The sequence below is a fragment of the Lipophrys pholis genome (assembly GCF_963383615.2).
Source record: "Lipophrys pholis genome assembly, chromosome: 9".
Classification (NCBI taxonomy): domain Eukaryota; kingdom Metazoa; phylum Chordata; class Actinopteri; order Blenniiformes; family Blenniidae; genus Lipophrys; species Lipophrys pholis.
The window spans coordinates 25,541,567-25,824,046 of NC_137639.1; the positions used below are offsets into that span (position 1 = coordinate 25,541,567).

Consider the following 282,480-nt stretch of genomic DNA (forward strand, 5'->3'; position numbering starts at 1 on the left):
TTAAATTGTAGTATTTCATAAAAAAGTCAACTGTGGTGAATATTCTGTAATTGAAGTGTTTTTGCTATTTTTAAAGTGTCACTGCCCTCAAAAGTAATATTTTCTTTGAGCAAAAAAAAGTGGGAAGAAGGTTATTCTTTTCCTGCTTTATCTGTAGGCTTGGAGGGATAGATAGATAGATAGATAGATAGATAGATAGATAGATAGATAGATAGATAGATAGATAGATAGATAGATAGATAGATAGATAGATAGATAGATAGATAGATAGATAGATAGATAGATACTATCAATTAGTAGTTAAATACATGTAGATATTATAATTAGAAATGAATTGTATTTATTGTTTATTAATGAGTGTGTAATAAACTTCAATTCTATTGTATATTCATAAATAATATTCTATTATGTGCATCCACTTAAATGATCAAGCTATTATTATTATTATTATTATTATTATTATTATTAATCCAGTGTGTGATCCAGACCCCCGGTCCTCCTGCCCTGTCATACCCCGCTGACGCCCGTGGGTGGCGGGGCTGTTCCGGGCCACTGGACGGGGACGGACGAGCGGACTGCGCTCTGATTGGTCGCCGCTTGTGCGCGTCCCCGTCGTCTCCTCCCGGTTTTCCTGGCATGACCTTTTCCCTTGGCAACCACTTCCTCCGAGCATCAACGGCCATCTTTAATTTTAAGTCATTGATGAAAAAGTTGTCTTCGCCGCTTTTAAGAGCCGCCACGTTAGCGCGCGGAGCCACCGGGACGCCGCCGTGTGCGTGTAGTTTCCCCGCGGGCGCACGGAGACACGCACAGCGCAGCACCGCAGAGAATAAAGCTCAACGCCGACACGAGCGTACGTGCATATTGTTCTGTGAAAGACGTGCATCACTTCCAGTTCCGTGTTTTCCTTTCTTGTCTCCGCACACAAACACAGCCTCCACAGTCGCTCGTTTTGTAAAGTGAAGAATAACCTTGTTTTTTCGCTCCTCGCGCGCTGTTGTGTGCGAGTCGCGTGCTCCTGAAAGAAACGGCAGGTGGAGCGCTAGAATAAGTGAATGGCTCGTTGTCTGAAGGACACAGTCAGTACTCACCACTGCCATGTTGTTGTGCCAACATCCCCTCAAAGTGTTTTGTCTTGTTTTTTTTGTTTTTTTTTAATCACTCTTGTGTTCTTTATCATGGCAGAATGAGAAAGAAGCAGACTGCCAAACAGAGGAAGACCGAGGAGACGACTATTGTTCAGGAGTTCGCGGTGGACCAGATCATCCGCCGCAGGGTCTTTAACGGGAGAGTGGAGTACTTCCTCAAGTGGAAAGGCTTCACAGAGTGAGTCGACCTGAACACGGGTTTGTGTTTGTTGTTTTAACCATGTTGTCAAATCCATGAAGTGAAGTTGTAACACTTCTTCTCCGGTTTGAAACGATCCCAGTGCAGAAAACACGTGGGAACCTGAGGACAATCTGGACTGCCCGGAACTCATCGAGGAGTTCCTGAGAAACGCCCACTTCCCAGAGGAGAACGAAGACGAGCAGGCAGAGTTCTTACCCAAAGAAGAAATGACCGAGCAAGAGACGGAAATTGTGAGTATGTTTGTGCTTTGGAAATGGTCTAAAGCTGCACGTTGTTTCCATATTATTCACACAAGCGTCTGCACCTAAATCAGGAAGGAGGGAGAGAAAAAGAAACGATTATTTTTAGAATATTCTTTCAATGCAGACATCAGCACCCAGGGGAAAAAAAGGAAGTTGTTCTGTTAGTGTCAACTCAGTTCTACAAATGTTGAGACAATGTGCAAGATGGAAACAAAAGAAAAAAGCAGGATGAAGTTTTACATGTGATGAAACACAAACAGCACATCAACCTTGAAAGTATTCATTCACCATTTAAAGAAAATATAGTTGAATTGTATTGTCTGAGAAGTGTCGTATTTATCAAAAACAAAATGTTTGACCGAACACAGTGAACAGCACAATGCTTGTTCTTTATATGGTATTTCTTTTAATCCGCTCACAGAACAGTTTTTTATGAGAAGATGGCGGCACCCACGTCTTTATCCAATAAAGAAGAATATTTGTGGATTACACAGTGTACTGTGTTCGCACAATGTGATTTCTGTCAGTGTTCCTGAGCTTCCTGTACACAAGGCTGCCTGTTTTTAATGCAGCTTGAGGGCTGGAAGGTCATGAACATCTAAGTTTCACTTTCAGTCTTGTCCATTATATTTTTTCTTCTTTTTTTTTTTTTAATCTCCAGATTTATGCTTATTTGCAATGTAGAATTTTTATCTATCAAACCATCTTCAAAGACAATTTTAAGCTGATAAAGTTTTCCACAGATTTTCCAGATTACTGTGCCTCTATAAAAGGCCTCTATTAATACAGCCAAGTCACTGTTGTTAATTAACTGCTAACATCTCCTCCTCTTAACTCTTCTTACATTAGTACCATTTACCTTCCTTATGTTGCCATCATTCCAATTTTCTTTTAAGACGTGCTTGTACTATAACATTTTAAATGAGGTCATATTTTTATTGAATGATCAAATGCCTCACCTATAACATCTGATCTGTTGCGTTTATGAAGCTTGCAAATCATTTCATCCTGTTTTCATCGACCAATTACACAGCTTACCAACCTTTCTGGAATTTGTATTACTAGCAGATGTGTACTGAGTTAGAGTAAAACCATTTCATTTGTTTTTTCCTCTTTTTTTTTGTGGGAGTTTTGCAACGCACCCGAAAGTGAAATGTGATTCTTCTTCTTCTTCTTCTTCTCTTCACAAAAACAAAACATTTTTCTACACGTTTCCTCAAGTCTGAATGCTATCTCGGTTCCTTCTTGTAACACTTGCACCATTTCTTCTTGCAGTCCTGTCTGCAGCATCAGCACCAGGATCAAATGATGCAGAGTGACGGCGGCATCCTGCAGCCGGGCGACGAGCACTCAGACGCCCCGGCGGACCTCAGCAGCTACCTGGAGCCTGAATGCATCATCGGCTCCACAGACAGAAAGGGAGAGCTCATGTTCCTAGTCAAATGGTAACTCCACTCCTGAACGAATTCCGCCATTTGGCTTCAATGTTTGTATAAAATCCAGAAAATAACATTGAGATGAAGTTTGGTGGCTGTGGCACTGAACGAATACCAGATCGTGGAGATCCCACTTTAATCACAGCAAACAAACAGGAGAGTTCGGCACAAGAATAACACAGATTTAAATGAATTCATGCCATAAGAGTTGTATTGGATAGCATTCGATAGCAAAGTTCCTAATAAAGAGGCGGCACTTATTCATCAGAGCTCGTTGGTAAATGACCAGTGGCAGCTTTAAAAGGGAACTTTTGCTGAGTTTTCACATAAAGGCTGTCTTTACTAGTTGTGGGGATTACTGCAGTCTGTGAAAACAGTTGGTTAAAGTCTTCTATGCCTCTAAGGAGCTTTGTTCCGTCTCTGAAAATCACTGTGGCTGAAGACTTGTGATTTCTTTATTTTTTTCTGTTGTTTTAATTTTCAAACACAAAGTTCAGTATGGAAATCAAAGGATTCCGTCATATTACATATAAAATTGGGAAAAAAAATGTTTTGACAGCCAACAGCACCACATCAGGAATTTGCATTGACTCTATGGGGCATTACCACAGAGAGCGCCAGTTAAAACTAAACTAAACACAATGTTGTCCGGTAAAAAATATTCAATCTGCCTGAACTTTAGCCGGCGTAAAGTGCTGCTTCTTTTAGGAGAAGCAATCTGTTACTCATGAATAATTTAAGCCAAATGGTTTTCAAAGTGTACGATGGGCTTTTCCCTGTCTTGATGGTCAAGGTGATGCTTTTTACCAGCATTATATTTTGTTCTAGTTCTTCGAGAAATAAGTGGAAGGTAAAATTAAAGTATTTGATCAATCTAAAATGGTGATGTTTTCGTTGACAGTTGCAGACTGCAAAGCATAAAAGCTTACCAAATATCTCGGGGGCGGGGGGGGGTTCATGCCCTAGTCTCGGCAAACGACACAGCCATTCTCTTTATTTTCAATACAAACTTGTTTTTGTTCTGAATCCCCACTAATATATATAAAAAAAAAAAGCAATTAGTTGCGTTGTGGGAAAGCTAAAGCCACTTGCTTTAGAGAATAGTCCATACAAGTCTGGAACCGCTCTTTAATATCGCCGGAGTTTCCCCACAACTTTCGGGAAATGCAATAATAAACAGCTGCACTGCAGCTGTAAAACAATATTTAATAGATATTTTGTTGCCACAGCAGAGTGACGTTTATTAAAATCCCTTTAGTCTTCCCTCCTTTATAACAACCTGCTCTAAACAAACTGAAATGTCTGTTGCTGATGAGAGTCGGGTGGAAGGGGGTTCTTTGTTATATTTTTCCCGTGCTGCGACTTTCCCCGCAGGAAGAACTCCGACGACGTGGCTCTGCTGCCGGCCCATGAAGCCAGCGCCAGATGTCCCCAGGTGGTCATCGACTTCTACGAGCAGAAGCTGACCTGGCACTGCAGAGACAAGGAGGAGGAGGAGGAAGAGGAGGAGGAGCAGTAAAGTGTGTGTGTGTGTGTGTGTGTGTGTGTGTGTGTGTGTGTGTGTGTGTGTGTGTGTGTGTGTGTGTGTGTGTGTGTGTGTGTGTGTGTGTGTGTGTGTGTGTGTGTGTGTGTGTGTGTGTGTGTGTGTGTGTGTGTGTGTGTGTGTGTGTGTGTGTGTGTGTGTGTGTGTGTGTGTGTGTGTGTGTGTGTGTGTGTGTGTGTTGTACGCCGAGGAGAACTGATGAACAGCTGCGCTCCCACCTGAAGCTTAGTTTAGCCTCCATCAAGCGTATCCTCCCTTCAGCTGACATTAGAGGCGCTCTGTGTGAAATCCCGTCCCACTGCAGGTTGAGTTTCAAACTCTGGCAGGTGTGAGATTCTCAGCGGGGATAGATCGTTGTTGTTGTTGTTTTTTTTTGTTGTTGATGTTTTTCTCAGTCCTGTGGTGCTCGGTAAGGTCACTGTGCCTTTGAGGAGACCGTGATGGAGACTACAACTAACCTTTATGTGGAGCTGTTGATTTCAATGTCAGACGGTTTTTTTTTGTTTTTTTTCTTGTGTCATCATGTAGCAGACTCAATCACTGTGGATGTGTTTTGTTTTGAAGTCGTTGTTACACAAGTAATTTAGTATTTCTTGCCCTGTTCGACTACAAGTATCTTTCACTGGGAAGGGGGTTGCTTAGTGTGAGCTTTATATCCCGTATGTCAGAGGGAACTTCCTGCTGTTCTGGCTCTTGTAGTTTTTGGTTAGAACTAAGAATTGTAGGCCTGTTTTTGAAGTTCAAATGATGTGAGGTGTTTATAAACTGAGCTTTTATTTTCTGTGTTTCACTGTATTTCTGTAAAAAAAAAAAAAAATCTTGGGTTTGATGTGAAGTGTGAAAGATGTGTTGGCCAACTCAAAGTCCCCCGTATTTCCAATCACGTATGCACCAGGCACTCTCCCCTTTGCATCATAACTGTAAAAATACTGAATGATTTGGTGATTTATTTAATTTTCTTTCCCTGAATTGAAGACCTGGTAGAATTTCTCAAAAGGTCACATCTCTTAAATTAGATTTCCACCTCCTGCAGGTGAGATGATTGTTAAATGTAGCACTTTAGATATGAGCCTGTGCGTTTACGCAGGTTTATATGTACTTGACTTGTATCCTGGTGGCACTGTCATAACTCAACATATCTCCCATGACTGTTATGGGACACTCAGCTGAACCTTAAACCTCTTGAAACTCACCTGCTCCTGAACTACTGTACCTGTTGACCATGAATCTGTGAAGTCTGAATAAAATAAACATTTTGTGACACTTCCTCTTGATTCATTGTGTTCACATCATGAGGTGGGAATGTTACAGGGTGAAAAATGTGTCGTTTGTGTTCCGGATGGTTCCTAGAAAGACCATTGATTTTGCATGTTTCATGTAGTTTAGTCATGTTGTTGCTTGTCGTCTCACCAGAGCTCACGGGAGGAGCTTATCAAGAGTCTTGTGACTTTATTTTGAAACCTTTGCCCTTTGGCAATAAGAGAAAATGTGAAAGGAAAGATACAGTAACAATGCTTAGTGCCATTTCACCTGTCTGACGTTGGATGACTGACACACACGGGCCATTGCGGATAATGGGAGAGGAAATTGAAAACACAGAGGATCAGGTAGGACTGAACTTAAGCTGTTAATCTGAGAAATTCAGAACAATAACCTTTAACCTGTCTTATTCAATTCCGAAACCACAAGCTGAAGGAAACAGGATGCATGTGGGATTTTCCTTCCCTGATTCATCTTGTAGTTTCTGTACTTCCTCTTACACTTACTAATAAAAAATCGTCCCCTTTTTCGTAACACTGTGCATTCAGTTCAGGCTTTTAGTGTCTCTCCTGTCTTCTCCATGCAGCAGGTCATCAGTGTGTGGGTGCGGGATCCAAGGATACGACGGCATGACTTTTGGCATGCCTACATGGACTATGAAATCTGTTTACACGTGAGTAAATTCACAGAGTGACTCTTAATCTGTAGAGCTAGTAAGAACAGCTCGATGTGTAACTGTTGTGTGTGTTGTTATAGACGGACAGTGTGTGTTTCACCAAGAAGACCTCAAGTGTGAGGAGGAGATACAGTGAGTTTGTGTGGCTCAGACAGAAACTACAAGCAAATTCACTGCTAATGCAAGTATTCACTGTCACCTGAAGGGGAACAACAGAGCCTGCTCACTTTGTTTTCATGCTAAGAAAAGTAGTATTATGTTTATAAAATCATTTCGTGTCATTGTGCTGTTGTTTATGCAGGGTCCAGTTACCGGAGCTGCCCCCGAAAAACCCTTTCTTCAGTCTGAACAATGCAAAACAGATCACTGAGCGGATGAAGGGACTCCAGGTGTTTCTGGAAAAGTAAGATGCTCTTCAAAGGTCAATACATTTCTGACCTTTGACATGATATGAATGTAACAAAAGTGAAACACACAGTGACTTCCTACTGGACATCGGGACTGCTTATTCCTCACCCGTCAACCGTACAATATGCACTGCTCGCAGTCGTCTTAATGTGTTTATTGCCCCCATTTACCAGAATCCTTGAGAGCCCCCTGCTGCTGTCCGACAGCTGCCTGCATCTTTTCCTGCAGTCGCAGCTCAGCGTGTCCAAGATGGAGGCTTGTGCTGCAGGAAGGACCCACTACTCTGTGGCCCAGGCCGTCCACTGCTGCGGCCTGAGGAGGTTCCACTCAGTGGAGGACATGCAGAAGGAACTCAGCTCGGACTTAGACTCGGATAGGTACAGTACTATTACACTTCACTCATCTCCTTAACAGTAGAAAACATCAGGAAATCACGCTGACACCTTTTCTCAGCAGCTTTTTTTCTTCATTTTTATATGTGGGAAGGAATTATGGTGCAAAGAAACGAGGAGTCACACAACAAACATTTTATGAAAATACAAATTTTGATGAATTAATTTATTTGTAAGTGCTATTGGAATTATTTGAAATGATGATAATTTTGCGGATGTTTTACAGATGTTTTAAACCAAAACAGCCATTAACAATATATTTTATTGTGAAAAAAAAGAAAAGAAAAAAAGAGCGAGCAGGTTCCAGGTCTGTTACAAGGAGGTTCGGCCTCTCACCTGCTCTATATCACGCTACTGTAGTTGTTTTCATGCTCTGCTCTTTTCTCTCCAGCTCAGACTGCAGAGATCCACACCCCAGGACTAAAGGGTTGGCAATAAACAAAACAAAGAGCTCACCTTCACTTGGTCTCATGGGAATCTGCCAGGAGGAAATGCTGAGCTGCTCATCTGGATCTACATGAAAACATCAGCTTCACCAAGGAGACAGTTCCCTTTTCATCATACACTTTCAGCTACACGGTTCTTTTTAAAGTCATGAGATTATTTCCTTTGAAATGTGTTCAATAATCATTAATAGCATGTTTCCTTTGTATATATAGTGTGAGTATGCCTTGACGTCACAGAAACATAGCTATGATTTGCCTGAAGATGGCAGTGTTGGTACATCTGTACGTTTGTATGTGAGCTTTCTTCATGAATGTATTCCACATATTGAGTTCATAAACAAACTTTAACAATGCTTCACTGGTTCGCATTATTTATACTGAAAGTAGAAGCAGATGGTTTTGAAAATATAAATGCAAAGCCTGAACTAGTCTTGATGTCTATTTCTGTGTGAGAGCCTCCTCTAATAAAGTGTAGGGGAGCTTGTCATGGTGGCCACTGCAGTGCTTAGCAGTCTGACATATATAATAGGGTCTCTGCAGAGTTTTCAGACACCCCCCCTGTCAGGTGTGGTCCCAGTAGGCGGTCCTGTGGGATCCCAGTGGACATGCTCCTGTCTGAGAGGGCTTCCAGGTAGACAGGCTACATTGCTCCCCGCTGAGCAAAATGCCAGCTGCGGTGACAGGCCACCTTTTCATCCTTCGCTTTGTGTTTGTAGGAGCTCGTTTCCCCGCAGTCGCATCTCTCGGTATGTCTTTTGTGTCCTGGAGACTGCGCGCTCCCGCAGTGAGCACCAGCACGCTTATGCAGAGGTAATGACCACTAAACAGATCCCAAGGAAAACTGACATTTCTTTTTTTCTACTGTTCAGCTAATTAGATGAGCTGATTCTCTCTGCAGCAGCACTGAGATTCATTATAAATTCAGGACAGGAGCGCACAATAGGCTGATGTTACAGGGAGGTGTCGTCACCTCTGCTCCTGCTCTCAGCAGCTCAACCTTCTGGATGGCGAAAAGCTCAAAGTGGCAGTTGCAGGTGTCTTCTTTTCCATCTACATATGGTAATGCATTGTGTGCATTTGTCATTTAAGTGTCAGCGCTCGTCGGGAGGGTCAGCTTCATCCTGCACCTTCAAACATTAGTGCTGAGGCCTTCGGCGCTGCAGATGTCTACCTCAGCAGGAGAATAATCCTATATTCACTTAAATACCACTCAGCCAGAATGTTATCGAAATAGATTGTAATACTCTGAAGTCGGGATCATTTACACGTGATAGAATATGTTGAAACCTATTAGAATGCCCCAAATCATTCATATTTCATAATAGCTTGATTCAAAAAGTTTCAAATTAGATTTAAAGTTCAATGTTTTTCAAGTTTGATGCATCAGTCAGGTGAAATGGGGCAAAACGTACCAGCAGCAATGCCTGTCTCAATGTTTTAAGTAAACTGTTTACTCATGTAGCCATTCCATTGTCATCAATTTACATTTGGTAGTTTGAAACGCAAACCTAATACAGAAATGTCCAATAAAGAGATATTAGCCTTTTCTAAAGATGTTTTGCCAGGTGTTTATATTTTTATGAGAATTTTTCAGGTTAGTACAATTTACCATGTACCTTCCCACTTTTAAAATCATAGGTATTAAATACATCCACAACAAGAATTATTATTCTAATCTTTTGATCACATCTACTTTTGTACATCAACCAGATTATGTCATTATTGTTTGACTGAGAAATATGCTTTCAATATAGATGATTCGAATGTCTACAACTGAATACACAGTAAAACAACAATAAGAAAAGTACCCAATAATTTCACGCTCGGTTACTGTATTTTTACTTGTCACTGAGAGCAATTTAAGTAACGTAGGTGGGCTTCAGCATCTTGCGACCCCTGAACCAGATGAAGCAAATGGATGGATTGATGTAACATTCATGTTCATTGACAAACATTCAGTGCTTTTACATTACATCAACTAAATACTAATAACAATCGAATTAAATGTGGTTAAAAAGTGACTACTACTTTGAGTAAATGAGAAGAATATTGTTTTAATATTAGCACTTTCTCAAATAATTGGTAACTAATAAAGTAAAACTCATCAGTAATATTTCCACTTTGAGGAATTAGTTTTAGAAGAGTACTTCTACTTCAGTATTTTTATCTTTTTTACCAACAGTACTTCTATGTTGTTGAGTACAGTTCACGTGATGTAAATTTGTAATCAAAGAAGACACTCAAAAACATGTTCCGTAATCAATACCTAGATTTGATAGACACACATCTGTCTGGGTTTGTTGTTGACTACGCTGTCTTTCTGTGGTACCGTAAAAAGTTTTCTTTATCCGTCAAATTAAACTGCAAACAATGTGCTTATTTTACACGGTGTGATTAAATTTGATCCTGCGACAGAATGGATAAATTATTAAATACAGACAAACGCATCTATCATCCTTCCTTGAGAAATTTATGTAAAATTTACAGCACATGAACAGTTTAATGAATTAATAAAATTCATAAATTTCAAGTAATTAAAGCACTTTGGACACCTTTGGTTTCTGTTCAAACATTTATGACAGTGATGAGGGGTGTGTTTGGAAGACTAATAAAAATCCTGGCAATATTACAACCCCAGGGAAGCAAATGTGAGAGGTTGTTAAACCTGCTGAAAATGAACAAGCAAGGCAGTAATCTTGTCAGGCTCTGAGACCAATAATGCTCGTCATTGACGTTAAGCAAATCCCATTCGTCATTTAGATCACCTAAAACATATTAGCAATTGCTAACAGGTCTTTTTGAAGCTGCGGTTGTTGCTCACAGCCGCGCAGATTGAAACATTTACATTGTTGGTTTTAATCTGGCCTGTCCTCGAGTATCGACTCCTCTCTCTCAATGGTCTGTGACTCCGGCCCGCTGGCTGTTAACCTTGAGCTGCTGTAGCCTGGTTTGTCAATAGGACTCTGCTGCCATGACAACACTGACACACTGAAACCTACAGGATCAATTGCTAAGAGCAGCCTACTGCATGTTGCGTGACCCCCCCCCCCCCCGAAAGAGGTCAGCTGAAGTGAAAACAAAAAGCGAGTCCATCCAGGTTTTAGCTGGATACTCATTGAAATGATGTTTTCAAGTATTTCTTCAAACGCTTTAGGTCGTTTTAATCTAATTAGTATGCTTATTGTTTGACACATAAAACAGTGGAAGATCAGAGAAAGGAAAATGGTCCCTTTGGGAGATGCCCATCTGCCTCGGCTCAAGTCAGCACGTCTTTCTGCAACAACAGCTCAAATAAACCTCAACTCATGCACGTGTTCTCATGCTTCACTTACTCTTCTCTCTGTCGCGTGATTACAACAGAATCCTGAAAAGCTAAATAAAACACACACAAAAAAAAAACTGTTTTATGCATTGGAAATGAACCAAATTGTTAAACGTGTAACAATATGAAATCCCAATCAAGATCTCGTAGAGAGCTTGAAACCGAATGGAAGTATTGAGGGGGATATGCTCCAGTGAAGGCAAATTACAGATAAATCAGAGGCTGCTCATGCATTTTAAGTGCCACATTATACAGAATCCATTAGTAGCAATAGGAGCTCAGCACCACTTGAGATATTAAATCTTTGTGGCTTCAACTTTGTGGAACCAGGATGAGTCGATATCAGAGGAACCTCGCGGCGCTGCCAGTAGATTGTGGATGGGACCCGAAGAAATGATGCCAGTATTGTATGCCAACACTGGTGCTGTCATAATGACACAAGCTGGTTGTACTGGCGTGCAGCTTGTCATGCAGGAAAACAACCACATTCACCCAAGGCAGATGAATGAGCGAGACATTAACTGTGTTAATAAATGAAACTCTCTGATTTTTGAACAGGTTTCAAGGTTCTGAACATTTCTTGCCAATGCAGAGCCCTGATTTATGGACGGCCACAAAAATACCTGACAAATACAACAGATTTGTTTTTATATTTTGTACATGTGTCCTTGAAGCTGTGCGTGTCTGCCTTGTATGTGCATGTGCTCAACATCCAATCCTTATCAATACCCAACTCCATCTGGTGAAGAAGTAGTTTTCCACAAGACTGGCACATTTTTCTTTGTCGCTCAAACGTTAAGGATTGAAATGAGCTGCCATGAGAGCGATCCATCATTTATCAGACTTAGCAGCGTCACCCTGCCACGGTGTTGCACAGCAATACCTGCTGCTACTGCCCCCACCCCCCCTCCACCACTGCCACCACCACTACATCCACATGTTCTCTCCTTTTGGTTTGTGGCTGTAGCAATTACTGGGAACGCACATGATCGCTGTACCAAGGCAAGCAACAGCTTCCCATCTCCTGGAATCAGAGCTGAAACTCATTCTTCTCTCTTCAACACATGGCCCCGGGGAGGAAGGGGGGCAGGGGCAGCGGGGGGCGGGGGTGCAAGAAGGAAGTTGAGATTACTACTTCGAAATTTCCAGAAAAAATCTGGTGTGTGAAATCAGGTATGCTTCCGTTGGCATGTGCAGCCAAAAGCAGATGGGAGAGCCTATAGATAGATAGATAGATAGATAGATAGATAGATAGATAGATAGATAGATAGATAGATAGATAGATAGATAGATAGATAGATAGATAGATAGATAGATAGATAGATAGATAGATAGATAGATAGATAGATAGATAGATAGATAGATAGATAGATAGATAGATAGATCCAGGGCCTTTCTGTGTGGAGTTTGCATGTTCTCCCTGTGTGTGTGTGTGTGTGTGTGTGTGTGTGTGTGTGTGTGTGTGTGTGTGTGTGTGTGTGTGTGTGTGTGTGTCTTCCTGTACTCCGGGTTCCCCCACAGTCCCCAAAAAAAAAAAAACATGCACCGTTCCTGAGCACTCCCCCCCCCCACCCCCCCCCCCCCCCCCCCCCCCCATCAGTAGGTGGCTGCCTACCGATGGGTCCGTTCAGCGAGTAAGGGATTAATAAAATACGAATCTTCTTGTTCTATGTATCTATCCATCTAGTGTCACGCGTCGGACGAATGTCTTGTTAGCGATGAGGAATGAGTGGAAGGGGAGCTTTTTGGTCAGACCCACTTCAGCAAGGTGGTAGCCATGAGAAGACAACAGAGGGTGGAGAAACAAGGAGAGGGGGGTGGAACGGAGGGGTAGAGGGCACCATCTCTTGGGGCCTCTGAGCTTCACTGCCAGTGTGTGTAAATCAGCAGGCAGCTCACGGCTGCAATGAGGTAGAAAATAAAAAAAACATAAAAATGTCCGAGTGAAATAAGAGGCAAGGAGAAATCTTTTATGATGAGTCTAAATCTCCTTACTCTGCAGTAGATCCACTGACCGGCTCAGCTTGTCTTCTCCAGACACCGTCCATCATCCCAATGTCTGCATATAGCCACAAATTACTCAAATTACCCCACCTGCTACTCATGTAATACATATGTAATGAGTATCCTGAATTCACATAATTATTATTCATGGTGCATTAATAGGGCTATCTAAAATTCATTAATATGCACGTAAAATGATGTGGGCTAAACTAGGAGTGTGAAATTCTGCAGTTTCGGGGGTTATTGTGCGTAAAGTCCGACACAGAAGTTTGTCCTACATGTTTAAACTCTTGGTATTAAACTTGAAGCACCATCTGAGCAAGTAATTGAACTCTTGATGTTTTTGGCGCAAAAAAGAATCCCTGCAAAGATCTCCTCAATATTTCTGTGAGATCAGAACTTCCGCTGTCTTCTGCAAACTGGATCCGTTCATGTCTGAGTGCAGATCCTCAGTAGGGACGCTCGTAAAAAATTTACTGTAAAAAAAAGTTTGATTATTATTCAGTATATTAGAAGTAGAAAATAATTAGCTAATCTCAAGACGAAATAATTGTTTATATCATATCTTATCTTCGTTTTTATTCATTATGCTTTGTGAACATTTACCAAATCAAAATATAGACGCAACTTTTTGATACTGATGATAAAAAAAAAAAAAAAAAAAAAAAAGACAAATCAAAGTATTAAACATGTTTGAATTATCACTGGTGCAGCATATTGGTTATAGAAGTCTTGTACTTGCAGGGAAATAATTGGAGACTTGTCTGCGTGTTTCAATTTATAGTGGTATAAATACTTCTGTGTGCAAGAGACCGGAACACACCGAGAACCTCTCCGTGTGAGAACTAAGAAGCAGATAGGAGAAGGATGCTTTGCATTATCCAATACACCACAGGAAAGTTTCTGTCTCTTTGAGGTTCCCTAATTCAAATTTCCATGTTGAAATCAAACTTACCTGAAAAAGTATTTTTCTTACTTTGTTTTTTGGTTATCTTTATATTTTATAATTCTTCCAATCGCTCTTTCTTCTAAAGTATTTTATCAATTTTCGGGTCACAAGAGCTGATACCAGTCGACTGTAAGAGCGAGGCAAACACACAGAGAGACCGTCACACTTTCACACCTATGGGCAGTTTTGCCTTGAATAAACTACAAATGCATGTTTTTGCACAGTGATAGAAAACAGAAGACCCCACACATGCAGAGGGAGAACATGCAAACTCCGCACTGAAAAGCCCCAAATCCAAAACATCTGAAATCTTCTTGCTATAATGTGAGAGTGCTAACCACACCAAGTCTACAACAGAGCTATTCTAGATATTGCCTACACGTAATGATGTGCTTCATGAAGCAATAAATGTGAGAATGGGGCCAAATGATGATTCTGTGCTTGTTCACCACGGACCTAATGGCGTGGTCATGTCAATGTGAGAAGACGCTCCTTGTGTAGCCTCTAAATTAGCTCAGGTTAGCTTGGCAGGACCTCTGCTTGGATACATACCAAGGCTGACACTAAACAGGAGTGATGGCAACAATCTGCCATCCAGTAGCTCAGTTAGCTCAGCAAAGCTCCTGTAACTCATACCGTTAGTTCCTCTGATAGAGGGCCGTCTTACAAAAAGCGGCTATATAAAGAGTTTGACATTGAGATGGATACTGAATGTGGTCTGACTGTGGGGGTCAAGACGACTACCAGCATGTCGGAGGAAAGAGAAGCTGAGGTACGGCCGGTCGGCTTTCACAGGACTGGCAGGGAGTCAGCTGCTGAGAAAAGTGGGTACAAGGAGCTGTAATTACAGTTAGAGCATGACTCGCATCCCTGACCTCCAGTGATTACAAACTATCCACCTAAACCATCCCGGGGACATTACTCACCTCGCTAACTAGTGTAGTAAATCAACTCCGGAGCCCTGACCTGATATTACAGCCACGGCGAGAGAGTAAACAGGGCCAGGTTACAGAGGCTGCTGCCTTATAAATAATCTGCAAAAGAGATGGAGTGGGAGTGAGGTGTGGGAGATGTTTATAGCAGGTGGACAAACACCTGTCACTTCAATAAGCCTGATTTATCTTGAGTGACATGCCAGCACATAGCTCTACCCTCTCTGACAGCCAAGACTGCCAAAGCTCGCACGCAGAAACACGAGCCCTGTTTGCAGCGGCAATGAATGGGCGACAGCATATGAGTGAGATGACAAGCTTCTTCGCGGCAATAACAGCTTCATTAGTTGGAAATCTCAGCATGGATGTGGTGCGGGGGTGCTTAAGGTAGTAAGGTGGCTGATGGTGCTGTTTCTGCGGCCAGAATACTTGACCTTCGGACCCCGAAGCCACTTGTGACTCCTTCTCCGGAGATATACAGGCCCTCCTTCGACATCACTGTCTGCAGCTCTCAGAAGGCTATTAACAAGAAGAGAGAGCAGACGCTGATAACATGTGAGAGAAGTGGGCGTGGTGCTCGTAATAAATGACCCGTCTGGACCCGTATTTACTGGCCTGCCACAAACCTCGGTCTGCAGCTCATAATATCACACATTATAGTAAAATCACCAAATTGAACATAAATTGTAGTCCTGAAATTCCCCCCCAAAAATATGAATTTCCAGAGCTGCCCATCATGATTGTTGTTAGCCTTCAGTTAAAATACTCTACGTCTTCTCGCAAAGTCACAAAACCAGATGAGGGAACCTTAATTTGTCATCTGCCATGAGTTATGTTAACAGAAACTGACCTCAATTAAGAGTGACTTACATTTAAAACGTGTCTATTTCAGATTTAAAGATTTAGACCGAGGGGAAGAGGCTTTAATGGAATGCTGACATAGGGCCAGTTGGAGAGGTAATACATTTCCAGCAAAATGCCAGGGGAAACCACATAAATAAGGCTCTGTTATTCCTGACAGAAACTCTCTATGATGCCGCGGTGTGATGTATTGCAGAGTGACCTGGTTAAAGAGCAGGAGAAACAGCTGACAGCTTGATCAAGATTACCCCCTTTAAGTGGTATAGATCAAGCTGTTAGCCTTCTCATCAAGCCCAAGGATGATGGTGATGGGACACCATCAGCAACGATTGTGTGCTCATATTGTACCCAGAGTTGTTCGTCAATGCAGAAACTTAAAGGGACTAACACACGCTATGGTTGGCAGCCTGCATATGAAATAATTAATTTGAAATTCCAATATATCAGCAAGAAAGTGACGACAAATGTGTTTTGTCCTGAAGGGAAATTGGTTTTATACTTCGATCATCTTCATCAGCAAGTCCATTTTTTTTTATATTTATTGTTACTCAGCAGCTCAATCTATATATATTTGGCTGATAAAAGCATGTCTTTATGGTTGAAAGTATTAATTAGTGATATCCGGGTATCATTAGTGTAATTTAGTGCTCAGTAGATTAATGACACGATGGCATTTATCTTTGAAACATTATATCTTGATGTTAAATTGCAATAAAAAAAAAAAAAAAAGACCTGTATATTCTGGGGATATGGCTGTCCAAATCTAACAGGAGACGGGGGTGAAGTTGACATCCATTAAGGAAATCCTTTATTGGCACATAAAAATGAGAGGCAATATTTAGCCTTAGTTGCCTTTGGCAACCTAACCCATTGCCAAACATTAAAAGGAGGGCTCTAAGGGGGGAAATATCACACGATGTCAGCATTAAAGAAATATTTATATTTATGTGTGAAAGTCTACAGTCAAAAACATGCAACTTCTCTTTTCACCTAAATGGATTGCACAAATTCAGATTCACTTTCATCATCCCTGGAAATCACATTGTTACTGTAAACATATCCTCCCTACTTTCTTCTCTATATGCAGCGTAGTATATTCAATAACTAATTATGGTAATTCATTACATCTCCAATTAGTAGAGAAGCTTTATCGTTGCACTATACCATAAAGAGCAAGATTTATGTTGGCTTTGAATGTCACCCAGAGGACAGAGGACCAGCTCATCACTCAACGGGAACAAAACAGAGAGACAGGAGCAAGAAAAAAAAATGGAGGGAAGACAGAGAGAAAGATAAAGTGAGTTATTGGTTAATGAATGCATTTTCCTTCCCATTTTCTCACAACCTTGAAAAACCTTGACAAGGCCACTTTGTCTTTATCCAACCGAAAATGAGCGTATTACGGCGAGATATAAAAAAAAAATTGTGGTACAACTTTGATATTTCAGTAAGGAGACTGTAAAAAGATATGTACAGTATGTGTGTAACCTCAGCGGAATATGCCCGGCTCACACCACCTCGCCTGCTGTCAAACAGCCCCTCAGAGGGCAATAAGCAACCCTGCTATCTGTGTGGGTTGCTGTCTTATTAGTGAACCTCAGGCATGCAGCGAAGCCAACCATCTGCCACGCTGCAATCCTTTGCCCAGCAAACTCTCCCAGGTGTCATAAAAGTGTCCCTTTTGAAGCCAGTCACAAAAAAATTAAGAATAAATTCATTTTTTTCAAATATATACATCATTATAAATAATTGTTTTGCCCATTACATGAAAATATCATGTATATATATTTGGTTTGCTGCCTTTGACAATAACCACCCTGAACAATATTACTGAACACTGTTCCAGAAGCTTGCATTTGATGTCAACTGGTGAATAATATTACCCATAGTTTGGAATATAGGTGTGTGAAATTGTGTGACTCCCTGAGCAGGATGTTCACGGTCAAATGGGATCAGCTAAGTTGGTTAAAGCAGCGGAGAAGATGAATGGATGTTGAGGCATTTTGAAGCTTTGTTCCTCTCACGAGACAATTCGCCGAACCTCCATCATGCAGGTTTTTGAATTCTTTCCTCCTGATAATCTTCCTTTAGTTTCATGTTCAATGCAGTTCATTTAGGTTTCTTCACATCATGAGACATTTCAAGCCCTAAAATTTCAATCACAACTTCAAAGGATTACTATTGGTTGACCGAGTACTGCGAAGGTTTATACCCAAAATACACTTCTGATCCTCTGCTGCCTTATAAATCGTAGATCTCCGACATCTTCTGGATGACACCTGCTTTCTGTCCTCACGAAACAATGCTGGAAAGCTCTAACAGTTATTTTAAATCCTTCTTTTAACCTTTCAGACACATTTTACTGCAGAATTCCAGTAAATAAAGACTTTAAATCTTTTATTAAAGTCTGTTATAATTTTGGAATTATTTCATGCTTTTGTCTTATTTTTTTCATATTACTCTGTATTAATATAAAAAGTCAATGCAAAGCACTTCGAATCGATTCAGGTTGAATTATGCTATTATAAAGTTGCCTTGCCTTGAGCAGCAATACAAAATGATTTTTTATTTTTTTTTAACTGCCATATGGTGAAGTCTGCATGCAGCGTCACAGAAATCAACTATGACCTTTGAAGAGACTCTATTGCCACCTTGTGGTTTTACAAGAAGTTAAACAATTAAAAAAAACAAAACATGCACAAGTACCACATCTATGCTGAAATATTTATTAATTTCAACATTTGCAAACATCGAAATTGTCAAAAAGTGAAATGTTGAAGGAAAGGGTGTCAAAATTAACCTTGTACAGAATATAAATAAAAACAGACAGTAGAATGTGCAGTTAAGTAAAATACTCAGGTGAGTTTCTATCAAAATTAGATTATTAGTTTCTTGCAATGACGACAACTCTTTAAATATTTCACTGTTCTAGTTGTACATTAAGACTTGCAGTCATGAGGTCTTAACGTTGCACATAAGATGTATTTACAGGGCGTACAGCTCCATCAGAAATTCTTTGGGAACAATACCGATTGCTCCATTCTTCTCTCCAACCCACCAGCCGAAGCTCTGGTACTCCTGGAAACAACAGAGTTAAAAACAAGGAAATAACAAGGCTGGGTTATCTCTCCTCTGGTAATCAGCAATTAGCAGCCAGGATTAGCACTGGTAACGAGCAGAACAAATTACTCTCAGCACTCTACTTGCTATTTTAACAAGTTACCGCAATTTTCAGCTATTTTCTGCACTGTCCCATCTAGTTTTGCCATTACACACTTTGTTTCTCATGCTTTTCTACCTGGTGTCAATTTTGAGATTGCACACACACCCTTAAACTCCACACAGGAGAGAAGAAAAAAAAAAAACCCTCAGTGTGCAAAGCGCTCATCACGCATAAATCTGTCACAGCACGACGAGTAATAGCTCCAAATGGCTGTCAGCATGCTGAGATGTGAGGAAGACACTGAGGAGAGATCTGAGACAAGAGAACAACCCCGTTCTCCCTCTCTCCCTCTCCCTCTCTCGGACGAGGGCTTGACCTCACATCAAAGTCCTCCCGGGTCATGAATCAACACTGGAGATCACGTTCTGGCGTGGCTGAGAAAAGACGAACCTGCACAACGTTTCAGACCCGGGGACAACGAGGGGCCACATCTGTGTCCAGTTACTCTCAGGACACAGTAATGGATGTAAGTGATCGTGTGGTCGCATCGGACACGGGAAGATTACAATAACAATGGCACGGGGCAAAACACCGACAGTCGTCTGGTGATGGGTCATTCATCACGTCAGATAAAGAGGTACTCAAGTCATAACTCCACAGTCAGATGATTTGAATGGAGCCGCGTCATTTAATCATCTGAATTATTAAGCACAGATTAGGCATTATAACGTGTACATAACTACAAGAGGCAAACAGTAAGTGTCACATCAATTTTATCAATGTCACATGATGAAAATGACATTTCATCACAGGGCCCCCGAGGATAATATACCACACTGACAAGAGGGGTGTGTGTGTGTGTGTGTGTGTACATTATGACTTCCTGCCACAAGCCTTTGAAAAGAGCAACACCTCATTGTGCAGTTGGCTGGATGACAAATAAGTCATGCTTGAGCGCATGCTGGACACAACATTGAGCACATATATGGAGCTGTGGATGACTAATGACACCACACACACATTAACCCAAACACTCTACACTAACTAAACCCACTGTCATGGAACCTTATTACTTCTGACATTGAAGAGGCTCCTGGTGCATCGCACTTGCAGAAATTCTTTTAAGGAGAAACAATATTCAGTTTTCTATTATGCACCGCCTTCAATCTCTCGATTAGATTTGCAATTATAGAGAAGACAGGTGTGTGAGTATATTGGGGGGGGCGGGTAATGAGGGTTGCATGGCAAATCTGAACATAGCAGTCTCCCTCGCTCAGGTCTTTTAATCAGCACACAGGTTCTGACTGGGGGGTCTTGCAGCTGTAAGACTACAGCTATTTCTGGGCTGGGGAATGGGGGAGGGATGCACGGAAGAGGGAGAAAGGAGAATGGCGAAGGAGGGAGCGATGGCAGAGGGGGGGTGGAAGGAGTCGGCTGCCCCTTTAGCTGCAGCTGGCTGTTGCAGTCCAGACAGGTTTTATGGTCATTGCCCTCGCAGCAGGCCACAACCCCCAACACCAAGGTTTCAGCTAATGGCACTCCCAGTCTAAGTGAAAGGGCAACTTGATTCTTGGTCCTTTTCCACACACCGAGAAGGAGTAATAAACAGGCATTTGGTCAATGAGCATTGAGAGGTCTGTCTGCTTTGTGCATTTGCGTCCTTCCATTAAGGCCGAAGGGACAATCAATTGGTTGGTCACAAAGACTTCCACCATTCTAATCATGTATTAAATCAGTTGTGTGATTTCTAAAATAAAATGGCAAAAGATTAAAAGTCTTCAGATCCTTGAAAGTGAAATTTTTCCTCCTTTTGTCTTACCCTACAAAGAGTAGAAAAGATAAAGACTTCATTGGATATGTCGTATGAGAACTCTCCCAAACCCAAAAAATATATAGTTTCTTTCCATTCCAAACACTTCTGAATATTTAGAGAAGTTAGTTTTCCTGCTGCAAGTCGTAACAATATAAAACAGAAACTTTTAACCAACATTTTCTATGTTATACAGTTAAGCACCACTAGATGGCAGACTTGAATTTGAAAAAGGCCCATTGACTGCAGCACGTTGCATTTGATGGTGTGCGCCATAGAAACCAAATCAGACAGGAAACTGGATGAGGAGCATCTCACGTTTTCTTCCTCGTGTGCGATTTTCACTAAAACCACAGATTTTGACATGAACCTGCACAAGTATAAAAATCACCTTTCAAATTTTGTGTCAAATGACTTAAAGAAAATACAGAACAAAATCCAACTCTGTCTTCATGGGAAGCAGGTAAATACAAAAGGGCTCCTGTTCAGTTGCATAATTAAGGTGAAGAACGGCTCCTCAGTTCTCCCGCCCGGGCCTACTGACAAGCCTCGGAAATTGTGCGTCCACTACACGTCCTCACCTGCTCGGTACAGAGTGGCGGACTAACCCCGGGCTTCCTGAGAACACACATTCCTATTTGGCGAGGTGAGAGAGACGTCTGAGAGGTGTGTGGCCCGAGGGCTGCTCGCCGCCTGGCATGGCAGCAGCGACAGCGTGCTGAAACAGTCCAGATGGAAGTGATGGAACGGCTCCGTGTGCCAGCTAAGCCCAGCCTTCGCCCGCGGCACTAAAACCGTTTCCGTTGTGACACAACCAATCCCCGTCAGAGAGAACCTCGAGCGGTCTGCCTCCTACCATCAGCCGCACACCTCTAGGCGGTGAGCCAGATGCTGCCAGTAAAGGATCTGAATAATCAGCTCCTCTGAGGCCTGAGAAAGATCTCACGTCAGGTGGTCTGAGAGCAGCACAACCACATCTCAAACTTTTGCATTACAGCTGAGTTTGAGTTTATTCTGACCCAACAATGCCTCCTAAATAAAAACAACAGAGAAACACATGGACATCTTCCCACTGACAGCCGGGGTTCCCTCACCCGTACCTTGCTCAGGATGTAGATGGCGTCTCCACGTTTGAAAGTCAGCTCGTCTGGTTGGTCCGCCACGCAATCCCATAAGCCCTGGTAGTAGTTCTGATAGTCGGTGCTCTTATCAACTGAATGGAGAAAACAGGTGATGAGGTGATGACACATGATGTGCTACATGTTAAGAACACGCTTGTGATGCAGAGTTGTTAGTATGGAGCAAAACCAACAGGAGGCAACAGAGAGCCTAAAGTCCACTGATATTTGATGGCATCCTGAGCCTCTTCTCAGTTTCCCACTAAACAATAGTTTGAAGCAGGTTTTAGGCGCTGGTGATGTCCGCCCAAAGAACTGATAATCTGAGAATAAATAAATGCTCCCATAGGTAAACAGAATTAAGTAGTGAAACACCTCAAAGGAAGACCTCGGAAAATATAAACATTGTGTTTGACTGTATGATAGAAACATCAGTGTGTCGCATGTAGTTTAATTAGCAAAAGCAAAGAAGTACTGAAAATTTGTCCTCATTGTCCTCACTGTTAGATTGCTTGAATGTTACTATTGTTAAAAATACTACAATAATAATAATAATAATAATAATAATAATATAAGGTATGTTCCTTGTTTAATCATACAATCTTTTACTAATTTGTCAAAAGTGGCATGGATAGCAATTTAAATCAAGTCACCTATATAATATATCCCCATAATCAAGTTACATTTCTCACAAACAATAAAGTATATTGGAAAACATGTCATGTAAATAAATGTAGATATAAATTGGGAAAATTCTCAAGTTGTTGTCTACAAAAATTGCAGATCAGGAGGATTGAATATCAACTTAAAATTGTTGAACTCAATAGAGCTCTTGGCTTTTAATAGTAGAATAGACTATTAACTGTCCTCAAGTATGAGTAAAATTACCAACACCTGTGCCAAAAAAAACTACTAAATTAGAACAATGTGAGTACTTTAGTATTTCTTTTGTGATGGGAATATTCTCATTAGAAGAAGCCACTCCGACGGCTTTCTGTGATATTAGATAATCATAACCTTTCACACAACCAGCTGAGACGCAGATTTTGGTGACAGTATTTTTGTACTTTTGTATCTCTAACATGCAACTTATTGTAAAAAGGAAGTTGGCCTTCTTAAGTTTATTTCCAGCATTGTGCGAACGTTCAGTTGCAAGAACTTCCTCTATTGCTTCATCTTCCTCATTGCCACTTCGACTTTTTAATGTATTTGCAATGAAGAAACAAAAACCAAGAATGAGAGCAGAGATGTTTTAGTGTTTCATAGTCTAAATCTGCCGCTCGCTCGTTTAAGAAACAGTCTGCAGCGTACCTGGAGCAGGAGGAGGAGTGGGTTTGCTCGATGGATCGACCTTTGGAGGAGGTTTTACTGTCGGGGGTTCTTCATCTGTACAGGGAAGAGTGTCGGGAGAGGAATGCTTAGGAGTACAAACAGAGCTCCTTCCAATTAGAGGACCGATGCAGATGTAAACAAAATGAAACCAGAGAGATTTGTGGCATTTGTTCATGATCTGCAGCCTGACAGATATGAGAATTAGTGATCGAACCAGGGAGCTCTTCATAGATGTCTTCATCGATCGGCTCGTGTGAATCGGTTATTTGTCCAACATCATCGTACGTCTCCGTTTCATCGTCGTCTTCTGGGATGATGCCCGACATGTCTGCAAACAGAATAACAAGTTTGTTTTCACGCATAAACAAAGAGACTCATCCGTTTTCTTCCCCACATTTTTCTCTTCAAACTCATTGGGAAATATTTGTTGATATTTGGCTTTGCAATGATTAAGAAAGAAAAATGTGTGCGGATGATATTAAGAAGCATAACAAACTGATTTAATGATTTCAAATATTCAAACCTCTCAAGACAAAGTCTATCTGTTTCACCCATTCCTCCGCCTCTTTGACTGATGACGCACAAAACTGTGATGAGAGAGGAAAGAAGTGAGAACTGCAGTCAGTGCAATAAGTGGTCCAACATATATTAATTAACATAAACAAATAATACTGCATTTATGCATAGTAAAATGTTCCACATGGAGGCGCCTGAATGTTAGGCACTCTCATTTAGACTCATTAAATATGCGCGTCGGAGTGAGCCATTGCAAAGGCAGCAGTGTCAAAAATGGATGAAATAATGATTTATTTAAGTGCATGTACACACATGCTGCGCCAAGTTTTGAACGTGGCGTATTTCAAGCCCACGTTTGTTTTTCAATTAGAGAGTACATCGAGCGCAGGAGCTCCTGAGGAGCACCGGAGACGCCATAAAGAGACGAGCGTACCTGATAGACTCTCTTGTCCGGAGCCGAAATCTCAAAGCAACAGTCTTTCTTTGAGTCCTTCCGCAAGGTGGTGTTGATTTTGACTGTGTAGCCGTCGATACTGAACTCTCCCTTCTGTTGCTTGTCTGGTTACAGAAAATTAAAATCATCACGCCTAACTGGTTCAGACACAACACTTGTCAAAAACTGGGACATAACCAATCCAGCCTTGTCAGACAGCGCCGGAGTGAATAAATTAGGAAAATATTATGTCGTACCCTTCTCACTGCCATAATAGTAGAAGATGTGATGGCTCAGAGCACACCACCTCTTCTGCCACTCGGTGCCAAAAAAGCTGTGATCTGTGAAGGGAGAGACACATTCGGCAATCTAAAAGACAAGTCAAGTTGTGCGTTGAAGGTTGTTTTGAGCTGTGTATTGCAGAAAACATGTCCCAATTGGACTAATGCTTCTGCAAGTTCTTCAGTTATTTTACATAATCTGCACCCCCCTCCTATGTAGCTGTAATTTTCTTCTGGAAATTAAGTAGCCTCGAGTTAATTCACAGCTGAAAGAGACCTTGTGAGGCTAAACAGTGCATCAATAAATGTTTTTGGAGAGCTTGCATATTTCACTCCTCAGGCAACTTCTCTTTTTAAAATTAAAGCCCCCCCCCCGTCTCCCAAAAAGGGAGAGCCGTCTTGAGTGCATTTCATTAGTGAAAGACCAACCCTTTCTGCGTTTTTCCAGATATCCTGCTTTAAAGACAGATGTAAGGTCCTGAGCCGCCACAGGTGGGGACTGCTGGGCACCTGGAAAAAGAGTTTGAGGAAAGCCAAAGAAAATTAGTAATACTGAAGGCAGAATCATCTCTCTCTGAATTCATTATCATTGTAGACCAAATATTTCACAGTGTTTTAATATGCAAACATTAAAACAAAAAAAAGAAATCCATGTGGGTTTTTTGGACATTCGTGATCGTATATTTCAATGTCAACATTAAAAAGCAGGGCCAAAAGCCACGGAAACTTTACTGAGCACGGTTGTTCTTCTCACTGGAGGAGGCTTTCCCTTGCACCGTGCAAATTCAATGCAAATGTTCAAATGCTGTGTCAAAGTTGCTTTGTGTGAAAGAGCAGCCATAAAACTGGCAGCTGCTTACAGCCCATAAACCCCCGTCCCCTAATCTCCATTTCACAAGGATTTCCTTGATACTCTATTTGAAAAAGCAAACACAATATCTTGCATACGGTGTTCTGATGGAGCGCAGAGGATTACAGCTACTGTACACGAGGGAAAGGGGGGGGGGGGGGGGGGGTGTTCCCTTCATTTTTTATTTTATTTTTTTCAAACTACAGCCACGGCAATCATTTTCATTCTCCAGACTGGTGGAGAGCAATAAAGCATGCTCGAGCTGTCAAAGAGCTGGGGCGACGGAGGCGGTGGGAGTAGCAGTTGTGCCCCCAAATTGCTTCTCAAGTATGTTGCCAAGTTACAGTTGGAATTCCTCCCTCATTGTGCCACTCAAAGTCACTTTCTCCCAGGAGCACACGCAAAAAGATTTGTATGTTTTCATGCCAAGGCTGGGTTTTCACTACGATAACAGCGCCGCAGCTCGCGAGCAGCCAGCGACTCGGTTCTGGACAACCGCTAATTGCGATCTTGGCTTACCGTCGCAAGCCTCCTCATCCTTGTCTGTGCGCTCCGACTGCAGCGACCCGCCATCATTGTTGCTGTCAACGTCTTCCTCATAATCCGAGTCGTCTCCACCTACTGGGGAAAGGAGAAGTGGAGCAACGCTGAGGCGCAATGGTTTCCAACGTGCATGTTGCAAGAGTGGTTTGTTGGAAGATAGTTCGGGGGTTTTATCCACTTTACATGGGATGGTAAGTTGTGAAGGCCTTAATAGCAAAAGATATTTGGTACTTTGAGAGGAATACATGCAAACAGTCTGAATGATTTCTGTTCAGTACACTTCTAATCACCTTGTAGCCTCTTACACTTTTGTCATGACCTCTAGTTTGAGTCCTGACCCTCAAGTTTGGATACACAGGCCAGAGGTGGAGCTTCAATGGTGATGGTGGGGAGCGAAGGGGGAGGGGTTCAACACACACACACACACACACACACACACACACACACACACACACACACACACACACACACACACACACACACACACACACACACACACACACACACACACACACACACACACACACACACACACACACACACACACACACACACACACACACACACACGTCATTTGTTTTAAGTGATGTCAATCACTTTGTAAATTTCTCAACCATCATTGTACCTTAAAGCTGAGAGTAAAGTGAACCGACCTTGTGGGATTAGTCTTTTTATGTTTCTGATTGAATTTTAATTTCACTGCACAACAACTGAATGCTGAATGAATGAAGAGCAAGAAGAACCAGAGGTTGAACTGAACGTAACATTAACAGAGATTAGGAGGTCATACACATCAACTTCCCTGAAGCCAAGAAAAGGAAGATGAAAACCCAGACACACTAAATGTACAATTGAATGTCAATTTCAACAAAGCAGTCTAGTTATTAATGATATATGTTAGTGGCTGCCTTTGTTTTTTTTTATACTGCACAGCGCCACAGGAGATCCATCCTTCCTGTGGCCATCAAACTTTATGACTCTTCTTGTAAATACTGTTTTGTTTTACTATCAAGCTCTCCACTGTGTACATACTGTATTCATTTATAGTTCAATCATTTACCTATTATTTTATTTCTATTTACAGTAAATTTCTACTGTGTGGAGCAACACTATAAAGACTTTACTTCTGGGATTAATAACATATTTCAATTGTATTCTTTTCTGGATCATTCCATGCCAATGGGGCGACATCTTTACACTCTGAAGTTTAGGATGATTCAACAAAGAAAAAACTCACTTTTCTCCTTGAAATCTTGCGGGAAACTGTTGGGAAGATAGAAACATGTATTTTTATGATCAAGTGACTGAACCTTAAAGAGAAGAATTGACCTGTGGTGCAGACAGAAATACCTAAGCTTGACATCTTTAATTCTTCTGATGAAGTTTTCCCTCTTGTCTTTTGCCTTCTTGCTTAGATTTTCTCCCTTCAAGCCATCGGAGAGGAAATTTTCAAGCTCTAAAACAAAAACATCGCATTAAACATTCACACGTGTGTTGGCCAAATGGCCCACTATATTTTTGGAAGTACAACAGTTCCCATAAAGTACTGTGATGAAGTATGGGGTTGATGTACTAGGATGACATTTATCCAATACCAACCGGAAGGTGTCTGGTTGGCTTGAAATTGATTCTGCAGCAGGGGAAAATATCCCCAAACATACAGATGGTGTTTTAGAAGAACTATAAGTCCTGGAACTGATGGATTGGCTTCCATAATCTTAACATAATGAAATCTGAAGATGATTAAAAACAAACCCTATGGAAGCTCCTTCAAAACGTGAGTGCAAGTGAGCTGGGAACTGATTAAATAATGGTTTCTATCCTGCTAACTTACTTTGTAATCTGCTCCGAGAAGCAAAGATAAACTTTATGAACGCAGTTTTGTAAATGTTCAGTCTAAATCCTGGGTCAAAGGCCCGTCTAACTGCAGTTGTTGAACATGTATGTGCAGGTGTGTGAACGTTTCTGCGTGAACAACAGTCTGCACAGCTGAAGACTCGAGTGGACCAAACAGAGACTCTGTGCTTCCTCTTTTACAAAAACGCTTCTGTTCCAGCTGAATCTGAACTTTTGAACTATAAAACTATCTGGTAACAAAACCATCAATCGTACACGGATATACACAAAACAGATTGTACCGTGTTGGTATTATTTATATTTTTTTTACCTGAGATGAGCGTGGTTACCTCGTCGGGAATAGCGCGCATGGTTGAGCAGAGTTGACCTCCCGGAGCGTCGTTACGCGCGGCCAGCAGGGAGACTCTGGTCCGCCTGATACGGAAGCAGCTCCAGAGCACACACACGGAAGTTATTCTGCTAATTATTTATTTGCATCAACACAGCTCCAGAAACGCGCTTTGCACACTCGCTGACGTTTATTGGTCCTTGTTCTTGTTTTGACTGCCACCGGAGGCAGTTTATTGACGCTTTAATGGCGCTTTTACGCAATATTAAAGTCCAAGCATATCGCCATGATCATATCTTTGATTGATTTCACATCATATTTCTTTGGCACCGCTGTGAGTGACTCACTCCACACATTAGAGACTTTTTATGTATTGTTGCAAGCAGTTGGAGTTTATGGATATGTCAACACTAAATCCAAACTAGGATCGTTAATAGGTGAAAAGTCAATTATATAATACCGTGTTGGCTGTTTCTGTGCCAGCTTTCTTATAGTCTTTACTGTCAGGATGTCAAGCAGAGTCTGTGCTTCATCTTCTGATGCTCTGGTTTACTCCTACAACACATTTTCTGTTGTTTTTTGGCACGTTTGAATTCATTTGACAAACACAATTTACACCTCATTTATTGCAGCCCTGCTGGCAACTAAAATACTCCCTCCTTACACCAGGAGGGGCGTCAACCTCCAGGTGTTTTCAAGGGAGAAAAACACATTTGCGACATTGTTTTATAAAGATGTCAGTCATTTATTAATTATCTTTTGACAGGCAGTATCACCCAATCCAGTTTAAAAGAGTGAGCCTTTGAAGAGTATAGCCTGTTATTGTGGAGGAATGAGACGGAGATGTCAGAGCAAAGCTGACAGGCGTTTGTGTAGAGTTTCACATTTTTACTAGAGCTGCAGGTGTTGTCCACACCTGATACACTCAGAGGATATGGAGCATGTGTTGCAACGGTTCAGTGTACAACTGGAAGTAAAACAGAAATGTTGATTTTTATTATTTTATTATTTTATTTTATTCAAAGTGATAGAAGAAATAACTAGAGCATAACTCAAAGAAGCCAAACATCCAACTTGTATAGCATTTTATTCAACTTAAGGTTGCTGGATGGATCCCAGTTGACTGTGAATCCATCACAGGGCGAACACAGAGAAACAACTTCACACACTCACACCTATAGGCAATTCGCCAACTAACCTCAAAGACATATTTTTTGCTGTGGGAAGAAGCCATAGTATAACCCACACACACCCACAGGGAGAACATGCAAACTCAGCACTGAAGCCAAACTGCTAACCCCTACATCACCATGCTGCCATCTGCAAAGACACATTAGTTTGAAGATAACAGCTTTTGAACCTTTATCGGGCAAGTGGTGACCATATTTCTCAAATTTTTTTGTTTTTATCTTGCTTTGGGAACGCATCTTTTCTTTCCCTGTGAGAGCACCTGATTCATATGGTTAATTTGAAATTATGTTATATATTGGTATATATTATAAAATATTACAATAGAAACACACAGTCTTCACTGTGCACATTAAACTGGTTTTGTATATATTATATGGTACAAAATGGTTCCTAAACTGTTCAGCCAATCTTTTACTGAAATGAAACAATGAGAAACATATCCAAATTAGTTTTGGGGATTTTCTTTGTCAGGAACTATACAATTTGGGAATCGTGTTAAATTCTTCTTCTTCTATTAGATTTAAGTGGCACATATTTACACTATAGCCCCGGCCAGCTCAGTCAGTAGTACATGAGACTCGCAATCTCAAGGTAGTGGGTTCATGTCCTATACTGGGCGCCACCTTCCCGTGGGCTCACCACCCGCAGGAAAGGTTCTTAATCGGTGCAATGTGATCTGGGTGACAGTGCTCAGACTGCCACCCCCGCGACCTGAAAAGTAATAAACCGGAAAAAAATGGATGGATGGATAGTTACACTATCTTATATGATTAAGGAATTAAATCTCCAATGAATAAGTATTTCAAAGAATGAACTATTGGAAACCGTTTTATCAACACAGTTTATCTTGCATCCATGTAACAAAAGAGCGACACTGACATTTTATCACTGTTTTTAGCTGTTTTGCACTGTAATATTATTTTTGTCTGACTAATTTTCTCCACATATTGAACATATGATATGCATCTTTTGTCCGTCCACATTGAAATGAATGTTCTATTTTTCTTTCAAAACTCTTGGTTTTTTTGGATTTTTTTCATGGTTGGATTTACAAACTCCACATTTATCACCTGCAGAGTAAAATGTTGTGCCCGTCTCTTTATGAGGTGTATACTGAAACAAATTGCTTTGAATGCCACATTTTACATATTAAACAAAAAAAAAAGTCATTTTGAATCATTGTTTGCATGTAAAAGGACTGAAAATTAAACAAAAATGTAAATACTATTTTTTATGTCAAGGAGCCACTGCAGAAACTGAAGAGCTCCACGAGGCTAAAGAGCGCAGGGTTCAAAATTAAACCATAAGCTGTTTTATTTTCAGTCCTTTCTAAACAATGAGATGTCATGTTTTTATTAGAAATCACATTAGAACTTAGCACTCAGCAGTACTTGAGTATGCTGTAGTACACTGCTCCATGATACAACTGAAGTTTAATCTCAACCTAACTTGCTAACCTTTCTGAAAACATTCTGATGTCACTTCCTTTTAGCTGTGCAGCCATTGGACTCCTCACAAGCTCCAGCTACACTGGTCACTGAAAAACTGACCCCCTCCTGACCTGGCAGTAGTTCCTCCCAGTGTGGAGAGGCAAGGAGAGCCGGATTGACCTCTGACCTCTGTGTGTGCTTTGGTGGAGGGAGGGATCTTCTGACAGAGCTGGATCTAGTTTCTCTTGAAGCACCATCTACTTGCCTGTCATTAGGTCAAACCAAAGAAGTTAGTCTCACACAGAGAGGTCCACCGTTCAAAGAAAGTTTGGATTAAATTTATTGGTTTTCTTTCTTAAATAGTCGAACTGTGCAGAATTATTTATTTGACATAAAAACAGATATCTACTGTTAGTTTAACCTGTGATGCTGACAAAGTTCAAGGGATACCATGTGATTGAGTACTTAATCTGTTTTCTTTGGGTTTCTATGAGCCTTTGAATACTTTCACCTTATTTCAAAGGAATGCACAGTCATCGTCAACCAGAAACCAAGCTGTTTAGAAACTATTTTATAACCTCACATAACAATTATAATAATGCCATTAATGTTTTAGACCAGCAGTGTGGTCCTGGCAGTATGCACTGATATCTGCAGCCACAGCAGAATAATTGTCTTAATCTTTTTTTTTTTAATCAACCCATAGTGTCTCACACAAGCAACTGTTGTTACACTGCTGCTATCACATCTCTGTGGTGAGCCCAGAATCAACTGGTCCTTGTGGAAATGCCTCTAAAGAAAATGCATGAAGTTAGCTTGAAATTACATTTATGTCAATTTTATTGTGATATTCTTCAAATGAATGGGACCAATAAATATGAGCATTGAATTATTTGAATGAAGATTGGTTGTATTGTAGTTAAAAAAGATTTATGTTTATGTGTCAAATTGGGATAAAATAAATTCTAATAATAACTATAATATTTCACCCCCATAGCTTTGAATGAGCCTTAAGATGATTTTAAATTATTATTTAAAAAGCTGAGAGATCCACCATGGGGCAGGGTGAGATTCTTAATTCTAAGAGATTGTATAACATTGCGGATCAGGCTATAAACAAGCACCCTCGGTCCTGTGAGTTTTATAGGCAATAAAATTTAATTAGAAAGCCAAGAAAAGTCGTAGCTTTTGGCCTGGGACTCCTAGCAGGCAATTCTCACGGCAAATTTTCTTTTTCTGGGTTTAAACATGCAGAGGCAATGAATCTCTCTTTGTCTCTTTCCGTGTTCTCGTTTTATTGTCCAGAGAGAGACACAGAAACACGGCAACTGGAGAAATCTCAGCTATGAAAAGTGGAAAAAAAATTACATAAACATTTAGTTCCAATTGTATTTCATTTGCATTTCATTGGATGATTTTAGAGAAATCTCAATTAAACTGTCCTGAATATTAAACGTTTGGCTTAATGGATTGTTTTTCTAATTTTACAACTGATATTCTAAAGCATATATTTTATGTGTTCATAGAAAAAAAAATCAATAAGCTTTATAGTCTTGTGAAATAAGACAGTGCAGCTGAATACAAGCAATGTAAAGTTTTATTTCAAGAAAAATATTGTGCTCAGTTATAGTTGAAATCCATATAAAAATAAACGCAATGTCCTCCGGCAGCTTTCCAAACAGTTTGTTCTATTTTTCAACTTACCTTATTTCTGAGATCGAGACAATAATTTTGCCCCCACGCTAATAAGAAATTTAAATAAAATAAAAAAAAATTACATGGCGTCAGTAATAAACATTTTAGTAACTTAGATTTCGCAGGTCGATTGTTGTGAGTGTTTCTGAGAAAAGGTCAAACGTTTCGGACGACAGAGGAAGGGGACTTTGTGTTGTATCTGACAAACTGGGTGAAAAAGACGACGGGGAAGAGAAAACGTGGAAATCCTGCAAAGAGACGTCCAGGCCCGGGGAGGAATCATTGTCCGGGCCTATTGTTGCCACGCACATTGGAGCGGTGGGTGTCGGGTTTGCAAAATGTTTCAGATTTTTCTCATTGCTGCTCAAAGGAGCAACAGCCGGGCTTTGGTTCCCCGCATTGTGCCCGTTGTGACAATGCTGTGAAGTCAAGGTATTCTGGTGGAAATACCTCTCCCTCTCCAGGAGCGTCCCGGCCCCTGCGTCTCCCTCCGCCGCCTCCGGCCCCAACTCGTCCTCCGGACACGCGTACTTCCCCTCGCAGTCCCGGTTCTCTTTGCTGTGCGTCTGCCTCTTGTGCTTCATCCGCCGGTTCTGGAACCACACCTTCACCTGCTTCTCCGTTAAATCCAACAGCGCCGCTATCTCCACCCGCCTGGGTCTGCACAGGTACTTGTTGAAGTGGAACTCCTTCTCCAGCTCCAGAAGTTGAGTGTTCGTGTACGCGGTCCTTAGCCTCCTGGAGACCCCCACACCTCCACCAACAACACCCTCTGCTCCTTCAGGTGAACCTACAAAACAACAAATGTTTCAATCACGACATTGCTTTCCATCATAACACAGTTGTGTGCGGGGCGCTGGAACCTGTGGCCGCCGCGCACCAGGACTGAGAGATTTATGGCGCCCAGGCAGAATATGATGGGTCTGCGTGGACAGGACAGGACGCAGGGTGAAGATTAATGAACATGCCAGCTGCTGGCCCGTGTAAGAATAATCTATCACTCTCCATTACTGTCAAACATTAACACTCTTACACAGCATCACAAGTCAGTGCGTTACTTGATGAGATTACGCATGCTTAAATCAAAATCCTATACTGGCTTATAAGGGGACGCCCACGTTGCGCGAGGCCCGGGGTGCAGCTCCATGCATGCATGCAGAGGGGGAATCCTCACACAATGAGAAGCCCCCTTTTTTTTTTACATGGAGGTTATAAATCATCATGTCTTGCCTTGGGGGGAGAAGTAGAGTGGAGAGGAGTCAACCGTCGTTGCAGGAGCAGCGGCGGAGGAGGAAGAGGAGGAAGAAGAAGAAGAAGAAGAAGCCGGGGTCTTCTTGATGCTTTTCTTCTCCTTCATCCACGGGTACTCCGGGGGGGACGCAGCCTGCAGCGGGCTGCAGCCTTTCAGAGCCTGCTTGCAGCGGCTGTGGCGTGGGTGGACGCTCGGATTGAGGCCGGTGATGGTCTGCTCAAAAGGAGGAGGAATCAGTGTCGAGCTCTTGATTGATGAACTTTGAAACGCATCACCGACAGGGTTAGTGAAGGAAGTCAGGCACTCGGCGAGCGACGGCTGGCTGTTGATAAAACCACTTTCTCGCCCAAATTCGTAATTCATCTCCTCCTCCTTGGTCTCGGAACGAACCACCGATTCTAAGTTAATGCAGAGGGGCCAGAAATCATAAAAATTAATAAGCAGTTTACTTTCATAAACTACTTAACGGGTTATAGTCGGAGGGAGACCTCTGTGCCATAAACTATTGCTTCCATGAGGACATGGTCGGAATTAGACTGTGTGGCTTGTCACATGATTGCATCTGCCCAATGACAATTTGGGGCTTTTATCAAAAGAAGCCACTGTCCCCTGTGATTGATCGAGAATGTCTGAGAGGTAACGCCTCATTCCGGGGGCAGGAGCTGCTTTATTTACACATTTTTTCTCCCCCTATTTTTTTTTTTTTTGGGGGGGAGTTTTAAAAAAAAAAAACACAAACTCCTTATATGAACCCCACCCTCCCCAGTGAAAGCACCCCAAAGTAGTTCCTTCTTTTTGCGCGTGTACGATTGGCTTTCCAGTGCGCGCCAGTGCGCGCCCCTGTTTCCAGCGTGCGTTCAGTTCTCCACAAATCATTTCTGCAGAGCCACGTTTTGTGTCTCAAAATACGTCAACGCCCAGAGTCGTTCTCAGTAGCAGAGGCGTTAATCTCGAAAGCTTCTTGGAGGTTTTCGCTTGGATGGGAAATCTGCGCCAGACACATCCAGCTACATGTCCACCCCTCCCCCAACACATTCTCTTAGACAGAGGGAGTATCTTTAATGGGCTTGCGTCAAATTTTGGCACTGCTTGATCTCTAATTATTTAAATTATCTCGTAAAATGCGTCTGCATGGATAACACTGCAGGTGAAATGTTTGTAGGAAATCTGGAGAAAGGGCATTATTTTTTTTTTTTGCGTCAACCTAAGAAAACAGCCGGGAAATTTAGTGGGCATTTGTCACTATTTTGCTATTTACAGCCCCATGTTAGACATCAAATTTCATTTATTTGCTCTCACCTATAGGGATAACGTTGACCTGAGCCACCATTCACCGTTACGCTTCAGCATTATTGGCTATATTATATAGGAGAGCGGCAATGATTTGCCACTGCAGTGTGAAGCTTAGGAAAGGTGGGAACTGATGGCTGTTTATTGCTCAGGCTCTAAACAAAGAGCCCTGGTAGCCTGGGTGTGATCAATCTTTCTCGCCAAAAGGTCTGACAGCTCCCTGCCCTAAGAACACGTTTAAACCATCCAACACTCCCTTAGATCATATATGGCCAGGAAGAGGACAGTCACTCTGTTTGGCTGTAGGATGCCTTTTTTTGATTTAGAAATGTCTGGATTTCCTCAGGAGAGCAGATCAGAGACACAAGGCCAATTTTTAAATTTACATATATTTTGAAATATAAATGAACAAGCCTGATATCCGTGGCCTTTTTTCGAATGCAAAATGGACTATGCCGCAAAAACAAACTGAAAGAAGAGAAGGCTGGAGCTGTTTTTGTGTAGAAAACGAACGGAGGGGATTTTTCAGAGCATCAATTGTTTGGTGAGGTGAGTGGGTGTTGGCATTCAGCTCCTCAGTCTCATTGTCTATATATACCTTTCTCTCGGTGTGACACCCCGCAGAGAAAATCTTTGACATCCTTAGATCCTAAAAATATTTATCTTTAATACACAGTCCATAACATTTGATGTGTGCTCATAAAACATTGTTGTGTGTTGTTGAAGATGCTCCCTGCACATGAAGCAGATCTCGCAAATGGATGATTCTCTTTTATCGGATGCATTAAAGAGGATATATTATTATCATTTGAATTATTCACATTAAATTAACCGAAGATAACCTGTTATTGCTCTTTTTGTAATTTTGTCTTCATTCCTGTCATTTTCACGCATTTGTTTCGTTACAATTTATTGAAAAATTGTTTATATTCAAACAATATATACGTGTCTGAGCGCAGGGGATTCAGATTGTTACGAGATGGAAACAAAGGAGGAATACTAGATCTTATTCCAAAAGTACTTGATATATTGCACTGCATGCTGGGAGTCGAGCATATTTCACATTACACATTGCAACGAATTTTGATTTATGCTCCTCGGTGTTGACAGGAAGCCACTTTTTCCTGCTCGATGCGCACCAAAGCAGACAAGAAGACGGTGTCTGGATGAGCTGTGAACACTAGAGGCTCGTTTCCCGTCTGTTGTGCACCGACAGGAGACATCTGGGAAACAGGCAGGCCAAACCTACGACCACAAGAGAAAATGTTTCAGTCCCTCTGCCAGCACAAACATGTCTTATTATACGGTGAGTTCAACGCAGATATTTAACCGGAATCAACAATAATAAAAAAAAGAATTGAACAAAACAGTGTGCATTTGTTTTTATTTTTTAATGGGAAAAACTGTCATTATCAAATCTACTCACATATATTTTTATTTTATAGATCATATTCATAATATTATTTATGGTATAATGGAGGTGATGCATTTCTAATTAGCTATATTTAAAGGAATAACTAATGTGTTTATTTCTTTTGTTACATTATTTTGCTTCATATCATAAATATAGTGTTATTGTAGTTTCCTCAGTGAGACACAAAGCTGGAAAAAAAATGCAGTTATAAACTAGCTGAGGCGTATTTTGTCTGGAAAACACATTGTGTGTGTGTGTGTGTGTGTGTGTGTGTGTGTGTGTGTGTGTGTGTGTGTGTGTGTGTGTGTGTGTGTGTGTGTGTGTGTGTGTGTGTGTGTGTGTGTGTGTGTGTGTGTGACAAAGGACATCATTTTCACATAATGGTTTTATTTATAGAGCCGCATGGATTATTGGATGATTTGACAGACACTAAAAAAAAAACAATGTTGTAACTGGATTTATATAGAAATATTAACTATTCCATAGAGTACTTTTTTTTTTTTTTTTTAAATAACCCCGAGCACAATTTGCGCAAGGTCTGCAGAAAAATACATAGCATTAACGACAAAACACTTTATTCATAATAAAATGTGAAAAAACTGATCCTGAAGAAAACGCATGTCTCCAAGCAATCACCTTCACAGATTAGATTTCTGTCTCATTCGCACTGTGTTATTGCTCATCCATAAAACGTTTGCGGAATTTCAACATGGAAGGAATACACGGACAGTAAAATGAACAGGTAAGTGAAAATTGAGAAGGGGGGGTTTCCCCAGAAATATAATTGTGCACGAATCCGTTACCGTCTCTCGTGCTTCAGAGGTCAATAATACGTGCTAAATATTTGAGTATCTGCGACCACAGCCGCACATTACGGAGTTTAACCTCACTTTCCACATGCGCTCTGGGATTCATCCAACACAACAGTGTGTTTGCAGAGAGGATAAGTGGATGACACAGGCGCTCATGACTTTACTCTTACCGAACATCTGACTCGTGGCCTCTTCTGCCACGATGGTGACGTCATGAGGTTTGAAGTATGGAGGTCATGGAAGGTCACAACAAACCTGGCAACTTTCTGTGTTTTTTCTCTGTGTTTGCACGGAAGATGTGGGCAGAGATGCAATAAACGCAGTGCCTGTGCCAATTCACTGATGGCATAAAATCACAGTTTATGTCTGAGGGTCAGAGGGAATGTTGGTTGTTCTTGAAATATCCTTTCGGTTTTTCACCCACAAAGGAAAGGGAGACCTACATGTTGGTGACCATTCTGTGAGGGGGGAGAAGGGGAAGGGGTGAGGTGGAGTGAGGAAAAGGAGAACAAGTGGGTGTGAAGAGTGATGGGAGGTTTTCTCCGTTTTTAGGTCTTCGAGTGTATTAGATGAAAACAAAAAAACAATGCACAGAAATAATTTCCCACTGGGGTTAATAAAGGATTTCTATTCTATTCCATTCTATTCTATTCTATTCTATACTATTCTGTTCTATTGGAGTCTGTTCTGATCAGTTGAGCAAACTGAAAAAAAACCCAAGACGCTCGGAACAATTTTTCTAACTTGACTATGACAAAAACCCTCACAGAACCTCTACATCAGTTCATAGCCTCGCTTTAATTAAGTGGACTTTAAAATAGAGGAATTAATCACTCGAATCGTCATTAAACGACTGGATGTGGGGAAAAGCGCAGATTGAACACAACAGGCAGTGATATTAGTGGGCTATGTTGATGAAAACCACACAAAAAGTGCTTGAAGGTCCTGCTGTGGGCGAGGGGGCGTGGTCTCAGCGTGCAGCGAACGCATCACAGCAGTTTTCCTTGAGATGAGCTGCTGCTTCCACCTGCTGGCGGCCAGAGCGCAGCAGCAGCAGCAGCAAGGCGCACAGCTTGGACACCACCACCTGGTCACCAAGCCCGGGTCACATTCACACTTCTTCAAGTCAAACGTCTCAATCTCAAAATGTATATTCACATAGGTGTTTTTCTTCTTTGTTTGTTTTTTAGATTTCCAGTCCCACTATAGAACGAGTGAAATGATGACGCTATGCGTCTGGAAGTGAAGCCATTGTGGACCGTCTGTGCTGTTGTCCCCCAGAGCTGCTTGCTGCGACAAAACAAGGGGATGTTTCCGCACCGAGACAATTTAATTGTTGCTAGACGGTTGTAAAGTAATTAGACGTTTTAAGGACAGACCCATTTGCGCTCCTGCCAAACCCTCCGCATACCCCCCCCCCCCCCCCTCCCTGGCGCGCACATGTGCTTGTGGCGTCGCCCCCGCGCCTCGGGCGTGTCCTCCAAGTAATATCACATATTTAACTGTTTGCCAGAGCCTCATCAGAAATGCTGCTTTACTGCTGTCAAAGAACCTCTACATGCTTTTCAGCTTTCGCACCTTATAAACAGCTGAGGCTATACGATTGTGGTTCATTGCAGAGGCCATCGAGTCTGGTTATAGGGCGATCAAAGGCCGAACACCTCCCATAAATATCTGTAAATATACAGATGCGGTGAGTCCAACAATTAAAACAAAATTATGTAGAAACCCTCCAATGTGTTCTGCTTCTGCCTCCGTTTGCTCTCACTTTTTTATGAGTCTGACCATAAAATGTAACATAGTTCGGGTATGTTGTTTTTAACGGACACTGCGGTTTCCATTGTCTTGGAACGCTTTAGTTGATACTGAGGATATGAGACGTAATTGTTGATAGTTTTTTCCCCAAATTTCCGGATTCATTTTCGCTGAATCCACAAACCCGTCCATACACCGGTCTATTGGAAAATTAAAAAAACTAAAGGAAATTGGACGCACTTCACCTTGAGAACGTTCTCTCTCACAACCACAGTAATCGGAATAAAAAGAAACAAGCAAATATATGATAAATTATGAAATGTAAAGTCTTATAGGTTTTACAAATGCTTTCAAAGCTGCAGAATTTGGGGGGGTTTAATTGTTTGTGTCATAAAACTCAATGGCTGCAAAGCAGAAAATATAATGGAAGTGTTTTGTTGTTGTCCATTTCAAATTTCTCAGATTTTTCTGTAATTAAGCCTATAATTGCAATGTAATTGAATTCAATAACAATTCAGTTATCCCTTTTTCAAACAAATGTTTGGGATATTTAAGAATAAACAAAACGTTGAAAAACAAAATCTTAGCATTTTGTTTTCTGATAAAACGACACATTTTATTGTTGCAGCTTAAATAAAAATAATAACACTGAAACCACACGATCATTGTCTTTCTGTGCGATACAAACTACACTTTATTTTCGTTTGAAATTAAGAACTATACGAGGTATTAACGTGTGCGCAGTGGTTTTCCCCCCACAAATGCATCAAAGAAAAAATCTAACAGTTAGAAAACATTTAAAGTTGCAAAAAACAATAATTTAAACAATGCAAATAGGTAGCAGAAGGACATTCAGGTAGTCAAGGATCATTTCATGCAAATAACAAATGGCCTAAGTTGGACTATCTGTGCGCGCTAAGTACAACATCTAATATTCTGACCAGACATTTTCTTTATCTTTTTTTTGTCCTCTCACAAACATTACACACTGAATATTATAGGAAAAAAAAAACATCCAGCATCGTTTTAACAACACTAACTTTACAACAACATGTGTAACAGGTTAGGAATATTAAGGAGATCCACCACCCCCCCCTCCCCTCCCCTCCTTCTCCCCCTCCCCTCCTCCCCCACTCTCTAATCCACCATCCGTCCAAACCCAGTTAACTGTCTCTCCTCCGCTCTTTGTTTTCTTTCTTCATCTTCATCCTGCGGTTCTGAAACCAGATTTTCACTTGTCTCTCGGTCAAATTCAGGACTCTGGCTACCTCGTATCTACGGTCCCGGGGGAGGTACATGTTAAACAGAAACTCCTTTTCCAGTTCGAGGATCTGATGTTTTGTGTAAGGGCAGCGCTTTTTTCTGGAGGGTTTTGCGTGAAGCCAGTTGGATGACGGGTTATCTGGAGACAGGGGATCAAAAGATGTTGAGACAGGAGAGTTAATGCCCTCAGAGATTAGAAATTGAAAACAAGTCCAGTTTGTTGTATACTCCTGGCAATATTGATGTCTTAAAAATCTTTCTTTTTTTTTTTTTTTGGGGGGGTGGGGGGGTGGGGGGGTGGTAGTCTGCACTCAGGAATGTGGCTATTAGGGAAAACTAGTCACACTAAACATGTTGTTTTGTTCCACAGTGCACTGCAGCATTCGTAATGGAGAATGTTCACATTTCATTATTGCAAATTGTGTTGAGAGGTTCTAAATACTCTCCAACCCAAATGTGTAATGCCATAATTATTATAGTAAAGCGAAAAACACCAATTATGCTATTTTAAGACCATTTCACCTCATCCTCAAGCAATTACATGCTGCTTACGCCACACAAATCAGTCCAAAACGCGAGCATAAAGAAATAACACTTCATAACCTACTTGCATCATTCTCCCTCTTCTCCTCTCCTGCTGGGTTTTCTTCAGTGGCTTTAGTGGCTGAGCTTTCGCAGGGAATCTCCGGAAGGGACGCTCCGTTTTCAATGTCAGACAAAAGAGGTGTGTGTGTATCCAAAGTCGTACATTCGGCACTCCCAATCAGAGGCTCGGGTTTGATCTCATAATGCATGGTTGTCGATGGTAATCCCGTCAAACACAGGGACGCAGAAACCGGGTCCAACGCCCAGGAGCGCGTAAACATGCCATCGCTGTCTCCGCTTGTATAATGGTGATGAATGTAAGTCGGGGCTGTCGTGTTTGGCGGGTGGGAAGGGATGGTACTCCACGATCCACCAAATATAGACGATTTCGCCTGCAAAGGGCAAGACTCCTGTCCGCCATATTCAGTGACCATCGCCTGCTCCACCCCTGCAGCTGACGAGTACCTCGGTGCCATATCTTCCTGCTCGGGAAGAATGCGCGAGTCAACGTAATAACTGGTTCCCAACGTCGACATTGCAAAAAAAAAAAAAAAAAAAAAGCAAAGGTTTTTAAAAAAAAAAACAACAACACACAATGCGTTACTGTCCTGCAGTGTTTGGAAACGCCGTCTTCATTGCATGATAAGGTGCTGCTTTCGTTCACCAGCAAGGAGCTCACTGCGTCCAGTAAGTTGAACCTTGCCCAAGACTGGATAGGGCGCCCCAAACACGTGACCGTGGGACAGAACAATAAATAATAAATCAGCCTACTCCTCGGCTAAATGGCCACCATTTTCCCCACCATATTTTAATAGCAAATCCCCGCGCCTTTATTGGGAAATATTTGGTTTTTATAAGCAATAAACGTTATGATTTTTGTCAGGCGATCTAATGTGAGTGCAATCGAACACGGTTGCGACTCGGGGGGTGGGGGCTGGGGGGTATATTACTTTAACTCGTCCATTTGTGAAATCATCACACAGTATCTTCCCTTTAAAAGTGTATCTACATAAAACCCTAATGGGGGTTATTAATCCTCTAAAATAAAAAGGCTTGTAATAATTTAACGACCTCTAATTATAAAACTCTTTTCTTTTGGAAAAAAAATGTGGTGACTGATGTTAAAAAATATTTCTAGACCTTCTATTCTTTTATGTAGCGAAGATGTCATTGAATTGTGTATTTTTTTTACACAATCTGAATATCTGGGGACAGATTCCTGGGTCCACTTTGAAGGCAATCCTTAACGGAAAGTGGGGTGAGGTTATTTGGGTGCTATATAACAGTCCGTTTTTATCACGGGCAATTGGGTTGTTTTTCTTAAGGTTACAACCTGGCTGTCTCAGCTAAATATCACCAATAAAGCTCAGCCTTTGTGTCCTTTCTCTGGCGCAAGCAGACGCATCCGGCATTTCGAGGCAACTGGCAGACTGCAATGATCATAACCGAGGCCTTGTCTGCCCTTCCCTCTCTCTCTCTCTCTCCTCCTGGACAAGTCTTAATCCCTTCATTTCCCAGCCTGCGTTCTCACTTCCTGCAGTTGGGATCACACACATGCACCCCACATCTTAAATTGAGAACACTCTGAACTCGTTGTAAGTCCAGAGAGTACTATGACTTCATTTGATAATTAAAAAAAAAACTACTTAGAAATAAAGACAAAAAAATAAATAAAAAAAATCTCAGAAGCATTCTTTTTACGCACGTCAATAAAAGGTTATGGCACTTTTTGGAATACTTATTTTTATGTGCTTGAAGGAGTCTGAGCCTAATTATTAATAAATGCAATCAGTAATTAAGAGTGATTCACTTTTCATGATGCGACGAGTTTTACTGAGGTAATCAAGGCAGTTTCGTGTTGTGGGAGAAATAATATAGCCCAACAACATGAGACTACCTAAACCACTCAACAGCCCGATCTCCTCTTCAGGGTTGTTGTTTTTTAAGGTGTTTTGTTGGAGTGCAAATTATGTCGTTAATCGGTACCCAAAAAAAATGATAGAAACCATTATAGCAAAATGTGCAGGAGACAGTGAGTCGACGTTTCGCATTAGTGATAAGGCTAAAAAGAACAAAAATCATTATCCATTTCATGCGCAACAATTTCTATAATGTTTTTTTTTTGTCAAATATACAATTTTGTCAATTTGTCAAAATAATCCGTTTTAACATTTAAAAAGCCTAACCAGTGTTCCCTGTAGCTTTTCCCCAACAAGACACAATATAATCATATTTAAATGAAAGCAGAGCGAATTAAAACACTGCACCATTTTTTTCTGCGTACTACATTAATGTCTGATGTCAAGGACAAACAGCAGCTTCGAGTGCACAGCAGCCGCAAATCTATTAGTGGCCCGAAACTATCAAGGACATAATCCACTGTACTGCTGCAACAATATTTACTGTGCGCAGAGCGGACCCGGTCCAAACTCAAAGGCATTTGCACTGTACTTGTGCCAACTTCAGGATTTAAACACCACGAAGCTCTTAAGTCTGTCTGGGTGAATGAAATAAGAAGTCTGCAGTCGCAGGGATCGTTTTATTAATTTGACCAGCAAAGAAAAATGTGCAAATATTCATGGGACCTCTTGGGTTCTTTAGCTGTCACGTGAAGGCCTTAACATGGAACTGTAACACAAGTATACCAAGGGTTTCGTCCAGCATGCAAATTCCAATGGTTCACTCAGGTTGAATATACAATATATACAAAGCCTGACGCTATGAAACATTGTGGTCACATTCTGAACATTATTTAAATGGATCAACGTTACAAATGTAACTATTTATAAATACAAATCCACGACAACAAAAAAATTTAAAAAAAGAAGAATCAGACATGAAAAACAAATCATTTTTCGAAAGAACAACAATCAATAAGTTAGCAGTAGGGTCCTATTTTCCATGGACATTCTCACAGTTGGGTGGGTGAGTGGGGTGGGTGGAGGGGGGCTCTGCACAGGCGTCCTTGCCATGGATGGAGGAGGGCGCCAAGAACACAGACAGTCTCATGAGAAACTGAAGTTGCTGGAGAGCTCCCGGATCCTGTTCTCTCGGCTCATTTTTTTCAGTTTCATCCTCCTGTTCTGGAACCAGATTTTGACTTGCCTGTCAGTGAGGTGCACACTGCGGCTGATCTCAAGGCGACGCTCTCTAGTCAAGTACATGTTGAAGAGAAACTCCTTCTCCAGCTCCAGAGTCTGGTGCTTGGTGTAGGGGCAGCGCTTCTTTCGACCACTCTTAGCTGTGAGCCAGTTGGCCGTACTTTCCATTTTTCCATCTCCTAGAATTGAAAAACATATATATAAATGGAGCAGGTTATTAGGCAACAGGTGTGGTAAACACCACCAAATCAGGCTTTGCATGAAATTCAACACTAAACACATTCAAACCCCATAAAATCATACAACTTATAATAACCAAATCTGAATTAACTATCATCCAGTGATTTCCATTTGCGGCAAATGTTGAAGGTGACACCAGCAAGACTAATAAGGCCAGTAGATTATAAACTATTTGTGTCCTACTTCATCCTAAATTATATTTTACGCATAAGCAAAAATACATATGTGACTACTCTATATTGCGGCAAATCAGCATTTTACCAGAAACTGATTTGGCCCCGTTAAGTTGCTTTAACCACGGCTGCCTGTAGACCAACTGCACCTTTATTAAGACATAAAACACAGCTGCATAGTCTGCTGAAAGTAGCCTGTAACAAGGCCTGCCTTTGATGCTTGGACACGTGAAATCAGAGTCGTGCACAACACAAGTAGACAGATTGGCCTTACATCGGCCTTGATAATAAAAAAAAAAACCCAAAAAACAGTTAGAGCAATTGTTTATTTTTTTGGACGTGTGATAATTTTTTGTTATCCTGTGTAAAATGTCGTATTGTTTATATTTGCAATAAATGGTGCGCATTGCTTATATAAAAACAACCGTGCCAACACAATAGCACACATCCTCTCCTCTGATTGGTTCAATCACATTCAATTTCGCCTCGTGTCCGGTAAACCGGTAAATACCAGACACGCACAGCAGTGCGAATAAATGCTGAGCTAAAAAAATAAAAAATAAAGCCCCATCCCTGAGCCTTCCCTAAGCATTATTGTACAGTTGGAAATCATTACTTGCAGAACAATAGACGCATGAAAATGCCGCTTCGCACCACATTTTCTACCGTGAGCTCTTCACCTTTAACGGGCTTTTCTGGACATTCCGCACCGCAGGTCTCGGCGGGCTCGGGGGAGGACGAGCCCTCCGAGGAGAGGCGGCTGTCCTCGTCCCTGGCCGGGGCGCAGGGCGCAGAGACAGGCGCCTCCTCGTGGCTCTCCACGCGCTCCGGCTCCGCGGCGGCGGCCGGCGGCTGGCTGTCCAGGCGGGCGGGTCGCTGCAGACTGAAGTGATTCATGTTTGGCTGGACGTCATGATAGAGCCGGGAGGATGCGTACGTCTGAGACAGGCGGAAGTAGCCGGGAACCGGCACGGTGCTGCCGGTGACGGGGCACGATGCAGCCGAGTAGGATATGTCATCTACCGTGGCTCCTTTGGAACATTTGTCAGACTCATAGAGGCAATATGCGCTCTCCTCCTTTATGCTCGGCGAGAATGAACACTGTGCCATATGCTGGGCGCCCTGCTGGTCCACCCGGCACGATCTCGACGTCTCCAGCCACGTTTCCATCCCTTGCACATACGGAGCAGAAGACGGGATCACGCTTTGGGTGGACGGCTCGTTGCGTTTACCGATCCCCGGGAAACAGGCGCCTCCGGAGAGTCCATATGAATATTCCGAAGCCGGCGGCAGATACACGCTGTTACTTTGGTAATAAGAACCACTGTCGGTTCTCACGTTGATTAAAGAGTCCACGAAAAACGAGTTTCCAGCCTGGTTGTTGGGGCATGTCATCGTTGTGGTATAATTTGACGGAGGATGAAGATAGCCCTTTCTGGCTGACATTTCTTGTGCAAAACATTGCTGAATAATTACTGATACTCACGCTTCTCACTGTAGCCTGTAGCCAATTAAAACACCAGGCGACCACAGACTCCTCCCAGTCCAAGCAGGCATACTCCACTCTGCCGTATATTTTGTTTTAGGCTAAGTAAAGAGAAAACTGTGAGGGTAAAGTGGCGCATCAGAGGGTCTTCAAGTCAAATATTTAAATCTTCTTTTGATATTTCTCCATCGGCCATCTGCAGGTCTGCTGCTCCATATGTAAATGTTCACCACAACAACAACCCCAATTCGACAACACAAGTTGTTGAAAGCTGTCCTTTACAATTATGTACAATGCATAGCTTTATGGCCAGTTTTACAGCACTGTAAAAATGAAGGGTTCTGGAGGAGCCTGAGAGAGAAACTCGGGGCGCATCAAAAGATCCAAAATGTCCTGAGTGACTCTCTTGCCGAGGGACTGCTAACCTTTCCTGTGCTGCTCTAATGATTATTATTGGCCTCTATACTTTAAAAATTCCTCATGGACTGTCCAACAGCAGTGTCGACGATATTTCATCTTGTCGCATTGCTGCTCCCTGCCAATACAAAGTCACTTCTCTCAGAGCCATCGAGCTTATCTAATTGCGGCGTGAATATTGTGGGTGCAAAAAGCCACGATTGCGTCCAGACAAGTTTTATTGCGAAAGTATAAAGGTGACACGCAGGCACAGTGAAGCGCTGCGGCTGAACAATACCCTGGAGCGACATTTGCTTAATGATGGTCTAATTTTTGTCAAGACTGCACAGAACTTAGCTCGTTTCTGATTAGATTATATTAGAACTTGTTAATTTTGCTATATTGTCCCCGAAGAACCGCATGGGACAGAAAGAGATTCCTATTACACGTTTGCTTCTCGCATTTCTTCGAAAACACACAGCCATTAAGAGGCTGTATGCGGTTAGTTTACGTCATCTTGAATTGAGTCTTAACTGATTTTTTTGGGGTAAAAATAATGGTATTAGAAAAAGCATCACCCTCTATCTTTTTATAGTGTGTATTTTCATAATTTATTTTCTTTAACTTCAAAAAATGCTTTGTTTTTATGAAAATACAAAACTATATTTATCCAAATCAATTTGCTTGCATGAGGTGCAAAAAAACACTTATTTTACGCACAATTATTCTATTTTTATTTTCAATTTTGCACACAACTACACGTTACAAGCAATAAATACAAACAAGACAATAGCTGTTCTTCTTCTTTTTTTTTTTTTTTTATCAAAGAGACAAATACAAATCACTGGCATTTAAAAACAAGAAATAAACGAGCAAAGGCCTCTTTTAAATACGGTCAGGGCTGGAGGTTTACAGTAACACTGGCCTACAGATTTAGGTCAGCCTAAAACGTGTCTGAAGGTGGGGTTTGCTCTAAAATACAACATCGGTTACGTCCATCTTCACTTTAAGTCTGGAGCCATAAAGTCTAGAAATCAGTGCTGCAGTTTATGTACACCCATTTAATATGGCGTCAAACCTGCAGCAGTCTCGCTGCAATGAATCAGAATAACCATTAACCCCACCGGATTATTTCCTGTCATGTTTCAGTGTTTGCTATGGGTCAGATGTCCTTTCATTATCAGCCCCCTAACAATATTCTCACATTGTATTATTAATCACATAAATCGAGTGTTGCACATTTGATTTTATTCTAAAGACGCATGATTTGAATTTAAATCCTCACAGTTCTATCAAATGTTTTACATGTGTGTTTACCAGCGAGTAAACACAATAACACACAAGGTCACACACACACACACACACACACACACACACACACACACACACACACACACACACACACACACACACACACACACACACACACACACACACACACACACACACACACACACACACACACACACACATCCACACACACCCACACACACACACACACACACACACTCTCGAGGATGAGCTCAACTTTCCATTTTTAATGTTTATGTTTTTCTCAGCACAGCCATGCCACGTAAATCAAAATTAGACCACATAAATGATGCATAACCTACCTTTCAAACGGTTGGATGACTATAACAAATATTGGGCTGTAAAATACCTGAGATATGCAGACTTTATGCAGGGTTTATTTCTCAGTCTATAAGTTCTGTAGTTGCACAACCCGAGAATTCACAACTAAATCTGAAGTCCAAGGCAAACAACTGGCTCGTTTTGTTCTGGCAATTTTCCAGAAATCCTTTCATGACTTCATGGAGCACAATGAGAAACAGCAACATTCAGATTAGTGATTTACAGATGAAAATGATCCGGGATATTAGGAGATTGGGGGGAAAAAAGTGTTAAAAGTCAAATAAGAAAAAACAAATCCTGCACACGACAATATTGCTGTGCCTACCTTTGTGAATTCCTGAGATGGTGATATATTTTAAAGCAGCTTGAACGGCGAGTCAAACTTCTTTTATATCTCAATTCACGGCAATGACATTGATCTGAGGAGCGCCACCCAGTGGCCACAGGCGGGAGACAAACGCTTGCAAACACAACACAGGGCAAGAATATCCCTGCCACTGTAAGATGCTGAAAGAAATGACGCAGGAAGGGTCGGTGAACACAACTTTCAATGCTTCCAGCCGTTGTTTTGCAGCCCCTTAGTCACAGTTAATAACCTTGGTCTCAGACGCTTTATTGCACTACACTCCAAATGCTCCAGACGAATCCGCGTTTTATGGCCAAGTTACTGGAGCAACTGGGAGGATGTGCAGCAATCAAAGCGGAATTCCTGGGAGCCTCACAGGATGCACAGTATAAGGAAGGCACAAGGACCCCTATTAGCTTATGACAGGCCATTCAAGCTCTTCTCAAGAGCCTGATGGTGGATATAAAGCCACCTGAAGCCAACTTTTGCATTTTTTGAATGTCCCGTTTCCGTCATTTGCAAGTTAACACACTTCTTCATAAAGTGACTTTATTGCTTTGCTCATAAGACTGATGTAAGATATATATTTTTTACATTAAACCCCTTTAGATGATGAATGAATGACGAGTTTGTGGTGGCTGAGTTAATGATGGAAGGCTCTGCATTTGTCTTTATTCATTTCAGTGGGTCAAGATTCAGCTTTCATGGGAGTGCATATCAGATTAATTTTGTTTGAGAAGAAGTGTCTGTTGGATGTAAAACGCGTGTAAAAACTCCAACAGTCGTGTTAGGTTTAAAAAATTTTTTAAATCAGCCAATGCACACCCCAACCCCCCAAGAAATGAATCAACCCTTTGTAATGGATATCAAAAAATAGCTTCAGCAGATCCTATTTCCAGCCATTAAGGAATAAAAAGCATCAGACAAAGATCTCACGCATCTGATACAATCCACGTGCTGGCATATAAAACAGAATATGGGATTGTGTTTCATTTGGGGATTTGGTTCTTTTACCAGCGGTTTGCCCTTTGGATGAAGTTGGGGAATAATCCAACTTTACGGCGAAGAGCTCAACAAAGCGCTTGGGTTGAGGGTGAAACACAGATGTTAAATATCACAGAGTCTTACATATAAATGCAGGAGACGAGCAAACTGTCTCTGTGTGGGATTATAACTTAACTCATTTCATAACTATGCTATTCTGACCAGTGTTGTCGAGCCTGCAGCATCATGACGAGTCTCCAAATTACGCATAAAGGTCTTCGAAGATGTATCTACGCAATGACAAAGAAAATACATTTCCAATCGTACATTTCATGTAAAAAAATTTTGCGGGAAAAGAAACATGTGCGTGTATAAGCTGGAGAAAGAAAGTGTCATTAGAGGATGGACATTGTTGTACATAAAAAATACAAGAAAAGCGTGTAAGTGCGCAAAACTGGGAAGTAAAGTTTAATTTTGAGGAAAGTCGTGGGTTGTTTTTTTTTGTTTTTTTTGAGAAGGCAGTACACACGTTTCTGTGTGTTATTAAATAATATGAAGAAAATTCAAAGACATATCTGGTTTTCTGCGTAAACACAACATACACACAACTCATTTTAAAATGTGGAAAATAGCTGTCAGGTAGAATAATGTAGGGTAGAGTATAATAATAATAATAATAATAATAATAATAATAATAATAATAATAATAATAATAATAATAATAATAGATTGGCACATTAAAACCTGTCATCTCATCCAGGTAATGATAATGGTGTCGATGTGTCTCAATGAGCTGCAGTCTTTGTTCAGTCTTTTATAGGAGGGGGTTCGTGGTGTAGTACTGTAAACGGTCTCTGTTCAGTTTCTTCTCCTTCATCCTCCTGTTCTGAAACCAAATTTTGACCTGGCGATCTGTCAAATTGAGCATCCGTGAGAGCTGCAGACGCTTCTCCTTGTTGATGTAAACGCTGAAAAAGAATTCCCTCTCCAGTTCCCTGATCTGATACTTGGAGTATGGACATCTCTTCTTGCGTGTCCTCTGGCCATCTGCAAAACAAAGTTCACATATTATATACACACACATTGTATGGTAGCATGAAATCATTTGTCGCTTTGAAGCAGTAGTGGTGGTCTTTGGAGTTCAAGTGTCCCCCCTCTCCTCTCAGGCCCTACAGGACCGACATTTGTAAACAAAGACTGGGCTTGATGGTGGAACATGTTGGGCATGGGGGATTGCGTGTCGGAAGTTGTGAAAACTTGGTAAAATATCTGTAAAACCATACTTGGGGTTTAAGAGTTTGGGCGTGGGCCTAACCTAAACATGGGGGATCATGTATCTGATACGCTTTGAGTGTCCGTTTTTTATTTCGCCCGAGATGTAAGAGATGTTGTTTTAGTCTTAGTGGAGCAAATTCCGTCACGGAAAAACAGTTGTTGGATTAAATCCCTGCAAATCCAGTGAATGTGTAAATATTTATCTTAGGAAGCTGGGGTAAAACTGAAATCTTGTCCAAAGGCAGGAGGAAATGCTCCAGAATGAATAAATCAAAAGCTAAATGAAAAAAAAAAACCACTAAACACATTAGACGTGATAAACGAATTTCCACAGATACAAATGTGGCGCACTGAGGCTGAGATGGAAATGTTTACATTGTTGTTTTACTGACATTTAAGTTAAAAAAATTTTTAAAAACAAACACGACAGCGTTTTTACAGGGTCATTATACATGCAGACAAATGGAGCTTAAAGTGGAGATCCTGTTTGAAATCTTCAAGACAAGCTTAACGCCAAAGTCTTCACGGCCAATTTCAATCCCAAGCACGTGATCTTGCAGTTTATAACATAGTTTTGTTATAGGGTAAATCTGCAGGCCCTCCATAAACCTTACGTGCTTATAAAAGTGCATATAAAAGGATTTAAGAGATTTTTTTTTTTTTTTTTTTTTTTTTGCTGCGTGCATTAAGCAGGTCGACTCACTGCTGCTCTTGCTCTGCTTCTCCTCGCTGTGTCCGGAGGAAGACTTGGGGCTGCAGCTCTCCGCCGTGTCCGAGCCCGGGTGCGCGGCAGCGGGGCTCGCCTTGGCGTGTCTGTCCGTGTCTGCCGCCGGTTGTGCTGTGGGTGTTGCTGCGCCGCTGTTCTCCGCGCTCCCGTATGCCGTGTCGAAGAACTGGTCGAACGCCTGCGGAAGGACCCCGTTCCTGCCCACGCTGCCGTAGAAGCCGTGCGTCGGGTTGGAGGATCCGCTGGCGCCGGAGCCGCTTTTCACCAGGATCTCTCCCCCCCGGGAGGTCGGGCTCGTCCAGCTGTCCCTGTGCACGATGTCCTCAGCGTAGCAATGTGATAGGCTCCCCCTGCTGTGGTGCCATTTACTTGAAGTATCAATGCCATAGTCTCTGAAAGCCACATCTCTGACGGACGGGACCTGTGGCAGCGCGGAGGACTGGTAGGAGTAGGTCATGGGGCAAGAGGACTGGCTCTGGGTTAAATAATGAGGGAGACCCGGGAAGTCCGCTCCGGAGACGTAGTAAGTGCAGCTCGGTAAATACATGTTGGAGCCAGAAATCCGCTCATCAAAATCCATATTCTGCTGTGAGAACCTACTGTAATAATCCTCGCATAGTTCCTCCGCGACGCTGCGCTCCAGTCACTTTGAGGCAGACTGCTGGAGCAGAAATCCTTAGACGTACAAGCTGACGTGGGGATCCATCTCTATCCATTCCTGAGGGCCAAAGCCATGTGACCACTGGCACAAAATGACAGATAGCCTACGTCTCGACGTGTAGGCTAGAGTTAAAGAGTTTTTAAAGTAGACCTTTGCCCGTATACAGGGATACTGAAAGGCAACTTTTGCTCAGGAACATTTTTAAGAGTTTTTGAAACAGCTTTGAATGTGGATTTTCTCTCAGGATCTTTCTGTCTGTCCGTGTCTGCAACGGTTGTTGTTAAAATTATCATATTACACGGTGGGAAAATGGCTGAGAAGCGTATTCAATTTCACTCTAAACTGCTTAACCTGGAATTTATGCTGATAAGTTGTTTTTAGACCTAACCCTCAAACTTAACTCTCACCTTAACCTCCGCGGACACATCTGACCGCTTTTAAAGATGAATGACACTTTTTTTCCCCACCATGAAAGCAACAACTTTGCTTTTCATTCAAGTTTCAGACTTTGTGGCACAGATGACAACCAGAGCAGAACCGTTTTCAAACTTGGGGTTTCACCATAATACACAGGAAAAGTTTTTGCGAGATATTTGATTTAGAATTGTTTTAATTGCCCAGCCACAGAAAGGTTATGAATCCGCCATGTGACCAAGAAGATTTAATATAGTTACTGGGTTATATATAGACCAATCTGGTGCACAAGTGGTGGAGCAATGTGAGTCATACTGCACTTTTGTCAGGCACCAGTCCAGGTTCGTACCCAGGAACAAAAAGACAATAGATTCTAAAGTGAGGCTCGTTTATCCCCTCCTCATTGTTGCTGTGCATTTGTTTCCATCGGCATTTTGGGGATCACTCAATCATTCCAGGTCGAGACTGTTGCATTACTCCTATATATATGATCACATGCAAGCCAACCTATCTGTTGTTTACCCAAAGAAAGCGTCTGTTTTGAAGGTGTGAACTTGTGCGTAATGACGTTCAGACGTTGCGTTCAGCAGGATTCCTTGCATACTCAAATAAAGTTTCAGTGTAAAATTAGAAGAAGGTCAGGGGCACTGTCGATGAAGTTCATATGAGGATAATCCGCCGATGGTTTCTTGGTGAAACAGGCATTAATGGAGACGTAAAGGTGCTTGTTCATGAGCTATGAAAAATAGAAGTATTTGCCTAAGGGGCTCCGTGTCTTTGTGTCGCCTGTTCTCTCTTTGCAACGCCCTATATAAACCTTTGGACACGGGCTATTTCCCACAGTCCAATCCATTTCCATTTGTCATCACCGTTGAGTGTAAGTGGGCACATGTGTCACATATCACTAATCCTGTTATGCAGCCAATTGTGGAATTTAGTCGAAATTCACGTTTTGCACATCAAAGCCCGGGAATTTGTCATCTGCAGGGAAGCATTAGGGGACTGTAATATTTCACTCTGGCCAAGTGCTTTGCTGCTGTGACTTCAAGGGAGTGACCTTCACTCATTGTGTGGGTTATTACTGTGAAAGTACTATTATTTTATTGACGAAAGCAGTTGTGAATGGTGATATGTAAAAAAGAATTATGTAATCTTGATATAAGCAGCAGCATGCGCGCACCCGGTTGTCACATGTATTTTTTCTTGCAGTTTTTGAGGAATTGCACCCACACAAAATAGATTCAAAGCTTATGAAGCCCAGAAATGTACTTTCCGGGAAAGAAAGTGGACATTTCGATGATTGTGAGAGCGACGACACTACTATACTCACTAGAGGCTTCAATTGTGACAGAATATATACCTTTATACACACTTTGATCATATTAGATTGATTTATTTTGAGGTTTTGATTTTAGAGGACATCAGTTCGAAGTGTTGTGAAAATGACGTCTCTACTCACATAATCCATGAAACCAATATATGACACATTTTTCTAAATTGGCTAATGGGCCACATTTAATGTAGATGGAGGCCACATGTGGCCCGCGGGCCGCCAGTCACCCACTTCTACTGTAGGAGGAGTGAACCATGTATTAGTAGTTGGCATGTAAGCGGCACAAAGGAATGACCACCCTCTCTCTCTGCTCATATAAATGTTAAAATATATGAATAAACTATAGGGTGAATAAAAACGCAATTGTAACAGAAAACAATAGGATATATATTTATTTCAGATGCACGTGGACTAAATCATGTACGTCGCTTTTTTGCCTTGGATAATAATCAGGTGCAGCCTACAGTTTCAAAAAATTAGGACACATTAAAGCTGTTGATCAAATGGCATTGAAACTCTCCGATGATTGATAAATTGTAAGTAATATTATCAGAAACTTCTTAAAGCTGATTATTTGCAGATTTTCGTAAAACACACTGGTGGTCAGTGTGAGGGGAAAGTTTTGAAAATACAGTTTTCTTCGGTTTCCCAGAACTTTGGGCCGAACACTTCGGGAGGAATGTGGATACACTTTTAACAGCCTGAAAAAGTGCTTGCAGCTCCTGCTTTTCCTGGCTCCTGGGGTTTGTTCCACAACGGAGCTCTTTCTAATGTTTCTGCAAAAAAAAAAAAGTGTCGGGGAAAATCCCCCAAATATGTGTAGCTATAGTAAATCCAGAAATTATTCAGAAATTGTGTGTGGGGCGGGGGTTTCTTTAAATGTATGACAAATATGTTGTGGTTCAAATAACAATAATAAAAAAAAGCTATATTTAATACATTGCTTTGTTCATAAAATTGAAAAAAAAAATTCTCCACGCAGTGTTTTACAAATTTGTTAACTCAGCTGAATAGTTTGCATTTATTAAAATCGTTAGAAAAAAAGAAAAACACACTTTTCTCAAAATGTTCTCCCTTTTGAAAAATCTTTAAATTATTTAAATAAATAAGAGTCACAAAAATACATAATTTTGTATTGATAATTCACCTTTTTTATCTCATTTCGTTTTCATGCTTCAATCTAAAATAAAAAAAAACTTCTCAAGTATAACAAAGAAAACTCTAAAACATTCAATAAGATCTCCTTAAATCAAACCAAGCCGCAGCTTCGTTGTGATCAGGCTGGAGGAGTCTTACAACATCTGGGGGGGCCGAGCCGGAAACTGGGCGCTTTTCAGAAGGTGGGTGGTGGGGTGGTGGTGGTGGTGGGGGGTCACCGCTGACGCTGCACGCTGTAAAAAATCACCTAACGAGAAGCGTTAAAATAAATCCACTGATTCACTGATTTATCCATGAAGGTATAGGCCGAGTCGAGTGTGTCATAAAAGCAGAAACACTGGAGTCAATTTAATGGAGTAGAACAGAGACTGTCTTCACTTTCAGTGTAACTGTAGCTCAAATGGATGTGCACTTCTGTTGTGTTGATTGAAATGAGCAGTTTGCAGGAACACTTTAAAAACTCTAAAAGACGAAATAGAAAATTGGCATCTTTCTGGTTAAAGTGTCTTTTTTAAAATCCACTGAATAATTTGTTTGTTTGTGCGTGAGTTTATTTGTGGGTGCACTCTGATATTTAATATCTCCACCTGCAATAAACACATTTATTCTTGCCTGAAGTTCACTGAAGTTCATTTACAATTCAAACAACACAAAAAACTGCAACCTGTCATCAATGCACAGTAAAATATTCACAGATATATTTACTTATTATTCCTATTTATGTATTTATCTTAATTTGAGTGGTTTTATTTCTGTTTTTAGACTTTTTATGACGTTATTTCACAGGTTTCACTCACTCTGTTTGCATTTAAATCTAACAACAGTATAAATGTTGATTCCCTGGAATAGATTTTTATGAAGCGTTTATATGTTTTCATTATAATACCCGATGCCACGGTGCTGCACAGGCCAGTTGCAGCTTGCAGGATGGATTTGACAGTAAAGATGCAGTTTTCAGTGTGACTGTTAGGTGGAGCAATAACACAAAACAAGAGGGGACCCCATTCATGAAGAGGTTTCTGACTTCATGGCAAGATAGAATAACATTTACTGCAGAAAACACTCTATTACGAGCCAAAACAACCTCAGGGAAAGCAATTCAAATGCTTGATAAAACCATGTGACGCTCCCGAAATGACACCACGCAGAAGGCCACTCCATCTAAAGCAGCCTGGCCTTGAGCAAGACGATAAACTTGTCTGCGTTTGTTTGTCGGGTGGCTTTAACATTGTGCCTGAGCTGAGAGGGTGACGCTCAGCAGAGGGTGCTGCCTGGTTACTGTGAAAATATGCTCCTCTTTAATGGCCTTGCTTCATCCTTCAAACTCAGCCCGGAGCACAGTAATCACACGGACGCGTTTATTTTTACACTGGCACGTTTTGTTTTTGGCCTGAAGCTGGATTACATGATTTATTTGGTACAAGACACAGATGAGTTCCAAATAACGCACGAAATTACTAATTTCTAAGTATTCTAAATTTCTAAGTGGATAAGAAAGCTGGTTGAACTAAATTAAACTGCCAAATCATCAGCCAAAGGTCTGTGCGTAAAAACTGACATGCTGCTCCTTGATTGCGCACACGCGCTTGGAACAAGTTATCTTAATGTTTCAGTTTGTATCTAAAATAACAAGATAAAAGAAATTACTGCAGCTATTGACCTAAACTAATCTAAGGTGAAATAAAAAGGAATATTGTCTTTTTTTAAGCTTCTAAGTTATAGTAGCCTGCTTATATATTTTTTTGTGACAAATTCAAAACTTTAGATTGAGTGTTGATACATTCTAAAATATACAGGCTATATTTAAAAAGGTGTTATTATTTAGAAAAAATCGTGTATACATTTGGACAAGCACCTCAATTAAAAAAACGTTTTTGCGATTTTATTCCCTTTATAAGTTCATTAAATCTATTTTTGCTTGGTTTAGGCAAGAAATTAAAGTTAAAAAGAAGGATAAATGCATTTTCGTTCTTGTACTTAGAGGAATTAGTAAAGAATTAAGAAGAAGACGAGGAAGAAGAAAAAGAAGAGGAAGAATATGAAGAAGACGAAGAACAAGAAGAAGAACAAGAGGGAGGAGAAGAACACCTGTTAATGTCATTATAATTTAACATTAATAAAGGGAGATATAATTTCCAAAGTGAACAAAAGGAAACTAAATCTTTCTCTCTCTCTCTCTCTCTCTCTCTCTCTCTCTCTCTCTCTCTCTCTCTCTCTCTCTCTCTCTCTCTCACAAACACACGTACTGCACTACCATAGCCTTACCACTAGATGACGACACACCCCTGACGGCTGCAGACTGCAGCACTCCTCTGCAGGCCCTCATATGCACAAATACAATTTTCACTTTAAATAAAACATGTACAACTCACAAGTTTACAAGACATTTCCATTTGAGGCAGATATTAACTCTATTTTAGATCGATCGATCATTTTTTTGGTTCAATTTCGAACGAAAAATAGGGAATGAAAAAGACAAGCTCACACTGCGTCTCTCAAAGGTTTATTGTTGAAAAAAAAAACTTTGGCTATTTGCAATCAAAAACTGGAGGATAGATAAATGCAATCGTAGTATTTACACGTTTAAATATAAGCTTCAGCACTATTTTGTAAAAAATTTTCTTCAGTGACAGGCAGAAATTGCAAAGGCAGGCGAAGTTAGTCCGAGCGAGAACAAATATAAAAACCCTGTATTCAGAAAGAAATAACGTGTGGACCAATATGCAGAAACAATCTCATGTTAGAGAGAGTTTAGTTTGATGATATGAAGGTAAAAAGGCTCTTTTATTAATAATGGAATGGTTAACTCTTTAAATTTCAAGCTTCCAAACTCAGTAATATAGTTTATTTGGAAGTTTAAATCTTTCTGATGAAATTATTAAATTAATTCAGATTTTTATATATATATATATATATATATATTTTAGCCTGGCCTTTTTGTGCTTCAGAAATCAAAGAGGACACACATTCGTGTTTACAGTGATATCACTTCGAAAAACGAATCCTCGCGTTTCTATTTTGGCTTCTGATCGGAGGATCTCGTGTTTACAAGTTGGATATCTTATTGTTCAGCGGAAATGAACGCGTCCCACGCAGAGAAACCTTAATCATCAGCACGATCCAAAGCATTTCCGATCTTCTGTCAAACAGGCCCCATCGACTGGTTCCAATTAAAAAGTGAGGAGGGAAATGTGAGGATACAAAAAACCAAAAAATAAAACAGCCGCTCTGCTGGCAACGAAATAGTTCATAAGGTAATAAATTATAGCAGAGTTTATATTTTTTTGGATGAAAAGGACATCCATGTGCGCTCTCCACTTCCGGTTACAGTATCTCCAGAGCTAACTGGAGCCCTTGAATTTATTGACGACTTTTTTCTCCTTTACGCGCCGGTTCTGGAACCAGATTGTCACTTGTCTCTCTGTCAGGTTCGTCTGCGCGGAAATCCGTCTCCTTTTGTCCTTGGTGATGAACTTATTGGTGGTATACTCTCTTTCCAGTTCTTTGAGCTGCACCTTTGTGTATGGCACACGCTTTTTTCTCCCACGGCGGATCGAGCTGTCTCCTCCAGAAATAGAGTCTGTGGAGAGAAATGCAATGTTAGCTGACTGGACAGAAATGGCAAAAAAAAAAACACACACACACACCTGCATCTCTGGATTCATTTGATTTCAAGTTTCTTCTTCCATAATATTTCATTTTCACTGCATGGACATGTTTTTGCAGTTAATAATAACTAATAACTAGTCATTAGTTATTATTATATTTTAGGGTTGATTAAAAACAGCCAAAATACCTTGTAGTGAGGATTTCCACAGGGGGTTTGACTGTGGTTGCTCCTTGGTGCAGTAAACTTGACCACTCCATCCGTTGGTGATGGTCCACGGTTGGTAAGGCTCCATGGGCAGCAGGGACTCGTGCCTGGGCTCAGAGGGCGCGCTGAGCGCAGGTACGACGGGCACGTCCAAGTAGCTGGGCTGGTACGGGCCTGAGGAATAACCCTGATAAAATGCAAATTCTTTGGCTCTGCTGGAAAACTCCTCACCAGAGACCGACGAGTCCATGTATTTATCGCCATACGCGGAGGGCTGCGCGCACGTCTTGACGCTGTTGTGCGACATCCTGCACGGGTAATAACTGCTGCCAAAATATCCATAGGGCAGAGATGCGTTGGGCGAGCTCTGCGTGGCGGAACAGGGGCTGCATTGTTTGCCAGGCTCCCCCATGCCAGAGACTGGCACCTCGCTCGCAGTGTAGGTGGTGCTGGGAGCCAGCGAGGTCGGATGCGCTAACAAATTCCTGCACTGGCTCGCAGCGAAATTGCCTCCTGTAAATCCCTCCATGTTCTTGCTTCTTTCATCCAAGCCGTTGTCGTAGAGGAACATCACCGGGTCAATCCAGTGCGAGTGGAGGAGCAATGAGGCGGTCATAGCATGCCCTACATTGAGACGACCAACTCTTTTTCAAAACCCCCTCGACTGAGCAGAGACAGGGACTCCGGCAGAGTAACGATACCAACACGCCTGAGTACATAAAGATCGCGAGGTTATTGGCCAGGGCCAAGCACGTGATATGCAAACGAGATGATAAACGTCTAGACATCAGATAATGCAGATCAGGCTGAGTGTTAGTGGAGATACTGAACATCAGTGTTTCTTTTAAACCAGTCAGAACAGGACAGGCTTATAATTTCATAATATATGGAGATGTGGAATTTTGAGGGAGTGGATCTGTGACACGAGTGTGCGTCACATAGTGCAGCAAAACAAATCTGTTTTAACAAATTGGTAACAGATATCCTGAGAAATAAAGTCTAAAAATATGAAATGTATTTTCGCGCTGATTTGCAGTGAAATGTGCCAATCTATCTGTGAGGATGACGCGTAAAAAAAGTTTCCAAATCAAATAGTTTTTAGTTTCACATTAACACAGTTTTACTTTCTTGCACTTCAATCAAGGCTACGAATTTCACCTGCGCTTCATTTTATGTATTGATTTTTTGTTAACAGTTTTCCATTAAGTTGTGGGTTTACGCGCAATCATTACGCACAGATGTTTACCTGCGTTTTAATCATTTCAAACGCGCACTATGACATCCTTTTGTCCACAACTTGTCCCCATATATTTTGCACAACGACGAGCAGATGCAAATAGAAGTATATCGTTACCAAAAACGTGTCCACGTTTTGTTAAGCACTTTCTCAGGCGAGTTGGACGCGTCTGGAGGCCAAGGTCAAGTTGAATGTTGCAGCCGTGCCAAGCAGACACTTTCACAAAGAGAAAGTAGCAAAACACACGACTGGAGTCTACATCGACTGATTGAGCTCGATTTTTATTTTTTTTTATGACAAGCAACTTTATTTCTGCTCTTTTTTTTCAGTCGGCAGACTTTGCAAATAAGCAGGCCCGAGAGGAAAATCCAGTGGCACGACAAATGCAAATTAAAGAAGAAATATTTCGGGGTAAAAAGAGACTTGGGGGATTAATGTCATGCCAAAAGGTGGAACTCTTGTTTAACTGAGAAAAAAAAACTCCTTTAAGTTTTTCATTAAAACTAAAAATGCGTTAGCATCAAAACAGTTTTTTTTCCTCTCTCACAGCTGCGTGGGAGCACCGTGTGACCAATATGGACCTGAGTGACGAACAGGCTGTTTTGCCATTCAGATATTCATTTTTCCCCCCACATCAGTATTTTAGGTTGAGACCACATATGCAGACGAATGTGTACCCAACTAAATTTGAGCACCTTTTTATTTTTAATAGAGTTTTCCCACCTTTTGAGGCTGTAAATCTTTATGGCCCAAGTTCATAGCTCTTAGGCAAGAGTGGGTAGTCCAGTCTGCACCCAGAAGAAAAAAGCAACATGTTTTAAAAAAAATTCTTCTTCTCTTTGGCCAGTGCATGTTCGCAATTTTTATTTTTTGTTGTTGTTTTTATTACTTCGTCTTGGTAAACGAGCTGAAACCTGCTTTTTATTTAACACTGTATCGCGTCGTGAACAAAAGGGGACGCGCAGGGTAAGTTTGGTTTTAAAAGCGGCTGAGAACAAAAAAATGGGGGAGAGCTGGTTGAGAGGGAGCCACGATGTTCACACATCTGAGGGCGTCTAGCTTTCTGGGTGCAACGCGGTGCGCACATGGCGCAAAGTGTACGCACTTCATCCAATTAAAGCTTATCAATCCCCCAAACAGGACGAGTTCAATGACAACACACACACACACACACACACACACACACACACACACACACACACACACACACACACACACACACACACACACACACACACACACACACACACACACACACACCATTTTGAAATAACTACTAAATCATTCTAAGTTATTGTTAAGGAGGCACAGACAACACGTGATCTACTATTAAGTGTACCAAACTCAAGAGTCCTCCTTCATTGTTAATTATTTCATTGTTAATTTTGTAATCTATTTGAAAAGGTAAATAATAGATATACCACAAAATAATACCACATTTCATCACGTTACAATCAACCAAATAGGTGGTAAACTCGTGGAATAATTAGATGATCAGATAGCTAAACGCATTCAGGTTTCTTTTATTAGAAAAAACAAACAAACGTCATCTGACATTATTTTACAGTATATATGTAAAGTTCAGACATTCTGCAGAATCAGACAATTTTCGCTTTCAAAATTCAAGGTTAAGAAATGTTCATCTATAAACGTATAAAAAATCTTGCTCATAATCTACACTAACTGAAAATCAATTTTCTTGACTTGTTCCGATTATTTCTTTTCTCCCAGAAACACTCTTTAACCAACATTTCTGCAAAGATCGGTGCATTTTTCGGCTCCCGTTTAAATTTCTATACAATACATGAAACACAATCAGGCTCGTGGATGAAACTAAGTGAAGATGTTATAACTTGGTCTGTGTGTGTGTGTGTGTGTGTCTGTGTGTGTGTGTGTGTGTGTGTGTGTGTGTCTGTCTGCTGGAGGCCTAAGACCAAAGTGCTGCTCTGTTTGCAGCACCTATCAACTGGATGACAACGCGGCTCTCAGCCAACAGTGCTTAATGGACTTTTTATGGGTTTGTCTTGTGATCGGCTGACCTGTGGCACCTTGGCCCCTCAGTGGTTCCTGGGGAACTACAGATCAGAAACATGCCGCCTCCCTTCTCTGGTGTTGGGGATAGAGAAGAAGGACAGATCCCCAGATAATGAGACGGCTGCTCGACGTGAAGGAAGCAGGCAAAGCTTTGGAGGTAAATTGAGAGGAACATTATGCAAAAAGGGGCTCCATCACAGGCTTCAGATTTGTGCCAGTTTGGGAAAATTAAAGTAAACCCATTCACCTGATTGACTCTCAGACTCCGGGAGCAAATATTGTGCAGCAAGAAGCTGAACAGAGCTCATTTACAATTTAAATAGCTATTGTTTCAAACAGAAAGTCTGTCTGCGGTCTGGCTTCATTGGAATGGAAATTTGTAATCTGCAATTGTTTACAGATTTAAAAAAAAAAAAGTTTACCCAAAACCTTCCTATATCAGCTGACAAATAACCAAAAACTATTCAATAAATTAGGTTGCATCAGCTGTTTATGTATATGTAAACATTTAATGTCAACATGAAAATTAGGACATGAATGAAATATGAAAATGTTAATTAAAAGAATGTGAATAGTCAACAGTGAAGACAAATCTGGGATTTATTTTCCTTATTTATTAATTGGTAATGACATGACACAGTAACAAATTCCAATGTCCATCCCCCCTATGACCAGAGAAAAACAAAAACAGAAAACAAAACAAACAAAAAAACAGCAGCATAAAGAAATGACCACAAACAAATGATAAATATGTGGCGACTGAAGTGTATGTGTGTCGTGGTTTAGCCCGTACAGATAGTGAGCGGGGGGGGGGTTTACCAATCAATTTCTAGTATCTGACAGTCGGGAGTGCTTCGTGATTTCTTTCTTTTTCCCTAAAAACCTATATCATAATAGATACGTGAATTCTCACGAGAGGAGGTCTCGTTATCTGTCCCGCTGTTTAGGGAGCTCTCTGGCCTTCATATCTTTCACAAACCCGAGGGGAAAAGAAAAAAGTCCCCTCACTATGCATCGTTAGTCCTGTGCATGGCAAAAGGCTGCGGACGGGCTGGAGGCGGACTTCACTGGCCCTCCTCCTCACGCAGGAACTGGAATACGGAGGAGAAATCTTTACTGGCGTAACCGCGCGCACACATCATACGGTAGATCTGATGGGCCAAGGAGCCGAGCGGGACAGGAGTCTTTGTGCTGGTGGCTGTGTTCTGCGCGAGGCCCAGGTCCTGATAGAGGAAAGCAAACATACGTTTAGAAAAGCCGCCTCAACTGAAAATTTAATTCTGAAAACCAAAACCACAAGTCCACACACACCAAAGAGCTTTTCTCTATGTTGTAATAATACAAGCCTGATCCCTTTCAAAAGGCATGTAAACGACTGCTGAATAGCTCACCGGATTATTTTAAGTATTATGGCCGACATGGAAGCTCTTTATTGCAACACTGTCAATGAAATAACTATTAAATACACAATATATGAGACAGAAGCGAGCCCTAGAGCGACTTACAGTAAATGACATGCACAGGCAGAGATGAATATATATTGAAAGAGAAAAAGGTTATTTTATGCTAAATTATTACTTTTCCTATCTTGTCTGGTCCAAAAATAACTTAACCTTCAACAGTAAAATCTCTTCAGATTACTAAGAGGAAACTACAAGTTTTACAACCACAAAATCATATTGCCAAGATTTAAAAGCGGACCTTTGCCATGAGCTGAGCGCCGAAGCCTCCGTGGTAGTTGTTTCCAGAGGGGACGCCCTCCATGACTCCTGGCACCGGGTTGTAAGTGTCACTAGACCAACATCGGCCGGAACTCATGTTCAGGATTTTGGACAGAAGTTTTGGATCGAGACCAAGCCTGTGAATGAAAATCTGATTTAGCTTCACGTTGCGATGGCTTCTCATCCATTCACTTAAAAGAAGCTTCGCCGTCACCTGATTCCCAAGTTCATCGTTTCCGAAGTCCCAATCATCCCAATAGCTAAAAGCATGTTGTTGCAGATTTTAGCAGCCTGCAAACGGGAGACCATAAATTGTAAGTAAATAACTCGGCCAATTCAAGAATACATTCTGACCACCTGAATAATGGCTTACAGACACGAGCACTCATGTGCACATGTAACTGAAGAGAAACCGCGCAGTCAATCTGAATTACAAATCCGTTCGGACGGTTCCCGGCCAATATGGGTTTCTGCTCACACCTGTCCGGTTCCAACTTGACCACAGTAGACCACATTAGCTCCCATGCAGCTGAGTAGTTCTTTGGCAGCAGTAAATTCCTCCTCTGCTCCTCCGACCATGAAAGTCAGTTTCCCCGAGCTGGCAGCGCCGACACCTGGGGGGGAGGGGGGGCACGCCGACGTCAATACACAAGTTCAAGTCAAATACACAAATTCTTTAAGCAAATAAATAGTGTTGATCAAAAATGATTTTCTAAAGGGAGTGGATTTGTCCATAATTTAAATAATTTCTGTAGATTTACTTTCTGGTTTCTGAAAATTGTAGATTCTTGAACATGAAAAGCCAATCTTCAGGAATCAAAGTTCGCTTACTGCCTTTAAATCTTAAGAATAAAATACATTTTTGTGGGTTAAACCAGTTGCAGAACAAACTAACAATGTGGACATTAGAACTTCAAGTCTTTGTTGCATGTCACCTCCCATTTCCACATCACGTATTCCATAAAATGACCCAAAACCAAGACAAACAATAAAAAAGAAAAAAGTGTATTCACTTTAAGATAAATTAGCCTTCATTGAGTGTCTATATAGTAAAAACACATTAGACCTACAGCCAAAATCATTAGAATAAACAAAATGTATTTTTTTTGCGCAAATTAAATACAAAAAGCAAAACTAATTGAAAATAGTAACAAATACTAAATAAATAAAACCAGATGAACCTCGATCATCTGATCTCATTCTGCTTAAAAAAAAAGGTTCAGTCATGCCTTCCTGAATTTAGAAAACAGCTGTGTCTGCATTTTTCTGTACATCTGACGATGCATTCAGGTTCACATGGGGTTAAAACCTCAGCGATCCACAATAACCAGGTGGAAGCTCCCAGGTTGCCAAGAAATTAACCAGCGGAGTCTTATAATTAATGCGAAACTTTACAGGAAGTCGACGCGGAGGGGCCAAGATGGGTGTAATACGTTTCCCCTCCCTAATCCTCCTGAGCGGTCTGCCTGGAGCATTTTGAATTAAACGGGAATCTACACAGGCGGAGCTGGAAGTTATGACAGGATGAGGTATAGGAAAGGCATGAGTAAGGGATTTGAAAAGCATCTTGAAGTGCTGTAATTCAAAAAAAAAAAAAAAAAAAAAAAAAAAAAAAAAAAAAATTCCAGAGTTGTAAAAACTGCAAAAGTGAACAATTGGGTTAATATTTCAAAGCTGAGCTGTAAGTTTTCTGCCATTCATTGAAAAGAATGGGTTATAAAAACTGAAAATAGTCATTTCTATCTTAGAGAAATTAACTACAAGAAAAGTACAAGACAATTAATCTCTGCCGACCAAGCAAGTTAACATTATTGTTCAAAAATAAATGTGTATTTTTCTCAAATGGCACTCCTTGATTCAAATACTGCAACGTGTTTCCCAGTTAAACAATCCATTGATCGATGCAGGAAGTTTGTCACAACGTCGGAGAAGCCGAGTACGAGACATTTCTTTTTTTTTTTTTTTAAACAGACATTTGTAGCCGAGAAGCTTTTACCTGAAGTTTCAAACTGAACTCTCTTCAGATTGCACGCAATTAAAAAAAAAGTCCCATTTCTTCCTTCACTCTCTAGTTTGATTATCACCACCTTCCACCGTCACTATAAGTAAATCCAGTAGTTTTCCTGGAGGATAAATTTGTCATCCTGTCAACTGCACTAACCTAAGAAAACTACTTTAAAGACACATGTTGTCTCAATTATGTCGTCTTCTCCGCGTGTGCTTTCAAGTTCCCGCTTCGACCACACTGCCACTTCTTTTGACTCCAGTGTGACGACCGGAGATGTTCAGACCGTTTCATTTAGGGGCCAAAGGCTGCTGACTGACGTGCGCTATCAAAGTATGACACACATTCGGGTTTGCGTCGGTTAAAGTGCCGCCACCGCACACAGAAGTTCAAGGGAGAGAGAAAGAGCGACACAAGTTTAATCCGTGTGCACTTCCATGGGACGGAAGTGTGTAAATCATTAGTAATCTTTAGAGCCAGACTATTTAAAAAAAAAAAAAAAAAAAAAAAGCGACTTCAACTCAAAGAGAGTGGCCGTCTTGACGAGGCCAAGTTCAAACAAAACTGCGTGGAAAAACCAGAGCCTGCACTACAACTGGAAGAGCCTCTTCTTTCTTCGCTACTGGATGCTGCTGATGATTTCTATTAAGCAAAACACTTTCACACACTGTAACACTTTACTTTCCACAATAAAAGCCCTCAACATGCCTATGTGTAGAAACATCCCAACGCAGTAAAAATGAATTAAGATGTTGTTGAATCTATATTTTACTAGTGTAATATTGGAAGAAAAGAAAAAAACGGGATTGCTAAGAAGCTGCTGTAAATATAATGATAAGAACTGAGTGACACAAGAAAAGCGAATGCACAAACAAGAGAAACAGCCTGTAAAAGAAAAGTGCTACACGTGGAAAAAGTTGACTAAACACACAGCAAAAATGTAAATAAAAAAAAACTTAACCAAACACAGAAATGTCGCCAGTAGCCCATAAAACTAAAATTTGTTTGACATCAATTGTTCCCATATTTGTTTAAAAAAAAAAAGTTACCAGCAGCTCGATGCTGCAGTGGTTTGTGACTCAGGGTTTTAATGAATGGGGGCAAAAACCTAATAACTCCGCTTCATTTTAGTTGTTTTGAAATAAAATGTGTCACAGATTTGTTTTGTTAGGCCTCCTCGCGTTTCATTTATTTGCATGTTTATCATTAATGTCAAGCTTTCAGACCCATGCAGGGACGTGTTTTTGTTCGGGGGCAAACAAAGAAACAAAGATTTTAATGTACTGCTACAAAAAAAATAGCAGCTTCATGTGTAATCAAACAACAGCAACAGTTGCCAGTCCATCATCGGCTGAAGCAAGAAATTAAGCGCTCCGTCTCAGAAACTCAAACTTTGACGTAGTTTTTACTGTATAAAAAATGGGTGGTTTTCTGGTGTAATGCTATTTTGTTTTTCTTCCCCAGGTTGGGACAGAAGGGAGACTGGCTCTTCAGATGTAACCATAAATAAGATGCTGGCAGAAGGTCTTCATTACAACTCAATAAAAACTGAACAACTCAAGAGTTTCACCACCTGCTTCATTCTGCACTGAGAACTCACGAGATCAGACTGGGGGACTGTGCCGCTCTTTGGCCATCGATAAACGGCTGCTGGACGTCAATAAGTCATAAAACGGGTTAAAAATTATGTGCATTCTACCTGCAATGCCACGGTTTTTTTGCACTAAATTTGAGGGTGAATACTTCTCTTTACTGAATATGCAAGCAGAGGCAACCAGCATTAAAATATACACTACTGTAAATGTTTTAAGAAAGAAAAGACATTTGTAAATCTATTTAGTGAAATCAAAAATAAAGTTATGCACATAATTTGTGGGTATAGCTGTGTTTCTTTATTTCACTCCAAATGAGCTTTAGCAGACAAAACTTGCAGAGAATAACAGAAACCTGAGGAAATATACTGCATTTGGTTAAATTAATATCTCCCCCTGCACCAGATCCTGGAGGGACTAATTATATTATCTTGTGGTAGAAAGTGGCGTTACAAAGCTGAACGGCAGCTTGATACACTCATTTAATCACTGCAGCATAATACATAGATCCCTTCATCATTCTTCAGGCAAAAAAAAAAAATGTATTGCCTCTTCTAGGGACACAAATCGATTTTTTTTGTGGTTGTAGAAAAGGATGATTATTAAATGAAAAAATAAATAAAATAAAAAAATCACCTCCTGATACAGGCGCATCCATAAAAACTGCCCCCATCTTCTCTGCAGCTGCAGCCATTTCTTTGGACACAGAAGGATCGATGGTGCTGGAGTCAATTAGCAGGGAGCCTTTCTTTACCTTCCTGTTGAGAAAAACACAGTTTGCTGAATTTGGAGAAGGTGCGTTGCGATTATCGCTGCCATTATCAGAGAGCAATGCCTACTTGAGAACGCCATTGGGTCCAGTGTACACATCGATGACATTGGGACTAGAGGGAAGCATGGTGATGATGCGGTCGGCCTTGTCTGCTACCTCGGCAGGATTATCCACAATCTGAGAAACAAAATCTTCCCAGCGTTAAAAGGGAACAGCGAGGAGTATGCAGAAAGAAGACTTTCAGCTGGTACTACCTGAGCGCCCAGCTCTTGCAAATCTTTGCAGGACTCTGGAAACACATCTGTCGCAATGACTGGGTATCCGTGCTTCAGCAGGTTTTTTGCCATTGGGTTTCCCATATTTCCAAGACCAACAAAGCCCACCTGTGTTTTTGAAGCCATAGATCTTCTGGAGACTAGAACATAAACACCAAAGGAATGAGACCCAATAACCTGGAGAACTGCACAGAGAAAACACAGCTTGAAACCTGAAATACACTGAAATGATGTTCAGACCAAATTGAAATGCCCGATTTAAAGACGGAGTGTCAAACATAAGGCGCGAGGGCCAAAAACAAACCCCAATAAGGCTACGACCCATCAAACCAACAAAGAAATGGTAAAAATGACAAAGAAAACATAGATTTCATAAAATGTCTTAACGGTAGCAAATACAACACAACACTGACCTGAGATTGCAAGAGAAAAATAACAAACTAGTCTCAAAGTCGGCTGCCAGGGTGAGTTTTTGTAAAAACAGGCATTATGCAACACTTATAGAAGTTTTTTGGGACATTTCACTGTATTCCGCAGCAGAAGGTTTCATTAAAATTGGCTTCGTGTTGAGATTATAGTCATTGGTTGAATTTTGTAAAAATCTAGATCTCGTCATCACGTATACTTTTCGCCACAACAAAGGAAAACTTCAAATTGAAAGGTTATTACGGCACTATTTTACCAGGCCAGCTCCCTCAACAAGGTAACCTCCAGACTCCAAACTTTCACATTGCCCAAGCTTTGTCTGTTGACAAAACAGTATTTATTTATTTTTTTACATCATGATATATTACTGCGTATAGTTGAGTATAGAAAATGGATGGGTGTGGGGTTTCACACTTTAAAATCCACTAAATTAAAACATTAATCTGCTGTGACACCCTAGAATCTGGTTGAAAATTCGAATCATTGAAAAAAATTCCACAGATTTGACATCTTCCCACAGGTAAGAGAAACACTTTAAATGCACATGAATTTGACCTTCATGAAATAATCTATTTGCATTAAAGAGTTCAGTTTTAGGGCCAACATGAGTTCATTGAGGGATACTTACAGGGTAAAAACTTTCGACAGGTCACCCACAGAACAAACACACCGAGACAAACACACACACACACACACACAATCACAGCTAGGGGCAAATTAGAGTCAAATACCAATACCCCAAGCACCTGTTTTTGGAATGACAGAAATCCACATGTGCACAGGAAGGTCATGCAAACTTCATGCACGAGCTCAGGTTCAAACTCTGTGAGGGGAGTGCTAACCACTACATCACCATAGGTCTAAATAAAGATATAACCAGCCTCAAATTTACAAATAAACTGATGCTATTTTAGTAATTTACCCAGAGAAGCTCCTCTAATATTCCCCATATGTTTCACTGCTTATACAAAGTGGAGGTGACACTCATTACATAACATGTCTCAAAGGAAAAGACCCGGACTGAAGATCATGTGGGGATCATTTTTCACCCGTTTTTAAAACATTTTGGACGACATGCACGATCAAGCGGTCGACCAAACTAGAAGCATAGTGTACAGTGAAGAGTCAGACGAGCCGCAGACATTACAAACACACACATACATTCACACACGGACCGAAAAGTGAGTTAAACTTCTCTCACAACACTTCAGCCTATCGTGTAGCTTTCTTTTCACAAAGAGTCTCCAAAGACCAACTCGGCTCTCTAAAGAAGGCGTAGAGAGTCGTATAAGGTGGTCACGGTGTCAGTTTACTCTGCTTACCAAGTGCAAAGTCAACATGTTTGCAGCAGCTCCCCACCAGGAACCGAGACCCTCTCAACACAGCGGCCATGCTTCTTTCCTCTTGACCCGACGCCTGACGTCACCGTGCGTACGTTCACGACGGCCGCTTCTTCCAATCAGGATAGAGAGATGAGAAGTGCGCCCGCCCACTTTCAGCCAGTTTCATCGAATCAGATTGGGGGGAGGATCATTTACGCTACTGTACATCCAACGATTCCTGTATGTTACTGTGGATGAGAGGACATACTGGAAATTAAACTCTTCTTACTAGATAGATAGATAGATAGATAGATAGATAGATAGATAGATAGATAGATAGATAGATAGATAACATTATCTGAGAAAATACACATCATTCATAAATACTATTAGTTCATAAAACAGTGTAAAATTACAAATATACAACAGTAGGAAAATGCAGAGTTTACTAGACTGTACTGTCATATTATTCTGTGGATATATTTATCTATGTATATATTAAATAAATATCTTTATGGTGTATTTACTTGTTTGGTTCTTTTTCTTATTCAGTTTTTAAACCTTTGCAAACTGCAGCTCCATGGAGTAGGTATATCTGATCTTATCTTACCTTATCTTAACACCTGAGCTCTGTGACAGCAAACAGGGAATAAGCTCCTGTGTGTGATTTAAGTCACGTGCATGTAATGAAAGTTCAATTAAAAACTGCACGTAAGTGAATAGATATTATCAGCTGTGTTCAGAAGTGTTAGACTATTCTTATTATGTAATCTAACCATGGCTGCCTGGTGCCTTGGTGGTACATTATATGTGCAAAGCCCTTTCTATTCTGCTGCTCAAATAATGGATCTGTCATTTGCCCAAAAATCTGCGATTTGTGTTGTCTAATCCTAACCCTTACTCTAACCCTAACTGTAACCCTTTGCGCTGTGCAATTGACCAATGCTTGTGCTCTAACCCTAACCGTAACCCAATAGGGCTGCACGATTGATCAAAGCTTATGTGATGTGGGCGATATAACGATTCATTGTTCTGATTCTGATTATTCTGATTGCACCCTAATCCTAACTGTAACCCCAATCCTTAGTGCTGTATGATTGACCAATCGATTGACCAATTTAAACCCTAACCCTAACCCTAGCCTTAACCCTGAATGTAACCCTAAAACTTAGCTTTTCACAATGATCAATGCTTGTGCAATCAGCCATTTTGTGCGCTTATTATGAATCCATTATTATTATTTTCTTCTTTTTTTTTAAAATTACTAAACAATAATCTACAATCTACATCTTCTTATGTAACAAAGCATATATATATTTTAAAATGTACATTTTGGGATGCATTTTTTGCGCAGCGCAATCGGTAGCTCGAGCCAATCACCCAAAAGCGTTTTCCATAGGCTTCGCTCCCAGATTGCATACGTCAGAGACCGGCTTCTTTTATCATCCGCCCGTGACCGTGGTGATAGATTAAATCCAGAGAAATAATGAAGTAACGTTTTAAAATATCATATTTAATAAACATTAACTCCATGATGTATATTTAGCTTGTCAGTGTATGTTATTCTGAGTAACAGCTTATTTCTGGGTTTATTACCTTGTTCCAGTGTTTCTGAAGCGGACACTCTCCCGGAAGTGACGTAGTGTTGTTATTATTCCAGGAAGAGGACACGGGAAAGCACTGAACTGCGTCAACAATTGTTTCTATGATATATTGGGGTTTTAGCTGCGATACGGCATGTCAACCAGGTAGGTTCGCTGTCCATTTAAATCAAAGTTAATGAGATTTGAAGAAGCGAGGGTCCAGGCCGCTTGACATGTGCTCGGAGCCTCATCGTGCGGAGTGTTTACGTTAGCTGTAACCTTGTCCTAATCCAGCTGTTAGCTCCCGACTCAAGCGGGCTGCTCCGCCTCGGTTCAGGGCGTTGTGACGCCGCCAGCCGAAACGTCGTATAATTTTAAATCTTAAATTAATATTTCACTCGGGGGTTAATATTTTCTCCGCCTCGTTAGACCTGTTATCGACGTGCCATCGAAGTACGGCGAGTAGCGAGTTAGCCGCAGAGCTAAATTAGCCTGATAGGATCGCAGTTTTTTTTTCAGGCCTCGAAGCTCGTTATCTGACAGTTTGAGCCACAAACGGACTTTGAACCAAATATCCGTCACTGATCAGCATCAGGTAGAGATGGTCTGTTGTTGTTTTTGTTGTAAGTTCTGTTGAGAGATCTTCGGCAGTGTTTTGATTGTTGCAGGCCTAATTATGTCGAGCTAAAATGCATCAGCTGAGGCCCAAATGGAAAATCGCACCTGACGCGGACCTTCCGTTTGATCTCATTTCTCAGTTATGATTTATATGAATGTCTCTTGTTGGATGATGAGTTTTTATGTTCATATTTGATAAATATTTTACCTTGGTATAATCTTCTGTATTGTCATGGTTGACACTTAGTTGGATTCACTGTGACGTTATCTTGCCATGTAGTTACTTGTATTAATTTTGTAATTATCTTTATATTGTACATTGGCTGTCTGACCTTATAAAGCACAGTTAAAACATTAAGAAGTCACATCTAATAGCTAAATCCTATCAAATAGGATTGTCAACTTGCAGCAAAACAAATGAGAGTATTCTATACACAGCCAGACTACTTCATCTCCAGAGTTACCATCATTTTATAAGCAAAACATATATTACTGAAAGTATTTAGAAAGGTAACATTAAGATAAAGTTAATTTTATGATGCATCATTAGTTGTAACAAGACTTCATCAGTCAAGTAAAGACTACTTTTTATTACAACAATCTTTTCACATCCCCTGTCAACATGTAAACAATCTAATCCTTACTGACTTAATCTTCACTGATATTCCAAGAAATGGCAACACATTTTGAGGATAAATAGTTATTAGAGGATCACAAAAACAACATTGGGAGTACACAGTGTGCTGAATCACAGCTCCTTATTCAAACAAAAAAAGATTGTACAGTAGTCAACAATAACAAATTACCATAATAGTGGTGTCACAGTTTTGCTATACCAGTTAAACTTGCCAATAACTTCTCTGGAAAATAGATAAAAACATCTGGAGCGTATATTATGTTAAAAATCCTTAAAAAAAATCATAGACGTGGTGGACGAATTGCAGTTTACAACCTTATTTGATACATTGTGTGCAATATGTGATCAAACTGATGTATTGTGATGTAATTGAAAACTTGCACATCATGTGACTTGCGTGGGTATCATCAACCTGTTCATATCGAGAGGCAAATGGGACACAACAGCAGGCTGCAATAGCAAATCCTGGTACGCTCATTTGACTATGTCCAAGTCTTAAATTCAAATGCCTCCATTGTTTTCTCTTCCTGTGCAGCCACTACTGAGTGATTTACGACAGTGTTCCTGGAGGGGACTTCCAACGGCAACAACATGGACACATCAAACTTTGCCCACGTGATTTTTCAGAATGTGGGGAAGAGCTATTTGCCCCATGCGGCCCTGGAGTGTCACTATACCCTGACGCAGTTCATCAAGCCACATCCAAAGGACTGGGTTGGCATATTCAAGGTGGGAAACCCTCTCGTTGCATTACGAAAGGCTTTGAACAATGCACAAAAATAGATACAGTGTGACTGTGGTAGGTGGTGCAGAAATAATTGAGTGTGTACTCTTATGACTTGAGTGTGATGTCATGAATGGTGAATTTACTGTCTCATACCTGATTCATACTTCAGAGCCACGACACCCTACTTATTTTACTCTGATGTCAAATTTGTAAATCTGCTCCATAACTTGGCAGCTACACCTTTCATTATTGTTGAGACAAGATGAGATCATTTCACACACAAAAAAGAAGACTTGAACAAAGTGTTAATATAGTTTCAAGACAAACTGAGAGGGCTTGAGTTAGAGTCGTTATCATGTTTGAAAAATGGGCTTGGCAAAGGGAGTGGAACATTTTGACCTCTGCATCAAGCTGGAGTGTCCCAGATGGATCTTGTTATTGGAGCATGTTAAATCCAGCACAATGGCAGCAATATACTTTAGCCTCATCTGCAATGAATTGTGAATGGTTTCAGGCTGTTTTTAGAAAAACACGCCCTCATCCATCCACTGGGGATGAGATAGAAAGTTGTGATTAAATCACAACAGATCAAAAAACTCAATCTGTGCCCTTTTCATTCGATCTCTCTGTGCATCACATTCTGGCATTGAGCTTTCTTTGTATTGACTATTGAATGTAAGAATATATCTACAGCTTTACTGTAACAGTATATTTTTACATTTGTTCCAGCTAAAACATATCTGATAACACCAACTACAGAAAAGTCAAATTATGTCAGCTACATTACACAGTGACATCTATGCAAGGGTCAAAATGTTTTTCTGATTTCAAGAACAAGTGTCTGCTGGTCAGACCAGGCCTGTAAACATGAGGATGAAGACTTTGGTGTTTTCTCTTTCAAACATTACATACACTCTTTTTGATAACAGTTCAACACTGCACCATATTCTCAAACACATACGTGTACTGCTCCGTGATTGTTGTATTGGATTACTCTGGCTTGTGCTTAATAAACTGGTATATCAAGTTCTGCCTACTCAAACATGGGCCTTTTGTTTTGGTTCTCTGAGGCAGGAATAAGCACGATACAAACTTCTGTTGATCAGATATCTCGAAGAGGAGAAACTCAGTCTAAAATGATTAAGTTTAGAAGGTCTTGACATTGAGCGGAGGTCAGATTATACCGATTTCTTGGTTTACTTTTATTTGTGTGCTGTGAAATCTTTTATGTGTTCTGCATCTGGAAAGTTTTGTTCCGATGATTCATGTGTCGTGATTGTTTTTAGGGCGCAGGGTTTTCCCGAGAGCTCAGTAAGAATTGAGGTCAGGTTAGGATACAGAAGGTGGATCAGGTATTTTCTCCAGGCTTTTCAGATACTTTTGTAACTGCATACCACCTCACATTAGCCGCAGGGCAGGCAACAACTGGCAGTATAGATCTTTAAATCACTAATTTCTTGAGTTTCCAAACTACAGAGCTTGACTGGAAGGGGCTGAGCGCTCGATAGTAAATCTTGTAAATGTTCCTGACAGTGTTGACAGATCAGACGTTTGCTGCCAAGCTTTTCTTTTATTTGTATGCAGAGAAATACCTGGATAGGTAATTCATCAGTGTTTGATCCATGTGTCAGTCGGAGCTGCTTTTGGATCCAACTAAAGGAAAAATAAAGGAAAAATAATCTCTATTGTTTGAAATGTTGATAATAACCCCTTGTGTATTATTTTGCACATTTTAGATCTGACTAGCTCAGTGATATATGACAGTTGCTGCTGACTTAAAAAATGGTTTGGTTGGTTGAAATGTGACCTTCCAGCAGAGCAGTCTGTACAATAAAGTACTCAAACAAAATGTACTTTTGAAGACTCATCGACGGGGACAGAGTTTTGTTGGTCGTGTGCACAAAAGCAGCCTTTGACCCTGTGTTGTTGGAACATTTGTGCTGTGAGCTTGCCTTCATGCAGGAATGCTGTTGGGACAGGTTGTCAGTGTGGCCTAAGAGAACGCAAACCCAGCTTTATAATTAACCTGTCTTTGAAGCACTACCTCTGCGTGATTCATGAACAAGTCACTCCTGAATTCAAACAAGCTGACTGGCACACGGACAATACATTACCTCCTGCAGCCATATCACCACAGGCTCTTACAGCCTTTCTTGCACAAGTATGACTCTGTTGGAATGTTGGGGAAAAGTCAAGTAAAAACGTGAGCGTTTGTTCCATCAGTGGCCTTGTTTAACATGCACAGCTTAGTGAAGCTACGGTTGTTTCTCTTTAACTGGATTGGTGTCTTTGTTCGTTATAGATTCATACAAAGGAAACGTGTTGCCTCCTCGATGATAGGCGACATGCAAACTTTGAGTTCATCGTTATCACAGACCCCAACAGATTGAAGTGTGCCTCTCCACCAGGCTTCATCTGTTTGTCTTTTTGTTTGTCTTTTTAAATGCTGTTTGACTTCCGGATCAGGATCTGTGCACAGAGCTTTATCATGTATGCAGATCACCTCAACCTGTTCCAGTCCGACTGCTTTGTATACATAAAGGAGTTGATCAACTCAATTATGTTTACATGTACTTTTTAAGTCCAGTTTTATGTAATCACTTTAGTCGCCAGTCCAATATTTATTTTTTTATATGTTAGTCTGACACTCTCTATGTCCTCTCCTTCTATTTATACACATTACAGACCAGTCGGTGGTGAATTCCTCTCGGAGCATTCACCCACCACCTCTGTAACTCTAATGAGTGGACTGGCGAGGGCTAGCTTTCAGTAATGACACTCACTAACTAGGTGCAAGTTTTAATTGCTTCCTGTTCTTTACTGCTGGAGGCTGGAGCTGCAGTGGGAACAATTGGGGGTTTGGGAGCACCACTGCCTTCTATCTCTGGCTCTGATGAACACTTGCGGTATTGTAGCTGTAGGCTGTTTTTAGTCATTTGAGAAACACAATACCTTTTGTAAACTGAACAAAAGATGCATAACTGCTCTGTTTGCGTGACTATTTTTTAAATTGTTTTTTTTTTTTAAATATTGTGCAAGTCTTGAGGACACTTGAGGATGTTTTGTGGCAGGGTCTGGTGTTAGAAGCGAGTTTTACTGGTCTTGTTGTGGATGCATGTGTGTGCCTGCGTGTGCTCACCAAAAACCAGCCAGTTGGATGTGACACTGATTTTGTTTGACAGTTTTATGGCACCAGTCTGAAGTTATGGATGTATTTTCTGCACTTCCCCCTCATCAGCCATCAGTTAACAACACATAAAATACGTATAATTACATTTTGGTTTTCATTCTCAAGTCACCTATGTATAAAATTTTCACCTGTTTCCCTCTTCCTGTTCGGAGTGAGTTGTAGCTGCATTTCCACATTCGGGCATGTTCATCACAAGGCCCCGGCCACATGGTGACCAGGAGTGGTTTCCAGATGATAATTCCCCTTCAAACATCTCAGTGGGCGTATTCTTACACTATCATCTTGACATAGATCAAAAACCTCACGATTACTGTAATAAACCAGGAGGAGATATTTGGAAGTGACACTCGGTGGATTTCGGGGAAGTTTTCCAGTTAGTTCTTCATTGTTGTTTACTCACACTGATGTGGTGAGAGTGTCTGCTTGAATGGATTCCCCTGCATGTCTCACAGGTTGGATGGAGCACAGCGAGGGACTATTACACATTCTTGTGGTCGCCTCTTCCTGAGAACTATGTGGAAGGCACCGCAGTCAACAGAACAGTGGTCTTTCAGGGTAAGATCATAGCATAGTTTTCTATAACTTTGACACCTTTTGATAACCACAAATCAGAGACCTTATTTCTGGTGTTAACAACACTGAAGTTTATGTGCTTTTAAAAAAAATAAATATATATATATATATTTTATACCACTCTTATAAAATCATGGAAACTGATATAAAGGAAGGAAAGGCGCGTCTTGATTTGTTTTCAGATTCAAATCAACAGCTTTACAAATGTGCAATGTGTGCTCCAGATGACTTTGATTCCACATCGCAGCTACCTCTGCTTGTTTCGAGATAGAAGTTCTCGGTCCAGGGTGTTAGGATAACTTTTTAGTTTTGCTTCCCTATCATGTGCGTTGAATCCGCTGACTGTGGTGTGGCTCTTCATCAGGATATTATGTGCCCAATGACGATGGCGAGTTCTACCAGTTTTGTTACGTGACCCACAAAGGGGAGATCCGGGGGGCAAGCACGCCGTTCCAGTTCCGCGCCAGCAGCCCGTCGGAGGACGAGTTGCTCACTGTGGAGGACGAATGTAACTCTGACATCCTGGTGGTGACCACGAAGGCCGGCTTCCTGGAGGTAAAGTACACCTGAGCATCGGCACACAATACGGAAATGTTGATGGCTTTTCTTTAACTTTCATGTCCAGCTCTGCCAGCTTCAGTCAGATTTGAGGAAAAAGTATCCTACATTAACAACATTTTGCCCATAACATTGAAATAGTAATACTAAAACTGAGATAATTAGATCCTTTTTAAAAAAAATTAATTCTTTATAGTTTTAGTGGTCAAAACCAAAACTACAGTGTTTCAGGAGAGCAGACGTTTTCCCTTTCATTTTGGCGACAGGCCTTAATTATCACAGTTGAAATGTGTAAATAAAATGCTATGAACATTTTAGTTTATTAGTGTAGAAATAATCAAGTTGTATTTATCCTTCAGACACACTCACATTCACTCTATATCGTAATTTAGAGTCACAGTTTCACTCATATTCTAAAGTTTGACGTGCAACGAAAGAAGAAACTGTACTTAAATGCCATTTGAATAAGGTTTGATTTTCTCTTGCTGTCTTTGCTTTGATTTTCCTTTGCAGCAAAAGGTGGAGGAAGCCCAGAGAGAGAAAGATGAGCTGCTTACAAAACTGTCCCTGGTGCAGCAGGAGAAGGAGCAGCTGGAAGCCGAGAAGGAGAGTCTGCAGAAGGAGTTTGAGCAGGAGAAAGAGACGTGCGCCCAGCTGAGGAGAGAGAATCAAGTAAGCTCCGAGCTGGCCGTGTTCCTGTTCAACGGCACTCTTAAAATCAGTCAAGAACACCCTCTTTAAACTTTAATATTGCTGTGGAGCACATGAGTGTATGAGTGATAGTCTTCTTCTTGTAGTACTTTTTTTAATTGGCTGAGCAGTCTCTTAGCACCCCCTAGTGAAGGAGCCCAAGCATACCGAGATGCACTGAAAGGATAAATCACCCTCTGACAGATATGAATGTCTGTATTATCAGAGTTGTAATTCCACTTTTTATAGCATAACATTAGGTCCTTAAAAGCATAGTCGGTAATAATTCATGTTGTCGTCCTCCGCAGTAAATCTGCGAGTTTTAAAAACGACTTTCAGATGAAAACATGATTACAGATTTTGTGGTTGTTAATTTTATGACGATACTTTTATGTGATTTTTTATTTTTTTTTATTTTTTATGTGCTGTGAAAATAAAGATTCCAAAATTTAGACTATAAACAAATTTTAGGGGGGGGGGGGACTGTTTAGATTTTCTCTTTTTGCGATGTGGATTTTCAGGCACAACATTTTAATGCTTTCTGCTGAATTTACATCAACTTAAAATCAGAGAGGGACATGGAAGTTCTATTCATATATTATCTTGTCATGGAAGATTTTAGCTGAATTCAAGTAGATCTTGCCGTATATTATGCAGCTTATTAATCACGGAGTGTCGTCTTTTTCTCAGGAGGTGCAGCACTCTTCCCAGGCCCTGGTGGAGGAGAAAGATGAGATCAAGACGAGACTAGAGGAAGCCACAGCGAGAGTTGTACAGCTGGAGGAGGATTTAATTGGAGTCACACAGAAGGGCCTTCAGAAGGAAACCGAACTGGACAGGTGAGTTTTCAGTGAAGAGGCCGTTGCAGATTCTCTGAATCGCTGGTGTTGGTCACTATTCTCAAGAGGTGGCAACTAAAAAAAAAAAGGTATACAAATTTATTACTGCACATCAGTAGACTTTCAAGTTCTTTAGTACTTATTTTTCTGATAGATGTTTTTAATAACCTTAGAGGCAGTAATTTCTCCTCTTTAAATCCTTAAAATTGGCCCATTACAATCTTTTAACTTCCAGAGACGAAGATTTAACGTTCCAGTGAGGGAATTAAAGCAGCTGAAGGTTGTAGTTATTTATACTGAAGCTGCAGAATTTGATTTAAATCAAGCTGTCAATAATGTTCAATGCCAATACATCCTGTTACATTACCCTACCACCACCACCTCCATTGAAAAAGGCTCATGATGCTTTAAAACGACATTGAGTATCAATGAAATAAGAAATAAAAAAAGAGTAATTTTTACTTCTTACTGTCGTATTCCGAACCTTTACATCCCCCTCATGTATCTGTGGTTTTACTTTACATAAGTAATGTAAGCATTTTTCACAACTTTGCACAAAGGCACCGTGTGAAATAAAACGATCTTCATTTGATTATTTTTCTGTGTCCAGCCTCAAAGACAGATTAAAGAAGTTCACTGCAGAGAAGGAGTCACTCGAATCCCACCTGAAGAATGAAAAAGATGAGAAGGAACTCTACAAGGTAATTCACTGTCCATTATTTGCTCTCTGAAGATGGAAACTTTAATAAATATTTAGCTTTGTGGCAATCCTTGGAAAAAAAAAGAAAAAGTTATCATTTAAAGATCAATCCAGAATATAGACTTGGAGGTCCAAGCAGGAAGCAGCTAAATCATTTCCAGTCACACTTTCATCGTGTCTGGTGCAGCGGACTGCTAAGTTAGTGACAGCTTTACACTCTGTAATTAAAAAAGAAAAAATTCTCTTTCTTTCCTGTTTTTCACTTCAGGGATTATTTTGCATACCCTTGCCCAACGTTTAAGTCTAAACAGGGAGCGCCTTATTCCGTCTTCTGGTCCGTCTGGTGTTTGTGTGTCTGTTGTGGCGAGCGCTGCACAGGAACTGGGAGTGCCACACGCTGCACTGTCGCCACAGAAATGTAGTCAAAGAGCTATACCTAATTTAACCCTCGCAATCACATGGGGGCTGGTTCCCGCAAGGATAACTTCATTTGCCGATCTTAAGTGTCTGTTTTGAAATTGAGGTCATGCTAAATTGACTTAATGGTCCTTTTATTATTTGCAGTTTCTTATTTAATTGTGACTAGTCTCGTGTCAATTACCGAAAAGTCAACATCCTTATCGTTTGTCGTTTATTCTGTGTCTGCGTGTGTGCTTCAGATTCACCTGAAAAACCGGGAGCTGGAAAACACCAAGCTGAGCGCGGAGCTGCAGATGCTGAAGTCTGTGGATGTAAACAAAGAAAACACCATTGCACAGTTTAAAGAGGAAGTGGGGCGACTGCAGACGTGCCTCACCGAGAAGGAGAAGCAGTACAAAGAGATCCTGGCCAAAGTTTCTCCTCTGGTATAAACAACTCTGTTTACAGACCTCCCAAATGATAGTTGGGCAGATTAGGAAACACAACAACACTTTTGAGCATGTTTTATGATATGATTTTACATTTAAATCCTGCACGCGATACATTGAAAGTCATCTTTAGTGTGTTTGTGTCTGACAGGGAGAAATGAAAGCCCTGAAAGAGCAGTTACGACAGAAGGAGGAGCAGCTCCAGGCCAACCAGCAGCAGTCCTCCTTGTTGGCCGCCGAGTTGCGAGACGCCTCCAGCGCACGTGACCGCACCATGTCCGAACTGTACCACATGAAGGTCGAGGTCGATGCCCTTCGCCAGGCCAAGACCGAGGCCCAGGCCCAGTGTGTCCGCCTGGAGCGGCTGGTTGAGCAGATGAAGACTGAGGCCAAGCAGGAAGCTGTAAGTGTGCAGACCACAGAACGTGGCAGTACTTCCTGTTTCCTTTCAGTCAAAATACCTCATTTATTGTTTGATACAGTTATTATGAATATAACCAGCCTTGAAGAGGCCATCTCAGTCGCAAAATTTCGATTATTCTAGAAGTGCTTCTCAAAAAATTCCTTTCATTTATTGATTGAAACCTGCATATATTCTATATTTATTACACATCATCTGACATTTTTCAGGGTTTTTGTATTTTTTGCATAAAATCTGAACTTGGAAGTTATACAACTCAAAACACACAATGAACATTGGAAAATTTCATAAATTCACATGATTTTTGTTGTTGTTTTTATTTTATTTTTTTGATGCAGGGGCCTTGATTGTCATAATATTCTTTCCAACAGCATGAAACTCTTTAGTTTTTGTGTTGTAAGTGTAGAAATAACAAGCTGGACAGTTAAATGTTTAATGATATTCAAATAGTTTGAGATGCATTTGTTTTTTCCTGTGGTGATCAACAACTGTAGTGGATTTCTGTTTTTTTAATCGTCGTACCATCTGAGCTTGGCATTCAAAACAACACATAAAAAGGAAACAAATATAAAATGCTTATCCTTATTTAATATGTAAGAAGACGATGATATCCAAAATATTTGATCAGAATACAGAAACATTTGAGTTTAGATATTAAATATATCAAATAAAGGAATTGTTGAACTGTATTGACATGGTTTGTTGAAGACATTCAGATACTTAATTGGTTGCATAGAGAGTTCAACAGAAAGTTTCGACATCGTGGGGGTTTTACTGCTCCTGACATTAAAGGAGGCTGTACTTCTTTCCATAGTTGCGTTTTATTGATCGTCAGTCATCCACTGAAGTATTATATGATGACACCATTCAATATGAAAACATGGTTAATAATTTTATTTATTCATTGACAACAGATGCTTTTTTTTTTTAATAGGGATTTCCTGTTCGGTCTGCAGTGTTCTAGTGGTGTTTGCTGTTGGCTCATTAATGTCGTCGGTGTCTGATCTGTTGCGCTGTAACGTTTCACATCAGCAGGCCAAAGCGGAGGAGGAAGCTGCCGCGGATCCTGCTGCTGTCGCGGAGCTGCAGAGAGAGGTGGACGACTTGAAGCTGCGGCTGCACATGGCCGCCGAACACTACAAGGAGAAATACAAGGAATGCCAGCGACTGCAAAAACAAGTGCTGAAACTGTCTGAACAGCAAGGGGTAGGTCCCGCCAGATGGAAGGGAAGAAACAACTTTAGATGAAGGGGGGTTGGTATATGTCCCCCCTCTGCTCTACGTGTTCACACTCCTGCTAAGTTATTTAAGCAGGGGAAGGATACAATTCATTTCTACTTCATAATTATTAAAGTTTCTTCACCAGCAAACCAAGAAATCTTAAAGTCTTAAAGCAGAACTTCCTACTTCACCTCTGAGCTCACATGCTGCACACACTCAGGTTAAGTAGTATATTTTGACTGGAGGTTGGATTGTCTGTATTTGTACAATAAAAAAACACTATTATTGGCTGTTGTGATCCAAAGAGGCTGCAGGAAACCTGCTCGAGTCAGATTTATCTCAATATGAAGCCTTTTAACCACTGGATATGCGAGTCATATGGTTTGAATGATTCTTACATTTCCATTATAAGTTCTATTAATGCATTTTGATAAAAGACAATTTTTTAAGTAACTCATTCTCTCTGTAGCATGATTCTGTTTGGTCACAAACTGCACCCAGATTGGATGTATTTGATTGAAAGTAGAGAAACTGTTTCAAAAATCTAACACAAGAGATTGTTTTGCCACTGTTATTACCAGCTGGGGATTTCTTATCTGAAATCACAGCATAAAACCCCAATATATGTGTTTTTGCTTTAAGTTTGTCTGTATAAGATGTTTTTTTTTCCTTAAGGCAACTGTACAAATTAGTGTTTTTTTTTTTCCAAAAATTGCGTAGATTGTATTCACTAACCTAGTTTTATGTTACTATTTGAAGCCTACACACCCTCGTGTGTGAATCTCGGTTGCTTATGACGTTGTTCATCAGTCATTTTTGTTTAAATTAGTGTGTTTGTTTTGCTACTTTCTTTGATTTTGTTTTATTTCTCTATATTTTCTGCAGGATTTCAAGAGAAGCTCAACACAAGAGGCCACAGCCATCCCTGCATCAGTGAGTCCGGACACTTCAGTGCCAGGTACTTGGACCTCATTATTCTAAATTGTGCGTCAGGAAGTAAACCGCTGTGTTCAGATTGGAGGCAGCAGGTTATAGCGACAAGTCTTATTTTTTAGGTTTTTGTTGTTTTGCAAAGATAAATGATGAAAAAACCCACTAACTTTGCAGGAAGTCCAGGTTCTGCTGATCCAATGCTGGAGGCCATCATCCAGGAGAAGCTGAAGGGCATCAGCAGGGAGGCGTCTGACAGGAACGACAAGTACAGGAAATGCAAGCAGATGCTGATGGTGAGACATTTGTCTCTTCACGGTCTCTTTGTGGATCTAAAACTCAAATGATCTGGTGTGATGAAAAGCGGCCCGGTTCACTATCTGTTGCTCTTCAGGAAGAGAAAGAGCGTAGCTGCATGTTTGCCGATGAACTGGCCAAGATGGAGGTAAAATTTAAGGAACAACTGAAGACCAATGAGAGCCTGAAGCTGCAGTTGGCAGCAGAGGAAGACCGTTATAAGGTTAGTATAGACAGCCTGTGGCGGACCTTTAGCAAAGTCTGTAGACTCTCCCGTGCTTTTTTTCTTTCTTTTTTTTTTACCTCTTGTGTGTGGCTGGTCTAGCTCAAGCACCGAGCCTTTGATGCTATCTCTCCCCTCGAAAACAGTTGCTCTGACATTGTTGTTTACGAGCGGGCCTATCTGCGAGACGACGTTTTACTGCTGTTTATGTCGGGCTCTGGAGACGAGCAGAGCTGTGCTCTCGGGAGTCATCTCTGGTTGCCTGGCTAATGCCGTGCTTGGCTCGGGTCAGGCGGATATTTGCTTAATGTCTCGGAGGGATTGAAACAGGTTGTTTTGCTTTTGAGCTGAATCGTACATAAATCAGCGCGCCAGTAGTAAGGGGAAAGCCTTTTATGGCTCGGATCAATTTAAGTCACAGATGAAACTCGTGACTGTATATCATTTATGAATTTTTCTTCAATCGGCAGGGCGTCAAGGTTTGGTAATCATTACCTGTGTTGTGTTTCCGTTAGAGCCAGGTAGCTGAGAAGGGACGTGAGCTGAAGGAAGTGAAGGACACGCTCACTCTTGTCCTGAAGGAGAAGGACAAACTGGAGGGGGTTAGTGACGGCTTTCATTTTCTCCTTTATGGACTTTAGCCACTGTGAAAATTCCCTGAAATGTGGCATTTTCTCCGTCCCAATCTGGTGTGTGTTTAATATGCTTTTAATTGTAGACGCAGAGTAAATGAGTTCTTTTTTTCCATTGCATTACTTCGGGGCCATAGTCGAGGTCCTCGCTGACCTAAAATATTGCTTGGAGGTAATGGAGTTACAGTTAAGAGGAGTAGAATGACCCAATTTGAGGTTTAGACTGTAAATTAACTTGGCGTCTGCGAGCAACGTCAGTAAAACGCAGTGTCGTTCCCTTTGAAATAGAAAACAGTTTCTTTTTTTTTTTTTTTTTAATTAGGGTGCTAATTAAACTGGTTGTGTGAGCGAGACGAAACCCGAGTTCTCAGCGAGCGGTGATGTACGGCCGGCGTTATCGGACAGGGAGGCACAGACGTCTGAAAGCAGACACGAGTCGGTGGTGGCTTAAAGGTTATTAAAGCAAACGTGCCGTCTGAGTGGCTGCCGCTTCAGCGGCGAGAGTGACATGGTAACTTTATGGAAAAGAGTGGTGGAGCTGTTCTTGTGGGACATTCCTGGAAAAACACTGGAAAAAAACAATTCAAAGTGGAAACTATCTGCTTGTTTTTTCAGTTTTTTTTACAAACATTTAGTCACTTCCATAGCACAGGTGCATTATAACATGTATTGTGATAACATCTGAAATACAAAGTAGGCGGAATGATAAACCTCTAATCTTAAGCCTTCATCTGACTATATTTGTTTAGTCTTTCCAAACTTTAGATTAAATTAAAGACACTGAAGATCAGTAGATATCAAAATCAGTCAGAATGGAACTAATTCAGGTTACATATCTAACCACAATACTAGTCTGGATAAAATCTGCATAAATGAAAGATGGTTGGTGAGATTAATGTTAAATCACCTCTCTCCTCCAGGACCTCCAGAAAGGCGGCAGCAGCGGCAAGAAGGGCGAGCAGGGCGGCAGTGAGAAAAGCAGTTTGGAGAACCTCCAGTCCAGTGTGCCTTTATTCCTGCAGTACCCGGTCCCGTACACCCAGGACGCCCCGACCCCTCTCCTGGTTTCTCAGAGCCCCAGCAAGCTTCAGTTTGGGAACCCGTACTCCGTCACCGACTCTAAAGGTCGGTGCTCCTTTCAGAGTCTCTGCTGAGTTTCAATCCTGCAGCGTGGACCAAAAAACCACCAAACAAATTCTGCAGTTTTATCCATTTTACAGGCTGTGAAATCTTAGCGGGTGTAAACCTCCCCCCCCCCCCACCCCCCCCCCCCCCACACACACACACACACAATAATCCGCCGTGCATTGTGTTGTGTGTACACAGCAAACTATAGAATGTAACAGAATGTGGCTCGCGACAGCATGTTTACATGTTTTGTTGCGCGCCCTGAAGCGAACCAGACCCGAGCACAAACATTTGCTCTAGTCCAGCGGACTTTCTTTACAGTAGCCACATTTCTCACGTCGCTCCCCGCAGATGAAGCCGACGAGGAATTCTCTGACGAGCAGCCGCTCAGACTGCCCCCCGTCGGCCCGCCCTCCTGGGACAGCAACGTGGTGTGTATCCAACCCACTCGCAACCCCAGCCGGCCAGAAGGCCACGAGGAGTCGGAGGAAAAGCAAAACAACAATGTGAGCCACGCCAAGTGATTTGCGGATTTACATTTTTGCGTGCGGACAGTTTTATTTTGTTGTAATTCTTAAATATTTGCGTCTCTCTTTCTCAGGGAAATGCCAATGAACAGACCGCACCAATTGAAACCCACAGTCCCTTTGTAAACGATGGACAAACAGCCTTCTGCTTTGATCCCAGGTAACACAGTGGCTCCACCGCGCAGTACGGTTCAAATGTAGGCGGGGTTGTGGACGATGCGGGGACGCGTTGGGCGAAAAATGCGGAAGCGGCCGGCGGCGGCTCCGCGGCCGTCCGAGTAAAGCTTGAGCCTCGTTGTCTGTGACACAGCTTCAATGTTCTCATTGTGAACAGCAGCGTCCAGCTGAAGCTCCTCCTCTCCTGTTACTGAGAGGAGCGTCTGCACCTCGTCGGAGGACCGCCATGTTGTGTCACTGACGGTGCCTTGAGATATTACGTTTAGTTTTGTTGAGCCCGGTATTTTCACAGTGAACGTGTCCGTCCGGATGTAGCCGGACTGAGAGAAAGTGTCTATCAAGAGCTAAGACCAAAGACGCTGCCGCGATTCTCTCACGATTGTTGTCTTTCATCCGGGACGGTGTATCGGGCTCAAAGTGTTTTTCCGCTCAGCCCCTTCTCGTCAGTTTAAGTTGAACAGTGGCCCACCCACGTCGCAGTAGACAGATGCTCTCTATTAGTCTTCCCCACATCAGTGCTCCACTGCCTAATAACCCTCTTCCTCCTCCTCTTCCTCCCCCTCCGTCTCTGCAGCATGGACATGAAGCGATGTCCACTCTGCGAGGTCATCTTCCCGCCCAACTACGACCAGAGCAAGTTCGAGGAGCACGTGGAGAGCCACTGGAAGATCTGCCCCATGTGCAGCGAGCAGTTCCCGCTGGACTGTGACCAGAAGGTGTTTGAGAACCACGTGCTCACTCACTTCGACGGCCACCCGCTCAACTTCGAGTAGCGGGAGCAGAAACTCAGCGCACCCAGTCTGCCAACGTCCCGCCGACCACTGAAATCAAGTCTCTCTGCACTCTTCTCTGCATGTAACGGTGTGAAGATCCTCTCTCTAGGACTATGCTGACTTTCGCTTTCTTAATCAACTTAGAGGTGATGTGACATTTTGAAATGACCTTCTAATTCAGTGTTTTATCGCAGGGCTACTGAATTAATTTGTTAACCAAAAGGTTCAATTTCCTTCCATTTGGATTTGAAAAAGAAAAACCAATACGGGGGGGAAAAAAGAAGACTGTTGTCCATCAAAATTGACTCACAGATCTGTTAAACTGCAGGATGTAATGAATCAGGGAAAGAGATAAGTGTTTACCAAACTTTCGTTTTAAAACATGCAACCCCCCCCCCCCCCCCCCATCACTGTACAAGTCATTCGGTCATTCTTTCTAGAAAGCAGCCTTGGTGCACTATATGCAGTCAGGGAGAATCTTCAGTAATTATATCCACACATGATTATACAGTATATCATCAGATCATCTATTTTAGAATAATTAAAGCCAACAATATTGTGACCGCCTTGATACTTTGTGTATGATATTATAGATTTGTTTTTGTTTTTTTGTTAAGTTTCCTTTTGTTGACATTTTAATCCTTCAGTACTTTCATATGGTTAGCTGATCAGTGCATGCTGAGCTTCTGTTCTGATTTCCCTCTTTTAGTTCTCCTCTTTTAAAGGATTAAGTTATTTCATTCAAACAAATGTTTCATTAGTTCAGTGAGTTTCATGTATCTAAAAACAAAACAAAGAACTAATAAAGTCTGTTCAAAACCCAGTTGTGGCGGTAAATGACTCCAGCAGTCTCGAGGAAAAGATGAACCTTTATTCTGAATGTAACCAAGGTTGACATGAAGCAGCTTCTTTTTTTTTTCTTTTTTTTCACGGAATACAGTATGTCACCACCTCTGGTTTCATCTCTTAAAACACACATTTTCATACATCATACCTTTTTTTTTTTTTAACCTCAGAAACATATGAAAATATAAAGCTCTTAAACACGTGACGATACATTCACTGTACACAATATCAAATACTTTTCTCTGCACTGGCAGTACAATACCACCACAATTCTCTCAGGAGAGCTGTAGTCAAGATTAACATCCATGCTGTGAATATTTTCAGTGGTAAGATTTGTATAATTTTGTGGCATCTTTTTTTTATTTAAATCTTCACTATAATAAGGTCTTCACAGATGACTTGACGTTACATTATGGCACAAAGAAAGAGCTGCTTGGGTCGATCCTCACCCGGCAGCAAACAGTCTGGTTTGAACGCCCGCCTTCCAGCTTGAGTTCTCATGAACAAAAGATTCACTGCACTTTGGAATGGTTTACAATTCAAGGCAACAACTGTTGGTACAGAAATCTCACAATACTGAAAACGTTTTTGAGGACCGTGCGCCTATTTACACCCGGAATAAGGTATTTGCCCCCCCCCCCCCCCAAAAAAAAAAAGAAATGCTGATTCGTTTTGGCAACTTTCCCCCCCCCAAAAAAAAAAAAAAGTGCATCAGTTTCTTGTTAAAATTGGCAAAGAGAACCTGCTTCAGAGGAACACTGGTGAGACGCAGATGTTTCCAGGATCCCAGCAGAAAAACGACCAGAACACTCGGGCAGGACTGTGGTGCTGAAATGCTTTGCAGAAATCACCTGAGATAATCCTTTCGTGCTCGCACACACACACACACGCACACACACACACACACACACTTGCAGTACATCAAGAAAAGTTTTGAATTCCTGTGATATGAAAGGAAAAGTAATACCAGCCAGTCCAACAAGGGATTATTAATATGTCTGATGGAGAATGAAAAATATACAAATGTTTTTCATGATGACTTCTCATGCCTGAACACACATTCAGTTTATTATTCTTTTATTTGCTTCTGTCACATTGTGGGCTTTATGTGGATAATGTGACAGAGGCAAAATCGTGTTGCCTTCATCTAAAAAAAAACTTTCTTAAAATGTCCCTTTATAACAGAGAAGCCCTCATGTACATACAAGGCTGCTTGTGACCTGGCCTTTCTGGAGTCCACAACGTGTCCCAAACCAGTGGTTCCCAACATGGCTGTCCGAATAAAAACAATATTACAGTGAAGCCGAACACTTTCACCAACTTCAATGGAACGTAATGGGAAGTTTCCCAGGCCTCCTCCAGATTCTAAATTCTATTTCTTGGTTCTTTGACATGTGCAAAATTTATTATTTTTTTTTGTTACTTTTTGAACGAACTCCCAAGTGAGGAACCACTGCCCTTAACAACAGTGAGCACCATGTGTGAGAAAAAAACCCAACAAAAACACAAAGTAAAATCGATAAAATGAACGCTTAAATGTGCAAAATACAAAACTGTGAACAATATAAAGCTTCAACACTCTGAAATGAACTTAAGGTGGAGTAATAATAACACACCATATGTCATGCAATAAGAAATAGTGTCACATTAAAGAAAAGTGGGAGGAATGAGAGACTGTTGGTGACGCGGCCGGCCGCCGGGACTCTACTGCTGCATCTTGCGGATGATGTCGGTGGAGATGGGGGGGTGGAAGTTGATGGTGTGGTGGCGGAGACCCTGAGAAGTTTTGTAGCTCTTCCCACACCGGCACTTGAAAGGCTTGCGGACCCTTATCTGGGTTCGGTGGCCGTTCTTGGCGTGGTACTTGATTCCGTTCACATTCTGCAAGAAATCAAACAGGTTTCTGAACGTCTGCGGGTTTCCTGAGCAGAAAACAAAGGTTATCAGTCTACATCGCGCTGCAGACGGAGAAACAAAATGCTGCCCTGCTACTTCAGAGTGAGCCCTCGCCTATAACCCTGTCACTCACGTCAGCAATGCAATTTTCTCAGGCTGCATGTAATTTATTCTAACCACACGCACCAGATGTGGACGGAAAATCCCATAAAAGCCCCACATCACTGCAGCGGATGAGACGTATGCATTTATGCTGCTGCAACGCTCCACAAGGAACCGTTTTCCATTGTCAACAGCAGCAAATCTAAACTAAACTAACTCAACTAATCATACTTTGATTATCCCCTTGGGGAAATTCTTTTTTTTCTTCCACATTGACTCATCATATTTCTAGGGTGTGGAGGTGCAGCCACCTTAATACAAAAGTCCCAAATGTGAGGAGGATTCACCTTGTATCTCTTTTTGCAGCCCGGAACAGGGCAGGCAAAAGGCTTCTCGTCCCCTCCGTTCATGCACATGGAGCTGAGGATGGACTCGGAGCTGATGGCGCTCTCGGTGGTCCACGACTCGTCGCTGTCAGACTCCTCGAAGTCCACGTCCTCGTCGTCACACTCGCTACCTGCCGCAGGGCGGGAGACGGAAAGTCCAACGTTAAATGTTTGATGGATGCGCCGTCAGACACGCCGGCCTCCAGAAAATCCCAGAGCCAAGCAGATCTGGGCTCATCTGGGCCTCCGGGCCGGTAAACAGAGTCATCAGGCACAGTTCCCAGAATCCTCCTGTGCTACTGAGTTTTCGAAACGGGACTGAAATGTGCCAGCCGTGGGAAAGAATTTCTGCCCTTCGCTGAGGTCTGGAGGCAAGAAGCTGCTGTTGTTCAACCAATTAATTAAAGATGTTTTGCCTGAAGGGTTCATACTTGAAGAAAGAAAAACGGGACACAAGTACATGGGAATAAGATACAAAGAAAAAAGAAAGAAAAAAAAAACCACTTATGTAACGTTCACTGTGGTGAATTCGACTAGTTAGCTGGAAATGGAGCTGTCCTCGATTTCCCTTGGCAGGAGAGCCAGTTTTTTCCAGCTGCAGGTCAAAAACATTTACTTACAGAATAATTAACTCAAGACAGCTGGAAAAAGACGGAAGAGATCAGATTAAAATGGACTATTTGATTGATAATATGTTTGATTGTATAAATTAGTGAAATACTGCAGCGTAGAAATCAAAACCAATTGAAAGGAAAATTGTTTCTAAAGCAAAAAAACAGACAATATGAAATGTGACATGAAGACATCTGGAAACACAAATTTTCTCCATTTTGGAAATCCATAAACACAATCTGACAGGTTTTCATATTTCTAATCAGCAGTAGAGGTTTGCCGTCACAGTTTCTAGTTGATGGACCTCCATGGCGGGAAATAAAGTTGTGGTTGCTTTCATGCGGCTGGGAACTGGAGAAGTTACCATTTAGGAAAGTCCCATTTCCCAGTTTAAGGTGTTCACATGACAACAACCAACCAAACATGGCCGCCTCCTGCAAATGTTGCATAAATATCATTTACATTTCTTCTGGGAACATATCTAACAATCATTTTAGTTGTTGCTGTGAAGCTTTACTCCTACAAGTGGCGAGAGGGAATGAAGGACGATTAGCCTCAGTACATTTCTCTCATTTCTATCATCTGCTCCCAACATCCTCCATATTTCCCACTGGGAAAATCGGCCAGTTAGAATGAACTTATATGAATTTTTTCCCGGCGGGAAGTCGGATCATTTCTACCTCCTGGTTACTTCTGAACACTACATGTTGTTTTTAATGAAACTACGTTGTGATTTCTGACATAAAGGAATTTCTGATGATAATCACACAAGAACTGTTGCTTTGCTTGGAGAATGCTCGACGCCCCCAAACCGAACCAGGGTTTGAATCCCTCCCACAGTCTGTCTGAGTCTGATTCTGCAGGGGATTTTTCCTGTTAAAGTTTAGTCCTTCCATTCCTCCGTCTCCTCTGCTTGCTCAATTGGAATTGTTTTTTTTTCTCTCTTTAAAAGTGCTTTGAAACGACTGTCTTGTATTTGACGCTACATAAATACAAGTGAGTTTCTACGACGGATCGTGTGAAGAAGATCATCTTGAATTGAAAAGAAGCTCCATTTGCTAGATCCTTCATTGAAGCAGAGTTGCTCTCTGGATCTATGAAAACTTACTGCAGTGAAGGTCATGAAGCTGAAAACTGAACCAATATAGATTATTAAAACATAAATGAAACTGTCCAGAGGAGAGTGGGGTTAGATGAGCCACGTTGTACTGATGTTGTCCAGGAGGTCAGGAAAAATGACCCAGAAATGGAATAAAAATTTTACCATTATTTCAGGATGTCTGCTATCAAATGAAATAAAAACAACGAGTTGTTGCAGGGGGGAATATAAACTGTTGCTCCAGCCTTTTGAGGTTGAGGTAGCTTCTTCAGCACATCACTCCGTAGAAACGAGGCCTTCGACCAGGAAAAAATTGCTTTGGCATAACAGTCATTTTACCTGTGATGCAGAAAATTCACTTTGACAAGCAAAAACACTGTTTTTTGTGCAAAAAAATCACAAACCCCATCTCCCACGTGCTTCTCTGCATCACAGCAAGATGGATTCTTCCTGGATTTATGCTCATATGACAAGAAATCTATATGGTTACCCGAATACGGGGGGTGGGTTGTTAACTGGGCCATGTTTTGGTGGTTACCTGTGGGTGTGCTGCTGCGGAAGGAGGAGGACGGGGTGATGGGCGGCGTGACGGGGGGCGTGAGGTTTCCACTGGTGTGGCGCTGCGGCGTGGAGACATTGCCGCGGGACAGACTGCCCGTCAGCGGCAGCGACAACTTGGGCTGCACCTTCTTCTTCAGCGTCTCGTGCTCGCGCCTCGCAGCGTCCGTCATGAACCTGGCCACCGGCGGAGCAGAAAACAGCTCAGGCTTCACCAACTTTTAGGAAAACATGTTCATCTCGTTGAGTTTATGGTGAACATCTTGCCGCTCCTGGTTACTCAGACTCATTTGCTACCGTCGAGCACATGCTTGGAAAAAAAAAAAAAAAAAAAAAAGGCTGGCTACGTTCCCATCAAAGAAAACCTCTCTGGGTTTATGACGGATAGTAAAGTCTTGGCTAAATGTGTATCATAAAAATGAAATGTTAACATAGACATTGTTAAAGCAAAAGTGGAATTAACAAATTAAGTGAGAGCCACATCAAGATGTGTGTGTGAAGGCCGGGAGACAGTGGCAGACCTTCTTGTTCACTGGCTTGTTGCATAAAGCTTTTAAAAGCACCATATCAAAGACAAGTGGGATGAACCCGGAGCAGTAAAAAAAAAAAAAAAAAAAACAACAACTGCCAACTACTGCAGAAATTTATGTAAGTAATCCACCAGATGACATTACAGAACCTCACACTTCATAAGATACTGTAGTAATACTTAGTGATGTGGAAGACTTTGGGAGATAAATCTTTACAACATCGTAGTATTAAGGTTATGACGATGTTTGATTTTGGAGAAATGTATCGAGTTGATTTATTCATGTTGTTTAATGGGGAAATGTGGTTTTCACCTGTTGATGTAGCTGAGGGCGACGTATGTGGGCTGCTGCTGCTCCTGCTTCTCCAGAAGACAAGGGTCCGTATCTGAAGAGCGCCAGAGAGCGGGAGAAGTAGACACGTTGATTAAGATTCATGATCAACAAAACACAGTCATCCTACAGCCGTTTATCATCTCAGTATGGACAACAGTGACGATGAGCTTTATAAGAGAAGGAAATCTCTGTCAGAAGCAAAGGAGCCCAGCGGTTACAGAGTTACAGTTAATTGAGTAATTTTATAAAAAATATTAGAAAAACCATTGTTGGAGTCATGGATTTCATGAACCGGACAATGCTGGGACTCTTACTAGGAGTTTTAATTCTCTTTAACGTTTCTTTTTTCCTTTGGTTGCAAATAGAAATGAAAAAATAAAATAAAATTAAAAAATTATTCAAAGAGGCAGTGTGCAGTTATGTAGGAATACAATAAAAAAAAATAAAAAAATAATTTGTGCTTTAGTGTAGGGACTATTTGTATTGACGGAGGCAAAACAAATTGTTTGGAAAAAAATTTAGAAATCTCTATTTGTTGCAGCTAATCAATAATAATAACAATAACAATAATAATAATAATAATAATAATAATAATTGTACTTTAATAGTTCTTGGTTCTTGTATTGTTTGCTGTTGCTCATATTGGAATAACTATGTTTGTTTAGCACAAACTTTTAATATCTTAATAGATAGTAATTATGATGATTCTTTCCAGTTTATAGTTTTTGACATTTACTCTGGATCTCAGTGATTTCTCTGATAATCTGTCATTAATTATAAACCAACATCGACCTCTAAGTGACTTTTATCATGTTACAAATCTTCAGATATGATTGGATGATAATGTAAGGATTAACACACTGGAAGATTAATCATCAATTGGGGCTTTTCTGTGTGGAGTTTGCATGTCCTCCCTGTGCTCTGGTGCTTCTCTGGGTTCTTCCCACAGTTAAAAAAATAAAATAAAATAAAAGTGCATTTGAGACCACTGGTGTCTCCAAAGTGCCAGTAGGTGCGAATATGAGTATTTGTCCTGTGATGGCCTGACGACCTTCACCTCCACTCAGCTCGGTTTGGCCTCTTGACCCAGAAAATGGATGTTTGGATTTCCAATCATAGTTGGTTTTTAAAAACTGGTATTATCCCAACAGTTACCCCATCAGGAAAAGCTTCTAAAACCACTTGATAAGTTCATAAATGTCATTGAACTACTCTAGATTTATGTACTTTTGCAAAATACATGTAAAGCGACTGTTTAATTACTGTTGAAGTTTTATTCAGTCATGTAACCTACATCATAATCGAATGTGCGTATTCGGTATATAAATATGAAAAAAAGAGCCTCTCCACTGGATTTTAAGTTGTATATCACCCTGTAAAAAGAGTAACTCAATTTGCTTGTGGGTGAGGAAAAGCATCTCATTTAACAGAGGCGGGTGTTGTGGGACATTAAAGATATTCAGACCTCCCAGCAAAACAGTCTCTGTTCCCCTGGGACTAAAAACAAGAGGTCTGCTCCATTGTGCCAGATCCACCCACTCCCTCAACAAGCGCATAAACCCCCCAGAAATGACTTGTACAGTGACGAGAATCCCTGAGTGCTTCGCCGCCAACGAGCTGCTTTCAGGAAAGTGCCTGGTCAGGCTGGAAGTGGTGCTGCTGGACAATCTGGTAAATCCTTTGTGGTTACGTGTTTCTGGCAGGATCAGAGGAAAGGTGCAACCAGATGGCATATTGTGCTGACTTTGTTGATTTTTTGGGGGTTTTTTAAGGTGTAAGCAAATTTTACAAAAGACTGAAACACTAAAAATAATCAGTGCAAGGTTTGCAGGTAGGTTTACTCCACACAAATACATGTAATGCACCTAAAGGCCACAACATTTGAGTCAAACCACACAAGATGATACCAAGGACCAGTGATCACCAATAATCTGGGCCGATGTGCTTTACAATCATACAGAATATGCCACACACTGTCCCGCAGTGCCTCCTTACATAACCTATTGTAGATCCTGAGTAGCAAACAGGAGGTGAACTGAATCCACTGCTCATTTTATGAATGTGTGATTAAAAGTAATACGGCTGTTAAAGAATTAAATTATTGATGTCTTGATCGTTCATGCTTTTATTCTCTATACAGTGACCTTGGGTGTCAAACATAAGGTCAGTAAGCAAGCAAATAGTTTCAAAGAAAACATAGATTTTAATACATTTCTTAAGAGTCGCAAACACAAAACTGAGACCCGAGCTGAGATATCTGTGATGACGCCATGAAAGATAGCAAACTAGTATTAGACTCAAGGCCGTGCTGTCAGGGAAAGTTTTTAAAAACACCCATAATGCAACAGGTTTTTGTTTTAATATTTCACAGTATTTTGCAGCAGAAGATAAATGATTTTCACGTATATAAGCGCCTTTCCACCGTGGAAGCAGGAGTAAAATCTTACATTTTTAGTCATATTCACACATTCACACAACAATGGAGGCCACTGTCATGCAAAGCACCTCGTCCATCTATTGGGAGCAGTTTTGGGTTCAGTGTCTTGCTCAAGGACACTTCAACATGTGGACAGACAGGGAATCGAACCTGCAATGTTCCGATTGAGAGACGACCCACTCTACCAAACCACTGAATTGTGTTCATTTTGAGATGTTTTTTACCCGACATGTTTCACTGGCCGGCCTGACAGATTCTGACAGCTGATAAATAAAAAAACGAGACGTCGTCACAAGTCAGATGAATCTCTGAGGAAGACTTGTCACTTTCGAAACATGTCGGGTAAAAAACATCTTTCCCTACTAATTGTTGCTTAAAAAGAAATAATACCATAATGAAATTGGATTGCTTGTGACCCCTGAACTAAAATGTGTCTGACACTGCTGAGCTGAAGGGAATTAATGAGCAGAACTTGTCTTGAATGTGAAATATCTGTGAAGGCGTTTTATATATAGCCTGCAACTGTCACGATAACTGTTTTGCTAATGTATCCCCATTACCCTTAGAATAAAATCAGTTCCAAAAATGTTTATTTCAATACCATAAATCAATCTTTTACCCTCTACCAATTTCTTTTTTTTGGGTCTCTCAAGCATCTCTAAGGAAGGCCTACCTCCCACTTTGAAAACCGCCGGTTAAGAACACAGACAGTGGCATCGTAAGAGCCGTCTCTTTTTAATTCTCCCTGCACTTTTTTCCTTTTTTCTTTGTTAAGCTGCTACGTGAACGCCACATTGCTCACACATGACACACACTGCGTTTTGCACGCGGGGCTCCAGACGTTCATTTTTGCTCAGCGGTGCTAGATGCACAACAATAGCCAATCTCCGAACCCCGGGGTGAAGCGGGACCCACTTCAAACGCTCTTCCCATTGTGCCGCTGTCCATGTGGGAGAAGAGCGATCGCCCATAAAACAACAGTTTCTACCACTTCCCAGCTGAGCCACCCTGCCTACCTATGAGAGCCCGCCGCCGCCATGTGGTTGAAACTACCGCGTCTTTCCATTCGCACGCTGATTTTCTACTTTAACAACTTCTACTTATTCGGTAGGAAACAACAATATCAATAACCAACGTTACTATTAATACTGATGATAATCATTAAAATCTGGTTCCAGTTGAAGTAATTAAAAAAACATGACTGCGGCGATGGCACAAAAATACACAGAAAATATATAATTAAAGTTCTTGCCGAAGGAGTAAGCAACACCTTAGTTAGCCTGCAATAAAAAACCTTGAGTCACACTCATTATTGGCTCCACGGCTTGAGGCTTTTACTCCTGTTTGCTATTTGTTTCTTTGCTTGTATGGTACAAAAAAAAAAAAGAAAAAACAATAAACTGATTTCCATGGACAGTTTTCCAAACATTAGAAGCCAGATAACGTTTCTTTTACACAGGTGTTTCCTATTAGACACTTATTTCTGGGTCACTCTTTTTTATAAGTGGAACATTGGAAACTCTGAGTGAATGAAAAAAAAAGAAAGAAAAGAGTTTAAAAGAGAGTAATGTAAAATACAGCTGAAACACAGTAGCTACAGAACCTAAAGGAATACAAGGCACTGCACTTTCCCTTTTCATTGCCGTATCCACCGTATTATAAACACCAACATCAACTACGAGCGGGAGTCTGTCATGAAGTTGTAACGGACCAGTGAAACTCATCTGCAGCAAATTTAAGCATCCGTGAGAAGGTTCACATGGTGGAGATCCACAAGAAATTAAAAGTCAACAACGCCATGTCAGCATTGCTTTAAATAGTGGTGGGTGTCAAAGGAGGGACTGCGCTTTCGATTGAGCGGCCAGAGCCAAACCTCTTGGTTAACTTGGATGAAGTAGTGGCAGAGTGTTATGATACTGGCAGATAGAGCCGCTCAAAATCTCAGCGCCTGAGGCCCAGGAGGTTTCTCTTAATGCCTCAGTCGTAAGCAAGTGTTTCATTAACGGTGGATTTATCCCGAGTGGGAGGGACAGCACACCTCTCTTTACTCTGCAGCCAAAGTCACGGAAACACAAGAGTAGGAGAGACACGTTCATTACGACATGGCTCCCCCCGCCAAAAACCAAAGGCACTGTAATGGTGTATATATATGTGTGTGTGTGTGTGTGTGTGTGTGTGTGTGTGTGTGTGTGTGTGTGTGTGTGTGTGTGTGTGTGTGTGTGTGTGTGTGTGTGTGTGTGTGTGTGTGTGTGTGTGTGTGTGTGTAGCAGAAATCCCTCCTAACATCCCTAATGAGTGTCGGGGAGCGGAGTGAAGTGGCTGCCTGCTCATGGACTGCTGGAACAGCAGTGGATCAGTCTGCTCCCACACGCCGTAAATCACACACACCTCAGGTGGGGACTGGGGAGGAGGCCTGCTGGGGCCGGTTCCCCACAGCCCCTGCTATTCTTTTGGGGCCACCAGCAGTCACGGATCAGGATGAAGGCGCCTCAACTAGAGATGGGAACCCCTCTAATCAAACTACACAGGTGGTCCACCATGGTGGCCGACTCTTCAGAAGCCTTCTGGGAAACAACAAAATAAAAAAAATGGGCATTTATCAAGAATCTTACGTTCCAGAGGTAAACTATCACTTTAAACAAGCTGCAGCGATGTGGACTCAGGTGTGGAATAGAGAGGATCAGTAGACAAGCTCAATTTAGCTTATTTGGAGCATTTGAGATTTCATTTATTGTAATTTTCTCAAAAAAATAAAACATCTCCACACAAGGCTTCCATTTTCAGGATATCCTCCCTCCACAACAGCAGGTTATATTACCTTGAAAACTTCAGATGAAAACCCTCTATTTAGAGTGGATTTTTCAAATAATCTTTAATTTGTTTCCATTGATCTCTTTTGCCTTCATACGGCCGGAGCACATAAATGACATAAACCACTCAGCAGGCTTATGATGGTTTGTGTCCAATGAGTCAAAGCTTGTTCCACTGTGTAACAGGAACGATGCCGTAACAAACTCCAGAGCGGGCCCCTACGATGGTCTGCAGCAGGAAGCTGAGGGACGATCACACAACGAGCCTTCCTGAGGCTACGGGGGGAAGTGATGCCTGCCACACACACACACACACACACACACACACACACACACACACACACACACACACACACACACACACACACACACACACACACACACACACACACACACACACACACACACACACACACACACACACACACACACACACACAGTCCCTCTCTCATTTCCACCAGTGTCTGGCTCTCCGCCCTCATGGCCAAATGCACTGTGGGGTAGAGCGGAGTGGTGAGCATTATGGTGACATGTTTATGGTGGCTCTGAGCAGCAGGGAACATTACCAGGAGTGGTGGCACAGGTAATTCATTACAATGTGACCTCTGAGGAGGAAATGAAACAGAGTCAAGCTCCATGTGTAAGCGGCCTTTGCGGGTTAGTGAAAAAACACAAGGTTAAAATGATCCATTGTAAATAGGGTTAGCACAGGCAGAGGCTGAAACGCACAATCGCACAGACCCGTTTGCAAACCAAACGCACAGGGAAGCACACAAAGGCTCACATTCATTTCAACGACGTCAATTCATCTGCTTATTGATCGGTTGAATAATCAATACTTTCATGTGGGAATCACTCCAAATAATGAGCTGCAACAATTGTGAAAACATTTGTTTTTCAGGAAATTGCTTGTCTTGTGAGACAAATGAGTGCAAATGAACACAAAGATATTGGAAGAGGTCATTTTGCACAGCTTTTGGTCAGCTTATCAGAACAAATTCTATTCTGATTACAGCAAAATGCCATCTTCAAATGGTTCATGTTCAAACTGCAGTCACGCAGGCCCTTCCTTAGACCAGAGACTTCACATAGATTCAGTCCCCATTTGCAAAACAATAACTGAAAAACAACTACTACATTCTAAAAACAGAAATTTAACATTATGCTTGAGATCTTGAGGTTTAAATTGAATTTTATGTCATATCGGATGTACTGCGGTTGTGGGTTGGACCGTCCAGTATCGAGTAGTTCCATATATTGATGACGTATCCTAATTATTAGAACCACTTGCCATTATGATGCGGTCTATTTCAAACTGGCTGTACAACCTGGAGAATTAACACATTGGTAAATTATCACCTCTGCATCCAAAAACGAGTTTATTATCTCAAAAAGTATGGCAGAGCAGTATGTTATATGAGTTTGACCAAAACTACACTGACTTGTTCTGTTTTAATTAATTTGATGTTTGTTCTTATTCAAGTGGATTTCTATTAAATACTCTCTTCTTCACTTGTGACATAAGTGGTTGGTGAGTGTGGAGTTCACCTGGATAGTAATCTGAATTTAGTCTATGGACTAATTGACTCCACAATTGTTGCATGCTGACAATTTTAACAACAAGTCAGGGACAATATGTGAAAATTGGCCAGTTTGGGCTAACTCTGGCTTATTTCATCATTTAGAAAAATCAATGATAAGCAAAATCACTGTCAAATATTGATACGTTAAGGAAAAACTGATTAGTGTGGCTCATGAGATGATGGCGAGTGTATATAACACTGTGAGAAAGACAGAAATCTATGCTGTCTGATTGGACTTACAAAAGACGACACATCCTCATGAAAAAATACTAAATATAACATTAATCAAACTTAACAGAAGAATTAAGATATTTGAGTCAAATTTCAGATCAAGCGACTTTCCTGCATAACGTCTGAGCACTATCTCTTGTTAATGCTCCATCATGGGAACCGCTCAGGCCTCAGTCCCCAAACAGGAACAGGAGCCGCAGTGTCGGGGGGGTGGGGGTGTAATTAGGCCCACCAGGTGCACAGATCAGGGAACTAGTTACCGTTTTCCCAAATTTATTACTTCCGTACGGATTTTGGGGGTGCAAGGCAGAAAAAAAAAAAAAAAAAAAAAAAAAAGGTCTAAATGAGGCTCTAGTGAGGATTGGCAACAAGCAGACTCATTGTTCCCACGGCGGGACACTTCAGTCCATCAGTGCACCGACTCACCGGTCCAAACGACACGATGGTTGTTTGCTTCTGGTGGTTTAGTCACAAAGTAAACATTTCAGTGTGTGCTGCCTTTATGCCACACAAGAATACAAGGCCATTGAGGAGCACTTTTAGGCTTAACAGCTTGTGTAAACGCTCTGTGTTAAAACTTTCCTCTGGGTCTGATGCTGCTGCTTTCTGGGCCTCATTAGCGTGCGTTCTCTTTAATTTCAATGAATTTGTTCACAAAGGTCTAAGCAGACCACCCGGCGTTGGTATCATCGACTTCAAATTGCTGTTAGGGAGGAGAATAAACAAAAAGGACGTCAACATTTCTCTGTATCATCATTTCTTACGTTTATAGAACGGTGATTTTATATGCATGTAGCATATCACATACTCAATTAAATCTTATTTTTACAGGCAAACTAAATTGTATTCATTCTCCTCATGGTGCAACTTTTCCGAAAACTTTCCTCTGCTTGTGATGCTGTTGTCTGGGCCTCATTAGCGTGCAAGCTCTTAAAGTTCACTGAATTTGTTCACAAAGATCTAAGCGGACGACCCAATGTCGAAATGGCTGTCAGAGAGGAGGATGAACCAAATTTGTGTTCCTTCTTGACGTGAGTTGGAATTCAAATATAATTTGGTTTTCTACTATGATGAATTATGTCTCATTTTCAGTCAAATTTAATTGTAATTTCCCTCCTCATATACAGTAAATCTGAACAAAGACTGTATTGTATATAAGCTGCATTCAGCCATCGAAGCTCATCTGATTGCAAAACATTTCTATCAATAAAGTCCATTTTATGTCCGTGCAGCTATATGCTCCCTGATGTGGTTACTACACCAACTACATACACGTGCCGAAAATAAATTGTGGAAGTAACTTTTGGCACCATATAGCCACCATAGGTTTTTGCTATACAGATCTTATAAAAGAAAAAAAAAAAAAGAAAAAAAAAAGGAGGGGGTGTGTGTATGTGTGTGTTTGTTAACCAGCAGCAGAGCAGCGCCACCTCTTGGTGACAGACCAGACCAGCAGCCTGTCGAGGGGGACTCGGGGACAAAGAATGTGTGCTTGTTTTCCAGGCGCCTAATTATAAAGGAGAATGTGCTTTAAGCAGCAGGCCACCAGATGAGGAGGAAGACATGCCAAATCAAGCACTCTCTCTGTAATTATGCTTCACAGGCACTTGGCACAACGCGCAAGATTTCGCACTTTTCAGAGTGAGCACAGGCCAGCAGACAAAAGGAGGGGGGCAGAGTTTTTCCACTTTGAGCCAACTAATTGCTTCATTATTCCCCAATAAGTCATTTGGAAGTGTGTTCCCCCCCCCCCCCCCCCTTTCTTTTTCTTTCTTAAGGCTCACACTTCGGACACATGCGCAGCATACAATGAGAAAGTAAAGGATATTAAAACCATCCAGGCAACAAACAAGAACAACGGAGGCAGCTGAAGCTTGTCAGCTTCAATCATCTCAGTCTGAAATATTCCATGTAGCAACAGAGAGAGATTTACGATCAAGGTTCGACTTAAAGCCTTCAACAAATTTAAAAACACTAAATTGAATATAATGATTAAAGTCGAGGTTTAAAAACAAATTTGCTTGTTGTGTCGCAGTTTTATTAAAGATGTGTAATGTAATGAAAGTTACTCAAAACGATGATAGCCTGAGGTAAGTGAGGCAAATAGTTTTAAAAACGACATCTTTAACTGTTTCACTATGAAACTGACTGAATTTAATTAGATTTCATGTCTGTGGGGTTATCCAGAAATGTGCAATGAGTGAGCGAAGCATAACTTTCTAATGTTACTGTGTGTTGTTGACTAGAATCTCACGGTAATAAGGAAGTGCTGAGGGATCACTGCAATGATAACTTTATGAACACAAAGCTACATTTCTCCACTTTCTGTTGGATTTTGCATTTTCTAGATACGACAAACGGTCCAAGAGTTGTAGTTATGAGAATGACGCATTATAAATCTTGCAAGTGGTGACAGGATAGCAGTAAAAGGGTTAAACACAAGTGAACTGTGAACTTCACATCGGCTCAGGAGCGTTTCCATCAGTAAAAACCACAATATAATAACTCAGTTCAGGAAAGGATACACAGACAGGAGATGGTGATTGACTGGGAATCCATGTAGACTTATTATTACTTCAGTCAACAGCATCTGAAGCTGTAAAACTCTTACTGCTATTGTCTAACCATGCATGAACAAGAGGAGGCGCTGTTGGCTGAGCGAGGACAGTAATGATGGCTGAGGAGCTGCAGTAATGAGCTGCTTGTACTTTGAGGTCTGTATATGGTTCAGATGTAATAAAAATCTAAATGTGATAACACTGAATAACTTTTATTGACCTGCTACATTTGGCTTTAATCAAAGGTAAGTGGAGACATAATGGTGGGAAACACCGCTGGTCTAAAAATACAAGTTATGACTGATTGTCACAAGTTTTTCCAAAGCATGTTGTTCATTGCATTATCAGATAAGAGCATTTATTATCCTGCGTATTTTGTTTTAGTAATGACTCGTAACACATTGGTTTTAGTGCAATTAGACAGTTATAGCTTTGTAGTATTTAAACTGTGGAGGAACATCTGGTTAACTACACGAGTTTATAACAATTTAATGTCACTTGTTTCAGTAACTTATAGGACCATTATACTCTATGCATTGGCTGTGAAGTGTCAACGAGAAAACATGAATCCAATTGAATGCGTGTGCATAATGCATGCGTGACAACTTGATCTGCTTTGATTTCTGGAGGAAGCTTTATTTTGTCAGTGTAAAAACGCATGCTTGAGCGCATACCTTTGCCAATATTCACCGTGTTAGATTTTGGAATCGCAGACAAAACCTGCAAAGAAATAGAACTTGACAAGAACGGCTTATAAAAGCCATGCGACCTCGTGTTCATTGAGAGATACAGAACTGAGATGAACTGATGGCCTCAGCTCTCCACACAGCAGACCTACAGTAGTTTTTCATGTGGCTCGTTGGAGAAAATTAATTGTCCAGCCCTGGACTGGACCGCGAGTTCTATTTTCCACTCCTGTAAGCTGGCAGAGGGAAATGAAAATTATAAACAAAGTAACAGAAAAGCCCGACAGCTTGACCTTGATCTTGATCTGGTGGCTCTTTCACATTGTGGAGTTGAGTTATTGTGGGAGGAGTCATCACAAATGAACACAATGATGGGAGCGGTCTCTCTCAGGGCGATAATGCCCCAATAAATGAAGGGTCAGTGAATATTTTCATGAGTATGAAAAGACCCGGGGAGGAATGTAAGGCGCACTTACAGAAAGTTTAGAGCCACGACTTAATCTAAAAGTGCGCCTGGGGGAGGTGGAGTAAAATCATGATCAAACACATAACTGCGATCCCTGGATTGAAACACAGGTTCCACCTGTCCAGCAATCATTTTCAGCGTGTGGTGGGTCTCCACTAAGTGTTGGTGGAATGCCGTAGATCAGGGGTGGCCAACCAGTCAGAGGCCAAGAGCCACAAAAATGACGGTGGTACTACAAGGAGCCACATCATACAAATGAACTCCCTCTCTCACACAGACGTGACATAATGTATGATACATCTCAATGTGGGATTACAAAAGTTAGACAACAGTCGGCAAGGCGTGGATTTACAGCATCAACAGGAATAATTCCATCCCCTCAAGCCAGTGAAGACATTACAAACTATATATCACTATCAAACCAAGTGTTGAAGTTATGATCAAGTGAAGGCTGCAGTGATTTTGGTGACACTGTACCGAATACCAGTCACGTTATTAGCTTAGTTTAGTGGTACAGTATTTGTCTTTGCTTTTTGCAGCGGCTTGTAATTTGCAGACGGTCCCTGCACTCTGGCCACAGCCTGCTGAACAAAGTTGTTTCTGCTGCTCCAGACTGATACTTTAGACACACAGAGAGACAACCACATCCCCACAATGGTTAGTTTTAGAGTCACCAATTCACCTCAAACCATCTTTTTAGACTGAGCATCCAGGGGAAACCCGGAAGAACATGCAATCTCTGCACAGAAAATGCTCCAAGCCCAGAGCTGAACCAAGGTTATTCTTGCTGAGTGTTAATTTCATAACTGAGATGAAATCATAAGTGATTACAGGTGGAAGGTAAAACACTTATTTAATACTGACATCATATAAACTTAATTCAGTGAAGGTGAAGCTCACGTGCCCTAAAGTTAGTGCATCTTGACTTTATGTGATATAAAGCAATAAGCAGATGAGAGGTGAAGGAGCGCAGATCTCGTTGCTCCAACACACCTGGATGTGATGCACGACGATCAGCAAACCTGACAGCTCGTCACAACCAGCAGTGCACGCGCAGGTGGGGGGGCATGCCGGACTCCTGCGCACACGTTCACACATGACGCTCCACGCGCGCGGCCCTTTTCAGCCACAATAAAACAACGTTGCTCCCTGCGGGGCTCAATAATAATAAACGGTCTTCTCCGCCTCCGTGTGCACGAGCTCCAGTCTGCACCGCGGCCGCGGAAGCAGCTCTGCGGCTCAGACGCACGCACCAAGATAAAGTACACGACCATCCACGGCCGCCCGCCGCCACCACACCTAGCAACAGGGTTGCCAAGACGCAGGAAATAACTCTCGAGCTCGGCTAGTTAGCTCCGGCGGCTAACCGCGGCGCCCGGCCCACTGCGCGGCGCGGCTCTTACCGATGTGGTTGTCCTCGATGTGCACGATGAGCTCGGACAGGGAGTCGAAGTGAAGCCCGCAGCCTCCGAACCTGCAGGCGTTGGAGAAGAAGGAAGCGGCGGCGATGCCTGTCATGGTCGCTGCCGCATTTAGAAATGAGGGCAGGCGGACAGGCGGTGAGCGGCGGCGGCGGCGGGGGGGAGCAGCAGCGGAGGGGTGGGACGCAGCAGGGGGAACAGCTGGGGGAACAGCTGGAGCGGCGCGAGGAATCCTCCAAGCTGCGTCAGGTCAGCCGAAGAGGCGCGAGGAGGGCGGAAGCGCGGAGGTGTGACTTTCAGCAGAAAACTGGCGTTTAAAAGTTATTTTAATCCACCAAGCTGAACTCATCTGATCATTAAAACTATATATATATATATAGTTTAAATTTATTAATATTAATAATGATAATATTATTTTTCTGCCACTTTTTCTGTGAGTAACTCGTCCTGTTGAGAGCACGGACACAAGAAGCCCGCGAAAGCGTGCAGAACGTTCGGTAATATCGACTTTTGTTAATGATTCGGCTAACTGTTTCCGAATGCACCACAAGAAACTACAGTAAAATGTCCCATAAAAAGTGGATGGGAGAGGTACCTCAAGGAGGGGATCATGGGAGAGGCAGGCTCACAAAATTTCTGCTGGAATTTTATATTCATTATAGATATACATAATTCACAAGGTTTTCCTAAAATATCCTTTTACAGCCGTGGTTAGCACTCTTGCCTAACAACAAGAAAGTCATGGGTTCAAATAATGGCCGGTGTGTGGAGTTTGCATGTTCTCTCTTTGTGTTTGTTGGTTTCCTCCCACAGTCCAAAAACATGCACATGAGGTTAATTGGTGACCCTAAATTGTCTCTAGATGTGAATGTGAGTGTGTGTAGTTGTCTGTCTCGGTGTGTGACCTGTGATATCCTGCTGACCTATCCATGGTGTAACCTGCCCTGCCCATAGTACACTGTAATTGCACAGGATAAAGAATGGCTACCCTGTCTGCCATGGTATGTCACTACAAGGTAATGTGGTCAACAGACGCATCATTTCTGCAGCCTTGAGCATGTATGTTTTCACAAATTCATCTGCAGTTTACCTTTGACGCTGCAGCACCACTGATTTCTCACTGCTATGTCCACTACTCTTACCCAGTTTGAATCAAAGACAGTAAACACTTGACGTGATCAAGACACTTGCAAATGGTAATTTAATAGAAAATGCAATCCATATTTTGGTGGTTAATTTTTAAGTTGAGATTTTTTGTTTAATATATAAAAGTTACACTGCGAATATGCCATTTTCTTTTGCCACGTCGGTGTGCTGTTTTAAATAATCATAGATTTCCAACTTCAAATAGACCTTGTAACAACATAACTGTCTACTAATGCTCAATTTAGATGCATTCATAAGATCTGTCACAATGTAATTTTGATGAAAGCGTTACTTTCCCTACAGTGAACTTCATAGCATAATCATTTTCACCCCTAAGTTTTATTTGTAAAATATTTGAGAGGAAGTTGTTTTCTCTTTCATTCTGTCCAACTTAATGCACGTAACAGATGTCAGCGCGCTGGAAGAAAAGCTGAGAGACACGTCTGAATCACCTTTTTAATGTATTTGCTGATTCATTTTTAACTTTCTCCATGCTTTCTAACTGACTTTGTAGTTTATTTCTCATGCAGTCTCTGAAGGCTGCAGGCGTTTCAATAAAAGCAAAAAGCATCTTAAATTGAATTGCACCCATAAATGTATGTTGCTGTTTTCTTTGGATCAATAATATAGCCCAAATAGAAGTTATTATTTTATTTCACTGGAATTAAGTTATTCAGCATTGATCCCGGATCAGCTTTGGGGTTTTAAAGCAACTTATGGCCACAGAGCGGCAGTGTTGGTCAAGGAGATGAATATGAGTCCTGTTCAGAGAACGGTTCCTTCTGCATTTCTCCATCCTGAGCCAAGGTGGTAGTGCACACATAAAGATAATAGGAGCTCAAAACGAGCACTTCTGAATACAGTTTATGTCCAAAATGATTCTGTATGTTTTTATTGTACACAGTATTTAACACGCCCAAAGTTACAGTAATATTATTCATGAATATGCTTTACTTAGAGACACACCAAACTTTCCATGTCATAAGTCAGATGATCAGTTTCCAGGGTCACAGTCTGTAAATAACAACAGTGAGTCTGAGAAACTTTTACACGAGATATTGAATCTGACAATTTTCCTCTTTTGGTTTGTTTTCAGTCGAGCGGGAGTGATGTAATCCTCTTGCAAGACGTCTTTACAATAACTAGACTACATAGTGAGAAAACATCACTGGTATCCTGACATTAAGGGTAAATGTCAGATTAAATGAAGGATCTTCATATTTGCATTCTAGTTCTAATCACCCAACTTAGATTTTAAGTATTTACTCCCTTCTTTGCATTAACTGTTCAGAAACCTTTACTCTGCCTGCTCATGGTGTAATGGGTCACCAGTGGGTGCAGCTTCATTTACACCAGGCACCATAGTGATTATTAAACAATCTTTCCAGTAATGCCAGAGAACACTGTGGGACATTACTTTGAAAACATTACATCACATGCAGCCTCTTGTTTGAGGACACTGATGGTGTGCTGTTAAAATCCTGGCATTGCCTTTTCCTCTTTTTTTTTTTTTTCATTTGTAGATGGTTTTGCTTGATGGATGTAGTTTTGGCTAATTATTTACTCTTTCGATTCGTTACAGCACATAAACGTAGATGAGGTAATTGATGTGTTTGTGATTTTCTCGGTCTGCAGCAGGAGAGGTTGTTTAAGTGCACATGCAAAGGCTAAGTCATGTTTAACAGCTGCTGGTAAGTGACCAAACCCTTCAGGTTTGAACAAACCAATAACATAATAATTTCCCTACTCCCACATATTACAGTAAAGAAGAGAACCCAAATTACTCTGGCACAGACACATTCTCAAGGAGTGGACACTTATTTCAGCTTACTGAATTACAGTGAAATGAAAATCAACCCCGCTTGAATGGAATTCAAGTTTGAATCATTAATGTGTCATTAAAAAAAAAGAAAAAGAAGCATTTCTAACATGCAATGTTGAAATATCAGTTTTTTTCCCTGTCAACACGTCTTAATCTGCTATTTGTTTCGCTGTTTCCCAAAGTTCCTTAGGTTTGTGTGTCTTTTGCAAGTGAGTTCTCTTGCATCTCTCTTAGTTTAATGTCTCTTTTTTAAATTCCGGTTCAGTTTTTTTTTTTTTCAGTTTTCCTTCTCATCTTTAATTTTCTATTAGTTTTCCTTCTTTCCAACCTTCTTTTCATGTTTTCTAGACTCCTTGTCGCTTGTTGCTTAGCCATTTCTATGTTTCCCCAGTTTCATCCCAGTTTTTTCTTTGTTTCATTTGTTTTTTGATATAATGCAAAATCATGCAATAAAAAAATCTAAAATGGAAGCTCATTTCCATTATCAATGCTTCTCATGTTACCTTTTGAACCTAGAGAACAATCACTGAAACAGATACAGATTACTCACTCACGAATGCAGAGCACAGAGAAGAAAATCTCACATTGTTATAAATCTGACATGTAGCCACCTATTGTAAACGTTGAGTGTTTAAGTGTGAAGCCATCACTGAGGTTATCTGCTGGAAACCTCCCCGCACATATGTTATGTTGAATCAGCCACTCGGGTGTTTGAGACGGCTCAGTGGTGATAGTGGTCGGCCATATTTCCACCACAGATATTTCAGAGTCATTGCACCATGTCTTTGCTCTTTCAAGGTGAAATGGGAACTTACAGAAATGTTTATTTTTAGTAATATTTTCATCTTTTTTTGTATTTATGTAACGATGTACACACTATTTGTTGTACAAAGAGAAACACATTAGTGATTTTTTTTGTCATCATCGCCCAGATTTTTTTTTACTTAAACCAGCTGCCAACTTTAATACTCTACAAAGGTTTTAAGATTTGACTCACAACCCAGCAGCCTTTGCTGTGCTTCATAAATTAAGTCTTCTTTTTAAAGGTGTCATATTATACAGCTTTTCAAAACGTTCACATGGGTCATATTGGTCCACAAACATTGTATTCAAAGTTTAATGCCTCAAATCCAGCTTCATTCTTGATTTTTAGCAATTTAAATATTGGATCATATGAGCTGCACTCTGCTGAATCTGCTGTGTCTGTGTGAGCTGGACTGGCTCCGCCCACACATGCCCATCTTGGGAAGAGGAGGACGCACTTCCTCTCATGGTGCCATGTGCCAGAGCAGAGCTGCCTAATTGTGGGAGGGTCAAAGGGAGGGCCTGCCTTGATTAGGATTGGCTAAACCCCCGATGACACTATATAGGGATTGATTTCTGATTCGCTCGTTGGAGCACACCTTTTAAAAAAAATTTAAACAAGCCAAGGAGAGAGATGACACATTTTCTTCGTCATTCCCGGTATGGGGACGATTATTACTGTTGGAAAACCAGTAGAAAGTGAATTTTGCATAAGATGACCCCTTTAATACACCAGTCTGCCCTCCTGAGCCTGTAAAGATATATAACTGCATTTCAGCTTACATGAAAATGTGAACCACCACTTTTTCACTCTTGCTGCACAGTGAGAAGGTTGTGGTTCAAATACTAGCCGGACCTTTTTGTTTGCATGTTCTCTCAGGTTGTATGAGGGTTTAGTCCGGGTACTCCAAAATCATGCACATGAGGTTAATCAGTGACTTAAATCATCCATCCATCCATCCATCCATCCATCCATCCATCCATCCATCCATCCATCCATCCATCAATCCATCCATCCATCCATCCACCATCCATCCATCCATCCATCCATCCATCCATCCATCCATCCGTGAGGCAATGCTATAACCTTTGTTCATCGCTAAAGTTCAATCTTCCTCTCTTGATCCTCTTCACCATAATACCAATGCCTCAGAGGAAGGAAATGCTTGGATTACTATTGAATTTGGCCGGAATCCTTTGATAGAAAAAAAAACATCAGTCAGTTGCTCTGAGTATTATTTTTCCAAAATAAAGTCCTGTTTTTTTTTTTGAAGTCATTGTTTTTGACATTATTGATGATGACGAGGGCAAAGAGATAAATACATGCAGTTTTTCTTCAAACAATAGAAAGACGGCACAGGGGAAAAAGTTGTATTACATCTTTTTACCGTATGACACATCGTCACCTGCAATTTATTGAAAAAAAAAAATGGAAAAAAGAACCAGCAAAAGTCCAATGTTAGGAAACAAAACAGATTATAGATTCATATGTTGCATAAAGTATTTATCAAGGTATTTTATACTTTTTTGACAAAACCTGTATCACACTGACATTATTTAGTCTCCTTCACCCTTTGCACCTGCTGCGGCAAAGCATCCTCACCAGTTTTTATCCCTTCAAGGTGATCTTCCCCAAAAGCCTTGCACAAAGGCATAATAATAAAAGGTTTAGTATAATATAGATCAAATCTGCTTTAGTGTGGGTCAGTGACCCAAACTGTATCGGCTCTTTCCAACCTTAATAGTCTGCTCCTCTGGGAGCATAATGTTTGGATTGGTTGGGAAATATATTGGCAATAAAGAGACAAAAGGATGTCATAAACGTTGATTAAAGCTCTGGTTAAAAGACAGAGGCGGAGAGGCTCTGAGTTATGGAGGCTTTTCAGACTGCGTTATTGTTTCAGTGACAGAGCTCTTAGTGTGTCTCGTGGAGTGGTCGCAGGCGAGTGGTAAACATTTCTCAATGTGCGAGCAGTCATTAATCCCTGGAGTCGAAGATGGCTTCACTACCAGCGTCTGTGGCCCGAGAAATCACAGCCAGTTGGCACCAGCAGGTCACAACAGAGTCCCAACGCAAATGCTTTGCGCTGCAATGTTGATTGAATCTCATCTCGTGTGCTGTAAACACACAGTTTAGGAAATAAATGATCGAAAGTTGTGTATTTTGTGCATCAACAGTTGACAAAACCTCCAGGATCAGTGGGTGTGTTTGTTAGGCATGTGGGTGTCAATATGCATTCAGCTGGGATTGGCTCCAGCACCCAGCTATGGTGAAAACGGTGAAGCGGTATAGAAGATGGATGGATGAATACACATTCTAATGATAATTGCATTTCATGAGACATAACGATTGGCTTTTTGTCTGTTAAACTCTGGGTTGGGAGTCAGGATTTCAGTTTGTGCGCACAGGCTTCACATTTCTAGATTACTTTCTGATTGATTAAATTACCACACAGCAGGTCTTCCATTAGGCCATACTGCATCATAAAAATGCTTAGTTTCAGTTTCATGTGCTTAGTTTACCTCCACGCCACTCATACAAGAAATTATGCAACCAAAAGTGCCCTTCAAGTAAGAACCAAAGCGAAATACAAACAAAAGAAACTTTAAACTGACGTTTTTCTTCAACTCTGACTTCTATTGATACACAAAATTACAACACAGGGAAACCATTACTGCAATGCCACTAATTTTGGCAGTAACAACTTAGTTACAGTAACTTGGTAACTAATATGATATATGTAACAATGTCCTGTTGGCCTGATCATTTCCTAAAATATCATTTTCTTTTTTAAATAAACAGTAACATGCAGATTAAAGAGCATCGCCTTTCAGTTAACTGATGTAACTTTAGTTGAACTTGTGTTGATTCCTAGTTGCCTTGGAGCTCAGGAATCCGAGTTGTTTTGAGTGTTGCAGAAGAAAATGATATAAAATACGAGAAGACCTTAGGGTTGGGTTCCCAAGGGTAAACTTGGGGTCAACTTTGAGGATCAGGACTTCAATTTTCAATATGGATGCACGCAATGAGACTTGTTAGCATAAATATTGTTTTATTCTCATTTTTCAGCACTTAGAGGGCTTGTGACTATTGCAATGACTCGTACATACATCTCGACCAGTATTTTACCAATAGGTTTGAAAAGGTCATTGTGAAAAGATTCATGTAAATGTCTTGGCTCGGTCGTCATCCAATCACAAGATTGTTTGCTCAACCTCCATCTCACATTGTCCATTATGTCAAAGTGTCCTTGAACCCAAAGATACGTCTCGATGGAAGACGGCCATTCCCACTTGTGTGTATGTGGGTGTGCATGAATGGGTGAATGTGATTAACAATGCTGAAGTGGAAATTGATGACATAAAGTCCATTTACCATTGAAAAACCTTCCCTGAGACAACTGAGACACTGCATAGTTAGCAGTGAATCAGTCATAATAACACCAACCAACATGGCGGTCAGCCAAAATGTCACTGGAACAATACAATAATGCAAAAGTGTTCACAGGGTGAGTGAGAAAGACGATCACATCTAACTCAGAGGGAAATTTCCTGAGTAACTCACTAGTTTTTATTTGCAGGAACTCCCATTAACTCTTGTGCTTTTAAATAAGTAACTGTAATGAAATACTAGTAGTAGATGTAATATGAAACATTGCATTTCAGCGGTGACAGTTTTTGTTTTTACATTAAAAAAGTGGGGTACAGGTGTGATCTGACATTGTAAAAAGAAAATGGAAACAGAAGCAGAACGTATAAACTTGATTTTATTTTGAGGATATGGCGGCTTTTGTCTGTAAAAGAATGAAGAACCGACACACTCGGTAATAATGTTAAAATAGTGCTGTTTCTTCTTTTGCATGACTTGAGCAGCTCGGGATTCTGTTGAACAGCTTACTCACAGCATTAAAGAACCAGATGTTGAAGAGAACAATGCAGCAAAGAGACGAGTCCAACCTAATACTGATGTCGACAGTGGAAATTAAAGAAGTCAGAAGGGCCCACATCACAAAGAAAAAAAAAACTTTGCCAAAAGAAAAAAAACACTAATAGAACAATTTTAAGCTTAATATTAAATTACATATTTAATGTGTGTAAAATGTTGAGTTCGTGCGTGTCTGCTGGTCTGTGATTGCTCTGTGACACACTGCCTTCAATCCTCTGACCGGATTGGGGGAAGTGGTGCAGAGGGAGTCGAGCAGTAGTCCCTCGCTCAATTGGAAGGTTGCAGGTTCGATTCCCCACCTCCTCCTATCCACATGCAGAAGTGTCCTTGATCAAGACACTGAACCCTGAACTGCTCCCACGGGATGGATTGAGCTCCTTCCATGGCTGCCTTTCCATCGATTAAGGAATTTCTCCGAGGGGATTAACAAAGTATGATTAGTTTAGTTTATCAGAAAATTGATTCGTTTGCACAAGTTGCTGCACAACTGTATTTCAAGTGCAAATAAATAATACATTTAGAGGGAACAACTTCCTTTTTTCCCTCCCAGAGCTGAGGTCCTGGTGTAGACTCGCTCTTGTGCTTCGCCCTCCCGGTCGGTACCGGGGATCCGGACCGGTGCCGCACCACACCCACTCCGTGTCCGTCCACGCCTGCGGGGGCGTGCGCGTCTCGCTGAAGACTCCGCCCCGCTCGCGCCGCCCCACGAGCGGACCGCAATGATTTAGAAGTTCAGGAATCCCACGTGACGTCACCCGGGGGGTGACGTTATGCTTCTCTAAATAGATCGTATTGTAATCTTTCCTCAGTCCAACGTGGTTTCTTCTCAGAGACTGCTTCACATTTTCTACACTTGTTTGGTAAGTTGAAAAGCCTCGCCGCCATGCAGAGGACCGTGCACGCGCCTCTGCAGGTTCGTTGTGTTGGTTTTTATAAAGCGTTTCTTCTCACTTTTCTTTTTACCCCCCTCCTTCTTTTCTTCTTCTTCATGCAACAGCTTGTTTTCTCCTTCGCTTCAGCAGACCTTTTTTTTAAAAAAAAAAAATTTAAATTTAATTTTGATATTTCCAAGCCCATCATTTCCCTCTCGTGCCGAGCTGGTTTGTGTTTGCACCTCTGCTCTCGATCCGATGCCATGTGAGTTTTGTTTGGCCTGTTTGCTCTGTTGACTGTTGAAGTTGAAGTCAAGTGCCGCTGCAGCTCGATCGGTCTGTCAGAGACAAGTCTGCAGGAATCCAAACGCGTAACAAAAAGGATGCTTTCCATTGGATTTTACAGTAATCCGGCTCTTCAAAGTTCGTTTTTTTTTTGTTTGTTTTTTTTCTTGTCTGGATCCCCCCGCATCATTGTCACGCCTGTCCCATGTCGGGATCCGGAGCCGGCGGTCTTGTCCCGGACTCTGCGGTTCACCAATGATCGTCTGGGAAAAAGATCCGCTGTCACACCGCTTCAAAAGAAACATCTGATGCGTCTGTTTGCATTAAAAAGAAAAAGAAAAAAAAAATCCTATTTTTTTTCTTTTCGCTCCTTAACAGCGACGTGAGCAACATTACGTCATTCTGCAGGCTCGTCGATATTTGATTAAGCTGCTGAGATGTGGAGGGTTTTTACTTTAAGGTTGTGCTGACCAGGCGCGCTCAGGAAAAAAAAAAAAAAGAAAAAAAAGAAGAAAGATGTTTTAATTATTTGATTGCCTCTCAGGCCGCTGTCATTATGTTTCGACTGTGTGACAGCACTGTCAATAACCACTTGTTTCCCATGCATGCTCTCAATCACCCCTGCAGTGAGGCGTCTCTTTTCATTAGCTGTGTTAATAGTAACTGTTTACACACCATTAGATCTATTAGTTTATTCAGATTTGTGTTTTTAAAAGCTTTTAGGAACCCCAGCAGCACTGTATTTGTACATTAACAGAATAAATTAGGCGGTTTTTCCACATGCAACAGATTAAAAAAACAATACAAAACAAAAAAACTTTTCTATAGTTGCAAAGACCTTAACCTAAATGTGTTTTCAATTATCTGGCAAAGCTGATGAGAGCCATATTACCCATTCCAAACAACTGGTGACATATTCATAAGCCATATTAAAACTTTAATTAAAATGTCACTTTGTGTAATTGGCTGAAATATTCAAGAAAAATGCATATTGCTCACAACAACTGTAATAATAATTATTCAATACAAGCAAAGTAGCAAAGACTGAAAAGACAGTGTTTTGAATTTGAACTGACTTGTGTTTTCCAGATGTATTTATATGTCACACAATGTTAACTTTAAGTTGCAGCAGTAAAATACAACCGTCATTTGTCTGTACTAAATGTAGGACAGAATGAAATGCTTTTTATATTTTACCATAATTTTTCATACTGGGACACATCTCTCTTGTGTACACAGCAAGTACAACAGGAGTAACATGAGTAGTGTTAGTGGTATACCTCTAACCGGGAATGTTTCTATTTACCATGAGTTTACATTTTGCGGTGCAGCTCGATAATGGAAAGTTATTGAGTTTTACATCAGTGGTGACTTTCTGTCAAGCATTCAGTTCAATAGTCAAAGTTCAGGGCAGCTATTGTCTGAGAGGGCCGAGTTCCCTGCCTCAGGGCTCGCTGTAATCCTGCCTTGAACTTATACTGTCAAAAGCCTATGCAGGCTATGAGGACCTGGAGATGTGAATTGCTGTGCGTGTTTGTGCTTGCTTTAACCCCATATGCCTCTGCACCCCAACCTCCTCTTCTCTCCCCCCCCCCCCGCCATATTGTTTAAATTCTAAAATGCGGTCTACCTGGTGAATTCCTCCCCAGTTCCTCTTGAAATTGAATGCTGGACCCTAATCCTTCCCCTCGCTCACATCAGGATATAGTTAATGTAAAGTGTAACCAAATTTCCTCTGCTAAACTAAAACATCTATGTTAAATGAGAGCCAAGTGCCCTTTCCAAGCAAAGGGCGTTGAGTACTGATAATTTGAAGTGTGAAAGTTGTTGGATAATTCCCAGAGGCATTCGGAGAATTAATGCTAGAAAGTTTTTATGCATCATGTGGTTTGAATGTACTGGTGAATATAATGAAATGATGAAGTCCCATTTTAGAAACTGGAACAGGAAGGTGAACGTATAATTAAAAAAAATGAAAATAAAAGTCACAGAAACAATTTTCTGTTATTCGCTTATTAAAGCTTTCTTGGAGTTTCAGTTGCTAAGTGTGACATGTAAGCGTTTGTTGATGTGGTTCATAGAGCCAATTCAGAAGAAATCCCCATAGCAGCTTCGTGCAAAGTGATGAAGTAAACTTGAGTTAAAAATATACGCTCAAATCAAATCATGCATGATTGGCAGAATTTCCATGGTCACTGATTCTGGTATTGGCATTCTTCCTTGGCTTGAGGTTTTAGAATCAGTGTTGGTTCGGGTTTTTTTTGTGTGTAAAAGGCGACCAGGTGAGTTTTCAAGGCCTCTGCTGAGAGAGAGAGAGAGAGAGAGAGAGAGAGAGAGAGAGAGGACTGGTGACAGAAAGAGAGGCCAGGGCTCATTGCTCTCTGACAGAGAGACCCTGTCCAGACCCTGTTCTGCAGGCTTGCTTATGAAGTACAGCTTGTTAGGAAAACAGCCCTGCTTAGCATAACACAATATTTGAGTGTTTTGACTGTGCTTAAGGAAATAGTCTGTACCCATGAAAACAACACACATGTACACAGTGTATGAAGGTATTCATGCTCGACACTTGACATGTGGCACTGGCTTGGGTTACAGATGCTCTGCAGTACTTGTTAGCGGATGGAGGAGGAAGAAGGGGGGGGGGGGGGGGGGGGGTAATAATTAAAGTAATAAATGTGCATGTGGTGTGTGATAAAAAGAAAATTAATGATGCAGTGTCACAGCTGTAAATACTTCGGTGTTTCAATGTTTTAATCATCATCAAGAGCACAGATGATAAATAAACCAAGCATCTAATGCTAATTATTTAATTATCTGTCTGTCACCACCACACATGGAAGAACTTGTTTTGGTGGGGATGAAATTACGTTGCATGTAATTTATTTATTTTTTAACCTAAACATTTTAGTCAAAATATCCAATGTGTCATCTTAGTCAACATGAATTGTTCAGGTATGTTTTAAAAGGCTTATTGGGCTTAAGTACAGAATGAGTGTCCTGTAACATGTGGAGCCCAAGTGCTCGTGTGGTCGGCAGGCTTTGAATTCAGACTCCACATTGACAGATTGTGGCTTTTCTTTGTGGTTTTTGAAGTTGCAGAACTAAAAAGGAAGTCTCACAACACAGGCTCAAAGCTGCAAACACTTGTTGGGTGTGGTGCTGCTCTTAGGTCTGGATTAATAATACTAATTTAACATCTGGAATGACAAGTGTCTGGAGGTGCAGCAGCTCTATTGCTCCGCCGTGTCACAAGTAGAGATTGTTCCTTAATGTTTGTTTACATTGTTGTGGTTGACTGCAGAAAAAGACAAAGCCGTCTCTAAGTGCTAAGTACTGATATGAGGTACAAAGAAGATGCCGACAATATTTTGTGCTGATGTTTTCTTGGAATTAGAAAGTTCTGACCTATTTAATTAATGAGAAGAAAAATGGTTTAAAACAATGACTTTACCTTTTGTCATTCAATCGTTTAAAACACTTTTTTTAAATGAATAAATCACTTATTACAATCAGTGAAGAAAAGTCAATTTCTTATTAAATGGTATCTTTTAATGCTTGACACAGTGTGGGATTGTAATCAAAAAAAATTTGACTTGTTTGAATTGCTTTCGGGCAAAAAAGGCTTTGAACAAAAAAAAGTTATCTTTTCGTCTTATTCATGTGTTACCTTTGGATTTAGTATGCAGGAATATTAATGAAACCTATGTTTTTTTTTTTACAAGAATATGGTTTAAGCATATAAAAGTATCAGATGCATCAAGAATTCATTAAAAGTAATGATAGATTGAAGGGCATGTCAAAGCCTTTGAATCACTTTGTTTAAGCTATAAAGTGAGTAAAATCTACCTATTTTAGAGATTAAAAAAAAAAAATTGTGTTTGGATTACCTCATTTAGTCTTGCAAGAAATGAGAACGATAGGATGATATTTATTAATTTATAGTATTTTCTCTACTTCTATAGTTGTATTTTACATATAGAACCCAGGTATGAAGCAAACTTCTTTTCTGGAAAAACTCAGTTTCACTTTGAACCATTAAAGCTGAAATGATAGCAGAGACCACAGACTTTTGACATAATGCACGGTGATGACTCCAGTGTACTTAGCAATTAATTCTGAAGTACACTTTTGGCAGCAGATGCAGGTGAACAATTATGTTGAGCTCCTATTTGCAATCTTGAAACTTGTATGGATTGAATAACTGCTATTATACGCTTCTCTCCCACCGCTTTCTTTTCTTCTTCTCACGAAATGATGTACTCTGACTGAAAAAAAAGAAGAAAAAAAAGAACGGATCCTTTATACGAAGGCCTTATGAGTGAAACCTGAAATCATGTTGCTGTGTGAGTGGATATAGGCGCCTTCCACTTAAATTCATCTTGTACCACCACAAAGGTGCAATACTGAAACATACATTTTGACATCTCGGAATGGAAGTTGTTTTTGTGTTCGTATCAGACTTTTGTGGAAAGAGTGCTTCCAATCCAGATGTTTGATTATAATTTGCTAATGATTTTTAATAGTGTAATTGTTTCTAACCTCATTAAAGTTCTTTCTGCGGGCATATGGATGCACGTCTATAAACATGCTGTGTAAACATAAATGCAAAAATAATTTGGCATTTATTGTTTTGTAGACTACATTTATACATTCTACTCAGTTCTTTATTTTATTTTATGAATAGCTGGTTTAAATAGCTACAAAAGCTAATGGCATCAGCATAAAGAAATCAATCCATGTAAGCATGTTGAACTATTTAGAATTTTTTCCTCTGGATCAAAGAGTTTGAATCGACTGTTTCCACAACTTTAGTGTGAATATCACTTTAATGGCTCCCAGGTTACTGGAGTGTGAGAAAACTAGTGCAGGTGTGGTGGCAATTTAATGTCTAGCATGACACAAAGAGTGTATTTTTCCTTTTGCGTGCTGGCAAGGAAACTCAAGTCATTCATTTCCCCTGCCTGCTCTCATTTTTTTCCCCCTCTTTCTTTATAGTTTTATGAGAAGTTGGCCAGAGTGATGAACTCGGACCAGGAAAGGCCGTATGTGTGCAACGCTCCTGGCTGTTCTCAGGTGAGCATGTCGACGCAGAAGAACTTAACGCGAACATCTGCATGTATGTCTGCCTGTAATGTGAAGAGGAATGCATTGAGGAGGTCTGAGGAGTTCGTTTCTGACTCACACACAGGGGAGAAACAGAATAGCATGGCAGTGAGTGAAACAAACTGTAAATAACACTACACGTGTGAAGTCTTGACATCTGCACCAGCGTGGATGCTCGACGAGGAAGCGGTCGTCAACTACAAACCAGTGAATGTAATTCACTCGTCGAATGCAGGATACACATTCGTTCCTTACAGTTCTTCTTTCACAACAGCGATTCCCCACAGAGGACCATCTGATGATACATCGACACAAACATGAGATGACCCTTAAGTTCCCTTCAATAAAGAACGACAACATGTTATCAGGTGAGTTGCGTCTGCATCAATACGGCCTCACTCACTACTTGAGCAGGGATCACAGGGAGCTCGGTGTTTGTTTGCAGGTGTGTGCCCTCAGTGACTCACACACAGACACGCTTATCTGTCATCAGACAACTTTTACAGCGTGTCTATACAAGTTGTTTACAATAATGTAAATGATATGACGCGCGTTACCTCAGAGTTGAGCCCCATTCAGTGGATACCACTTGTGCGTACTTCAGCAGGAAGCGGAGACGCTGACATAAAACAGAACAAAGTGACATGTTATGTAAAATTGCGTTTCCCTTGAGCTTTTTGCCTGTCATTCAGGGCTGTCATTCGTCCAAGGGTCTGCAACCACTTCAGCCCTCTCTGTCGGAGCTCCTTTTAGCTTTCACAAAAACACATGTAAATAAACTGGCGGTGAAGCAAGTAGAAATTCATACAATGTGGACAGATATCACTTTTTTGTGTTCATATTTTAAAGCTTTAATGCCACATTTTGCATTTATTTCATGGATTGCGTAACTTACTTTGTATTTGATTCAGTCTTTATGCATGCCTGATGACCCAAATGACCTTCTGTTGTTAATACATATACAGTGAGAGGGGGTTTTGGGAATGTTCCGGTGTAAGACCAACAGATGACATGCTTCACATTTATCTAGAGTTCACAGAAACACCAAATCAAAGATTGTGTGCTGGCGATATCAGCTCAAGGCCAATCTATAAGTGTAGACCTCCCATTCCTAGGAATGCCCCTCCCTGCCCTGCTCACATTGTCTAGTGATCACTGCTCCTGCCAAGCCAACTGAGATTGTGTCTTCTTCATTATTTACACTCAGTGGACGGCCGGATCAGATTTTCTAGGCCAGGTGTCTTTATCGCCTGCTGTCTGAGTTACAACTCTGACCATTTCTCTTATAAAGACCTTAAACCGAGGACAATACGGTCAGTAGTTGTAAGTGTGCACTGCAGATCAACCACACGTCACACCATGCTCCAATCTGGTCACCAGAACCTGTCAACTTTTACTACAGTAACTGTTGATCCAAACTTCCCCCTACGCTTGTTTTTGCCTTTCGTTGACTCATATCCTTAGCTAAGAGTTGAAATCACTCACATTAAAAAAATGAAAAAACATATAGTGTCAGCCAGTAAATTTTGAAAGGGAGTTTTTGGAATAAAGTGTATTTTGGGTATGCGGGTCATGATGGAGGTTTGAGTCAATCCCCAGTCTAGCCAGAATGGATAAACAGTCCATGAAGTATGCTTTTAGCCTCTGAAACAATCGTGATCCTAAAATCACCTTCAACTGTCTGAAACCTGATCCCTGTGCAGCCCCCACCACGTCAAGCTGAATACCGCAGCTTAACTGAGCGCCGCAAATGAGACCCCCTCTTGGTAGGTGGGATCTGTACTTTGTCAGCTAAAATGGGGGCTGTCAGGGTCAGTATCTCTCGCTCACTAAGTAAATGGAGGTAATGCTCTCCTGAAAAACACAATGTGGCAGGGAACATTTTTGTTATTCTTAAAGGTGGATCTCCATTAGCCCGCTTCAAGTGTGACGAAGACGACTCGACGATACTGAAGCAATTTGACTTTGTGCAGAATCAGTGAGGATGGAAAGTTAATCTCAAACTGACAATGTAAACAGTAAAGTCTGTTTTGAGTGTAATTTCAAATGATGCTTTTAGTGTTTTTGTGGTATTCTGTCATTGTGGCATCACATATTTGAACATGAATGTGTGAATAATAGTGTCGACATCCATATAGGGTCTATATTGGCTTCAGTCACATTGTGGTTGGAGCGTGTCCCACCTCACACTGAGCTAATGGCAGGGTACATGTTGGACAGGTTGCTCGTCTAGCACAGGGTTAAACAACACGCACACACATGCGCATGCATGCATGCACGCACCCACACACACATATAAAATAGAATAACCCAGGAATAATCAATACTCTCTGATTCATTTCCAGACCAGACACCCACGCCGACACGATTCTTGAAGAACTGCGAGGAGGTGGGATTGTTCAGCGAGCTGGACTGCTCCATCGAGCAGGAGTTCTGCAAAGCCCAAGAAGAAGAGGACAGTAAACAGGTACAACGGAGCAGAGAACAAAGCCTCGGATTTATAAAGAAAATAATACTCAGAGGAACGCAAAGCCCTGGCCAATGACAGACGTTAGGTTGAGTGGTGATGATCCGGGGGGGATCGTCAGTCAAGTCACTAATAGCTGCCCGCCCACCGTGAGGCGATAAGGCACTTTTAATAGCTTTCACACACGTAGACCTCATGCAACTACAACTGATAGCCACAAGTGCTCATAGGCCTTGGGATATTTCGGGCACATTTTTCCTCTTTTGTTTCAAAGTACGCTCATGTTTTGCACTTGTACCCCAGACACGGTGCCCCGCGATGCTCATCTGTCATGTCGGCAGTGACAGACAGACGAGCAGGTGGAGATTTGTCACCCACCGCAGGTGAGGAGAACAGAGATCAGGTTTTCCACCTGTAACTTCAAACAGCCATCTTTTAGCGAGGGAGTCCCGTTTCATGCCAGAAATATAGACAGACCCCTGAGACAACTCCTTGGCAGCAGTAAAAGCCTCGGCCTGTTTGTCTCGCAAGCGAGCGGAGTCACTGAGCTCTGACATTTGACAAAGGACGTGATCATTTATGCATTATAGATCTGCCCTTGGGCACCTTCACCTACAGCACGGGTACTCGTCAAATCACCACAAGACAGACTGCTTATCTAATGTCTGGGAAGATGTGCAGTGCACGCTGTAGCTAAGCTGATGTCTGGGCGGTTTGGCTCTGGAGCTCGTCTGCGCTCAGGTCAGCCATGTCTAGCCGGCCCAGCCTGTGCGGTTTATGATGGGAGGCTCTGCTAAGTCAGCAGGAGGCAAGTCGGAGCAAGACTCCAGGAGTGTAAAGCACAATGGGCATAAGAAGTGACAGCAATCAGCCAGTATGAATATGAAATTGTCATATTTTCATGTATTACAGTTAACTTAAGCATGAGTAGAATAACTAGAGGCCTTATTGTGGTTTCTGATTTGTTATCAATGCATTATTTTGCTTCATCATTACTGTAAAGGTAATTATGTATTTGACTCAATGCAACTAACTTAATGTATGGCTTTATGCCTTCTTCTATGCATTAGCTGTTGTGTCTTCGAGCAGTTTAGTTGTGTTCTAATGTAAATCATGAGAGTATCCCTCTGGATACATAAAAAAGTATCAATATTTCCCCTAAGCAACAAAAAACAGCCTGAACATAGTTTACATAGTTCTTCATCAGCCGCTAAAGCTCAGCATTTTTAGCCCAAGGCCAATGTTTGAGATGTACTGAAAAAAAAAAGGGCTTGCTAGAGGGAATGTCAAACTCCAAACATATTCAGTAACCTTACATACTGTTTGCTCTCCTTTGTCTTCCTCTGTGCAGAACATTGCATTGCATGGCCAAGGAGGCCAAGCCCAGCACCAGCAGACCCACTCACGCATGGGAAATCATGATACCAGCATAGTGATCCAGCAGGCCCTGCCCTCGCCTCAGTCCAGCTCCGTCATCACTCAGGCTCCATCCACGAACAGACAGATTGGGTGAGTGGGAAACTAGGATGGAAAATCCAGCAAAACCTATGCAAGTCTTGTAGCAAGTACATGGAATACACTTTTTCTTTTTTTTTTTTTTTTTTTAAATGATATCCTTCCATGGTTGTTTCGCCTCGTTTGCGATGGGTTAAAGTAACTGCTGTGACGAGTGCAGTGAACAGAGTGTGTCTTCTCACCTCGAGTATAGTGACAGCCTCAAGCTCGGCATGGACCCTTTGTGTCCGTGCCGGCTGTCATCTCTCCATAGTCTCTGAGGTAATGTCAGGGTTTTGTTACATTTGGAGCAGTGTGTGGAGGGCTGGCGATCCATGTTTTGCTGTTCATTCAGTATTGTCCCATAGCAGAGCACGCAGAAGAGGGTCCCAGAGGACAAGATGAGGTCACCGTTGAAGCGTCAGTCGTGACTGGCTTTACAACGGTTTAAAGTTTCATGCTCTGAAATAGTTCTTTTCATACTATGGGAATGTCAGACACCTTACGGTTTGGATTCTCTCTTTGTAGAAAGAGAGAATAATTGAATACCAATCTGTGTCGTGTACTCTATTATCGTTTCCTTCAGATTCAGATTCAAATCATCAGACCCTGTATTGATGAGCCACATTTGCACATTATATGTAATGAGGCTATATGAGACATTGACTCTATAAAATCTGTCAACTGTTGTGCTGCTATCAACTCTTTGTGTGTCACATTTTCCCTCTTAAGAGGTTTAATCTTGATATGCCAGTAATTCTTTACCGTACACAAATATTTACTGTATTTTCATGGACCTTAAAGGAGATATTCTGCTGACCTCAATGTTTCCTCTCTGCCTTAACCTCAAACTTGTGCCAAGGCTTTGTTACTGCAAACCAGGCCTGTGGCGAGCTGGTTAGACATCGAGATGGCTCAGTGTTAGGCCAGCCACTGTGTCGAGGTTGTCCTGTGTAGATTTACAGCTTGAAGAGCTAGTGAATATTGGATGGGAGGCCTCGTCACTAAGCCTGACTGACACGCCGTCAGGTTCTTTGTCGAGGGCAGGGATGGAATTTCATCCCCTTGGAGGAGAAGCAATCACTGCCAGTAACAGAGACTTTGCTGAGCCTGCTTCACCTAAGTTTACCTGTCATTGTAAACTCCTTACCTCGCTAAAGCACCGGCTCGCCGCTTCACTTCACAACCCTTTACGATCACAGAGCCGTCACTGATTCGTCGAGAGAGCGGTGGTGTCACAGTTCGCCTCCATAAAGTCACATCACATGAACTCTCGAGCCACTGTGCAGTATGATGGTGACTGATTGGTGGCCAAAAATGGCAACCAAGCTTATGTTATCCATCAGTCTTAATTTGAAGTATCCTCTGAGTACAAAGTGCAGAGGTGTGTGTCACTTGTTGAGAACGTTGGAAACCTTTTCTCATTCACATGAGAGAAAACTGATCTGGAAATGTTCGTATCAGCAGGAAAACGGGCTGAGGAAACCCCTCCACTGAAAAGCAACGCTTCCACAGGAAGCCATTAGGGCTTACCAGAGTCTCCGAGCACAGGGTCTCTCCACAGGAACTTCCTATTCGGAAAACATGTCGAACACTTCACAGGCTAGATCTGCACCAACCTGAGAGTGAGGCTTCTGAAGGTCACACCAGTGGTTCCTTATTGTGGCATGTGTTTTAATCGCCTTGTTATCTTGTTAAATCACCAAAATGATCTTCATTGTCTTGGATTTACAATGTGCTCGTGAACACGAGACTATCACGTAAAACTAGCAGCACAGGATCTCGCTATGGAAATGTTTGTCTTCAATTTCAGTCATAATAATCAAAGAGACACTTAAAAACCAGTTATCCTGGTCATGACTGGTACAGTTTGTATGTGCGATCATTGCGGGCTAATAAATCTTTTAATCTCGACACCCTTTATGGAGCTCTGTGGTGATTTTGTCTCTAAATGAGACAAAATCACCAAACAAAATCAGTTTAATCTCAACTTCCATCTGCTTCCTCGATCGGCTCCTCTGCTCTACCGAGAGCGCAGCGTGAGCGTCCAATGAATTAGGATAACAAGTCATTTTCATTGCTCCACAATGTTTACTAAAGAGCTTTGAGGCTTGGAATCAATTAGGATTGGCTTTCCTCAAGTCCATTTACTTTAGGACTGAGCTCGGCCTGCAGCTGTGAAACCTGAGGACCCCTCTCTCTTTCTCTCTTTCTCTCTCTCTCTCTCTCTCTCTCTCTCTCTCTCTCTCTCTCTCTCTCTCTCTCTCTCTCTCTCTCTCTGTGTTTGGGGACGAGCACTGACACAAACCAGTGTTAAAAACCAGGTATAAGAAGCAGCCAGCAGATGTCACGGCTATCATTATCGTAAAAAGAGGAGCGATTGTCCAACAGTTGGACGCACTCTGCTTTTCAATTAGAAACATCTGGTGCTGAGTTGTGTCAGAGTTAAACGCATCGGACGTTAGTAGTCAACCGTGCGAGATGCAACATTTTGTGGAAAAATCTACTTCTTTTTTTTTGCCTCGTAAGTGATCTGAAGAGAGATGGGCGTGGAGCACAATACATTAGAAATGACAGTCTTGTATTGTGGCTCGTTAGGCGAATTCAGTCAGTTGTTTCCATTACACAGTTTGATCGAGCTGAATGCAGCTGGGTTAAGTACGGAGCGATTACAGTACAGATGTGGTAAAATATTGCATCGTCAGTTTATTACGATGTGGGTCTTTAAGTACCGCTCTCAGTTTTTTGGCCGTGTATGAAAACAGGTGTTTTTACTACACTTTCTGTGTATAAAAGTGTTAAATTCTCTGTGAGCCTAAAAGGTGCAATCCTGAAAACCACAGGCTGTTGATGTCAGTGTTGGTTGGTGATCACTTAACCAAGACAGCTTTTGTCAGATTTTCCTGGACTTTATGGTCCATTTCAGAAACAGAAATTATATCTCTCTGTTCTTGTACAAATGTCACATCACACTTTATCTTACTTAGAGCAGTCCTCCGTATCCATTTGCAGTTAATTTTGTATACACAGAGAGTAACTGACATCATTTTTCGGGTCTATTCATCTTTAAACAGCTATATTGTTGATGTACCACACTGGGAAGACTGTGTGCATTTTCACATGTTCATACAAGATCACTTATTATTGTGCAGGTCTTTGAAGGAAGTAAATTTCGGGTTTTGTTTCCTGCTTTAAATGCACTTTATCTTCACACCTCGGGCCCCCAGCATCTTGTGGTCCTTGTCTTTACCTGTTTAGGGAAGTAACACAAAGAGCTGTTGATGTTTGTGCCTTCTGAAAAGCAGTGTTTCCTGCAAAGTGTAGGGTGATAGATATATTTGTGAGCTGCTTGTGTTTTTTTTAAGGATGTTTGATGTTATATTGATTGATTTTTATAGAGTGCTGCGTAACAATTTGCAGACAACATTCAAAAACATATAATGTTATAATTTCTTTTTTTTTTTCAGTTTCATGTTTATCAGCAATTATTACTTGATAAGTTCACCCGACTGAACAGATTTCCTTTTTTTTTTTTCTAACTGTGAGGCTATTGTTTGTATCTTAAAACAAACTAATACAACTTGGTACAAGACAATCCACTTAGTTTTCTTCATTGGGAAATTCCTGCAGCTGCTATAGTGGTCTGTTAAGTCAGTTTTGTTTGTTTTAAATGAAGGAACCTCAATAAGGTCAGCTTAAGCTTTTGTTTGAGTTTTTTATTTTTACTTTTGTGTAGTAAAATTAATTTGTAAATGTCCAGTATACTCACTGTAAGCAAAAAGCAGGTTCACGTAGACATGTATATATCCTATGCAGGCGCTAAAGCTTCTCAAACAAGGATTTTAAAGTTGACGAAAATTAAGTAGGTCTGCATTCCTTTTTTATGCTTGCATTTGCACTTTTAATCTGATTTCGCAGTAACTTGAATGATTGTTTCAAACAAAATTTTTATTTACAACCACGTCTGCTATCGCTGAGTCCATCTGCTGATTGGTGGAATTCACACATACATTTGGATGTTTGTTGTTTATTAGGAGGAAAGCAATATTATCCAGCTCAACCTTTGCTGAGTATCTAAACATGACTCACAAATATGTTTGTATTTAATTTCTATATTGCTTTATCCAAAACCAGTGTCACGGGGACCTGGAGCTGATCCAGACCTGACCTGCTTACATCCAGCACTTTGCCTCAAATGCATGTTTTTGGAGAAGAAAATCAGACTAACTGAAAAAAACAAAAAGCCATACATGCACAGGGAAAACATGCCGAGTCCACTAAACAACCCAGCCAGGAGTCGACCAGAGATATTATCACCTTGAAGTTTAAGTGCTAATCACTACATCAGTGTGCAGCCTTGAATATATGTGTCCATTGTACCAGTGTAAAGGCTGACAATGACAGAGTGTTAAGGGCATACTGTAAACAACATCTGACCTTGCAAACTTCAAAACTGAAAAGAAAAACATGTTTTATTATTGTTTACGATTTCATTGCATTCACAAAGTTGAGATAAGGAGGGAGGTGTGTCCCGCGTGCCACAGTGTGGGACCTCCAGGAAAATGCCCGCATGTTTCGGCTTGATAAACCTTCGTCTGCACAGTTGCGAGTGCGTTGACAATTGTTTTTTTTTTTTAAATTGTGGGGCAAAAGGCACGGAGAGGCGGTAGGTAGACAGAAGTAAACAAAAGATACGGAAAAACAAAGGTGCGCGTTGTAATCAATTAAAAAAAACAAAAAGAGTGAAAAAAGAAAGAAAGCAGGATGTACATCTGAGCTGAATTAAGATGAGCTCATTGTGTACTGCAGTGGGTTTAATAGTGCGTTTGTAGAGGAACGCCCAGACTCTGTTCCTTCTCATTCCAGCGGGTCTGTGTCATCCCTGCCCTGAGGCCACCACACATGCAGGCTCCTGCACAAGCAACTCACACACAGGGACATGCCTCACAACTCTGGGGAGCGCAGGGATCACAACTTGGGGAAGTGTGGAAAAGGGGGATCAGAGGTGGACAGAGGAGAGGAAAAACGGGATCAGAGGTGGATGGAGGAGAGGAAGAGGGTATTAGGAGGTGGATGGAGGAGAGGAAATGAAGGATCAGTTGGTTAGAGGAGAGGAGGACAAACGTGGAAGATGTGCATTTGTACTGGGATGGTGGCTCGTCGGGGGGGGGGGGGGGGCATGCCTGTGCAAGGAGAGGAAAAGATAGATCATGTTTGGATGGAAGCGTGGACTAATGGCATCAGAAGAATGAAGGTGTGGGAAAAAATGTGCTGAGATTACGAAAGGAAAGTGAGGATGGAAAGTTGAATGAGAGGCTGACGGTAGAGGATGAAAATCACTGGGAGGAGGAGAGGGTCAAACATGCTAATAAATAGTCAGGTTTTAGTAGATTAAAAAGGAGGAGGATGGAGTGTCATTGAAAGTGAAAGACGTGACACAAGCCAAATGTTACAACAGCAGTCATGTGCTGCTGCTGATAGATGACAGGTAGGCCCATAACGGGATGACACAGTCGTTGGCGGAGAGTGTTTTCTGATTCACTGCTGATATGTGTGTATTGACATGCTTTCGTGGTAAGTGTCAGTGATAGACAAGCCACCTCTGCGGCCTTCACCCAACGGCATCCCATGAATCAAAACAAGATCATATTTGGTGAATGAATACCGCAACCCTCGCTCTAATTTGCTCCAGAGTATCGTTCGCCACCATCCCTCAGCTGTGCTTTGGCACGGCTTTACTCGGCTACAGGCACCCCGATGTGAGGACACCCCATCCCAGATCTATTCCACTGAAGCACCCTCCCAGCATCCATCCCTTCTCTAGCCCGCTAATAAAAGTCAGCCTGTGTCGTAACCCATTACAGCTGATTTATTTGATCAGATTCGTATTATTTCCTCAGTCCAAACCCCATGGCACTCTCCTCCCACCAGTGATTAAAGGCAGTAAATCAGGGGCAGGTCCTGTGTAGTGTTTACTCAGAGAGCCAGGCAGCTGCAAGCTGTTTGAGGCCCTTGTTTCTCCCTGTGTTTACCTCCGTTCCCATGGCGACTGCACCACCATCTCCCAAATGTCTGGAACTTGGCCCTGGGCTGTTTTGGTTACGTTCGAAAGTTTTTAGCTGCTGTGTCTACCCGGAGCTCGCAGTGACTTCACCCGGCGAGGAGCGAGAGCGGCGGTGTTGGAAGAGTTGAGGAGGGAAAGAGAGGGAAAAGTGAGAGGACGAGAAGAGGGAGGGACGAAATCTGGGGGTAGGCAGGCACAGGGTGGGGGGAGGGCGAAAAGCCAAGAGCATTACATCATTTCTGGAGCAGAGTCAGAAAGGGAAGGATATGAGTCAGTGGACTGACTCTCTCTCTCTCCCTCTCTCTCTCTCTCGCGCTCTCTCTCTCTCTCTCTCTCTCTCTCTCTCGCTCTCCCTCTCTCTCTCCCTCTCTCTCTCTCTCCTCTCTCTCTCTCTCTCTCTCTCTCTCTCTCTCTCTCTCTCTCTCTCTCTCTCTCTCTCTCTCTCTCTCTCTCTCTCTCGCTTCTCTTGGATGTCAGCCAAGCCCCTTGTGCTTTAAGTCCCCGGCACTCGAGTTGGAGTTGGGACTGAGGGGGATTGGGACAGTAAAGCCTAGTATGTGTGTGCAGACTGAAGGATTTGTAGGTTAGAGCAGGTAAGTCTAGAGAGGCTTGAGTTGAGGTGTGGGCACCCTGAGGGGTCCAAAAGAGAGTTAGAGGCGAATAAATGAACAATGAACAATTGTTAGTTCTGCTTTATAGGCGGGAAAAGAAAAAAAATAAAGTACAAACATAAAATGTGGAACATGACAAAAAAAAAAAAAAGAAACCAAATAAAAAATAAAGTTAAAGAGGGATTTAGGGAGGGAAGAGTTCTCCTGATGATGTCATGGTGGGGCGTAGGTGGTGGTGGTGGTGGTAGTGGTGGGGGTGCGTTGGTGGTTCTTGGGCGGGGATTGTGGAGGAAAGCTGAAAGCAAGGCACTCAGTAATGTGAGAGTGCAGGGTCAGGACTGCAGAGTGTCTACCTGCCGTCCCCCGGGGCCTGCAGCCCGGGCTATTATCAATCCCCTCAGTGGAGCCACAACCTGTCATTATTCACTCGCATACATACACACACACGCACATGTTCACACACACGCTAATGAAGATTCACACTTTTTTTTTTTTCTTTCTTCACAAAGTAACACTATGAGCGTAGCACACTGTATATGTTTCCGGTGAACACAGACGCGAGCACGGCAAAGCAGCTGATGAACATTCTGATCCCACAATCAGCATTTTATTCATAATGGGTACCAGTAAGTCAAAATTAAATACACATTGTTCGTCGGGGCCTAATAATTTAAATGCACAAGCAAGTTTTAAGACCACATGGGTTTTATCAGGGCAGGAGAAAAAAAACAGAAACTAATTTGGTCTATAAAATGTTTGAGGACAAAAAGTGCCAAACTTCTATTGTGACATGTTCTGACTTTATAAGAAACAGGAAGAGTCTGGAGACCAGCTTATCTTCTGGGATTTTTTTTAGAAGATGAATTGTTTTCCATATGTGGTGTAAAATACCCCTAAGCTCATATGTAAATCAAACGTATATATTTTATGTCTATTTCATTGTGGATTATTTGTTCTAGTTTCTGAACTTCCATATCCTCCAGCAGAGAGAGGGTTTTTTTTTTTGTTGTTTTTTTTGCACGCATGCATTCAGTCTGAACGGCTTTCAGTTATTAGCACAGTCAGCAGAAAGCTGAGTTAATCCCCCAGAGGAAGTGCTGTCAGATGTTTGTGTTGTTTCTCCTCGCGCTGGACAAGCAGGCTGTGTTTTGCTGTAAGCAGTGGTCGTCCTGTTCACGTTGCTAACAGACAGGTGCCGACGTAAAACCTGTGCCGTCTTCAAAGGAGCCTTTATTCTCTAGAAAGCGAGAACCCAACATGTACTGGTGGATCAATTCTAAAGTTAGGATCATCAGACACTATATAGAGAGGAGATTTTTAAATGTGGGGATTGTCTTGGGTCAGGGAGGAGGCTGAGTTGTGAGTTGTTTCTTTTCATTTTTGACAAGAAATTATAATAAGAAGGTCAAACTAATCATTATTTCATCAGAATGGAAAATGTTAAAACATTCTGTAACTGTATGAATTGTATGAAGTGTCTGTTTTAGAGAAAGGCAACACCGTTGTGCCAACTATGTGTTAACTATGACACTTAGAACAAAATACAATGTTTTTCTTTGAGGGATAAAATGTCATTTGTGCTTAGTTTTGGTTACAAAAAAACTAAACTCCAGTAAAACATAACCGGGCAGCTGTTTTACTGGAGAAAACTAGTCTTTATCTACAAAATCAACAGCATGTCACTGCCACGTGACCATTATTTCATCCTCTCTCAGCTGGCAGGAGGGAAACTGTTGATGTAGTGTTCAGCTACACCGCATACCTCATTGTAGTATCACGACTTTTCCCATGTGGAAATGTTTGGATTCGCCATGTTGCTCAGATGTCATACGCGCTGTTAAATGAGTGTGATTGTGATAAATTGGGATGTTAGACAGGCGTGACATGCAGTCAGGATGGTAATGGCCCTGTGTGTATGCGGAGCAATCTAAAATGTCTGGAGCATAAATGCACATATTTAGGTCTTGGGAAAATACAGGTATTTATTCAGGTGGGGGACTGTTTGCTCTGGTAGACCCCTTCACTTGGCAATCACTCCTTCACTGCTCACTATTACGGTAATCCAGGCTATGATGTGGTCAGTTGATCACATTAACCCGTTGAACACAGAAAGCCAAAATGGGTCTTGTTTGACCTAATTTCTAAATGCTGAAGGAAATGGATCTTTATTGACCCGTGAGTGGCAGCATTCATCCTGATGGTACTGATAACTGGAGATTTATTGATTTTTCTGGTGAAGATTATTGGAGAATCATGGAGTGAATGCTGTTGTTTTAAGGCTGCAGTCAGTGGAAGTGAGAAATGACTATAACTCACATTACGTTCTGGACAATTTGATAAAAAATAAGTACTTCAATATGGCTACCAGTTACTTCTTTAAAAGCTGTTTGAGAGACTTTTCAACGATATTGGTAATAATGCTTACTGTTTATAATGCAGTTGTAAAATCAATGTAAGAGGCATAAGGCAACGATTAAGATTGAACTTTCCAGTGATTTCAGTGATTTAAATTCATGTTCAATCCTTATTGATCTGCATTTATTTAGCCAATCACGTTATTATTTTACATTCCTGCTTTACATCTGCTTTTGGTCCCAAAACAAATAGCCATAGTGTCATGGCTATACACTTCATTGCTTGTTTGACCAATGTACTTTGAACATAGATATTTTTATAATTTTATGTTACTTAAAAAAAAAAAGCCTGATTCACAACGTATTTTTAAAAAGTCATGAATACGTTGAATAGTTTTTGAGTGTTTTCAGTCAACCATGTTTTTCATTGTTATTGAGTACGAAAAGGAAATGTAAGAGTCGTTGTACTTGAGTACAAGTGTTCAGTACTCTGCACCTCCGGCTGGAGGGAGTCAATAGTCACGGTTTGGGCGTCGCTGCACCCTGCGAAGGGCAATCGGTGTTCTTACAAGCAGGGGTTTGGTGGCAGTTGTATAAATGATGTCACCGTGTGCAGATGTAGTGGTCTTAGATGGCTACGGCCCCAAGCTAGTGACTGGGACAGGAGTATTGTCAATAGTTTAAGCTTTTCCTGGACCCACATGTGATTTATTGAAGTGGCCCTGAGTGTGGATAGGCCTGTTGGGCCACATGGTTTTTGCGGTCACTGGAGGAGATTTTTCCCCGCCGGGCTCCCAAAAGCTGTAACAGTTTCTAAATGTGATCCTCATCATCTACATCTCATGTGGTTATTGTGACAAATATTATTCATTCATCGCCAGTATCATTAGTCATCCATAGTACTTCATAACATATGGTTTTGTAGAGTGTATCCTAAAACTTCAGAGATGCCTGGACTTCTTGAAGTGTGGCAGACACACTCTCACACACACACACACACACACACACACACACACACACACACACACACACACACACACACACACCACACACACACACACACACACACACACACACACACACACACACACACACACACACACACACACACACATCTCTCTGTTCTGCGTTTGTGGCTGCCGAGGTTTAAAGAAAATGTAAACAAAACAAGTTGGGTTAGATGATTCGAAATGACAGATTAGCAATTCTCCTCAATTTGTGTGATGATGTAAGATGAGTTTTATTTAACCAACACACGTTGATGATTTACAGTAGTTCATTTCAGTGTTTTGTTTGAGCTTGTCCTCCGGTGCTACAAGGACATTTGGTATGTGATTGTGAAAAAAATAATAATAATACACTTTTACTTGCAACAGAAAATGATTACCAGGAAACTAAACTCCTTTTTTGGCTTCATCTACTGGATTTTAAGTTGAGTGTTTGAGTCGTGTTTGGGTGTGTTGAAGCCATTTTTTCCTTTTAAACTCATTTCAGTCTGATTATTAGTGCTTGTGACAGTGTTGGTAGTTTTCAGTTTGGTGCCATTCTCTCTTTTTTTTTTTTTACTCTTAAGCCTGTTATAACTCATTCCATTGTGTCATAGACCACAGTTTTCATTGAAAATCTATTTAAAAACACACCAGAGCAATGTAGTCGAACCCCTCGACTGCTGTAAATACCAACACGCCTCATCTGCAACTGAAAATAGTCTCTGATATCTGCTGAAAACAGCTCGGCTGTGGAGCTTGATTACTGAAGTCCAATGTTTTGGCCTTTGAAAACGAATCTGGACCTTTTTACCTTTTTAATTTGGTGCTTCAAATGAAAATACCAGAAAATCTCCACCTACATATATGATCAACATGATTTGATTGAAATCTGAAGGAAATCCTTTGGGAAAATAGATTAACCACTAATGTACAAAAACAACTGATGTTGAGGAACCAACAATATTTTCACTTAATAATTCTGACGCTTCTGTAACTAATTTGTAATGAGATGAAATAATGCATCAAAAATATGGTTTTCTAATCTGTCAAGCAATGAGCTTTGGTATATAATTTGAACATAACATAATTTAAATAAAAGTGGTAAAAATCATCTTTATTTATTAAAACCTGAGCATTTCTGTATTGTTAAAGATATACACTTAATCAATCCTTTTTTCACACACTTACCTCATGAGGTTCAGCAATACAATCCTTTGTGTCTAAATACAATGTGAAAGCATTAATCTGCCTTTAAATATGCTGTATTGTTGTTGGGTTTTTTTTTTCAGATTATCAGAGCGAGAACCTATTTATATTCATAAATAGGTTCATTCTTATGCTCGTTTTGTAGTTTTTTTCTCACTGGTGTTTAGTTTTATGCTGTTATTTGTCCAAACAAGCAATAAACATGTAATTGTTGGCACGTGTGTGTGTTTGTGTGCGCTCTCAGGCCTGTCCCCGGCTCGCTGTCCTCACTACTGCACCTACGAAACAGACAGAGACAGCCTCTGCCAGCCTCCATGCCTGGAACCCTGCCAGACCCCACCATGCCCGGCTCCTCCGCCGTGCTGATGCCTGTGAGTACAACAACGGATTACAGAGCACATTCACTTACGAGCGCACTCACACATGGAGAGGCAAAATCACTCACTCATGTGATGACAGACTGCTTTACTTTCCAACTGCGTATAAACTATGTAGGCTCGCAGATCTGGATGTTTCCTATCACCATTAAAATGACTTACCACGGTATCTGAACAAAGTGGTCTGCTGTGGAAATGAATGACGCTTCCTGTGGGTTTCGACGATAAACGGTATCGTGATTAAGTTGAGGGGATTTAGAAGACCCTTAGCTGGAAATGATAAGAGCAGAGAAGGCTCCTCCTATCAGGCTTGTAATGATTTAACATATGTTCTCATTGTAACACAAGACAGCCTATGTTTATGGTGAGGAAAAAGTCCCTCCCATGTTTATTAAATTAAGAGCTAAGCGATTTTGGGGAAGATTGACGGTTCAGGAAAGGGGTGCAGGTTTGGGTGATATTTTTACACAAAACACACTTACTGCAATTAAGGCTGTGTGTCAGGTTCTCGGCCTCAGTCTCTGTGGACCAGGGAGGGGGGTCAGAGAGAGAGAGAGAGGGGGGCGCTGGAGAGGGGCCATTCCCCATGGAGGCCACTACACCACCCAGAGTTCAGCAGCTGGGAGGCCAACGCAGTTCACACGTGCACACACACACAGACACACACACACACACACACACACACACACACACTCACACACACACACACACACACACACACACACACACACACACACACACACACACACACACACACACACACACACACACACACACATGCACACACAGGCATGGAGACACTCAAACAAAGGTTTCTTCTTTCCTGCATACACTGCACAGCAAACACTACTCACATTATCGCCCGGTGCAGGTGACCTCTCACCCCTGTCAGCTTATCCAGCTGATTTCCTCACATTCAGGTCTCAGCTGTGACACATGACCACCCTGACCAGGGTCAGTCAGACTCAGGCAGCGACCACCTAACGCATGAAAAACCAGGTTCAAATTATGTATCCGCGACTATTTCACATTTCATTCAGTTTTCCATCTTCCGGCTACACCGACTGAGGTCTGATGTGTTAGTCTGAAAGGCGCTCACTGCACTATTATCAGAAATGCACACACCCTCGTTGCACTGGCTTCCTGTGTTAAGTCCCTTCATGCTGGCTTCCTGTTTTGGGTCAGCTCCAGTTATCATCACACAGAGCCTTGCATAGGGCAGCCTGTCATGTGAAATCAGGCTCTCATGCTCTCTTAACCTTAACCGACCGGGTGCGAGGATGAGGCTCACACATTAACTAACTTTTGAAGAAGTGATTGCAGTGTTGGAATAATGTGTTTAATCTTTACTGTCACGTTGCTGTGATCCTCAGATGGAGAGACAAATGTCCATGGGCTCCAATATGATGGGCATGCAGAGCCCGGCCCACAGCAGCTCATGCGCCTCTACTCACATTCCCTCCATGCACTCAGAGGCCAAATTGGTGAGTACATTCAAGCACTTGCATGGATACGTACACATTCATGCGCACACATGCGCAAATGCACACGCACAAGCTCAAAGTGTTGCAACTTTCTTTTCCACTGGCCCGTGCCAGCAACGCTGCACTCTTAGGCCTGTGTGGATTTCATCATTTGGTGTGTAATCAAAGCTGTGTCTGAACCTGCCAGTGCAACACTGGAGACTCTGGCTGGAATAATGGGCCCTTTATGTGGTTGTGGCTCGGCTGCCCACCGACTGCCTGATGTATATCTTAATGTACAGAACATGTTCTGTAGGTCCTGCAACTTGTTAGCACTAGTTTAACACAGCGGGGAAAAAATCAAATGACCTCATCCTTCACAAAGCTGGCAGTTATAGCGGTGGGAATGAGGCTGAGCAAAGCAGGGAGGAAAAACCAAAAAGTTTAAGGAATACTGAGGAAGGACTGGCAGGGGAAAGGCTTCATACAAGGAAACCTTCCACTCCGCTCGTGACTTTGTGTACTTACAACGCTGCAACACTGATGCCGGCGACTGACGGCGCACTTCTGATTAATGGAGAAAAGGCTGAAGAGTTGCACTCAAGGTGATATGGATTGATTAATACTGTAGCAACCGCCAACCTTTGTTTTCAAAATAAATAAGTATGTGTATCACGACTTGGATATCAAAAGAATCACAAAGCATAATGAAAAGCTCTGGCTGCTCTTTGTGTTTGGAAAGGCCCATAGATAGCTAAGTTTACTGGACAGTAACATAGAGAGGGAGAGGGAGAGGGAGAGGGAGGGGGAGAGGGAGAGGGAGAGGGAGAGGGAGAGGGAGAGGGAGAGAGAGAGAGAGAGAGAGAGAGAGAGAGAGAGAGAGAGAGAGAGAGAGAGAGAGAGAGAGAGAGAGAGAGAGAGAGAGAGAGAGAGAGAGGAGGTAGCAGAGGTCATTAGAAGAGTTATTGCTCTGATAGAGGAGAGCAGGAGCAGTCCCAGGGCATTTAATTCTCCCTCTTCCTCCTGCTCTCCCAAGATTGATCGTCTTTGTAGTCTTTTGAATCTCTCTTCAACTGTTCCTATGGTAACACACTGGGGTAACACAATATTAGTGTATTAGGCTTATCTCTCCTCTGGCTGTCATCCAGACACATCTTACTTTCCCCCCCTCCCATCCTATCTGTGTAATTGAATTGTAAATGCTCTGTTAGGCCTCCCATAAACATATGCAGTCACTAAATGGCTACAGGCCCCTTAACCATGCAACTTTCTGGTTAGTTGGCCATTCAGACACGAGGCACAGCAACCAAATGGGGATCAATTGAGATTCTGCTCCCTGATGTCTGAATGCAACTGATGGAATTCCATGATTGTGGACAGAAAGTGAGAGGCTAATTGTGTTATCCGGGTGCGATCTTCCAGCACGGGTTTCATAAGCATTGACGGGGTCTCTAATGTCTGTAATATCCTCGCCTGGGCCAGGTCGATAAATACGGCCTTGCTATCGGATAACTGGACCATGATCAGGCCCATGTGTCCCCTGCGACGTTCTCAATCCGGCTCTAATCGCATTACCCCAACCATGTTGACTTTCCGCCAATGGGAAATCTCCGCACTGTAACCCCACACCTCTGTGGAACGGACCTGGATGCACTCTTTCTGCTCCACGTTTACATTGCGAGTCCAGACAAGGGGATTGAGTGGGACTTTGATAGACACCGAGGAAATAGATAGACAGGCAGAATGAGCTTGGGAGTTGAAAGGAGAGAGATCGTATTGATGTCATGAGTGAAAGCGAGAAACTGTGAGAATCCTTCCTGAAAATTTGGCATAGTTCCCTTTGTCCTGCTCCATGTGTGCATTCAGTACACCCATACCAGCGTGCTTGGGAGAGTTTGATATTTGGTGGTAACTGGGGGCATCGGTAGCAGGATTATCCCTCCCCTGTTAGAGAAAGCATGCCCAGAGCCCGGGCTAATGAAGCCTAATTGATTTTGTGGTGGGCCAGAGCAGTAGGGAGGCCTGTCTCTGGTGTAAATAGTTAATGAGCCAAAGGACTGCTGTGGCCCCTTGGGGACTCATATCTCGCTCTAAGCTCTCTGTTTGTGCTCTCTGGGCCAAAGACTGTATCTGCATCAGTGCCCATCTTTGTTCCCCTGATTTTCTCCTTAAGTGCCATGGTTTAAGTGGTACAGCAGAGCCTGATGGTGGAATAATTGGAATGTATGTTTTTCCTTAATGCCTCTGGTTTGTTGTATGGGAGTGTTGCCGAGAGTGGAATGTGTTATTAGTTTTGGTCTGAGTGTTTTTTGTTTTTTTCCCTCCTCTTGTAAAGGACTGGGTGCTCACGGTGACGGGTGTGGTTGAGTTCTGCTCTGTTGTGGTCTGGGGAATTGAATGGTGTGTGTTGTGCGCTGGAGGTTGTGGGATAGTTGACCCTCGTAGCGCGGAGGAAACACAGCAGAGAGGAGGCCAAGTTCCACAGCAAGCCGGCCAAAGCATTACGTCACCGCTCCGAGCCAGCTCTCCACAGGCCCTTGCAAACAACTACACACACACACACGTACACACACAGACTCATGCTCACACACAATCTGCTCGAGCTTCGTGTCATCCTCCATGTGCAGTGACACATAATCATATACAAACACAGTGATGGTGCAGTCCTCGAGTGGTCAATAAGACACAGGCACAGTGTATTGGGAGATGCACAAACTGCATGCAACACCCACAAACACCTGCAGTGCATTTTCCTCTAAAGCCTTCCTCTTATGCTCAAATTTCCTCATATCTTTATTGGTGTGGCAAAAAGTATTTCTTGGAATTTTTCATCTGCAAAAAGAAAATCCCTCGAAAATCATTATCAAGGTTACTGCAGAACAAATATCAGCGAATGCCAAATACAGCATATAACTCAGCTCATGTCAGTAGAACGTTTCTCATAGTGGTGCATGTTGGCATTGTTTTTTTTTTTTTGCCTCTTTTTAAAGCTCTGCACACATCCTGCTTGCTTGCTAATTTCAGACAGAAGGGCCTCGAAACAGTCGGGCGCTTGTGCACAAAAATGTGTTATTTGTTATCTCCCAATTATCTATTGTTTACATTGTTACTAAGGACAATAAATTTGTCACTAAGCATCAGTCTAGGTGCTGAGATTTTTATGAGGTAAACAATACTATATGTTCTTTCATTGTGGGCCGCTCGGCTGTGGAGCTGGCACTGGGTTGGTGGATGACATAATTCCTGGCATGCCCTAAATATGCTCCTTTTTACTTGAAAAGAGTGGGGTGGGGGTGGGGGGGTGCGTCTCTTAAAGAAACACTTTTCATTGCACACAGGAGGGCCAATAATCAAAGTATTTCTGCTGCACGAATGTTGCTTTTTATGTGTCTTTTACACAAACTCCCCCCTGCTCTCGTGTTTCAGTGCAGTTTCGTGCGTTCGAATCAAGAACTCAAAGATCAAGTTTTTCCTCAAAACAGCGAACAAGTAACAAAGAGTTACATGTGTATTTTATTCACAAATGCCAGTAAAGAGAAAGTTGTGAAGCCGCCACAGATGTGCCAGCTTTCTACTCCACTACCTGGTGACTGATTGAGAGATTAGCTCAGTATGAAGTCATTTGTCAGCAGTTAAACCATTAGCTTACATGGTAACCCCATTACGTGTCCCATTCATTCTCTCACGCCGTAGTAGGGAAGCACCTCTGGCTACACATCTTGTTGTGAGGAGGAGCAGCGTGCACAATAGGCGTCTAAACTCCAGGTTTTGTGAGCAACATCTGCATGAATGGTGGCATTGTCAGGGCATGATGTCATTGAGCAGGGACGGTGAGCTAAGAGCACAGCTGAATGTGCAGACTGCTTCACAACATGTGTACGTCCACTGTATATGCTGGTATGCGTGCTCCTGATTGTGTGTGTGCAAACAGCTCCTTGTCAGTGCAATGGCACCCTCTTTGGTACTCATTGTCCTTGGAGTCAAAACACATCTGGAGCCAAAGTGGGCTGAAAGCTAACCACAATGTTCGAGTATGCACATGATTTTTGATTCAGATCAGTGACATGCAAATGTGTGGTTAGTAAAGTCTCTAAACGACTCACTGAGATAGGGTCAGGTGTCAAGGCTGCAGTTTAACACATGATGAACCGATATTGAGACAATTCTCATAACAGGCAGACCAGTTGACGAAAAATTCAAATACGATAAAAGCTTTGAACTTTTTTTTTTTTTTTTTTTTTTTTTTATCTTATTTTTGAAATGACATGGAAAGTTTTTGTGGAAAGATTTGGATTTGATTTGAATTTGGAAACAAACTTTTAAAATTGGTAAAATTTTTACCAAAGATCTTATTTTAAAGAGGCTTTTCAATATTTACATATCTTCAAAAGTCTCTTTCCTGCAGGCATGAGACTTATTTAATAGGCATTGAAGGTATTCATATCATATACTGAACATACCATAAATGATGAGTATTTAGGATTATCATCATATTAATTTGCAACTCCTTTTCCAAAGCAACAAGATGCAAAAACAAAATGCAAAATTGTGCTATTTTGTCTTATTTATGTATTTAAAAAGTAGCTGCCAAAACAGCATAAGTGGACAAAACTATATGTCTCAAAATATTTAAAAAGGAGTCTATGATGTGTAGAGTTGTGAGCTTTAAAAATCTGCAGTTGTTTCACATATTACTACATTGAAAAATGTCTTTAAAAATTCTGTATGATTATTATTATTAGCCAGTGGATCAATGTGTCAATGTGTTTATGTTGTCAATGTCAAACCTTATTGGACATATTGCAACATAAATATCCTGCACAGCCTTTAGGATATTGCACGGTACTTGAAAGGCGTTTAATCAGTTTTTATGATATGATGATTGTACAATGCATTATGTTGTTTTCGAACTCTTCCTATAGTTTATTTTACACTGCTCTCACATTTAACTTCTGAAATATACACAGTTATTTGTAAACCTCATTAAAAGTATATTATTATGAACCATGTGCGAGTGTTGGTTCGACTGAAGGAAAGAAGGAGGGCAGCGCTCCTCAACACTCAAAAATGGTCCTTTTTATCAGTTTTGTGCCTCCAAGTTTAATTCTTGGTACTTCTATTAAAATGATCTGGATTCATCCCAGAAAGAACAAGCAGGCAGTGAACTTAGGTGATATTTTGGGGCCATAAGACCAGTCAGACCATGAGTTGATGGAAATATGAATTCTACTTAATTTCTATTTCTATTGCCAATTTTTAAAAAAATTATAGAATTTTGTGTTTATATACCGAAGTAGTCATGTGTGGGTGTGTGCGTGTGTGCGTGCATGCGTGTTGTGCTTGGTTACAGGAACAGGGAGGTGACAGTTGTTTCAGAGTATTGCATCTGGGTTTTTTTTCTTCTTTTTTTGGGACGTTTTTGTTTGGATTTAAGTCTGCTGACGGAGTGTGTGTGTGTGTGTGTGTGTGTGTGTGTGTGTGTGTGTGTGTGTGTGTGTGTGTGTGTGTGTGTGTGTGTGTGTGTGTGTGTGTGTGTGTGTGTGTGTAGGCCATTTGGTCATGGTTCAGGGACCGTGAATGGGACTGGAGTTCAGCAGAAGCCAAGCTTGGGTAAACCAGCTGCCATCACCACACGGGCCAGACTAGTCGTGCCACCATGAGCCTTCCTCCCGGAGCCAATAAACAACTCTTCAGAAGGAAAAATAACCCCTGAAACACTGCAGGAGTGATTAGAAAGCGCCTGTTGATTGTCAGGCTGATGAAGTGTATTTGATGTGGCCCTTTGAGGTGACGGCCTCATCTTGAAAACAGATTCATGCTCACAGGTTGGAGCAATTTTTTGTTTTCACGAATTTGAGGATGAAATGAAGTCTTAGATGTTTTGACATGTTGGAACACTTGAGGCATCTCATGCCTGTGGGCATCTGAACAATCTGGCAGTTGAATCTGAATGCTTATAGAATTAACTTGATCACAGTGGGACAAAAACAGTATTTAAGGTCACATGGCACTAAAGGATTCCCTTGTAACAGATTACATGTAAACAGTTAATGGTAGGGAAGCTTTAAATATGTGATATTGCAAATCTTGATATTATGTCTATTTAAATCATAACTTTTTACATTTAGATTTAATATCTTAGCAATGTGTTGGGTTGTTATGGTCACTTTGATGTCTAAACTTCAGAGTGCATTATTGCATTTAAACTGACTCTGGGGCATTCTCTGCATTCAGGATTGTGACAGTGGGTGTAGTGATAACCATGTAGGCAGCACTTGAGCAGGCTTTACAAGTGAGGGAACAGTGGGGATATGCAGACTGGAGTCAGAAGCCTATCCATTAACTTGACAGGGTGCAGAAGCTGCCAAGAGTATGAGCGCATGCTTTGGAGCATACTCCTCGGTGGGCGTGCGTCTTGCTGCGCCCATACCGCCGCGGTTCCTCCGAGCACCACCGGAGCGTCTGGCCCTGGCAGAACAGCCAGTCTATGTCCATCTCCCCCGTCTACGTCTGGAACCACAGGCGAGCTCTGTTCAGCTCGGCTCTGATCGGCTTGGCCCAGAACCTGAGGGAGGAGAGAGAGGGGGCGACATTACAGCCTAGCGCTCCCATCAGACTGTCTGCTTCACCATTCCCCGAGGAAATCAGTTTAACAGTCCCCAGCTCTTGGCAAGCAAAGGGCGAGGGGGTGGAGGAACAGGGAAGAGGTGTGTGCACAAGAGAGGGAGTGTGTGTGTGTGTGTGTGTGTGTGTGTGTGTGTGTGTGTGTGTGTGTGTGTGTGTGTGTGTGTGTGTGTGTGTGTGTGTGTGTGTGTGTGTGTGTGTGTGTGTGTGTGTGTGTGTGTGTGTGTGTGTGCGTGAGAGAGAGAGAGAGCGAGAGCGAGAGTGAAGGGGGATGTTACAGCCTCTCTGGGCGAGAGGGAAATCTAATAAAATGGAGCTAATGGGGGAGTGGAGGTTTAGGGGACAGGGAGTGGGTTTTGCAGGCAGGCACTGGTGGGTAATGATGGTGGTGGGGTTGAAGAGGATGGAACAGGATCCTCTGAGTGCTTGGCACAGCAGCAGAGGCAAGCTCGGGCTTTTAACTGCAGATGGTGAACCCATGTCGGGTTTAGAGTGTGAATTAAGAAAGCCAAAGCTCACACTGCCAGGAAAGTTACAGCTACGATATATTATAGAACTGGAACGCCGTGCGCTTAACACTCAGTCGCTGAACAAGTTTTGTGCGAGGAAAAAGCTGACAAAGACAGACAGAAGCTTTATTGTTTCTCTGTGGACTCCTTAATGGGGAGCGGAAGATCTCTATTTGAAACTTTGATCTTTTTGCAGTTAAACTATGACTCCACAGGCTGGTTATATGTTTTGAAACAAGGCGCCATCGGGCCACAGGTCCCCTGATAGTACACTGCTCCACTTTTAAGGGGAATAAAAGTGCTCACCCTGACCTCACTGAATTTGATTTACCCATCCTTAGGCAGGCGTGGTCTCCTGCTTTTGTACCTGCTCCATGCTCTTGCTTTCTCCTCCCAGGGTTAATAGATATGAAGTCATCTGGTGAAGAGAAACCTGAGTGTGTTCTCAGGATGTGCCCGGAGCACTCTCAGGGACATCACTCAAAGCACCTTGTGTCAGAGAGGAAGCGACCATTAATAAATAGCATTAATGGACAATCACCCTGTATCTGTGAAACCACATAAATGAGAGAGGACCTAAAAGAAAAAAAGGAGTGGGAGTGGAGAGGTCAGAGGGCAAAGGTCTGAGAGAAGATAGCACCCCTCTGGGCAAAAGATGGCTGAATCAGGAAAGGCGCTTTAACACAGTAAAATCAATAACGGCACTACTTTTTGTGCACTGTCAGAATGCATGAAATGTAGTGTGAAAGGCATGTTTTTTGTGCTGCTTTTAACAGAATTTACGGTGTCACTGAGACCCCTCGGTCTTAATGTCCACACTGGTTTTTTTTTTTTTCTTCCAATTCCTAACAACAGGCAGACAGTTGCTGGATAGGCTCTGTGCCATCCCCTCTGCGGGCGCTCTGTAGTGCCACAGGCCAACACCTGCATCAATTTAATGACTGTTTTCTGTGGCAGCCATGTTTCTGCAGGAGAAATGTATACGTATGTGTGTGTTATTAGAGTTAAATACACATAGCGGTTAAGTTCTTTTGCTCAGCACTGTCTGGGGAAATACAACCATGAGTTAAGGAATCATTAGTGAGCTGATGAAGGTGTTTGCGAATCACAGCCTGCTCATCATCACTCTGCTAACGTCCCTTAGTTGCGTCACTGTGGTTCTGGATACAAAGACTTAAGTTTTGGCTGAGCTGGGTTTAACTAGGTCTGTGTCCACACTCCAGATGGAGCAGAAGCAGAAACAGAGATAGCTGCAGGACTAGGCTTATCACTCCCGGTAAGGCTTTTCTCTTTTACGGGCCTGGCTTCTTCTTTAAACTCGACTGTTTATGTGTGATGTCTTGATCAATTACAGGCTTTTGTTTTCAGACTCTCCATGCTCTTGTGTGTTCAGCTTTAAAATGTTGAAAATCGCAAAGCATTAACAGGCTAAACACTCTAAAAGGCCATCGTAGAACTAGAGAAGGAAAAAGTCATTTTTTTTCTTTTTTTCTTTTTTAAATGCTATTAAGTTATGAATTTGCAGTCCTGGACTCTTCCATTGATAGTGTGACCTTGGCCGAGTTTCAGTGTGTTCATGACTGCTAATTGTGAGTTGTGTCAGTTGTGTTAGATGCTGTATTTTCGTATCGGTTTGTTTTATGGGCTAGACAAAGTGTTTTCCATCAACTTTATAAAAATGAATCTTTGTCACATTTTTTTGGGGGGGGTTACTTCTCAGCTCTGTCTCTGACCTGCTTACAGTCATCGCCTCTCCGCCTTGTGGAGCAACCCCCTCAGCTCTTTGACCTGCCTCTGTACTTTGACACTGGCTGGCCTCTTTGGATGCAGGCTAATTCAATTAACAAACCGATAGCGCTGCGCTGCCAGCTGGACAGCTCTCCAAGACACTGATAAACGAGCAGTTGCGGTCCCGGGCTGATGGTGTGTGGCAGAGAGACACTAGAACTCATCTAATCTCTCCCCACCTCTGGTCTCCTTCTCTCAATGCCCTCATTCACCTCTCTCTGCCTTCTTTCTCCTTCGTCCCTGGCTCGTGGCTTGCAGGGAACAACCAGAGGAGCGCGCTGCCTTTCTTAAGCAACAAATACAGAAAGTATGAAGGCGTACATGCAGCCAGCAGACTTCTCTGGCATCCGCTCATTCAGGTGATTGCTATGTGAGTGGCAGGAGCTTGTCAAACCCTGATTGGTTTCCTCTTTCACAAGAGAGCCGGACCCCACCTCTGTGGTGCATACTGACAAGCTGACGGCTGAAGGGAAGGTGTTTAGTGAGCACTGTCACACTCAGAATTCGTTCAGTGATACACAGAGGATGCCCCTGTCAACGCTGGTGACTATGATTGATCTGTAAGCTTTTAAAATGCATTCTTGTTTAATCTTCTAGTTGCATGTCATTGATCTGATTGGGATTTATCCAATGGTTTTTTTTACGGTGCCAGCTATCCTGTGCAACAACAACTCAAAGCGTATGCAGACTGTGGCTTGTACAGATTATAGTAACACGGTTTCTTATGAAGTCAGATGCTTTTCTTCGCTGCATATTGCCATCAGTAAGTCTGTGAATGATTGCGACGCTGCAGACAGCTGCAGGCCTGAGGACACCCACTGTGTGTTAGTGTAGAAGACCCTGTGGTATTTTAACCCCTAGTCACAAAGAGGAAGAGTCTAGAGAAGTTGTGGTGAAGGCACTCTGCAGGGGGAAGGTTAAGATTGTGTTGAGATAGTATTAACATGTACCATCCATGAGATTCCGCTTCAAAATAGCACCCACAAAGCAACGGAAATGTACCTGTGTCAGAATGTCAGGCGTTCCTTGGTATGACAAACAGAAACTAAAGCTCAACCAAAACTGGCTGAGCAAGGTCATAATTTCACTCTGCTAGTTTCATGCACAGCTGCGAAGACAACCAGCAGTCTAGTATCCCAGCAGACTTTCTGCTCCTTTCTGACTTCCCCATCTTCCAAAATGATTGATTTGAGTGTGCCTCCTCCCTGCTTGTAAAAAGCTTTCCACTCGCGGACAGTGTGTGAGAGAGAGGAGTGCGGGGCCGATGTTTTGCTCTGGTCATGTCCCAGCATTGTGATCCAGACCAGCTGGATGCCATTCCCTATGGGAATCATGAATGTGAAGGTTGTTAAAAGATATGGAGCCTTGGACCCAGTGTGGACTTACTGACAGCAGCTGGGAGAAGGGGGAAGGGAAGTGAAGGAGGAAAGAGTACACTGGGAAAGAGAATAGAAAACTTTGTGGAATTCACAACAGTAGCTCTGGTATGAATGTCTTTTGTTTCATTTTTCTTTTTTTTTTTGCTGGTTGACTCTTTGTACAAGTGATTAAGAAAATACATTCTTGATAAATACTTTCTTCAGTAGGCTTTAAGTGATTTGTAACATTAACACGTACATTTTAGATTTATGTAAATTTAAAATGTACGTGTCTAGAAACTCTCAAAGCCTATTAGAAGTTGATGAAATGAAAATATGTGATGCATCTTTTTGTTTATGTCTGGGTTTGTGCTCGGTGTCTGATCCCGAGGCTGCGTTATAACTCGCGCCCAGAAAAGCAGACCTGCGAAGAGACTCGCATTTAGTCAACACAAGCAACATAAGCGCACCTTTACACAGCCTCTCTCTGGTCTCCTTCCCAGACTGCTTGAAGAGGTGTTACAGTCATGTCCTAAGTAGACCACACAGTTAAAAAAAACAAACCTGCTGCTAGGTCAACACTGAGGGAGCCGTCTGCGATTTACACCTGACCCCTTAAGATCCTCTCTTCACCAGACACCCAGACACATGCACAGACACACACATGCATGCTTAGAAATCAGAGAGGCTATTAGGAATATGAAGAGAAAGGACTGGTGGGATGGCAGTCATGAAAGGTAAAGAGCAGGAGTGACAGGATTGAAGGAGAGACAGAGGACAGCCTAAGTGGCTTTGATTTGTTCGCCTGACATGTGGATTTATGGAGTCATTTTTCATGTCATAGTCAGCTCACGAATCTGCTCTGTAACTCCTAATCACCGCCACGACAGCGGCGAGCACGCACAAACAGAAAGAGGAAACGCTGACAGAGGATGATGCTGAATGTTGAGTTTTGTCGCCTGTTTCCTCAGAGGTTGAAGGCCGCACTTTCACACCACCCCGGCGCCATCGCCAACGGCAACATGAACTCCATGGGCCACATGATGGAGATGATGTCATCGCGGCAGGAGCAAGGCGTCCACCATCACATGCACTCGCATCCGCACCAGCACCTGCAGGCCCCCCAGCACTCGTACCAGCACCACGGACACCACCATCACAACCAGGGCCATGGCCAGGGCGGAGGACACCACCACCCGCAGGGACACAATCACCATCACAACTCTCACAACCACCACCTCCATCCCGGGCATCCGCATCAGACCTCGCCGCACCCCCCGATGCACTCCGCATCACAGGTAAACAACGCACGCCCCCCATGAGACCCGATGCTTTTAGACAGTCCGAAGCCACAAATTCAATAACACATTAAGTACACTGTACATTAAAATGTCTCTTTGTTTGTACCATGACGAAAATAAGGCAGCGCTTTAGTAGGACCTTTGAGTAGTTTTGAAGTCAGCAATTAGTGGTTTAGTATAGAAGCATCGCTTAAATTATGCTTACAATTCACAGTAAGTCAACGGGTAAACTCATTTTCCCTGGCTGTCGTCATAATGCCAAGTAGTTTCCTGGCATGCGCCTCAAAGGTATGTTTTTCTTTGCGGTTGGTCGGCTACAGGTCAGCTTTGGATGTGTGCCATAGAGAGAAGGGGTCATAAAGAGGTCATAACGTGGCAATTATGGAAGATGCTCGTGGCTGTCTTTTGGAAACTTTGCCCCACGCCCTCCTGCAATGCGAAGTTGCAATTATGTGGACATGGCGCGGTCCAGGTACAGACGAGGTTTTATAAATTCTGGACCTGGTGGTGACTTGGCCGATAGTCTTGGAACATCTTAGCTGTGAATACATTTGGTTTGATTTTAATTGAAAGTATTGCTCGCAGCATTACGACTAATGTTATGCGGAACACTTTGTCCTTGCATTGTCAAACGCCTCTTTGCAATGCCAGGCATTTTTTTTTTTTTTCTTGAAGGACAGTTCGACATCAAGAAATGCAATTCACTGCATGTTCCAAATGTACCATTAAGGCATTAAAACAACACGTGATGTATGCACAGCGGCCATTAAAGCAACTTGTATTTTCCAGAGTTCACATAAAAATGGTAATGATCTAAAGGCTGAAAACACTTGACCTTGCCAAGTATATGTCAAGATCTGTCAGTGCATAGAAGTGGGCCTTTTGACTGTGTCTGGCGGTGTTTCGTCTGAGTGGAAGTGGGCGTCGGAAAACTGCCTCCTGACACCTCTTTAACAAGGTGGGCAGGCTAGTGAATCAGCCCAGTCACTCACTCATTCAGTCCTAACGGCCAGTTCACAGACACGTGCTGCAACCAGATGTTGTTTTTCAGGGAAACAAGCAGACGTGAGATAGCTGCAGGGGGTAGAAGGTATAGATGCCTATTTACGGATACAAGGTTTTTGAAGAAGTGGGAGTGGTGACAGCAGCCAGGTGACTGGAACTGTGGATTGTTTTCCAGCTGCTTTCCTCAACAGTACATCAAAGTTTGCATGACGATGATGGAGAGCAGCACTGTTGCTGACGCTTCGCTCCATGCGTTTCAGATGTCACCTGCAACCCAGCAGATGCAGCCCACGCAGACCATGCAGTCTCCGCCTCCCAGCGGCGGGCGGCGCAGGCGAGTGGTGGACGAGGACCCAGACGAGCGCCGGCGGAAGTTCCTGGAGCGAAACCGAGCGGCTGCGACGAGATGCAGGCAGAAGAGGAAAGTGTGGGTGATGTCGTTAGAGAAGAAAGCGGAGGAGCTCACACAGACCAACATGCAGCTTCAGGTACACACGGAACTAATGAGTCCCAGAGCTTCTAAATCCAAGAGAATTCCTACAAATCTTCTGTGACAGAGATGATGACATTATGTTGGAGTGAAATGAAATGCAACACAGGCTAAGTTTCAAAGTGTGTTAGGATGAGTTCTTGAACCGCGTTGTGTAACTGCACCCCCACAAAGCTCTTTGTTGCCCCACAGGGGGGCCCGAGCTTTGAAAATTGTCCATGTTAGTTATAATAGATATGAAGAAGGACTCGCTGAAATCACTTGAAGTAGTTTTTCATGTGGGTTTTTCTCTTTTTCAGAATGAAGTGACCATGCTAAAGAATGAGGTGACTCAACTAAAGCAGCTTCTCCTCACACACAAGGACTGCCCCATCACCACTATGCAGAAAGAGTCCCAAGGTTACCTCAGTGAGTAACTCAACACAGACACACATGCACTTGAGAATCTGACCAAAGAGACACCTTCACCTGTGTGTCGGAAATGCATAAACCCGCCAGACACGAGTCTGATGGACGCAAAGTGACGACCAAAGCTCATCGCCAAACTGGGCTGGTATCCAGCTCCCACGCTCACTGCAGAGCTCCTCCTTTGACGTCTGGCCGTTGCACTCCGGTAGCCGACTTGGACTGGGAGTTGGGATTATGAATCCCTGGGACACATCTTTCCATCTGACGGCACCTTTGCACACAGCGGCTGCCCAGACTCAACGTGAGAAAGACGCCACAGGGTGTGCACTGGCATCCAAACTGTCACGGTTGCCCGGGATCGCACTGATTTTTGGACAGTGCCTCAACTCAGACACACGTGACATCAGAGTCCCACCCTGCGATACGGTTTGGAGTGACATTTCGGTGTAATTGGGATGGGGCACCTCCCTGTGTGGCTTTGCACAGGAAAATAAGGCTCACATCCCGCCTGGCTGAATGGAGCTTTTATACAGGAGAAAAGCAACTCCCAGACTGGGCTGGACCGGCTTCATCGATGAGTCTAGCTTGTGTACAGATGTCACCTTCTATGTGTCCAAAATACATCAGCCATGTTTACGCAGTTGAGTGATTCAGTTTTCCGTGTTCATGTTATCCATTATGGCCTATTCTGGGATGACAGATGAGAAGCCGGGTGTGACTGGACTTTGTCATGTGTATGCATATATGTCTTAAAGCTAATAAAACTGTGTTATTTTTAACAGTAATGGAATTTGGTCTGTGTTTATTTTGACACATTATCCTCTTGTTCTCTTTTCAAACTTATATTTAAATTGGTACTCACACAAACTCAACGCTTTTCCTTAAATCGCGTCTCTGCTGTCTCCTCAGGTCCAGAGAGCAGTCCGGCAGGAAGTCCGTCCCCGGCGTGCTCCCAGCAGCAGGTCATCCAGCACAACACCATCACCACCTCCACCACAACCGTAGGGGGCAGCAGCGTGCACGGGCAGGCCAACCACCGCACAGATATTAACCCCATTCATTAATGACGAGACAGACTGTAACCTCTGCTGCGGCCGGGAACCCCACCACCACCACCACCACCACCACCACCCTTTGCTTTCAGAGGGTCACCAGCTGATTTGCTGCCTTCATCCCTCCATCACAAAAAAAAAAACCTCAAGGGCCTGAGAGGCCGCTCTTTATACAGTAGCTACAGTATCTATTTTTATAGACGAACCCAGTTAATGCATACATGTTATATGATTTTGTTTTTGCTTTTTAAATTTTTATTTTGACTTGCTTAGAACAAAGGGGAGTTTTGCGAACCCTCACACTCAGCGACGTTTCCGTTGTGCGATGCTACAAAACTGAGCGGAAAGAGACTTGCGTCTCAGACTGTCATCTCCGTAAAGATCCAACATCTCTATATGCCGAATGGACTGAACGAGTAAACATCACAATCCTTGTCACATACATTGTTGACAGTATGCGAAGCATTTGCAGCATGTTAAACATACACAAAACTCTGAATATGTGACTGATATGTTGCTGCTTTTAGGTTGTTTCATGGACTGAGTCTTGAAGACAAGCGTATGCAAGCAAGTGTGAGTGATCCCTTTTTCCCCTAGAAACAAAAAAGAAAAAAAAAGAAAATGACTGTTAACATTGTCCCTGTCAGCAGTATTCTGGAAGAGCTTCATGATATACTGTGCGACAGAGGAAATACCATGTGATCAAATGGAAGCAATACATCACAGTATTGATCAATCTCCTGTACTGTGTGCCCACATTATGATCAGAATGGCCAAGGATATAGGATGTCTCAAGGACATGCGATGCTGTTACAGCTACAGAACTGTACACTGTGATACCGGTGAGGCAGCTCAGGAGCCGAGAAGGACTCCTCCGCTCTCCAGGACCAACCGAAGCTTTAATCTCTGAGGCCTCTATTTTTATGTGTGTGTATATCGTACTTTTGGATCCACAGTGTGGATCCGGACTTCCATATCTGTCTGCATGTGAATACTGTATATTCATTTTTTTCCCCTTCTTTTCTCTGCAGAACTAAGTTCGGCAGGAGTTTTAAGAAAGAAAAAAAGTGGGGATTTCTGAACATTTTCGATTGCCATCTCATTTAAAGAGGAGCAGTTCATGTCTGTACTTTCCAAGATGTCACAATGTGCCTGAATCTTTCCTGAAATGTTTGTCGGTTTACTAAAGACAACATATTTATCAGTGTTTTGTTTTTGTTGTTTTTTTATGTTGCATGTCAGGCTGACGCTCCTCTCCGTTCCTGGTTGGCAGTGGTTACAGGCCTGACCTTTACTTTCTTACTACCAGCCTTGCAAAATATTACTTTCCTCATGTTGACCGCGACTCCTCTTTGTTTCCTCTTCCCGGTGACCAGGAATGTCAATGAATTAGCATGATGACCACAATGCACTGTGTTTTCCAGTGGGATGAATGAAATACATCCCACTGCGAGGTGGAGCGATTGCAGAGCTGTCTATGCACTTTGTCCTCTGCTGTGCCAGAAGGGCAGAATAGCCATATTAAATTCAGAGTAATCCTCTGTGAACACCCCCAACCCCCCCCCCCCTGTTTTAACACACCAGCAAGAAAACTTAACTGGCTTTAATGTAGTAGATTTTGTCTGGCTTTGCATCACATGCTTATATTGCGCCATTTAATGTGCGCTCTTTTTTTTTTTTTTTTAAGTCCAGTAAATGACAAACAAAATGTTGTCGACGGTGAGAACCCTGAGATGTGACTGGACAAAAAAAATCACATCTTGTGTTTTGCGGAGGTATTTGAAGTGTTTATGTCATTTCTTAACGTTGGAATCTTGAGTGTGCAGGTCAGTGTGTGTGATGATGAGTCAGAAAAACTGTTGAAAAGGGCTTTGTTGTACCAACCCTCTGAAACTGGAGCTTGCCTTCTTCTTTTTTCTTTTTTCTTTTTTTTTTTTTGACCACATTTGGATGAGATCAGTGGGTCATGCCTTCGTGCATGGGAGAGAAATTACAATTAAGACTGGAGACTCAATTATTTCATTGAAACACATTTTAAGAACTGAAGTGTCTTGGAGACTCTTTAGTCCAATACCAGTGGTACAGTTTTAGGCTATATATATATATATATATATATATATATATATATATATATATATATATCAAATAAACTAGTTGTAGCACTAGAAAAGTTCTGATATTTATTGACTATTGATCCCAGCATCTGTGAAACACATTAGGGAGTCTGGCATTCAACCAAAGAATTACTACTTGTGTTACAAAGCGAGTGTTGTGGAAGCTGAGGGGGGCATAATGTGGTTGGAGCTCATACTCCTAAAAACTCCTGGACTTGCTCATTCCAAAACCATGTTGAAGACCTCAAAATACTTTCAACTGGAATAATTAGGAGAACTTAAGGGTTTCATTTCTGAAAGGCAGACAGAAAGGACAGTGTGAACGTGTCTGTGTGAATGCGTGTGCGAGGTGGAGAGAACATTTCTTACGTATTAACAATGTTCTAATTGTATTATTTTAAATGTAAAACTATAAATATTGTACATAATATCAATAATTTCTATAATCCTGTACATGTAATGCAACCACCTTTCTTTTTGAAGGGAGTATAAATGTGTGGTACGTTTGTACATAATGTTTGCATAGCACTTGTTGCCTTCTGTTGTATGTCAAGGCTCATGTCAGCGCTTTAATACATATGTCAAATACATGTCGATATGTAATGAACTGATGGATCCATTCTTGCCTGCATAACTTTGTACATTTCTTTTTTTGTGTGTGTGTCTGTAATTACATTGTCTCCATTTTATTTTGTAATTTGTACAGATGTGAAAAGTATCACAGCAGTTCCATTACGGTATGAAAATAAAGCACTTGTTCTGTAAACACACAGGTAACTTAATGTGACTTCAAGCCACCGGCGTTGAAATCTGGTGACGGTGTCACGGCCTGTCAGGGATTGATCCACGAGAGGAAAGTGATGTTTCAGTCAAACAATCGACAGCGGTGCCCAATGCTTGTCCTTGAAAAATAACTGCTCATTAAATAGTTAGATGCTTTAAAGGTTTAGAATACTCATTAATTATTGAGCCGTCTAGACAGCTTGATGGATGCCTGATGAAATAACATGGCAGTTAACTTCAGTATACAAACATCTTTGTGGAAACCTGTCAAAATGCCAGATTCCCCTCAGATCGATGGATGCAGAGCGCCAATTAAATCTTAGCCACAACAACGAAACAAACAAGCAATAAAAAAAAAAAAAAAACTTCATTGTGTAAGAAATTAATTTATTACGGCTACTGTTGAAACACAATGCAGCCCCGACACTCTCTTCATAAACAAGCTGTATTTATCTTTTTTCAAGGCTTATATTAAAATGATGAAAGATCTAATGTTCTTTTAATCTACACAATGACTGAAAGCTGTTTAGGAGTTAAAAAGTATAGGATCCTATTTTTAATGTTGGTACAACACTGAAACTTTAGATGATAGTGACCCCTGGTGTCTGTTGATTAAACAATATTTCAGAGGAAGGCCACAGACTGTCCCATTGGGTCTCAAATGAAAGATAGATTTATAACTTATTAGTCCGTTTCCCTTTGTTTTGCATGCATGCAAATTCATTCTGACAATGTATTTGATATAGCTCATTTCTTTTTGTAGTATCGTGCTTCAATAAATTGATCTATGTCTCTTTGGCTATCCCCTTTATAGGACTTCACCCTGTAATAGTACAAAGTAATCATAGACTTAAAAGGGCAAAACTTAACCTTAAGTTTTTTAATCAATCGATAGTAGGGTTTTAGTTCAGGGGCCACAAACAGACCAATTTCACCTTACTTGGGCCAGACCTGTAAAATAGTGCCTAAATAATCTTTAACTAAACGTTTTCTTTGTTGTGATGCATGATGGGAATATCAAATGTTTTCAAATAACCAAACAACTCTGACAAAAAAATTACTACAATCTCAACATAAAGCCAATTTTAATGAAACCTTCTGATGCCAAATAAGGTGAAATGTCCCAAGAAACTGTTGCATTATTCACATTTTGAAAAACGCGCCCTGACAGCATGGCTGTAAGGCTAAAGCTAGTTTGTCATCACTGATTGCAGCATTACGGATATCTCGGCTCGGGACCCAGAGTTGTGTTGTGCCTGCGACTCTTATTATAAAAAGTCAACATTTTCTTTGAAATTTCTTTCATTTGCTTGGTTTGGTGGACCGAATTGAAGCCACTGGCCAGTTTTGGCCCACGGGCATCGTGTTGGACAACCCTGATCTATATAATTTAATTTGTTTTTGGATCAATAATGTTTTTATGTATCTTAGTAAATCAGTGTAACACACACAGGGGTAATCAGATAGAGCCGATAATATTTTCCATTTCCATATTGAATCCACTGGCAGACTGGTTTGGACCCCAGTGGCTTATATTTCACACCCATCTTCTCTACACAGCTTAAACCTGGAGCCTGAAGACTCCAGTCTATCAGAGGAAAAGCTGACCAAACACACTCATCTGAAGAACCACTCGCCCACAAAGCACGTACAGGGACTGTAGACTGAGGGAGGCTACAAACTCCGCGCAGCATCAGCCGGCCGTTTCAAACCAGGCAACGTCACTAAACCGCTATGTCACCGCGCCGCCCTCATTGTGTCATTGAAAAACAAAACAAAGCGATGAGTGCATCACTTCCCTGAAATGGCCGAAGTCTGAGTGAAATCCACAAACAATATGGCAACAAGGTGAGCTCCAAAAACATGAAGCACTAAACACGGCAACCGCAGGGCCGCTGCCAATACGGACATCTGCAAACCATTGTGGTGAAGACTGATCCTCCAGAAAGTCTTCCCGTCGCAGGAGAGGAAAGGTTATCAACAGAGAAATCCATGGAGCTCTGTGAGAATCGAGTGTGAAGCTGCAGGATTCCTTCACCTCAAGACACCAGCCAAGGTTCTAATAGAAGAAAATGTCCCGACAGCTGAACTGCTTAACAACATACTCTGGAAAACACTCATGTTACTAATGAATGTGACTTTTTTGATACGAGAGGCACACCATCACATCAAAACAAAGTTAAAGTCAAGAGTCTCACACACCCACAGTGTTGTATCGCTGCATTTCGTCATGCCTGTACAAAGCACACATAATTGTAAATGATCCTGAGAAAAGAAAATGCAAATACAAAACGTCTGAGTAACAAAATGTACCGTTAACCTTAAAATCAGTCTGTTAATGTTCAGTTAATGGAAATGAAGCAAACTGAGTGTGTTTGATCTGGATTCAGGCCAAATTCATTTAAATTGAAGAATTTATTTGCACTGCGTTTGGGATTCATCTGCTCCGGTGCAGATAAATCCCACATGGGATTGAAGCAGGGAGAAAAAAAACCGGCTTCAAAATGTCTAGAAAAATAAAAACTGATTCATAGTATCAATCGACAGTCTTTTAAAATCAGTTCATGAATCAACACGTTTGATCAGTTTTCTTCTTTTCACACCCAGCCCTGCGTGGACAAGAACCGGTCGATCATATCGAAGGACCTGGCTGGTTGGTCGTAGGGCAGGATGTGGCCTCCTCCTCGTATAATAACCTGCACGATGGGAGAAAAGACAAAACACTGAGAACTTGATATCCTGACAGACATGAACATTTAATTGGACTTCCTGCCGGCGGTCCCCTGTATTTGCTCACCTGGTAAAACTCTCCCACTTGTCTGACGTAACCCGCCACCTCCGTGTCGTCGGGCTGGATCTTCCAGTGGAAGCGGGGGGCCGTTTTGTACTCGGCTGCTCCGGTCCAGTTGACGGTCAGCAGGAACCTCTCGGTCAGCGGCGCGGCTACGATTACGTCCAGCTGGCCGCTGTACATCAACACCTACACGGTGCAGATGGGATTCGGGTTGGTTCATGATCCCGCGGTGGGACGAGTCCGGGCTGACAATGAGCACGTGTGAAGTTCACCCCCTCACCCTGTAGTTGTCCATCAGCACGCCCAGCCACGGTTTGATGCTCTTCATCACGTCCTCCACAAGGTGCTTCTCCACCTCGGAGCCGTCGTGGAACGTCAGGTTGCCCACGTGGATGGCCCGCCGCACCGACGGCAGGGTAACGAACTGGGAGAAGTACTCCTGGTCTTCAGGCTCCTGCACAAACAAACACAACAGGTTGTTGAAGGGGGAAACTTTAATTAACTCTATTGAACTCTGCAGGAACAATTAAAAAAAAATAAAAAATCCAGCCAAGAGTGGAGTTATTTGACCCACATGTTCCTGGTAATGTTGCAGAGAGATTTATTTATTTAACTTGGTTTTAATCTGTCGAGCACTGCAGCTGTCCAACATGCTTCCTCCAGTTTATAATCTTAAAAAGCTGCAGAAAACATGTTTTTATTTAATTCAACATGTATAATTTTACTACTATTAGTCTGGCAACCTGTCCTGAATGTACCATGCCTCCACCTTTAGTTAGCTGGGATTAGCTGCAACCACGACCAGGGTGAAGCTGGATAGAAGATGTATTGATCTTAAACCGTCTTTAAAATGTGCCTGTGTTTTACCATGTTAATTAAAATCCCACCGTAGGTTTTACACCTCATGCTACAGCTTGGATCCAAAATCAAGGTAATAATTTAATCTTATGCACCAACAGACAGAAATTATATATTTCCTTCTTTTACAATATCAACATTTATTCTCACCCAGTTTTTGTGCCTGAGCTCTATTTTGTGTCATTAAACCTGCTCTATACATTTTCCACATTAATTTTTTTTTTTTTTATCCAAGAAGCTGCGAGTACCTGACACAACAGGTAGTTGAAGTAATTGGTGCAGCCGGTGGCGTTTTGAAAGAAGGACGGATACGGATCCACGTCTCCATTCAGCAAATGATCAAACACCTAAAAGCAAAGAAGCAGTTTGTAAATGAATGAATTGTCATTGGTCACAAAAGCTTGAATGTAGAGGACAAATACACAAATCCCCAAACCTTGAAGGCCTCCAACCACTTCTGCTGCTGGATGAGCTGAACTCCGAGGTCCGTCTGCTTGTTGACGTATTGTTTCTGGAGATCGTCTATCATTCCTGTTTGGTACAGAAACTCGCCGTAGCCACCCAGCATCTGGAGGGAAAGACGGTGAAACGTCACTCTGCATTCATCCGACTTCCTGATACCGATGACAAAAAGCACCAGGAAGGACGTGACACTCCCTCCTGTCTAGTTTTCAAATAAAGCACAACAGTGTGACGATTAACAGATCGGGTGTTAAAAAGAGAAACGCTGCCGGATACAAACCTCTTCTGGATCACAGAGTCCATCGCCAATCGCCATCCCCTTAAAGTTGATCTTCACTTTGGCTGTGGGGTTGTTCTTATGGATGTAATAAGAAATGGCAGGGACGTACTTCCCAGCATATGACTGCATGAAGACCGAAATCAAATTAGTGAAAATAAAGATGTCACAATAATTTACACTTTAAATGTTCAAAACATATTTAATTTGGCTAAAACTCGGCATCAGATATTTTCTTTTATGGGCATATATGTGACACCACATAATCCTTGTGATATATGTGTAATATACAATATTAATCAATAGACACAGGGCAAACAAACCAACAAACAAAACAAACAAACAAACCTCTCCAGTTGCATAAAATTCATTCACTTGATACTCAGGAAAGATCTGGAAGAACTGTGTCAAAGCACTGGAAAAGAAAAAATAAGAGTTAGAACAAACCAAGCGACTTTAAAGAGCAACAATAACGGACTATATCTGAGGTGATTCACCTGTACAGATCTCTGCCAACATCATCCTGGTTCTGAGCGAAACCTTTGTCGTCATCCGTGAAGCTGAATCCAGTCCCAACCTCAAAAAATAAAAACAAATCCTCACCTTTTTGAGTACACTCAGTGAAAGGCGAGTATTTTTTTCCCTTTTACAATCTGAGATTAAATATAAACTTACTGGATTATCAATGTACAGAACTGAATATCTGCTTGTCCAGGCAAAGTCCCTCAAACCAACTGCGGAGACAGAAAAATGAAGGATTGAGCACAAACACACAATCTAGTCCGCTGCTGCCGTGTGGGAGAATGAGCTCTGACCCGTCAGGTTCTTGTAAACCACATAAGGTCCATGTTCCACGAAGAGCCCGAACATGGACGTGCCACCAGGTCCACCCTGCAGCCAGAGCAGGACCGGAGCTTTCAGGTCCCCCTGTTGGTCCAGAGGAGCAGAGATGAAGTTAAGACCACAGCACCACCTGCTGGTCACTTCATTTCATCAACGACGGTCAAATAAAAACATTTTTTTTTTAACTTTTGCTGCTTTTATAACCTCACCCTGACAAAAAGGCTTTCAGAGTAATGCTCGACTCCAAAATAACCTGTCTCATAAGTGGAAAAAGTTCAGCGCTTCCAATTAATAATAGAAACAGGTTTTTTTTCATTATTCAGAAAATGATGGGATTTCACAAGGAAAGAAAATACCTCCATGGATGTTCATTCATTCTTTAAATGTTCGTTTTACACGTGTTACAGTGAAGATAGCGTTCAAAACTATTATTTATGTGGATACAAGACTATAATAAATGTGACCGATGCCGAAGTTGAAGACACTTTTAATAAAGTAGACGCGCCTACTACCTGTATACTTCCACTACTCGGGGTAAACTTTGAGTGCAAGTTCATATTTGAGGTTCACTTGACATGAGAGAAGTGGCAGCTCTGCTTTATCTAGATTTTAAATTACTTTAAAGCTTTTCATCTGGTCTGCTACTGTAGTAGAATTCATCACTATGAGAGGGAAATAAATTATGTTTCCGCTGTGATGGAAATAAGGCGGACATGTAGACCAGACAGAGACTCTCTCTTCCGACTCGCAAAATCTTATATTAAATGAAAAGATGCGAAAACATTTACACCTAGAAAATGAAACCGAGGGACACAAGAACCCTCTGTGTCATGTGACACTTTTGTATTGTGTAACAGTAAAGGATCCGATGTCGGTGATACATTTACAGATTTAAAGAGCTTCACTTCCCAAAGAAAAGCTTGCACAGTGCAATACACGGCGAATTATGCGATCGCAGCATTCGAACAGCAGCTGACCAAACACATGCAGCACAATCACAAGGCAGGACGGGTTTATTCACAGCTCCACTCAGACACTCAAGGCGCTTGGAAAAACGACACTGGAGATCGAAAGCTAAAAATAGGACGGTAAATATTAGAATATGACAAAACTGTACTTACACAGGAAGTGCAACAGCTTCAGACGGTTTTGACCATAACTTTCATATCTGTTTTAAGATTAGTAGTCAAAGCCCTGATTGAAATATGCTGACAGTTAAGAGATTCACTGTGTTTGCACGGCGCATAAAGTAATGAATATTTTTTTGAAAAAAAGGTTTTAAGTTTGTGTGATTAAAACTGGACCTAGACCCAGATAATGCAACTGAAAGTCGACCTTCATGCAGACGGGTCTGACTGAAACGAGGTGACATACACCAAACCCTGACCTGGAAGTAGAACACAGTGTGAAACAGTAAACAAGAGCCCGAAAACAATAAGGCATCCGACTGCCATCCATACTGCTGAAGCAGTGTGTGATGTCAAACGTCAAAAGACAAGCAGAAGGCCTGCACGGCGCCGCAGCGACAGAAGCGTAAAGCCAAGAAGAAGAAGCGCTGCTCACCGTGCGAGCGGGGAAGAACCAGAAGAAGAGGTTGCTGTTGTACTTCTTGTTGACTGTGAGGTATCCGGCGTGGCTCTTGACCTCGGCTCCTGGCAGCTTCCCCACCACGCTCAGCTTCCTGGCTGAAACGGCGCAACACACACGCATGCAGGCGAGCGGCTGAGCAAGGAGGACGTGACACTTTCAGGTAAACCTGATTTTACTGGATTAAGTGACTTGCAAGGTTGGAAGTAACAAGTTAAGGAATTAATACATTTAAATGTACTGTAATCTACTACACTGCTTTAACGTTTGAAATATTAATTCAAGATGTTGATCTGCTCTTTTGTGGCGAGTTCCTGATATATCTTACAATTTATACACAAAACTAAAGACATTTTGATTTTTTTTTTTGCAGTTGTGTCAAACACTCAGCCCAGAGGCTGAACTCGGGATGAAATTTCATGAAGTAATCATTACAAAGACTTTAGCTTAAGTTACCAAGGAAACTAAGTGCTGCTTCCTGATTTATTTACTGGTAATCTAATCTCGCCATTATATTTAAAGTAGGTTGACATATAACATTAACCTACAGAGAAACTCTATGACAGAGAGGATTTCAAAGTTTCACCTGATTTTCATAGAATTACAAATTCAAAATAAAAAAGTAAAAATAAAGTGTGTGTGTGTGTGTGGGGGGGGGGGGTACAGATTTCTGGGATGTTTGACTCTATTTTGGACTCCGGCCACACAGATACAGTGGTGCGCTCTCTCACGGGTTCAAATACCGGCCGGTGCCTTTCTGTGTGGAGTTTGCATGCTCTCCCTGTGGGTTTACTCCACGGATGGAGGTTGTTGTGGATTTTTTTCATGTCGGTGCCATTTGGAATAAAGTGTTGAACAAGGCTTTTCTGTCAGGAGTATTTTTATTGAGGCCTCAAGAGACACACCGAGAAAACAAGAGTCACAGATCAGTCTGCCCCAGAGTGCGTGACCCAAGTTGCACCTTGCGACTTTTATCAAATCTACCAAGTAAGTGAGCAGGGGAGGGAGGGCTGCAAGAAACAACCGACGATTTATCTCGACATTCACACAAATGTCGTTGCGTTCCCACCAGATAAGGCTTTGCTGGGAAAGGGAGTGAAAGGACTGTTCGCTAGTTTAAAGCCAGGGAAATAGAAAAGCATGTGTGATAACAGAATATGATACAGCTTTCATAAGGAAGTTTGTTTCAGTGATTCACAAGAGATCAAATCATTATAACAGAGCATAAGCACAAAGTATAATTCTACCACGACAATGTCAAAGATCATGCTTAAGTCGGATCCACAGCTGTGACCTGACAGAATAGAACCTGCTAAATTCTGATCCCAAGCCCACTTCTCTTGCCTCTATTTCTTTTAGGTTTTTGATCAAATATATTGAATTAAATGAAGACACTCTCTGCTCATGGAATTGTTATTGTTTTATGTTGTTGTTTTTTTGTACTGACATTCTTATATTACAGAATTTAGTTAATTGTCTCTGAGATGTAATCTGACTGAAAATATTTCAAACAAGTAAATCAACCTGGGCCCCTGGTAAACATCCACAAGGTTAAAAAGTAACTAACATGTTTAATAACAGTGAACTTTTACTGCACATAAAAATCGAGTTCATTCTCAGCGATGCTGCAGTGGCTATAACAGACCGAAATAAAGATCCGTCCCGCGTTGTGCGGTGGGGTGACAGTTACCTTCATCGATGGCTCCTTTGTCCACGTACGGAGTGAGAAACAGCGGAGCCCCGGGATCGACTCCCCGCAGGCCGCTGACCACGTGAGATTTCCGGCAGAAGAATGACGAGCCGCAGGGCTTCGACACCGCAGACTGCAGACTAGTCACCAGCAAGAGGAACCCCAGAGAGTCCATCAGCAGCCTGCGGAGGTTTTGGAGGACGGAGCTCAGCCCGCAGTGGTCAACAACAAGCCCCGCGGCTCGCTCGAGCTTTTTTTTTTTTTTTTTTTTTTTAAAGAAAAGTTTGTTTTTCTGATGTCAACTTACCTCATGTTCAGCGACGAGGCAAACTCCAGCTGACCGGGCAGATCCGACCAGAGGAGCCGGTTAGAAAAGCGTGTGTGGGTCACCGCCGTCAGCTCAGTCACATGATCTGCACTGTGCAGGTCACGTGACGCGCTGGCCCACGTGGTCGCTGTGTGTTACTGTCGTCTGCTTGGACCCTGAGTGTTGTCTGGCAGGTAAAGTGTATTTTCTGTTCCCAAATAAGCAGCTCACGTTTTACTGCGATGATGATTTTTTTATTCTTTTGATGGGTTTTCCACTTTTTTTCTTCATTCTTTCATTCATTTTTTTTCTTGTAGTTTCATTGAGTCGATGAAACAACATTGTGAGGCAGCTCAGGGAATTAAAGTCGTCGTATTATCCAGCTTTTCAACACTTTCACGTAGGTCTCGTTGGTCCAAAAATGTTGTATTCAAAGTTTATTGCCTAAAATCCAGCTTTTCCTTTATTTTTAGCCATTAGAATATTGGATCATATGAACTGCATTCAGAATCTGCTGTGTCTGTGTGAGCTGGACTGGCTCCGCCCACACATTCCCATCTTGGGAAGAGGAAGCCGTACTTCCTTTCATGGTGCCATGTGCCAGAGCAGAGCTGCCTAATTGTGGGACGGTCAAAGAGAGGGCCTATCTTGATTGGGATTGGCTAAACCCCTGATGACACTAGATAGGGTTTGATATCTGATTGGCTCATTGGAGCAACACACTTTTTAAAAACTGAAACAAGCCAGGGAGAGAGAGGACACATTTTCTTCACATCTGGGGCGTCATTCCCAGGTATAATGATGCATATTACTGTTGAAAAACCATTAATAAGTTAATTGTGCATTTCCTTGAAGTGATTTGTTGTGAAGTGTTTGAAATTTGAATCTCCTCGCACCAAAATAGCAAAACAAAATATTTGACAAAACTAAAATAACTCTTTCCACTTTTTTGTTTTCTAAGTCAATTAGCTTAAAAAAAAGGTTGTTCTGACACAGATTTAATGTGATTTTGTTTTAATTATTCACAATAAAGTGTTCAGTTGACTTCTGACACTGTAAATGGAATGTATTTAGAACCAAACAGCTGTAGAGCATCATGAGTTCAGTTCAAGCCCACATCATAGTAATAAAAGGATGGACGGTACATTACCAAAACAGTATGTTTAAGTAGCTTACTCTAACTTTTTCGAATTTTTATGTTTAAATATGTTACATATTTGTGTTCACTTTAATTCCAATCACTGAACTTATTCCAAATTTGGAAATTAGTATTCAGCTTTTCCACATCAATCAATGAATCAATCAACAAAACACAGGAAGGCACGTGGACACAAGAAGCAAACAGATTAATGAAATAACAAAATTCTGTGAATCAATTGACACCAAGCCTATACAAAACGTGTATTTTCATTAGTCAGTGTTGAGGAAAGCCCGGTAGATGGCGCAAAAAACCTAAAATTCTTGTGGCTCTTTGAACCTAACGAGGTGAAAATATGCAGAGTCAAAGCTGGACTATATGCTCTCCCCAGTCAACCGTTTGGGTGGATTGTGTGCCTGTGCATTTCATGGAAAAACGTAATATCTGTGGTGTGTTTTGCTGACAGGACTTCAGCCGGTGGTTTGGTGCTCTTGCTTACATCTGGTAATGTTGATCCAAACTTTCACTTTAAGAAGGCGCGTCTGCGCTGCGGTGTAGTGTGTTTTGTTACAAATCTTAAAGTGGCACATGGAAACCATCGCTGCTTTCTGCACGGAACGCGGATTTATACCTTCACATTCTGTCACGTGAGAGGAAAAATACCTTTTTTTTTTCTAATGAGAAAGTGATCGGAGCAGGATTCTGTAAATCGGTGGATTTTGAGGTCTGGAGGCGGCTGCGCTGTTGGTATATTGCGGCAGCGTGAGCGGCGCGCCAGAGCGCACGAGCCGAGGGAGAGAGAGCGAGAGAGAGAGCGAGAGAGGAGAGGAGAGATCAGAACAGTCTGACTGATCGATGCTGGACTCCGGATAACACCAGGCATGAAATAATCCAAAATCAGCCCGTGAAGGGGGGAAAGCACGCGAGAAGGATGGAGGCAGCGCCGGGGACGAGCTGCTGTGCGCCACGCTCGGCCAAACGGGAGTAACCGAGTCCGGAAAGTGGCTGGGATGGCAGCATCCAGTAACTCAAGCCTCTCTGGTTCATCTCTGTCCTCTGGTAAGGTTCACCACGCTTTCATGGAACAGGAACACACGTTTTATGTGGTATAATAATAATAATAATAATAATAATAATAATAATAATAATATGTTGACTCTACTGTTTTACAAGTTTGCATTTCTTCTGATATATCGTTAATTTTGCTCAAGTCAAACTTTTTTATTACAATACTATCTCAGATATAATTCCAATGCAAAAACACAAAAGAAAAGAGATGTGGCATCTTCTTGTGTTTTCATGCTTCATTTCTTTCAGGTAATATTGTGGAGACTTGCTGTGATTTGAGGTTGAATGGCAACAGGAAAGCATTGCCATCTGCCATAACTGGATGCAGCAGTGGAAATATGAGAGAGAGAGACAGACAGACAGAGAGAGAGAGAGAGAGAGAAGGAAGCCTCCCATGTGCACAAGGATTAGAAGGTTGTGAGAAGCAGTCAGAGGCTGGTTTTGGATGTTATCATTAGATTGCCAATCATCTCAATAATTCCCTTACCCCACTTTCCACTTGGCTGGCGTTAAGGATTATTTTTGGCCTGTGCAGACGACTACTTTTCCAAAAACGCAGCACCGGGATGAGATGTTTTCTGACATAGTGAGAATCTAACATGGTTCAGTGGCATAATAGAGTTCAAACTGCTACGATTCTATTCAAATCCATTTAGCATAGAAGGAGTGGAGGGATTAACACCTACGATATTTTGGGTAAAAGGCTGTTTTCTGTGCTCCTATTTCACAGCAATGAGAAGAGAAAGTGGGTTAGCAGCTGTGCAAATAAACCTTGAATGAAAGAACAGCACCATGCTTGCACATATCCCTTTCTGTGTTGATAAAAGTGCCATGCTCATGTTTGCCAGGGGATAAAGTACAATCTCCCCTATCACTGCACTGTTTGATGTGGAAGCCCCACCAACTACCGGAGGCTGTGGCATGGCAAAGGGGGACTTTATAACCCAAAGCTCACCATTTTCAGTTTCTTCTTTGGAAAAAAATCCCCATCTAGAAAACATTCATAGACGCTTTCTCAACCTACAAACACCTGTAAAGATCAGAATGTGTATACTGCACGGTAAGCACTTTGTTTAATGGGTTCGTTACAGGAGCAGGACATTCCTCTGTGTTTATTTAGCTTTTCGTACCGTCTGTGCATCCCAACCACACCACACTGCAACGTCACATTTCCCAAGGTACTGCCCAGTGGGAGGGACAGGCAACTTTGTGTCCAAGCTGATACAGCCTGCGGGAATAACATGCTTCACAAAGCATTATCTCGTGTGCGTGTGTGTGTGTGTCTGTGTGTCTGTGTGTCTGTGTGTCTGTGTGTGTGTGTGTGTTTCAGAAAGCAGAGAATTTACTGTTTGACCGCTGCTGCTTTAAGAGGAAAGTCTTTTCTTTCTGTGGCATCGGAGGGTTGTCATTACTTTTGGGCTCTCAATATAATTATCAGGGGTTACAAGCTGCGCTGCTGCCAGGGATAGAGTGGTTGTCACAGGGGTATTATTATTTTCATGCAGAGGTCTTTGGCAGCCAGACACAACATTTGAATAATCTTGTCCATGAGGCATGTGACTTAAAAAAAAAAAAAAAAAGAATCTTTATACAATTTCTGCGCAGAAGTGCTTGTGGTGTAGCTATTTATCCTCCTTTTAATGAAAACCACGTCTCATAATCTCTTTGGGGAGCTGATAAATAAAAGTTCTTTCATATTGTTTGAGTGAACAGTGACGGTAGCTTTCTGTGTTGATGTATGGCAGCGGTGGCATCATAGTAAATATCCATTTCTTTGTTTGTTTTGTTGAAATGATTGAACATTGCGAACCAACAGTGTATTTTATACGTGTGTATTGTTGATATAAAAGCAGATTATTAACCCGTTATCCCAGATATTAAACATTTCCTGACCAACCGGAATGATTGCGACATGGTTGCAGCATGTATGTTGCAATCTCATCTTTCCCCTGGAAAGATATTTTCTGGCTCTGAGTCTGGATCTGGAAGATTCCTACACGATCCTGGCATGGGTGGGCATTGAAGCATGTACTGTACCAGCAGCACACCATTTGCCTGACTTGCTCCGGGTAAAAAAAAAAAAGCTTTGAAAATAAATTGAGGGAGCGAGCATGAAGGTATGTCTTCAGCTCCAGCCATAAATGACAAAATTGGTGAGGGAGGCAGAATTACAACCACGTAATACAAAGCGGCTGCCTGTTCGACACAATCCTGCCATGTTCTTTGATAAATGCTGCAGCTCCCTTACAGATTCTTTCCATTACATTTGTTTCTTGTCCTCTTTATGTTGAACCGGATTTGTGTCATGTGCACTGATATCAAGGTGAGATGGCCCTATTTCTAAGTAGTTGTAAAAATTCACTGTCAATGCCTGCAGTGTCACAACCAACAGTAGACACTGTCTGCTGCAGACACGAGGAAACGTCAGAATCAGGTTACAGAATTGCACTTTTCCCTCAAACATACCTACTGTTCTTGGCAACAGCACCCTTTCCCTGCGGGTGTCCAGCCCTGCAGCATCACACAGACACACACATACACCTACACACACACTAAAACGCGGGCGCATACACACTCCAGAGAAGCACCCTTCATACCTGTCACATACTATCTGGTCATCTCTGAGGCAGGTTTTAAAATTCTTGTTTTGGATCAGTGCAATACGCAGATGGTCCCCCTGCTGCATCTCTGCTGCATCCCACTGACATGACCGCGCGTGTGTGTGTGTGTGTGTGTGTGTGTGTGTGTGTGTGTGTGTGTGTGTGTGTGTGTGTGTGTGTGTGTGTGTGTGTGTGTGTGTGTGTGTGTGTGTGTGTGTGCGTGTGTGGTGTGCACGTGCGTGTGCATGTCTGTGTATGTGAACTCCAAGATGTGTTATTTCTCTTTGCCAGCAATGTATGATTGATTCTCACCTATATGATCATTAAGTACAACATTAAACCGTCGTTTTCTCAGTGAACGCACCATAAAATAATCCCTCAAAACACCGTTGATCAACTTTTCAACCATTCAAATCGTCGATACCGGTGTTGCAGTTTTTAAAAAAGTGGCACTAATCACGATTTTGCAGTCTTTTAACTTTCCACTGTTAAAATTTGGAAATGGTTCTGAACAAGCCGTAGTTCAGAGAGGAATAGGAAGCGAAGGCCCGTGCTGCAGGATCACCACGGTTCTGGATCCATTTCTGCTGACGTCAAACGCCAATTCCTTTCCAGAAGTGTGGGCTCTGCACAGTTCATATGAAGCTCAAAACTTGTTGAGATCTTGTCAGCCTTGTACTCAGTAACCCCGACTGCAAGTCACTATTTCATGGGCAGAATACTTTTTTTTTTTTTTTGCATGTGCACAGACTGTAGAGCAGACTTTGTCTCCAGGGATGAACGTCTGAGCTCGATCTTTATTCATCACATATTCTCTTTGTCACCGAAGCAAACACCCGCCGGTAATTATTTTATTGAATGCTTCTGACTGGTGAGTAATGGAGGGCAACACAATTAATAGCTGTTTCTTCGGGGGGAAGAGCCCCCCTGGCTGCTCCCGAATTTTAAATTCGCCCCGATCATCAGACGCCACACCAACTCTGAGCTACTTAGGGATTCTTTTTGATGTTCCCCGGGTTTGTGTGTTTATTATATGCGTGTGTGCGCTTGCGTATACATGAGTGTGGGTAGGTACTGTGCAGCCCTGTGCGTTTGCACAAATATGTATGTTTGTGCAAGCGTGTGCTGATGTTTGCATCTGAATCGACCATGAAGAGTTTCCTGTTTTTTTGCTGCTCAAGCTGCTGCAGAATTCCAGACTGAAGCCATTCGTCATTAATAAGAATTAGAATGTGCAGGGGGGGGAGAAAAAAAAAGGATATTTGGCAGCTAACCAGACAAAATCACATTCTTTTGAATAAGCCGCAGTGGAATAAATCTTTCAGACCGTTGCCAATGCAGTACACAGTGACAAAGCTTCGACATTAGGACACAATGCATTTTCCAAGGCAGCTCAGCTCAGCCACACATCAGCACACAAAGTCTGAAGGTTTTTCAGTTGAACTTGAGAGCTGATGTCATGTGGAATACTTCAGCTGCAACATTTGTCTTTAAAACAGCCAGGTCTTGGTCTAATGATTTGCCTTTTCTTCGCCTTCATGATTATTTAGCTTTTAATTCTATGTGCCTGTCTTGTCTTTGCGGTGAAGCCAGCTCTTTCAACAGCAGCTACAACAAGATGCAATGATAAGGATTTTTTTGGATAACATTGCTTTCCAGCCTGCAGCTGATATGACATGATTAAAATACTCTACTCAGTATATGCTGCGTTGCCATTGGTTAAAACAGCTCTAAGTGATTTTTATTCTTATACTAATGCAAATCGAATGTGTTACTGCTGACAGATTGGCCGCTGCCTGCTCTTCAGTGCACATATCCAACAAGTACTCACTGGTTTTCGTCCTGTCACTTCTGAGGCTTGTTTGATTTGTTCGCCTCAGGCCAGAGGTGTGGTGCTACTGATCTGCTGATGAGTACAGACATGAATGACATGTATCTTCTCGACCAATACTGTTTGTTCTTTGCACATACAGCCAAATCTTTCGGGGTCAAAGGCACCAGAAGTGATAATAATACTCTATTATATGCCCAAGTTCTTTTTAAAGGGCCACATACGGAAAAACTATGATGTGAAGGTGTTATTCATAATTTTTTATCTAGTGTGTAGAATCTCACAGTATCATTGAAATGTAGGTACATTAGTCTTGATAACTGCTGGGGCTGTTTAAAAATGGACTCTGGTCACTATGATATACTGACGTTGATGGTCATTCGAGTATGCAATAAAATCTTTCTTATTAAATAGTCTTCACTTCATGGTTTTAGGCAGAAATTGGTGTTTTGAGTGTCCATCCAAAAAATATAGGTGTCCAAAAAAGGGATTTTACTTTTTAAGAGTTCTATATTCCCTTTTCTCGTTTCATTTTACAAGTGAAAAAATTGATAGATCATATGTCCATATAATTCATTCCACCTGTGTGGGTTCTGCAGATATAACTCCTCAGCATCTTGGGGGGAAAATCCTCCTCTCTGCTTCAGCATTTGAACGCACCAGGATGAGTCAGAGAATTTCGAACCAAAACACCTTTCAAACATATAGACCACATGGTATCAATTGACCAATCACGTTGCTCATTACATGACGTAATACAAAACAGAAAGGAAGTTGTGCGTTGTGTACACGAGCAGATAATTCTCTATATTTCGGCAAAAAAAGATGAATTCAGGCAAAACTAGACGGTGACAAATAGTGATCACCATTATACACAAATTTGAGACGCCTTCGAGCAACACGCCCGCCGTTTTTGAAGCCGTCTTTTCTGAACATTGACTGTCTAAATGAGGACTGGACGGCTCGCTGCCTAAAACCATGCTTCACTTGCATAGCTCGTTTTCAACCTCCAGAGATCAACTTGGGGTGAGATGAGGGATCAAACTACCTGCACTGGGATTAGACGGTCATCCGCTCCACCAAGGCAGTCACAGCCAACATAACATCACAGAAAAAAGTGTTTGTAGCTTTAAAGTAGTACATTTAATGATGAGTCATTTGAGGAGTGAGTTTAACTGATCAATGTTTAAATTGCAATCTAAAATGATAAATTGATTTCACTTACATAGCGCTTTTCCACTGCTTGAGCAGCCCCCTGCCTTGCTTTACACTGGTAATCACATTCACACATGCACTCTCACACCAATGGAGGTGAATGTCATGTAAGCATCTCAATCCATCCATTGGGAGGAACTTGGGGTTTAGTGTCTTGCTCAAAAGCACTTCTTTATGTGGACTGGGGAGATGGGGAATTGAACCTGCAACCAACCAAGCCACTGTTGTTTATGATATGCAGTGGCTTTTAACCCTTCAAAAGGTACTGTTAAGAACAATTCAAATAGAAATAGAAAAAAAAGAACATTTCAGCACCATTAAAACTTACAAAGGTTCCTAAATGGAATATATTTCTATAAATAGTTCTAACATCCTTGTTTAGATGCACAGAAGTACAAAATCCAAGGAGAAATTTCCCAAAACAACAATGTCGTCAATCTGCTCCACTTGTGAAACACTGCTGTTGGAAACTGCAGATGCACATGTCAAATAAGATAATAAAACAAATCTTGGTCCAGTGGCAGCTGATGAATGAGGACCAAGAGGAAGATGTTAGTAGTTATAAATCTCCAAAGCCCAAAGACATGAACATTATCTATGGAAGTGTTTCTATTTACCGCAAATCCTATCACCATTGCAACACTCAACAGCATTATTGCGTCGTTTACCTAATATCATGGAGTATTAATTAGCAGGTATTCACTGATGATCATCTACTTATAACTGTATTCGTAGGAAATGTGGAACTCGCCAAATAGTTCAAGGGGTTAAAGGATTATTCCTGCAGTCTAGTGAATTTGATATTTCAAAATCTGCACAATATTGTGGCCTTCCTCAGTATAAGCGATTTCTTTGTGATGTGCTAAAAACTTCACAAACAGTAAATAAGGTGATTTGTGTCGGCATTGTTAAGATGTACCTTACATATCTAACTTTTTTTTTTTTAGCAAATATTGCAGCATTTTTTTTGCCTAATTTAGTGTCACGTTCCAAGACTATTACAAGTCATTACTTTACACAGTCTCGGTTGCGTTAATTTATGGCTTGTTTCAGGGCATTTACCCTCACCTCATACTCTTTCTCCAAGCTAATGTAACAGCGCACTCCATCATATCGTCCAGAGTGAACGTTCACATAATCATAACTCAGCCGACACGTTCCCCAGAGGAGCTCAAGCTGTGGGCGGCGAGGTTCAACCTCTGTTTACTTGTGTTGATTGTGATGGGCTTGTTTGTGTAATCATATCTCAGAGTGGGGATGTCATGTCATGCCTATGAGATCAGGTGTGTTGTCTGCGCGATGTTCACCAAAGCGAGCTCGCATTTGTATTGGTCGTCCTTGAAGCGGAGGTGCTGATTGCGAGTGCATTCAATGGCACATCTCGAGAGGCAGCTGCACAGCGTGAAGCCAAATGCATAATTATAACTGAGAGATAAACAACAGTGACATAACTATGGAAGGGCTTATGTTCAGTCCACTGGGAAACGGATCCAAAATTGAGTTTTTAATGAGGGGAAAACAGGGGAGTCTATTAAAACCACTGTGAGTTCATCATAGAAACCTGCCTTATTTTGCTCTTATCTGCAGACCCGGAGGATTACCAGCCGCCCATATGGAAGTCCTACTGTGAGTAACTCATTCATTTCATACACTGATTAACTTTGGCATTTCGTCTACTTTTCTTTTTTTTGTAATTCCTGCCCATTCATACGTGGCTTCTGAATCACACAGAGACGATTTCTAAACTTTGCCTTTGCGAAGCACGGTAAAGTCAGGTGTTCCGCAGAATCCAAAAGGCTGCATAGACATGTTCGCAAGGCACACGCCCGCCCACAGAACACCTTCACACATACACAAATGCAGAGCAGCTGATTCCCAATCTCTTTGTAAAATAGGTTACCAGCGCCCAGGAAATAAATATTTTCTACCTGCAAAGAGGCTCGGCTAAAATAAGGTCCTCAGAACACCCACCTCATTATAAAATGTTTTTGCCATGTGGGAGTAAATGGCTCGGCTCTTCTGAGAATATATAACGTATTTACTGAAGGAAATCATTCCAGCTGGAACTCTGTCTGTTTACTTTATTGCAATTGTATTTTTTTTTAAACAAATATTCCTGTGATTGCAGGTCTTATCTAAATATTTTTACAACCAGGAAGTCTCCCATCAGACTCCTTTAGTCCTCCGCTGACGTATTTTTTTGAGGTCTGTGTGTCACGGGAGTGGAGTAAGTCCAGGTCTTACTGGTCGGCTTAAGACAACCTGACAAAACATGAAAGTTCACCATCAGGACTCCTCCTTTTGTCTGTGTGGAGGCGCCTGGGCTCAGCCTCATGCAGCATTTTCTTTGCTCCCACACCATTTGTTTGTAATAAGGACACTGTTTTTTTTTTTTTTTTAATTTTAATCTTCTGTCCTCATTCACATCTCACAACGCTGCCAGACATTAGAGTGAGTGGCTAACGGTGTAAACAGGGAAGATTGTTATTGTCACAGTCGTGTTTGTGCCAGCTGATCAAATGAAAGAGAAAGAGCCATTGTGGGCACATTATCAACAGAAAGAGAGAAATCACGTCCTGATTCTTCTCTTGTGGAAATATATCCTCGTTGAAAGACGTCCAGTCGTTGGAAAGAAAAGTGAAACTGCAGCAACTACTTGGCCTCTCATTTTTAAATCAGAAATGAAATGTCCTAATTCTTCAAAATTCCTGAGGTTTGCGGTGATTACTCCTCCTGCTACAAATGTTATTTACATCTAATACAGAGAGGCATGAACTTACACCCTGTGTGTGTGTGTGTGTGTGTGTGTGTGTGTGTGTGTGTGTGTGTGTGTGTGTGTGTGTGTGTGTGTGTGTGTGTGTGTGTGTGTGTGTGTGTGTGTGTGTGTGTGTGTGTGTGTGTGTGTGTGGCGGTAACTCAAATTACATTTTGTTTTTGAGGTCACAAGGAATGTATTTAGTTACAGCACACTTTTATCTAAATCGATAAAAGGTCTTAAATGGACTTTAGGTATGCAGCCCCTGTCCTGTAAGACACTCACTGCTTAGCTTTGCATAAATAAGCTAATGGATCCTGTTTTTTTGTTTGTTTGCTTTTACCTTGTTACCGCTGCATTCAGAGCAGCGTTCAAAAGCTGAGCCCGAGCCTCATATGGCGGAGGTGTTGTTTCATAGCCAGTGTCTTACATCGGAATGACTTTTCTTCTCTGTTATTGACCTTGTTTATTTTTGGTGTGCAATGTGCATGGAATGGCGCCCCACCTTCATTAACATGCATGTTTTTCTAACAGTATACCAGCTACAGCAGGAAGCCCCAAGGCCAAAGAGGATCACATGTCCTCAGGAGGTCAGTACATCTGTGTATTTTTGTAGCGGGGGTTACGTTTCAGGGCTAAGGGATGGTATAGTCTTTGTTTATTCGCAGCTTAGCTTGTAAAAGAAAAAGAGAAAATAACAGCTGATTGCAGAGTCAACTGGAAAAGCCCCATTTGAAAAAAAAACCCAAAAAAAACACACCAAGTCACTAAGCAAAATGTATTGATTAATTAATAGAACTTAAGAACTTTATTAACAATTTTTAATTTTACTTATGCAAAACTTTAATCATTTTATTAATGATTTAACTGCCCGTTATAGGGAATAATTTGGTTTTACAATGTTTTTATTTTTTTTTTTTTGGTGGCATCCAATCTTTCATGGCACTCATAAATCTTGTGTCAATTATTTATGCAGATATCTGCATATATTTGTTTCCACACAATAGGAAAGAAATGTAGTTCATCCTCGCAGATTATATACCTTCTTTTATTGTAATTGCTCATAGCAGATGTTGAATACTGAGCTTAATTTGATCACTTTATTACTTTGGCACTATCCTTCCTGTATAATCTTCCAGTTTTCATATTGTTGGCAAATATCTGACAATACCGGAGACTTGGCCAGTTTCAGTTGGCTTCCCCGTGTTCCTTATATTAAATAAGCTGCAACTAAAGAACTCACTATTTGATTAATCCACTAATTCTGGCAGCATGACAACCTTGTAGAGTCTGAAAATGACACGCGCACATAAAGTTGTAATGCACTAAACTATAAATGTTCTGCGGGAAAGCTGAGCCAGGGGCTTTTGCAAACATCCAAATAATCCATTCGTGATTATACAGCCAACCTTCACCTTACAAACTTCTTTTTTTTTTTTTTTTTTTCCCCCTCAGGTTTTAAACAGGGAAAATATTCAGTGAGATATGATTGAGCCTGGCAGCTGGAAGCCAGACCAATCAGTTACCGCTGGGGAGTGACTCGCCGCTTCGTAGAACTCCCAGCCGTCACGAGTAGCTGTTTAAATCTTTAGTAGGTTCGTCTTAATGAATTTGGTGTCATCTGCTAACTGGATGATTTATTTTCTTCCTAAATGTTTAGTGAAAAGCAGATTTTGTAGAATCAGGTTTTGAAAGAAATGGGATTAAGTTCTCACTGCTCAATATGTTTTTTCCACTTGAAACAAGTTTAAGTGATGGGGCCTAACAGGTGGTTTGTTGCATCCCCGTGTCAGTCGAATGAAAGGTTAGTATTGATGTCTGTGCGATGAACTGCCAGAACATGTCGTGTAGCTATAGCACTTTTAAAATCTAAACTGCTCAGCCATAACATTGTGACCACTGACAGGTGAATTCGATAACACTATGTCTTTATTAATGCGCCTACTTATTGGAGCTGGAACTAATCCCAGCTTATAACGGGTACATCCACACAAACCAAACACTTTGTCACTTCTACACTTAGTGTAGAGACGATAGTTCACCTTATAACCATGTTTTTCGACTATGCAAAGAAATTGGAGTACCCAGAGAAAACCCATTTAGCAAACTGCACACAGACACACCCTAAAATATGAAGTCTGACGGGATATTCTCAGTGTGACGAGAGTACGGACCACTATGATACCTTGCAGCCCGCGCATGTACTTGACCTCAAAGTGATTAGATGAGCAACTTTCGTGATTTTATCATGTTTAGCAAAAGGCAAACAGAGATTGCTTAAAGAATTGATCAGAGAAAATCAAATAGTGAAACTCTTGAGGTGTATTCCTGGTGTGTAGTGGCCAAAACACCCCAGAGGTAGCAATCAAAATTCAGCGATGGCCAGTGAAATCACCTCCGTGTGGGCAAACAGACGAGCCACTGTAGCTCAAACGAACACTGATCGAAACATGTCTGGACACACAGTGCATCACGGTTTGCTGTGTTGGAGGCTGTGAGGTATCCGTACCAGTCGTAATGTTATGGTTGATTGATTTTACACCAAGGAGAGTCACAAGTATTTTAGTCGCAGAGACAAAGTGAGAGGACTCCTCATAATGATGGACAGTAATGCTTTTATTCACTCAGCTATGTTAATAAAGCTGATGGAACAAGTCAGTACACTTGTCCCTGCCCTCACTGAAAAGTACTGTCAATCTTCTATTATACAACCCAACCATGTCTCATCCTATTTTGAGTCCCGCCACACTTTGATGAGCAAAGTGAAAACTGTGGGCTGGTTATGTGAGATTAGTGGTCCTCCAGTATTTCAATGCAAAATTGTGTTTGACACATTGCTAAATCCATTATGGCCATAACTGTGAATTATAAGAGCAGTCCTACACTATCATCTGAATAAGTGTCTACATAATAATAAAAAGGACATAATTCATCTTTTCTTCCTTTGGATTGATTCACAGTGACAGTGCTGTAAAAATATCAAATCTTTTCATTTTACTACTCAAAGACTTTATGGTGATGTCTGTTCTTTTAAATTATATTCACAATAAAATTAGCTTCTGACATATTTTTGCCGGATTTCTAAGTTGGCACGACACACACACACACACTGGTGTAACACACTAACGCGCTCCCTCTTAATTTTTTGCAGCTGGCCAGCCATTACCAGCTGTTTTACTGCACTGCCTCTAATTCATCTCCACACTCTGTGATTTGGCTTTATGGTTTGGTAGCTGCGAATAGACACAGGGGCACAGATGGAGATAATCTGTCTTGTGGGGTAGAGCCCTTTATCTTTCACACGGGCTGCAAGAACAATTTGCCAAGCTATTTAATCGAGCTTTCATATCATATCCCAGCAGCCAATGTTTGTTCTGGTTTTTGCAGATGGAGAGCAGGCCCAAATTCTATGGCAGAGAGTGAGTGTAACTTAATTATTGTCATCATTTTTATGTTTTTTTTCCCCCTCAATAGTACTGTGGAGATTAGTTTTATTCATCATTATTGCTTGGCATCAATGATGGTTAGACTTTGAGTGGGTGGATATGTATTTTCTGTGAATGTGTGCCTCTATGCTTTGGCAGAGAATAAGACCGAGTCTGACATCAATTTGTATGTTTGTACATATAAAGATTAAACGACTCATATCAGCATTATTATTAATGATGATCATTTTATTTTTTGATGTCGTTTTTATTGTTATAAATATTTTTTCCCACAGATTTCATGGCATGATCTCTCGGGAATACGCAGACGAGTTGCTGTCGGGAGCGGAGGGTGCTTACCTCATCAGAGAGAGCCAAAGACAGCCAGGGTCACACACCTTGGCTTTAAGGTACCTCCATGATCAGCATGTGGCACAGATTCTCTGAAAGCATCAGCGGCCCACCATCACTCATTCTGCGTGGCCACTCAACCTGCTCAAACTCTGCTTTTCCCCCCCTCTTTATCTCTCTTCAACCACATCATCCTCCACGGATCTCTTTCCAGATTTGGGCACCAGACCTTCAACTACAGACTGTTTTATGATGGGAAGCACTTTGTTGGGGAGAAAAGGTTCGAGTCGGTCCATGACCTTGTGACGGATGCTCTCATCATCCTTTACATCGAGACCAAGGCAGCGGAGTACATCGCCAAAATGACCACTAATCCCATCTATGAGCATCTTGGTTACACGTCGCTGCTCAAGGACAAAATGGTGCACAGGCTGTGTCGGGGACGCACAGAACCGCGCAGAGTTACCTTCCAGAGAGATGAAAAGGTGAGTTTTAGCTCGTGCCACAGCCACATACTGGTCACACTGGCCTTTAAAGGCCTTTTAGATGTATACAGCCTCAATTATGACATAACATGTCCAGAGTCCAAGATACATGCTGCAGAAATGCATGACAACAACCATAAACACAGAGGCAGTCATAAAAAAAAACTTTAAGTAACAAGCTGAATGAGTAGTTCGGCATCTGTTGGTATCCCTTGATCTCTCATCTCAGCATCGCAGAGTCACATGAAAGAGAAGACTGGTTATATGTACTCAGGAAATGAAGCAAGTCTTCATGACGGTTCCCACATGTTTATATTGGAGAACAGGTTCTGGTTTTGGCAAAGACTAATCACACCAGATGAAGAGTTTACTTTAACTAAAAAACTTTTTATTTTATTTTCCTTGCTTCACATAATTCTCAACATAACATTTACAGTAGATTGAGAGTGCTGCTGAGAGGACACTTTGTGCCGTGAGTAAGACATACATCCAGCGTGTAGCTCCTGGGTGTGTTCACTGCTGCCATGCTTCATTGCTTCCTCTGAAAGGTAATGATAACCAGGGGGACTGGGACTTTGCTCGGCCCGCCATCCGTATCAGACACACTTATCATGGGCGAGACACGTTGCGCATTGTTTTCACTGGCACTCATGGGCTGTTGTCACATTTAATGAATGATTTATCAATGAGGTAGCGTTTTTTCTTTGAGGGGAAGAAAACTCTTCATCCACTAGGTGGCAATCTCAACTTGCTTCCTTCTGTCTGCTTAGCGTGATGAGGACATGAGTCTGTCCCAGGCTCCTTCTTCCATCAGATACATGTGCTTTCTCGTGTTTTTTGTTGTTGTTGTTGTTGTCACATTTGTGATTTATGACTCTACTTTGATTCATAGCATCAGGGATTATTTATCTTCAGCATGTCAGTCCACTGTTCGTCAGTCGGTGACAGACGACAGTCCTGTCAGTGGGAACCTCATCTGCCGTGTTTATATCATCCGTCTCGAGTTTGTGACTGGAGACATGAGACATGAGACATTAATGCCAGCATTCAGTTGGTGGTCCACTTACTACTAATTCCCTTTTTTAATTAAACTTGGGACAACAGATGCCAGTGCCAACCCCTAGAAGGTTCTGGGAGCAGAGAACTGTTAAGATAAACACACTAAGCTATGTTTGCTTAATGTGCTTTATTGAACAGTGTCAAGCAGTCGTCCACTCCGCTTGATTTGCAGCCCCACTTGATGTTCAACATGTCACGGTCTGCATTCTCCAATAACCTCCCCCCAGGCAATTAAATCTACAACATGTCGTGAGCTAAATGTCAGATTGTCAGTTACCACAGTGCTTTTGTGGACACAAGGAGTGATGAAGTCATAGATGCGACGCCGGCGGCCTTATCATGCCAAAAGAAAGGCCGTCGTCTGCGTGATAAATGGAGACGTACCTGTTGGCTCCAGTCTGTGGTCCCTTTTTGAACTTCATGTTTACCAGCCATGCAGCCACACCCCGAGACCCTGCTGCCACAGTCGTTTTACTGTCCGGTTGAAATTCACGTGTATTTACTCAGTGTCGGGTTGATACCTATATAATACCATGACTGAGAATGCTTGTGTAATTAAATTGCAGCCGGAAAGTGAAGGAGGGCACTTGACTTGAACTAAATCAACCTCTTCAGGATTTTTTATTTTTTATTTTTTCTCGCGTGCAGGAATTTACTCAGTGGATAGAATCTCTGCCATGGTGCTGCTGATTCTCACCACACTGTTTTCTTCTGAGTGAAACGTGCATGCTGCGGAAAGCTTTTCAATGAAAATATCAAGTTGTTTGTTAGGATAATGACCTTGAGGTTTCATTCCAATAAAGTGCTTAAGGAACTATTTGTGTAAAAGACCAATCCAGAAATCTTTCCACAGCCTTCAGTTTATTATTTTTTCTTTTCATCCACAACAAACATAGTGGATATATTTTCAATGAGCCAGTGGAGACAAAAGTGGCAATTTCCTCAATTTTCAATATCTTTGACTGTTATACGCTTCACAGTACGCCTATTTTTCTATTTGTTAGAGATGTTGTTGGAGCCGTTTTGTTTGGGGACGTGGGTAGTTACGTCCTGTTGTCTCACTGTGTCAGCGCGCACTGTGCCGTTTTCTCATAATTCCACTCACAACGGAGTCCACTCAGCTGTGTTCTCACAAAGCCTTGCGGGGAATAAAAGAGCCAGGCTACGGAAAAGAAAGCAGAGTTTGTTGTGTGACCACCTTTTGTGTCCTTTCTTCCAAGCCCTTCTTTAAGAGACAAGAAGCCATCTGCCCGCAGACAAAGAGGCACGGCCCCGGCCTCCCTCCCTCCTCGCAGGGCTAAAATATCTCCAAGTGGTCTATTCCTCATCCGTCCCCACAGACTCAGCTCGCTGGGCTGAATTGTTCAGCATGGCATGTGTAGGTCTTTTAGAAGAATGCCGGCCTCATTGACAAATATTTTCACCTGTCCTGTCACTCTTTCAGAAATGAGCGAGTTTGCTTTGTACACATGAATTGTTTGGTAACAAAAAGTCCACAGCACTATTTCTGCCGTCCCTCTGTGTCTGTCACCCCGTAAGCTGCCAATCCCTTCATTTTATCTCGGCTTTGCAGTTGCCCTTTGGGTCTTTTTGCCATGAGCCTCAGCACTCCAGTTTTTGCTCCAGTACTTTATCATCCCAAATCCAATGGCTACTGGCTTTCTGACCTTTTCCTCCCATGTTGATAAATCAGCTCAACTTTGTTTTAGGGTGTGTGGTCTTTCCAATGCACAGTCTCGGCTTAGCATCGTGGTTGTGTCATGTCATATGGTGTGTAGTTTTGGTTTGTCAGTGTTGTGTATTTTTGAGCTTTTTAATCGATCACAAGAACATCAAGTGTTTCGCTGGTTGTTTACAAGCAGAGCTAATTGGGACAAATTTGGCTCGAACATAGCAACAACCCCCCACTTGTACAGAAAAAAAAAAACCAACAAAACAAACCAAAAAAAACATATGACTGCAGGCCTTCCAATGAGCTTCCGATGGGATTTTACTTGGATTTGGGCACTTGGATTATTCCCTGTGTAGGGATTATTGTGGTAATCCTCCCCAATCCCAGTTATTGGTCTGGCTCTGTCGGTCCTTCAAGACAGCTGCTGTGATGGGCAGAAGTAGTCTGCAGTCAGACTGTCTAGAGGATCCTGTGGGGAATTCCACCAGCCGACTGGCATAGCTGGAGGTCAAGATCCTATTTGAATTACGACAACACAGCCTGGGCTCTGTCAGGCCGGACAATCTTAGGTCTGTCTCTGAGCAGGCAAGTGACCTGTTTGAACAGCCCAACGCTGGGAGAGCTACCGGCAGTGGAGTATTATACCCAGTTAAGTGAAGTGGAGTGTGTCCGGAAGGCAGCGCACTAATGGGAGTGTGCACTGTGCTATGAAGGGGGCGTCTGCACTATTGATCCTGCTTTAGAGAGCTGTTGAGCTGTGTGAACCGATCCTGACAGCTCTCGACTGCACTCACTCACAACCTCCAGGCCCCTGCCCATTTCGGACCCCCCCCCCCCCCCCCCCCTCTCTCTCTCTCTCTCTCTCTCTCTCTCTCTCTCTCTCTCTCTCTCTCTCTCTCTCTCTCTCTCTGGGCGTGTGAAAGAGGACCATTGTTTGAGGCACACTCCTACCCTCAGGCCGCCCACTACCAGTCCTGTTCCCCTGCTCTTCTTGCTCACTACTGCGACTGGATCCTCACCAGATGCAGAGTCAGCCCTGTGCTGGTTGCCATCACCAGTTGCCCTCCCGGGTCAGAGGGGAGTGGAGTGCCGTTGCTGCCTCTGCCCTGGGCTGTTGTCGGCGGGGCCTGCTGCACAGCGCCCACGTCTCCCCTCCACATCTTTGCCCAGAGGAGTTGGAGAGTCTTTGGGAGCCCGACCAGTCGAGCATGGAGGCTGAAGAGAACCGAGGGGGTTTGGGAGCAGAGCTGATTACACACAAGACCAAAAGACAGGAGAGGAAGCGTCAGGAGCTGCTTGCTTTAGCCCTGGGAGTCAAGCTTGGAACCAAGGGGACTCTCCTGTGGAAGCCAATTAAACTGTTGGCCTCTTGTCCACAGATCTCCTCACCTTTAGTGCGGCGGAGCGCCCTGAAAGACACCCCTGAAAAGCAGTGTTCCTATGAAAAGATTCACAACTTCAAGGTAAGGAGATGTTTGTTTGCTGCAAAGGATCAAGGAAGAGTCAGTAGATAATTTTGGTGTTTCAGAGTGGCTGTTTTGTATTAAATCCATCTCGATTTTTGATATATACATAAAAAAAATCATTTCTGCTAGCCCTCCTGTTGCGATGGTTAGAAATGCATTTCGCCTTTCGCAGTTCCGTGATAAACTGTGGTCTATTCAGCTGTTTTGATGAAAACACATGCAGCTGACATCCATATGCACTGGGGGGAACTAATTGTTACACTATACCACAACCCATTAACAGCAGGGCACATTGATTAGCATTGATTTCAAAGCTCTCGGGTCCATTTTTGTGTCAGGCCTTTGATTTTTTCTTTTTTTTTTTTTTTTTCTTTTTTTTTTTTTTTAATTAAAGTGTGATCATTTTGCAGTAGAGTGCTTTGGAAAATAAAACAAAGTTCATTATATATGGGGAGAGTTGTGGGGGGCTATTTTGCCTCTGGGCACCTCAACATTCTTGCTTTTGTATCTTTGGTTTCAGTTAGCGGGCGGGTTATAAGAACCTCCCCAAGCTTTTTGTCTTCTTCCCCTTTGAAAATGAACAAAACCCATCCACTCACCACCTGCTGCATGCCCTCCTCACTCATTAGTCCACCGCTACCTATTCAAAGTACCACTGAAGGTGTGTGTACATGTGCACATAATTATGCCTCCATTTGTCATCTTATCTGTGTTTCTCAGTGCTCAGTGGGTGTACATCTGTTATTTTGACTCTCGGGCTTGCCTCTGTGCCGGCCTGCATGTATCCGATTGCCCAGAAGCAGATGCCAGACACACTGTAGCAAATCCTTTAATCTGCCTTGTGTATACAAATGCTGTCATTTGCTGAAGGGTCCCATCTCATATAGTAGGAGTCGCAGTGTAATCACGGTCCTGCACATCCGGGAGGAGGCTTTTACCTCTTTGATCTATAGACACTCAATTGAAAAATTGCCTTTGTTCCTTTTTTTTTTTGAGTTTGAATTAACATGTTATCTAAATTCCCAGGTACACACCTTTCGAGGGCCACACTGGTGCGAGTATTGTGCCAACTTTATGTGGGGCCTCATTGCTCAAGGCGTCCGCTGCTCAGGTAACTATAATTCATTTTCAATAATTCCAATAAATAATTGTGTCACATAAGTCTGAGATCACGTATGTAATCCATGAAATTCTTACCATGCAAACAGTAGTTACTAAAGGCCTTGTTTGGGCTATGGTGCATTTTCTTATTTATTTATTTTTTTTCTGTTAAATCTGTGACAAATATGTAGAAATCCCCCCTCGTCAGTGAGTCAGCAGAGCACATTCATTCCCAGTGATGCACAGGCATTTTCCCATCATGAAACTGTGACAACTATTGCTCTCTTTGTACGACCGTCCCCTCAACAGTACTTCATCACAGTTACCTCAAAGAGAAAGCAACTGTATGATCTCGTAAGATATTTAGTAATCCCTTTAGAATTATCCCTCACAGTATTTCCCGACAAGTGGTTTGCATGAAGGAACAAATGACTGAAATGAAAAATGTTTTTAATTTCTAACTTAAGACAAAATACAGGCCAAACACATGTCAGACTAAAATAGCAGCAGAACGAAATCACATATTACAGCAGACACACACACACACACACACACACACACACACACACACACACACACACACACACACACACACACACACACACACGCACACACACACAGTCCCGGAGCTGACGCGCACGCTGGTGATGTTCCCTCCACAAACAGAGTGTTTGTTGTTTAGACATTGGCCATGCTGATAAGCCGGAGGCAGCGCTGGTATCATCAGACACCTCATGTGCTAAGCGAAACAGGAGACACTTCTTTGTTTTCCCATACTTTGTGTCTGCCTCCTATTTTCTTTTTACCACCTGCTGCTCTCCTTGTGCGCCGACTGTGAACAAGGATCCCCCCCCCCCCCCCCCCCCGAACAACCAGTGGACCGGCATTATAACATCGCTCAGGCAGTAAAAATGTCTTTGTGATGAATGATTCCTGAAGAACGCCCTCGTCTACAAGTGGCTCTTCCTCCAAACCTTCACTCCGAGCGGTGCATCCCGCCCGCGCTCTGCTCATGCCAGCTGTCCAACACACACTCTGTAATGAAAACTACAAGAGCCGCTGCCCACGCCGCCGTGTATGCTGTTATCTACCTTTTGGCGTGGTACGCTAAAGACAGCTTTGCTGCAGCTGTGGCTGCCTGACAGTGCAGTTTATCACTCACTCTGGGAAACCTTCCCAAAATGCTGTGTGAATCCTGCAGCGACGATTGTGTTATCGTTAGCGTGAGGTTAATCTCCCTCACCCTCCCTCTGTTTATCTCGCTCTTCTGTTTGCTAGATTGTGGGCTGAATGTACACAAACAGTGCTCCAAGCTGGTTCCCAGCGACTGCCAGCCGGACCTGCGAAGGATAAAGAAAGTGTTTAGCTGTGACCTCACCACGCTCGTCAAGGCTCACAACACCACGCGGCCGATGGTGGTGGACATGTGCATTCGGGAGATAGAACTGAGAGGTAGACTGGACGTTTATCAGCCGACACTTTAAACCCTTTTAGTTTTTGTTGTTGTTGTTGTTTACTTTGTAAATGCTTACTTTGAATTTGAATTCAAACATTCAAAGTTTCAGAAATGTGACAGATTTTTTGCTCCAGTATCTTTTCTTTTTTTTTTTACAAATTTCAAAAACATAATGATAATTCTTTTTGCAGGCATGAAATCTGAAGGTCTCTACAGAGTTTCTGGTTTTTCAGAGCACATTGAGGATGTGAGGCTCTCTTTCGACCGAGGTTTGTTGACGACATATCTCTATTGCCTGAGGATTAACGTTCCTGAGGTTGTTTTTTTTTTAGTTTTTTTTTTAGTTCACACGATCTTAACTTTAAATAAGAACATTGTTTGAGCTGTGATACTGCACAAAATAGTACCCATTAGTCCTCGGCTTGCGTGAGAACTTTTGATCTGTGAAACATTTTGTTGTGTTTTCATATTACCAGACGGTGAAAAGGCTGACATCTGTGCCAGCGCCTATGCAGACATCAACATCATTGCCGGTGCTTTGAAGCTGTATTTGAGAGATCTCCCCATTCCAGTCATTACATTCGACTTGTACTCCAAATTTATTCAAGCTGCAAGTAAGAGCTCCTCTCTGGGCATTTCCATACCAAATCTCTCTCTTTGGTCTGATGCTAATCTTTTTTTCTTTTTTTAACTTATGTGACTTAGAAATGCCAAATTCTGAATCCAGACTGGAGGCCATCCACGAGGGGCTGCTGCAGCTCCCGCCGGCACACTATGAGACTTTACGATACCTGATGGCTCACCTCAAGAGGTTAGATATACAATATCACACTTTATATGTATTATCAGGGTGCGATTTGATTGGAGGGGACAGATGATAACTGATATATATATATATATATATATATGAATCTGTTCATGTAATTATTACTCTGTGCATAAAAAAAATTATTACATTAGTCTCTTTGTCAAAGAGATCATAGAGAGTCTATTATAGCTATTAACATCAGTACGCTGTTATAGAAAACTGGGCTGAATGCACGACAAAGAGATGGATTAAAATATTATGGGTTTTACTCATTTCATACAATCTGTTGAAATGAGAGATTTATAGAATAATGCCAGTATTACCCTTGAAGTTAATCTTTGTCGGGTGACTCACCCCAAGAGAAAACACTTCAGCATTAAGTCGTTGAGAAGTATTTAAGAATATGTCTTCATTGCACTCTAATCACAGACTCTTCATGTCATATTTTTCAGGGTGACGATGTTCGAAAAGGACAATTTGATGAATGCCGAGAACCTGGGAATCGTATTCGGCCCGACCCTTATGCAGCCACCGGAGCTAAACGCTTTGACAACCCTGAACGACATGAGGCAACAGAAAGTAGTGGTGCAGCTTTTAATAGAGCATGAAGATGTCCTGTTCTGAGGACTGAGGCATCGGGGGGTCATTGAAACAGACAAAAAGGACAATTATTTATTCTGTCAAAGAGGAAAAACTCAAGCCACCTTGACTTTAACGAAGCTTCAGAGACTAGCTTCTCTCTTGCATGAAACTTTTAGTTGGAGTTGGTTTAGTGTTGACATTGTCTTGTTACTGTAAGTTTTGGGTTTCCATACTTGGCCAAGACCATCATATTATTATTTTTTTTTTAAGAATCGGAAAGGTTTTCCTGTGTTTTCAAGTATCTGCAATGCTGTTCGCTGCACTGTAATTTGAAGACTTGTCACTACCTGGTGTAGTTTCAGTCCCGATGGTAAAATCTGTGCTGAGCAGATTGTCAATCAGTGAGGGCCTGGCAGCCTCACGGATCAGCCAAGTTAATGTTCCTACATCATGTGTGCATACTCAGAGATGGGTGGGAACACTTGTTTTAAAAAAAAAAGATTCTATATATAAAACACTGCGGATGCTTTCCCTGTAGATAAAATTAGATCATCTAATGATCAATATTTTACCGTGTGTACTAAAAGATGAGAAATGAGACAATTTGGCGCTCATCAAGCACTTTTTGCAGCAAGTGTAAAGAATTATTTTGTAAAGATGTTTATTTTTGTCTTTTACTCTGCGTTGTTCTTTCGTCACATTAATATATGCTGTTGAGAGTAAATATTTGTTGAATTGATGTCTGAGTTACACAAATTGTATGCAAAAAAAAAAAAAAGAGTCAGAAGAGCAACAGTTTATGGATCTACCATTTACATCGTACATTTATTTGGTCTTTTGTGAGGAATATGCAGACGGGTTATACAACATCTCTTAATTCATGTCCGGTCCTGTAATTCATGAACAAAGCTCGTCTTGACACTGGCCACTTGGCAGTGTTTCTGTGTATTTGCTGTGCTTGGGAATATTCTCAAGAGGAATTAACATCATGGTCCTTAATTCCCCCCCCCCCCCCCGTCTCTTTCACGCCAGTATCAGTGCTTGGTGCAGCAGGAGTTTCCATTCATTACACAAATGCCATAAAAGTTAATTGTGCTATGAGAGCTGCACCAAGCATGTTCCTCTCACTCTTGGTTTAATGTGATTAACTGAATCCTTTCTACAAATCCATCTATCAAAATGTATTTTTGTGACAGTTGCAATTCCAAAAATGTAATTTATGAAATGATTTATTAAAAGATGTCAAACTTGTGTTTGAATCACCGTGTGACCTGTTGTACTTTTATAATATCAGTCTATATTCTGTTTCAGAGGTGTCTTATCTAATATACAAACACCCCCCGTGCCACACATTTCGTCTCCTGCTGGTCCAGTTTTACCTGTCGGTGCAATCGGTGGAATTACAACTGCAGTGGGGATAAAGGTCATTTTAATAACAATATCAGTGGTACTTTTTGTGAAAAGGGACACTGTTGTATCGCAGACTTCACGTCCTGCCTTGCTGCTTACAGTATCGTACTCCCCCCTCTCTCTGAAGTGTGTTTGCTGATCCTGAAAATATCAGCAGTGTTGCATGTCAGCCTTAATCTCCGTGTTTGTTCAGCAAGAAAGGGCTGCGGAACAATGACACCCTTTTTTCTCATACCTCTGTATTGAAAAGATTAACCCTTTATTGGTCAAGTGACTATAATGACTAAAGTTTGAATTGCTTCTATGTCTTCAGCATTAACAATTGTAAGTACATGGTCAATAGGATGAGTTATTGCATTGGTGCTGCTGTGCAAACAGTACTCCCATTGTTTCTCGGGAGTGATTTTAAGAGTTATTTTTTGCAAATATGACATTATTTAAAGTAGTAGGACAGTGGTACTACATAGTAATGGATGTGTATTTGTATATGGAACATAAAAGGGTGTATCCACACTTTAAAAATATTTAAATAACATTTGAACACACTCATAGAAGTATTTTGATGGCTGGCCAACAAAGGGTTTATTCAGAAAGTGAGTTAAAAAAGAGTCATGGACTCATGTCTCTGCATGATGCTACTTGTATAGCGCCAAGTTTAGTGTACTTCCTCATCGAACAGTTTTCTGCTCAACACTTGTGATGGTTGTGTGCTTGTTTGGATTTGTCAGGAGGAAAAAGACTAATAAGCCCTGGAATTACAGCATCATCAGATGACTTCTAGAACCAGCTCAACCTAAAAAACTAACAGGATAAACACCATTGATAATTAGAATCAATCATAGCTATCTGTATTTTCTATATACAATAGACAGACTGAAGACAATACTAGCAGCTTTGTTTCTGACTTATATGTTCTTTTCTCCATTCATTCAAACTACGTTGCTGCTAAAGGGAAGTCATAGGAAACTTTGAAATATCTGTAGGTTGAATGCAGCTTAAACACCCTCTAAGGCCACATGATGAAAACAATCTTTTATAACGCCACTGCTTTTAGAACATGTGCAGGTGGCTTCAAAACAACAATCATACTCACTGTTAATTAATTTAGCTGTAAGAAGTCACAAAATTATCTTGTAAAACTAGAACCATGAAATGTCACATCATAATATCAGATGAAGTCTATCAATCCTTCTGTTTATGCATGATTAAAATAAAATTCCATCTCCTACTTTGGTCTCCTACTATGACGTTTGATAGTTGTACACTTACAGACCTTAAGTACGAGAGTGCCCTCTAGTGGTTAAAATACAGAAAGGCACAAAAAAAGACCCTCCTGGTCGAATCACAACATCAAGGTTCACTGCATTAAATTTAGAATATAAAATCTAAATCATTTCACCTTTTATTCCTACATTCATAACATAGGAAGTTTAAAGCATTTTAAAAATGCTGCAGGTAAAAAAAAAAAGTCGGACGTAACATCAAATCTTATCTAATATTCTGAACATTTTTAGACTTTGAATCTAAAATCATGAATAAGTTTAAGTTACAGTTAAGTTACAGTTAATGCCTATGTGAAATCAATATGTTAGCCAATAAATATTCATTCACACACTGCTTTTTATTCCAAAAACATCTTTTGTGAAGAGAACATACAAATCAAATACTGCGTGTCTCATTGAAATGATAATACTATGTCAGTTTAAATTAAACAACACACGACTGAGTCTGTGTGTTAAACAAATGTAGAAAGCTGGGGAAAACTGAAAAAAACAACAGCTCAGTAACAAATGCTCAGTTTTTGGTCATTGTCTTGAGGTAAATCCATCAGTCGTTTGAAAAACTTAAATAAGTAAATGAGTCCATCAGAGTTCATCATGCAGGGAGGTGAACTCTCTTACAGAGATAAATCCATCTTCATCTTCATCCTCATTTTTGAAGATGTCATCCACCATGACTTCATGATGTGTGTCATTAGGTGAGTAGCCATGTTTCTCAAACTCCTTCTTCAAATATTCCTTCACCTGGACAGACTCAAAAAATATTAGCGTCACAATAATTGAGTCGTTTTAGACAATCTGATGATTAATATAAAAACACACACCTCCCGTTTGGAGAGTTTCCAGTCATCATTGAGATCCATGTCCTGGAAAGACTCATGTGACCTGGGACCATTGCGGATTTCCATGAGTTCGATGTCAAAAATGAGAGTGCTGCTTGGAGGAATCTTCCCTGTAAACACACAGACGTAGAAACAAATACAGAGAAAGAAAAAGAGTCTTGTCACCTCAAATAAACCTTTGCGTTACCTTGTCCTTCTTTTCCATATCCCAGTGATGGAGGGACAGTCAGCTTCCTGCGCTCCCCTGTGCACATGTCCTGCAGACCTTTATCCCAGCCCCTGATCACCTCCTTCATCCCCAGAGTGAACCAAACCGGATTCTTATCCCCCTGGTTGCGACTGCAAAGAATAACACTGATCCATTAAAATCCAGGACAGGCATCGTGCAGCAATGCATGAAGTCTAAGATGCATTACCTGGAATGAAACATCGTGCCGTTACTCTCCAGAAATCCATCGTAGTGGACCAGAAGCATGTCCCCAAACTTTGACTTGCGGTAACACATGAAGGGTTTGTGTATCGCTTCAACTTTCACTTCGGGCTCGGGCAGTTTCCCCCCAGCCACAAACATAAACAATGAAGGCAAAAGCGAACAAAAATTGAAAATAATCATTTTTACAGAACACTTACCCCCCAAAAACGCTACAGACAAGTACAATAAAATAAAAAACTTAAAGTAAAAAATGCCATACGTGGCAGCCAACTTCATCAAACTTAGCCTGTCTGTGATAGCCCGCCTTTCTCCGTCACTGATTGGACAAGATCCTCAAAAAGTTCCGCCTTTTTACCAATCTCACTTATCTTATTGGCGAATAGTCACGTCAATCATAAAAAATCTCCGCCCATCTCCTTAAATCTCTCTGACGTATGTGGGAGTAACGTAGAAGGCTCCCCTAATGATAGGTCAGTGTGATATTCTAGAAAAAGTTTACGCACTTTTATGTGCGTAGTTGAAACAGACAGCCGATGTCGCTACTCCGCAAGTTACTCTCGGGGCCCGATGGAGTTGCTGCAATCAGCTGAGTATCATATCTCGATATGACAAGCAAGTAATGAACGGGAAAGACACATAATACAACAATGGAGGGGATGCTGCATAAGTGGACCAATTACATAAGTGGTGAGTTTCCAGCGCAGTAATTGCGTGTTCACTGTTTACGGGCTTCGTTTTAACGCGGCTAGCTAGCATGACAGCGAGTTTGTGATGACGCTGATAATGGCAGGCTAACGTTAGCCTTCAGCTTGTGGAGCGTACTCTTAATTCAAATAATGTATTCATTGCTGAATGTAGTCTTTGGGAATGTAAGTTCAGCGCATTAGATGTTAACCGCACAAAGAATGTGTCACCCGTGAGCGCTTTAACCAGTTCCCACCATCTGCCATTATAATCTGACTTAACTGATTAGTTGTGGCTAAAATAACGTAAGGAAGCGGCGACTCTTATTCAAATTTAAGAGTATGAGAGCGAGACACTGCTGTCTTTTATCATGGATTTTACGCCTATTAAACCATAAAACGTCACAGTTATCCTGATTTTCAAATTCCACCGACTTCCCCAGGTTGGCAGCCTCGTTGGTTTGTGCTTGATGGAGGAACTTTGTCTTACTATGACTCTCAAGAAGATGCCTGGAAAGGCTGCAAGGGCAGCATTAAGATTTCAGTTTGTGAAATCCAAGGTCAGTGTAATCCCTATTTTTCCACCCCCTCTGTACACAGCTTTTTCTTGGAGTTAGTGCTGACACATGTGCCATCTTATCTGCCTCTGTGTGTTTTAGTTCATTCCTCTGACTCCACTCGAGTTGACCTGACCATCCCAGGAGAGCAGTATTTTTACCTCAGAGCCATCAATGCAGCAGAGAGGCAGAAGTGGCTGGTGGCGCTGGGCACTGCCAAAGCTTGCCTTACCGATAACCGAACCAAGAGAGAAAAAGGTAACGGGAAGCATACAACTTTAGGTTTTTGCACATAAAACATCCATAAAAGCTCCTCAAACTTTGTCTAATTACTTTCTTGGTTGTGTTACGATTACAGAGCTTCAGGAGAACACGGAGGCATTGAAAACTAAAATGTCAGAACTCAGATTGTACTGTGACCTTCTCCTTCAGCAAGTAAACAAGATCAAGGAGGATGATGAGGGAGAATCGGCTGAGGTAAGGCAAAGTTTTGGACGAGCCACTGAAATACGAGAGGCTGTTGTTTGTCTGTGTCTGCACTACAGAGTATCCTCTTTGCAATTTGCCGAACTTAAAATTCCTGTGTGGTTATGCTTACCGGTAGAGCTTGTTGCATAGCTACATACTTTCCCGTAAAGGTGTTTAAGCCATTGACAATATGCGTGTGCATGTGACCTTTTCAGACGGGCATAGACACTGGAAACATGGTAAAGTCTACGTGCACTACTTTCCTTAAGACTCTGGAGGAATGTATGCAGATCGCAAATCGTACTTTTAATACAGACATGGCAACTCAGAGTCCACCGGGAACTCCTCCAGTAGCAGCCATTAAACCTCAAAAGGTATTGTCCTCTCAGTGACGCTGTCAATAATCATTACAAGACGTCTTGTACCTTGTTAAAATACACGTTATTACCTAAAATTGCTTTCCTCAACAGATTAAACCTGTCAATCATTTGAACCAAAACCTTGGAGAAAGGTAGGTTTCTTTTTCCTCTTAGTTTTCTGTAACGTCGTACTGTCATACTCTTACTTCATTTTATGGTTCTGTGAATTCAGGCATGTCAAACAAAAACTCTCAAGCAGAAATAAATTAACACAATGTCCTGAAATTGATTGCAGGTTTCAAAATGTGTCTGAAACCTCAGGGGAAGCAGTTACACATGACAACCAGAGCCTTGACTCTGGAGCCGAGGGACCAGATGAACCAGATAAACTAGAGCCCCATTGTTTCCCATCAGGTAGGTCGAGATTCCCTGACGACTCACTTTACGCGCTTCAGGGTTTCTCTCATTCTCAAAGGGCAGACCACACCGAACAAAAGGTTCTGGTTGTTGTTTGTATACCATGTGGACTGAAGTGAATAGAATATCACCTTTGAGTGAGCAGATGCTTGAAACATGCAGGTATATCACTGCAGAAGCTGCAGCTCCCTCCCCTCCTGTTATGCGGTCAACAGCTTCGATTGATGCTGGAACTGGCCTGTCGTTTATGGCAGAGTCCTTTCCCAAAATCAATAAATCATTTGTTCATGGAATAACGGCAGGACAAATGTCCTTTTAACTTGAAATCATGAGAAATACTCCGATTACTGTATTTATAAATGGATTTGAAATGAAAAATGTCAAGTGCTTGCATGTTGATTTAATAAGCATAATTAGGAGACACATGGTTAGTTTTCAATTAAATTAGTGGTCATTATTGTCATATGTCTTGCTTATAGAAATACCCGTCGACATTTTGTCCCTCTGGTGATGAGGGTCAAATTTCTGTGGCTCTCACAATGATCAAAGTTGCCCATCGCTACCCTCGGTACTCGCGGCACACTGCGTCCTGGCTTACTCAACACAAGTCAGGCTGTCATTACAGGAAATGAACTGTGGAAACATTTGATTTCATTAGGCACAGCACAAGCCATAACTCTGTTTTGTCTTTCTTTTAATTGATCAGTAATTAAGTCCTTCACAAACCATTCCCCTAAAATATAAAAAGGAAAAATATTCACCAAGGTAAATAACTGCAAACACGTACAACATACACACAAATATCCAGATTAACAAAATTCATTCTGATAGAGCAAGTGGTATACTGGCCTGAAGCAGTCAGACACAATTCACCAGTCCAGGAAATCAGATATTTCTATAATATATTTGGTAATATATCTGTATAATGTTGAAATTGTTGAGATGTCACTTAAAATTTTAGTAAAACCAGAATTTCAGGAATAAAATACAGTAAAGGAGAACTAGAGCTAAAATCAAAGTAAAGACTATTAGATAAAGTAAATAGAGAAAAATGTAGGCATGAAATTCTAAGATTTCATGTTATGAAGTGTAGATAATTCCAGACTGGGATGTTGAGTTTAAATTTAGTTTTAAAAAATATTAACCATTGTTTATTATCAGCCTGACCCAGAACCTTTTTGAAGGTTGTTCCAACAGATTGGAGTGTGGAGCCTGAAAGTGTTTTTATTCTACTTTCAGGAACAACTGAGAGCGAGGAGCCAGACGATCCGAGGGGCCATGCAGGTTTGTAGATCATGAGAATCAATCAATGTGGAAACGGGCCATCAATGTAAAGACTTAAAAAGTCTGTTCCTTCAAAGTGTTTTTTTTTTTGTCAATAGTGGTGCAGTGGTGGATTTTAGCTGTGTTTGATGAATTGTACTCACTGTGAGGTCTATATAAGAAGCAGGATCAGAGCTGGGAAACGTCACACTGGGGAGTTTCCAGTAAGACTACTAATCTGAAGGATGAGCTTTGGGTTTGTTTCTCTGTAATTCTTGCACAAGCCAGTAAATTACTGCTTTTGTGATTTGTTATGTCATAACTGATGAAATATTGACTCTTGCTTTTCGTATTAAAAAGCGTAAACCCGTTCTAAAGTACCTGTTAGCTTTTAATAATACATTTTGCACATATCTGCTGTTTATCTGTTATGTCACGCAGACATTACGACAGCAAGCGTCTCGGTTCACGTGGAGCAATCCGATTCTACTTCACACACTATCCAAGATACCTCTGACAATGAACACTACGACCAACCACCGGAAGGAGACGACGACGACGAAGAGGAGGAGGAGGAGGAAGAAAAAGCTGACGATCAAACGCAGACTGAACAAGAGCGGGAGCTCGATGTCGACCAAAATCAAGATGTTGAAAACAACAACGGAGAGGGGAATGCCGTTTGTCCCCAGCACCAAGAGGAAGTCCGCTCAGGCCACGCAGAGACTGAGAAGGACGAAGAAGAAGATGCAAAAGGTTCGGCCGAGTCTGAGGACACAGAGCAGGTGGACACTTTCTTCAGCACAATGAGTCACAGGTATGAAAATGCTCCTCAGGAGGGTCACATCCCTTAAACTGTTTTAGATAACGTTCAAACCTGTTATACGGCCGTCTGTTATATTTCAGTATTAAGTAAAACAAAGCTACATGTAGTATATTTTTTGTTAGTATTTTTGTCATTGAGATAATGCACAACTTTTAACATTTGATCAAACTGTACAGTCATCTGTTTGAATATAATAATGATAAAAAAGTGTTTACATGAGTGTGTTCTCTCTCGATCACACGGCACAGAGAGGCCCTCATCTGATATTTGGGTTTGTAAGTCTTCTCTTTGTTAATTCTGTCTATCAGACTTATTTTACTTTCCATCAGCAACTTTTAACAGTACAGCTGACTTGGTGTGTGACTTATGATCAGCAATGAGGTATTATGATAGAAGCAGTCACCGTCCCACTAAACCTGTATTTATGATAGAAACACCAGAACGACAGTAAGAAACATTTGAAAGCTGCTGTCATTGTTTTAGCAGCCGTGAGGTAGTCTCAGGTATTTTACAGGCCTAGAATTGCATGACACCCTGTGTGAATCATTTCTCTGGCTTCGTTTGTACCCTTCCTGTTTGTTTGTTTGTTTGTTTTATTCCTTTTTGAATCACTTGCTCAAATAAAAAAATGAAATGGGATTTTCTCGTCTAATACATTCTCCTGTTTGAATCTGTTCTACTTTTTTGTTTTGTTTTTTAGATTTAGTGATATATCACTGGATGACGACAATGGTATCCCTACACAAGAGTTTTTGGACTCATGCTATGCAATAGTGCCTGTATTAGGTAGGCCGGTTACTTTCAGTCTCTCCTCATCTCAATCTGCTTTGCTCCTCCTCTTTTTTTCCATCGTCTGATCATTTCATGCATTGTAACTGACGGAGTAACCCCCCCCCCACCCCCACCCGCCCCCCTTCTTCTGCTTGTTTTCCTGTTATTGATGCTCGCCCCCGTCGTTCCTCTTGTCTGATATTAATCATGTGGGCTTCAGTTTGGGATTCTAATTCATCTTTTTACTTTATCGCTCTCATTGTTTTTCCTTCTGCACTTGTTTGTCGGTCATTGACTTTAATTGTCCTTTTGCAGCCGCTTTCTCAGGCAGATTAGCTCGTGCACGTTCCTGTGGCTGTGCTGGGATTGGTTTCTATGTACACGCACACAAAAAGATTTTCATTCACTGTCAGACTAATGTGCTTAACGTTTCTATCAATATTAAAAAATTTTATAGCTCCCACTGCTCTATTTTAGATAATACTTGTATCAAACATTATGATCTTAGATTGTAAACTGTCATTTAGAACTGAAATGAGTTTATATAACTAAAGGAAACATCTGTTCGCCATTTAAAAAAAAAAAAAAAAAAAAACTCGTAGTCTATATCTCTCATCATTTAAATTCGTCACATCCAGAAGTCGTTGGGTTTTTTGCAACACTTAATTTAAACGGACAGTCATCGAAAGGGCCGCAAATCTTTAGTTCACCCTCATATCTCCGGTGAATTTGATCGGAGGAAAAACTCACAAACGTTTGTACGTCGCTGACCGTTAAAAGCTTTCACTTTCACTAAAAACGTTGCACTAAATTACCATTTTTTCCCTTTAGAGGCAACAAAGAATTTATAGTAGATTCTCTCTTCTCAGACAAACTTGGCTCCACAGTGTTTGCACCAGTTAAAATGGATTTTGTTGGAAATATCAAGGTGAGTGTCCATGTCTTTTCTAAATACTCATCAACCAAGTGAATGACTATAAAGGGAGATCAAGTGAAGTTAAATCAATAGAAATCTGGTCTACCATACAGACTTTTCTTTTGTGCCCCCTTCTGGTGTATCTTTGAAGTTGTCTTTTGAATTTTTAAAAAAAATGATTCTGTTGATTTTTCTCCCACAGTAATGAATGATTTTGTTTCAAAGTCTTAATTTATCACATGATAGTATTTGAACAGAGTCCGACGGTACATGAAATATCTACGATCGTCCTGTAGAAAATCCACCAGAAGCTGATGTCCGACCCGGAGAGCTTCCCCACGCTTCAGTCCATCGTGCTCCATGAATTCCACACGGGCGTCGCTCGGGTTCGCAACTCCGCCACCGAGGCTCTGCTGTGGCTCCGACGAGGCCTCAAGTTCCTCAAGGAGTTTCTGTCGGAGGTCAACGCTGGACAACAGGACATCCATGGAGCACTCAGTGAGTCTGGATGCTCACAAACAAGCTCACGTTGAACTTGGTGAATATCGAACTCAAGCGTCGCCCTCTTCTTTCACTCAGATAACGCCTACGGAAAGACTCTCCGGCAGTACCACGGATGGGTCGTGCGAGGGGTTTTTGCTGTAAGTATTTTTTATTTATTTATTTATTTATTTATTTTGCACTCTCTTCCTTAATTCTGATCTCCTTCGCTTCACTTCTCCCCCCCCCCCCCCACCCAGTTGGCACTCAGAGCGGCTCCATCCTATCAAAGTTTCACCGCTGCCTTAGTGACGCGAGAGGGCGACGAGCTGCAGAGCAGCTTCACCAGCGGGATGCACAGAGACCTGGGAGTGTACCTGCCCGCCATGGAGCGACACCTGGCGATCCTGGACGCATTATATGAAGAATACAACCTGGAGTCCGATGAAGTGGTGTGACTCCTGGAGCCAGACGGGGTGAAAGGTCGAAGGAGGGTCGGCTCCTGTCCGAACCGGTGGAGCAGAAGCCGGCCGCTCGAAGGACGGTACCAGATGCATTAACTGCAGCTTGTTGCAAATAGTTTGAGGTGGATTTTTTTAAAACTGTCAAACAGTTGAATATCCAGAACTGAGGAAGCTCATGAAGTCTGCCCCAGAGCTCGCAGTATCAAGACGCTAATGGTTTGAAGAAAAGGAAGAAAGAGTTTCAAATCCTTTCATGCAGAATTATTCATAGTGTCATCAGTTTCTGGTTCACAATTTGTTATTATATTGTGGCTTTTTATGTACGCTACGTATTTTTAGCTACATAACCACAAGGTATCCAGCGCCAGTGACTTCCCTCATTAGATCCTCTTTTGGGTTTTGACAGAACAGAACTAGCACAAAGCACGCTTGACAAAATAATGTTCTAAAACTTCCAGCATATGCCGCACGTGTGATTAGAATTGCACAACAGGCTCACTTTTAAGTGTAAAACTTTATTTTATTTTTTTCTTGCACTGGCTTATTAAAGTTGAAGAAACAATAAGTATGAATTTCTATTCTCCTCCCCCCTGACAATGTGTTTTATATATTCTGCAGTATGACAATGTATTCTTGTGTTTGAACATGTTTTCATCACACGTTACTGCTTCAGTGTGTTTTTCTATGGGACCAAAAAAAAAAGGAATTGTGAATGGCTTTAGCCTCTGCTGCCTCCAGTAACAGAACACAAGAATGAAATGATCCAGCCCAGCCGCCGAAGCACTGACGAGCCGCTCTCAATGTGGACGTCCTCTGCACAAATCTATGCATAGTATGCATTTTCACAGTGTCTATTTATTAAGTCTTAAGTTATAAAGTTGACAGTAATGACTTGAGGATCTGTTGTGTGGATCTTTGAGCATGTTTGTAGACCGCATGTTTAATGTGTTAAGTGACATAGGTGCCAGTGCAAACTGAATATAGGCCAAGGGCTTTAATTTATCCAAGTTACTGTTAGTTAGAATACATTTGTACCGAGAATGAGCAGCCTCCCTCAGCTCTGGACTGCTAACACATCTCGATACGCTTTCTCTTCTTTCCCACTATCTGATTCATGTCTGTGTTCCACGTATAGTTGTTACCAGATGTACTTAATCTTTTATGATGTCAATTCAGCAATGAAAGTGAGCCGCAATACTCCACTTTCAGGCCAGATCAAAGGTTTGGACATTGATTCTGTGAGCCATTGAACCAAGCAGGAACATCCACACAGGGCTTTATTTCTCTTTCTTTATTTTATTTTTTTTTAAATAAAACTTGCCACATAGTATTTTCTAAGCTTTAATAATTTTTTTTTCTCAATCCATGCAGTGAAAATGTTGTTTAATAAATGAGTAGTTGTCAGTAGATGTACATCAGGTTGATTTCCTGTTGCAGTTCAGTGTCAGTGTTGAAAACATGCTATTGAACTAGTATTACTGAGTGAAATGTTTTCTTTTTCTATGATTGTATATAAGATGCTATTTGATTTTTTACATAATAAATACAATTAAGTCCTCTTGTGTTTACTTTGCATTGCTGTACATTTAATATTACACTGAAAAGCTTACCTTGTATTTTCTTTTCTACTTTTTAGTCGATGTACGGTATTTTGTCTTACTACAAGACAACATTTAGGAAGAAATAAAGCCGCAAGCATCGTTGAACGGGTCCTCGCAAACCCCCACATTGGAACATGTTGCATGCTGAGATTTTCTGCACGATGGAGTGCGATGGAAATCTAGGCTGACAATATTACATTAAAGTGCCAAAATAGCCAAATTTCTGGTACGCTGTCCGCAGAGATTCCACACTGCCCCTCCCCTCCCCTCCCCTCAGCAAAACCTCAAGTCACAGTTGCTATATGAATGACCCTGTGTCAGATTTCTCAGTAAATTAAACAACTGTGCGCCTGCAGGACCTGTGTCTGTCAGACCCGACACATCAAAGTTCAGAAGGCCGCCATGGATATACCCTTTGACAAAAAGTCACAGCTTTCACTGTGGGTCATCGTCAACATATTTTACTCACAACACCACATTTCAGTTTAATACAGTCAAGTAGATAACATAATAAATGTAAATTATTTTTCCTGTTGCCAACATGGCGCTATGTCTGTGTATGGATATTGGCATAGGGATTTGATCGGGAGGTTTTTGAACAAGCATGTGGCCAACATTGATTTGTTACCTTATATCAGTGGTTCTCAATCATTTTCTGTCACACCTTAATTGATTAAAATAAGCTCAGATAACATCTGCAACAACTTAATACCATTTCCATGTTCAGTTCATCAACTCAATTTGTAACATTTAAACAAAACAGTCTGTGTGATTTTCAAAACAGAAAAAAAATTCCAAATGATTCACGGGGATGTGCATTTTTATAGATGTAACCCAGTAACCCATAGGACCCTACGGAAGGGTTTTAGGGCCACTGAAGAAAAAAAAAAAAATTCGGAGGCTAAAAAAAAAGAAAAATTTCTTGGCCCCAGAAAAAGTCGAAAATCAAGGTCGAGATTTAATTTTTTTTTTCACGGTGGAAAAAAAAGTCTGTCCATCCACTTGCCAGCGCGTGTGACTGCTTCCTCAAAATGCATATCAGGCGGTTTAATGAAGTGATGAAAAGATGCTTCAGGACAGAATCTAGCTCATAAACACGGTGTAGTTATCATCAGTATCAGGACTAGAAGAGACAGAGCAGCCTGCTGCCTTGTTCCGTCGTGGAAGTTCGTCGAGTACGAAGGACAAAGGCACGGATCCCGGGCTGCTTATTTAAATGTGTTCTTAGTAATCAAGGAAATCCTGTGTAAAATCACACGTCCATAAGCAGTAAGCAACCCGATATAGTCAGAATTAAGTGATTTAATGTGAATTCACATCTACGGGCAAATGATGAGGGACGTCTCTCCGTGAAAAAAAAAAATCTCGACTTTGATTTTCGACTTTTTCTGGGGCCACGAAGGTTTTTTGTTTTTTTTAGCCCCCAAATTTTTTTTTTTCTTCAGTGGCCCTAAAACTCTTCCGTAGGATCCTATGTTATTTCACTTCTATATTATTTATTTGATCATTAAAATGAGAATATCTGTATGTATTTGGCTCTTCTGAGCTGCCTGAAAGAATGCATACATGTGATTGGCTGGGGCGGAGTAAAGCCCGCCCCCTTTCCCAGTGTGCACACCGGCCCGTGTTTGTGCTATGTTGCAGAAAACAGTTAATTACATGACAAAAACATGTTGTAATCTTTTATCACTCCTGAGTTAACCTGACCAGACCCTAATCTGAGTGAAAGTGGTGATTCTCAGACCTGTGCGCCAGGAGTTTCTTACTTTAGGTGGAGTCTCGGTGAGTTACTCAACCTGAGCTAACGCAGCTAGCCACATTAGCCATGCGGTCATAATTACCACCTGTGGGAATAGAAAACATTTTATGCTGCTGGTGACTGACTTTGTTTACCATTATGATTCCACTACTTATTTAATTATTTCATGGCCCGGCGTTGCAGCACTTTATCAATTTATTTTATATGTAAAACTCGACTGTCAAAGTCAGTGGGCGGGGCTAACGCGAATCCAGTCAAATCCATTGCTTTAGTCTGAAGAGTCAAAACCTGGCGGCTCCACAAAATAATTGTCATCATGAAATGATTATCAGATAATTTTTTTAGTTTTTGTTCCTTCATGGCTTTTTAAATTTCATATTAACAGTGGTTAAATTCTGAAATTATAATATAAATTGGTTTTCTGCATTTCTTTAATTTCAGGTAGTTGGCATGCATTTTCAAAACAGAACCCCATGCTCACCAATCTGAAAATAAGTTTGTCCTCGCTGCCCATGCTCAACAAACTATTGAATAAAACCACACAGGCTGTCTTTTGCTCGTTTGCATCAATGAGCTTTGGACTTTCATGATCCTTAGTTCATCACTTTTATCTGAATCTCTTTTGGCTGCAGTTTTGGTGATACCTTCACCTACTCATTACATTTTGGTCCCTGTCAAACGTTTTTTCTGCAACTTCAACTGCAAAGATCAGTCACTTCACCTGACAGTAATTAATGCATGACACCAGCCTGGAGGCAGAATGTATTTTTGAGGTAGATTTTTTTTATTGATCCAGTTGACTTTACTGACTTTGCCTCTGCATACATCACACCTTTCGCTCTCACTTGATAAACAAGCAACAGGTTGTAAACGGTGCACATGCGTTATGGTTTGTGTGAACAACGTTGGCACGGAGCTTTAATAACACCTCTGCGTGGCCTCGTGTCTGCATTAAAAAGGCTGTTCTGCATGTGCGGCAGCGTGTCCCCTGCCAGCACCACAGCACACTGCATGCCGGTAATTCCAGCCTATAGGTCAAGGATTTTCACTTGGCTTGGGCCAACTGTTGGGTCCCGGCCCGCTTTCTGTGCCCCGTGGCCTCCTTTGCATTACCCCTTGTTCCAAAGCTGTAATGCTACACCGGCTTACGTGCACTGAAATAACCCTTTTTGTTGGAAAACGTTTGTGATTTCAGCTCTTCAACTTAATGCCTCCGCAGGTTTAAAATAGAAGAAAACTTTATGGTGTTTGAAAGCGGGTATGTTAATTATAAAAGGTGTAGATTGTGAGGTTCGCAGGTACATTTGTCCAAGAGAGCAGTGCTAAGGGACAAAAACTTGAGAACTCTACACTTTCTGTGGATGAAGTTTCACAAATTGTAAACTTTACTTTACCCCCCTACATTTCAGCAAACATTTAGTGCTATACAGAGACATTTGTGCAACAAATCTGATTGGTCTAGTCAGGGGAATGCACATGATGGGATGAATACGCTAAGGTCGGCTTTTACTTGGGCATCTTGGCAGACAAATTGTTCTGATGTGATTTAGGAAAAGGGATACAGCATGCTAACAGAGTTACATGGCCACATGCAGCCTCGCACATTGTGGTTGCAACACTGGCCAGTTGCCTGTCTGAGTTCCAATCTGCATCTCCAGGCTCAGAGTAAACAGAATGAAATGCTTGAAAACCCCAATGCTGGGTCTGAGGAAAACTCTAGTGTCTGGTCTGTTTACTATTTAGTCTAATGCAGCACTTTGTCAGAAACTGCTGACAGTATCTTTCATCCCCTGATAGATATCAAGTCTTTTTTTCTTCTGTTTTTTTACAGTTAGCACTGTGAGAGAACATCAATAGCATTTCCATCACTGTCTTGTTGGCTGTTTTTCCCCCCACAGCTTTCATCACTTTGCCCACAACAGGCAAACCCCCGGGCACAGCGCAAAACAAGCACAAACGATTCATATTTCAGACTTTATTTTGCCATTCTTTTTTAAAATTGTTCACAGCTACTGTAAAAATCATGATAACCAAAAATGAACTGTTTTTGTACTATCCCAGTCACAGTGCATACTTTACTTCACAAAGCCTTACAGTACATTACCACATGCATGTTTCGGCATCGTTGTGCGTGCACAGTACAGGATGGAGCAACGACAACACGGCGGCACAGATCACAGATACTACATTCAACGTATTTCTGCTCCGTGCATGGCACAGTCCAACACTTTTATTGTTTGTCATACGTACGGTACTCTACAGCAGTGGGCAGAGCAACACAGACATTTCTTAAGACACCGGCTACGCTGATGAATGCAAGGATGGTTTACAAAACAATGTCTGACAAAGTCACACCGGTCGGAAGATTTACACAAGCATGCAGACACAAGATATATTAACAGTCTTTCTCTTTTGATTGCTTCGAGTAATCACCTATAAATACTTACCTGACTATACCTGACTACATAAAGTGTGGCTGAGAAAAGGTCTCCCTTGGCACTGCGACTTCTACAGTAGCTTATGGAAAGTGTCAGCTTATATCGGCACAGTCATATTCAGCTTTGGTGCCCAACACACAGCGGACTACATCTACACTCTTTAAGTTTACTGTTGAGTTTCTCTGTTGCTGTATATACTGTAAGACAGAAAGACTGGATAAAGAGGTATTAGAGTAAATACAGTAATGACCATAGAACAGCCTGGAATTTCCATTCCCCTCCACGTCTAGCAGCTACAGACCACTCCAGCCTTTCCTGTGCAGTGAGGATATTAAGAACGTAACAGTTTCAAGCCTTCACATATAGTGTATTTCATTTCTCATTGAAGCACAGGGAAGGAACTTGATTCTTCGAGGATGCCCCATTGTCGATGCTTTTTAAAGCTTTTTTTTGTGTGTGTTACCTGTGTGCCTCAGTGTTCAGCCACTGTCGCCTAACCTACAGAGAGATTGTTGAAGGATACATGTGAAAGGTGCTGTGTAGAGCTACATTACCTGTTGGTTCCTGAGACGTTTATTTATTTTTTTTGATTTATCTGGACTGAATGTCCCTGCAAAGTACAGTACCAGCACTCCAAAAAGAAAGCAGCTAAAAAATCGACTACTGACGTTTTACAGCGAGAGACTTCAAGTTTGGCTTCAAGGTTTAACAGTCTTACTCAGAGATTATGTGTGCATAACTCCCTATATGTACTGTAAATCTGTAATGCACCGTGACCATCTCCATAGCCTCCCTACCTGTACATGTTGAGCTCACTGTGGGCTCGGTTTCCTCTTAGCAATAGAACTTCTCTGTGTCAACAGAGTAAGAAAAGTTGTTGTGACATTAATAAGTAGAGTGATAGGTTACATGCGTGGATAGTGACAGCCGCTGTCATGGTCTTAGTAATCCCAGCCTCATGCAAACGCTGTGCACTGTCATTCACACTCCAGTCGAGTACCTGGGGGCCATGGCTCTGGATGTCCTACTGCCTCTATTTCTCAACAGTAACTGGGTCAGGATTAATTTGCCCTCAGTGCCAGCGGCTGCTCCTCCGGAAATTCTCCCACTGGCACCTGATCGAGTCTCTGCATCGTTGTCACACAGCTGCTGCATTCAGAGGCTGGTTCCGGTCCAGTCAGCAGCCCAGTGGAAATCCCGCTCGTTAAGACGGAGTGCAGTTGTTCTGTGCATTTTCTACGCTTGGATTTTCCCCTTCGGCGCCTGACTCTGTAACTCCAGGGAGCTGTGTGGCATCTCAGCAGCAACACACGAGTTCTACGTACGTGTGTATATATAAATATATATATATATGTGTGTGGGTGTGTGTAAGTTTTCTTCATTTTTTTCTGCCTCTTCCTTTCAGAGTCTCTTTCTTGGAGCATTTTTGTTCTCTTTTTTTTGTTTTTTGCATGAAATTATTCCTGTTATGTGTCAAGCAAACAAGACGCAGATGATCCTGCTGCACCATCCAGACTCCTCCTCAAGTGAAGTACTTGCAATTTGTAGAGTCGATAGCGCAGTACGGCGTGCACCTGAGGCGACCGTATGACCTGCAAAGTGGAAAAACGCCCTTAATCATTGTTTCAGCTCCATCTTTTGTCTCCATGTACGATCGATATTTACGATTCTTACCCCGGAAGATATGAATTACACGTCTGATATCCAAAGTCTTTGCCGTCACACTCCTCGGCCCCCTCGTAGCGGTATCCGTCTCCACAGTAGGCATGTTTACACTCTGGGGTAACAGGAGACCGCAGTGGTGTGAGAGTCATGTTCTATGTGCACAGCAGAGTACAACTTATGGATCTATTTAAAAACAATCCAACACAGACACATGACTTACTGACGCAGCCGTCTGTGACGACTCTGTTTCTGTCGTCGCACTCTTCCCCTGTGGTGATCTGCACGATCCCATCGCCGCAGTAGCCCTCGTCATCAGGTGCATTTTCCATGGACTGGAAGGGAGTCAGCTGGAATGGGAATGTCTGAAACAAAGTTTTGAAGGATGTAAGCAAAACGGTGAATGATTTTTAAAACAAAGGTTTTTGCAACATGCAGTGATACCTGGATGGGTAGCCAGCCATCGACGTCTTTGAAGTAGAGAGATCTCTGGTCTTTTCGGAATGCGAGAGCATTATCTGTGTGAAGACGCTCTAGCTCCTCCTCATTGCTCACCACAAAGATCTGAATGAAAGGTAGAAATATGAGGAACGGAGCATCAATATTTAATATCACAGCAAGAAGCATCTTTTCTCAAAACTTTAAATGCAATGAAGCAAGGGTTCCTGAATAATACTAATACTAGGAGCAATTTAGACTAAAATAAGGAGAGGCTAAATAATGATACGCACCAAAATATGGAATTTCCAGGCAATCAGTTCAGTTAGAATGTGCAAAACTGACCAACATGTGACATTCGTGCACGATCCATAGCTTGCAAATGTTCCGAAAGGAGTTACAAATTTGTAAAGGGTCTAACATTATGTTTTCACATCCAATTTATAAAAAAAGCACCATAGACATTTGATTAACATTAGTAAAACAAACAATAATAATAGTAGATGTAAATCTGGATGATGTTTAAATTACACATTGTAATTTTTCTTTTAAATGGATTTTAAAAGAAACCCTTATTAGTAACGTGCTGTATGCTTCTGGCTCATACTCCCACACCGAAAATCACTGCTGTCACGTATTCTGTAATCTGACTGCAGCCGTGCTGAGAATCCCTCACCGCTGGTACTTTGGGGTAGTTTCCTGTAGACTGATAGTCATCAAACTGAGAACCACCGAACGAGCCGCAGTTACACTTTCCAGGAGGTCCTGGAGGACCACGAGCGCCTTTTGTTCCAACCATGTAGAGCCCTAAACATGCACACAGAGAAGAAAAATGACAAGTCTTACTTAAAGATTTAGTATGCATAAGTTAATGTTGTTATGGTAAAATCAGCTTCATTGTCACAGAAATGTGATCAGAATAACAATTAGCCCTTTAAAGACGTGGTGACGTAATGTTTGTGGGGAAGCGTGCCATCTGGGAGTCCATTTTAGCCACATTATGTCATGATGAGAGCATCCTGTTTCAGCCCGGGAGGTTAAATTACTCCGGTGCTAAATAAGACGACCGGACTTACACTCCTTTAAAATGTGCTTTCTTTTGCTGACTTTGGTGCTTGTGTTCCTGCTCACTGGCTGCAGAGCTTCTCACACGCTATGTTCAAATGCATAATTCAACCACAAATGTGATTTGAGTTAAGGGATCTGACCTGTGGCAGGTGATCCAGGTGGTCCAGGGTGTCCTGGGGATCCCTGTGGTCCTGCTGGGCCCATTGGACCGATGATTCCCGGATCCCCTTTTACTCCCTGAAATACAATCAAAATAATATCTGATTAAAAACATTTCACTTAATATGGGCAGGAAACTTTGAGTTTCACTGCTTTGCTCTACCTTATGCATGAAACCTCTTCATATAGTTTGCAAGCATCGCCATATAAAACATGCTTAATTTTTATGTTTCTGCTGTCAAACTTGTGTAACTCTCCAATTCCACAGCTCCCCACCTGCTTGCCTCTCTTCCCCGGTCGGCCGGTGGGTCCCCTGTTTCCTGAGGTTCCAGGTTCTCCTTTTGGACCCATTTCACCCTGCGGGACAAACCAAATAATTTCAGTCATCAAAAACATTGCATTAACTTGTGGAATACTATTCAGAGACAACACAGAAGCCATGAACTTACTTTTTGTCCAAGCATTCCTGGGAATCCCATTGCACCCTGCAGGTGAAGAAAAGTTCATCAAAATACTAAGCATGAATTTCATATCGTGTTTGTGCAAAACTGCAGATACCATCTGCCCACCTTGTCTCCTTTCAATCCATTCTCTCCACGGTCACCCCGAGAACCCTGGAGAATCACAAATCTTTAGTCTCAAAACAGATAATTGTTAATAAAAGATATCAGAACAGTTCCATACCTTCTCCCCTTTGTATCCGGGTAAACCCTACAGTCAAAGATTTGAAAAAGGAACCAAAAGTGAAACAAAACTAATTCATGAACTGACATAATTCAATGTGTGAGTGAAGCTTATAGCTCAGATCATACCCTCGGTCCAATTGGTCCTCTGGCTCCAGGCAAACCCATCAAGCCTGGGTCACCTTTTTCACCCTGAAACAGAGAAGAACGGTAAAGTTAAGCTGAATGAGACCATTTGTTTTTAAACATATTTAAAAGAGAATTTGAACTTGGAAGGTTTATGATTTTGTCCAGATACAAAACACATGTAAATGTATTGACACACTCCTACACTCTATTCTTGTTCGTGACAAACGATCTACATGATGAGATCTGACTTACTCACTTTGGCCCCACTTGGTCCAGGCCATCCAGCTGGTCCGGGCTTCCCGGGAAGTCCAGGAGGCCCGGTCCGACCCTGAGAGGAGACATCAGTTTGAACATGCACCGACATCCAGAAATACCTTACAAAAGACTAATAAAACGGCTGCTGCAACAGCTGAAGGAGCAGTTAGCTCTTTATAAAATCAAGGTCCCTGGTGCCTGCTTGCTTTGCACATAACAAAGGAGAAAACTAAGTACGGTATTTGCTGCATTAGCTGACAGCCGGCTCACTACAGTATATATATATATCACACACCGCTGCACATGTAGCGGAAAAATGGCCTTAACGAGCCCTGTCACTTTGCTCTATTTAATTAAATGATGGTCTGTATATAGAACAGGAGTCTGTGCTTGTGGGAAATAAAATGATTAATGACCTGGCTGAAGCACTAAGCTAAATTGCACTGCAGTGCTGCAAAGCTGCTCAGTCAGGCCGCCGGCCGGCGAAGCTCTCCCACCGGACCGCTTCCACCGCTCCATCGCAGCGACCGATCACTCACGAGGTCTCCTCTATTCTACCTGTGCTTATCAAAACCTGAGTCATCAGTAAGCCGCGCACATCGTGGAGTGAGGGTCAATGACAGGGACGTCTGATGCTGGAAGGAGATGAGAAGGAAATGTGCCTCCTTGATATTAGAAGTGAGACCAACAGCATGTCAAGTCCTTGGTCCAGAAAAAAAAAAAAAAAAAACAGCCTCTCTCAGCAGCCCTGTGCCTCTTTGCTTTCTGTCAATGCGTCTGCTCTGCCTCCTGTCAAGGTTGTGCTTGTTCACAATTTCTTGATGGCAACGTACACAACGAGGCCCCGGCAGCACTGTGACTTGCAACGGGCGGGTGGAGCCACTGTATCTCGTTTTTGAGTAAATCAAGTTAGGAGTGATTAATGGAGACGCTCACCTTTTGCCCAGGTCGTCCGATTTCTCCCTGGACACAGATGCGGAGGAGGAAGGAGTCAATTAATACACTTGCTTTTTTTTTTTTTTTCATTCGGTCAATTGAATTTGAGCTTTTCAAAAGAAAAAAAAAAAAAAAACTTCAGTCAACTTACCTTTTCTCCTTTAGGCCCTCCTATCCCAGGTAGTCCAGGTGGACCCTAATAAAGAGAAAATATAAACGTCCACAATATGCTCATAAATCCCATAGATAATCACCTCAATCATCTGCCCATAACATCCCAACACAAAGTCATTTTCCTGCTGAAGCCAGCCGCTGAAGTTTCAATTAACTAAACGCCATTGATTTAGAAAGCCTCTTGTGGGTCTCTCGCTAAACTGAATGCTGCTGCAGTCCAACTGTTTGTAAGTCAGTGGATGTGGGTTCTGCTGATAAAACATTAGTCCGACTCAAACAAATTGTCTTTGTTTCTTCCATCAGCAGAGAATACAAACACATGGGCACAAGCATGCGTTGGTAATCCCTGGAATTTACGCGACACAGTACGCCTTTCCAAGCAGACCGTCGCTCTTCGAACTGTTTCTGAGAATGATGTGTGGCACACTGGCAGGCAGTGGAAAAAGGCTATTTGTGTCCCGGCTAAATGTAGAGCGATAATGGACTGCTGTGTTGCATAGGAAAGAGAAATCCCCATCTCCTGCCCTGCAGGAACTATCAGGTTGGAAAGGAGATGGGATCGAGACGTCGCCGGAGCACTAATTCTCAACACCTTGAAGCCGGAGACGTTAACATGAAAGCAGTGAAACCGGAAGAGCCGAGCTGTGAGAGACGGGTTGGAATAGTATCGACACAACGTCCAGCATTTGTAGCATATGATAATGATATTTGAGATAATCATGATGTTTTTGTTGTTTTGTTTTTAGGCTAAACTCTTTGAGATACATTTGAGGTGCCGTTTTATTTTAACAACAAAAAAAAAAAAGTTACAACCACACTGTGGCCAAACAGAACCAAAGGGATGAAGACTACAGAGTGAGAGTACTATCAAGTGGAGTCACAAGAGATGACAGATAAGGACTAAAGCCTCTTTTCCACTGCACATTATGGTACGGGACAGGTTTTCGTGTGTTTCCACTGCCAAACATTGTGGATGGTACCGAAAGTACAAAACCCAACTGTTCACCATTTTTTTTTCACCCTTCTATTAGGGTCCCCAGCACTACAGAACAGGTCCGATAATGAGGAGCAAAACGCAGCCGTCGGCTGATTGGTCGGTGATTTTTGTCTCTCTCAACAAGCCCGCAATATTTAAATATCTCAACAGAGTTGGGTCTGGTTACGCTTTGCTTTACCGTTCCATTCCGTTCCGTCACATTCTGTGCAGTGGAATCGAGGCTTCTGCCTGAAGATTTAGAGGAGGTTTGTTTCTCACCTGAGGACCTGGGGGACCAGCTGGCCCCAGAGGGCCCCGCACGCACGAAGAACCCTTTTCCTGATTGCCCAACGCAGATTCGCCCCCATCGTCTGTAATACCTTCACTCTGGAAATAAACACATGAATTAGGACTTAATAGTTTCCAATTAAAAACATAATTCCAAGAGTGTAAATTTTAAGATTGTCGTCAAAGTTTTATCGATCAAAAATGCTCCATAGTCTGATCGTCTTAACCAACAGGTTTTGGGGTCAAAGGTCTGTGTGAATCAGAGGTCCTTTGGACAAAACCCAAGGACACATCAACAGTCAGATATTCCACAAAAGAAAGTCACATGACTTGAACTCACATGAGCGTGGCGGCGCCAAAGTGAAGGCGGCGGAGGAAACAGCGGGGGTGGAGGTGGACTCAGTAAACAGCACGGGTTGAATCTCTTCTGCTGCTCCTGGGATCTGAGAGCTGCGCGAGGCATGCATGCAGTCACAAAATATACTGGGAGTCAAAGTTAGGGAAAGACAGACGCGAGAGGTCACGTGTTGTTTTGACTTTTGCACCGGCTGAATAGGGAACCCTGACCTCATTGTCAACGTGAGAAGCGAAACACCAACGCATCCATTAAAACCTGGACAAACCGACAACGTTGCAGGACGCGGGAGCAGCACAGGCAACGGGGAAACAGGTGCACAATATCAAATCGTGACACCCGTCCAGTAGGATTCCTCGAGCTGGACACAGATATGAAGTGCCTGTGCCTCTGACTGAAAAACCAGAGCTGGTCTCTGCTATTTATAGCGGCATTTCCAGTCTACCTCATGGGCAACAAGAAAATATAAACATGCATACTGTATTAAGAGGAGCCAAAGCTTGATATTTAGAAGCCATGCCCCCACAGTCCAACCCCCTCAACACCTGTCCCTGCATAGTACTGTATGTCCAGTACCCTGCAGACACATGCAAGCTCAGAATGACCATAAACACTCTCACCTGCTGGGAATGGAAGAAAGCTGTCCAGAAAGGAGGACTGAGCCAGGCCGTGGCAGAACCACAGTGGCAGATACAGTCCAAGTGTTAGAAGAGTCATGCTGCTTCCTGATAGTTGGCTGACTTTAAATCTGAGCCACAGCAGCCCCTCACACGCTGCCCGTTCCTCTCCCTCTCTGCTCGCCGTCTTTCCCTCTGCTCCCCTCCCTCTCCGCTCCCTCCGCTCCGTCTCCTTTACGCCCTCACAAGAGGGTACGCTGACCAATACCCATTAAATCTTTCCTCCGCATCAGTGTGCGCTAAAATTACAGGAGACAGCCCGCCAGCTGCCTCTGGTGCCAATATTAGATCTCCACTACTGTAGGGGGGGAGCCTTTTGTTGTTTTCACTCCTCCGGGGAAAATGAGCGGAGAACGAACTCACAAAGCAATTCTCTGCAGGACATTCAAATGGGACCGTGCACGGAGGTTTTTAAGTGCATCCTTTGGTAATTTAGGTTTGTCTGATTGTTTTGATCCATTTTTTTTTACTTCTTAGAAATTAACCCTTTCTAAAGAAGTACTTTATTCTTTTAAATAGTTTATTTCAAACAGATAAAAGTGGATTATTTACAGTGAAGTACAGTTTTTGGTCATATTTCTAAGAAGACAATAATTTTGGCTTGTAAGTCTTCAAAGTTTTCAAATATTTCACAAGATGAAATGATTTTGTTCGGAAAGGAATCAAGAATCTTTTGAGGGTGTGAAGATGTTTCAGCAATCATTGGAAAGACTTCATCAGATCTTCCTGATTTCCTCTCAATAAATAGCTGGAATTTGGCAATCACTGAAAATAATCATGTATACAAAGACCTGGATGACAGAGTTTACAGACATCAGATATTTTTCCTAACTTTACTCCAAAATGACCACAAATACATTTTTGGAAATATAGAAAAAGTATAAAAATAACTGATGACACTGTATTCTATTTTTGAGCATCTGTATATGGATTCATATACGTTGCATTCTACAACTGAAAGTAAACATTTGCATTCCACACATTAGATGTAAAACATAAAACAGCGCTGTAGTTTAGTATTAAAAGTGTTCGTACAGATTGAACACACAGAATCTCCTCGTTCAGGTCTGCAGGAAACGCCATAACTCATGACAAATACTCAAACTAATGAGAGTAAATGGTTTTTTTGCATGTGTTAATGCCTTAAAGTTATGACCTCGTGGAATTAAAAGCTCTGAAAATGAACAATCCAGAAAAGCTACATTTCAGTAATGATTTGATCAAAAAATATAAGTTTTTATTTTACCATTCTTAAAACTTGAAAAGTGATATTCTAATCAGTTATGCACCTTCCTTTCTTCAGTTAACAGTTATTGTTTATGGTTCACGGCTCTCAAAATGCAGGAATTCTCTATTTTCCTTGTTTGTTTTCATTTGTCGAAAGCAAATCAAGACAAAGCCAGATGTATAAAGTCATGAAATGTATTGGCTATTTATTGACATTACTACAACAATCAAGGCAAAAAATCATTCAAGCTGCTTATAACTGCAGCCCAACTTCTATATATTTTGTTAACATTTGCAGTACATTGTGTAAAAATTTATTTTTACTGTCTAGTTATAATTATTTCATGGAAATAAATCACATAAATTGAAAAGCAGCTTCATGTTACGAGTTTCCAGAAGAAAACCGTCACTGTTGCTGTGGATGACGTCTACAGGTTGGAGCGTGTGAGCCAAGGAAACTCCTGCAAAGACACACAGCACAGCTTTGGATTAGATCATATATGCAGTACGAGGGGAGGATAGAACTATTTACCCTAATGTGCCCCAGAGTGAGAATTTTCTGCTTCAACTTAACATTTTTGGAAAACACCAGAACAATTCAGATAAAGGAGCATTTCTGCCGGCTGCAGACTGCACTGACACGGAGCTCTACACCGTGGACACAGTCCTCAATACAACCTTCAAGCATGTCGGCGAAGGGTTGCGTGGATACATTCAACATAAACACAGAGGGCCAAGCTTTCTAATTATGGGAGCCCTGAAATAGAAAGGTCGGGTTGGTGTGAGATGGAGGGATTGTGAGTGGAATACAAAAAGTTCTGCGGCGCACCTGGACAGGAAGGATTAAAGCTCAGCGAGGCACGTCAGTCACACACAAGGATCAAACATGAGTCGAGTAAACACCAAGCCGTTTGCTGCCCGTCTCCTCTGTGACATTCAACATTGTTCGCTTTCAAGTTCACATCGGTGACACATCGGGCAAAAACACCAGAAGCCTTGGGCCATTGATATGTTTGAAACTGTTCCCCCATCTGTTTTACTCCGGGTCACAAAGACAGAAAATAGGTTGCGAGACAAAACCTAGAACATATGAAATAAGAGTAATACTGCACAGTTATGTTGTGGTAAGCATTCTCACCTATAGCAGGAGGGGTGCTAAATTTAATTAATCCGTATAGAAGACAGATGGATGGATGGATGGATAATGCCAGTCCTTGGCTGTCTGGCTTACATCAGTGTGCACGCACAGCAAATGTAATAAAGGTACAAACATCTGGAACATCAGGATGTGCTTCTGTGGTGGTCTGAGTTGTAGTTCTATGCCTCGCCACCAGGTGGGGTTTTCTAAGTGAACTGTATCTTCAATTCAGTGTCACTAATGTTCAGTATTCACAGCCACAGGATCAGTGCTACAAGTGTTCACTTTCCTCCATTCGGTCATCATCATGTTCAAGACGTGCAGGTAAATATAAAGACATTTTCCTTTTCTACAGTTTCTATGAAAATTAGAAGAATCCAATTCAAATGATCTATTCTGACATGGGGCGGTAACCTTGTTGGAGTATATCAGCATACAAATAATTATTTTGAATATCAATACTAAAACTGAATGAAAAACAACCAAATGTATACCAATCAGCCATAACATTAGGAACACCTGCCTGATTTTGTGAAGGTCCAGTTTTTCGCTGCACATCTCACATGACAAACACAACACTGCAAATTATTTGACACTTTCCAAAATTTTAAATCTTATTTTTCGCCATTAGAGAATTTTTGGCTTGTTTTAAAAGTTATTTACTTATTTTCAGTTCTTGATTTCACAGTTGGACAGATAATTTAACTAGTCTTGTGTTTCGATCTATTCTCCCATGATATCTAATGAGTGTCTTGCGGCATCAACTTCCTACTGGCCTGTACAGTCCTGAATATACTCCTAGAAGTTGGGAGTTACCTGCTGTTTCCTGTCTGATGAAGGATCAATGAGCACATTGAGTAGACTCGGCTTGTCCCAGTCGCTCAGGCTGCGCTGTAAGGCGTCACGCAGCTCCTCCACCGTCCTCACCAGGTAGCCCTGGCCTCCAAACGCAGTCATGACCTCATTGTAGCGGGCCTCTGGTAGCAGTGACACAGGAGGAGCTCTGAGAGGAACCAAATCAAACCACCATGATGAATCGAATCTATCAAAGTGATTTACCCAGTAATGTATAACTCACATTGCCGTCAGATCTCCCATCTGTGACATTTCTTTCCACGTCTGAGAATCCATTCCACTGTATATTCCATTATTGTTGACCACAATGATGACAATAGGCAGCTTATACCTATTAAAAACAACCAATAAAAATGAAAAAATTGGATGGATTATGGAGTTGAGCTGAGGAGAGAGAAACTCAGCCAACCTGCACATGGTTTCCACTTCCATGCCAGAAAATCCAAAAGCGCTGTCTCCTTCCACACAGACCACCCGCCGACCTCTGTCTGCACTCTTTTCCACAGCAGCTGCTGCTATCGCAAACCCGAGGCCGACTCCCATCGTTCCAAAGGTGCCCGCGTCCAACCTGCACAGCATCGGCAGCAGTTAACAGCAATCTGATCATCACACTTTGAGACACGATTTGAGCAAATTCCTAATGAGGTAAATTCTCTGAATTATTCTATCTGAACATAACGGTCCTCACATATGTAACATGGACGTCCCCAAGTGGGATTAAAATATTAGGTGGACCACTTGCTTGCATCAGTAACCTGGCAACTTGTATTTGAGTTGAACTAAATTGATTTTTACTCCCTATCACTATAAAGAAATACACACACAATAAAGGGTTTAAAAAAGGGCCTGTTTTACCTCTATTGGGTTGGACAAAACTATTAAAAAGAAGGTATATTAACCTATAAATAATGACAGTTGCTATTTTTTCCTAAGTAAGAGTAAATTACTTTTAACCTTTTCGGCGCATACTAAAATTGCTTTCATCTTTGAAGTGCAATGTGGAACATTCTTTGCCTTTCACTTCACATGCTGCACCATTTCTGTTCACAAACTCCCTGTATGGAGTCGATACACACGCAATTTTGCCGGTACGTGTGGACTTTCTCCTACAGTCTTTCTAGGTGCGCGAGTGTCACCGTCTTTGTTTGTCTTGCGACGTCCTTCCCCCATAGACAGCTGGAATCGACACCAGCCACCATAAAGTTAAGCTGGATTAATTGCTACAGAAGATGGACTGATGCTACAATGGGTCTCAGTATTGTGTTACGTCTGCTAAGCTTACTAGAGTGGTACGACCCACTGGGGCCAATTTATAAGAAGAAATTGATCTCATTGAAAAAACTGCAGTTTTGTCCTTTGTCATTTCCCATGGGCCATATATATTTGATAACCCTGTATTATTATCTGAAGCTTCTCTTCGTCAACCCTATCACACTTATCCCACATTCCTGTTGATAAACTAGGCGATGTCCAATCCTAAGGTTGGTATTGCCTCCAATGTGACTAACAATGTAAAGTCCCCAAAGCACATTTTCCATTCACATTACTGGCACTGCTGAGAGTTGTGTGTTAAATCCTTCCTTCCTGCCTCACCTGTGCCGGGGCAGGTAGTTGTTCAACATCGTGCGCCCGATGTCCATGGTGTTGGCACCCTCGCTGACGATGACGCAGTCCTGCGGCAGCAGCTGCGATATGTGATGAAACACCATGTAGTAGCTCATTGGCACTTTTACCTCAAGAGCAAGAGCCTGGTGAAGAAAAAGAAAGAAGCTTAGAAACAAAAGCAAAAACACATTCATTCATCGAAATGGGTTATTTCATTCTTCTGCAAAAACAATTTTACAAGTTTCACAACTATTAAAGTGTCAATTTTGAATGAAAGGTGCAGAAAGATCTGTTTTTCTTTTAAATGTTATCTGCTCATTTTAAATAAATTCAAAACAAGAACCGGTGCGCAACAAAAAATAAATAAGTATACACAACACATCATCTAAATGGAATGCAATTATATTGAAGTCATCATAGCAAGTAGCACAAACTTCATGTAAAAGCATTCTGTGTTACCTTTGATGCATTCGCATTGGAAACAATCTTCTCCTTTAATGTGCTCCACCACTCTGTGTTTGAGGGATATTGCCAGCCGTCCTTTTGGACACATTTGAGAAGCTGAAAAGATACAAAATATTTTGAAGAATGTTCATCAGGTTTAAAAAGTAACAATGACAAAAAACCGCAAACAGGACGGGTTAGTTAAAGTGTAACTTAAAGGATTAAAAGAGAAAACAGAAGGCTTTGCAGAGGTGACAATAAAGTACCTGGTTGACAATAGCGTTGACGTCTCCCAGGAGAGAAACGGCTGGCCTCACATTGTTGCCCATCTCCTCGGCACAAAGGTCAACCTGCAAACAAGGCAGAGGTGTTTCTTTTCTTTTTTATTGAACTAACATTAGCAGCAGAACAACAATGCAATGCTGGAGATTTGCCAAATTCATTTTAAACAAAGTGCTCCCATCATAACTGAAACAATAAAATAAATATACTTTTTATAGCTGCGATCATGAGGATCTGCACAATATTTAAGAAGATTTGAAAGGCAAAACCCGGGAATCATAAAACCCACCTGAATGACCTTCACATTTGGGTTAAATCTCGGCGGCAGACCAAAGTGCAGAATCCAGTTGAGTCGGGCCCCAAGCAGAAGCACGACGTCAGCCTGGAGGAGAGCTCTTAGACCAAAGACAAGACCACAAGGAATGTTAAAACACAAGGCTGAGAATAAAGCAAAATAAAGTACTGCAACAGCACACACCTATTACTACTGTACAAAACTTTACATTCATATATGAGTTACCATTCAGTCAGATAATATCAGAGATTACTTTATCCAATTTGAAATATTAGCAATTCCTTGCCATAAAGTGGTGCAGACCTGGAGCGAGCAGCCGCGACACAGTTGGGATGATCATCTGGCAGGACACCTTTCCCCATGGGCGTGGGCAGAAACGGCAGACCGGACATCGCCACAAACTCTCTGAGCGCAGCCTCAGCTCTGCCATAGGCGGCTCCTGTTGGGCAGCATCATCAATCCTGTCATCCTGAGCCATCCATTGAACCACACTTATTAAGGTGTAATAATGTTCGTGTTATATTACCTTTTCCAACAATTACCAAGGGTGATTTTGCTGCTTTCAGCACAGACATGGCTGCTGTGACTGCATCGTGGTCAGCCACACCCACTGGTGGAGGAGGACAGCAGGACACTTCCCTGGAGGAGAGACATGCTTCCATAAAAGGCTTTACAGTTTAATATAAACAAGTGATCTTATCAGAAATATTTTATCATATTGAAAAATGATGCAAGGATGTCAACAAACCTGACTTTGCTCCTGTCCACTTTAGCATTGACCATGTCCCCTGCGACATCCACATAACAAGCACCTGGACGTCCATATATGCTTGTCCTTACAGCCTGTTGGCAGCAAAAGTTTTCTAAGTATAAAGTAATATAATACAAATCTATAGGACACGTCGCCAAGATGTTTTGTCACCTTCTCGATCACTGTGGGAATGGCTTCTAGACTGCTGGGCCTCGCGGAGAACTTGCTATACAGTCGGCACGCCTCCACCTGGTAAAGCAATAACACAGCGTTAATGTGATGAAACATCATTAGACACAAATCTCCCTGAAGGCAAGTATTACTTGAGGGAACTCCTGAAAAGCGCCTGCTGTCTCCTGATTCCTGTCCGAGGACCCTCCGACAACTACCACTGGCCTGCAAAATAAAAACTCCACACACTTCAGCAGGAAGATAAGCAGGAGCCCACATGAATGACCCAACAGTATGACAATATCATACCAGCAGTTCTCATTTGCATTTGCCATTCCACCCAGAGCATGAATGAGTCCTGGTCCAGACACGACCAGGCAGGCACCCGGCCTGGATTCAGATAATCACAAGACATAAATGACTGATAAAATACATATTTATTTATCTAACAAATCTATTGAGTGATTTGATGTTTTTACCTCCCAGTAAGATATCCAATGGCAGAGGCTGCATAGCAGGCCTGAAGAGTGACACAATTTAACAGATCAGAGTATAACAGTGTGTCTTTATTGACCCAGAGGTCAGTGGGAATGAAACAAAGATTAATGTTTTACCGCTTGTTCGTTGCGCATTCCCACATATTTGATGCCAGCAGCCTGGGCGGCCATGGCCACCTCAATAACAGGGACCCCCACAATCCCAAACATGTAGTCCACCTTCTGCAGGGACACACGATAGTTTTACTGAACTTATTCAGAATGTGCAAAGTTAACAGAGAATATAAGCATCAAAACTTTATCATCCACGGTAACGCAACACATGAACTTTGACACACATTTCAAGCAAGTCCGCGTTTTTCAAGGTAAAATGTTTACAAAATGTGTTACCTGAGCTTTCAGTGACTCAGCAATCAGCTGAGCTCCTGTCACTTCGTCCATGGTTCAGTCGGAACAAGCAGAAACAAATGGTTGGATATTTAAAAAGCTGCAGTTTGTTTTCTTGTGTGACACTCTGGCTGTATCCACATGGACCCGCCCCTCTTCAAATCACTTCCGCGTTACAAGCCAATCACAGGAGGTGATTTGTGTGACGTCACCCAGCGCCGTTTTGCCTCAATGAAACAAGAAACCAGCACTTCATAATAACTTTCTATTTTCTTCAGGTTTCCCTTAACATACTAACGAAAGTAAGAATGACAACCAACCAATACGAAAACAGAGTTTTGCAAAATATTGTATTAGATGTTTATTGTATTGGAGTTTTAGAATTCTAAATGTATATATAGTTACATTACCAAATAACAATGTACAGATTGTGTGTTGAAATATCCATTCGTCTTCTATTCCACTTTATCCTGTTCAGGGTTGCCGGGGCAGGATAGACCCTGGACAGGTCGCCAGTCCATCACAGGGAAAACGCACAGAGAGGCAACCACACACACTCACACCAAGGGGCAATGGCATCACCAATTAACCTCACATGCAGGTTTTTGGACTGTGGGAGGAAAACCTCACTGACACAAGAACATGCAAGCTCCATTCGGAATGGCCTGGCTGGTATTTGGACATTTGAGAGTAGTGTGTGTATATATATATCATAGTTGTTTCGATAAGGCCTACACCAAGTGCATCAAGTTAATTCAAGGCAAAACCCCATGAAAGACTCACATTCAATATTAAATAACTCATTTCTTTATTACTCATAAAATATACAGCAATCTCAGTACTGAAAGAATTCATTGGAACTTTGAATTCACAGTCAATTTCTATATACACGCTAGTTTCATTCTTCTTCGAGGAAAAGCAAGGAAAAGAAAAAGAAAAAAGAACTCCTTTTCACTCTGATGGACCGAGCAAACGTATTGTACATATTTCCAGTTAAAAGGATTCTCCAACAGACAGAAGTGGGATTTAATTTTTTTTTTTTAAATTAATGTCTAATCGAGTGGTTTCTTATTGTCAAAATTAAAGCAATTAAAACCTGTCAACGTACATTTGACTACCAGAAGAGCAAAGAATATTCAGACCAAAGAAAATCAAAACGCCGCCCTCTCATTGGTTTACAGTGTTTGTCGTCACGACGCTGAGCGACGAGAACTCAGGATTGGATCAGTGCTTATCACAAGTGTTTAAATACTTACCTAGTGCGCATCACTGTACTGTCACAGCTGCCTCTATAAACCCGCGTCTTCTCAGTAACTAATGAAGGCACAAAATTAACACATAAAAAGAAACCCAAAGTACACAAATAATTTATTCTTCAAAGACTAAACCGCAATGGACAGGTCAATATACAAAGGTGGGGTGGATCGACTTAATAACCCGGTGCACATATCAAATGTTTGGAACTTACTCAGGCCAGCAAGTCAGGTTTTCTTCTTCTTTTTTGAAAGACATATAAATGGGTATATTAAAATCTTGATTTAAAAAAATAAATGTTTTGCCCCTGTATGACTGACAGACTTGAGAAACAAGTGCAGTCTGACGAATGTAGTGTGCGAATATCAGCCAATGAAAAATGACCCACCCACCCGCCCTTTAATCTCCACTAACTGATGAATAGAAACACCTCAGTGAGTGTCAGTGCTGCAAATCGAACATGGTTGTTGTTTTTTTTTTTTTTGTTTGTTTGTCTGTCTGTTTTTGGTCCCTGCTGGCTCAGCTCTCCGTAAAGTGCGACCGCCCCTCTTCAGCATGTTATTGCTGTGAACAGGTTTTTCCTCGTCTCCCCAACAAGTTTCCAGAAGTCCGTTTTGGGTGACGCAGTGGTTACAGAGGTTCTGGGATGAGCTGGAGGACACGCAGTGCTGGATGACTTCGGGATGAATGTGGGCCAGCCTGCTGCACCTCGTCCCTCACTCGCTCTGACGAGGAGGAGGAAGGGGGGGGACTCTTAAGGCTCCTGCGGGGGCTTGTGTCTCACTCTGCCCTCCCAAGCTTGCGGTGGGTGATTTCTTTTAAGACACAGTGTGTGTGTGTATTTATGCATTCGTCACTTCCTCCCCGTATCTCAATACGTCTCAGAGTCCGAGTCATTGAGCTCCTCGTCTTTGTAGAAGCCGTCGTGGTGGCTGATGTTGTTGAAGCTGCAGTAGGAGCTGTGCTCGCCGCGCAGCGTCGGGAGGCTGTCGAAGGTGACGCTCTTGGAGGGGCTGGTGGTGTAGTGGTTAATGGCACTGAAAGGGAGGGTGGTGGGCGCCGGGGTGCAGGGGGACACAGGCATCATGGTGGCCAGGATGAGGGCGAGGCAGTCTGCAACGTCTTTGTTGGGGGCGCAAGCCAAGGCGGGCGTGTAACCTGCGGAGGTGGCGTCACGTTAGTGTCACATACACCAGAATCAGTGCACAGCTTCAGTATCGTCAATGCAACTCTTCAACTATAGAGACAAATAGCATGTGGTAGATTTAGGGCTACAATTCAATTAAAAAAAAGTTTTTACTTCAAACATAAATAGTCGGAAAACTGAAAAACTTCTAACACATGTTCAAAGAAGAGGTAAAAGTAGCTTTTGAATGCCTGATCAATTTATCAACTTCTAAAAAAAAAATTAAAAAAATCACCTTTCACTTATTCAATCTCATTATAACCACTCACCGCAAGAAACAACATTGAAAAACAATGAAACATTTTCTTTACATATTTAAACATATACATCTAACTAAAAATCTAATAATGACCAATAACACAAAACCAGCCAATAGTGTGATAAGATTCGATCCATTATCGTAATAACACTTTGGCAATATTGCAATAGATTATTGCATGATTTAAGTAGTAGTAAACAAGACTTCTCTTGGAAATCAAACCTTTTTTTTGCAGATTTTGTGCAGTTTGTGTAAAATAGGTAAAGTGGGCAGGATAGTTGTCAATCATTTGTGTTCTCTCAAGCACTCAGCCATGACTAAATTTTATTTAATTTGTTTTTACCATTTAATTACATTTTTGGCAGGTTCTTAGTAATCGGCTTTATTACTTTTAAAATGGCAAAAATTATTACGTTACTGGTCGCGTCCGGAGCTTTTGCTGCTCTGGAGTTTAAGTCTGGGAAAACTCTCAAAAGACAGTTTTTAAAATTCAGCCTAACAAAACTACTCCGTAGGTTTGCGCTTCCTCGAGTGGTTGTGTCCATCAACTCATCCAGTTCAGCCAGTGTAACGATACAACTTCAGCTGGAAATACAGAGTGGGCCCACAGCTCTTTGTAAGAGTAGTTTTGCTTGAGTTGGTCCTTCACTGCTTCGGTTTCCAGTGACAACAGCACTCCCCATTCCAGCTTAAATGTGGAAGCAAAACTGAATTTACCGTTTTCGTCAACTGCAAGGACACTGGCTCCCTTGGCGAGCAGCTCTTGTACCACCACAGTGAGGCCGTTTCTCGCAGCCACGTGAAGAGGCCTTGAAAAGAAAGATGCATCTCAGATGTGCCGACAGGTTAACCTGTTCTTCAATGACTCAAATCTACACGATAATCCAACAACTCGGAGCCATCAGTCAAAAGGCAGCGAGAGATGCTAATGCGACGTGAGGAATACGTACGTCTGTAAGGCGGCGTTTGTGGCATTTATGAGGTTTCTGTCTGTAATCTTCTCCAATATCAACAAGGCACTGGTTTCATGTCCCTGAAGGAAGAAGGTACAGGAAACAGAATTACAAACATGTGCATGATGCTTTTGACAAACAAATATGGTATAATTTAATATTGTTCAACTACAGAAGCCTGTTTTAAGGATGTATTTTCTAAATTAACAAGTCATAACCCTACGAAAATATGTTTTGAACATAACAGGTTTACATGAAAAATATTTTTTTCCTTTAAATTAATGAGATTGGTTGAGATGCTTTAGTCTTCTGAACCTGCTTGTTATAGAATTGACTAGATTAGTCCAAAAAACAATAGCATGATCTTTTTGACAACATGTCAGGTTAAACCCTGGTACAGCAAGTGATCGTATTTGGTCATTTGTGTATCTCTTTGTTTTTAAATAGTAAACAGTAAATATGAGAACATGGGCCGAAATGTATGACATATGGGTTATTTTTGTATTTCTTACAGTAGCATGGATTCCAGAATGGTTGGCCTATCTACTTTTTGCAAAGCATCTACTCCCAGTAAGTGCACCTGTTTGATTTGATGTAATCATCTAGAAAATTCTGAAGAAAAGTTATCTACTTTCAAACACTCAATAAGTCTAGTAACTTGTATTCATAGGTCTTTATTTCTTGTTTGTGAAGAACATGCAGGGCGGGAGCGACATAAAGCCCTTTGACAAATTTCTTAAGCAAGAAAAGTTGAATTATGTGTGATTATCATGACACACTGGAGCAGATTTGATGGTATGATTAGCATGCAGTGGTGCATCTGATCACACTTGAAGTTAAACCCAAACAGAATCAGAAACCTCTTCAAGCATTTCCTGTTTAGATACACAAATGTACCAAAATATATTAAAGAAAAGCCAATAAAACGTGACTTGTTATTCCAGATGAATAATGCAATTGCTTTACTTTTTGTAAATGTAAGTATGCAACAGTGCCACCACCTGGATACCCACCTTACTGCAGGCCAGATGAAGCGCAGTGTTTTTCACAGCATCCTGTAGAGTCAGATCTGCCTTGGCGCTGCTCACCAGCAACTCTGAGACGGGCAAACGCAGGAAAGACAAACCTATTATTTCAGTCCGGCACATTTTATTCGAGCAACACCGATCAGTACGTCCTTCTGCGATATGTTTTGAGTGGGGAAGCATACGCACCCACAGCATTGGTCTGGCCGTTCTCGGCGGCCATCATGAGTGGAGTCTTCCCTGCAGCGTCCACACAGTTGACCTGAGCATTGTGGCTCAGCAGCAGCTGGAGGCACTCCACGTGGTCAGTGAACGCAGCGGCATGCAGGGGAGTCCTTCATGAAATTGCATGAGAACAGATTATGACCCTTTACAAAATATCAGAGGCCAAAACCAGTTGCGCTTGTATTGGTAGGACTGTGTTTACCTGTTTTTGCCGTCTTTAGCGCTGACGATGGCGGGGCCTAGAGTGTCTATCAGCATCTCTGCAGCACCTTCATTATCGTGGATCCTGAAGGAAGGGATGAGAGAAGAAACAGTTGTATAATTGCTTCCTGATTTTGTCCTTGCATGCATCGATTGGGACAGAAGACGGCTCAGGATCTTACACAGCACAGTGGAGGGGGCTGAATGAATTGCCTTCGGCCTTGTGAAAAACCTCTTGTTCCAGCAAAACCTCCACACATGTATCGTGACCTGCGGTGAGAAAGAAGAAAGAAAAAAAAAAAAAAGGTAAAAAATCTCAGCTCTATTAACACATTATCATCTAAATATTTCATCATTTTCCATCAAGGTGCAAAAATAAAAACAAAAAAACCCCAAATAATTGTGCATGACCATTCTAAATAGATTTACTTGAGTGCTTATCATACTCATGACAACATGCTCGCGTCAAGGACGTACACGACTACACACAAAATGTACATTTCCGTAACAGTATTGATTGTCTTAAGAGGCGTTTGACCCTCTTCTCTGTACCATTGTAGCAGGCCCAGTGCAGTGGGGTGTAGCCTTGGTTGTCTGTTAAGACGGGGAGTGTTTCCACAGATTGGGCAGCATGCAGAAGGCCTCCCAGTACCCCCAAGTGTCCGAACGCCGCCGCCAGGTGGATTGGCGTGCGCCCTTTACAGTCTCGCACCAGAAAGTTGGCGTTGTGTTGAAGCAAGGCCTCCACACATTCTTCATGACCGGTCACAGCCTGTAGACAGGAAACACTTTAGTCCAAAGGGTGTCAAACAAAAGGTGCATGGACAAAAATCGTCCATCAGTTATTACATGCTTACAATAGGATGTTAAATCTTTGTCCCAACTTGATCTGTTCTCAGTTTTAACAGCTTCAAACAGCTGCATATTACATGCCGTGTGGTCACATTGCATTTCTGATGACTCCTCAGTATAAAACCTGTTTTCAGAACTTGTGTACAGACACAGATCTAAGCAGGCGATATATCCCACAGTACATGGTTTAAACTTTCTTTACATCAGCATATATTACAAAAATGGAAGCAAGGACAGGAATCCCCTTTTCAGGAACTAAAAAAATATACCACACATACAGACCCTTTCCAAAAAATCTGAGTATTATGGACGTTTATTTCCATATTGTAATTCAAAAAGTTCAACTTTCATAGATTACAGATTCAGGGCCCACAATTGATACGATTTCAAGTATTTATTTGTTTATTTTGACATAATTTGGGCTTCCTGTTCATCCAGTTTTTCAATGTGACAAGATTTTGAGAGAAACAACATATGGAGTTCATGAAGTTTAAAGTTTGAAGACGGATTAAAACTTACAACTGGCATGTGTACTGTGAACGCCATCCAAAATCAAAACTAAAAGGTTTTTAATCGAGGCTGTTGCGACTTGCTGTAAGTACATTTTTGTTCAGATGAACAGAAACTTCCATTGTGAAAGTCATTAATTTGCACAAGCCCCTTATGAATAACTTAATGCGTGAGAATAGTGGCGTCCCCTTACTCCTCTATGCAGGGCCGTCCTGCCCCACTTGTCTTTGGCTTCAACACTGGCTCCTTTATTCAGCAGGGAATACACACAATCTGTGTGTCCACTCAGGACCGACAGCATCAGAGGGGTCCTACAAGACAACAGGTGACAACATCAGCATTTACCGTGGAACAGCAGAGGAGGGGGAAAAATAAATACAAATTCCCTTTTTACTTACTGTCCATTCCCATCTTGAATATCTACTGCACTTTGTAGATCAGCATTTCCAATAAGCAAACGCAAACATTCTGAATGACCATTTGTAGCTGCAGGAGAAAACAGACCCTCTGTATTACTCATTGCGCATCACATTTGAATTTTAAATTGTAGATATGGTGATGTTTATGAGGCTCCACCTGCAGCGTGAATAGGGGTTCGCTTCAAGGTGAAATCTTTGACGAGTATGGAGGCTCCCTGGTTGATCAGGACGTCCACACACTCCACGTGACCTTTGAAAGCAGCCAAGTCCAGAGGCGTACGTCCTTGGCCGTTTCTCACGTCTAGATCCAGCAGAGACTGCACCAGGACCTCCATCGCCTGATGGTGACCGTGGTACGCCTAGAAGGTGAATCCCACACGGGGAAGTCGAGATTAATGACGTGTATTTGGAGGCGGGTAAAGAGAGCGAGGCGTTACTCACAGCAAGGTGCAGGGGGCTGACGGGCGCTCGGACGTCAGAGTCATTCAGGAGGTCCGTCCCTGAGGTTTCCATGAGCTGCAAAACAAAACATATTAAAGATTCGATTGAATCATTTTTAATCTCGTCTCCATGGGTTTGTTTTCAAGCCTCCATTTCTCTCCCTGTCAAGCCCAGTGAAATTTTTTGAATGACTCATCCCGTGCTCGCAGGCGTTCGCTAATGCTTCATCCATTAAGACAGATGACATGCAACTTAACGCGTCTCTTCTGCATCAACTGCAGTGCTGGCTTCAGATCACAAGACATGCTAACAGCATACAATTAGATTTGGGGAAAACAGCCCCTAAAGTAAAGGTTTTTACTGGAATTTGAATAGATATATATGGAAATGCCACAACTCTCTGACACCGCTTCACAGTTAATATATACGTGCGCTGGTGGAAAAATGTCCAGTGAAATCCAGTGTGAATCCACTCACCACATCCAGGGGGGTTTCACTTGCAATCTGTGACAGAACGCAGGGGAAAGGTCAAAGCGTTAAACATGACTTTAACAGAAGCAGCTGAATGATGCATGCCATATGCTGGGGACTGAAGCGCTCACCAGCTCAAGACATAGACGATGGCCGTACGCCGAGGCGTAGTGCACTGTGTTGTAGCCCTGAATGTCCCGGATCCCTGGATGTGCATCATTTCTCAGTAGATATTCCAGGCACCTTAAGACACAACAAACGAGACCTTGTCAAGGGAACAATATGCTGGCTTTTCATGTTAAACCGTTAAGTCAGCAAAACCGATCATTCATGATCTTTCATCCACAAAAACATCAGCCGACACCTCCATGAGGAAAACTGAGTTTTCAATGTGCTACTAACTTTCCATCTGTGTCGGAGGCAGCGGCGTAGTGGAGGGGACTGCAGCCCCGCTCGTCCAGGTCGTTGACGCTGGCCCCCGAGCCCACCAGAGCAAACAGGCACTGGTAGTTACAATTGGCAGCGGCGTAGTGCAGCGGGGTCCTGGAAAAGCAAACATGGCTTGGGTCCTTGTTCAAATTTCACTCTTGATGCAAATAAACCTTTAAAATTGTACAAACCTGCCAAAGCTGTCCTTTCTGTTGAAGTCCGCCCCGGTGTTGAGGAGAAGATTGAGACATTCCAGGTTTCTGAGGAGGTGACGGAGATTTATTGCAGCAAAGAAATCATTAACCAGCTCAGCATCTACATCACAACCGATGCCAGTAATGTCATGAATCTGTCCTGTACTGACCCTCCTGCCGCTGCAGCGTGTAAACAGGTCCTTCCAAAGTCATCCGGAGTGTCAATATCAAAACCTGCACAGAGGAAAGGAATGTCAGCAAAATAATGCACACATGACTGTGTAGTGTTCACACTTGGGGTGAAGTTGGCTGCTTACCAGCCGAGAACTCAAATTGTTCATAAATTGTTAAAAAAAGAAATCGGCTACGTTACGCTCCTCAATTAAGATACACAAGAAAAAACAAGCGCCGAACAGTCCTGTTCCACGATTTGTCCGTCTTACAGCTACAATCCCAGTCGAACTGCACGAGAGCGCATTGTGAGGCATATTAAGAACTCATCAAGTGGGCTTGATCTGCTTGTGTGGTCAATAACAACAACAAAAGAAAAATTCCATTTCAACTGGAGCAAATGTGACGAGCATGAACACACCCCTCAAAGTGTGTGAGATTTTACTGTACAGATGTGCTGCAACCTTTTGGACTTAAAAAGAGAAAACGTCATTATCAGCGACTGGGGAGTTGTTGTGCGAGAATCTCCAGAGTTAGAATAAGCAAAGAGTTCTAGTTGTTCTTGATACTTGGAATTTCTGCGCCGTTTGCAGCGTTGAAGAGCAGAAGGTCTAAAAAGTTTCCCAATTTTAATATTAAGATAGAATTAATGACACCGACTTCTATTTTCAACACACACCGACAGTATTTCGATGTTTAGCACTTGTCTTATCATAACGTTCTCCATCAGACTGCTGTACTTTAGTCAGGAAGTAGTTAAATCCTCTCATGCACACATAAACAGCAAATTTCTAAAGATTTAAATCGTCTGGCAAATTTCTATATCTACGATTTATAAGCAGATTTAAATGTATTAACATATTTGATTTAATTTGATCAGCAACTCATTAAGATCAGTGGTTGAAGCTCAACAGGTCGCATTTTGCGAGATTTTCAAACCGACTTTATATCGAGACTTACCAGTAAGCGTGTTTCATATCAAGCCCTAAAACCTTTTACTGAAGGACGTCTTCAGCAATTTAGCTTAAGCTTATATAATTTAACCCATTCGAGCGACAAGTAGCGCAGTCATTTTATAGTTATGCTGTTGGTAACATCGACTTCCCTGGAATGCTACAAACCTTAAGAAAGAAACCTTTTCCTCACCTGAAGACAGGAGCTTGCGGCAGCAGTCGGAGAATCCACTGAGAGCAGCCAGATGCAGTGGAAACATGCCGTGAACCCCCCGCCTGAAAAGACACAACCATTCAGCTTGACGTCACACATAAATATTGCATAACTATACCTTTGCTTTGAAAGCCTGCAGCGCTTCCGTGGCGTACGGAGTCGAAGGAACCAGCGGGACGGTTCACTTACTTTGCCGTGTCGGCTTTGTTGGTGATGAGGGTGTTGATGAGGAGCTCGTGTCCGTATCGAGCTGCGATGTGCAGTGGTGTGTTTCCGTTCTTGTCTTCACAGTCAATCTCAGCACCTTCAGAGCGGGGAAAAAAAAACCAAACAAAAAGAAAAGTAAGCACTTTGTGGCTTTACAGTTCAGCAAGAAAAATAAAGTCGGAGGCAGCTTTTTTATTCTAAAAGAGCTCACCATTCTCAATGATTGCTTGGGATCTAGAAAACCTCCCGTGGATGGCCGTCATGTGGAGAGGAGTCTTACCATCTTTACTCTGAAGTGACAGAAGAAATTAAGTGATATCGCAACATGGTAGGTCAACATCTCGAAGTTATAAACCGACATCCACAAAATACAATGAAAAAAGTACATTTTTGTTTAACATCCCTATAATTTTAGATGAGACATTTTAATCGGTTATGTTCTTCAAGTTTGATGGTAAATGATGAAAATCAAACATACATATTTATTTTAATGTTTAATAATATCATCCAAGCAATGAGAAAATATGTGAATGCTGAAATTGAATTTCCTTAACTCCTTTTTAACCGACCTTGATGTTGACATCGGCCCCGTTGCACACCAGCAGCTCGAGGCACAGCGCTCCGTGGCGTGAAGCTGCAGTGAAATGCAGCGGTGCGAAGCCCTTCTCGTTGACCTGGTTGACGTTGGCGCCGCACTCTATGAGCTCGTTCACGACCACGTCCTGCCCGTTGTAGCAGGCCACGTGCAGAGGCGTGTTGCCATATGCATTGGGCTCATTGATCTAAACGCCAAAGGAAACAAAGCAGCCATGACACAGCTATTGGGATCAAAACAAAGGACGGCCAACAGTCAATGCAGAGCGATCTTTTTAAATACCTCTGATCATAAGATCTAGGAGAGTTTGTAGTGTAAAGACAATACGTTTTGAAGGCAACTTACATCCACCCCCAAGTCCAGGAGGTATTTGACAACACTGATCATGCCACTCGATGCGGCTGCATGAAGGGGAGTGTAAGATTTCTTATCTTTGCAGGCCACCTCAGCTCCATGAGAAGCCAGAAGCTTCACTACCTCTATGTGACCTGAAGACCAAAAGACATTGACTTCATTGCATGAACAGCCACAATGTAAGTATCAACATTTAAACTTCTTTTTAATCTAAATTCTTGTGGCTTTTGACAAACAAGAGGAACTTTACCCATATAAGCTGCCCAGTGGATTGCACGGCGATCCTTCTTGTCAAAAGCATTGATGTTGGCTCCTCTGGACAATAGGAGCCTCACCATCTAGCAAGAAAGCAAACGAAGAAATGAGAGAAAAAATAAGGGAACCTCAAAAACTGAACACTACTGATGTCAGCCTGCAGCCTTTCAATACACTGTAAACATTGTGTTCAATGCCTCAATACTGGAGCCACTGGACATGTCGTTTACTGAACATGTCATGTTGCCAAGCTTGATTGAAGCACATTACAGTAATAATACGGCTCATTCCCTGTAAGTCCTCAGCAAATACTTGTAAGATGAACATTCCTGGACTCTTCGACTCAACACCATACGGTGTCTTACTGAAATATGAATGTAAAATTAAAAGCCGTTTCTAAATACCCAATGTAGATTAAATAAACAAAGACTATTTTTGTTGATGTTCAGGTTTGGCCAGGACTAGATTCCCAGATGCGAAACCTCTCAGCAGAACTACGGGGTAATTCACTGTCAGCACAGGCTTCATGCATAAACGGGCAAAAATGCAATTGTTGCAACAGTTGCACACGGAACAATGGCCATTATTACGAGGCGAGCTGGGACTTCCTGTTAGTAAGAGGAGATCGGGAATTTGAACAAAAAAAAAAAAAAAAAGCTCAAGCCTAACGTGAGAGGCTGCAAATAAAAACAATACACGTGGTGTCTGGGTGGAAAGATCCTCATTCTGAGTAAAAACCTGTTCAATTAAAACAACTCATATCGAAGGATTTGCTCTTGTAAGTGGAGGAAACATAACTAAGTACCTCCAAATGGCCACTGAAGGCTGCGTGGTGCAGCGCGGTTCGGCCGGCTCGGTCCGACACGTTCACATTACTAAGTAGCGGGACGAGGGCTTCGGCACAGCGGACCGCCTTATTGGCTGCGGCGATGTGGAGCGGCGTCTGCCAGTTCTTGTCTCGAGCGTTTACATCAGCCGAGTGTTTTAGTAACACTTGGACGGCCTCCTGCGAGAAAACGTACCATGTCATTTCAAGCTCCACGTCGCAGGGGTGTGTAAAACAGCATGCGGAGGTGTGTGTGTGTGTGTGTGTGTGTGTGTGTGTGAGAGGGAGAACCAGAGGACCGTACCTCGCTGCATGAGGCCACGGCCCGGTGCAAAGGTGTGAGCCACTTGTTATCTTTGGCGTTTACTCTTGCACCTACAAGTCAGAGGACACCAGCTGTCAGACCATTAAAAAAATCACAGTTTCCAACATTTAGAAAAGAGTGCATGTAACTTTGTGGGATACAAAGACGTTAACTGTCTGGAGGCATTTCAACTTATTGATTTCAAAGGTGTCATTATGCTTTTAGACAAAAAACACTGAGGAAAAGGGGGAACAATTTGCCCGAGGTAATTGCCAATGTGAACATCATGAACTTCCCGAAACAGTAACCACATCATTTTATGCTCATTCATGCGACTGAACAAATGAACAACTAACTCAGGCCATTTCACACATAAACTCTCCGGAGGCATGAAAACACTCAGCATTTCTATTCTGGAAAACGCCGCCAGTGTTTGCTACTTAAAGCATTTTGCTTTCAGACGGATGTCTGTAAGTTGGGTATTATTCCTCAAGAGAGAAAAAAATCTTTTAAGAATCCAACCTGAAAGAATCAGCAGCTCGATGATTTCTGCATCCCCGAGATAGGCGGCAGCATGTAACGGAGTCCTCTTCTCATTGTCCTGGAGTAAGTGAACAGAAACATACATTGCTGTGAAAAGAAATGACCCAGCGTGCACTTAATATTTTACAAAAGGTTTGGGCTGGTGTACTATAATGCCACTCATCCATCGTGTAATACCTGCAGGGAGGCGTCCGATTGGGTTTAAATTTAGATCCCGGTTTCAAGTGAAAACACTTTGATTTTGCATTTTGGTTTCAGAAAAGTTTTGTGATTACGTGGCAAAACGATGTCCATTTACACGGAAACGGTAGATTGGAGAGTACACGGACATTTGTATGGACAGCCGACTAAGTTGGAATGCTCTTACGATGACTGAACTATAACCTACCAAGTCCCAGGAGAACATGGCGTCATGACACTCTGGAGGAGGCCATTGTTGTTATTGCCCATCTACTTACGCGTGTGCAGAAGAACTGTTTACTAAGGCCATGGTGCGCATGTGCAGTATCAGTGTTTTAAAAATAGTTGCACCTTGTAAGGCCTTTTCTATGGCTCTGAGCACCGTTGTCGTGTAAACAGACCCAAAGTTTTTCGTTTTCCCTTAAAAATGTTGTCGCGTTAATAAGACCTTACTCTGAATAACAGGAAAACAACGCAAAACACCAGCAAGTGCCTACTAAGAACAAGCTTCATGAAGAAGAATTTAAGTATCCTGGAAGTGAAGGTGATTTATTTCCTACTGACTCACTTTGTAATTTACACTAAGTGATAAAAATGCCATTGTTTAAAGCAGCTTTTCCCCCCTCCACACCAGCCTAAAATATTTGCATAGCTCCGTTTATCTTCCACTCGTTCTCCAGGTTTGACAGGAAAATATTGGCTTTTGACTCTTACCATGTATACAGTGACACAGTGTCGACAATCGCAACTCACGGCACAAAGTGGGTCAAACAACAAACTCAGAAAAGCCTTCCAGTGAAGGAAGGTACAAAGCGGCCTTATTTTCAAACAACCCCCCCCCAGTAGAGCAGTAAAAGTGAGGAATGCAATAAAATAAGCAGAGCTAGATCATGCAGTGGAACTGTAAAAACCAACCATGTGCCTCTGTTTGGTACTCAGCAGCTACAAACTGAAAGTGCTGCACGGGGCCTTTCAAGGACAGTGGTATTTAACTTTCTGTGGTTATGCATGAACGGTATGAGGAAAGAAATGAAGACGGGCGACTGTTGGTTTTACCTGTGCATTTACATCCTCCTTTTTAAATATGAGTGAGCGTACTTCATCCGGGTCCACATTGAAGATAGCTTTCAGCAAAGCAGGCTGTGGAAGAAAAGAAAAGAAAGAAAAGAAGACTAAAGTAAATTTCAGTATGTACCCGGCTGACGTGTGAGTGACACTATCTCACACATTTGCATATAATTTTCAACGTGACAACATGGTTTCAATGCAAATAATAGTCAAAATGGAGAAAACATTCAGACCTTTGGAGTCGGAAAAAGTTCAGTATATTCATCATCAAGCACCACAATACACACACGACTCATTTCTTCAGACAGCAAATATTCTTTGATGAAATAGTCAAAAGAAAAAAGAAAAAAAAAGGGCACAAACTTAAGTAAAACAAGTTTAAGGTTTGTCTGAGGAAACTATGGACCTGTGCCACACGTTAAAGTGTGATGATGGCTCTGTGTTAATCTCAAACACAGAGCTAAATATTAAATCTCTAAATGAACACAGGTCTGGCTGAGAGCTCCAATCTAAACAGGTGCTGCTCATCTTCTCTGTGCCTTCAGGCAGATGTTAACAAGTTAGATCTCCTTTGAATCTTCAGAGAGTAAAGATGCAAAAAAAAAAAAAAAGAAAAAAGTCCTCAGCTTCTCCAGCATATCCACAAAACGCTTTCAAGATAAAAGCGAAGGGAAAGTGGTAACTGTTGACGTCCTCTGTGAAGTCTGACTCATGTCAATCCTGCCTGGGATTCTTCAATAGCTGTTAAATTTAGCCCCTCCCTCCTTTGGGGTGCAAGAACAGTGAAATAAACCAATGCATCTGACACAGCTTGAGATGTGTCAAACAGGCTGCGCATGACGGTATCAATATCTGAGATTCTATGACTAATTGTGTTTTCAGAACATGGAACTGAAACTGAACTTGGCATAGACTTCTTTTTGACAACGAAACACTCGTCACATCCCTGCAGAGCAGATGACAGGAACTGTTCGCTTCAAACACTCAGGCCTCGTTCACACAATTCAAGTGAAAACGCTTCGTTTTTGGTCGAGAAGATAAGTTTTGTGTTTACGCGGCATCGTTTTCAGAACCATTTTGCCCATTCGCACTGAAACAGCAGAAATGCTGAAAACAACGTAGTTTTCATGTTGCGTCACTAGCACAGGGAACAATACGCTATAAAAATTAACAATGGGAATACACGGACATTCATATGGACAGATGACCAAGTTGTATTGTTACTACGGTAACTGTCAACTATAGAACCACCAAGGCCCTGGAGAATATGGACTGGGCGCCATACTACTCTGGAGGCCGCCATTGTTGTTATCCTCCATCTACCCACGCATGTGCAGAAGAACTATTTACTATTTACTTGTATGCACAGTGCTTTCCCCCACTTACATGGAGAATCTTCAAAAAATTTGTGTTTTCATGGGCTCCGAGCTGCTGTTGTCGTGTAACTGGATCCCAAAAATGCAAAAAAAGTTTTTCACTTGAAAAACATTGCCATGTAAACAAGACCTTAAATAATAGGGGGACTGGAAATACAGCCCACAGGGCAGAAGGTACAGTGCTACATACAGGAAGAACACAACAGAAAACATACAGACATAAAAGAAGTCCCTGCTATTCCAAGTATGTTCACTCGAAGGGTGATCTGGTAAATACAAAACAGAGATCCAGAACTGAACAGCAGATGGCTGTAATGTTAGTCATAATGCAGATTCTAACTAAAACGTTGCTCACATAATCGTGCTAGCAAGAAGCCCCACTATTAGGCAAGTGTGTGAAAACATGCAAACTCAACACACGTCTGCCTTTTTTTAATTACCGTACATCCCCTCTCTTCAAACCTTTGCACTACTGTTTTATCTCTCATCAAATTCATGTGGAAACTGTGCAGAGATCAGTCTCCCAATAAAAAACTCAGGAAATGTGTAATTCAGAGTAATAACTGGCCTCCGTGTGTCACATTGGAAAGCTCAAGACTGCTGCACTCCCCTGCCTCATCCAACACCACAACACCAGCATGGAGCCTTTGATCTGGCCGTTTTCCATCGGCCTGTGGGGAGAGGCTGGTTTGGCCGGGGACAGCAGCGAGTGGAGGGGATCCCTTCCAGATGGAACATTCCTGGCTTTCCTTAAAACTTAACTCTTCCCTCACTTTGGACAAGTTTCAAGTTGCTGCCACAATCAAAAGTAGTTTCTGGGGAGCAGCTGTGAATCGTTTTGATAGGGGTTGTCAGCCGAGATGTGACGTCGCACTCGCGTGTCAAGAGAGCAATCGAACCCTCTGAATGAGCATCGTGCAGCCGCGTATCCAAAACAAAGCATCACATGAAGAACCTGGAGGATCCGGTTACACACTGTGCAAAAAGGACAACAGGTTTTAAAATTGCTTGCTCGTGTTTTCTTTGAATGAAAGCTGCAGTGCATTGGAGATTATTTGCTTAATTCAAGTCATGGTGGAAGTGGCTTGGAGCTGATCCCAGCAGTCTATCAGCAAAGGAAGGGTACACTTATATTCACACGTATGTGCAATTTCAGGCTCACCAATTAACCTCCAATGCATGTTTTCAGGCTGTGGGGACAACCAGAGTACCCACTTATACAGGGAGAAGATGCAAACTCCACCCAGAAAGGCCTCAAAGCCCAACAGACTCGTGCCGGGGGATCTTATCACTGTGAGGTGAGAGTGTTAACCACCATACCACTGCATGGCCCCCGTTTTTCATAGATTTCTGATTGGAAAAAAAACAACACAAATTGATTATTAACAAAATTAGCGAGGAGTAGAAAGACCCCAAAAACTTATTACCTTCAAACCTTTGACGTTTAAAAGGTAACTAGTCGCCAGTTGCAGTTTGTACAGCTTTGCAAGTGATTAATAGTTTATATGGTATATGTTGAGCCACATGCTTCTGACAGGACCAACTATGAATCAACCTTTTTCATCCTAATGCTCTACTTTCAAAAATACTTTTATGGGTAACAACTTCAGCTGGAAGATTAAAAAAAAAAAGAAAAGAAAAAAAGAATAGATTTAACGGGAAACCCAAAACTTTCCAATAGCTGATAGTAATAACTTGAACACACACGCAAGACTAATGCTGAAACCAATGACGCTAGAGGAAGAGTGATTGGAGCTAAGAAGTGCTAAAACCTTCAAAACAAGGTAATGGGGTCACACGAGGCACTTCAGCAGTCAGATCGACGATAAACAGCAAGACAAAATGCACCGTTGCCATCAAGAAAGCACTGCCAAACTGTTGCTTTTAAGAGGAAACAAACAAGCAAAAAAAAAAAAAAACCCCAATAGACAAGCCTCTCATTTAGCCATTACAAAGCCCATGAATGTCTGCAGGGTACAAGGAAGGATAGACGACACATTCACAAGGAGTCACTCGTGCTGCTTATACCAATGCCTTCTGCATCTCCCATTAGAATAAAAAGGGAAGGGCAAATGTGCATTTTTGCTTTTGGGTTGTCCAGTCCTGCATGAGCGGTGTAGGAGATTTGCAAGACTCTACTGTGCACCTCCTCTCCTCTCCTCATGCAAGCCAGGCTGGTTAATACAATCACCATGGAGACAGCGGCTCACAGGAGCTCACAGGAGCACGATCATTCAGCCACACAGACAATAAACGACACATGCACGTACTTATGTGACAAGAATAGCAGGCATGTGCAAAACAAAATCATTGAATGATAACAGAGAGCTATTCTTGTTTTCCACAAGTAGGTGTCAGGAGTTTAATATAGCAAATTAAAATAAAAGACACGTGTCGAATGTCGTCTCATGCATTTAACATTAGCATCGGTGCCTTCCACATTTACGTTTTAGATTTGCACTTAAAACTGTTCAAATTAGACTTAACAAACGAGGACTCACACAAAGGACATAACTTATTCATAGCGTCATTAGAAGTCTGTTATAAATTGATACACAAACCACAGATTTAGAAAACGATAAACAATAAGAATAAGCCACAGATCTTCTGTCAGATCCCTGCTTCTGTCCTGCACATCTTTAACAATACAACTCCAGGTTGTGTTCACATGTTTCACAGCTGACTCCAACGATTCCAGGAACCGCTGCAAACATATTGATGTGTCACAACCACTAAAATCAGCAGATCGTGTAATGCCGCTGTGGCAATCACCTCACACCTCATTGCGGAGATTTACGGGTAATTATTAGAGCTGTAAGCGGATCTTCAGCCCTAATTTAGTGGCGTTTTGTCTCGTTGTGCTAACAGACCACTTCCCCAGATGAGCAGCTCGTAGCATGTCACGCAGGCTGCGGCTACTTGCTGGAGATAAACACTGCGAAGCTAACGTGGTCACAACTCAAAGAGTCTGCGTCTTCATGTAAACGTGATCCCGACGTGAGTACAAAAAGCGGCTCGAATCGCGCTCCTCCACCCAGCCCCCATTTCCCACGCGTGGGTGCCAGTTTATTTTCTATCCTAAAGAGAGGGGTTGATTTCAGAAAGTAGCCAAAAAAGACTCGGATTACATTCCTATGGCGGAGCTAGCCAGCTTGCTTAGCGTTAGCATAGCTCGAACTTCCATCTCCGCTCTCGGCTCAATGATCACTCACCTGGTCTCGAATTTTGAGAACCACCATATTTCTGGGATTTTAACTGTTCTCATGCAGATTCATACAGGATGTCCGTGTCAGTAGCTCCCGGTCCGCTGGTCCGCTGGAGGCCTTGCGTGGCTCTAGCTTAGCTCGCTCTGCTAGCAGCTGTCTAACCTGATGGCATGGAAGCAGACGAGCAGCGGAAACTCCATAACATTGCCGCCACCATAGTTCACCTCGCCAAAAGCCGCGACCTGATTGGTTGACAGCACGCACCGCTTTAGTGTGGGGCTTCGTGATTGGCTGCTGCGAACATCTCTGGGTGACAGACGCACTATGCTGGACGTGGTGTCATGGCCCTTTGCAAACAGCTTTAAACTATATTTGTCACATGTAGAGCATTTTTATTCAGTACAATCAAGTATTTAAATCATCCACGTCGTTTAATCCATCTTTTGAAAAGATTCCGTGCCAGCAGTGACGATTCTCACTGAGGTAAACATTGCTTTTCTACAAAACTTTAAAATTGTTAAATGTATCCTCGTTTAATTTAATGCTTTAATGCTTTTTAAAAGTTAAAAATTTTATATCCGTTTTCATTAGCTGCAAATAATTGTGTTTTGCTCTGTATTTTCCCTTTTGTAGTATTATAACATTTAAAACATTTAAAAGTTTCATCTTATTGTATACAACTCTCATGCTATGCAAATAAATTATTTAATTTGAATCAGTAAAAAACACAAAGCTTTTCCCAAAAAAGGCTGGACGATCAATGACCCACTCAAACAAACCTTTTATTTATTTATTTTTATTTCTTTGCTTGTATGTGTGGCTTTGCATAACTGAGCCAATAACGTGATGCCAAAATATGGTAAAACATCTCCTCCTAGCGGCAAACATTTTAACTACACGTAGTCTCAGGATTCAGTGAGTCCATATTATTTAGACATAATGACTCTGGGAATTTAGGAGAACATGTGAGTTGGTGGTTCTGTAACTGTTTGCATCTTATGCTGTGATACTAATATGTATTTTGTGAAAAACAAAGCCACATTAGCATTGCTGCATCATACAAATCAACATTTTTATTCCACAACTTGCAAAAAAGGAAAAGTTTTTGCCTTTATGATACTGAAAATGAAGGTATCTATTGTTGATGAATCATTCCTGAAGAGTTACGAGTTCAGCGGCAGCTGATGATGTGTACAGTAATGCCCTCTGTACTGTGAAAATACCACAAACTGGAATGAATGACATGATGGAAGTGTGCCAAAAGTGTTGGACACAAAGCTGTCTGTTAACTGTGCATTCGGTGACTCAATAGCCCTGTCAGACAGCGGCTTAATACATTTAGAATCAAAGTTCACAAAGTGCAAAGCTTATATCTGCTGTCATGGGATGTTTTTCCTGTTCTGTTCAAGATTCAGGGGAGATTTTAAACACATACATTTAGAATTTTGGTTGAGAGAAAGTTGTAGGATTATTATATATGCAATACTGACTTTTTGCCCAGTACATATACATTTTTCCAGATCTATCAATTGGTGAGCCTTGGCACTGCGTACTGACAACATGTTCTCAAGTACAACTCTCGTTTCACTGCCTGAATTGTACTCAATTACAAGTCATAGTGCTGTTGTTAGAATGCAATGACTAATCGTCATTTACAAGTACTATAAAGTTGTAATTACTGAAACAAGATATTATTATTACTAAAATTAATTATATGATTCACTGACAGAACAAACATCATAGAGAACTTGTTACTCTAATTATAATGACTTCAAAAGAGCATTCATTGTGATTTGAATCAGGTCATGAATTCCACAAGTATAAAATATCTTTGCTTGTGCACAGACAAAGTATATGAGAATTACACAACAGGAAACAAATTTTCATACACAAACATAGAAACAAAGCAGCAAATGTAGTTTACTGGGTTCAAAAATGCAGATTAAAAGAGGTGGATGTTAATTTAAATGGTCTTCGCACTGAGTAGCGACTTTTGATTCCATTACAAATAAGTAATGCTTTAATAAAATAAAAAAATGGCTTCACTTTCAATACTTTATCCGTTTATGAAATGTGATATTGAGAACTGCGAAATATACCTCCTCATTGTAAACTGACACCTTTTCTCAACCTTTTCAAAAAAAAGCGGTTGTTGTCTATTGGGGCAAATATTTATTACGCCCTCACTATCAGTGGTATCTATTTTTAGACTCCTTCCAGGGGTGCAGAGGTGTAGAGGGAAATCCTCCCGGCGATTACAGTCAAGTAACGTGCAGTAAAGTGGCATCTGTGTGCCCCTGGAAAGCAACGGAGCAGGGCAGTTATTAAAGAATGTGGGTTATGTTCACCAACTTTCCATAGCGGTCTCACATTTCAGTGGCCAGAAAGAGCGCGGAGTGGGAAAAGAGCTGCGGAAGCTTTGTGGGCACTGGTCACCTTTGCTGGGGGGTAATCCTCCTTGATCTGTCCCAAAGCCCCGTAAAGGCCAAAGGAACTCAAGCAAAAATACTTTCTCACTGGGGAGGCTGCGGCGGAGAGGGGTTCCCACAAATTAAAAGGAGAAGAAACAGTAGAGTATATACATTAATGGAGAAAACAGATGCTCACACACACACAAGACACACATACCTCCACACTTTCCACTCCGCTTTAAAATGCACCCCGACCCTGTGTTTACAACTTTCTTGTTTGCATAACCTTTTGTGTGTCAGAGGCAAATAAATGATTCATACTCATTATTAGATCAATCAGAGCCAGGACAGAATATTAACATGCACATCTATTATGGATTAAAGCTTTTTGTACATTAGTCGTCATTACAACACAATTATTTTTAGCTTTTAATATAAATCTGAATTTTTGTAAAGACTAAAGCCTCTGCGGTCGTCACTGCAGATTTTACTGAGAACGGACGCCGAGCCTGTGTGCACCTGGGAAAGGATGAGGCAGCCAGAGTGACATGCATGCAGATCATCGCCTCGGATGCGCCGATGTTTCACTGTGGCCCTGCCTGTCCAGATGTCAGGATGAGAGATGGCACACAGCTGGACAGTCGGGAATCTCAGATAAAACGGGTGTCACCCACTGTGTCAGTCACAGCAGCTGTAGGGCTGCTGAGGCAAGCTGGGAAGAGAAAAGAAATATCTCTCAGTTACCCACCAGTTGTGAAGGCATTACAATCTTTCTGTGGTTTAAACTCAATGAATAAAAGAAGAAGGGAAATAATCTCTAGATAAAAAAAAAAAAGATGAACCTGAATTAAATAAATAATTACGAGTAAGGAAAAGCTTACTGAGCAGCAATAAAGGAGACAGGTACGAAGTAATAATAGGTGCTTTTTTCCCCTTCTTTTTAAGAGAAAGACATTTGTCCACCGCTCCAGACAGCAAAACAAGAAGAATGCTTTGAAGTGACAAATAAAAATGTGAGTCCGTGGACAGCTGTAGATTCACGACGTTGACAAATCTGCATAAAGATTCTGCTAATCACATAATCAGTCAGGCATTACTCCCAGTTGGGAAACAAAAGCCTCTCCTCTGTTTTTGTAAAACCGCCCATTTTTAGTGGGTATTGAGTCGAAGAATGATAGTGGGAAAGTGGAAGCTTCACGGCTCCATTGTTCCTTCTTAATGTTGAACTAATGCACCGACGCATGAACAGACATTTGCTGTTTTCCTTTTAGTGGAGAATTTTAAATCCCGTCTGACAACCGGACATATAAGATTAAATCCACTTTCTTTGGTCACTTCATTAGGTACACTCTATACAGCCTGTGCTAATGGAGTACAACAGTTCTCCATTAAATTCTTCATTTACATAGACCAGAGGTCTGCAACCTCTGCGCTGGCTCCTCAAAGCTTTCACGACATTAAATGTACTTAAAAAGCTTTGTGACCTTTGTATTTTGTGTTTTAACTACTAAAACCAGAAATAGTTTATCAGCATTATAACAGTTGTGGTTCAAAAAGAAAAATCATAAATCCAATGTTAACCCTCAATTTTGGCTTTTACATGAACATTATATATAAAAGTTTCAATGCAGTATTATCTTATTTGTTGAAGTTTTAGTATGTTTTTGTGGCTCCAAACAACTTTCCGTCAGTAGGAGGTGGCAAATAAAGACTATTTTGATTGTAAAAGTTGTAGACTGCTGACTTCGAAAACATGTTTTGATGCAAATCCACAAATGAGTTTTTAATATAAGTTCTTGAGGTTGGACTTTTAGTGTTGAGCTTTTAGATCGAATGCATTAAAATGGTTTTATATATGAAATACCATCCATTTAGATACACTGAATAACTTAAAAATGCGTGTCTTTGGTCGGTGGGAGGAAACCGCTGTACTTGAAAATCAAACAAACCTATGCATGCACAGAGAGAACATGCAAGCCCAACACACCGAAAGTTCCCTCACCTCAAGCTTGAACCGAGAACGATCTGGTTGTAAGTTGAGAGTGCAAAATCACAGCATCTTTGAGCAACTTTTTGAAAAAAATTATATGATTAAAAAAAAAAAGAATTTGTCAAACACTCTTGATCACATCCTCAAACACATTTTTATTTCTCCCCTGGTCTTTGATGATTTGAAGTGAAATTATATGATAACACCTTTATGAAAGCAAAATTCTTGGGATCATGTTAGACCAGCGGTGTAAATGTAGAGCCCGTTGGCCCTTAATTGCGGCAGGATGGACATTCAGTGTGAATTCTATAGTCAAATATGGTGCATGCGGCACTTGTTGTAGCAACAAGGTAAATACAATCTACTACATTAGCATTGACTCCATGAAATGACACAGCCTGACAGGTTTTAGCTGTGCTTTCGCCGAGAATACATGAACGGAAAAAACAAACAAACACTCAAGTTTGGTTAATTGTGAGAATGTCAGTTTGCCCTTTCCCGCCTCTGTGTTTGCGCCGTGACGGACCGGTGACCTGTCCAGGGTGTAACCTGCCTTCAGCCGTCGTTAGCTTTCACCGGCTCCAGCGCGCCGTGACCTTTAACTGCAGAACAGTTTGTTTCAGTCCCAGTCGTCTGATGGGTTGGCAGTTCCTAACCTTCTACCCAGTCACTCTGCTGACGCCAAAACGTTACAGTCAACCACTGACTTACACACCCATTCTCACAAATATATATAAAATCAAACCATTGGGCAGCTTCTCCAGTGCGCTCTTGGATCTAAAAACTGTTTTATTGTTTTTTTTTCTTCCTTATTCGACATGTGCAAATCTCATCCTGTAATCCTCAGAGCAGGTCTGCTCTGTGATCTCTGGCGCCCCCCATGGCGGCCCCGGACACTACGTTGGGAACCACCAAGTCCAAAAGCCAGTAGATGGCGCTGCTTTCATTCTAATGATTATTTGTGGCCCTGCAGAGGGCACAGATGCTATTTTTAGGCAGTGCATCGCTGTAAACTGTACGCAGCTGTCAAAACACTCACACTTGGAATTTCAGGTTATGCAATAACAAAGAAAAAAAATCATAGGTTCTTCACAATAACAGGGTTTCTTATAACCCCATTCATGTGACATCATGATGCTCCACGTGGTGGTGATTTTAATCTGAGAAAATGAGAAAATGAAAGTAGCACAAAGTGATGTTGGGGGATCTTGCACCATCAGAGGAGCCTCAGCTCTGATGGCGGATGATTGATGGAGTTTGGAGGCGCACCTGCTGAGGACAGTCAGCGGCCGGAGCTGCCCCCGTCTCCCTCCGTCACAGCGATTATCAGAGGACACAGGGAACAGACAGTGCCCACTCTCTGTCGCTACCTTACGCAGGGTTTTTTTTTTATCTTCTTTTTTTTCTGACCAGTGACGCTATTTATAGCTTCATCCAGCCGACAGGCAGCGATAACATCCAGCGCGTCAAAGACCCAACCTGCCCTCCAGGTACACAGGGAACGACTCCTCCTCAGCCGCTTTTTTTTTTTTTTATTATTATTTATCTATAACATTAAACTTATGCAAAAATGTTTAGTGAGTATATTTGTGAGACAATAGAAATGCTTTTATGAAACAATTCAACCACTGAAAGTTTTTTGTTTTCTCCATCTTGAAGCTGTAATTTGACTTAGAACAACAAGCCGTGCGTAAACAGTGCACATTAATATTTGAGGTTCTGAGGTCACAGGTGGTTGGTTTCTTAATTGGGTTTGTGACGCCATCGGTAAAAGTGGAATGGTCTTCTCTCCAGGCCTGTTCTCACACAACCACAAACCTGGTAATGCTTTTTTTTTTTAAATACTGACCTCATTATTAGTGGCTTCACAAGCGGTTGTTAGGTTGTTGAAGATGTAGGGTATTGTAGTGTCCATATTTAGATTTGCTTGTGACTGTATGAGCTCATCAGACGAGGTTAGAGTGTGAAAGTCCTTATTGAAAGAAGAAGAAAAAAAGTCGACAATTAACACGGCTGCATCACCCTCTGTCACAACAAGACAGCGATGACTCAAAAGGCCTGACATTTAAATATAGCTCTTAAATTATAGCTTGTCCGTGGGCTATAGGGGCTCTGCAAATTACAGCCATGAAGACTTGTCAAACATCTCTGCTCAAACTCTATTTACATACAGTTCAGGGATACTTTACATTACAATACATTACATTACATTAAAAGTGAGCAGATCATGTATTACAACAAATACTGCATATTATATATTGTGATTTACACATGATATGATAATATTCACTGTTAAAGAACATTATTGGTTTATTAAGTGACGCATTCGTGTAAGAACGTTACTTTAATGTTACAGCTGGTGATAACTGAGCTCATTTAGCCTTGTGTGTGTGTAAGATGTGACGAAAGTGAAAAGCAATGTTCCAAAGTGTTGCATTTTAAAATGGTGGCTGAGAATGCAGTTATCTCATGCTTTGATCTTTTACTTTTAAGTGTTTGTGGTACCTGTTTTGCAACAGATTGTAATGTATTACCCAGATAAAGCACAACCATATGATGGGGTGGGGGTTAGCATTCTGGCTTCACAGCAATAATATCCCTATGAGTCTGGGCTTTGGTGCGTTTCTGTGGTGGAGTTACATTTTCTCCCGGTATAGTAGACTCAAGTTTCAAAGAGACTTAAGTGTGTGACTTAAGTGTGTGTTTTGCTGAACTGAGATGCATGGATGAAATACCTTACATCGTTTTTTTCAAGTTTTATTACTTGTGTATTGAGCAACAAAGTAATACATCTTAGAGTCTATATCACTGCTTATCTCTACTGGAACTGAGGAACTAAAAGTGGAACAGAGGCTGATAAAGCCACCAGTTTAACTGTGTTGAACCTGAGGTTACGAGCTTATTTTGTTGTGAATGTTTCTTATAGAAGTCACAAAAACTACATGAAAATAAGGTGGAATTCCAGTGTAGCTCTGTCACCTTGCAGAAATGATGAAGAGGTTGGAGCCCTTTGAATGTTCTCCCTGTGCATGTGTGGGCTTTTCCAGGTATATTTGGCTTCCTCTCACAGTCCAAAAAGGTGTGTCTGAGGTCATTAGTGACTAAATTGGCCGTATATGTGAAAGTGAGCGTGTGTCATGATATGACAGAGACTGTCTCAGTGTTTACAATGGGATCGACCCTTGTACGTGGTGTACTCTACATTCAGTAAGCTGTGATCTGCATCAGGCCCCGTGACTATAACTTGTATCGAAGATGCGTGGGTGAAAAAGGTTGTTTTTTCAAATGTAATACATAGGAAATGAGCAACATCTGTAGTTATAAGCATTCCTTATATATATAATCAGTCAATTGTATATGTAACAACTGCAACTATGAGTCTATCTTACAGCATTTTTTTCTCCTTCTAGAAACCGAACAATTGTGGATAAAGCCACGAGTTTAAAGGTAAGGTACTTACTTTAGATGAAAACAACTAAATGAAAAATAAGCAGCACACCTGTTTTTACGAGTGTTACACTGAAATGTTGGTTTGTTTCTCAGTTGTGTTTAACACTGTGTCATTCCTCCCAAAAAAAATGTCCGGCACATGTGTTTTGCTTGACGTAGGCCCTTACGCGACGGCTATGGTTAAAGCAGTGATCTTTCCACAGATGCCATGTGGTGACAAGCATTTCAATCGTTGCTCGGTAAGGTAATGGGAAAACACCAGAACCACAGACCCTCCAGTGTACACAAAACATTTTCACTTTAGACAGTGACACAAGAAAAACACTGCTCAGACTTGACATGAAGGCCTTTCACAGCCTGCCCAAATGACCCTTCAGCTGTCTTTCCATTTCAGAATATTTATGATATTTTTACATTAGCCTTGTTCTTGGCAGGTTAACGCTCACAGATGTCTACACTGCTCAGATGGCTTGAGGGGGCAGGTACCATCTGAGCAGTGTCAGAGAGAGAAAGTCATTTTAACAGCACCTTACACTTAGCCTCACACATAATTTCATAGTACCAATGAATGTGTTAATGAGACAAAATGTTTTTTCGATGGAACAAATTTTGGCAGGCATCTGTGAATTATTCACCGGACCTGATAAGTTATCATGTTCAGCTATTCAGCTGGCAAGGAGTGTTTGGATAAGCAGCGCGTTGCATGATATCCTGACTGTGTAATTCATGTGCTATATGGTGGATTTTGAATTATTGTTATTGTCCTAAAGTTGGCGTCTGTAAGATTTGTATCTGTAAAAATATTCTGAGGACACGACAGAATAATCTGTCAGCTACTCGCAGAGATGACACACGAAGTGGGAGTAAGCCTGTTTGTCAAAGTGGCATTAATACAATGCCTTTTTCCTTTTTTTTTCTCCCCATTTTTTTTTTTTCACAACTAAAGTGACGAAAGTGATGAATTACGCTTTGTCACTGCGGATTTATTTCCTGTGTTTGAGTGCCATCCTTGACTGACCGTGACAGTGTGAAGGCAGCCTTCGTGTCGCACAGCAGAAATCACAGTTTCCAATAGAGAGGAAGAGAGTGCTCTGCTGTTTTGTGCCGGGAGCCGAAAAAGTATGACATGACAAAATGATTGTGCCAATCTGCTGCCTCAATTGAGCACAAAAGAATTGTAGGAAAACACAATTGTAAGCGGGTGCGTCGAGAAAAACATTTCAAAGCCTGTGTGTGTGTGTGTGTGTGTGTGTGTGTGTGCGAGGGTGTGTGTACTCAGGCGTCTGAATGCTGCCACACTGGTACAATACAGTCAAACCCTCAGTGTGTGACAAGAAGAACGTCTTTATATTACGTTTAGGATATTTGCCACCTAATGCATGATGGGATTTGATTAATCACCTTCATTCAGTTCAAGGCTCAAGAATATTTCTGCGTGGCGTTTGCATGTACTCCCAGTGACGGTGTCAGTTTTCTTTGGTTAATCCGCCTTCCTCCCACTGTCTGAAAACATTCATTTGAGATTCAGTGGTGATTCTAAATTGCACATAAGCGTGAATATGAGTGAACGTGTGTGTGTGTGTGTGTGTGTGTGTGTGTGTGTGTGTGTGTGTGTGTGTGTGTGTGTGTGTGTTGGTGTGTGTGTGTGTGTGTGTGTGTGTGTGTGTGTGTGTGTGTGTGTGTGTGTGTGTGTGTGTGTGTGTGTGTGTGTGTGTGTGTGTTTGCTCAGTGATGGACTGTCCAGGTTGCACTCTGCGCTTCGTCACAGCCGGCTGGGATCGGCTCCAAAACACCATCGACCCTAAGTTGTATAAAGCTGTTTGGAAGATAGATGCTGGAAGTTCTTTCAAAAGTGAATGAAGATGGAATATCCCCCAAAAACCTTAAATAAGGAGATCTTGTCCCGAAACTAAACAGTTTAGTTCATAATCATTTCATAAAATCATGAACAATAATTGGTTCCATTTCAGCTCATGCTGTTTAGTTTGGACTGTTTTCATTGATGTACAATACAATATAAGTATATTTGTGGGATGTTTGTACTTTATAAGTATTTTTTCTCAAGTATGTAATTTTGCTTTTATCAAAGTACAATTTACACTTTCTGCTTTGATAGTTGAAAGTTGAAAATGGAAGTTGAAAGCCTTTATTTTCATTGTAAGACAGTACATACAACAAAATTGTTGTGCGCTTACTAACAGTCATTAAAAATAGCAGCAAACCGTATTAAAAATAGCAGAACAGAATAAATAATCAGAATAAATAATAATTACTTTGTTTCTCTTGCATGACTGAAATGTGATCATACAATCAAACCTTTTGATGAGTTTTTAGTAGCCAATAACTATTTATATTTTAACAGACTGATTTATATCTACATTTGTATGTACCCCTCTAATCTTTATATATTTTGTAGATATGGATATGTAGACAGATATTTATTTAATCGAATGCCTAGTATGTTCCGAGACACTAACATGTAACTTATACTTGATTACTACTTTTTCTCCAAACAACTTATTGACTTTCTTACAAAGTTCAGTTTTTTTTGGTACAACACCAGTTATGACACACTCGTCTCTTATTACAGAATAGAATAGAATAGAATCCTTATTGTCATTGTCACCAGTAAAATGAGATTAAAAAGTGCCAACCCCGATGTGCATCATAAAATCAATAAACGTACAAATAAATTGTTAAAATATCAAGGCATGAAAACCAACGGATACTCATTTATATGTACAGAACATTTTATTCAGATGATTTGTTTTAGATATTGCAGTAAATATTATGAGGACATTGTGCTTTTGTGGCGACTTGTCTCTTTTGGCTGACTGTCTTTGGATGGAGTTGACAGAGAAATATTTCTTATCACATATGTTATTGTTTATTGACTATAATTCCTTTGAGTCGATGCTGAAAATGAAGGTCATACACAGAGATAGTCGGCTGTAAAATGAGTTCCAACCTCATAAATGGCAACACTTAACCAAATATATTGCATGGAGCAGTTACACTAGCAGTACATATATTGTTTTTCAAATAAAAAAAACCCCAACAGCAGCTCATACTGTATGGTGTTGTAGTCTGTAAAGATAAGATTTCTTGCCTATTTTAATGTTCTCATGTTGAAGTTATAATAATAATAAAAGCAACCCTGTTCATGAAGCACTGAAGGATGCAGCTCGATGAGATGCTTGCATATATAAAAATCTGTTTATTAAATGTTGCAGCCTTGATTGACACAAGTCTGGAGGAAGCGCAATTTCTGTTATTGTCCCTGATCCAAAGGACTTAAAGCCAGCGTTTGGTAATTAACACTCAGCAGCAGCCTTTGCCAGCCAGTATAATGTCTTCTTTAGCTGCATTTCACACTTCGAAATAAGCTCTCAGTCTATCCATCATGTCACTTGTATAATGACAGATGAATAATAATTATATAATTTCAACCATGTTAAAGAAACACTTCCACAGAAAGGCACTCACTTTGAAATGAGACTTGTTTCCTAAACATACATCTCTCATGTTATGTTTTTCAGCTTCACTTTGGCTGTGCTTGTTGACACCCTTCAACTATTTTTTGTGTTGGTCCTGGATCTATTATTGGCTCTGGCTGTAAGTGTTTTCTGTTCCATAACAAGATGAATCCCCAACATGGCATTAGGTTACCAGGCAACAGTGTACACTCCACTGCTCGCTTATAATTTTCTTTGTATAGTTATGATGTTTAATAGTAAGTGACTGCATGGCAGGCAGCCAAAATTACCCACTGTTAGCAGAACCCGAGAGCCTGATATATGTCAGGAGGCGTAGAGGCTACCAGGCTATATTTGGCTGCTATGTTCCCTTCAAAGAGACGAGTTTTAGGTCTGGAGTTGACATTTCTCTTAGACTGGAAAAAATGGGTTTGGGTCAGTGAGTTTTTGAGGGAGGAGGGGTGTTGTTGATGCCCAGAGGAAGGTGCTGGTTTCTGTACTGCAGTGGCTCATTGTTGAAACGCAGTACGGTTTTCATTGCACAAAAGGTGGTTGTGACTGTTTGCGAACAGATTAATGTTGCTGTGATTCACATGAGGTAGCAAAAAGAGTAAAGATCTATTCTCCCCATCTATTTTTTTCTTTACTGTATTTTCAGATTCTGACAAACATTTAATGTGTTAAACAAGGTTTTAGTTGTCAGTGAGGACATTTTATCTTTCAAAGAAACCATATGAAACCAAACAAAAGCCATTTGACTGCCATTCTTCAGCAAATGTGTTATTCTTGCAGAAACCAGGTAGTGGGGTAGGGGGGGTATTCAGATCTTTTCTATCTTCAGGTTTACATTATAAATCACAAATAAAAGATGGCGACTAATTGTCAATAGCTGTTGGGATCCTTAAGTGAAAAAAAAGCATTTAAACCCTTTCATGTGTTATTTAAAGTCTCTTATCTGAAAAATGAAATGGGTACATAAACCTGCAACAACACCTGTTTCACTTATGGTTTTGCATTTTACTTGATTTCATTATATTTATTTAGTCGTTGTCTTCTTAATATTGTGTTAAGCTCTTAAAATTCCTGTTTTGTTTGAATCATCTCCTTTTTATTATGATTTACAATTAAAAGATTATACGAGGATGAATGCATTTCTTTGTATTTTTTTTTTTTTCCCATATCTTCAAGTTTAATGCATCAATCAGATGCCCTGGCTGGGAGGAAGTTGTGCATTGCCAAAGGCAAAGGGCCAAATTATGACAGCACCTATTTAAACATTTAGAGTAAATATTCAATCTAATTTTCCTTGCCTTGAACTGTTAATTATTGATTTAGATAGAACAGACAAATTATTTCAATGCTTATGAGCCATGCTGAGGAGCTTTTGTTTTTCTTAGGTTACTTGAGGCATCTTATCTAAATGATCATTTGTATATTTGGAGCAAAGCGATATTCCTTCCTCGACAATGTGAGCACATTTAGCATTATACAATATTGCATTATACATTGCATTGTAGCAACGTTCTGTTTTTGATTAGCCTCTCATGTGCGTGAGCTCAGCGTCTTGAGGTTAAACAGCATCGTGCAGCAGGCAGCCCTGGACTTTATCTTAATGTGTTGTCATGAAAATGAAATGGAGAGTCTTGTTCACACCTTTATTTATTTTGCTGCTCTTGGCTATTGCTCCATTGGAGGCAAGCGTGTGGCTGCACTGCAGACATTGTGCAGACAAGCTGAATTTCGTCCAGGTGCCACAAATTCGAACTGAAATATGTTTTTTCCCCACTTACAGTCCGAGTGTTTGTTGTTTCTATTATTCACACTAACTGTGTTCAGTGGTTGAAACATTGTGCACACAGAAATCCTCTGAATCAACCAAAACTGAACAGGACGACGTCTCGTATATAATAAATTCTAACTTAGTTGAGCCAGACTTGCAGCTTTCCTGCATGGTGAAAACTGACTAGACTGCTGGTGGGTATTGTGATAGCTGCTGGTGTGTGTGTGTGTGTGTGTGTGTGTGTGTGTGTGTGTGTGTGTGTGTGTGTGTGTGTGTGTGTGTGTGTGTGTGTGTGTGTGTGTGTGTGTGTGTGTGTGTGTGTGTGTGTGTGTGTGTGTGTGAGGAATATTCCCCTCTCTTTATAGATAGTAAGAGGAGAGCTGTGGCCCTGGGGGAGAGTTTGCTCCTGTTGCAGCTAAGACACAGAGCTCGCTGGGTTTAGTCTGGTGTTCTCGGTGTTGTTCATCCAGCCCCGACGTCGACCTCCGGGCTCTCTGGAGGATCCCGCTTCCATTTATTTTCACTTCCTGTCCAAATGGAGTTGGAGAGATGAATCATTCATGTGTTTGAGAGGCCGCTTGTGTGGGTGAAGAATGGGGAGAGTTGAGACTTCTCAAATGTTTTTGAGTATTTAAACAAGATTAATATGTGCTGCTTTTCTGAGGTATACACGTATATCTTATAATTCAAAAGATTAATTTTAAGGCTTTGCATTTTCCACCATTTATTTTTACTCTGTGTGTGTGTGTGTGTGCGTGTGTGTGTGTGTGTGTGTGTGTGTGTGTGTGTGTGTGTGTGTGTGTGTGTGTGTGTGTGTGTGTGTGTGTGTGTGTGTGTGTGTGTGTGTGTGTTGTTTTGCTTGTTTACTTGCACCCATCTGCTTGTCTGTCTTGCAGTATATGCCTGCTGACAGGCGCAGCCGAGAGTGCCCTTGCCCCGACTCGCTTCAGGTCTGTCAACTCTGCGAGGTGAAATCAGTGAAAGTGATAAATGAGACGCGCTTCGGAGTCCTTGGTTTGCCCAGACTGATGGAAGGATTGTCACTTGCCTGTCACAGGGTGGGGCCTTTTACCTTGATGGCAGAAACAGACGAACCTCAGACTTCACAGGCCCATTAGTTGTCACTCCTTGCCAAAGCCGTCATCCTCCGGGACCCAGACTGCGCTGTCATGCGTCATGCTAAACATCTCTTTGTTGTTGCCTTTCATCTTTGGGTGCTTGCCTCTTCCCTCAACCCATCCTGGGAGTTATGGGACTGCAGGAGGTCATGGCCAAAACTCCTCCCCGCTTGGCGTGAAATATGTAGAACAAACGGATCCAGGAATTACACAGAGATTGGACACAGTGGCCGTATATCTAAGACCAGAGCCTGGGTAAAAAGGTCTTGGTGGCCCAATAGGTGTTAAAGGGTTACCAGCCCATCTGCTTTGAACGCCAATATTTCTTCCCCCTCCTTTTGGGTTGACAACCTTGGAGCATACTTTAAATTTACCCTTTTAGCTTTGAGGAGCATTATCTCATCTTAGCTGCTGACAGAATTTAAGACTTCTAAAAGGGGGAGGCTTAAAAGCAACATTAAATTCTATTTACAAGAAAGAAATGGAGAATCCTTCAGCTGTGTTGTAAGGCTCAGGGAGAAAAAAAAAAACATAAATGAAAAGCATATTGTGTTATGAAGCAGATCAGAAAATGAATGAAGCTGGATGCCAGGAAGCTCTCTCTCTCTCTCTCTCTCTCTCTCTCTCTCTCTCTCTCTCTCTCTCTCTCTGTGACTGTTTTTGTCCTTTAGTGCTACAAATGTTCCCACTTTGTAGTTCAGCTGGAAACATCCACATTTTGCAACAACTTTGTGGCTTTCTAGTTTTCACACAGTGCCAACGAGGTCACAAATTAATATTATTTTTTTGTTGCGTTTGTACTGGATTCAGCATGATTCCTATAAGAGGCAGCCAAAGCTTGTTAGGCCCTGTGTTATTGGAGCGGCTGGGATGAAAAGTCGGTTTGGTTACTGGATCTGAGATGAAAGACAGAGGTCAGTCCCTCCCAGCAGGATGGCATTGCGATGTGAAACTTTCTAATGTGTATCCTTGTATATGTGAGATAGTTGTCAGTTGTTTTATGTGTAAATATTCGTTTGTGGAATAAGCGTCTTGTAGTTTTGTAACTTTTTGACTTATTTCTTATTGGTGCTTTTATAACTTCTAAACAGATTTTTTTTTTCTTTTAGTTTTGAACTGTCTAGTTCCTGCTCTTTACCTACCTGCAGGGTGCACTGTTGTTGAAGGATCCACCCGAGGATTTACCACGCTTGGACAGTGTCCCACAATTACAAGTCCCGCTGCCTTACATTTTCCACTCACAATTAGGCCTATGAAACCTACAAATACCAGAGCTAATCGTAGAGGCAAATGAAATATGTTTTTACTGTCTCCATTATGTAAGGAAGCAACAGAATTGTGACAATTTGCTATAAACTATGAGATATACAAGATATTGCATTAGAAGAGAGCAGATTTAACACATAGAATAATGATGCAACTGGAGCAGTACAGTTGTATTTCTACCAAACAAGTAAAATTAACCCTGAACCATTGGTTTGCCTGTCAGGCGAAAGGCACTCTTATATTGCAAGATAACACACAGATACGGTGTCCTCTGGAGTGAGTGGCGTACGTCTGTATCTTTACCTGCATAAAAATACATGAGCTTGTCAGGGGGAATTTTTATATGGTGGAAATATGTATATGAATACGAAGCCGTAAAAAGATACAGAAACCCAAGGTCACCCGAGCGATGTGTTTAAAAATACATCTGGAAGCCCTTCAGCTTTATGCATATGGAGCGGCCCAGACATTAACATTGCAGGAGAGGTGACGGGTGCACTGTGGGGCATTTCCTGCTATGCATAGCACTACCTTAATAATCAGAGGAAGAGCTATTTTTCTGAGGTATTGTTGTGTCTCAGACCTTTGAGACACCACAGGAGGAGAGCAGTGCAACTATTCTGTGGTCAAGCAAAGAAGTGATGGCGTAGGTGGAAGTGGCTTGGACAATAAGCGTCAGCACACCCTTCCCATTGTAAATTCGATTTCCTGCTGCTTTTTCGGGGGTGGACCTTTGAAAAACCTATGAATGAAGTTTTGTTTGAATAGCCAAGTGCCATTGATAAATCCAGTTGAGCGTAGCTTGTTATTTAACAGCAACAGTTTTCCTTTTGTTTTTGCTTTGATGAGTGTGCGCAATGTTTTGTCCCTTGACATTAAAGTCTGGGAACCGGGTAAAAACTGCACTGTACTTTTTCCTGTGCCTGAAATGGAAATCAAGTCTGATAAAATGCCCCCTCCCCCCCCCCCCCCCCCCCCGCCAACACTGTGGTAATCCACTCATAAATTGGTCTGACTAGCCGGATGTGGATTGGAAGGATGCCTCTGAACAGGCAACCTTTGTTTTTAATAATCCCTGAGGTATTTTCTAAGGTCAACTGAGCTTGGATAGATTCCATTTAAGTTGCATGTGACTACTTGGACCATGTGTTTCTATGATGTAGATGCCACATTTGACTCCAGCAGGCTTTTCAATGATGTATGTCTCAGAGTATCTGATGCAATGAGTCTGCTCACTGTGGTTTCAGGCAAAACGTTATATTCTCATGTGCCTTGGTTATTAGCTCACTAAATGCCAGTGACACTCCAAGAATGATCTTTCAAAGGCTGTACTCAATGCTTAGCCTTTTGCTGTTAGAGTATCGTTAGATGATCAATGCTTTGTATTACTTTGAGGGAAGCTGCTGGACAACAAGGACAAAGTAGAATATAAAGTGGGCTTGTCATGAGTCAATGTAGGGTGGAAGTTGTACAACAACATGGTCAATCTGATAAAAGCAGTGGATCAATGGTTTCCAGCAGAGATGAGCACATTGATCAGTAAAAATACTGAGAGCTGTCCTCTGTTTCCAGCGTGCCTTTGTGCCACATAACTATTTTTAGAAAGCCTATGGCAGCAGATGAAGGCATGGCATCAAGGACCTATTCAAAGTTAGAAAGTAAAGTGACCTCAAGGTCGTCTCACAGTAAGTGGATGCTTTGAAATTGTGTTTTTGCCGTAGTCGAACTCTGGCATTGTTCAGCCTGCCTCTCACATCTCAGATAGAAGGCTCATGTTTTTCAGAACAAGTTTTATTCATCTTTCTGTCTGAATAGTGCCATCACATGAAATGCACAAAGCTGCGTGAACTGTGTCTAAGTCTGCACCAAGCCTCCCCGCAAAACTTTGCGAGCAGAACTTGCTTCAGGATTAAGTGCAAAACATGACGATCTTTTAATGCTTTTCATGTTATTTGATCCAACCTGTTAAGTGCAAACCTATATCACCCTGAGAGACCGACAGGAAATTCCACAGGATGCCAGACAGAATAACCCAATAAAAGCAAGCGCACCCAAATCATTAGTGGAGAAACATGCTGGCGCAGCTCACCCAGATGTACGGCCTGATTGGATTTTACTATCAAATCAACAGTTGTAGTGCCTTTGGGCTTTTATGAGACTGACCGTAAGGTAAAGTGGAAAATGGAGCGTTAGAAGTGACAAAACTTCAGTTGTGCAGCAGGTAGGACGGCTGTGCTTTGTTGCCAGCTCGGTACGTTGCACTCATCATGCAGAGACTGGCTTGGTTCTGTAAATTGATCCAGGATCCGTTCCACAGTTAGCACTGGTGACTCATCAGGGGCTGACGTAAGTAAGGTGGTGGGCGCTGAGGTAATCGGTGTGGGGAGGTAATTTCCCTTCTGCGCCAGGGCTGCCCTCAGAGCGGTGGGGCGGCCACTAGAGGGAGAGACGAAGCTCGGGGGACACAATGGCGTGATTGGGGTGCATGGCAACGTGCGGAGTTGCTGTTAGTATGTGTCTCCGCCCATGGGAGGGACGTCCCTTCTGAGGGGCAAAATCAGCACCTGACAACGAACACATCCGCCTCAATCCTCCCGAGGTCGAATGATGAAATATGTATTATTGCGGGAAGGACGGCAGAGCAGTGGATTCAATGAATTGCGTTAAAGCAGATGCTATTAAACAAGCTTATCAATTAGGGTTTGGAGACTTATTCTGTGATCACTTTATTTTAACATTTATCCCCCCCCACCCCTCGAAATGGACGCAGGCTTTGAAGTTCAGAGAACATTGAACAACAAAACATCCCTGACTCACTCCCTCCCACACATGGGTCATCCACTATTAAAGGGGAACAAAACATTTTCTATCCAGATCAAATTGGTCCCGAGGAGTGGCGTTTGTCCTCCTCTCATATCTGTTGCAACACTTAAATCCTCCTCTCTTCCGTCTCCAGTCTGACTCCCTGCTGGGTTTCATCATGCACAGTGTGTCACAAGGCTGCAGTGTTATGGTGATTAAGCCAGAGAACTTTGGGAGTTGATTTGGACCTGGTACAGTAATTGTGGTAATGCGAGTAGGCTCATTTGGCAGGAAAAAAACCCAACACAAAACCTAATCCCCAGGTTATGACCAGGATTTCTCAAAATAGAGCAGAAGAAGCTGAAGCTCTATGGCAGCAAGTTTTTCTTTCTTGACACTCTAATCCCAATAGGTAATTTCAATTGACTCAGTTGGAGTCTGTTTGAAACAACATCATGATTATTTGTCTGATTTTCTTCAGCTTTAAAAACAAGCTAAAGTAGTCTTTCATTTTGTAAAACGCTAAAGGCTGGTTTAGCTCTCTGTTCCCTCGTTTGTAATATTCCCCCCACTCCATGTCTGAGCTCTGGTGACAAAACACACACACACACACACACACACCCACACACACACACACACACACACACACACACACACACACACGCACACACACACACACACACACACACACACACATAGGCAGACACACAAGTTTGTGTTTGATGTGCGGGAGGTGACAGACAGTCGAGCTCTGGCCCTGGAGAGCAGAGCGGAGTGGCTCTCCAGCAGGGACGCTGACGTTCACACTTAAATGCTTTAATAGGACTAAAGTAGACAAAGGCCGCCAGTGACGCAGTCGGCGCTATAATGGGCTTGCCACATTGCAGGTTTACTGGACCCTGCCTATTAGACAGAGCTATTTCCAATCGCGCAATCTCTCATCAGCCTCAGGAAGTTAGTCATAAATAAAGTGTAGGTTAATCACTGCTAACGTGTCCTACTGAAGCATCTCCCTCTCTCTTTTTTTTTTTGTAAAAGTAGGGCAAGCCGATCAAATTATTTTTAGACGATAATGTTGTCTAATTGATGCTTACTGTCAATCTGTAGGACAAATGAATGCACAACTGAAACACATGAAAATAAACATTAAAATAATTTAGAATAACCCCTTGAAAAAAAAAAAGACTAAATCAGTTATGAATCATCAACATTGAAATGCAAACATCATTTCAAGTTTGCACCATAATTTAAATTGTCTTGGTAACAGTTCAATATGACAGTTTCGTCGTGTACATTTTTAATTTGAGAATTTCTCAATTTGGAGAAAACAACATTATCAGGCTATAAGAAGTAGAGAATCCCTTTTGAGTTTTTTTTTTTTTGTTTTTTTTATAATAAATGTTACTCATGTGACAGCCTTGCTTCCTCTTTTGATCAATTAAGCTCTGATTGGCCAGACTGCCGGGTCAAAGCACCTGTTTCTGACAGATTCGGAGACAGATGGAGCTCTGAGTCTTTAGCATCATTACCTTGGACTTGAAGGCTTGTTATCACTCACACCATCTTATAGTACATGGATGCCAAAACTAATTCAAGAAGAATCTTAAATCTACCGAGTCTGTAATCTGTCACTCCTCTAAACGACCCTGTCAAGTTTTTTTCCCTAAATGCTTTATCGCTTCAAAAAATAGATGGGAGTACATACATTTTTTTTTAGAAAAGAATAGTTTCTTTAATGTGTGATTTGTTATAATCTTGTGTTTATCGTAGCAAAAAAAAAAAAAAAGTTAGTGATCTAGTTACATAACATGGAGTTTGTCATGCATTTGCATCGTTTGCGTCTTGTCTTTGTGGTGAGCCTATAAGCTATGCATTTCTTTCTCGGCTCCTTGGCTGTGCTGTGATAAAAGGATTGAGGGGTTAAATGTTTGTCCAGCTGAAACAACACAGTAAAACTCCTTCTCTGTGTCTCTGTAGCCCAGTCGTCAGAGCTCAGGACCTAAAAATAGCCTTGCTGGCTCCACGCCCCTGGCTGGGGGACAGGTCAAATTATGAAGGAAGATGAAAAATTTAAAGGCACAGGCTGCTTGTCCATAAACCCAGTCCTGCATCATTGGTCAGATAGAACATTTGATTTGGCTTTTATAGGCTAGAGTCAGATTATGTGAACAGCAGATCCTGGTCTTGTCATTTTGATTTGATAAATCCTACTATCGATGTTTGGTGCCAAAAAAATTCAATTAGATCAAAAAGGTACATTTGTAAATGACAACTATAGCATTTTCTTTTTTTTTGTTATTCCTTAAATTCTCCAGTACTAAGGGTATTTTAGGAGAACAGGATTTGTAATCCTGGAGAAGTGTTCTTGACACAGTTTAAGAGGTTTATGTAATTGCGATCATGCTGTTATGGCATCTTACAGTTGGCTTCCTCGGTTTGCTGAAAGCATGCTTCCTGAGTAGCAGCACTGGCCTGGATACACACTGAACCTCACATATATACTGAGCTAATGCAGTGAGGTTACACTCTGCATCTTAAGTGGACACTGTGTCCATTTGGTGTCTCACTTATCCTAACACATCCTGTTGGGTTTTTGTCACACATGCAGATTATGTCCAAATGCTTTTTGCACTCGGAGTTTAGTTGTTCTTGTGGAAATGTATCCCTGTGAAAAAGCTATTTGCAATCTTTCCACAGGTTTTTTTTTTGTTAGTTTTTTTTTTGAGACAATGCTTCACAGTATTTTTGTGTTATGTAAAAGACATGCAGTTGCTTTACAAAACCTTTGACCTGGAGTGAAAATGTGATGTTTGTGTGAGTCTTTCATGTGCATCATCTGAACTAAAATGGAACGTTGTATGTACATAGGAGAACAAAACTAAGACATGAAGAGAGAGAGGGAGAGAGAGAGAGAGAGAGGGAGAGAGAGAGAGAGAGAGAGAGAGAGAGCGAGAGAGGGGGGAATCAAGCCTCCATCTGCAGAGAGGGAGTCAGGAGACATGCCTTCTGGCAGGAGCTGAAGAAGACAGCTGTGTTTGGTGTGGTATTTTTAAACGCATCAATGCTGCTCCAATCCCTGCGCCTCGCCTGACCTATTTTTAGCCAGGGCTGGCCATTGTTCTATTTCTGTCACCTGTGGGCCACGCAGTTGTTGATTCACATGCAAATGAAGCTTGCTCCCTCCCTGGCTTGCGTTACTGCCTCTGCGAGGTGCTCAGTACACAGCGCACGGCTTTCGTAGCAACTCAGCTTTCCATTTCTCTCAGTCGCTGCTCAGACTCCGTGCAGAGGAGGATAGAAGGGGGGGGAAAGTATAGGCTGGAGACGGAAACGGAGAGAGGCAAGTAAGAAAAAGAAGAAGGATTTGCCATCTCGTCCAAACATCGCGTTAGTGTTTGGACCAGACCGAAGCCGGACACCCTGGAGAGTAGCAGCCCTGCAGAGAGTGTGTGCAGTTTGTGAGGGAGTGCAGTTTCTCAGAGGAAAGAAGAGAGTTGCCTGTTGTCGTGGTCTCTCCCCTGAGTGGCTGAGGGGTGGCTCTTTGGTGACAGGAAACGCAAGGCTTGCGATGAGACCTGAGCGCTGAGTGGAGTATGCTGCAGACGATTTACGAGGGCGAGTCAAGTTTCTCCACAACAGAAGGGCGCGTTGGACACCAGCAGCTCCCCGGCCAGAGCAAGATGCACAACGTGAACAACTCAGGTGATCACACAGTGCTGTGTTTCTTCTCCCACTGAGGAAATCTCCTTTTTTATTTTTTTATTTTTCTATTTTTGTCTTTGCGTTCCAAAGTCAGCCTCTCCTCTAGCTCTAAATCTGCTGCTACTTCACCCCTATCTATCTATCTGTCTTCCATCCTCTGTGCCTCTGTGCACACATACACTCTGTTCCTCCCTCTCACTCTTGCATACTCTCAACTCTTTGCGCTCACCCGGTCTCTCATTCTGTGTGAAAAGAGAACTCAAATCCCGTCTGCACAGCAACGTGGTAGGACCAGGCACTTCTTCCTGAATCAAGGTATTTACTTTTGTGTTGACATGAGCGTCATGAGAAGATCCTTTTATCCAGCTAGGCTAAAATGAGGAAGTGTTTCAACCCCATACCCTGAAATGAGTCACTGTGAACACGACAGGGATGTTGTGTTTCGCGAGCTTCCATGTCATGGTGCACTTTTCAGGGAACAGGAAGAGCTGTTACAGAAATACTGAGGGGACTTTTGAAAGGTTTCTCTCTGGATATTTACCACAGACACTGGCTGTTCTATTTTTGACCTGAGAATAGAATTGAAGAGTACACAGCTGACATCAGTATGAGTAACGTCTATTCACTGAATTGACTCGAGATGAGTCACACCTCGTTTGCTTTTTTCGTTCTTTTATAACATGAGGCTATTGATAAATACTCAGTAGAAATGAGTCGAAAGTTGAAGCATTGCTTATTTTGTCATGTGAGTTTTTCGGAAGAATATATCCAATGTGGTCACAATGCTGCTGACATAACTGATAGAGCTGACTCGATTAAGTCGTAACCCACATAAGGAACAATGGGATGTTGACTCACCTTATCAAACTGTTGCATGTACATTTTTAAAGATAAGTAAAAAAAGAAAAACACCTCAACTAAAATACATTAAAAAAAATTGTGTGACTCCAGGTTATCAAAATGAGGAAATGAAAACATCCAGAGGCCGTGGGCTGAACATGAAACGATGTAGAAATGTGCGGGCAGGATGACAAAGGGATGACACATAGCATGTCTGTCAATAGAGTAGGTTATTTGACAATTAGACAATTAGATCAGGCTTGCTTCTTTTCTCTAAGCAGCTTGTGAGCCAAACAACAGATATAGTGAGCGCCTGAATACAGGCTCCTTGCTTATTCTGTGGGTCAGCTATTCTTAGGTGAGTTATTTTCAGCTTATGGCATTAGCCTGCTAAGATTAGGCGTCTGTGCGTTATCATTCCATCTCGGCGTGCTCCTGATATAACAGCGGCTTTGGAACAGATATTTATAGAGAATTCTGTCATTTGCCTGTTTAATTTGTTCTTTCCATTTTGTGGTAAATCACCTGACAGTGACTAATATTATCAGTCTGAAAATGCCTCATCAAGATGCCTTTCTCTGGGCGGACAGACTAGTAGAAGTGTTGCTGTAGAGCAGATCCTTTTAGGACAAACACCAGGATGGGTTGATATTTTCTTTTTAAATGTTTGAAGCTATTTCTATGCTTAAAACCTGAAGTATTTGTTGGTGAAGAGATCATCATGTCTGCTTAACAGGTTATATGTAACTAGTTTTATAAAGCAAACTTCTTGACCTTTTATTCAATGCTCTACTCTTCTGTTGTTGCATTTCAAGTGGATCAGCAAAATAAAGGGCACAATCTCATTTCTGTTTTGATTAGCGTTGGCATCATGAATGTTTTGGCCAAAATGGTCCTCAGATGAGCTCTCCAATGAGGAAAAAAGTAATTAGTTTCCCTTCAGCAAAAAATTTCATGCAAAAATATCAATAGGGACCTTTTAGACAATAACAATGATGCACCTTTCAAGTCCACTCGTCTGTGTTCTTCATCTATTTGAAGTGCTGATTGCTAAAGAGACATTGCGAAAAAAACACAAAGGATATAGGATGTCATGTTAGCGCTTTGTGAAAGTGACCCCACAATGAAATGATGTACATTTCTGTTTGATTATATTGTAATATTATGAAGGAGAGTGCAGTGGGGGGAAAAAAGCTGTGAAAATACACAGCCCATTTTGCTCATTTATCCCCCCCCCCCCCTACAAAGCCTGTCGTAGAAAGCGAAGTTCACTTTTGTGTTTGTGGTTGCGATGTTTTTCTGTGGCGTGAGCTGTTGCTCAAGGAATCAAGCCAATTGACTCACGCTGATTGATTTGTTAGGAATGTTATTGATGGTTGGATCCGCTGCCAATACTGGTTATAAAGAGAGGCAAAGATTACTGAAAGTCTGGAAGGATTTCTCAATTATCACCCACCATTTTCCGTGTTTTCTCTCTCCTGCCGGGATAAAGCTGGACTATGTTTTGTGCGTTGTTTGCTGGACGCCGTGCTCCCCTCCGTGAAAAGCCCGTTGTGGCTCAGCTCGGCTCTCTTTGTTAGTAGATAGCCTGAAAACCGCAGCTCTGGCTCAGCTGCAAGGACGAGCCCGAGTCTTAAAAATAAAGACCTGTTTCCTGCTTTAGACATGCCAGCTGCTCAAAATAACAAGGCACTTAATGAGAGATCCAGCACCACATTGCAGTCCCAAGCATCAGCTTATTTTTGCCCTCAAACATCTTCTGTATCTCTGGTTCTATTTATACAGTGAGACAAGGAATGTAGATCAGCAACCATCTCTATTTCACACTAAATGCTGGCAACATACATGTTTAAAGTGCAACTCAAAGTGTTTCATTACATTTACCTACTGCTGGAATGGGTGTTTACAGGCATTTATTCTTTTTAAATGGTTGCAAAACACTTTAGACTGAGATTTCTTGTTTGTAACATTTTGATTTAAGTGTTAACCCTCTGCAAATACAACCAGACAGTGCAAAACTTTGTGATCAAGTATCACATAATGAAAAAAGTAACTTTTTCTTGGCAAAATGTTCATATGATGTGTATAAAATTTGCCATTTTTTTCCTTAAAAACCTCACAAACTATTGTTATGAGTGAACGTCTTTATTGAATTAGCAACATTTCAGGATTTCTTTCACATCATTATATCCAGTTTAAGTCTGTGATGCGTTCAGGTGCAAAGCGCAGATGATAAGGTTTAAGAATAGCTGTGCTATTTATATTCAGGGGGTAATGTTTACAATATTAATGACTCTTTCCTCACATGAGTAGTCACTTTTGGTGCGATCAGAATCTCAAAAGGTTACTGTGAAATGTCAAGCTGTTCTTTAAAACTTCTTCTCAACTCCTTACATGGTTGAGTTATTTGATGAATAAATTTGAGTATCTGTGAATTTTAGCCTCCTCACATGCAGTAATAGTGTCACTGGCGATGTGTTTTTCTGTCTAGGATGGGAAGCTAATGTGGCCCGAGGCAAAAAAAGACCGGCATCCAACATCTCAAATTAAGGCTGTGATTGTCACTCCAGCCACCACAGAGGCTAATGAGAGGCAGATCGGTTATAGAAATAAACACTTTGGGGACACTGGCGGTGCGACTCTGCACTGGGAGTGTAGTCACAGGCCATGAGTCACCCCCCGCCTCCCGGAAGGTCCTCCACAGGGAGGAATTTGGGCATGGGGCAGGGTGCTTGTTGGTCCCTTGTGCTAAAAAAAAAAGTTGGGACCTGTCATTCATAAATCTCATGTTTACCAGCGCCTACAGACACTTGTGTGTGCACTTTCCACCAATCACGACCCTTAAAAAAAAAAAATGTTTTACCCGAAGTGAATTAATCAAACATGGCGATCGTAATGAGCAGTGGCACTGTACGAGAACCACTGAAGCAGAAGTAGCATGCTCTTCTGTGTGAGCGATGGTTTGCAAAAATGACCCGAAAGTTACATAAATGTGACATGACGCCTTTATTTTTGCCTGTGTTAAATTGAGCAGGCGGCCTCACTACTGCGACTGTCTTTCGCACATTGTCTATATTAAGGCCCTGCTCAGAACAGCATTTATAATTAGCCCTAGTTACTGGTGGTTCCGTATTCCTTTCTGCCGAAGGAGTATTTTGGTGATCCAGAAACAGCAGATTTTAATTTGAGTAGTTTCAGGTTGGGTATTTGTGGAAGTAAATAAATATATCTAAGCTACTCTGTTGTTGCGCCTTTCACCTAGGAGAGTATTTTACCGCCTATGTGTATTTCCGGCAGCAACAGATAGCGGCATCAGTCACGAATAAGTTGTAAATGATACATCATCCACGTGGATGTGGAACATTGTCTCCCTACCTTTAGGACCTCATTATGTTCCCTCAACATTGTCATTCCAGTCAGCGCTGTTCTCGCCAACACAGTGGACGCAGGGCGGACAAGAATAGAACAGGCACATGAGGTTGTTGTGGTTTCCTCAAGGGCCATTTCATACAGCCTTGGTTATCAAAGGTGGCTTAAGCTTTCACACTCCTCCTCCTCCTCCTCCTCCTCCTCCTACTCCTCCTCCTTCCTTTTCCCGTCCTGTTAAACCACAGTCTGAGATTTTCTGATGGAGGCTCAGCTTGACGTGCTGATCAAAGTGGGGATCCTTAATGCCAGTCACAGTGAGGGTACAGAATGAAATATGAGATTAATTAGATATCACAGTGGTGAATTCTCCCAGGCAGCAGGTGTGTGTGTGCGTATGTGTGTGTGTGTGTTTTGTCGCTATATTTAGGTCCATTAGGCAAAAGTATCACTAAGGCTGTCTGACTCTCTGAGCCCTTCAATGGTTCACAGGTTGGCGGCTGCTCCTGGAATGGTGCCCGCCACAAAAGAGTCCTTTGTCAAGTACTTACAAGCTAAGATTAATATTCCCTGTCAGAAGAGAAGGCTCTGTTCTACAGGTGCTTGTTCCCCGCGCCTGCCGAGTTGCTGCCCTCCTCTGTCAGTTGATTGGAGCTGTTTTTAGAACACAGAGAGGAAAATTACAGCGCAGGAGTCCCCTCTAGCTGTCTCCACTTTTTGAACATGTTTTAAGACAACTTATCACTTTGCCACAGATTCTCCATTCTGCGAGTGCGCGTGCACGTGTGCGTGTGCGTGTGCTGGAGGGTTTTGTAATGCTTTCTCTCTCTCGACTGGGGACTCCTTTCTTATATAAGAGCTGAAAAGCTGATATAATAGTCAACATGTCACAGTGCCACTGTAGGCAGGAGATGACATGCAGCGAGACTCGATATCTGCAGAATGGGGAGACATAATTACGTTGCCAGCGTTGCCATGGCAGCGGCAAGTTAGGGTGGTGGATACTAGGGTGTGGGGGTTGTCACAGACCAGGATTGCGCCACTTGCTTTTATGTTTCTATTTATAATCATCCACCGCCGCATACACATGGAATGGTGGCAATGAAAAACAGGCTACATGACAAAACAAATGGGCGCCAGTGAGCTTCACAGCATCCGAGAACAGGAGGCGCTGCTTCCAAATTGATGGCTACTGTACAGTGGCACTGCTTCTACTGGCAAGTGTTTTATTGGCATTTTGTTATAGTCTGCAATTATAAATCCTCCACCAAATCCATACAAGAGTCCTAATATGAGCACAGTAAGTGTACTTGGACAGTTTTTTTGCCATCTCATGCTCCCAAGGAAATGGTGAAGTAGTAACAGTGTCCTCGTTTGTTCTCGCAGAAGTGACCTTTGAGAAGATTAAGGCAGTGAACACATTCAATAAATCTCCTTTTCAACTTCTGGAATTTCACGTGGGTTTGAATGTTTGTCTCGTCTCAAAATGGAGGAGACTTCATACAGTCTGGACAATGCTTATTGGAGGTATACATAAAGGTTCATTTCATAAAAACAAAAAAGTGTAAAAAGTAAATAGTTTTGTCAGTGATTTCGACAGTCATAGCTAACTAAAAAGTTCCAGTCGCTTAAAAAATGTCTCAAAATATCATCATATATTTAGAGATACTGTAGTTTTTATGTTCAAAACTTATGAAGAATAAAACACAAAATTCTTGATATATTTAAGTTTATCTCATGCGTCTCGTTTTCCAAGGTTTGAACAAATTCATTCTAACACTGGTCAAATATCCACACAAGGACAGTTCTTTAAAATCTAAAAGTTGTTCAATGAGGTGATATTTGAAGAAATAGTTGGGTACAGTAGTGTCGATGAAAACAAAATCATAGCAATGACAAAAAAAAAATAAAAAAGTTATACAATCATTCTGGGGCAGAGAGATGAAGTGGCCATGTCTTCTATGGTCTTAACAGGCAATCGATTTTCTCCGTGGCGGAGATTTTATATAGAGCTTGGATACCAAAGGGATGTCCTCGCACTTTGTATCTGACAGTTGCTTATAATAGAAGCAGGTCTTCTTACCTGTGTGCACAGTGAAATATCTGCACTCAAGCACAGATAGAGACTCATAGAAACATGAATTCCTACACACACGTGGGTGCACAATTTACTTTTCCTTAATTATTTATGTTTGGAAAAGATATCTACATGATGTTCTGGTACAGACAGAGGGGGAAAAAAAAACCCCTCTGTATTTATTTATCAAACAGAGGAAGGACGGGATTTATGTAAATACTTCAAATGACCACTTTAGCATTTCGTGCCAAACATCCATTGGGCCTTTGGTACAGCTGCTCCCAGGGGGCTCACACGGATGTAATTCCGTGTCTGTTTATAGAAACTATTATAATTGCAGGTTTCAGAGGATCATGGGAGAGAAGGATATGCCTTTCATTTCTGAAACTTAACTTTTCTTTTCCTCTCTTAGTTTTTTTTAACGTTTTTATTTTTCCCATGTCTTTTTTTAACCTCTGTGACTCCTGATATGTTTTGTTCTGGAAACGATACACATACAATTGTCCAGATTTTTCTAAACGATCTTTTTCTCCTTTTCTCTCTGTTTTCCATGTCGGGGCTGCAGTGGATATTAAGCCAGAAGTGCCATTGGTTGTGGAGCCGTTATCGCCTTTGGACTTGCGCACAGATCTGAGGATGCTGGGGCCAGGCTCGGACCCCGGACTGTGGGAGAGACAGCTGCAGCAGGAGCTGCTCCTCATCCAGAAACAGCAGCAGATTCAGAAGCAGCTACTAATCAGCGAGTTCCAGAAGCAGCATGAGAAGCTGACCCGTCAGCACCAGGCTCAGCTCCAGGAGCATCTCAAGGTTAATATGGCACCGGGAAGTTGCATGGAGGACAGTACAGCAGCGAGCACAGCCGCACAGCACAAAACAACACAGCGTGGCACAGTGCAGATCAGGAGAAAACTCTGCAGCTCAGGACAACATCACAAAGTGCAGAAAAAGGAGAAACAGCTCAGCGCAGCAGGGCAGCGTGTTGAGTAATACATTACAGCTCAGCAAGACTTTTGTTTTTACAGTCAGGCACAGAATAGCCCATCACAGCAAAATAGAAAACCACAAAAAAAAAAAGAAAAAAAAATGTTTATCAGTGTGCTTTCCTCATGCTAATGTGAGGCCTGTGCGTTTCCCAGCTTCAGCAGGAGCTGCAGGCCATGAAGCAGCAGCAGGAACTTGCAGAGAAGGAGCGTCGCTTGGAGCAGCAGCAGCAGCAGAATCAGCAGGAGAAGGAGCAGGAGAGGCATCGGAGAGAGCAGCATGTTTCCAGCCTGAGCCTCAGGGGCAAGGAGCGCTCTCGAGAGAGTAAGAGCTTGACACCGTCATCATCACCGCCTTTCCACTCCCAGGAGCTGAATGAAACATTTTCTAAGGGCCTTGGGCAAAAGCGAGCATGGGGGCCACAAATTCAAACCCTCCACCTTTTCAATCATTTCTTAAGTGCATTAAAATATACATAAAACAGCTGGGAACACGAGGAAAGCTTTAAAGTAATGGAATATCCCTCTGAGAAAATGCTCAATATCACATTTGTGCCATACAGACATTCTGCTATCATCATTATTTTAAGGATAATAGCCTTCAAGTGAGATGTCATGCTCGTGTTTGCGGGTGCGAACAATTCAACCGAGCACTCTTATATTAAAAACCTCATTTAGTTGCTGTATACAAATGCTGTTTATCTACAAGCACGTCTTTAGTTTTTTATATTTGATGGAACACTCACGATTACTCCTCATGGAGTTCACCTCAGTGTGTTTAATTTAGTGTAATGAAAGAGTCAATGAACATTTTCTAACATCTACAGAAGATAAACATTAATGAATTAAAGCAGAGATTGCAACAACAAGAGTTAATTTGCATTAATATTGTTTGTCTATTAATCTAAATATGCATCTTTTTGAGATTTTATTCTGTGAGACTGTGCTGAATATATCCAGTGGTGAGACTCGTAGTATCACTAGCAGTTTAAAGAAAGTGAAGGAATCTCTTAAGACCACCTCCATGTACTTAATGACACTTGCAGTCGGATCACATTTGAGACTGTTGCTGAAAAATTCATGAATGCTATATTGTTCTCACCACAAGGGAGAGTGTAATTGCCTTTCATAAAGAGGACAAACTGTTCTGATTTCCAGCCCCTGCCTTATGGAGACAAGATTTCTCAATAGGAGACGTAAGTGTCTTTGAGGATGTCTTTAAACAAGGCAAATAATTAGATAGATGAAAATGGCTTTGGATGTCTGATGAGGAGAATTGTAAAGCAGGATGATGACGATGGCGACACGATGCTTAACCAGCACATGCAAACTGATGGCATAAAGTTGGTCAGTGACATTTAAGTCCTGAAATTGGGATTGGGAGGAAAATGTCTCTGAATAGCATGGTGAGAATAGCAGAGGGTATAGCATTTCATTCTGTTTTTACCTTATAACTAATAATAGATGAGATTTACGACTTTTTCACATCACGTAATCTGAAACTGTGCGCTGCAACTGAAACCCTCAGATGGAAAAAAGACCCTCTCTGCGGTATCACTTTTACAGGGACAAACACACTGACACCACTAGGGGGAGATCTTCATACGTAAGTTTGACTGCTGGAAAACTGAATTAACTGACTCTCTTGAGATCATCAAGGGAAGGAAATACATTTTTATATTTCTGCTCTTGTGATACAGAAAATTAGTTTGGGACAATCAGCCAATGAGTTTCTGATTTAAACATTTATATCTCGTGAGTCAGAGCCCTAGGGTGACCCCAATCCCTTTGTTTCTGTCTGTTGGTCTCACAGGTGCGGTGGCCAGTACCGAAGTGAAACAGAAACTCCAAGAGTTTCTGTTGAGCAAGTCAGCAAAGGACCCTGTCAGCAATGGAGCCAATCACACGTTCATCCAGCACCCAAAACTCTGGTATACGTAAGTACTCTTAGTCTCATAACCTCACAGACCTTTATATATTGATATATTATATAAATATTGACGATCAGAACGTCTACATCATGTCGATTCTGAACTGTGAATGTCCTCGTGATTTCAGGTCCTCCCACCACACATCACTGGACCAAAGCTCTCCTCCTCTGGGCGGCACATCCCCCACCTGCCAGTACACTCTGCCATCTCCCCTAGAGAGCAAGGACGACTTCCCCTTGAGGAAGTCAGGTCTGTTAATTTACACGCACGCACACACATGCACACGCACGCAGCTGATCTGACAGACGTCAGTGTGTTTCACATTTAACCTAAACTGGGCTGTAAATCAGCGAGCGTCTTTCTGACCTTTGTCATTGGAGAGGTGGAGCACCAATGAGTATTTCCTGCTTTCCGTTGCTGATGACCTGCTAATAGCATCAGTTAGGCTCATTGTGACCCCTGCTCCCCTCAGGGCTTGACGCAAAACTTCACTATGCCAGGGAGTTAATGTAAGCTTGCCTTATTTCTATTTGGATTACTGTAATGCAGTGCGACTGCACTACGCATTTGAATTTCTTCCTCCACAGGTTGAAATGTTAATGACTATTATTTGTGCTAAAATTACTTTGCCATCATTTTAAAAAAGGACCCTCATTTGTCTCTGTGTTAAACAAACAAACCGAGTTCCAAGGCCTGCTTGCAAATGTTCGGTGGTGAATGGGAGAATTAGGCCAGATTAATTTCTCCTGAGTTATGGGCTTTAAAAACTATTTTGAAAAGACACAGGTTCCCACCAAAAAGCAGCTCAGGTTTGTTGGTTTAACGTTCGAGGAACCCGTTGGGGACGGCTATGTAAATAAGTGTAATTCCTGCCTCTCTTTGGTTTGAGTACCGAACGCTTCGTGATTCGGCAGTGAGGTCACCAAATTATATTATGTTCTTTTCCCTCCTGTGTCTCTTTTAATTACATTGGAAAACAATTATACTTGTTGAGTTATTTAACTACAGACCTGTCATGTTGTGTGAATATACAATTTAGAGATCAGGCAGAACAATTAGATCTGGTAAAATAAAGGCACTGCATGGCAAGAACAAATATTAGAAGGTTAAATGACAGCTTTAGAAGATTTTATTTATTTACGGTAATCTGTCTGCACCACACAATCTTTACAAAAGAGAATATTTCTGCCTAAATACATAGTTACACGTTTGGTAACGCTCTGGTCTCACAAGGTAAGTGGTGTAATAAGTTGAAGGCTGGTCTCTGAAATAACAGGGAGGCTGTTTAGGGTTGTATTGTTTAGGTTCCAGTGTGAACACAAAAAAGGCAAGGTTTAAACAAATAACTGGAAGAGTAGCATTTCAGGCTCACACTGGGGCCGTCCACGACGTCTTGTACAATTCAGCCTCTAAGTCTGCCACACTTGCACTGATAGAACTACTTCTTGACCCTTTTGGATTCCTGAATCTATATGTGGTCATTTCCTGCTCAGGCCTTCCTCCCCCACTTCCTGTCCGTCTTCATTAAAGTCCTCTGAGAGCTTGGCACGCGAGGGGGACACACAAAGGCAGTGCTGTTCTCTGAGCCGCTGCTCGTCACTGATAGCTGATTGGCAGGTGTTGCTGACTTAGAACGGGCACCGGCAGGATGAACCTCGACAGGACTGTTTGTTTAAGCAAAGATAGCTCTCTGAAAACAAAGTGATGGCCCAGACCCCCCCCCCCACCACCAACTCACCAACTCTGGACTCTCTGCTTCATGTGGCCAGAGCGCTCAGGACCATCGTTCTGGAGGCAAACTCTGACGAGCACGATAGGATTCATGATATTTATGTGAAATGTTAAAACTTAAGCAATCAATTCAATTTTATTTATACATACACTCACTTTCATGACGCTTAATGGACCGCGAGGAGAGAGCACGTTACACCTGTTTCGACAAAAGTTTCAACATTGGTTGCCAGAAAGTTATAGGATTTATTGTTAAGTTACTTTATTGTTTTTAATGTAACACACGGTCTTGAGCTGAATATATGACCCGCATACTCACATTGTATGCATCAATGCCCCCACCACTTTATCTCGTTACTCTTTTTAACTGGTTTCTAAAAGCACTTTTATCTTTCCTTTGTCACATTAATATTTTATCTCTTTAGTTGTCTTGGTAAAAGTATTTTTAATCTTTTTTCTTCCAGATGTAACATTTGCTTTCCATTTGTATTCGTATTTTCATTTTCCTTGCTCCTCACTGTTTTGTCTTGTTATCACAGTGCACATTTTCCTGTGAAGCACTTTGCAATGTACCAACCTGTATGATACGTGTTATATAAATAAGTGATAAATGAGTGATAATAACACAAAAAAAAGCATAAGGAAAAACAATGCGTTTAAATGGAAAATTAAGAGAGAGATAAAAAGAATTACACAAACAGCAAAGAATATCTAAATGGAAAAAAAAAGATGAAACTATACTTTAAAGATGATAGAAACCTAAAAACACATGAAATATGAGGACAACCTTTTACTATGATAAAGATAAGGTAAAACTGATAAGAAAAAGTTAAATAAACTTCTAGGGATAAATAGTAAAAAGCAGTTTGGATGGAAACACACAATAAAAAAACTACAAGTAACATGGGATAAAAACACAAGATGTTAGAACAGGTTAGTCTTTTAAAGGGTGAACATATGAAATTAGCATTTACTTTAGATAATCTTTCTGCATTTAGTATGCGCCCTTAGAATAAATTAAAGTTTGATTTTTAAGTACACTGTTTAAAAAGTTCATGTAATGTAGAAAACATGAAAATACTCACAAATGAACAGAATAAAGAGACACCAATTCAAACGTTAAATAAAACCTCATTTAAAGATGAACTCAATGCTTTCATGTTTACTGTAAAGTCTATAAATATTGCTTACATAATTAATTTAAGCACAGATTAGACAGAGGTAATTCCCTCTTCGGTTTTTTTTTTTTAACCCAAAAGTATTTTTAGACAGTTTTTAATGTGCTTAAAGCTGTTTAGTTGATCTATATCCCCTTTGTTTCAGTTCCTGGGACTAGAATAGCGACAGGCCGGGCTCACGCGATAGTCTGTGGCAGGAATAGTTGCAGCTTAGCAATAAGAAGTGCAACACCCTCTCTGGTCATGACCTAGTTACCAAATGTGTGCATTCAGCAGGTGCAAGACAGAGTTTCTAAAATAATCCTGCAAAGGTAAAACTGTAAAGCCCGGAGCGAAGCAAAGTGGAGTCTGTGCAGCAACACACTTTTTTAAGAAACACAGTCAAATCTCGAATATCGGGGACATAATGGAAGAAGAAATCAAGTCGCCGAACTGCTTTCTTGTGATTATAATGTGAAGAATTGCTTTTTTTCAGCTTTAGTTTGAAACAGGACGTCAGCAAAATGCATGGCAGGCCACATTATGTACAGAACACACACACACACACGCACGCACACACACACACACACACACACACACACACACACACACACACACACACACACACACACACACACACACACACACACACACACACACACACACACACACACACAGGCACCTTAGCTTTCCAGCCAGCCATCTGTTCAGGGCCAGGCTGTAATGGACGCAGGCTGTCACTGTGGCTGCACACTTAAAATTCTGATTAAGTGCAGATAGCATAACACATAAGGAGTCTGATTTATGGCTGCGGTGCTTCGCTGGTATTGGAGCATGTTTTTGTTGAGTGAGACGTCAGAGCAGGAGTGACCCAGGTGCTCACAGTATATGCTTTTTTTTTTTTCCTCCCCACTGCCATCCTTGCCTCCTGTTGCGCCTTGCATCAGGGCGTTTTTTTTTTTTTTTTTTTTCCACGGAGACCAGTGAGAAAGTGTTTGTTCCCGTGCTGCTGTCTGGCGTTCCCGTGGCGACCAATTGGGATGCGTAGCTTGGTGGCAGCAGTGTGTAAAAATAGAAAGCAATCAAGGCAGCGGGGCGTGAAGCAGATTCATACGACTCCCAACTGCGTTTTCTCTCCATTTATCTCTCCTGCCTCTTTTCTTCCTCCCTCGCTCGCTTTCATTCTACCTCACACCCACAGGATTAGAGGTCTGTGTCACGTATTAGGGAAGAGGGTTTCGCTGCTTTTGACAAAAGCCAGGAATAGCAGCATCTGGCCCACTCTCCAAGCTGTGCCCCCTTAGGTGCTCTCGCTCTTGCTCCCTGCAGTTCCCACGTCATCGCTGCACTTCCCCATGTATAGCTGCATGTTGTACACATAGCAGAAAGGCCTATTTAATTATTGATCACAGCTAAATAATTGAAACAAGTACACTATTGTGTAACACGGGGTTTACATAACTTCAATATAGCGTGGTGTTCTGGCTCTCCGTCAGAGGACCAGCTCATCTAGCCCGCTTGTTTATTGTACGTAAAGCGAGCTGTGGGATTTCTTGTCTGCAGGGTTGATGACCAAGTGAGTCACTGTCACTGTGGCTAGACAGTCACAGTCCAGCAGCCAAACACAAAAACATCTACATGCATTCACATAACCGCTGGGTTTGTCGTGAAAAAATAAACACCTTTGCTGTGATTCAGTGCTCTTTTTCTTTGCTTTTGTATGATTTTTACAAAAGTCAGACTGCATCCTTTAGACATAATTTTCAGACTGCTTCACAAATTTGTTTTAATTTAATTAAAAATGTTTTCAGTATTTTCCTTTTCTTTCATTTTTTTTTTTTTGCATTAAAAAGTGATGTAGCCAGAAACTAATTTGTCCGGAGTACTTTCAGTCAAGATTTCAAACCCTTGGTTCAGAGTCCAAATACATTTTCAATCATCAAATTTTATCGCTCAACCGAATGTAAAATTATCTATGCGATGTTGGTTAAATATATTTATACTGATATAGTTGCCTGCCATTTTGTCAAATTCAGGTTTTTAATGAAATACATAAAAAACATTAAACAAAACAACATTCAAATGTTAATTTAGTATTAAAAAATAATTTCATACAACTTTATAGAGGGGAAAAATTATTAAATAATCTATTGTGACCCTTGAAACCCATCATTAATATTCTCTTGAATCCTTGAAATAACTATATCTGCTTTTAAACTTGTTACTTGGTGGTCGTTTGTAAGCGTGACTCTTTCCAGGCTGAGCTGTGAGTGAGTGCGACTTTGGAGCAGTGTATTTGGGTATCTCTGGTTTGCATTAGAGGAGGGGGTGTGGGGAGAGCGCCTGAAACATCTGCCATGTTTTTGTGTTAGTTTAACTGTTGCTACTGTATCAGACTGTGGTCACCAGGGCGGCAGGTAGCGGACTATTTCACTTAGAGCCTGTGTGTTGCTCGACCTAATTTAGTCCAGATGAGGTGGAAATGGGCCCAATCCTGACTCATTTAATTTATCTGAAACCTCCTCTGTATTTCTGTTAAACTGAAATTATAGCTTGTCACGACATGACAATATTACTTGATATATTATCTCTTTTATTCACAATTATTTTTCTTTATATTTGTGATTTCTTTTTTCTTATTATTATTATTACTCTATTAGTGTAGGGCTACATAAAACTGTACAACATGTCGAATAAATCTTTGAGTGCACGTTGTGTTTAACACATATGATGATGTTATTTATTATCTATACAGTGTTGAATGGAGACTTATAGAAAAATCTGTGTTTCTGTTATTTTTTTTAGTCTCGGAGCCCAACCTAAAGGTACGATCCAGACTGAAGCAGAAAGTGGCGGAGAGGAGAAGTAGTCCCATGCTAAAGAGAAGAGATGGAAACATGACCCCCTACAAGAAGAGGGCTCTTGAGTTGATGGGTATGCTTTAATGTTTCTGTCATTATACATGAATTGAAACGTGCGTGCTACTGCACATCTACGCATTAAATACTTTCTGAAAGCAGCACAAGCCATACTGTCACCATCATGCAGATGTGTACTAATCAGTCATTCTGCAATGCAGTAGCTTATAGTGGTCATTGCACTCTCATGTAAAAAAAAAAAAAAAGACCATCGTAATCAGGCAGCCATGATCATACACATTAAACCGTTGTGAAGCTGCAGCTGTTATGCCAAGCCTCTGTGTATGTGTGTTGTGTTGTGTGCAGAGTGTGAGCATGCACACGGTGTCTAACTCCTTGATGTTTCTTAGACTCTACGCCCACTAACAGTGCCCCTGGCTCTGGCCCCAGCTCTCCCATAGGGGCCTCCAGTGCCTTGGGGGCTGAAAATGGACCCTCCTCTCTGCCTACCACAACAAAAACTGAGGTACGTTCATAAATCATGACTGCTGCACTTGACCCCCCCCCCCCCCTCCAAATAAAATAAATAACTAAAAACACATCATAATAGGCTAAATTCTGATGCTTTTATGAATGCAAATCATTTGTATATCAAGACATGTCAGAGCGCTAAATGCTTGTCTTCAATTTTACTTGCAGTCATGAAAACAGACAACCGGTTGTCCTCAGTCTTGTTACAGTCCAGTGAAAATGACTTCCCACACTGACATTAAAGAGGCACAGCTTGACCCACATGTCTGATTACTCGGAGTTTGCTCTTAAAGGATGATGCCTTGCTGGAAAAACAGTTTAAGTCAAAATCCCGAATATGTGTATACATTTTTTACACTCCAGATGTACTGTACATTATTTTTTTATGTTCTATTTGTTCAGTTTTTTCAAAGCATGAAAAAAATTGAATAAAAGAAATTGCTGTCATTTGGTGGTAAGGTTACTGTTGGCCTGTCCCCGTATTTCTGTCATTGGTCTGGCTGCATTCCGGTGCTGAGTTGTTCTGAGGCGTTTCCCAATAGATTCATGGCTGAGTTACTGACCAGCGCTCCCTTTGGACTGAGCTCACAAAGCGGACCATTATAGAGTGTGGCAGATATGACACATCTCCCTGCAATCTTAACCGAACAGCTGTGTTTTCCTTAACCATCGCTGTTTACTCTCCCAGGGACCTCCAGTGATACAGAGGAGGGAGAGACGCCCTGACACCGGGCTGAAGGTTGGGGCTTAGGGAGAGAAGCAAACTGTGGATTTTAATTGATATCCCAGGCACTGGTAGCCAAAGACACCCACATGCTAACAACATAAACACACAGGATTGCCTTTGTGTCGGCCCGAGCTGAGCCTTCCTTGAAAGTCATTGGTAGACAGAAAGCGAGGGGGGGTGGCTGCTCATTGGACCTCATGCCTGTTGCAAAAGCAAGGCCTGTTTGTGCACCGTTACATTAGGTATCCTTTTTCAGAGGGAACTGGTCCCTCGGGTCAAATATGGGCCGGATATCCACATGCAGGTCACTGAGTACTGGTAGGGGTTGGAAGATAAACATGGCTGTTCCAAAACCACATGCTGGTCTGCTGCTCTGCTGGGTACAGGAAGTATGCCCCAGTGCTGATGTTCTCTCAGAGAGTAGCCTGAGGGTGGGGGGACAGCAGTAGAAACAGGCGGTGGGCTGACTGTGGACTGGAGGAGCGAGGGTGAAGCGGTGGATTAGAGGTTATTACAGTGGATCATCTTCACTGGTGTCATTCTGTGAAGATCTATGACAGTTTTTTTTTTTTTCTCTGCTTCTTGTCCCTCCTTTGTATCTCTGAGAAAACTCATACCTTTCTGCTTGGCAGCAAGGTGGGCTGTTGTTCGTCATAGTGCATTAACATTTACGCCACTGCTGATGTTGCCTTTTGAAATCATCCATAGAGGATTCCTAAATCTGCCACCTCCTCTTAAACCTGTCTCTCTCTCTCTCTCTCTCTCTCTCTCTCTCTCTCTCTCTCGACTGATCTAGAGATGGCCTTCCCAGCCGAGGTTATTCCGACCTGAAGGCTCCGTGTCAATGCTGAGCTTATACACGTCTCCCTCCTTACCCAACATCTCTCTGGGGATTTCTGCTGCATCTTCTCCCATTAATGTGAGTACACATGTTTACAGCCGTCTCAAGACACAAGTGCAGTCATCTGGTGAATAAAAGCTTCCTTAGCTCAGTCGACATATTGAAAATCCTGCCGTCAAAATCGTCAGGATTTTTAGTATGAACACAGGTCGCTGACCTGTGGCCCCAAATGATTTTATCGACCTTAGATAAATATCTTAAAAAAAAAAAAGAAAAATATTGTTCTCCAGTGTCTCGTGTCAGGCATGCTCTTATCCTCCCCTATTACCTCATTTATCACAGCTTTTAAAAACCCCAGTCTTCTCAAGTGCAACTCCTGATAACACAGCACATGATATATCATCTTCGAGCTCTGTGGCGCATTCCTAAGAGGCCTGTTCATCCACTTTAGACCATTGATGTTCTCCAATTTCACCCATTTTTATCAGTTTATTTCAAATTTGTAACTACAAGTAGTCGTCTCATTCACTGAAGAACATTTTATCTCATTAAATTAGTTTTGTTTAAAATCATTACATACCATTGTAGTTTGAGTGCAATTAGCCGTTACTTCAACACCATTTCTTTTCTTTCAGGCAATGGGTTTGAAAGACAGGTCGACGGAGGTCAGACACGGGCTGCCGGGGCACCTCCTGGGTCCTGTGCCCCTGCACACAGGCCTGGAGTCGAAGGTGAGCCCCAGTCACCAGGCCCTGCTTCAGCACCTCCTCCAGAAGGAGCAAATGAGGCAGCAGAAGATGCTCTCCTCCGGTAAGACAGTTACTTTACTTTGATGCGTCACTGGAATCTAAATGCACCTGTGTCAGACGGTCAACATCAAGAGTTTTTTTGAATTTTTTATCATTCCCTTTCCAGGCCAGGGCTCCATGTCCTCACTCCCACAGTCCCCCCTGGCCATGAAGGATCGCCCCTCCAGCAGTCGGCCTAAACTACCTAAACACCGACCCCTGAACAGAACCCAGTCGGCGCCGCTGCCTCAGAACACTCTTGCTCAACTTGTCATCCAGCAGCAACACCAGCACTTCCTGGAGAAACAGAAACAGTACCAGCAGCAGGTCCACATAAATAAGGTATTGTGCTGATCATCAATATTCATTCACAGAGCAGGATTTTGACTTTCAGATTGCTTTTCACAGCATCTTATATTCCCTTCCATCTCTCATGAGGTCTTATTTTACTGCAGGGAGTCTGATTTAATCATTTTAAGCACACAAATGTCAATCTATTTTTAGCCTTCTCTAAAAGCATCTGTGGCAGCTCAAGTTTACAGACCTGGGTCGTAGTCTGTTCTTCCCTGAAATCTTGGGTGTTATTTCTGCAAAGCGAAGAACTTCTGACTGACTTCAAATAGGGATGAAATCCTTCCCCTACACTAATTCTGTTATCATAGCTTAAGGCATCTGTGCTTTTCACATGCTTCCTCGGTGAAATTCAATTCATCGGCGTTCAAGTGGAGAGAGAAAAGCGCCCAGAATGCATTTTGTTCCTCTGTGGCAATATTTGTGTTTCTGTAAGTTGGCCGAGGTGACCTTGCTGCACACAGACTGTAATTATTCTGGTGAGGGACGTGTGTGAGGTGGCAGACACTGTGAAAGGCAGCATTGTGTGAGCTCACATACTGATGTGTCCCAACGCTGGGCCTTGAACGAGCCATGGGAACTATCGAACGCGCTCATACCTAGAAGTAATAAAAACAAAAGCGAGAGAAAAAAGCACAAAGAACCACAAGCACTTCTTGAGACATACAGCACAGACCTACTTGTTCCCACAGTTTCTGAACAACATTAAAATGAATTAAAATCTATCACAGCCCGCCTGACAAAACCATGTTGATCAGCTTTAATTACTGCCAAGTCCACAGCAAAGCTGATTTGATTGAAATGAACTGTGGAATAACAGTCACTTCTTGTCCGGAAAACACATGACTGGGCCGTGCTCTGGTCACTCGGGCCAATGAGATCGCAAGTAAAGCCTCTTTAAGTGGAGGTTATAAATGGCCACTAATCAGGGATGAGCCCTCAGTGTGTATTGCGAGAGATTTCCGAAACATCGCCCCAATTAATTTCCTAAGTGGCTTGTCTACAGTTGTTTTTAAACGTCCTTCATTGCCAGCAGCAGTAGGGGGCACTAATGGAAACTTACAGGAGCTTAAGGATTTTAGGAAAAGGTCTGACCTGTGTTTACTAATTCTAAGCTAAGTGGGTTAATTCTTATAACCGAAAGGATATTTATACAAGGCCTAGATTCTGTCTACAGAAATGTTTGTTACTAGCTGCCTGCTCTTGGAGCCCTCTTGTGGTGAAATGAGTATGTGCGATTCTTTCTGGCTGCCTAATTACTGTCGCCACATATTTATCACAGCTTGTGACAGACTGGGCGACTTTAGAGTAATCTATTAAGTTTAAATGTGTCTTTTGGTGTGGGAGGAAACCAGTACACACACACACACACACACGCCCAAAAAGAGAAATAGAAACACGTGGAGGGAGAACATGCAAACTCTGCACATAAAGGCTTTTAAATCGTGATGCAACCTGCAGATACGTATTCTCGCCGCGAGGCATAAATGCTAATCACTACATGACCATATTGCCTGAAAAAAAGCGTATAACAAACAAATGCAGTAAACTTTAGCATGTAGATTGTCCAGTTTGTTGTCCCATGAGCACATGAACTGACGTTGCATCACTTTAATAGAGCAAATTCTGAAAGGCTGTCTTGACATCATAACTGTATAATTAGAGCCTCCCCACATCGAGACGGTCGCTCCAGAGGCGATTCCAAACACATTCAGTATTTTTTCCCATCAGCAGCACATTTTAATATTCTGATGGAAATGTTTCGCTGCATATTAGCGACAACTTTAGGGGCCTAAGAATTATAAACACGCGTTTATTAACTCAAACAAAAAATTACTTCTTCCTTTAACCCTTCGGAAATCACAGAAGTACTTGCATATTGAAAATTGATGGAAGAAATATTGAAACCGAGTTACTTTCTTTGTATTGATAAATACCCTGACGTGGAAATAAGTTGCATCGAAATTGAAAATGTTTATATTTGCTTGTTAATGTTTCTGAATGAGATATTTGTCTTTCTGTCAAAGATTTTTACAATCCTGTTGGCATGTCCTCCTTCTGTCCTGCAAAATAATGTGTAACATTCATAAAAGTACTGTTTCACAAGCTGGGCCTATATTATAAAATTAACCGGCTATCTCTTGCACTATTAACATTTAGATCAAATACATTGGCACCGTTTTTCTTATTTCCAAAATAATTGCCTCAGTCCGCTGCACTGATGTACTGACTGTCTTGTCATATCAAAGTGCCAAAAGTGTGCCCTGTTTGTTGGGTATTATGAGAAATGTTAAGTAGATGTGGTAAATATTGTTATCAGATTTTTACAACACATAACTCTGTTATTGTTTGTTCTGTAATTTTCATTAAGTTGAGGTTCGTTTTGAAGATTCAGAAAGTAACACAGAGTTTACCAAGAATAGTCGGTTGGGCCGCTCAAGAGTTTTCATTATGAATCGATATTTGCACATCAGTTTAGACGTTTGTATTGCAGCAGTATTTCTTATGTGTAACATTTGATTTGTGAGTTATTTTTTCAGCAGTTTTGAAACTGAAGTAGTTTTTGTGTCTTTGAACTTTGTATTTATAAAACCCAACAGGTAATTTGAACTATGAGTTCAGAGTTCATGTACAATGACTCATTTTTCGGTTGATTAAAACAGATTGTTGATTTAGTGTCTCATCTGTATGAAAATAATTATTTATGGAAATAATTCTGTTAATAATGATGGCTTATATACATTTGCTTACTATTATTTATGTGTGTTAGAACCTGATTTGATTCTCTCCAATTAGGTTTTGATTAGAAATGATTATTGCTGCAGGATGTTATCATTAATGTGGATCCAATATTTTCCGCAGCTGTTGTCCAAGTCCATCGAGCAGTTACGTCAGCCCAACGCACACCTGCAGGAATCCGAGGAGGAGCAGGAGGAGCAGCACAGAGAGGAGATGGAGAGCATGCAGGAGGACAGGCTGCCCCCTAGAGGAGTCATCCGGAAGCACACGCTCAGCAGTAGCAGCAGCGGCTCGAGCGGCGAGCTCCCAGATGCTCACTGCGGGGTCATCAAGGTCAAGGAGGAGCCGCTCGACAGCGAGGACGAGGCTCTGACCAGCCAGAGCTTGGAGTCGCAGCAGAGCACCTATCTTCACCAGGTCAAAGGGAGACTGGTGATAAGAGCCATGATATGAAAAAGGGAAGAAGATGAGATCACACACTTTCAACATTCACAAATAAACAAGCCTCGACAAGCATTTACATCTCTGCAGTTTACACACACACACACACACACACACACACACACACACACACACACACACACACACACACACACACACACACGCCCGCTCACACACACACACAGCAGCCATTGCACAGTAGGCCAGCTCTCTCTGTCAGGACATACGACCCCTTTTCACTCAGCTGCAGCTTCACTCGTCCTACTCTCTTAAGACTCTGTTTGTGATCTTTTGCGTAGTGATCTCTGTATATTCTGTACGTTTCACCCGTGTAAATACCAAGACAGTTTAGACCGTTCTTTTTAAAGAGCTGCTTTGGTCATCTCGAGTCAGTTCAGGTGACAAAAACAATTGGTTTGTACATAGTATTGTGGGTTTAGCATAAAGGATCATTTCTAGATGGAAGCTCCAGCAGGTGTACGGCTTTGAAGCACCACCCAGTTCCCCACCGTGTACATTTTCCCCGTTAAATATTTGAATACGCCTCAATCCACTCCATCACGGAAACTTATCGGTGAAGTCCTCGCGTTGCGTTTAGGGGTTTAAAACACTACAAGCTCTCAATAATCTGTGATGAAGTTCCATGTTAAATCGGCTGAGAGCTGAAATAATGAACGACTGTCTTAGAAAGAATGTATACTTAAATCGTAAGAGAGGGCGCTCCCACGAGGCAGACTTTAGAGCATGGAGTGATACTGCCGTTGTAATACGGTCCAGTGCTCATATTTCAATTTGAAGGATAAAACACTAAATCCCTGCTTGGGTGTTGCAGGCATCTTCCAACACATCCCCGAGTCTCCATGTCTCTCTCTCTGTCGGAGCGGTCCCAGAGCCAGGGCCTGTGTTAAGCCGAGCTCTCCTCCCTCTCTCCCTCTGGGTCCAAATCAAAGCTCGGCCGAGTTCCTGCTCAGCTTTCAGTAGAGGAGTGAGACAGAGAGCAAGAGAGAGAGAGAGAGAGAGAGAGAGAGAGAGAGAGAGAGAGAGAGAGAGAGAGAGAGAGAGGCCGGGCAGGAAATGCCTTCTAGAAGCCAGGAGTTGGAGTGATTCATGTGTGCAGGAATGTTGAGAGAGGAGGACCTAGGGTTGGAGGAGTCCAAGGGGCCAGGCTTGAGAATTGATTTACTGTCAAAGCGAATTACAAAGTGAGTGGGGATATGGCTAAGGGAGTCCTTTTTAAAGGGAATCGCTTCCTTCGTATTCCCCAGTGGCGTGCTTACCTCAACAAGCAGGTTTGATGTTACTTCAATAAAAACCCTGGATGAGACCTTGCTTCTTCTTCTTCTTCTACTTCTTCTTCTTCTTCTTTTTATTTTTGTGAAACTATTTTTCCCCTGAAAGTGCCCATTGCGACATCTATAGTCTGTCTTAAAGTGATCAATCAAATGTATTGCATAGCCGTGAACCTTCCTGTTTCATTTGTACCGTCGACTAAATGTTATTAAAAACAGCTTGTATAAGGTTCTGTGTTTGGATTCATGTGGGAATCAAAATTGTCTGTCTTCTACTGTACATTCAGATTGTCCAGTTTTAATGTTTTTAGTGTAAGTAAACACATTCAGAACAATGTGAGTCTTGTTCTCTTGCTCCTTTGATTTGGTTGTAATTAGAACCCCTTTGCTGCCAGTGGCGGGGGGGGGGGGGGGGGGGGTGGAGGTGGTGGGAGCTCCTGGTCCTGTGGTCTGTTCATAGCAGTCTGCATTTCTTCTCTTTGTTGCCTTGCGTGATAAACCTTTTCTTTTTTAAAAAAAATAAAAATAAAGTTCATTTACCTCTGATGTTCTCGGCTCCATATTTTCATAGTCTGGCACGGAGAGATGCACCTTCTTTTGTTTTTTTACACATTCTTTAAAATTCATTCAAAGTTTGGACATCTAAAATAGACACTGAATCATTAGCTCAGCATGCTTTTTTCCCCACAATAGTTCCACTAAACACAGCTCTTTTATGGCCAGGAGATCTATGTAACTCTTTAGAGGGGGCTTAAGGGACTTTCAAAATATTTCTTT

At 41.7% G+C, this 282,480-nt stretch overlaps 20 protein-coding genes across 41 annotated transcripts; 7 read left to right on the top strand and 13 right to left on the bottom strand.

Annotated features, from left to right (window-relative positions):
- The first annotated feature begins 641 nt into the window (after positions 1-641).
- On the top strand, positions 642-5,838 carry cbx3b (chromobox homolog 3b). Of its 4 annotated transcripts, none has more exons than XM_080471335.1 (5): positions 642-853; positions 1,186-1,326; positions 1,430-1,580; positions 2,868-3,037; positions 4,403-5,838. In XM_080471335.1, the coding sequence occupies exons 2-5, from the start codon at positions 1,187-1,189 to the stop codon at positions 4,545-4,547; spliced, it is 606 nt and encodes a 201-aa protein (XP_080327461.1). In that variant the 5' UTR covers positions 642-853; position 1,186; the 3' UTR covers positions 4,548-5,838. The 4 variants fall into 4 exon arrangements, with proteins under 4 accessions (XP_080327461.1, XP_080327463.1, XP_080327464.1 ...); XM_080471337.1 differs by lacking the exon at positions 642-853 and adding an exon at positions 858-1,034 and having other exon boundaries at positions 4,403-5,837; XM_080471338.1 differs by lacking the exon at positions 642-853 and adding an exon at positions 860-1,030 and having other exon boundaries at positions 4,403-5,837.
- Positions 5,839-6,053: 215 nt separating this feature from the next.
- On the top strand, positions 6,054-8,110 carry snx10b (sorting nexin 10b). Its single transcript, XM_080470837.1, has 6 exons — positions 6,054-6,178; positions 6,418-6,504; positions 6,588-6,688; positions 6,809-6,910; positions 7,089-7,292; positions 7,699-8,110. Exons 1-6 carry the CDS (start codon positions 6,116-6,118, stop codon positions 7,826-7,828), a joined length of 687 nt encoding a protein of 228 aa, XP_080326963.1. The 5' UTR covers positions 6,054-6,115; the 3' UTR covers positions 7,829-8,110.
- Positions 8,111-18,518: 10,408 nt separating this feature from the next.
- skap2 (src kinase associated phosphoprotein 2) lies at positions 18,519-28,145 on the bottom strand. Of its 2 annotated transcripts, none has more exons than XM_080470900.1 (12): positions 28,035-28,145; positions 27,218-27,323; positions 27,105-27,130; positions 25,844-25,945; positions 24,904-24,984; positions 24,451-24,534; positions 24,194-24,318; positions 23,768-23,831; positions 23,459-23,572; positions 23,224-23,298; positions 21,895-22,007; positions 18,519-18,899 (listed from the first exon to the last, which is right to left on the bottom strand). In XM_080470900.1, the coding sequence occupies exons 1-12, from the start codon at positions 28,072-28,074 to the stop codon at positions 18,807-18,809; spliced, it is 1,023 nt and encodes a 340-aa protein (XP_080327026.1). In that variant the 5' UTR covers positions 28,075-28,145; the 3' UTR covers positions 18,519-18,806. The 2 variants fall into 2 exon arrangements, with proteins under 2 accessions (XP_080327026.1, XP_080327027.1); XM_080470901.1 differs by having other exon boundaries at positions 18,527-18,899; positions 25,844-25,942; positions 28,035-28,127.
- A 4,327-nt stretch (positions 28,146-32,472) lies between these two features.
- Positions 32,473-33,998, bottom strand: hoxa2b (homeobox A2b; the record flags this gene model as incomplete). Its single annotated transcript, XM_080470811.1, has 2 exons — positions 33,599-33,998; positions 32,473-33,158 (listed from the first exon to the last, which is right to left on the bottom strand). The coding sequence occupies exons 1-2, from the start codon at positions 33,981-33,983 to the stop codon at positions 32,473-32,475; spliced, it is 1,071 nt and encodes a 356-aa protein (XP_080326937.1). The 5' UTR covers positions 33,984-33,998.
- Positions 33,999-40,043: 6,045 nt separating this feature from the next.
- On the bottom strand, positions 40,044-41,275 carry hoxa9b (homeobox A9b; the record flags this gene model as incomplete). Its single annotated transcript, XM_080470823.1, has 2 exons — positions 40,044-40,293; positions 40,762-41,275. The coding sequence occupies 2 exons, from the start codon at positions 41,273-41,275 to the stop codon at positions 40,055-40,057; spliced, it is 753 nt and encodes a 250-aa protein (XP_080326949.1). The 3' UTR covers positions 40,044-40,054.
- A 1,985-nt stretch (positions 41,276-43,260) lies between these two features.
- Positions 43,261-46,284, bottom strand: hoxa10b (homeobox A10b). Of its 2 annotated transcripts, none has more exons than XM_080471285.1 (2): positions 44,934-46,284; positions 43,261-44,019 (listed from the first exon to the last, which is right to left on the bottom strand). In XM_080471285.1, the coding sequence occupies exons 1-2, from the start codon at positions 45,697-45,699 to the stop codon at positions 43,745-43,747; spliced, it is 1,041 nt and encodes a 346-aa protein (XP_080327411.1). In that variant the 5' UTR covers positions 45,700-46,284; the 3' UTR covers positions 43,261-43,744. The 2 variants fall into 2 exon arrangements, with proteins under 2 accessions (XP_080327411.1, XP_080327412.1); XM_080471286.1 differs by having other exon boundaries at positions 43,267-44,019; positions 44,920-45,702.
- A 3,254-nt stretch (positions 46,285-49,538) lies between these two features.
- hoxa11b (homeobox A11b) lies at positions 49,539-51,747 on the bottom strand. Its single transcript, XM_080471287.1, has 2 exons — positions 51,076-51,747; positions 49,539-50,144 (listed from the first exon to the last, which is right to left on the bottom strand). Exons 1-2 carry the CDS (start codon positions 51,677-51,679, stop codon positions 49,912-49,914), a joined length of 837 nt encoding a protein of 278 aa, XP_080327413.1. The 5' UTR covers positions 51,680-51,747; the 3' UTR covers positions 49,539-49,911.
- Positions 51,748-57,155: 5,408 nt separating this feature from the next.
- On the bottom strand, positions 57,156-59,218 carry hoxa13b (homeobox A13b). The gene is made up of 2 exons (XM_080471576.1): positions 58,462-59,218; positions 57,156-58,245 (listed from the first exon to the last, which is right to left on the bottom strand). The coding sequence occupies exons 1-2, from the start codon at positions 59,093-59,095 to the stop codon at positions 58,007-58,009; spliced, it is 873 nt and encodes a 290-aa protein (XP_080327702.1). The 5' UTR covers positions 59,096-59,218; the 3' UTR covers positions 57,156-58,006.
- Positions 59,219-61,222: 2,004 nt separating this feature from the next.
- Positions 61,223-71,499, bottom strand: hibadhb (3-hydroxyisobutyrate dehydrogenase b). Its single transcript, XM_080472505.1, has 9 exons — positions 71,460-71,499; positions 69,864-70,111; positions 68,095-68,255; positions 67,908-68,017; positions 67,705-67,826; positions 63,952-64,085; positions 63,686-63,762; positions 63,452-63,608; positions 61,223-62,973 (listed from the first exon to the last, which is right to left on the bottom strand). Exons 2-9 carry the CDS (start codon positions 69,931-69,933, stop codon positions 62,815-62,817), a joined length of 990 nt encoding a protein of 329 aa, XP_080328631.1. The 5' UTR covers positions 69,934-70,111; positions 71,460-71,499; the 3' UTR covers positions 61,223-62,814.
- tax1bp1b (Tax1 (human T-cell leukemia virus type I) binding protein 1b) lies at positions 71,497-87,978 on the top strand. Of its 10 annotated transcripts, none has more exons than XM_080472495.1 (18): positions 71,500-71,611; positions 73,237-73,430; positions 77,071-77,173; positions 77,556-77,746; positions 78,263-78,421; positions 79,130-79,278; positions 79,889-79,979; positions 80,638-80,823; positions 80,978-81,229; positions 82,280-82,453; positions 83,354-83,426; positions 83,576-83,694; positions 83,793-83,918; positions 84,434-84,520; positions 85,471-85,675; positions 86,030-86,184; positions 86,280-86,365; positions 86,957-87,978. In XM_080472495.1, exons 2-18 carry the CDS (start codon positions 73,293-73,295, stop codon positions 87,153-87,155), a joined length of 2,493 nt encoding a protein of 830 aa, XP_080328621.1. In that variant the 5' UTR covers positions 71,500-71,611; positions 73,237-73,292; the 3' UTR covers positions 87,156-87,978. The 10 variants fall into 10 exon arrangements, with proteins under 10 accessions (XP_080328624.1, XP_080328621.1, XP_080328623.1 ...); XM_080472497.1 differs by having other exon boundaries at positions 82,283-82,453; XM_080472498.1 differs by lacking the exon at positions 84,434-84,520 and having other exon boundaries at positions 71,497-71,611.
- Positions 87,979-88,006: 28 nt separating this feature from the next.
- jazf1b (JAZF zinc finger 1b) lies at positions 88,007-105,978 on the bottom strand. Its single transcript, XM_080472512.1, has 5 exons — positions 105,692-105,978; positions 93,497-93,569; positions 92,635-92,831; positions 90,347-90,516; positions 88,007-89,882 (listed from the first exon to the last, which is right to left on the bottom strand). The coding sequence occupies exons 1-5, from the start codon at positions 105,804-105,806 to the stop codon at positions 89,706-89,708; spliced, it is 732 nt and encodes a 243-aa protein (XP_080328638.1). The 5' UTR covers positions 105,807-105,978; the 3' UTR covers positions 88,007-89,705.
- An 8,156-nt stretch (positions 105,979-114,134) lies between these two features.
- Positions 114,135-151,422, top strand: creb5b (cAMP responsive element binding protein 5b). 3 transcript variants are annotated; one of them, XM_080472507.1, is made up of 11 exons: positions 114,135-114,287; positions 119,580-119,657; positions 119,962-120,055; positions 122,033-122,154; positions 123,506-123,663; positions 135,117-135,243; positions 136,623-136,733; positions 147,963-148,289; positions 149,558-149,785; positions 150,087-150,195; positions 151,105-151,422. In XM_080472507.1, the coding sequence occupies exons 2-11, from the start codon at positions 119,604-119,606 to the stop codon at positions 151,257-151,259; spliced, it is 1,485 nt and encodes a 494-aa protein (XP_080328633.1). In that variant the 5' UTR covers positions 114,135-114,287; positions 119,580-119,603; the 3' UTR covers positions 151,260-151,422. The 3 variants fall into 3 exon arrangements, with proteins under 3 accessions (XP_080328633.1, XP_080328634.1, XP_080328632.1); XM_080472508.1 differs by having other exon boundaries at positions 114,170-114,287; positions 149,579-149,785; XM_080472506.1 differs by having other exon boundaries at positions 114,178-114,340.
- A 3,790-nt stretch (positions 151,423-155,212) lies between these two features.
- Positions 155,213-163,094, bottom strand: cpvl (carboxypeptidase vitellogenic like). The gene is made up of 13 exons (XM_080472511.1): positions 162,963-163,094; positions 162,656-162,837; positions 160,942-161,063; positions 159,351-159,462; positions 159,211-159,269; positions 159,033-159,112; positions 158,884-158,950; positions 158,539-158,661; positions 158,233-158,364; positions 158,045-158,143; positions 157,219-157,392; positions 156,942-157,124; positions 155,213-156,840 (listed from the first exon to the last, which is right to left on the bottom strand). The coding sequence occupies exons 1-13, from the start codon at positions 162,965-162,967 to the stop codon at positions 156,742-156,744; spliced, it is 1,437 nt and encodes a 478-aa protein (XP_080328637.1). The 5' UTR covers positions 162,968-163,094; the 3' UTR covers positions 155,213-156,741.
- Positions 163,095-164,427: 1,333 nt separating this feature from the next.
- On the top strand, positions 164,428-187,242 carry chn2 (chimerin 2). Of its 2 annotated transcripts, XM_080471073.1 has the most exons (13): positions 164,428-165,159; positions 172,402-172,440; positions 174,104-174,159; positions 176,957-176,988; positions 177,291-177,404; positions 177,560-177,830; positions 181,941-182,024; positions 183,054-183,138; positions 184,407-184,580; positions 184,776-184,853; positions 185,061-185,198; positions 185,290-185,395; positions 185,845-187,242. In XM_080471073.1, the coding sequence occupies exons 1-13, from the start codon at positions 165,111-165,113 to the stop codon at positions 186,014-186,016; spliced, it is 1,398 nt and encodes a 465-aa protein (XP_080327199.1). In that variant the 5' UTR covers positions 164,428-165,110; the 3' UTR covers positions 186,017-187,242. The 2 variants fall into 2 exon arrangements, with proteins under 2 accessions (XP_080327199.1, XP_080327200.1); XM_080471074.1 differs by lacking the exon at positions 172,402-172,440 and having other exon boundaries at positions 164,460-165,159; positions 185,845-187,240.
- A 703-nt stretch (positions 187,243-187,945) lies between these two features.
- On the bottom strand, positions 187,946-190,248 carry fkbp14 (FKBP prolyl isomerase 14). Its single transcript, XM_080471075.1, has 4 exons — positions 189,923-190,248; positions 189,694-189,845; positions 189,489-189,616; positions 187,946-189,408 (listed from the first exon to the last, which is right to left on the bottom strand). The coding sequence occupies exons 1-4, from the start codon at positions 190,213-190,215 to the stop codon at positions 189,250-189,252; spliced, it is 732 nt and encodes a 243-aa protein (XP_080327201.1). The 5' UTR covers positions 190,216-190,248; the 3' UTR covers positions 187,946-189,249.
- Positions 190,249-190,440: 192 nt separating this feature from the next.
- Positions 190,441-198,707, top strand: plekha8 (pleckstrin homology domain containing, family A (phosphoinositide binding specific) member 8). 2 transcript variants are annotated; one of them, XM_080471646.1, is made up of 14 exons: positions 190,441-190,626; positions 191,066-191,182; positions 191,282-191,437; positions 191,538-191,656; positions 191,863-192,021; positions 192,118-192,158; positions 192,302-192,420; positions 193,663-193,707; positions 194,128-194,500; positions 195,210-195,295; positions 196,150-196,208; positions 196,493-196,694; positions 196,776-196,837; positions 196,937-198,707. In XM_080471646.1, the coding sequence occupies exons 1-14, from the start codon at positions 190,587-190,589 to the stop codon at positions 197,132-197,134; spliced, it is 1,776 nt and encodes a 591-aa protein (XP_080327772.1). In that variant the 5' UTR covers positions 190,441-190,586; the 3' UTR covers positions 197,135-198,707. The 2 variants fall into 2 exon arrangements, with proteins under 2 accessions (XP_080327772.1, XP_080327773.1); XM_080471647.1 differs by having other exon boundaries at positions 194,194-194,500.
- Positions 198,708-204,326: 5,619 nt separating this feature from the next.
- colq (collagen-like tail subunit (single strand of homotrimer) of asymmetric acetylcholinesterase) lies at positions 204,327-211,040 on the bottom strand. The gene is made up of 17 exons (XM_080471200.1): positions 210,682-211,040; positions 210,047-210,156; positions 209,698-209,805; positions 208,420-208,464; positions 208,269-208,295; positions 207,334-207,405; positions 207,078-207,140; positions 206,950-206,976; positions 206,835-206,879; positions 206,715-206,750; positions 206,542-206,622; positions 206,247-206,343; positions 205,715-205,845; positions 205,045-205,164; positions 204,824-204,965; positions 204,613-204,715; positions 204,327-204,530 (listed from the first exon to the last, which is right to left on the bottom strand). The coding sequence occupies exons 1-17, from the start codon at positions 210,776-210,778 to the stop codon at positions 204,461-204,463; spliced, it is 1,374 nt and encodes a 457-aa protein (XP_080327326.1). The 5' UTR covers positions 210,779-211,040; the 3' UTR covers positions 204,327-204,460.
- A 1,105-nt stretch (positions 211,041-212,145) lies between these two features.
- Positions 212,146-218,554, bottom strand: hacl1 (2-hydroxyacyl-CoA lyase 1). 2 transcript variants are annotated; one of them, XM_080472310.1, is made up of 17 exons: positions 218,394-218,549; positions 218,121-218,225; positions 217,986-218,026; positions 217,816-217,896; positions 217,659-217,731; positions 217,507-217,584; positions 217,333-217,427; positions 217,111-217,223; positions 216,888-217,023; positions 216,579-216,684; positions 216,274-216,357; positions 216,023-216,124; positions 215,552-215,706; positions 214,368-214,526; positions 214,182-214,289; positions 213,920-214,106; positions 212,146-212,426 (listed from the first exon to the last, which is right to left on the bottom strand). In XM_080472310.1, the coding sequence occupies exons 1-17, from the start codon at positions 218,442-218,444 to the stop codon at positions 212,394-212,396; spliced, it is 1,707 nt and encodes a 568-aa protein (XP_080328436.1). In that variant the 5' UTR covers positions 218,445-218,549; the 3' UTR covers positions 212,146-212,393. The 2 variants fall into 2 exon arrangements, with proteins under 2 accessions (XP_080328436.1, XP_080328435.1); XM_080472309.1 differs by having other exon boundaries at positions 217,659-217,896; positions 218,394-218,554.
- Positions 218,555-220,135: 1,581 nt separating this feature from the next.
- ankrd28b (ankyrin repeat domain 28b) lies at positions 220,136-237,234 on the bottom strand. 2 transcript variants are annotated; one of them, XM_080472536.1, is made up of 28 exons: positions 237,068-237,234; positions 232,468-232,551; positions 231,211-231,289; positions 230,689-230,759; positions 230,364-230,564; positions 229,554-229,641; positions 229,295-229,437; positions 228,924-229,136; positions 228,566-228,644; positions 228,337-228,451; positions 228,127-228,209; positions 226,980-227,043; positions 226,807-226,875; positions 226,589-226,729; positions 226,318-226,429; positions 226,193-226,219; positions 225,716-225,790; positions 225,432-225,633; positions 225,254-225,341; positions 225,049-225,166; positions 224,046-224,265; positions 223,676-223,763; positions 223,495-223,578; positions 223,257-223,402; positions 223,056-223,138; positions 222,040-222,122; positions 221,807-221,898; positions 220,136-220,802 (listed from the first exon to the last, which is right to left on the bottom strand). In XM_080472536.1, the coding sequence occupies exons 1-28, from the start codon at positions 237,092-237,094 to the stop codon at positions 220,516-220,518; spliced, it is 3,162 nt and encodes a 1,053-aa protein (XP_080328662.1). In that variant the 5' UTR covers positions 237,095-237,234; the 3' UTR covers positions 220,136-220,515. The 2 variants fall into 2 exon arrangements, with proteins under 2 accessions (XP_080328662.1, XP_080328661.1); XM_080472535.1 differs by lacking the exon at positions 237,068-237,234 and adding an exon at positions 232,713-233,185.
- Positions 237,235-258,573: 21,339 nt separating this feature from the next.
- On the top strand, positions 258,574-282,242 carry hdac9b (histone deacetylase 9b). Of its 2 annotated transcripts, none has more exons than XM_080471170.1 (11): positions 258,574-259,056; positions 265,905-266,146; positions 266,476-266,644; positions 268,133-268,256; positions 268,378-268,499; positions 273,944-274,072; positions 274,407-274,522; positions 276,051-276,173; positions 276,731-276,905; positions 277,011-277,225; positions 280,097-282,242. In XM_080471170.1, the coding sequence occupies exons 1-11, from the start codon at positions 258,948-258,950 to the stop codon at positions 280,424-280,426; spliced, it is 1,854 nt and encodes a 617-aa protein (XP_080327296.1). In that variant the 5' UTR covers positions 258,574-258,947; the 3' UTR covers positions 280,427-282,242. The 2 variants fall into 2 exon arrangements, with proteins under 2 accessions (XP_080327296.1, XP_080327297.1); XM_080471171.1 differs by lacking the exon at positions 258,574-259,056 and adding an exon at positions 259,321-259,371.
- The last annotated feature ends 238 nt before the right edge of the window (positions 282,243-282,480 follow it).

Excerpts from the sequence above, each read along its gene's own strand:
- creb5b (XM_080472506.1), top strand. The coding sequence starts at position 114,311 with ATGCAGAGGACCGTGCACGCGCCTCTGCAG. Across the intron at positions 135,244-136,622 it reads CCTCCGCCGTGCTGATGCCT|ATGGAGAGACAAATGTCCAT; the intron begins GTGAGTACAACA and ends TGTGATCCTCAG. Across the intron at positions 149,786-150,086 it reads AGACCAACATGCAGCTTCAG|AATGAAGTGACCATGCTAAA; the intron begins GTACACACGGAA and ends TCTCTTTTTCAG.
- skap2 (XM_080470900.1), bottom strand. The coding sequence starts at position 28,074 with ATGCGCGCTATTCCCGACGAGGTAACCACGCTCATCTCAG. Across the intron at positions 27,131-27,217 it reads ATTAAAGATGTCAAGCTTAG|TTTCCCGCAAGATTTCAAGG; the intron begins GTATTTCTGTCT and ends TCTTCCCAACAG. Across the intron at positions 22,008-23,223 it reads CACTCCTCCTCCTGCTCCAG|TTGATAAGAGCACCGACTAT; the intron begins GTACGCTGCAGA and ends TTCTCCATTCAG.
- ankrd28b (XM_080472535.1), bottom strand. The coding sequence starts at position 232,775 with ATGAGTCGTGTGTGTATTGTGGTGCTTGATGATGAATATACTGAACTT. Across the intron at positions 225,791-226,192 it reads GTGAAACCCCCCTGGATGTG|CTCATGGAAACCTCAGGGAC; the intron begins GTGAGTGGATTC and ends TTTGTTTTGCAG. Across the intron at positions 220,803-221,806 it reads CCTTGCAGTTGACGAAAACG|GTTACACGCCCGCCTTGGCT; the intron begins GTAAATTCAGTT and ends CCACCTCCGCAG.
- jazf1b (XM_080472512.1), bottom strand. The coding sequence starts at position 105,806 with ATGACAGGCATCGCCGCCGCTTCCTTCTTCTCCAACGCCTGCAGGTTC. Across the intron at positions 92,832-93,496 it reads GCCCTCAGCTACATCAACAG|GTTCATGACGGACGCTGCGA; the intron begins GTGAAAACCACA and ends GCCGGTGGCCAG. Across the intron at positions 90,517-92,634 it reads CCGCAGCAGCACACCCACAG|GTAGCGAGTGTGACGACGAG; the intron begins GTAACCACCAAA and ends GCCCTGCGGCAG.
- plekha8 (XM_080471646.1), top strand. The coding sequence starts at position 190,587 with ATGGAGGGGATGCTGCATAAGTGGACCAATTACATAAGTG. Across the intron at positions 196,209-196,492 it reads ATTTTGTTGGAAATATCAAG|AAAATCCACCAGAAGCTGAT; the intron begins GTGAGTGTCCAT and ends ATCGTCCTGTAG. Across the intron at positions 196,838-196,936 it reads TCGTGCGAGGGGTTTTTGCT|TTGGCACTCAGAGCGGCTCC; the intron begins GTAAGTATTTTT and ends CCCCCCACCCAG.
- hacl1 (XM_080472309.1), bottom strand. The coding sequence starts at position 218,444 with ATGGACGAAGTGACAGGAGCTCAGCTGATTGCTGAGTCACTGAAAGCT. Across the intron at positions 218,226-218,393 it reads CTGAGTCACTGAAAGCTCAG|AAGGTGGACTACATGTTTGG; the intron begins GTAACACATTTT and ends GTGTCCCTGCAG. Across the intron at positions 214,107-214,181 it reads ATGGGAGATCTGACGGCAAT|AGCTCCTCCTGTGTCACTGC; the intron begins GTGAGTTATACA and ends GGTTCCTCTCAG.
- hoxa13b (XM_080471576.1), bottom strand. The coding sequence starts at position 59,095 with ATGACCGCCTCATTGCTCCTCCACTCGCACTGGATTGACCCGGTGATG. Across the intron at positions 58,246-58,461 it reads GTGGAAATCCTCACTACAAG|ACTCTATTTCTGGAGGAGAC; the intron begins GTATTTTGGCTG and ends TTCTCTCCACAG.
- cpvl (XM_080472511.1), bottom strand. Across the intron at positions 158,365-158,538 it reads GACTCTGTGATCCAGAAGAG|ATGCTGGGTGGCTACGGCGA; the intron begins GTTTGTATCCGG and ends CTTTCCCTCCAG. Across the intron at positions 158,144-158,232 it reads AGTGGTTGGAGGCCTTCAAG|GTGTTTGATCATTTGCTGAA; the intron begins GTTTGGGGATTT and ends CTTTGCTTTTAG.
- colq (XM_080471200.1), bottom strand. The coding sequence starts at position 210,778 with ATGACTCTTCTAACACTTGGACTGTATCTGCCACTGTGGTTCTGCCAC. Across the intron at positions 210,157-210,681 it reads CTTTCTTCCATTCCCAGCAG|CTCTCAGATCCCAGGAGCAG; the intron begins GTGAGAGTGTTT and ends TGCCTCGCGCAG. Across the intron at positions 206,344-206,541 it reads CGGGGAAGAGAGGCAAGCAG|GGAGTAAAAGGGGATCCGGG; the intron begins GTGGGGAGCTGT and ends ATTGTATTTCAG.
- hdac9b (XM_080471170.1), top strand. The coding sequence starts at position 258,948 with ATGCTGCAGACGATTTACGAGGGCGAGTCAAGTTTCTCCACAACAGAA. Across the intron at positions 274,523-276,050 it reads CTACCACAACAAAAACTGAG|AGATGGCCTTCCCAGCCGAG; the intron begins GTACGTTCATAA and ends CGACTGATCTAG. Across the intron at positions 276,906-277,010 it reads GCAGAAGATGCTCTCCTCCG|GCCAGGGCTCCATGTCCTCA; the intron begins GTAAGACAGTTA and ends TTCCCTTTCCAG.
- hibadhb (XM_080472505.1), bottom strand. The coding sequence starts at position 69,933 with ATGGCCGCTGTGTTGAGAGGGTCTCGGTTCCTGGTGGGGAGCTGCTGC. Across the intron at positions 68,018-68,094 it reads TGCAAGAGCTGGGCGCTCAG|ATTGTGGATAATCCTGCCGA; the intron begins GTAGTACCAGCT and ends TTTGTTTCTCAG. Across the intron at positions 64,086-67,704 it reads GGATGCGCCTGTATCAGGAG|GTGTCGGCGCTGCCAGCTCG; the intron begins GTGATTTTTTTA and ends CCTCCCCCCCAG.
- chn2 (XM_080471073.1), top strand. The coding sequence starts at position 165,111 with ATGGCAGCATCCAGTAACTCAAGCCTCTCTGGTTCATCTCTGTCCTCT. Across the intron at positions 174,160-176,956 it reads GGATCACATGTCCTCAGGAG|ATGGAGAGCAGGCCCAAATT; the intron begins GTCAGTACATCT and ends TGGTTTTTGCAG. Across the intron at positions 184,854-185,060 it reads GAGGCTCTCTTTCGACCGAG|ACGGTGAAAAGGCTGACATC; the intron begins GTTTGTTGACGA and ends TCATATTACCAG.
- fkbp14 (XM_080471075.1), bottom strand. The coding sequence starts at position 190,215 with ATGAAGTTGGCTGCCACGTATGGCATTTTTTACTTTAAGTTTTTTATT. Across the intron at positions 189,846-189,922 it reads GGCACGATGTTTCATTCCAG|TCGCAACCAGGGGGATAAGA; the intron begins GTAATGCATCTT and ends TATTCTTTGCAG. Across the intron at positions 189,617-189,693 it reads ATATGGAAAAGAAGGACAAG|GGAAGATTCCTCCAAGCAGC; the intron begins GTAACGCAAAGG and ends GTGTGTTTACAG.
- hoxa11b (XM_080471287.1), bottom strand. The coding sequence starts at position 51,679 with ATGGATTTTGATGAGCGGATTTCTGGCTCCAACATGTATTTACCGAGC. Across the intron at positions 50,145-51,075 it reads GAAGCAGAGCAAGAGCAGCA|ATGGCCAGAGGACACGCAAG; the intron begins GTGAGTCGACCT and ends TTTGTTTTGCAG.
- cbx3b (XM_080471335.1), top strand. The coding sequence starts at position 1,187 with ATGAGAAAGAAGCAGACTGCCAAACAGAGGAAGACCGAGGAGACGACT. Across the intron at positions 1,327-1,429 it reads AAGTGGAAAGGCTTCACAGA|TGCAGAAAACACGTGGGAAC; the intron begins GTGAGTCGACCT and ends AAACGATCCCAG. Across the intron at positions 1,581-2,867 it reads CCGAGCAAGAGACGGAAATT|TCCTGTCTGCAGCATCAGCA; the intron begins GTGAGTATGTTT and ends TTCTTCTTGCAG.
- snx10b (XM_080470837.1), top strand. The coding sequence starts at position 6,116 with ATGACTGACACACACGGGCCATTGCGGATAATGGGAGAGGAAATTGAA. Across the intron at positions 6,179-6,417 it reads TTGAAAACACAGAGGATCAG|CAGGTCATCAGTGTGTGGGT; the intron begins GTAGGACTGAAC and ends TTCTCCATGCAG. Across the intron at positions 6,505-6,587 it reads ACTATGAAATCTGTTTACAC|ACGGACAGTGTGTGTTTCAC; the intron begins GTGAGTAAATTC and ends GTGTTGTTATAG.
- tax1bp1b (XM_080472495.1), top strand. The coding sequence starts at position 73,293 with ATGGACACATCAAACTTTGCCCACGTGATTTTTCAGAATGTGGGGAAG. Across the intron at positions 78,422-79,129 it reads AGCTGAGGAGAGAGAATCAA|GAGGTGCAGCACTCTTCCCA; the intron begins GTAAGCTCCGAG and ends TCTTTTTCTCAG. Across the intron at positions 86,185-86,279 it reads AGGAAAAGCAAAACAACAAT|GGAAATGCCAATGAACAGAC; the intron begins GTGAGCCACGCC and ends TCTCTTTCTCAG.
- hoxa10b (XM_080471285.1), bottom strand. The coding sequence starts at position 45,699 with ATGTCAGCCAGAAAGGGCTATCTTCATCCTCCGTCAAATTATACCACA. Across the intron at positions 44,020-44,933 it reads TCCAGAAAAGCCCGTTAAAG|GAGATGGAAAAATGGAAAGT; the intron begins GTGAAGAGCTCA and ends TTTCAATTCTAG.